We start from the raw sequence: 272159 nt of genomic DNA, 5'->3' as shown, positions 1-272159 counted from the left end.
TGTGTGTGTGTGTGTGTGTGTGTGTGTGTGTGTGTGTGTGTGTGTGTTTACATGCACATGTGTGTGTATTTGCATGTTGGTTATATGCAATATTCCTAACACTAGATTTTGTTAGCCATATCTTCAGTGTCCTTAAATTCCTATAGTGAAAAAAAGAACAAATAACTGATTATTTCTGTGTGCAGAGTAACTGATACAGGTGCCAAGAAGATAAATATATCCTGGGCCAGCAATATGGCTTATAGGTAAAGGTGCTTGCCACCAAGTCCAGTGACTAGAGTTCAGTACACATGGTTGAAGGGGAGCCTGACTTCCACAAATTGTCCCCCGACCTTCACATGCACACAGTGGTCAGCACACCAAACCCAGAAAAAAATAGTTTAAAAAAAAACCTGATAGCACCAGGCATGGTGGCATACACGTTTAATCACAGCAGTCTGGAGGTAGAGCTAGACAAATATCTGTGAGGTCAACAGCAACCTGTTTTACGTAGTGAGTTCCAGGCTAGCCGGGGCTACATAGTAAGACCCTGAAATTATCAAAGAAGCAAAAAAGGAAATTTTTAGGATGAATTTTATCATCAACTTAGAAAATTACAATTAATGAAAAGTAATAATTCGCATGCAAATGATAATAAATAATAAAAACAAAATTGGAAAAGAGGCCAAGCAGTGGTAGTTTGTGCCTTTATCCCAGCTCTCAGGAGGCAGAGATAGGATTTCTGTGAGTTCAAAGCCAGCCTGGTGTGCAGAGAAAAGTTCAGTATATCCTGTCTTAAAAAAAATTAAGAGACTAAATGCTTTCTTTTGTGCTTCCATTCAAAATTCACCATTCTGACTAATAAAAGCAGTTTATTTCTTATAAGGAACCATTAGGTCAGGTGTGGTGGCTCATGCCTGTGATCCCCTCGCCCTGGAGGTGGAGACAGGAAACTCTCCTGTCTCCAAGCTATCCAGGGCTACAGAATAAAAATACTCTGTCTCAGAACATAAATTACTTTGTGGTTCTTCTGACAGAAACAGATACCATGCAGCACGCGTCATCACTTTTTGCTTTAGCGCACTTGAAGACAATACCTCCCCTCTTTGCAGGTGAGCGTGTGGGAGCCTTCACTGTGATCTGCAAAGATGCCGATGAAGCCAAAAGGGTAGAGTCGCAGCTAAAGATCCTGATCCGTCCCATGTATTCCAACCCACCCCTCAATGGGGCCCGGATCGCAGCAACTATCCTGACGTCTCCGGACTTGCGAAAGCAATGGTAATGATTCCTTTGCTGTTCTGTGGCATCTAGCACCTGGCAGTTCCATGTGTGGAAAAGGTAGAGGGAAGAAGAGGGGGTGTGCATTTTGTTGGCACAAATAAGTTTGGTGTTTCCCCATACATTACACGATGCAGAAATGGCAGGCGCTTTTATTCCTTATCTCTGCATTTAGTAAATTAGCCTTTCCTTTGAAACCGACGGAGTTCAGTTGAAGTACCTGGCACAGGAAACTTTCTCCAAAAGATGTTTCTGTTTTGTGAAGCTGGAAGTCAGGCCCAGGGTGCATGTAGGCAGGTGCTCTGCCACTGCGCCATATCCCCGGCCCCTGTACTTTTTCTTACTGGCTAGCCTTGAGTCAGTGTTTCTGCATACTTAGGGATTTTTATTATCTATATTCAATCTCAATGCTTATTTTTCTAATGTTAATTTTTAACATTTATTTCTTTTGGACTAGAGAGATGGCAGAGCAGTTAGGAAGACTTGCCCTGGCAGAGAACCTAGGCTCAGAGAACCCAGAACCCATGTAGTGATTCAAAATCATTCAGAATTCCCGTCCCAGGGAAGGCCCTCCCGGACCACATGCGAACAAGACTCAAAAATAAAACAACACGAAGAACATGGTGTGCAGGGAGTTAGAGAAGACACCTGTCGGGTAGCACCTGGTGGATCCTCTGAGCCGTCAGGACCTGCTTCTCCGGCAAGAGGAAGTGGGCAGGGTTTTGCTAAGTGAGCAGCACGTGTAGGGTACACAGGTCACATGCTTAGTTCCTGGAGGACCCAGGTCTTCAGACTGAATGAAGCTGGGTGGCTCACCTCACCGTTGCTGAGGTGAAGCCAGATGCTGCCAGCTGTTTCTTCCTGCTTCTTTATTTTCCTTCTTTTGAGATAAGGTTTCACACTGTAGCCTAGGCTTCTCTCAAACACAGGCATCACCTGCCTTTGCCTCCCAAGTGCTGGGATCACAGGTGTGCACCACCATCCCCAGCTCATTGGCTCAAATAAAAACATTTAGTCTTCAGTTGGCAGTGATAGCCTTTGATATAGCCATGCACCATGTTGTAATGGAGAGATTGTTGATAAGTGAACCTACTGCCCCAGAGATAAACTGTCAGTGTCATTATAGTGGCCCAGTAAAAGCCAACAAAAGAAGTTCCCTGCTGGGCTAAGGGAATGGATTTTGGCTGGCAGTGGCCTCCTTCAGCCCAGTACTGTTCTGTTTTTTTTACACTGTGCTATCTTGTTCCAACGTGAGTTTCACAGGTTTAGCCTTTGACCTGTATGCTAACCTCTTCAGCACCTAGATTCAGCATAGACCATTGTCTCCATTATGAAAGAAGGCAGGAATGTTTATTCCACCAAGTTTAAAATCGTGTCTTGTCTTACTGCTTAAATCCACATCTTAGTGTTTCCATTTTCAAATGATACTTAAACTTTCCTTGGTACTCAAGTATGTTAACTATGATAGTTAACCTATCTGGGACTGGAGATTAAGACAGGGTTTCTCTGTGTATCCCTGGCTGGCCTGGAACTCACAGAGATCACCTGCCTCTGCCAACCTGTGTGCTGGGATTAAAGGCATGTGCTACGTGTGCCACCACCACCCAGCCATGTATAGCTCTTGTTTTAAGAAATCCAACACTGTCTCCTGGCCCTCAAGGAAACTAAGCACTGACTGACTTATGCCAATCAAAGTACTTAATAAAAAACAAAACGCTTAAAATAAAAAGTTCTCCACCAGCCATGGTCTGTGTGACCCGGTTAAGGACCAAGGATTAAGGCATTCTGGAGAAGGACTGCAGTGATGAAGAATGCTGTGGCCTCTGACTTAATGTTGGTGCTTGGCCAGAGCAAGACAGCCCTCTGCTTTCCTAATAGGTTGCAAGAAGTGAAAGGCATGGCCGACCGCATCATTGGCATGAGGACCCAGTTGGTGTCCAACCTGAAGAAAGAAGGGTCCTCCCACAACTGGCAGCACATCACAGACCAGATTGGCATGTTTTGTTTCACTGGCCTCAAGCCTGAGCAGGTGAGTGGGTCCTGATTCTCCACAGCCAGTTGGCAGACAGTAGGCCTGTCCTAGCCTTTGCAAGCCAGAACTTCTCCGAGGTCACTTATGAATGTAACTTTCCTTAATTTGGAGTCCCTTTAGGTAAAGGTGGCATGTGGTATTCCTGGGTGTTGTGAGATGAGGTTTCATTAATGTCGCCCAGGCTGGTCACTCAGGCTCCAGCATCCTCGCCTCATCGTTTGGTTGACTGGGTTTTTTTGTTTTTTTGTTTGTTTGTTTGTTTTCAGTTTGGAGGTGGTGGTGGCTCAGGGTCAAGGGGGGGCTTTTGGGGGGTTGGTTTTTTTTTGTTTTGTTGGGGTTTTTTTGTTTGTTGTAGTGCTGGGGATCAAAGCCTGCGTTTTTGCACATGGAATGTGATAGCTTGTTTGCTTGTGTTTATGTTGTCTGCTAGTTCGTAAAAGGGGATAGGGGAAATAGATGTTACATAACTGAATTCTGACTCTGCTTAGTTTGAGGGTTTTTTTCTTACCTGTTTATGCCTTAAACATCATAATCCTACTGTCAATATTTTTGGGGGATTTTTGGTTGTAATGGTGTTTTGGTTTTGTTTTAGGATTTACTTTATGTACATGAGTGTTCTGTCTGCATGTATGCCCTGCAGGCCAGAAGAGGGCACCAGATCTCATTATAGATGCTCACGCGCCACCATGTGGTTGCTGGGAATTGAACTAAGGACTTCTCTGGAAGAGCAGACAGTTCTCTTAACCACAGGGCCATCTCTCCGGCCCTGGTTTTGAGACAGGATCTCGCTGTGTAGCCCTGGCTGTCCTGGAACTCACTCTGTAGCCCAGCTGGCCTCCACGTCACGGAGTCCCACCTTTGTCTCCCGAGCACGGGGACTAAAGGCATGCGCCACTGCTTACACCTGCCCCGTACTTGAAATCCATAACTTTTTTTTTTTTTTCGCAGCAAGCATGCACATACCATGGCATGTATATAGGTCAGGGGACAGCTTTAAGTTTTCTCCTCCTACCGTATAAGTTCTGGGGACTCACTCTAGTCATCGGGATTAGCAGCCTTTCCCTGCTGCGCCATCCCACAGGCCCCATCACCCCACATTCCAATAGCTCTTTATTCTTCTTTTACTCTAACCACACACACCAAATTCTAACTTTAAAGACTTTTTGTTTGTTTTGTTTTGTTTTTATTAACAAGTTGGCTATTGGGTGCCCTATCAAGGCTGGAAAATATCCCTGCTGGAAGTAGTTGTCAAGCTCTGTTCTCTTCGCAGGTGGAGCGGTTGACCAAGGAGTTCTCAGTCTACATGACAAAGGATGGCCGAATCTCCGTGGCAGGGGTCACCTCGGGCAATGTGGGCTACCTTGCCCATGCCATTCACCAGGTCACCAAGTAATCACCAAGGTGCAGGGGAACAGAGACCGCCTTTCCTTCAGCCTTTGCTCTTGTGAGGGTCAGGTGCAGGGGGAGGGAGGGTGGGTGGTGGTGAGTAGATCATGTTTTCGACCGTAGCACATAACCCTTGGCGACTGAACGTGTTCCTCCGAAAAGAGGTAGGGCAGAGGCATCTGCAGCTGGTATCCGGAACTGCGTTGGCTCTAAACCAAACATCCCTCATCCTTTTGTCTCCAGCTTTTCTGAGAGAGTTTACACAAACGAGAAAATCACAACACCAAAAACCTGTCAGCCATGGCACTGAAATAGATCAGAAGCTTTACCTGAAGCATCAGATGGCATTAGGGGCTCCCCTGTGGACTCAGCTAGGCTGCTCATGTTAGAGGCTGTGAGAGAAAAACCTAGTTCTGTCATGAACAGTTGACCTCATGTTTGTCCTTCCAGTGTGGAGCAGCTCTGTCAGCAGATCATATTGCAGAAAGCATGTTCTACAGAAACCAGTCTGTTGCCACTTGAGCGAGGACAGTAAAAGATGTTGTGTCTTGTCAACCTGTCTCTTCCTATCATTGCTGTTCTGTAGCCTAGAGTTTCATCCCGTTCTACTGCTTGATTGACCATCAACCTTATCTTATCGGGAGTTATTTAAGAATGGAGAACATAGTTATCTTCTCATGCCATACCCTCCTTTCTCAGCAAAAACCACGGAGAGGAGGAGCCTGTGCTATATTTCAGTGTCTTCCTCTTCAGTCTTCAGTGGTGGGATGGGGCCTCTGCCCAGCAAGACCTCTTCATTCATCCTGGCCGCACAGCCTGTCTCCTCCCATGAGTCAGGCAGCGCGGGTAGCATCAGGAGATATTCTGGGGTTTGTGTGCTGCCAGCCGGCCCAGACTCTGCCCTTTGGAAAGATAACCACCATCTGCTCTAATCTGTAGACTTACTGCTGCCTGGTTTCTCTGTCACAATAAAACTGCTACAGACCCAGCCACTGTCTGCTTTGCTACTTACTGGGAGGAAGGGGTAGGAGTGGATAGGTGCTGAGGAAGTCTGGAGTCATGTAAGCCAAATGATGCATCAGCTTTCCAGTCCTGACTAGAAATGCATCTTGCTCTTCATCCTGCCTTTCACCTGGTCTGGTCCAAAGGTATTGACCATGTGGGTGAAATTCCTCAGACCCCACACAGGAGTCTCCAAAGGGATCCTGTGGAAGGGATAGAAGAGGGGTAGAGATGACTCCAGCTGTCCAAAGGAATTGAGCTCATAGTTAAATAAAAAGGTGACGTGAACTGGATCTAGGACAGTCATGGGTTACCAGCCCCCATCCTCAGTGCGGAAGATTAATAAAAGTGGCAGGCAGAGAAAAGCATAGGGAAACATCTGTGATACAGGAATGGGCAAGAACTTTCTGAAAACCTTAATGCTCCTTGCCATGCGTTTGGAGATGGGGCCTTCAGGAAGTGGATAACCTGCTATGGTGTCAGGGCCCTCATTAAGAGAGGGGAGTCAGCTTGCTTCTGCCCTCTCTACATGGTATACAGAGCAGGAGGGCCCGCACCGGAAGCTTCCCCCCCCCCCCCGCCCCAGCACCCAATTCCAGATTTCCCAGTGCCTAGAGCCGCAAGGTCTCTTAACCTGTGAACTGTCTCTCGGCAGACATGAGAGAAAGCTTTCTAGAACAAATACGTAAACGTAGCAAGACTTCCATTTAACCCACCCAGCTCACAGTTACAGCAACCTGAATGGAGATCCACCTGCCTCTGCCTCCCGAGTGGTGGGATTAAAGGCGTGCACCACCACCGCCCTGCACTTTCTTTCTTTTAATGAGCTCTGGCTGTCTCGAGACTCTGTGCAGACCAGCCTGGCCTCAAATTCACAAAGAGCCACCTGTTTCCCCAGTGCTGGGGTTAAAGACGTATGCCACCATGCCCAACTCAATAACATTTTAAACGTGAAAACCCTTTAGAAATAGAACAGGGTCTGGGGTGATGGTTCAAGTAGGCAAGAGCACTTCCTGTGCAAGCATGTGGACCTGAGTTGGAATCCTCGAAACCCATGAAAGAGTAGGGACAAATAGATCCTTGGAGCTCTTTGGCCAGCCAGTCTATGCAAAATGACCAGCTTCGGGTTCAGTGGCAGGCCCAGTCTTGAGAGAATACAAATACAGCAGAAAACAATGGAGGAAGACTCCCAATGTTCTCTGGCCTCCACCTTCCTGCCCCGAGGCACATGTACCCACCACACTCCGGCCACTCATTGCCTTGTCCCAACCCCCGACCCCAGCAGGCACTCACTGAGAGCCCATGGGCCGCTCTGACCAGGGAAACAACTGGGCTAACCCTAGATCTTCGCCTCTCCCTCCTCCCCTCCAAATCCAATCTCCCAGTCTTCTCCTCAGCTCTAGCAGAGCACCTGCCACGGCCCCCTTCCTTCCACAATCCCCATCTCTGGTAGACCACACAGATCTTCCCCTCTCCAAACTTTACTCATTGCTCTGTCCCAGCCCCTAACTCCAAGAGGCCTTCCCTGAGAACACTCTCCCATTCTTCTAAGTCCAGTGTTATGGGGAGCCTACCAGAGATGCTCACTCACATATACTTTCTAGCCGATTGAAAGTCTTTATTCCAATTGGCTGGGACTGTACTCAGGTGTTCGGGATCACAAAAGTAGTTTTGAGCATTTAGAGCAAGGGGCTTTTAAAGGCAAAAACCACATCCTGGTATCTCATTTAGCAACTGCAGGGAAAGGTTTGTGAAGCCAAGCAGTTAGCCGGAGGGGAGGTTTGTACAAGCAGGCAACTTAACAGAAGCAAATAAACCAAACGTTGGCTATGACATCTTGACCTCAGGTTTGTAGGATAGAGTTGGGTAATTTTCCATGGGATTCTCCATCGAGGTGATCAGATTCTAGTTAAACCTAAAATGGCTTCAGCAGGAATACAAGTTGGAGGAGCCTTTGCGCTGTCTTGCTCTGTCACATCTATCCTGTCTCATCCCCAGCTCTGTAGCAGACCGCCTGCTTCACCCTCTCCACACACTCTGCCCCCATCCCCAGAGGACTAAGCAGATCCTAACGACCATCATGCTTTGCTCCTTCCTGTGGGGCCCTCTTGTGGCCTGACTCCTAAACCATCCTACTCGCTAAGAGTGTGCACCCAATATCTAGAAACACATTCTACCTGGAACCCCAGTGGCCATCCTGTCAGGATCCCAGAAGAATCTCCCGCCAGGCAGCCCACATTCACTGTACTCTCCTAAGAACAAGACTGGGCAACAGAGACCAAGAAACAAAAAACCCAACCAACAAAGACAAGGCCAGATATCTGCACCTAGAGTTACAGTCTTCATAAACAGAGATGCCTAGATACCAGCATGAAAACACAATGACAGCCACAACAATATGACTCCACTAGAGGCCAGTAATCCTACTAGACAGCAGGCCCTGAATATTGCAACATAAACAAGAAAAAGATTTAAAAACAGCCTTTATGAATATGGCTGTAGGCTTGCCTTTTTGGACTTTCTTGGGTTCTACCATCCTTCCAACCCCCCCAACACTAGGTAGGAAAGGTTAGAGGGAAAGGGGGGCATAGACCTCTTTAGACTACTTCATGCTGATTAGGGTTGTGGGGTTCCTAGGGGTAAGTCCGGTCTTCATCATCAGAATATTCAGAAATCCAGCAAATCAGCAGTAGCAAGTACAGCAGCAGGAAGCAACAGGAACAAGAGCTAGCGCAGGAGGAGCTGCAGCCGCCAAAGGCTCTCAGGTCTCTCCCATTTATACCCTCCCCAGAGCCTCCAGAATTAAACTACCTGAAGCTGCCAAAAATCCTGCCCCTCCTAGAGCAGGAGACAGTCATAGTTAATGGCCGTAGGCAATCTGAAGCGGCCCCATATCCCACAATTGGAATTAAACAAAAACATATTCACATAATTCACATAAACATAACTGGGCTCTCAAAGACACAAAAATTCTCACTACGTGTGATAAGAGGTCCTTAAAGAGTAAATAAAGAATCCCCTTAAAGAAATCTATGAAAACAAAAACAAATAGTGGAAGGAAATGAATAAAACAGTTCAAGACCAAACCTTAAGCTGAGGAAAATCAGAAAATGAAAAGTTTAGGAACTCAGCACAGGAACCTCAGAGGTAAGCCTCACCAATAGAATAACAGAATACTTCCTGTTGTTTAAGGGCATTGGGTTCCTAGGGGCAAGTCCAATAATTTTCTTCAGAATACCCAGCAATCCAGAAATCCAGCACACTAGCATAATAAATGCGGCAGTTGGAATCAGCAGAAGCAGGGGACAGCAGAGGGAGAGCAGCAGCCCCCACAGGCCTTCTCAGGGCTTGCTCTCCCATCATACTGTCTCCTCCAACAGAATCCAAGAGGGAAGAAAGAATCGCAGGTGTTGAAGACGTGATAGAAGAAATGGATACTTCAGACAAGGACAGTGTTAAATCAAAAACAAAACAACAAAAGCCAGAAAAACTGGCACAAAACATCAGCAAATCAGGGACACTATTCAAAGACCAAGTCTATGAATAATAGGAGTAGGGCAAGGAAATGGGACTCAGGTGTGATGGCTATTCTAGGCTGTCATGTTGACTATATGTAGAATGAACTACAATCCAGAAATGGTGGGCACGCCTGAGAGTCTTGCTTGGTTTGAAGTGGGTGAATCCACTTCTAGGACTGGAGAGATGACACAGCGGTTAAGAGCACAGTCTGCTCTTCTGGAAGTCCTGAGTTCAATTCCCAGCACCAAACAGGAGAGCTAATGCTTTGTTAACTCAGTTTCTAGAGATCTGATGCCCTCTTCTGGTCTCCAGGGGTAAGGGGACAGTTACATCAGCCTTGCATGCACAGCACAGATACACACACACACACACAACACACCCATATACCTTAAAATAAATAAATTTAAATATAATAATGAAGATATTTTAGCTGTGTGGTACTATTCTAAACTTCTGTGAAATATTTTTGTTGAGGCAAACTGGCACACAGGATCTCTTTATACTGTTTCTTATCGCTGCACTTGGCTCTGGTGATATCAGTAATATTGCTTCTCTTTTCATCTTTCTTTTTTCCTGGTGGGGTTGCTTTGCATTGTTTCCTGAGATGGGATTTTGTTGTGTAAGTCAGGCCAGCTTCAAACTCACATCTCTCTTGCCTCAGCCTTTTGAATGCTGGGTTTACAGCATGTGTCCCACAGCCAACTTAGCATCTTCTGTAGTTTTTAAATGAGACTTAGGGCCATTGAGAGGCTAAGGGTGTCAAGGCCCTTGTCACCACCCTGACGACGTGAGTTCAACCCCCAGAACCTGCAGCATGAAAAGAGAGAATCAAGTCATAAAGTGGTTCTATGAACTCCACATGTGTACTGTGGAAAGCACAAACACTCACACACATAAATAAATGTAAAAGAAAATAATTCAATTAAACTAGATTGCAGATAGGGCTGAAAGGTAGATAGTTCTTGCCTAGAGCCAAGGTTCAAGCTCAAGTACCACAAATAAAGAGGCAGAAACTGACTTCACTTATAAATGGCATACAGCCCAAGTACAGAAGCCAAGACTCCGGGCAATTTCTTTCAATAAATTGAGGGCCTGCAATGCCACAAACACTTCTGAAATCTAGCCCTGAGGTTGTAGCCAGGGATTAATGAATGCCCAACTGGCCCTCTCTCTTGTTCAATGGTCCCGCACACTCTTCAGTCAAAGAAACTCTGGGGTCACTTGCTGTGGGAATGAATGCAGTAACAAAGATAATGAGGCCAAATAGCTTTGGCCCACTGCCCCTGAGGACAGAGATGCCAAACCTCTTAAAGCTCTTTCCAGGAGGAAGGAACAGTGTTTGGTTTGGCCAAGGGACCAAGCCTAAAAATAACTGGATAAACGGGTTGGCAGAGAGCCAACCTGGCTCAGAACTATGTTGTAGGGTTGAGACGCTTATGTGGTCCAAGTTTGACAGCGGCTAGTTTTAAACTACAATTCCCAGAGTGTCCTGCGGCTTGTGCCAGCAGGAGGGTCATGTGACTCAAGCTCACGTGTTTCTGGAGTCGGCTCCGGGAAGACGCTTAGGAGGTTTGTGTAATGAGGTACGGGCGGTGCTAGGTGGGGTTTTAGGGTTCCTGGGTCATTGGAATTCCCTATCACTGCTGAGACCAGGTCCCTGCAAGGTTTCAGAGCCATCTTCCCTGTTGCTCTCTGTAGCACCGGCCCAGCCACGCCTAGCCTTGCGGCTTTCCACTCAGTCCTAGGCCGGGATCGAGTAAGCACCCGAGATAGACACACAACCCAACGATCTTACGCCAGGCTTGGTGCTCACCCTCAGCCCGCCCTGGCCGGGTGCTCCCTGCCCTACCTCCCAAAGCAACCCAAACCTGGTGTTTCAGTGCTGGCCCCAGGCTGGCCTGGGAAGCGTGTGAGATTTCTTCCATCTCCGATCTAAACATATGTGCAACTTGCTTATAGATCTGGCCCCGCCAACTGCTCCCTGTGACCTTAATGCAATCTCTTTCCTCCATGGGCATTAACTTTCTCAGATCTGTCACTCCGCTCCGTCCTATGGGTTATTCAGAATACTCAGGGTACCCTCCCACCCGAACCCCCGTAGACAGTCGGAAAAGGCTAAACTCTTCTCTCTACTGACTGCAGATTTTAGGTGAAGAACTTGAGCCCCAAAAGGGATGTGACGAGATTCGGATCCCATACCTTTAAGCAGAGGAAACAGCCCTTTTCAAGGAAAGCAGGTAAGCTTCAAGGAGTGGGGCTGAGTAATTGGGTTAGGGGTTGGAGCTTCTAGACTAGTGAGGGTGGTCCAGGGTGTGAGATCAACCTGAGCTTTTGTGTGGTTGCAGGAGGGCCCTGGCATATGGCACAGGACCAGGGCAAGGGTGTCAAAGGGAAACCTGCTTCCTAGAGAGACTGAGGGTCATGTGACCTTGATGGTGTGAGCAGTAGGATGGATGGCCTTAGACCTCTCTGGAGCTATGCCTGGACCTGGGGACTCCCCAGACTGCTTTCCCTACTCAACACTGTTGAGATTTTGCTGAGTTGCTGGGCGGGGTATTGCACAAGAGGAAAAAGCCTGTGGCTAGACTGGTGGTCCTGGCTGTGGCCTCAGCAGAGGTTTGTGCACTGGGACTGTGTGTGTCCCTTAGTTCCTTGATGGCAGATGTCCCAGAGCACCTGCAGTTTTCCTTTTTGGAGTAATGTCCCCAACTTTGCCCATCATCAGAAGGTTCACCTGGGAAGCACCCCCAGGAGCCTATTCTAGACACACACACACATGCGCACACACACACGCACACACGCACACGCACTGTGGGCCGACCTTATCAAGAGGGATGACTTGGGATGGGATGGACAGTGGTTTCGGCTTAATCTTTGCCTTTTCAGGGAGGAAATGGGATTTTTAATGACAAAGAATGAGAATATGAATGAATGAACAATGCCCTGGTTCCTGTGTGGAGGTCAGAGAAGAACCTGCAGGCGTCCATTCTTTCTTTCCACCATGTGGGTCCGAGGGTTCAAACCAAAGCATTAATCACAAGCACTGTTATCCATTCAGCCTTCTTACCAGCCCCACAGCGGGGTTCTTGGGGATTGTCTCCCAAGCCTGGTTCTGGGAAGCATGGTGTACCACCCCCAGCCTGGCGATGCTTGTTAATATCAGCATACTCTTCGAGAACTTACACCAGCTTAGAGGGCCAGAGTGACTTACTCAAAGCGTGCAGTAAGGAAGTGGAGACGTTACCTTTCTGCCCTCTGAGTCTAAGATGAGAACACAGCTCCCATCTCAAATATGGTGGGTTTTTTGGGGGAAGGGGGCTGTTTGAGACAAGGTTTTTCTGTCCTGGACTCAATTTGTAGACCAGGCTGGCCTTGAATTCACAGAGCTTCGCCTGCCTCTGCCTCCCCGAGTGCTGGGATTAAAGGTGTACACCACCACGTCTCGCCTCAGGTGTGTTTTATTTAGTTTTGTTTTTTGAGACAGGGTTATATTATATATATGTATGTATATAGCCCACTACTAGCTATGTAGTCCAGACTAACCTTAAACTCACAACAATTCTCCTGCCCCAGCCTCCCAAGAATGAGATTACAGGCATGAGCCACAGAACTCTCCTTAGGGCTGCTTTTGGTGTGAGCTTAGATTTGGCTCTTTAGGAAACATTATTCTGCCAGGTGGTGGTGGCACACGTCTTTAATCCCAGAAGAGGCAGAGGCAGGTGGATCTATGAGTTTGAGGCCAGCCTGGTCTCAAGTAGTGAGTTCCAGGACAGCCAAGACTACACAGAGAAACCCTGTCTAAAAAAATATATATATTTTTTAAATATAAAAATATATATTTTTATATATATATTTTTTATATATAAAATATATATATATATATATGTATTCCTCTTGGAGGTTCAGACTCTGCACTGAGGTGCAAGAACACTGAGGGTTGGTTTTCAGAGCTGGGCTCCTGAAAACACTTCAAGACTTGGAGGAGAGTGAACCTCCTGGTTCTCAATGAAAGACCAAGGCTAAACAAAAGCCTGCAATTGGGTTGTGTGTACCCTGAAAGTGAGAGCAGTTGGGTAACAAGCCTGCTCTCTGAGTTCAGCAGGCCCAGAAAGGAGGCAGAGGCAAACATGAGAATGTTTGCCACATAAGAATGTTCTAGGAATGTTATTTGGTCTTTGTTCATTCATTCATTCCTGTGTGTGTGTGTGTGTGTGTGTGTGTGTGTGTGTGTAGGTAGGTCAGAGGAAACCTATGGGAGTTGCTTCTCTCCTTCTACCATGTCCCAGGAGTCAAACTCAGGTCATCAGGCTTGGCGACGGCACCTTTACCTGCTAAGCCATCTCAGCCAGCCTGGTTCTGAATCCCAGCCACTAGTGACTGCTGCATGACCGAGGATGCACAAGGCCTGGGCTTCTGTATCTGTGGTGATAGTGGCAGTGCTGTCTAGCCAGCTGTGGCTCGTGGTAACAGTAAACAGCACGTGTTTGTCCTCAGAGCCTTGTCCTTAGCTTGGGGAAGCAAGCCTAGAGCCCACACTGGGCCTAGCACACCGATGATGGAAGGAAATGGGTGGGTCTGAGTGTGCCAGGCCCTGTGATGGCTCCAAGGGCTCAGTGAGTGGCTGAGGAAATGGGAAAATGATGGGACTTGCAAGTGGCCAGCAAAGGGGCAGGGCACTGAAAAATTAAGAATAATTTTTCAGGACTAGAGAAATGGCTGAGAGGCTAAGAGCACTGACTAGTCTTGCAGAGGTCACAACCATCTATAATGAGATCTGGCGCCCTCTTCTAGCGTGCAGGCACACATGCAGGCAGAATATTGTATAAATTATAAATAAATAAAATCTAAAAGAGAGAGAGAATTATTTTCCCATCCATGCTAAAGCATGCCTTTAATCCCAGGACTCAACGAGGCAGAGACAGGTAGATCTCTGTGAATTCAAGGCTACCCTGGTTTTACAAAGTGAGTCCAGGACAGCCAAGGCTACATAGAGAAACCCTTTCTTGGGGGGAAATTTTTTTTTTCCTGGGCCAGTGAGATAGTTCAATAAAAGTATCAGCTGCTAAGCTGCATAACCTGAGTCAGTGCCCTAACTCCACAGTGTGAAAGGAGATGACTGATTCCCAAAAGTTGTCTTTTGACTTCCACACAGGAGCACACGCATACATAAAAGAAAGAAATGAAATGTAATTTAAGGGGCTAGAGAGATGGCTCAGAGGTTAAGAGCACTGGCTGCTCTTCCAGAGGTCCTGAGTTCAATTCCCAGCAACCACATGGTGGCTCACAACCATCTATAATGATTATACCTAATAAATAAACAAATCTTTTAAAAAATTATAAAAAAAAAAAGAAATGTAATTTTAAAAATTATTTTCCTGCTGGGTGTGGTGGCACACTCCTTTAATCTCAGCACTCAGGGAAAGGCAAGGAGCCTCTGTTAGTTCAAGGACAGCCAGGACTACATAAAGAGAACTTGTCTTAGTTTAAAAAAAAAATCCCAGAAGCAGAAAGATACACACGGTATATACTCACTCATATAGACATATAATATAGGATAAACCTACTACAATATGTACATCTAAAAAACTAATCTAGAGGGAGGTCTCTGGCTAAAATGCTCAATCCCCATTCAGAAAGGCAAAGAGGGTGGACATCAGAAGAAGAAAACAGGAAACAAGTTAGGGGCCTCCCACAGAGGGCCGCTGAAAGGCTCTGCCCTGCAGACTATCAAAGCAGATGTTGAGACTTATGGCCAAACTTTGGGCAGAATGCAGGGAATCTTATGAAAGAAGTGGGAAATAGTAAAACCTGGAGAGGACAGGAGCTCCACAAGGAGAGCAACAGAACCAAAAAATTTGAACACAGGGGTCTTTCCTGAGACTGATACTCCAACCAAGTACCATGTATGGAGATAACCTAGAACCCCTGCACAGATGTAGCCCATGCCAGATCAGTGTCCAAGTGGGTTCCATAGTAATGGGAACAGGGACTGTCTCTGACATGAATTGATTGGCCTGCTCTTTGATCACCTCCTCCTGAGAGGGGAGCTGCCTTACCAGGCCACAGAGGAAAACAATGCAGCCACTCCTGATGAGACCTAACAGACTAGGATCAGAAGGAAGAAAAAGAAACCGTCCCCTATCAGTGGACTTGGGGAAGGGAGTGTGTGGAGAAGGGGAAGGAAGGGAGGGATTGGGAGGGAAGGAACTAGAGGGGGGATACAAAGTGAATAAAGTGTAATTAAAAATAAAATAATTATAAAAAAAAGAAAAAAATTCTACACACACATAAAAAAAAAATACTGTTGTGGCAGGAATTGCCATGTGGGAAAAGAGAGTTAACCTGAAGTTCGCAAGGCCTTGAAAGCCACGGGGTTTTGTGTCTGGGTTGCTGGGAGTAATGCTGGGCTGAAATGCATGGAAACATCGTGGTTCTTGGTAGCGGCTCCCATGGGGACAGATCACCTGGAAGTGTTCCAGCTTGCTCAAGAACCATCCTGCCTCAGTGCTTTGATTTCTCTTTACCTTGTGATCACAGGCTGCCACAAGACCAGACTGACAGGCCTGTGCCCTGTGGCCTCTCCGGGTGCTGACGTTGTAGTATTCCTCTCTTTATTCTCTTTAGCAGTCCTGCGCATTGGCAAACAAGTGCTCTATCACTGAGCCATTTCCCCAGGGTCCCGCTCTTTTATGTTTGGCTCTTATTTACCTTTCTGGCCTATACAGTGAAACAAGTCAGATGTGCAGCTGACATGTTTGTGTCTGCCACCCACACTGTGACCTCAGTGCAGTGTTTTAAACAGAGCAGCTTTGCATCTTAGCCACAAGGAGCTCTGCTGCACAGTGATTGGTGCTTATATGGACCCTAGCCATGTGATCTTGGGGAAGTCCCTTCACCTTTTTGTGACCCACATTCACTGTTTCAGGCTAAACATAATACCTGCCTTTGTCTTACCTAGGTTGACAGGAGGACCCCCAGACTAGTAACCCTGAAGGGGCAGGTGTTCTCTCCACCACGCCAGGAATGTGGTCCTGAACCCACCCACAGCTTTCGCAAGAAAAGTAGTCCTAGGCCATGGCCCAAGCCAGCATCAACAGCGACTACAGCGAGTGGGGCTCCAGCACGGATGCTGGCGAGCGGGCCCGTTTGCTACAGAGTCCCTGTGTGGACGTGGTGCCCAAGAGTGAGGGGGAGGCATGTGCCGGAGGTCCAGACAGCGGCACCACCTCGACGCTTGGAGCCGTCTTCATCGTCGTCAATGCCTGCCTGGGTGCAGGGCTGCTCAACTTCCCAGCAGCCTTCAGCACTGCTGGGGGTGTGGCAGCTGGCATCGCCCTGCAGATGGTGAGTGCACTGGCAACGGAGGTAGGCAGTGCCCATGGGCTCTGTGGTTTGCAGGGAAGGTTTTGAATCAGAAATGAGTGTCAGAGGACATACACTGTCATTTTCTTTTTAAAGATGTAATTTATTTATTATTTATATGGTATTCTGTCTGCATGTGCACCTGCAGGCCAGAAGTGGGAACCAGATCTCATTACAGATGGTTATGAGCCACCCTGGGAATTGAACTCAGGACCTCTGGAAGAGCAGGCAGTGCTCTTAACCCCTGAGCCATCTCTTCAGCCCCCGTATGCAGTCATTCTTCCCTCCTTTATAAGTGATAGACATTACCAATCAATTCCAGAAGTTTTCTCTTAAAGCTTCCATTCAAAACCAGCAGAGGAGTATAAAAAGAGAAAAGAAGAGAGTAGAAGACGGAGTGAGAATGAAGTCTAACTCAGGTGTCAGAACTCTTCGTGCTAAGACCAGTTAAGACTGAAAATCTTCCCAACAAGCAGAGAGCCTTGAACATTATTTCCATGTCTAAGGGTTCTGGCTTTTGAGACAGGCTTATGTAGCCCAGGCTGACCTTGAATTTTCTGTGTAGCCAAGGATGACCTTTAGCTTCAGATCTTCCTGCTCCCGCATCCTGAGTGCTCGGATTGCAGATAAGTGCCACCACTTTGGCTTTATGCAATACCTGGGGGTCAAGCCCAGGACTTGATGCATGTTAGACAAGCACTCTACCGACAGAGCTACACCCCAAACCCTGCATGTTGAAGTACTCTATTATTTTTGTGGTTGTGTTTAAATCATTTAAAAAGACCCTTATGTTTTAGAATATTGAAATGTTTACTAACAACATTTAAAAAAAAACATTGTACTGCCTTCAAAATACAATGGAAAAGTAATAAAATGGGGGGGAATCTGCCACAAGAGCTACTCTAGTGTTGACGCATGCCTGTACTCCCAGCACACAAGAGGTTGAGGCAGGAGGACCTTCATAAGTTCAAGGCCAGCTTGTACCACATAGTAAATTATAATCCAGCCTGGGCTATCAAGTGAGATTTTTATCTCAATAGACAAAAGAGAAAAAGATAAAAAGGAAAGAAACGAAAGCAAAAACAGAAAAAAAAAAATCATAAATTGTTTTTGAAGCTGTTTGGAGTTCACCCTATTCTCAGTTTGTTTGCGTGTTTGAAATGTTGGTGAAACTCATCTTGCTGTTGTTTTTAACAATGAGTATAACTGTTTTGCCTGCATGCACAATTGTGCACCACATGCACCCAGTGCCAGTGGAGGCCAAAAGTGTGTCAGATCCCTAGAGAACTGGAGTTACAGGTGTTTTTGAGCTGCCATGTGGATGCTGGGAATTGACCCCAGGTCCTCTGAAAGAGCAGCTAGTGCTCTTAACCACTGAGCTATCTCTCTAGCACCTGAAATTCATTTTTAAAGAACATTTCAGCTTGGCAACCTCTAATAATCTATTAAAATTGTTCTGCAAGAAAAGACCCATTTGCAGACCTGCTTTGGACATTGCTATAAGAAATACCAACAGTGAGCTCAGTATGCCTCCTTTCCCACACCCTTCCATCTGTTCTGCCTGCAGGGCATGCTGGTTTTCATCATTAGTGGGCTTGTCATTCTGGCCTACTGCTCCCAGGCCAGCAACGAGAGAACCTACCAGGAGGTGGTTTGGGCCGTGTGTGGCAAGCTGACAGGCGTGCTGTGTGAGGTTACCATTGCAGTCTACACCTTTGGAACCTGCATCGCCTTTCTCATCATCATTGGGGACCAGCAGGACAAAAGTGAGGTTCCCCCCAGTGCCCTCCTCATTTCTTTCCCCTTGGCCTGAGGGTCCTAGTGCTACACAGTAAGCCTTGCTCTCTCTGCAAATCCTACTTCTTAGACGGATGTCTCAGGGCCTGGTGAAGCAGGAAAGCCACATCCTGAGTGGCCTGGCATGACATTCCCTCCTTCTTCTCTGTGCAGTAATAGCTGTGATGGCAAAGGAGGCCGAAGGGGCCAGCGGAAGCCCCTGGTACACAGACCGCAAGTTCACCATCAGCCTTACTGCCTTCCTCTTCATCCTGCCCCTGTCCATCCCCAGGGAGATCGGCTTCCAGAAATATGCCAGGTTCGGAGGTCCCAACCCAGCCTGGGCCAGAAAAAGACTGTGATCAAAGGCAACTGGAGAGCCATATCTGGTGGGGAGCCCCTCTCCTCCATGGCATCTTCCTGGGGAACAAGAATAGGGAAGCCAGGGCAGACCAGAGCTGACTGGATCATAGGCCCAGGACTTCCATTTATATCAAGGAAGATAGTGGCTCTTTGCACCACTGAAAGGTTGTGATCGAAACGTCATTGTCAAAGAATGGATTGGTGGTGGCTGCCGGGGTACGGGCAGATGCTGATCTGGGCATTGGCTTCTCTGGAAGCTGGGAGCTGGGATCTTGATGTTGTGAGCTTGGTGGGGTTTTCGATGGAGCTCAGAGAAAGGGAACAGACTGGCCCCCTAGCCCCATATCTGAAAAACTATGGGGGTTGGGGCTGTTTCACATTTGGCCATCTTTAAATGGGGTTTCTTTAAATGTTAGCACCCCAGTATCTGCACTCTCCCCTCTGCCCAGGAATCTCTCAGTTCTCAGGGACCAGGCAACAAGGCCAGCCGTGAGCCCTTGCCACAGCTGGGCTGCTCAGGCTGTGCTTTGGAGCCCACTTCCTGGAGGTGGTCTCTGAGCCAGAGCATGACTCCATAGCTGAAATGCTGACAAGCTCCCCCCTTCCCGTGGTAGATGTCTTTGAAGCTTATTTCTGAATCATTATTTGTTGTGATTTAGTCCCTAGAGCAAGGGTGGGCACTTCTGGAAATGGGGAGTTAGTTGAACAAGGGGACCAGGACTGGAGAATAGGAAGTCAGTCTCTCCTTCTTGGCAGCTTCCTGAGCGTTGTGGGCATCTGGTACGTCACCGCCATTATAATCATCAAATACATCTGGCCAGATAAAGAGATGCGCCCAGCGGACATCTTGACCAGGTAGGTGAGGGTCCCTGGGAAATACATGGGTAGAAGCTGCTACCCAGGCCGGGCATCTAAGGATCACACAGGTGCCCTTCCTGAGGTTCATTAGCTCGTTGACACCAACTCACAGGTGAAAGACCCTGTGCTTTTTTTTTTTTTTTTTTTTTTTAACCTGGAGGAACGAATAATAGTCTGGGGAAGGAGGAGACTCTGCCACCAACATCTAGCAGGTACCATGGTGCTCCACAAGCTCCCAACTTAGGGAGACTGCCAGGAGGAAAATGGCATAGTTTCCCAATTATGCCTAAGCTGGGCTTAAACTCACTATGTAGCCTGGCCTTGAACTCCAGATCCTCCTGCCTCCACCATTCCAAGTGCTGGAATCACAGATAACACACCACCATGCCCAGCTTTCCAGTCTCCCTTTTATTTCTTTATCTTTAAAGAAACAACTCAGAAAAGCAAAGTCTCAGGAGACAGGAATTCTGGACTCTGGTCCTGGGATGGCCTTTCGGAGCCTGTGTCCTGAGTGTCCTCTGCCCATGTGTGTTCGATGTGTAGAATTCTGGTTGTTGGAGGTTGGTGGATGAATGAAGAGTGAGGGCGGTGGGGACAGTTGGTGGCTCTGGGGGACTCACAGGCAGGTTCATGTTGTGTTTGCCCACAGACCAGCTTCCTGGATGGCTGTGTTCAATGCCATGCCCACCATCTGCTTCGGATTTCAGGTGCCAGCACCAGGGTCCCTGCTGTCCCATTGGCTTACTCCCCCACACTGGGAAGGACCCCAGATTGTAGACAGGACGGTGGGATTCCTGGGAGGACAGATGAACCAAGCACCCCTGGCTTACCCTTGTCCCTGGGACCTTTGTCCCCATGGTACCTCCCTTTGACACCTGGGGGAGAGGCTGCTTCCCCACTGTGACCATACCCTTCACCTGGACAGTGCCACGTGAGCAGCGTACCTGTCTTCAACAGCATGCGGCAGCCCGAAGTAAAGACCTGGGGTGGAGTGGTAACAGCTGCCATGGTCATAGCTCTGGCTGTCTACATGGGCACAGGTGAGTGTTCCCCTCCAGAAGCCAGACTTGGAGTGCTCCCACGCCCTCTGCTCTCCAAGGTTTCTGGTTCAGCTTTCCTAGGCAAGCTCTGCGTTCTTAGCCCAGTGAACACTTCTGTAGGCATTGATTTGAACTGGGCTACCCAAGGCTGCCCCTCATCAAATGTGGCTCTTTGGTCCTAAACTGATGCTGAGTGACTATCAGAACTCGTTCCATAGCCGGGCATGGTTGCGCACGCCTGTAATCCCTGCACTCGGGGAAGCAGGGGCAGGTGGATCCCTGTGAGTTCGAGGCCAGCCTGGTCTACAAAGTGAGTCCGGGACAGTGAAGGCTACATAGAGAAAACCTGTCTCGAAAAACAAAACAAAAAGAAAAAGGTGTCCCCATTGTGGGGTTGCCTCAGGGACATGTGGAACTGCCCGTAGCCCTGGTGGGATTGACAGTCGTGGGGAAATAGTCATGTATAAGTAATAATGAAAAAGGAATTCCAAGCAGCGGCTGAAGTTATCATGACACTGAAACTAGGCAGTGGGGAAAGGGACTGAACATGGGGTGGCATTCACAGAAGCCTCCTCTCTGAGGACGTGGTACCTGGATAGGCCTGTGAAGGAAAGCCAGACTGGGACTATGAAATGCTGGGTGAGGAGGAGCACTCCAGAGAGAAGCTGCAAATGCAGAGCGTCTGGGAAATCGCTGGGGTGTAAGACGTTGGTACCTATAAGGCTGGGCAGCCAAGGGGAAAGGCATGGATGCTGCCCAGGAGCTGAGGATGCATTCCTTCGGTGGGAAATAACCAGGCAAAGAAGTTCCTGGCTGCTGCAAGGGGTAATTTGGATAAGAAGTCAGAGATGAACTGGGAGTTAGCACCCTCCTGTGGTAGGAGATGAGGACAGGAGCTGCTTCAGCCTCTGAAGCAACAGCAAGAAGCACAAGAAGCAAACAGGCCAAGTACCTTTTGTTGTGGGTCCCATGTTCTCACTGGTGTTTATAGAGAGGGTGACTGGGGAATAGACCAGGATGGTAAACGAGTATCCAGGGTGGAGATGACTGGATGGGCAGTCAGCTTTCTCCAAGGACGGGACATCTTTAACTGAGACCTGCGTGATGAGGTGTCAGGCAGCATGATGGTTTGAGCAGATGGAATGGTTAGTATAAAAGTTAAGAGTCGCAGAGCATGGTGGCACACACCTTTAATCCCAGCACTAGGGGAGGCAGAGGCAGGAGGATGTGAGTTCAAGGCCAGCCTGGTCTTCAAAGCAAGTCCAGGACAGCCAAGGCTACATAGAGAAGAAGAAGAAGTTAGGAGACAAGTGCAGAAAAGCAGCAGTGTGTGGGCTGGTGGGCCCCAGCAAGGTGCATTCGAGGGGGCAGAAAGTGGGGCAGTTACCCTTGCTTGACTCCATTTCTGAGGCTCAGTCCTCACCTCCCAAGCTGCCGCAGTGTTCATTTGTTCTTTCTTTGTTTTTCTTGTTTGGTTTTTCAAGACAGGGTTTCTCTGTGCAGCCTTGACTGGCCTCAACTCTCTTTTTAGACCAGGCTGCCCTCCACCTCACAGAGATTCGCCTGCCTCTGCCTCCCTGAGTGCTGGGATCACAGGCGTACGCCACTGTACCCTTTTTGAATGGTGTTGCTTTTAGCAGGAGTAGACAATACACCCTTTACCCCCCCTACCCAGGATTGCCCTGACCTCGCCCCCTTGTCCTTGTCCATAGGCATCTGTGGCTTCCTGACTTTCGGAGCTACGGTGGATCCTGATGTGCTCCGGTCCTACCCCTCAGAGGACGTGGCTGTGGCCGTTGCCCGAGCCTTCATCATCCTGAGCGTCCTCACCTCCTACCCGATCTTGCACTTCTGTGGGCGGTGAGCCCCTTCCCCACCCTGTCCAGAGCCCGGGGGGGCCAGCACGATACACTGCATCATGTAGAGCCTGTTCTGTGGCAAGGAAAACTGGAGCCCACAGAAAAGAATCTGTGTCCAGAATGCCCTCCCCCATGCTCCATGCCAGGTCTATTGGTTCCAGACATGCTGTGGGCCCTGTATGGGTCTCTGGTCCAAATCCTTCTCTGAGCTCTTATATAGACCCAGCCAGGCTTTTGGAGACCCCAAACGATTCCTTTTATAAAGGGAATAATGGCACCCACGTCCACATACACTTACTGCAGCCCATAGCAACCAAGGACAGTGCTGGTCACAGATAAGGACCCAGGCTCAGGGGCCACGCTCTGCCCATTCAGGATCTCGCCCCCATGCGCTAGCCAAAGCATCCTGAGCCCCCTCCTCATGTGAGCAGGGCTGTGGTGGAAGGCCTGTGGCTGCGCTACAAGGGGGTGCCAGTGGAGGAGGACGTGGGGCGGGAGCGGCAGCGCCGAGTCCTGCAGACGCTGGCGTGGTTCCTGCTCACCCTGCTGCTCGCCCTCTTTATCCCCGACATCGGCAAGGTCATCTCGGTCATTGGAGGCCTGGCAGCCTGCTTCATCTTCATCTTCCCAGGTGCACACCCCAGTCACCCCACCTCCACCCTACAGCAGGACCTCCCTTCTCAGAACCTGCTGGCAAGAGTAACGTGATGGCCAGTCTCTGTTGCTCACCGACATGGCTCAGCTACTCGTGGCCATGTCAGCATCAACTCCTGCAGAGAAGGTTATGGTCTCTGTTTTACTGAAGAGATGTAAGGCTAGAGCAGCCGTTCTCAACCCTGGGGGTTGGGCCGCCCTTTCACAGAGGCTGCCTGTCAGATACCCTGCAGATCAGATATTTACCCTGCGATTCATAACAGTAGCAAAATTGCAGTTATGAAGGAGCAATGAGAATAATTTTATGGCTTTAAGAACTGTAAAAGGGTCACAACATTAGGAAGGTTGAGGACCACTGGGCTAGAGAATTCACACTTGCCCAGAGGCTAGCAAGCTCAACTATGCAGCTATTGACAGCCAGTTTGAAGCCCAATGGGCCCAGATCCAGGGTTTCTACTCTCACCTTTCATTCAAGTATGTGCAACCTTGACCCTCGAAATCTGGCTGGCTTATTTCTGTCCAGAGGGAAAGAAGCCCAGGGGGGCACTTTGGCACTGAAATCATGAGACCCGAGTTCTAGGACATACATAGGTCACCTGTGGATCGCCAGAAGTCCGTGCTGTCTGCCTGGCTCTGTGTTCCACTGTACCCAGCTTGTTTCTGACAAGGGGTTCCTCCTCAGAGCCCTTCCCACTGGACATGGAGCAAGGGAGCCATGCCTGCTCTGGAGTAGGCAAGATGGTGTGAGCCACCACTGAGTCACTGTTCAGTGTGTCCCCTCAGCTCAAGAGACCTAAATGGAGCCCAGGGGGTGCTTGTTAGCTGCTGGCCTGTCTTGGGAGAGCAGAAGCTGGTGTCCAGCTCAGTGTGGGTGGTGGTGAAGGACATGGATTTCAGAATCAATAGTAAACAGACCCTTCTCCATCTCCACCACTGCCTCTTGGTGGGGTGGGGGGGAAGCTGATGAGGGAGGGAGGGAACGAACCTCTGCCTCCTCCAAACTCAGGGTTCCCTCTTTGCTTGTAGGGCTGTGCCTCATTCAAGCCAAACTGTCAGAGATGGAGGAGGTCAAACCTGCCAGGTAAAAAGCAGAGCCAGCCCAGCAGCCTTTCAGGGACGTGGGGCGGGGACCTTAAAATAGGCAGGGGGTCAAGAGACCTGGACGCTTAAGACTGCAAGGCTTTCCAGACAGTGGCACACAGGGCAACTTCCACACTTGGAGGCTAAGGTAAGGTTGCTAAGGTTTGGAGGCCCCAATGCTGTGCCAGTTCCTTTTTCACAAGAGGCAATTTAAGCTGGGCATGGTATGTGGATGGTGTAATCCCATCCTAGTAATCCCAGCACTTGGGGCGGGGTGGAGGGGGCGGGCAGAGGCAGGCGGATCAATGTGAGCTCCAGGCCAGCCTGGTCTGCAAAGTGAGTCCCGAACAGCCAAAGCTACACAGACAAAAACCTGTCTCAAAAAAGCCAGAAAAGAAAAGGAAAAAAAAAAAAAAAAAAAAAGCAATTTAAAAGAAGAGTTTTCAGCTCACGGTTTGGGGGCATGGTCCGTCATGGTGTGTGAGGGCTTTGGTCACACCCATAGTCAGGAAGCAAGTTGATGAGAGTGGTGCTTGGCTGGCCTTCTCCCTTTTCTCTTATTCAGTCTGGGACCTCAGCCCCTGGAATATATGGCCCCTGGTCAGGGTGGGTCTCCCTTAGTTAAACCTCCCTGGAAACGCCCCTATAGACAAACCCTAGGAGAGTCCAAATCCAGTCAAGTTGACTGGGAATGAGAACCAAGCCAGCCAGAGCTACATAGTAAGACACTACCACCACCCCTCTCAGGAAAGAGGAAGGGAACTGGGGGCTTAAGAATTCTTGCTGTTCAATCTTAAAAGACCAGAGAATTCAGGTTCCAGCAACCGTGTAACAAACCCCAGGCATCCCACAAATGCCTGTAGCTCCAGCTCCAAGGGATCTGATGTCTTCTGGCCTCTACACACACACCTGTACATGTGCACATACACTTAACATACACACACACACACACACACACACATATACAAAAAGTTCTTGGTGCTTAGACATTTAACTTATTAGCAAACCATGTGCTTGTCATGTGTGAAGCCCTGGGTTCAATTCCCTACTATCAACTACCCAAATTTGGGGGTTTTAATGTATCTTTTTGCAATGGGGAACCTGAGATAATTATAGCACTACTGAAAGGCTTTAGAAAAAAAGTTGTAATCCCATGCCCCTAATTGGCATACCCCTAATCCCAGTACCTAGAAATGTGGGACAAGAATATTTCCAGAGTACAAAGCCAGCCTGGGCTACATGAGTTCAAGATAGCCTGGGCTATAAAGTTAAACCTCGTCTTAAGCAAAAAAGGCAGAGTGAGTGTCTTTTCTCACAGCCCACTCCCCACCTTACCCCTCTCTGTGGTCCCTCTGAGCTGTAACCTAAACTGATTCTGGACATGTATGTGTCTGAGTACAAAGAGCTATGCAGTGTAAACCCTCAGGGGTTTGTGTGTGATTTTTGTTGTTTGAGATAGGAAGATTGCCATGAGTTTAAAGCCAGCCTGGACTTAGTGTGATTCAAACACTTAACACCACCAAAAGTCATCTGGTGAAAGAAAACCACATCAGTTCCATATATGTATGTTTCCCTGAATAATAGTTAAAGAAGAAGGTTTCATGCTTTAAAAAGAATTATCCCAGGGCTGGGAATGTAGTTCAGTGGTATAGCGCTTGCCTACAGTGTGCAAGGCCCTGCGTTCAATCCCTACCGTGACAGAAAGGGGAGAGAGATGGGGAGACGGGAGAGGAAGGAGAGAGTAGGGAGAGGAAGGAAAAAGGAAAGGGAGAGAAAATTATTTTATTTCATGACAATATTGTATTTCACTACTTGGGAGGCTGAAGACAGGAAGGTAATGAGTTCTAGGCCAGCCAAGATTATACAGTGAGACCTTGCCTAAAAACACAAAACAACAAAAAGTTATCTATTATAAAACTTAAAAACAGACATATCAAAAAAAAAAAAAAACAAAAACAGGCATATCTTAAGAAAATAAAAATTACCCTTCATCTCAACGCCAATGATAACTCCCTGGCAGTTTTGTTGTTTTTGTTTTGTTTTGTTTTGTTTTTTTAACACACGGTTGTTTCTTTTCTATTTATTTTTATTATTTTGAATCCTTCCTTCCTCTATTTCTCCGTATGTATGTGTGTATACACACAGTGGCCAGATGTCCAATTCCCCTAGAGCCAGAGTTGCAGATGGCTGTGAGCCGCCTGATATGGCTCCCGTCACCTTAACCACAGAACTATCTCTCCAGCTACCTGCCTTCTGTTTCTTTTGATGTGAAACAGATCTCATTCCCTGTGACCTGCTTTTCTCTGAGCAGCTTCCCAAGGAGACTTGCAGTGTGCTGTGGTCATAGGTCTTGGTCTCCTTAACTGTGAACTAGTGTCACATACCTAGCTTTGTATGGGAAAGTGCTTGGGAAGCCTACAGAAGTGGGGAGACTGGTTATATTGCCTGTCAGAGAAACGAGTCTTCCGGGACATGAAAAAATCACTGAAACCTTCTCTTGTCATCTGCCTGACAGTTGGTGGGCACTGGTCAGTTATGGAGTCCTTCTGGTCACCCTGGGAGCCTTTATCTTCGGCCAGACCACAGCCAATGCCATCTTTGTGGACCTGTTGGCATGAACACTGCCTCCCTGAAAACACATGACCAAGAGCCATCCCTTGCATCTGTGGAGCTACCCCAAGCCCTACGCCCTGTTCCAACTGGCAAGATGACATCTGGACACCTTTTTCTGGGGATTGTCATGAATGAGACAATCGGCCGCAAGTCTGCGGATATCTCCTGCCCAGCTGCCTTCCTGCTCTCCAACTCTGGCATTGTCTCAGATGGTGGCAGGAGGTCCCACATCACAGGCGTGTCCCCCTTCACCCAGCTCTCAGTTTCAAGCCTTTGGGACCTGTGAGTGGAGAGGGTCAGTGAGTCTTAGAAGAGAGAGCCCATTTCACTTCTCTCTGGGAAAAGAACAAAAATACGTATGCCCAGGGCTGGCACCCTCAGAGCATGTCAGGGCTGTGCCCAGCACCTCGGGGTTTTGTGCCTGCCCATGTCTCTCAGAAGCCAATGATGGCTTTTCCTGGGACTTGGGCACTTCCAAAGGAGACACTGACATCATATAAATGTCCATTCCTCTCTGGGTACCCTGTGAGTCTGTTAACTTCCCAAGTCTTTGTCCAAACCTATTGGTCCAGGTTGGGTATCCTTTCCCAGTGTCCCCAGACATCCCCAAATCTAATGTTTACAAATGGTGCCGGCCTGGCTCCGGAGCTAGGGCCTGCCATGCCACGGTGCTGTGAGCACTCCTCCGTTAGCTTTCTGCATGGGTAGAGGGTGTGTTTGTCTTTTTCAGATTCCAGATAAGCCTGTCTTCTCAGATGTTCAGGGTGGGTCATGAAAGAGGCCTGGGACCTTTTATACCTTCCTTCCAGGCTGGGCTGCCCAAGTTCGAGTGAAGCTCCAGCACCATTTCTTTACTCCTCCAAGCCTGTCTTCTCTCTTCCCCAGCTAAACCTAGCCCGAGGGTTCAGAAGGAAGTTAGGCTGGGGACCCTGGACATTGCCCTCTCTGTGTCCATCTTGGCTGTTCTCTCCATTTCCACCCATCCCTCACCCCCTACCCTACGTCTTTTCTTTCTTTCGTGGATGGGTTTTGTTATTTGGCAGGGGAGGGGATGGCACCAGACCCTGTCAGTCACGTCAGCTTGCCCAGCTCCACACAGCTGTGAGACCTGGCCTCAGCGCCTGGGAATTCCACTGAGTCATACATATCCAACCCAGGGGATGTCAGGCTGGTCACTTCTACTTTGACCACCCTAGCCTCTCACCTACCCCTGTTCACTTTTGTAAGTCCGAGGTCCAGAACTGGTCTTTCTCCACATCATTTTCTTCGTCTTTTCTACCTAAAACACCTATTCTAGAAGTGAGAGGGTCCCTCCCCAGCAGACCCCCAACTCAGGTCAGTCCAGTTGAAGAGGCAGAGGCTCAGCATCCAGACTTGCTGGATTGCTCTTTCTCCATCCATCCCTGTTATCCATTCTCTCTGGTCCCATTCTGCTGGTTTCCCTCAGCCTCCAAGTGCTGCCTTTCATGGGTGTCCAGAAAACGCTGGGACAGTTAGCGAGCACCCAGCTTCGGCTTGACCTCAGGACCCCCTCCCCTCCGTCTCCCTCGCTTCCTACCCAGTTTTTTGTTGCCTCTTTTCTACTCAAGCACACTTGAAGAAGTGAGGATGGTTAATAAAGAGACTTACACTGCTAACCTGCATCTCCTTTATCTTGTGCTTGGGACAGAGTCTAGGCCCATAGACAGCAGGAAAGGAGCCCAGGGTGGGACATGGAGATGACACTTAACTATCCAAAACAAGGCACTGTAGAGGAGTTTTAATTCATAACATGGCTGCTCTGGCAAGAGATCCAAGCCAGGCAATAATGTCACACACCTGGAATGCCAGCACTCAGGAAGCTGAGGCAGGCTCTGTGAGTTCAAGGCCAGCCTGGTCTACAGAGTTCCAGGACAAGAAACCCTGTCTTTAAAAAAAAAAAAAAAAAGACAAAAAAGTGATAAGAGATTACATCCAAAAACTTTCTAGGTCTGTGTGATCCAGCTGGAAAGCAAACAGGCCTTTATCCCAGGAGACAGAGGCAACTAGATCTAAGTTCAAGGCCAGCCTGCTATAGAATGAGTTTCAGGTAAAAAACAAACAAAAAACCTTAGATCCAGAAATGGTGGTACACGCCTTTAATCCCAAATAATGAAGGGAAAGATAGTTTGTAGAAGGAGGCACCATGTTTGAAAGTGATGTCTAGTTAAGTGACAGAAACAGTGACGAATCAGAGAAAGATTTGACAGAATAGAATATGCCCAACTCTCAAGAGAGAGAGGAAAGGGAATCTACTTAAAGGGCAATACAGAGGAGTTATGCCAGAACAGTAATAGAGAGGAAGGTTGCAGAGAGAGAACTCAGGTGAGGACCAAATGATCCAGACAATGAGAAGGAGCCAGGAGATTAGAGCAAATTGCTGGAGTTAGTTTGAGACCAAGCAGAGCAATTCAGAGGCCAGGAGAAAAGCCAGATTGAATAAGTCAGCTGGGAGAGTAGTCTGAGTTGAACCAGCCAGCCCAGAGCTCAGAAAGAACAAGAAAGAGCCCATTAAGCAGTAAGTCTCAGAAGCAGAAAACCATTTTAGGCATAGGTTAGATTGTATGGAGGCCAGAAGCTTCCAGGACTAGACTAGATTAGGAGAACAAGGCAGTAAACCTCCGAGACAACAATTGAACCGGGCAAATAAAAGTTCCTTTTACAAGGAACAGCACCATGGGGCTCTCTTGCCAAGCAAGAGTCTGCAGGAGGCTCTGGATACCTCCCTTTTCTGCTTCTTCCCCTGAATCTTTCCCATCTGACTGGAGAGGGTCTTTTCTGGACACTGCCTCTGTCCTCAAGCTCTCCTCTGTCCTCTGCATCTTCATGTCTGCAGCCAGCCCCTCTGATGCACGGCCCTCCCCGACCATAATCTTGGGGTGACCACCAAACTCCTCAGCATCCACTGGCCTATAAGAGGCAGGACAGGCTCTGCTTGGCTGGGAAACAGAGTCAGGCACTGCCCTCAGCATGTCAAGAAGATGGCAAAACAGACTTCAGCCTTGTCCCAGGGTAGCTGGGCAGACAGATGAGTGCCACGCAGTCACACAAATCTTGTTGAGTGTTGTCGTAAGTCCCAAAGAGGGAAGACGGAGTGTCTGGATTGGGCAGTATAAACTTGCTGTCACTGGAACAAAATGTCCAAGATTGTCCACTTAGAACTGAGGAAGGGTTTAGCCGGGCACAGTGGTGTACACCTGTAATCCCAGCACTCAGGGAGGCAGAGGCAGGTGGAGCTCTGTGAGTTCATAGCCAACCTGGTCTACAAAGTGAGTCCAGAACAATCAAGACTACACAGAGAAACCCTGTCTTGGAAAACCAAAAAATTTTAAAAAAATAAGGTTTTTTTTTCTTGGCTCATGGTTTCATAGGATTTGGTGCTTGACCTCTTGGCCTTGGTGCTTTGAGTCTAGCATGGCAAAATATGTCATGGAAGGTGCACATGGCTAAGGAGACAGCATACTGGCCAACAAGAAAATAAAAAGACCGGAAGACAGTTGTGGTACACGAGTAATACTAGCATTCAGATGCCTGGGGCAGGAAGCTCTCCAGTCTTAGAACATAGAGTAACCCTGCCTGAAAACAAAAACAAATGTCTGGAGTTCTGTTATACCTGTCAAGGGCATACCCCTATGACCAAACTTTCTTCTATTTCATGTCTTAAAGGTTCTGTCTTTACCACCATAGGATGGAGATGAAATGAAATATTTAATCAAAGTGCTTTTGGAAATCATTCTGGCTCCAAATTACAGCAGTGGCCTTAGGACCTATGCAAGGAGTCTCAGAGTGCTTGCTGGAGGAGGTGATGTTTGGTTTGGGTAGGAATTAGCTAAGTAGCAAGAGGTGGGGAGAACTTTTCAAGCAGTGAGCACTATGTATGTGGATGTCCCAAAGCAGGAGAAATACAGCTTAAAGACCTAAGCAATAGCCAGTGTAGGTGCATGTTGCCTGGGTGGGGGCGGGCAGCCAAGGTGAAACGTGAACACTCTGGGTGCATCTCAGGCTCCCCTTAGGACTGGTCTAGACACCGTACATACCTGATGCTACTCCCTGTGCTGCTCCAGAAATATTCAAATGAAGGAGAAAACTCAAAACCCAAAGAGCACTTCAGATAGGCCAGGGAAGCAGAATAGCCTTTGCCTGGGGTGGGGTGGAGGGACAGGCACTAGGGAATGAGTTTCATTTTCTCCCAGGAACAGAGGGTAGAAATAGAACGCCCACGCCTACTAGCCCAACTCGCCCACCCACACCTCAAACTGGAGCTGTCCCCATCTTAATGTGCCATGCCTCCCCGTGACCGTAAGCTTCATGGCAGCAGAACCGTGTCTTCTCATGGAGCAGGCATCAGCCTGGTGCTTGACCCACGGGAGCCAGGTGCTCAGCATCTGTGGACGCTCACATTTTGCCAATGCTTTATTCCATCAACCGCATCTGTGTGCACAGCTCTGAAGGAGCCAAGGCTCGGCAAGGGAAGTTAGTTAGCTGGGGTTGCATGGGTCTCATCAAAGGAGCCAGACAGCATCCTTATCATGCATAAGTCAACAAGGAACCAGAGAGCTCTCTCAGCCAGCCAGATAACCTCTGACCCCCACAGGGCAAGCCAGGGACTCACAGCCCGCATTCAGGTGCGGACATCAGACCTCAGAAACCCCCAGGTCCTCCCCCAGCCAATCTGCATCAAATGCTGGCTAGGGGCCTTGGAAAGAACTTTACCTCCCCAGACCTGTTTATCTAAAGGGAACGTAGTCACTGACCTCATTTGCCGGGCAAAGCTGAGTCATTGAGACAGTGCTTGAGGGCTGGGTGATGTGGTATATCCACAGAGCCCTTGCAAGACATGACGGAAGAGGAAGGAAGGAAAAGAAAAAGTAGGCCACATTTCTTTCTGTTTTGTCTCTGGAAGCTGCACACTGAGTACCCCACAGCCTCTTGGACTGGGCTGTTTCTTGCACTCTAATATGCAAGCAAGACATAAGGAAAAAGCCACCTGGGATCTCGAGGCTATTGTTCTGATCAGTAGGTCTGAGGTGGGGGCCATTGTCTAACACTCCCATGAGGCAATGCTTCTGCTCTTGACAATACTGAGCAACAGAAAGCCTGGTAGATGGAGCAGACTTGGGCCTCACACAGACATAGGTTGATTCTCAAAGACGCTTCTTTCCCTGCAAGACTTCAAAATTGATTCACTTCTCTGAAGCCTCCTTTTGCTGAGCTATGGGGAGGGGGGTTACAGTGATGCCACGTTTGAAAGCTAAGAGAGATTAAGTGTGAGTACACACAACTATGTTGGGTGTTCCTTTGCATGGAAAGAATGAGCAACTGCAGTTTCTCTTTCAGCAGATAGAGGTCGCCTATGCATGATTTCTGTTTATCGGGTTGGAGAGTTGGCGCACTCTTAGGAGACTCCAGGTCTCTGAGTCAGAGGAGTCCCTGTGTGTGATTTGTATATTGCCTGGTACACCTAGGTTTCTCCCTTATCCTAGGACAGGGCCACCTTGAAGTCACAGCCTCCAGTCTGATGTGGAAATAAGAGTAATCAAACAATTCCAGAGACTAATTGTAGAGATGTAAATGTGGTTTCTCATTGTCTTTTCAGGACACAGGCGCTGATTGGCTGGCTGAGGTGAACCCCCAGGCCGCAACTCTAGCTCTGGCCTCAGAGCAAGACTACCTTTGTACATCTCAAGCGCCTCTGTGACTGGGTGGGAGCCAGGCTCCAGCTGAGAACAGGCTTTTGTTGTTCAGTTTTAGAGTTTTGAGACAGTCTCAAGACAGGGTTTCTCAGGGTTCTTGGCTGTCCTAGACTTGCTTTCTAGACCAGGCTGGCCTCAAACTCAGAGATCCTGCCTTCCTCTGCCTCCCTGAGTGCTGGGATCACAGGCGTGCGCCACCCTGCCTGGCCTATGGTGTCTCTCTAATGAAGTAGAGAAGTAACTAAGATGGTTATGTATGGTAAGAAGTCTTCTTGGTGGCAGTGGTGACCCATCCTGGAAATGGCGGATAAAATGACACTGTTGACAAAGAAAATGCCCTCATCTTAGAGATGAATATACTTCTGCTTCAAAAGTAGAATTTGGATGCGATGAGACGGTTCACAGGCAGTTCTCAACCCGTGGGTTGAAATCACCTGAAAATGTTATTTCTGATGTTCTGAGGAACCGAGACACCACTCAGAAAATTACAGTTATGAGGGAGCAATGAAAACAAATTTATGGTGGGGGAATACTAAGACAATCAGAAATACGTGTTTTCTAATGGTTACAACCCACAGGTTGGGAATTGCTGGCTCAGAGGATAAAGCATTCAGCATACAAGCGGGATGATGTTCGTTCAGTCCTGGGAAGTCAGACAAAGACAGGAGAGACTCAACTCCACAGAGCTGTCCTCTTGCATGTACATGTCACTCACCTCCCCAACACACACACACACACACACACACACACAATTTTAAAAAGTAAAATTGACCAGTTGTGAGGTCAAAGACCAAATCTCTTCTGTGAGTGTTAGGAGCCTTTTCTACTTTCACGGAGACTTGGTCAGGTATTTCTTTCAGATCACCTTCGTTCTTAGAGAGGCACATCCAAATGGATTGTTGTTGTTTGGTTTTAATACAGAAACTTCATTCTTCCTGGAACTGGAACCAGCTGGACCTAACTGGGCTGAAGGACTGAGAGAAGTTGGGGGTGGAGGGAGACTGGACACAGACCGACGACAATGGCATAAGTTCTCTTTTTTCTCCCTGGTCTTGAGCCAGACATGAACCTTTAATCCCAGCACTTAGGAGGCAGAGGCAGATGGATCTCTGTGAGTTCAAGGCCAGCCTGGTCCACAACTCAAGTTCAGGTTAGCTAGGGCTACATAGAGAAACATTATCTTGAAAGAAAAAAGAGAGAGAGAGAGGGTCTTGTGAAATTTCAATACATGTATAGACTATATATATAAAGCTTCAGTGAGGTTAGCCACAGCTATGTCCTTACAGAGTACCATTTCGTGCTGAGTTTGCTTTTCCTTTTTTCCTCTACCATTTCTTCTCGTTTATAATGAAAATCTTCCTAAGAACCGGATCTACCCCAACCTTCATAAAATGAAAGGCAACGGAAGGTGGCTTAGGAAGATCACCAGCATTTCCTGGCAGCCTGGCGGCCAAGCCTCCAGACCTGCAGTTCAAATGTTGATCTTCTCTGACAGCTCCATACTCACCTTTGAGTCTCTGTCTCCTTGTGGGGCCCTGACGATTATTCCAGGGGGATAATTTGGCAGAAGGAGCCCTAGGATCCTCCCCTGTCATTTCCCCCTCAAATAATAAACACATTTTCAGAAAAAGCACAGAGTAGATGCCATCTATCTGTGGCATCTCATCGTAAACTCCACCTCTCCTTTATTCCCAAGTCTCCCCCAGCTTGAACTGAAACATGAGAAAAAGACTAAAGGGGAAGATGACAGGAGAGACTGTGGTAGGTCTCTCTAGAGAGTTTGGCTCACAGGCCTCCACAGAGAGAAGAGGCTGTCATCCAAGGAACTCTCTCGCATTCTCTCAGGATCACACCAATAATGAATTCTTATCACTGGACTCACAGCTACTTCACTCTGTAATTCCTGCCAGACTCTCCTTCTTCGGAGAGCTCTGCTGAATTAGGGAATGAAAGATTCCTTCAAAAGAAGGGATGGGTGATAGGGCTGGAGAGATGGCTCAGAGGTTAAGAGTACTGGCTATTCGTCTATGGGTCCTGAGTTCAATTCCCAGCAAACACATGGTGGCTTATAACCATCTATAGTGAGCTCTGGTGCCCTCTTCTGAAGTGCAGGCACACATGCAGGCAGAATACGGACTACTGTATGAATAATAAATAAATAATTTTTTAAAGGGAAGGGCAGGGCTGGATAGATGGCTCAGTGTTTAAGAGGACCTGGATTTGGTTCCCAGTACCTACACGGTGACTCACAGTCATCTGGGGACCTGATGCCCTCTACAGGCTTCCCTAGGAACCAGGTGCACATGTGGTACACACACATACAGGTAGGCAAGACACCCGTACACAGGGAATGGAATCTAATATACAGAGAGAAGTGAGGATGGAGAAGGCTGAGAATTAGCTCAGCAGTAGCATGCTTCCTTAGCTTACGCTGTGATGCACTGGGTTCATTTCCCAGTAAAAGATGTACAGAGAGAGAGAGCACAAGCACTAAATTCCCCAACTCAAATCCCAAAAGTATCCTAGGATCACTCCAAGAACAGTGAAACAAGATGACAAAATTCCATGGCTCCTTCTGAAAATACATAAAAACAACAACAACAAACTATCCTCTTTCTCCTGCCAAGTCCCAGTTCTCAGAGGTTTCTCTTCACTCTGTCTCTCAAAGATTAGCTGCCTTTTGAAGTCTATCTTTCAGCTATGAACTGCCCACTGAGGTTAGCTAGGAATACACAAAAACCTCCCTTCCTGACCACTCCCTAGTCCCGAGTTACAGGACAAAATCATACCTGGAAGGGTGCTAGTCAGAAATACTGGCCATAACAAAAACCAGACTCAAGCCCTGTTTATCAGCATGGACACTTTGATTGTCTGTGTCTCCTTTAGATCCGCTGGGCTGAGATTCTCGCCGGCCTAAGTGACATAGATAAGTTACACACAACCCACATTCCAGAAGCAGCTGCTTTTCAAGACACTAGACAGCTGAGGCGGGACCCACCCACGTGACCTACAAACTTTCCTTGAAGAGTTGTAAGAAAGATACGATTAGGGAACAGGGTGAGACAGTCATTGAAAGGCAAGAGCCTATTATCTTGCAACACTCTGTCAAGCTGTTACAAAATATCCTACTCTGTCCCTTGGCCTGTGCAGTCAGTGCCTCCATCAGAGCTTGTGTTGTCCTAGTTCTGAGGATTCTGCTCTCCTTGGTCTCTTCTCTCAGTTCTTTACTGCAGGCCTTGTAAGTAGAAGTCCTCCTGAACTTGCATTTTGAAAAGAACAACTGAGAAGGAAGAAGTTGAGATGGGTAGAAAAAGAAGCGTTGAAAACTGAAAAGGTGCTAGGGGCGGTGGTGGCCCATGCCTTTAATCCCAGCACTTGGGCAGCAGAGGAAGGTGGATTGCTCAGAGTTAGAAGCCAGCCTTGTCTACAAATCGAGTTCCAGGATAGCCAAGGCTACACAGAGAAACCCTGTCTCAAAAACAAAAGAAAATTGAAAAAAAAAAAAAAAGAAAGAAAAGGCAAAAAATAAAATTAAAAAAAAAATTTTAAAAAGAAAAGAAAATGAAAAGGCATTGCCTTGCTACACAGGAGGCTAAGACAGAAGGGCCTCCTGAGTCCAAGTGTTCGAGGTTAACCTGGCCTATAGAGTGAGATTGTATGAAGGGGGAAAAAAAAGATTAAATGGCAGGGTATAGTGACACATACCAGTAATTGCAGCACATGGGAGGCCAAGGCAAGAGGATTATAAGTTCAAAACCAGCCAGGTCTTTATAGCATAACCTTATATTAGAAAAATGAAAAACCAAGTTAGATGTGGTTTTGTATTTAATTTCAGCACTAGTTAGAGACTCAGGCAGGCAGATCTCTGTGAGTTTGAGTCCAGCCTGTTCTACATAGTGAATTCCAGGACAGCCAGGGCTACATAGTGAAACCCTGACTCGAAAAACAAACAAAACAATAACAAAAAAAAAAAAAAAAAAACCTAACAGAAAACATAACAACGACAAATAAAAAGAATTAACAAACAAAAATAACCAAGCAAAAAAACCACTAGGAATGATTATTTCAAAATCTAAATGACTGGCTTCTTTGAGAAATTTGGATACCTGACAGCTGGTTCTCTTTCCTTATGGAAGACATTGCCAAGAGCTGGATGGAGTCTGGCTCCAGGTCACTACAGCTCTAACCCAGCTTTTCCCAGGAATATGTCCTGCTTGGTTCCTGAGAGCTTCTGTTCAGAGCTCGGGCCAAGAACCGGGATAGGACTAACCAGAAACACAAGCCAGGGCCCTGGGACAGCCGGGCCTCTCAGCCTCACTAAAAACTTCAGCAGTTCACGAGCTTCCAACATCTTTTCCTCTTTCCTGGGTACTCAGGGTAAACAGAGGACCAAAGAGAAGCCAGTCTGACCTTTTTGGGGAACCAAGCCCCTGGGGCACCAATATTTACTATGAGACAATTTTCTGGCTGCTGTGTTGATGGTTAATGCTGGGTTCTGGGCCTCAAATAACCATAATTAAGTGATGTGATTAACTGAATACACAATTAGTCTCCTAACCTGTTCTGAGACTATAGGGAATGGTTGATTTCTCTTCTACTCTCACAACATGCTGACATCAGATGTGTGGGAGTTTCCTCACCCATGCTGATATCAAGTAAACATTCAGAGCCACAGTGGAAACTAGCTGGGTGTACTTTAATCCAATTCAGTTCTGACTTTATCAGCTCAAAGGTGGGTAACATCCAGTCCCAGAGGGTGAGGCTCTATCCAAACAGAGTGCCCCTCCACTTTCAGGGCCAAATGGAAGTCCCAGATTATCTGTGCAGCTGAATGGGCCAGCTGTTAACTAGAGCAACCTTCTTACAGTCCAGTTAATTTGCTACAGTGTTGCTAAAAGAACATTGAAACTCCTTTACTTAACATCTGCTGGTTAATTTAAAAGCAGAGTACAAAGGATACAGATACAGAGATGCACAGGACAAGGCCATAGCTTCAAAGTCTTCTCTGTCCATAATCTTCCAGGTGTTCCATAATACAAAGTATCCTTTTAGATTTGGGGTATTAAGAAGGTTTCCAACAAATGTCCAGTTATCTCGGATTCACTCAGGATCTTCTGGGTTCCTTCAAAGGGCTTGGGTCACTTCTCCAACTGTGCCCTCCGCAGCACACACAGCTCGTCTTCTAAATTCGGCCAGGCTCCTCGCCAAGGCTGTTGCTATTCTTGGTGGTCATCCCATGATGCTGGCATCTCTGAAAAGCTGGGGTCTTCTGCTGCAATGGGGCTACACTTTACTAATAGGCTCTATACGAGGTACTAGCCAAACCTCAACTTCTCCGCATGATCCCTTCAATCCTGGGCCTTCAACTGCTACTAAGACTGCACCTTCACCTACTGTAACCTTACTTAAACTCTATAGACCCTCTATTGAGACCTACTTTAGTTCTTAGCGTAACCATGGCTCCTCTGTTAATACCTGCCTTTAGCATATCAGAAGCCATTTTGCCTCCAAGTCTCCATTTTGATCATAAGATGAAATTAAGTTCAAGTTCTCAGGCTTACATGCCTGAGACGAGGATACAATTAAAAAAGTTCAATACTTGCTACTTAGAATAAAATAAGAGATGATAAATGCATGTTCTGCTTAAGTTAAAGATAAATGTACGTTCTGTTAGAGTTAAGACCAAAACATCCTGCTATGTTCTTTACTCCCAGAAAGCTGAAAAGTCCCCAACAGTTCCCCTATCCTAAATCCCAGCAATCAGTTTAAAGTGCTTCGTCTAGCTACCTAGGTACAATACAATACACTTGGAACAAAATCTATTCTGTTTAGCTAGTCAAAATGCTGTAATGCTGCACACCCTCATTTCCTACACCTGGTTATCTGGTTGTTACCTGGTTATAGTTTCTCATATTAAAAACAAAACAACAACAACAACAACAACAACAAAATCTGCCTTAGAAACAGACCAGTGTCTGGCTCCCATGTCCAGATTATGGCCCTGACCAGTCTGTTCCATAACTGCTCTCCATGACCCCCTCACGCCTTCAAAACCAGTTCCACCTGGAGACTCTCACACATTACCAGGTTTGGCTGCCACCACAAGGCACGATGTTGGCCCTTTCCGGAATACAGCTTCCGTGTGCTGACCCTGAGGAAACATGTCCCAGAAGATTTCACCTCAGTGATTGATGCTGGTTTCTTCTTAATCACCAGTAATTTCTCTGCTCCAGCTGGTCCAGCCTCAAGCATCCCAGCAAAGCACAGGTTTCAGTTTAGTAGTTATGGTCCCTTGTTAATCACAGCTGGTTTCTTAGTCCCAGATAACCAGAACCATAGAATCATAATTCAAAATAACAAATGGCCTCATAGATTCTTTAAACTTCCCTCTGAAATTTCATAAGCCAGGCCTCCATTGTCAGCATTGTCCTCAACATTTTTACCCTCCAAGCTCCTACAGAAGGGCTCACCAAGCTTTGAACACTCAATGGCTTTTGTAGGCCAAGTTCCAAAGTTCTTCTACAGTCCTCCCAAAGATAACATGGTCAGATCAGTCACAGCAATATGCACTATCCTGGTAACAGCTTGGCTTAGGGTTTCTACTGCTGTGATGAAACACATGACCAAAGCAACTTGGCAAGGAAATGGTTTATTCAGCTTTTGCTTCACATCACACACAGTTCATTATCAAAGGAGTCAGGACAGGAACTCAAGCAGGACAGGGACCTGGAAGCAGGAGCTGATTAAGACAGAGGCATGGAGGAGTGCTGCTTACTGGTTTGCTCAGCCTGCTTTCTTACTAAACCCAGGACTGCCAGGCCAGCAACACCTACAATGAGCTAGGCTCTTCTTCACCAGCCACTAATTAAGAAAACGCCCTACAGGCTTGCCTACAGCCCAATCTTGGCTTTTTCCAAGTCCACATAAAACTAGCCAGTACACTTACATAGGCACAAGAGATTAATTATTGTCCAGTGGGGCCAATGGGGCTAGAGAAATGGCTCAGCGGCTAAGAGAACTTGCTGCTCTCACCGAGGACCAGGATTCAATTCCCAGCCCCTACATGGCAGATCCCAACCACTTGTAAGTCCAGTTCCAGGAGATCTGACGACGTCTGGCTTCCATGGGCCAAAATGCACTCGGGGCATGGACATGCATGCGGCAAAAGGCCCATACACGTAGAATAAACATAAATAAATAAATAAAATAAATAAATAAATAAACATATATATGTATATATATACGTATATATATATAAAAGTTTGCTCGGTGAGTAAAGGGACTTGTCACCAATTCTAAGTTCCATTCCCAGGATCCAGGTGGACAGAGAAAACTGATTCTGAAGGTTGTTCTCTGCCCTCCACATGTGTGCCACAGCGCACATGCGTGCACGCACAAATTCATTACAAATGAATGTAATAAAAAATCATTTTTATATTAGTGATCCATCAGGTTTACCTCTCAGCCTCTCTCGCCTCCAGACAGGCAAAACATTGGGGCTGAAAAAAAATTCCAACCCTGTAACCTAACCTGGATCTTTCCAGTGACTGACTAACCTCTATTCTGAGGTTAGTCACTACCTTAATTAGTTGGTCGGGACTACCAGCCTTTCGCCAACACAGCACTAAACAAAGATATGCTTACAGCTTTTGAGCTGACAAGTATGTCAGGAGTTGAACAGAAGGACACGGGAAGGAAGACTGTGGTCATGCTGACTGTCCCCAATCTGAAAATCTGAAATGCTCCAAAGTCAGAAACATCTTGAAGACTCAGATGAAAACACAAGGGGATAGTCCTGCACCCAACCTCTGGCGACAGGTCCTAGTTGGGATGCTACTACTCCATGTTTGAGTGCTCGTTTAGTATGCCTGAGGCTCTGAGTTGATCTCCAGTCCTGAAAATGGTCTTTGTTTTGTTTTGTTTTTGTTTTTGACACAGGGTTTCTCTGTGTAGCCTTGGCTCTCCTGGACTCCCTTTGTAGACCACGCTAGGCCTGAACTCACAGAGATCAGTTTGCCTCTGCCTATTGAGTGCTGGCATTAAAGGAATGCTCAACCACACCCAGCCATTTCCTGTTCTTTATTGTGGTGGTTTGAATACATTTGCCTCACCCCCACCCCCATAGACTAGGGTGTTTGACCGCTTTGGCCCATAGCTAGTGGCACTATCAGGAGGCGTAGCCTTGTAGAAGGAAGTATGCCACTGTGGGGGCGGGCTTTGGGGTCTCCTTAGCTCTCGCTGCACCCAGGAATGACAGTCTGCAGCTGCCTTTGGATCAAGATGTAGCACTGTCAGCTCCTTCTCCAGCACCGTGTCCGCCTCGACTGTGCCATGCTTCCTGCCATGATGATAATGGACTACTCTGAAACTGTAAGCCAGCCCCAATTAAACGGTTTCTTTTATAAGAGTTGCCATGGTCATGGTGTCTCTTCCCAGCAATAAAACCCTAAGACACTCATTTATTGAGGGACACCTGGGCTGACTGCTTTTCTTGGCTGCTGTGCAAAGTGCAGCAATAAACATGGATTTGTAAATATCTCTGTGGCGTTCTGATAAACGATCCTCGGGCATAGTAGCACACACCTTTAATCCCAATACTCAAGAAGCAGAGGCAGGTGGATCTCTGTTAGTGTGATGCCAGCCTGGTCTACAAAGTGAGTCCCAGAACAGCTGGGACTACAGAAACACCCTGTCTCACACAAACAAATATTTATTGGCCATCTGTATTTCTTCCTTTGAGAACTGTCTCTTCATTGGTCCGTTTATTGATTGGATAGTTCAATTTTAGTATTTAAGATTTGGAATTCTTTATAGACTCTAGATATTAATCTCGTGTCAGATGTATTGGTGGCAAAGATTTTTCTCCCATTTAGTAGGCTGTCTTGTTCTGGATGTTTTGGTTTATGCTATGTAAACATGTTTTTTGTTAAAATTCCAAGTTGGGGGTTTTAGTTTGTCTACACCTGTTAGGTGTCTCCTGAGAAGCATGGACTTTGCCAGGTGGATTTAATTGAATTCTGAGGACTTCAAGGGATATAAATATGACAGCCCAGAGGATGAAGGCAAGCTGCTTGGAGGAGGACTTCTTGCTGCTGGTTCATCCTGCTGCTGCATTTGCTGTTTGCTGACATGCTGGTTACCTGGACTTCTAGATTTCTGGACAACTGATATTAGTATTGCTCCCAAGAGACCCTACCCAGCAGGAAGCAGCAGAGAGAACTTCGTTCTTGTCCCCACCAACCTTCTTTCCCTCCTACCCAGTGTTGGAGGGTTGGAAGAGAGGTAGAAGCATTTAATAACCCTAAATAAAGTGAAAAATTAAGGACAACACTGTCTGTTCATTCTAATGACTGTTTCCTGTGCTGTGCAAAAAAAAAAAAAAAAAAAAAAAAAAAAAAAAAAAAAAAAGGCTTTTAATTTCATGCAATGCAACTCATCCATTCTTAGGCTTATTTAATGAGATTTGGGGTCCTTTTCAGAAAGTCCTTGCATACATCTGTATCTTTTTATGATGTGGTTAACCAGTGAGTTTAGTTAAGGTTATTTGGAGGACACAGGTAAAGTTATATACAGAAGCTTGAGCAACTGAAATTGGTATTATATATAATATAATATATAATATTATATATAATATAATATTATATATATTATATATAATATTATATTATAATATTATATAATATTATATATAATATAATATTATATATAATATAATCCAACACAACACAAGACAAGACAAGACAATACAATACAAGACAATATAATAATACCACTGAGGAAAATGCCTTTTCCTCCCCCAGCAACCATTAGCTGCCTATGGCTCCTCAGGAAAGGGTGGAGTCTTGTTAGTCTTGTTAGTTACCCTTAGCCACTGTGGCACTATTTGAAAGGATTGGAAGGATTAGGAGTTGTGCCCTTATTTTGAATAATTGTGTCATTGAGGGTGGGCTTTGAGGTTTCAAAAGACCATGCCAGCCCTAGGCGCTCTCTCTCTCTCTGCTTATAGATTGGGATGTAGCTCTCAGCTACTGCCCCAAAGGCATGAATGCTGCCATGCTCCCTGCCGTGATGATAATGGACTAAACCTCTGAAACTGTAAGCAAGGCACCAAGCAAATGCTTTCTTTCATAAGTGTGACCATTGGTCATGGTGTCTCTTCAAAGCCATAAAACAGTAACTAAGACATTAGGGAGAGGTCTCCTGAGCCCTTCCTCCCTCCATGAGAGAATGTTAATGGGCTCCATTTTTCTTTTATGTGTGTGAGTGTTGTGCTTGCTTGTATGTTCATGCAGCCAGCTCTGTTGAGGTATCACTCTTCCTTGTAAAAACATCCTGAACTTTTAACTTTTATTTACTTACTTGTTATAAATCAAATCCATACTGTTCATCCTAAAGACAGAATCAGTTGGTCTACAAAGCAAGTTCCAGGGCAGACAGGGCTGTGACACAGAGAAACTCTGCCAAAAGAGAGAAAGAGAGAGAGAGAGAGAGAGAGAGAGAGAGAGAGAAAGAAAGAAAGAAAGAAAGAAAGAAAGAAAGAAAGAAAGAAAGAAAAAAATTAGAGCCAAGCATGGTGGTATATGTCCATAATTCTAACGCTCAGGAGCCCAAGAGAAGGCAGGAACCAGGCTGGGTTGCTAGAACTAAGTTCAGGGTCACAAAGGAAGAGACTGTCACCCCAGCTGAAGGGTCTGGAGAAGGCAAAACTTCACTCGTAGTAAGACGATGTGCTGCTTACAACCTTGAAGGAGCAGGGCTCCAGACAGGAAGTACCTTTGCTTTTATTCTAGTGCAGGCGGCACCTGTGTCTTTTCCCAATTTTCCCTGGTTATTCAATTAGCTAGGTTTTTGTTTGTTTGTTTGTTTGTTTTTGTTGTTGTTGCTTTGTTTTCTGAGACAGGATTTCTCTTTGTAGCCTTGGCTGTCTTGAATTCACTTTGTAGATGAGCCTGACCTCTGACCCATAGAGATCTGCCTGCCTCTGCCTCCACAAGTGCTGGAATACAGACGTGGACAGCCAAGCAGGGCTTGGCTAGTTTTTTTTTTTTTTTTTTTTTTTAAATCGGTGCAAAGGAAATGAAGGAAAACAGGAAGGGCTCAGCCACTTAACTCACCTAAATTAGGAAAAGGCAGCAGGGCTTTTTCGTAAATAAGGTTTTACCTGTTGGGGTTCAAATAAGAGGTTTGATTAGAAGTCCTGTAAGGTGAGGGAGATAAAAAGATTGTAACTCTTTGTTGTAAATACAAGTTTTACATGTCACCTCAGAACAGCAGATGAACATTAACAGTGGGGCTGGAGGCTGGGTGTGGTGGCACACACCCCTGGAGCTTACAGAGATCTGCCTACCTCTGCTTCCCAAGAACTAGGATTAAAGGAATATTACATGCATGCTCCTGCCTCGACTTCTTTAGTCCATACAGTGTTCTTCCTTGTTTTAACTTATGATAATACTTCCTTTTTTTTTTTTTTTCCTTTTGTTTTCTTGAGACAAAGTTTCTCTGTGTAGCCTTGGCTGTCCTGGACTCACTGGGATCACAGGCTTGCACAGGCGTGTGCTACCAAGCCCGGCTAATACTTTTATCATTTGTAAATGTTATCTCAGATTCTGAGAGTGGAAAAATAAATCAAACCTGGACCATGATGGCTAGTATGTTTGACAATATGATCTCAGAATCCCTTTCTTTATAGCTTGACCAACTATTCCCCTCTCCTGAGGACAGCTTGACAACCTACTCAACCCCATCTATACCAGATCCCAGGACTGAGCCATTCTAACACTGTGGACATAAAATAATAGACAGGGTTTCTATGTGTAACAGCCCCGGTTGTCCTGGAACTCACTCTGTAGACCAACCTGGCCTGGAACTCACAGAGATCTGCCGCCTTTGCCTCCACAGTGCTGGGATTAAAGGTGTGCACCACCAGCTGGCTGACACTTGGCTTCTACTTTCTCAAAATGTGATGCTTGGCCAACAGGGGAAATGAAGGTTCCAGGGGGGAGAAGGAAGACACACTTATGCTAAACATTTTACAAGGCTGACTGACTGATAGTGGAGATCTAGAATGTTACAGGCTGGAAGCCAAAATTACCTTGGGCTGTCTTGACCCATTCTGTGGCCATTTTTCTCCAACCTCTGTATGTGACCTGATATCCTCATGACTATTATTAAATCCTCTGGAATGTACAAACATACCTCTAGATTCCACCAGTTCAAAGGCTAAGAGTGTCATCAGATAACCTCTGAGGCCTAGAGCAGAGATGTCTTGCTTTGCTGGAATCTATCTGCCTGATGCTCCCACCAATGTATTGCCTTGATACATAGTTTTCATGAAATCATATTGGAACACAGTGTTTGAGATAACCTGAATTTATTTCTTAGACCATCATCATTTATATTTGGCTCCAGAATAACCACCTCTCTTTCCCTTGAAAGTAAGAGCTGAATTGTGGTGTGTGTGTGTGTGTGGTTTTCCGAGGCAGGGTTTCTCTGAGTAGCTTTTGCCTGTCCTGGACTACTGGTTTACCTTGTAGACCAGGCTGGCCTTGAACTCACAGAGACCCACCTGCTTCTGCCTGCCTCCCAAGTGCTACAGCATTTGTACACACATGCACATGTGTGTAGGTGGTGTCAGAGTCCAGAAGGTGGGTGCTGGACTCCCTAGAGCTGGGGTTACAGTGTTTGTGAGCTGGGGAATCTGGGTGCTGGGAACTAAATTAGAATCTTCTGGAAAAATAACAAGTGCTCATAACTAATTGCCAGTCTCTCCAGCCTCAGAGATGTTTTGTTTTGCTTTGTTTTTTTGCTTTGACACTGAAATGAGAAAACCAGCTGAGTCATTTACCTGGTGCATGGCAGATCCTCCTGGTACTTGTAACACTGAACTTCTTCTCTTCCCTTTTGAATCTCCACAACACTAACATCATGACTACCCATTTCCCAGATGAAGAGACTGAGGCCTAAAGACCTTAAGAAACAGCCATGAGGTGTTGGATATGTGACCTGTGTAGTCTCCCATCCACTAAGCATATGAACTGACTCTGGGGCTTTGGGGATTCCTTTCTGTGGATTTACTTAGTTCTAAGAAGTCCATAAAGAAAGTGATTAGAAAAAAACATGGAAGTGGGGAGCTGATATCTGCCTATAGTGACATAAACTCAAACCCAGGACTTGACTCTGCTCCTGAGAGACCAAAGGATAAAGTAGCAGCTATCGTTAAAACCTAGAGTAGGTGCGGTAAAAAAGTTAGTAATGCCCTGAGGGGAGAGCTACCTCACTGCATTCTTTCCCCACCCACTAGAGATACAGTTGCTAGGAAACTGGACCATCCTCCCCCTAGGGAGGGACACCTGGTCATGGTCAATGGTCTGGGAACCTTCCTATAGCCAATCGATTCAAAATGTAGCATCTTGACCAATAGATGCTTGCCAGGCAAGAATTGCCCCTGCCTTGGGCATGCTGGGAGGGACCAGAATCTAAATCACCCAACTAACCTGGACACACGCGCTCAGCTCCCACCGCTTCGGTGGTGGGTGTTGTGGGCCCAAACTGCAGCTTGTAATTTACAATAAAAAGACCCTCATGTGTTTTGCAACGGAGTCGATTCCTGCAGATCTTTTGGGGGCTCTCGAACTGGGTATAACACTCCCAGTGTGCTTTGCTCCATCCTGAGCTGCTTTCTCTGGAAGTCTCAGTCTGCTTTGCTCCTAGCTGGACTTTTAGCACTAGGCTGACTAGACCTCTTCAGACCGTCACCATAGCTTTGGCTCAACAAGAAATAGATCAGATGGCATCAGTCCTTCCCGTCCCACCCAACAACGCTTACACCCAGAAAGTCCTGCCTGAATTCCTTCCTCAGGCATCAGGCAGCCCTACCTGTCAAAGAGACTGTAGCATCCAGATACTGTAAGAGGCTCATCTGGCCTCAGCAGCCCTAGGGGCACAGCAAAAGACCATGACTCTCCGACCTTACATCCAAGGGTGGCTAGCAAGTTGTCTTAATTGTTTTCTATTGCTGTAATAAGACACCATGACTAAAAGGAATATGGGGAGCATGGAGGTTGAGCATGCCTGGGATCCCAGTGCTAGGGAGGCGGAGGCAGGTAGATCTCTGTGAGTTCAAGGCCAGCCTGGTCTACAAAGCGAGCCCTGGTAAGCCAAGGCTATACGAAGAAACACTGTCTCAAAAACCAGAAAAAAAAAAAAAATAAAGCAACATAGGGAAGAGTCATTTAGCTTATGTGTCCCCATCATAGCCCATCATCGAGGGAAAGCAAACAGGGCAGAAAGCTGGATGCAGGAACTGAAGCAGAAACCACGGAAGAGTGCTGCTTATTGGTTTGCTCCCATGGATTGCTCAGCTTGTTTTTCTATTCAGTCCAAAACCTTCCCAAGGATGGCACCACTCAGAGTGGGCTGGGCCTTTCCATATCAATCACTAATCAAGAAAATGCCCCCACAGGCTTGACTACAGGCTAAACTGTTTGTTGGGGTTTTTTGGTTTGGGTTTTTGAGATAGGCTCTCTCTCTCTCTCGCTCTCAGAGACAGGGTTTCTCTGTCCTAGACTCCCTTTGTAGACTAGGCTGGCCTCAGACTCACAGAGATCAGCCTGCCTTTGCTTCCAAGTGCTAGGATTACTGGCATGTGCCATCACACCCAGATTTGTGCTGTCTAGTTTTATGTCAGCTTGACACAAACTAGAGTCATCAGAGAGGAGGGAGCCTCCTTTGAGAAATGTTTCCATGAGATCTGCTGTAAAGAATTTTCTTATTTAGTGATTGATGGAGGGCCCAGCCCATTGTGGATGGTGCCATCCCTGGGCTGGTGGTCCTGGGTTCTATAAGAAAGTAGGCTGAGCAAGCCATGGGGAGCAAGCCAGTAAGCAGCACCCCTCCATGGCCTCTGCATCAGCTCCTGCCTCCAGGTTCCTGCCCTGCTTGAGTTCCTGCCCTCACTGCTTTTAATGAGGAATTGCTATATGTAACTGTGGGTAGAACAAACCCTTTCCTCCCCAGGTTGCTTTTGGTCAAGGTGTTTCATCACAGCAATAGAAACCCTTCCAGGACAGATGTATCACTAGTGAGGCAGTGTGCAGAGCAGGCCTGGCAGCAGGGGCAACTGAGAACTTACACTGCAAACCGGAAGTAGGAAGCAGAGAGCTAACTGGGAATTAGTCAAAGCTTTGAAACCTCAAATCCTGCCCAACCTGGCATTCGTCCTCCAGCGGAGGTCACATCTACTAAAGGCCAGTGTCACCAAAAGGATTCAAATGCCCCAGGCTGTGGGGGAGGACATGCCATTAAAAGAACACAGTGCACAGTGTATGGGTGTCCATGAAGTAGAGAAGAGGGTGTCAGATACCTTGAAGCTAGAATTACAGGCAATCTTGAGCAACCCTGGAGTTTTTGTTTGTTTGTTTGTTTGTTGTTTTTTTCCAAGACAGGGTTTCTCTGTGTAGTCACGGCTGTCTTGGAACCAGGCAGGCTGGCCTTGAACTCACAGATCTGCCTGGCCTTGCCTCCCAAGTGCTGGGATTGAAGCTGTGTGCCAACACAGCCCGGCTTGAGATTCCTTTTTTTTTTTTTCTAAAGATTTACTTCTTATTTATACAACATTCTGCCTGCACACTAAATCTTATTAGAGATGGTTATGAGCCACCATGTGATTGCTGGGAATTGAACTCAGGACCTTTGACAGAACAGCAAGTGTTCTTAACCTCTGAGCCATCTCTCCAGCCCTTGAGATTCCTTTTTAATTAACTAATTATAAGCTTTTTTGAGAACCTCAAACTTGTGATTCTCTTGCCTCAGCATCTTGAGTGTCTGGATGACAAGGCATATGCCACAATATTGACTTAAGAGAAACCTTGTCTCAAAGAAGCAACAAAAATTTACAGTTTTTATTTTCTCTGTATGAGTGTTTTGTCTGCATGTCTGACTGTGCACCATGTGTGTCCCTGGTGCTGGCAGAGGCCAGAAGATTTACAGATGGTGCTAAGAAAGCATGGATGTTTGGCATTGAACCTATGTCCTCTGGAAAAGCAGTGCTCTTAAACACTGTGCCATCTCTCCAACCTGAGAAAATTTTTTAAAAAATTCATTGTTAAATGCATTTATTTTATGGTGCTGGAGATCAAATCCAAGTCTTTGTCCATACCAGGCAAGTTTTCTACCACTGATGTATAACCCTGATACTAAGCTTTATGGTAGAACCCCAAACCAAAAGGGTCTTTCAGACTCTGGGTATCTAAGATCCAGGCATTCAAACATATCTCCCTTAGTTTGGAAAGTCCACTGTCTACTTGGAAATAGTGGGAGAGCCAAGTGGGATCAGTATCACAATAACACATTCTGACTCCCATGGCCCTCCAGAAAAGTCTCTGGGATAGCTTTTTGGAGGAAGCTGTGGATTGAACTCCAGGCCTCTGAATTACACCCCAACACATATTTTCTCAAGGGGCCTGCTTGTGCCTGGTGCTTTTCTAGTCATTTATGAGATAGTTCCAAAGGCCTGAGTACTAGAATACTAAATAGTAGTCTTTTCTGTTTAAACAGTCTTCTCCCTACTTCCATTGCTGGGGATTATTGTGTTTCAGTATCTAGAGTACTGGGGTCACAGGCATGTACTACCATACTACATAAGTTTGGGGCCAGACTGGCCTACATGAGACCTTGTCTCAAAACCCCAAAATAACAATGCTAATAATAGTAATAATAACAATAGTCATATAAAAGAGGAAACCTACCAGACTTCTTTGCACATGTCTAATCTTAGCACTCTTGTATTGTGAATTCCAGGCAAACCAGGGTTACTAGTGAGACCCTGCCTCATAAAACCTGTAGATAGGGTCTGTGGTGTGTTTCAGGTGGTGGAGTGCCTGCCTAGCCCGAATGATCAAAATGGATGTTGTGGTGCACTCCTGTAATCCCAGCCTTGGGGGATGAAGGCAGGAGGATCAGGACATCCTCTGATACAAGCTCAAGATGAGCCTGGAGACCCTGTCTTTGAAAACACACACACACACACACACACACACACACACACACACACGAGAAAAACAAATCAAAAATAACCCCTCCCCCCCGACAAGAATCACTTTACCAGTTCTCTCTCCACTAATTAAGGGACCACAAATCAAGTATTAGGTCAAAGGTTCTCGTTCCCCTCCTCTTCATGGTAAGGGCTCCTTGAATCATGAGTACATTCACGACCAGCAATAACCTTTCTTTCAAAGCTTCAAATTCTTAACCTTTGAACAAGGGCCAGCGGGCCATCCTGTCCTCTGGTCACGAAATAGCCAGCTGCATGGCACTGGACTGCCCTGCATTTAAAGGGGGTCTGCTTTTTTTTTTCTGGGGTTCTCACTGAGGACTTACACTGCCCCATTCTTGAAGTTGTCTTGCTTGCCCTCAGCCGCGTGGTGGGGGAGAGTGAAGGTGTCTGCAGGACCCTTCATGCAGAACTGAGTGGAGTGGTCACCTGCTGTACCTCTAGCGATGCTTTAGGCTCAGAGAGGGCAAGAGAGCTGCATGAGGGGGCACAGCAATTGGGTGTGGTTCTTTCCTGAACAGGTCCGCCCTCCTAAAGGCAGGCAGGCGGGCAGGCAGGCAGGCAGTGTGCAGAGAAGAAAGGCTCTCACAGCTTGCTCGGGGTCTGATCTGGAGAGACTTTTGTCTTCTTCTCTACCCAGTGTGAAGTTCTGTTTAACAGCCGGCAGATGGAATGCTTAACGTGACACAGCATCCCCGCCTGGAATTCAACAAAGCAAGGCTCAACCAAACCAGAGTGTCAATTCCTGTTGAGGTGAAAGGGAGACAGGTAGAGTGGTACACGCCTTTGATCCCAGCAACGGTGAGGCAGAAATGGATCTCTGCCAACTGGAGGCCAGCCAGGGCTTCAAAGTGAGTCCCTATCTTTAAAAAAATAAAATAAAGATTGGAAGGAAGAAAATGAAAAGGGGTGGTGGCTGGAGATGTAGCTCAGTGGTCATGTGCAATGCCCAGGTCCAACCTCCAGCGCGACAAAATAAACAAGAAAGGAGGTGTTGAGAGTGTAGCTTGGTGGTAAAGCACTTGTGGGAAGTTACAGACTCTCAGCTCCATCCCTAGCGGGGAAAGAGAGTATGTGTGTGAGGGAGAATGAGAGAGAATGCCTGGGAGGCTGGATTACGAACCAGAGTGCCTCCTCCTGGTAGCTCGGTAGGGTGATGTGTTCTGGGAGCCACATACGCTATACACGCACGCCGCACGCCCTGGGTCAGCCCAAGTGCCCAGGGCTTTCCCACGCTGAGTTCACTTAATCCACCCAGACAACCTGTCAGGAGCTTTCCTCATTGCAGATGTAGAAATACAGATCCAGGAAGTAAAGTGCTTTTCCTGGAGCTTATGAAATGCATTTGGAGCTCAGGGATCAGTTGAGAGGGTGCACAGACCTGTTCCACAGTGTTAGGCGCATAGCGAGTGCTTCCAGAAGGCCGGTCACATAAGATGCTACAGACTGGAAACGGCAAAACTCAAGACTCAAGTTCAAACCTGTCAAATTCTCATTCTCTAATCTGTATGTATATTATATTTATATTATACCAGTGAATTTTTTTTTTTCTGTAACTCCCAGTATTCCAAGGAGACAAAAGCAGCTCACTTGGAGTGGTGGTGTGCGCCTTTGATCCCAGCACTCTGGGAGGCAGAGGCGGGCAGAGCTCTGTGAGCTTGAGGCCAGTCTGTTCAACAAAGCAAGTCCAGGACAGCCGCGGCTACACAGAGAAACTCTGTTTCAAAAAACAAAAAACCGTGACCAGAGGATTACCAGTTTTCCAGAGTCCAGAGTGGACAATATTCTCAGATGGGTCTCCTTGCCTTGCCTTGGGATGGCAGTCCCAGAGGTCCCTTATGCCAGGAGCTGCTGCTGCATGACCTCTGGGCTCTTGTTTTCAGGAAGATGTTGATCTGACCTGCAGTTCTTGGAGGGTCCTATACCCCCAGAGAGTCCCTATACCCCCAGAGAATGGGGAAGGTAACCTTCGGGGAAGTCTTGCTGGGGAGCGAGGATGAGGGTGTGTTCTAGTTTCCTTTCTGTTGCTGTGATAAAATGCTTTGACCAAAAGCAACTTAGGAAAGTCTAGGTCTAAGTCATTACTGAGGGTAGTCAGGGCAAGAATTCAAGCAGGAACTTGAAGGTAGGCCTGCTTGCTAGTCCACATACATTACCTATAACCAAAAAACTCAAGGCCAAAGAATTACAGCAGGAACCGTGGGGGATGCTGCTTGGTAGTTGGCTCAGAAGCTCATGCTTAGGTTTCTATTTAGCCCAGGATCACCTGCCAAGGAATGGTGCCAAGAGTGGCATGGGCCCTCCATCAACAATCAAGATGACTACAGGCCGGTCTGATGTGCGCAGTTCTTCTCAGGTGACCCTAGGCTGTGTCAAGTTGACAGTTAATGCTGACAGGGTGGAATGCCACAGCCTTTCATCCTTACAGTGGTTATGAGCCGGACTTTGGGGTGCTCCAAATAGATACTCTCCTTAAAGCATTCTGCATCAGAAAAGAAATGTCAAGAAGAGGAGGGCCCCTGAGATGATCAACAGAATGAGGACTGCATTGTTCCTCCAGTTATCTAAAGCTGAGCTCCTTTCAGCACTTACAGATAGATGAGTGAGGGGAACTGACCCAGGCATTCAGGTAAATCCACAGTCTACAGATAAGTTCCTTCCAAAAGAAGTGCAAAAGAGCATTTAAACACGTGACTCCCTCTGGAACTCCTTTTTCCTTCAGCTGTTACTATCTTCCCTCTTCCTGGACTCACTTAGCTCTGTCTGTTGGCCCCTCATACTACAGAAACAGCTTTCTTCAAGGTCACTGTGAGAGCCAAAGACCTTGTCTATTTTTCCTTGCTAGACTGCTCACAAAGACTGCAACCCACCAAATGCAAAACTTCCAGAAGCCCTTCCCCCACAGTTGGGCTGCTCCTCTCCCAGCTGTAGCCTAGAGTTCAGGGGCAGCTTTGTCTTGGTTCTGATTCAGCTCTTTACCACCTCCCCCAAGGCAGCAGCTCTCTTAGCCATCATTAATGCTGTCCCCAGTTTCCAAAGTCTCTTGAACTTTCAGCCCAATTGGGCCTGTTGGACATTTTCACCTGGTTGAATCATGGGTACCTTCCACTACCAAATAGAACTTACTATCTGTATAAGTCAGAGTTCTCTAGAGGAACAGAACTGATGGGATGAATATATAAATATATACCTATTCTATACGTGCACAGACACACACATATATGCTAGAATGCTGAAAAGGTAGGCTCTTAATGCCGGTGAAGTAATGGACTTGCCAGCAAGAGTAAGAACAAGCAGGCAAAAAGAACAAGCTTCTTCCATGTCCTTTATTTATTAGCAGGTGGGGCCTAGATTATAGGTGAATCTTCCCACCTCAAATGTTACAGATTAGCCAGATGGTTGCACACACCTTTAATCCCAGCACTCAGGTAGGCACAGGCAGGCCAGGATCTCTCTGAGTTCAAAGCCAGCCTGGTCCACAAAGTGAGCCCAGGACAGCCAAGGCTACACAAAGAAACCCTGTCTCAAAAAAACAAAACAAAACAAAACAATTTTCTCTCACAGGTGTGTTCAGATGCTTAGTTTTTAGTTAATTCCAGATACAGTTGCTTTGACATCCAAGAATAACACCTGTGAGGCTTTGTGCTGACTCCCCTCTTGGGAGGGGAAGTAACTCACCCAGTGTAACACAGGAAGTTAGTGGGAAAGCCCAGGTAGGAAGTGTTTTTTTTTTTTTTTAATGTTTCAGAGTGCTTTTCTTTTCTTTTTTCTTTCTCTCTCTCTTTCTTTCATTTTACATCCAGATCGTAACACCCTGCCTCCTCTCTTCCCAGCTCCCTTCCTCCTCCCCTACGCCTCAGAAAAGGGGAGCCCCCCACCTACCCAACTCACCCCATCACATCAAATCAAATCAGGACTGAAGGGCTAAAAAAACACAATAATGTAATTACTTCTTTGAGAATTTCATAAGCAAATTTAATATATTTTGATCATCTTTATTCTCACCTTTCAGCTCTCCTCCCAACTTTATGCTTCCCCCTTTTAAGACCTCTGCCTACTAAATGTGAATACTGAGTTTAGGGCATGAGCCACTATATCTGTTTGTTGTTGTTGTTTTTTCAATAAGACACTGAGTCCAACTTGATCTGCTCCTGTACTCAAGGATGAGGAACTGTGTGCAGGTGAACCTACCAGGGGCAGACCTTTTAAAAAACTCTCCCTCTGCCAGCAACCATCAATCGTCAGCAGCTCCTCAGACAAGGTTGGGAGGTCGTAAGCCCCTCCTCCATTTCTGCTCTCGGTGGGAATTCTGCAGTGTGTTGTGTCTCTTGAACATCCTTTGGTCCAGGAAAGTTGCAGCTTTGGATAGGAAGGAGTCCCAAGGTAGTCAAAACTGCCAAAAAGAAAAGTTTATTGATTTCTGCTCTGCTTCTTTCAAAGTACCTGCCTACCTACACACACACACACACACACACACACACACACACACACACACACACGTTTTTCAAGACAGGGTTTCTCTGTGTAGTCCTGGACTCGCTTTGCAGACCAGGCTGGCCTCGAACTCACAGAGGTCCTCCTGCCACTGCGCCCGGCTCACATATATATTTTAACAGTCTGCAGCAATCTAGAAAATTCTTAAATTTTTTTTTTCTTGGTCATATAGGTGTGTTTTGTTTTTCATCCTTCCAAGTCCAAAAAAACAAAACAAAAAAACCCCTCAAAAAACAACAAAAAAGTTTGCTGACACTGACATTTTTCTTTAAAGGATATTTAAAAAAATAGTTACCATGATAAAAATTACCATATTAAAAATTATCCCTTAAAGAAATTCTCCACTCTCAAGTTAATATTTAAAAAAATAATCTCAATTTTTACTTTTAACCCAAAGTTTTTCTGTTGTATTTTACTTCATCGGAAGGTTCTGTGAAAGTGGATCAGAAGGATGGGAAGAAGGCTGAGAAGGGGCAGGTGAGTTATCTGCTGGGTTACATCCTGTGAGTTACCTCCTGTTCTCAAATGCGAATGAAAGCAAACATTCCTAATTGCTGTGTTAGAAGGTGACACTCAGTAGATCCTTTATGAAGGTCTCGTTTGAGAGGAACCACCTAACCTAGACACACACAGTCAGAGGACTTTGACCTCTGGGGTATTGTGAAAATCTTGGTTCTGTCTTCATGGCTGACAAATTTTAGTAGTGATGTTTGTTGGTTTAGCCTTAGACGAGAAATGGGCAGTGGGCTGAAGACGCTCCAGCAGGAGCCTCTGTTTACATCAGCAAACTATCATTTTGACAAAGACAGGCTGAAGCAGTGAAAAGCAATTCAGATTTATTTTAGTTTATCTTCAGTTTGGGGGAATCGACATTTGAAACTAAAACTGGTTGTAGAATTACAGAGTTGACCTTAGGTCAACTTCTCCAGGACAGTCTCACACTATTCAATTCAGGGTGGCCTGGAACTCTTTTATTTTAAGCCTCTTTCTGTGTTGTAACAACAGGCATATACCATTATGTTCAGCTTTGCCTCTTTTTTTCTTTAGCAAACAACAAAGGAAAACAAAACCCCCAAAACAAAACCACCCCAAAATTGCTAAATCACACAAATAAAACATTGATTAAAAAGAAAAAGTTCAAAATGGGGGCTGGAGAGTTGACTCAATGCTTAAGAGCACTTTTGATTTCACAGAGGAGCAAGGGTGGATTCCCAGCACTCACAGGATAGCTTACAACTTTACAGCTATAACTCTCAACCCAGTCCGGCGAACATACATACACACACACACACACACACACACACACACACACACACATTTTAAGTCTGGGGATTGGAAAGATGGCTCAGAGATTACAAGTACTGGCTGCCCTTCCAGAGGATCCAGGTTTGATTCCCAGCACCCACAAGGTGGCTCACCAGAGGAAGCGACATCCTCATCCGACCTCTGAGGACCACTGTGTACACATGGTACACAGATTTACGGGCAAGCAAATGGCCATACAAATAAAATAAACAAGTCTTCAAGAAATTTCTTTAAGGGCTGGAGAGATGGCTCAGAGGTTAAGAACACTCGCTGTTCTTCGGAAGGTCCTGAATTCAATTTCCGGCAACCACATGGTGGCTCAGAACCATCTATAGTAAGATCTGGTGTGCTGGCAGAATGTTGTATAAACAATAAATAAATCTTAAAAAAACAAAACAAAACACTGGTTTAAAAAAAAAAGAAATCTCTTTAAAGTTCAAATAGTCGTAGTGTGAGAGGTTATGCCTATCTCAGTAGTTTGGAAGATTGCAAGGAGTTCAAGGTCGATTTATGCTACATTGTGTGTTTTAGGCCAGCCTGGACTACAGTTGGGCTAACTGAATGAGACCTTGTCTCAAAACTCAAAAACAAGAATTCTACAGGATAGGACACGAAGCAAAGGGCACTGGCATTCTTGAGGATGGCCAAGAGCAGGAGGAGAACTTCTGTTTCTACCTCTTATGCAACGTGTCCCTACTTTAGTAGACAGAACTGGAAATCAAACGCTGTTTAAGAAAAAAAAGGGGGGGGGGGGGGGGGAGGTATCCGGAGGACTACATTCTCCAGCATGCACTGCTCCTTTGGGGCGCAGTCAGTGATGGAAGACATCACGTTGTTTTTGCGACAGCAAGAGGAGGGGCGTGCGACTACCTAACCCAGGATGCAAAGACCCTCAACTTTGTCCCGCCGTCTGATGCTTTCTGATGGCTGGACTTCCTTGCTAAAGAGATCCGAGGGGTGGACAAATGCTCCCGCTGGGAACCCGCGCAGCCTTTCGGACCGTGACATTCCAAAAGACGAAGGAAAGTAGACAAGGGCTGCCAGTCGCTGTCTCTGAGTTAGAGTAGTTCGTGCGCAGGGCGGCAGTGCGTTCCGGGCTCTCTCGGAGGCAGTGGCCGTCCAGCCCCGATCGGCCGAACGCCTCGGAGGCGGACGTCTGTGGAGCCTCAAGTCGAAGTTCCCAGCGTCTAGCCATTGGCTCGCACCCGGTGCGCAGGCGCCCGGGCTCGGACCCGGTCCGTCAGGGCTGGTGAGCGGCCATTGGCCTGAGTCCGCGAAGTAGGAATCTGGATTGGTAGTTGCTAGCAGGAGCCTGGTTTCTTCCTTGACTTCTGCGAGTGGTAGCGTGTGATTGGTTTAAATCCGCGGGCATTTGCCCGCGATTGGGCGGCAGCTGCCGATGGCGGGCAGCCATTGGCTGGCGCTCGGGCCGACCCTCCGCCGGGCGGGCAGCGAATGGTGAAATGGGAACTGGGAGGGGAAAGGCCGCGACGTGAGCGCGCGACCTCGGGCGCCATTTTGTCGAGAAACAAGCGGAGTTAACCGAAGAGGGGGGTCGAGGAGAGCCGGAGTCGAGGACCCAGGAGTTTCCTGTGTCCAGCGCTGCCAGAGCCGACCGAGGTGAGGCGGGCCGGGGTTGGGAGTGGCGGGGGCTGGGGGTGTCAAGCTCGGGGCGCGGGCCCGGGCGGGAGAGGCGCCGGGGGTGGACCCGGGGCCGCCGGGAGCGTTTCCCGGATCGTCGGGACGGAGGGGCAGTCGGGAACGGGGACGTGGAGCGAGGCGGGAGGGGACGGGCTCGGCTCCGCTCGCGGCGGCTTCGCTCCCCCGGAGACGGGGAGACCGGCGCGCAGGTCCCTGGAAGCGGAGCTCGGCCCGGGGCCTGGAGGCTTCGAGGATGGCGTCGGGGGTGGCAGTTCGGGTCCCGGGGCCTCGGTGCGCCGCGCGCGCAGCCTGCGCCCTCCCCTGAGCGCACGAGCTCCTCAACTGTCCCTTCCTCCCGGGGCTCCCGGGCGGGGGCGGTGGGCACGGGAGCCCCGCGGCCTAGGTCCTCGGCGGGCGGGGACGGGCTTGGAGTTGTCGCCGACTCGCAAGCGCGCTCCGGGGAGTCGCACCCCTCCCTTGCCCCCAGCACGTTGTCAAGCCCCCCGCTTGTCTGCTGGTCGGCGGTGGGAGGGGCGGGCGGGAGCGAGCACTTCCGTGTTACTCCTCGCCGCAGGTTTTTTTGTTCCACTCGCGCGCCCGGGCACTTGCTACCAAGCCTCCCCCGCTGAAGTCACCTCTGTCCCCGTGTGGTCCGTAGTGTCGGTTCTGCCTGTCCGGCCACCCCTCCCACCCGCAGCCCCCGGGCAAGTGTCCACTAGTGAGCTCAACACTTGTAGGTCTTGAAGTTGGGACAGGTCTTGGAGAGGTTTGAAACCTGAGGCTAAACAAACACCTTTTGGCCATGCCACCCTCTCTTAGAGTTCACCCGCCTGTGCTTACAAACATGACTTGCAGGGGGAGTGTACATCGTAGGTTTAAAAAAGTGCTTTTGAAAGTTAGGTATGTGCCACACAGAGAAACCCTGTCGCAAAAGAACAAAAACGAAAGTGTTGCAGGAAATAAAACTTTGAGAAGTCATCTCATCAGATATCACTCTCTCTCCTGTGGGCATTTAATTCAAGCAAGTCTTGTAACAGTGAGCTCTAGCCCCAGATGTCACGTTTCTTTGGGGCTTTGGTAAAAATCCTATTGATTGATTGATTGATTGATTGATTTCCAAAACTGAGTAACAGTACTTCAGTTTCCCTACCAGTTTTGTTGTAGTTCAAGCTCCAGTGATTACGATGGAGATTTAGAAAAACAAAACAAACCAATAATTAAGTGAATAAATGTAACCCTCTTTTAGAAAAAATATACCTAGCATTTTCCTTATTACTGCTCCTTTAAAAAGGAGTAGGGATACATGTGTGAAAATGGTAGAGGTATAAATGTGATCAGTTTATGTAATGTGTGAGGATATTACAGATTATCATCTCGTTGAAGGAAAATGGTCTCATGATAGCAGACTAGCAAGCAATGCCTTGACCTGAATAGTGTGTTAGTAAAGGTTCTTCTTGGAGTGAGAGGCACTGACTTGGAAATTTGGTTCTTTTTTACCTGGTCTTAGCTCTTTAGTGGAAACAAGTCTAGAAGTGAGTGAGGCACAAAACCAAAACAAAACAAACCAAAACAAAAACCCTGACCTTAGTTGGGTGTGGTGTCACTGGCTCCCTGTATTATAGAATTAGGCATGAAGATCTCAGCAATTTCTTTACGGCCAAGGCTACACACCAAAACCTTTTCTCTTAACAACAAAAGCCAGGGTGGGGAAAAAAAAAAGGGTAGGGGACCCTAATCATTAATACCTGAAAGTATTTTTTTAACCTAAGATAAAACAATTTTTAAAGTTTTATAGATTATATGAGTGTGAGTTAGTTTAGCACTCTTGTGCCACAACACAAGAGGTCAGAGAATAAATTTCAGGAGTCAGTGTTCTCACTATGAATTACAAGGAGGGAGCTCAGGTCTTCAGACTTGTGTGGCAGGTGCTTTTACCTACTGATCCATCTTGAGACCTTTAAGATTATACTCTTAGAAGTTGGCTTTATTTTTTGTTAGTTTGAAAAGTTATGTCAGGTTTACTTTTGTGTATGTTTTGTTTACATATATGTGCACCATTTGTGTGCCTGGTGCCAGGATAGGTCAGGAGAACATTGGATCCCTTGGAACTGAGGTGATCGATGGTACTGATCTCGGTCCTCTGCAAGAGCAGCAAGGGCTTTCTTGACTTGCTGACCATCTTTCATCTTGATTGTTTGAGATAGGATATTGCTCTTGTATTTCAGGGTAGCCTCAAATAAAGAATCCTTGTGCTTCAGCTCGCTAAGTGACAGGACTTACAACACTGTTGGATTGTAGATAGATGTTCGTAGACTCACTACCACATAACCTAACCCTGTTAGGACTTTTTTTAAAGTAACTTTTTATAAAATTTAATAACTTAAAACAACAACAACAACAACAACAAAATGGCCACAGTGGCACACCAGCACTCAGGGATGTAGAGGCAGGCGGATCTCGGAGTTTGAGGCCAGCCTGGTCTACAGATCTAGTCCAGGACAGCCAGGGCTACACAGAAACCCTGTCTGGAAAAAAACAAAAGCCCAAAGATTGTGAGTGTATTTGTATGAGTGAGTGCATGCCACAACACTCCTAAAAGACTTGTTTATTGCTTGGGTCCCAAGGATAGAATGCAGTGGGTAAAGTGCTTTTACCCGCTGATGAATAATTGCACTTGCCCCATTTATGCTTCCTGAGTTAACAAAAGTAGTATCTGCCTTTTTGAAATGGTTTCTTTGGTGACACATACACTGTGTTGGGGCTTGTACACAAGACCTTGACATGCTAGGCAAATGCTAACCCCTGATCTATATGCCTTGCTCCCCTCACCCCCCCACCTCCTTTTTTTTTTTTTTTTTTTTTTTGAGATAAGGACTCATTCATTATGAAGCATAGGTAAGTCTTAGGCTTGTCCTCCTGCCCTAGCTTCCCAAATGCCGAAATTACAGGTGTGTGCCATCACTTCTCTGTCTTTTGCGGGGGCTGAAATAGGGTTTTAAGCCCTGGCTGTCCTGCACTTGCTCTGTAGACCAGGCTGGCCTTCAATTCACAGAGAACCGCCTGCTTCTGTCTTGAGAGGGCTGAGATTAAAGGTTGAGCCACCACCACCCAGCGGTGCAAAAGAACAAAACAAATTTTTTATTATGTGTATGTAAGTATGCCTTCTTGTCTGAAGAGGGCAATGGATCCCTGAAACTGGAGTTACTAGGGACAGTTGTGAATGGTCCCACATGGATGTTGGGAATTGAACTTTGGTCCGGTGCAGAGCAGTACATGCTCTTAACCACTGAGTCCCAAGGACAAAACTTTTGCTTACACCAAAGAGTTAGCTGAAAAGCCAAGCCTAGTTACTCAGGCCTGTAAATTTATTTTGAGGCTCTGGCAGAAGGATCAGCTCAAGGCCAGCTTCAACTCATAGTTAGCCTTGGTACATGAGATCCTGTCTCAAGGAAAAAATGAGCGGAAACACTTCTTAAATGCTCCCTAATAGTTTGTTTCAAAGTGAGGCTTTTCTTTTGTTTTGTGGTTCTGGGCATGATACCTGGGATCTAGCATGTATTAGGCAATCAGCTGCTGCTAAACTGGACTCCCAGCTTTCAATGAGTATTATGTTAAGATTTTGTATTTAGAAAGCTCAACAGTGCTTTTCTGTGTGTGTGTGTGTGTTTGCATTTACGTGTTTGTATGCATGCATGCATGCATTTAGGTTTGGAATCCAGAAGACAACTTGTAGGAGTCAGTTCTCACCTCTCTGGGTCCTGAAGATTAAACTCCTTACCAGGCTTGGTGAAAGGAGCCTTCCCCCCCCCCTTTTCCCATTGAGCATCTCACTGTCCCTTGTTCTTTGGCTCACTGTTGTGTTTTTCTTCTCGAGACAGGGTCTCACTATGTATAGTACTTGTTGACCTGGAACTTGATGTGTTGACCATATTGGTCCTGATTTTACATTGATCCAGCTCTCAGGTGTTGGGATTAAAATTAGTGCTGACCATCACACTGGGCTGCCTCACAGTTCTTGACCATGTTTCAAAGGACAAAATGATCTTCCACACTGTGCATAGTTTTTATGTTAATTTTGTAGATTTGTAAGAATATAACAAAACAAATAGAAGGAGCCATTCATTGAAAATTGTTTTTTCAGCTGGGCAGCAGTGATGGTGCATGCGTTTTAATCCCAGGGTTTGGGAGGCAGAGACGGTGGATCTTAGAGTTGGAGGGAGATCAGGACAGCCAAGGCTACATAGAAAAACCCAGTCTTAAAAACAAAACAAACAAAAGTATTCTTTGAGAAGGTAGTTACTAATCTGAGATCCTGTGTTATGATCTGTACAAGCAGCCTCTGGAAGGGTAGAGCAGTGCAGATTTAAATTATTTCAGTGGGTAAAGTTGGAAGAAGACAACCAACTTCACCAAGTTGTTTGTTGATTTTCAGGTTTGCTATGGCATGGGCATATACATCTATAACAATTAAATTGCAAGCCAAGGCAGGAAAAGCCATAGTAAGATCCTATCTTGTAAAATAAAAAACATTTCAGTCTTTCATTTTGGGGGACTCAATTAACTTTGAGGATGAGGCGTAATTTTGTTACACTTGTTAAAATGTAATTCTTGAAGATTAAATTAATGAGATCATAAACTGTAGTGGGAAGTTAGTTGTGATATATCTGTAATCAATCACCAGGGAGGCTGAGACAGTAACATCTTGAGTTGTAGACCAACATAAGGGTGCATAGTGAGAGCCTGTCTCAAACATAGGTGTAGAACTTGTGTGTGTGTGATATGATCACCTAATTTCATGAGATGTTGAGGGATGGAGGTATACTTTGAAAGAACTACATAGATTGTGTTAGTGATTGCAGGCACAAATGGCTTTGGCATCCGTGTTGCTGTCAGAGGACAGCTTCAAGTATTGGTCCCCAGTTGCCACCTTGTTTGACAGTCTTTGTTGTTTTTCTACTGCATGCGCCAAGCGAGCTAGCCCATGAGTTCTGGGATTCTCATATCTTTACCAGGATTATGACAGGAACTTCAATTCCTGGCTTTTACTGTGGGTTCTGGATATTCAAATTCAAGGCCTCGTGTAGGTGGGAAGCATTTTAATGATCGAGCCATCTCATACCCAGTCCCCCGTGAACGTTTTCTTTGTTGAGATAGAGCCTCGTTTTATAGCTCTGGCTAACTTGAAATTTGTGACATGAACCAGGCTGACCTCAAAGTTGTAATGATCTTCACTCCTGCTGGGATTATAGATGGGTTCCACAATACTGTGTTATTTTTAAGATTATGGGTAGCTGGGCGGTGGTGGTGCGTGCCTTTAACCCCAGCACTTGGAAGGCAGAAACAGACAGATCTCTGTGTTTGAGGCCAGCCTGGTCGTCAAAGCAAGTCCAGGACAGCCAAGGCTACATAGAGAAAGAAACCCTGTTTAGAAAAACAAAGAGAAGCATTTTGTCTGCATTGTATGTGCAGGACCAGAAGAAGGCTTAGCTCTCTTAGTTAGAGTTATAGGCGAGCTGTTAGATGTAGGTGTTGGGAAGCAAGTCTGACTTCTGTTAGAGCAGCAATCTTAAACAGCTGTGCCATCTCTGGCTAGTCTCAGCTTTTCTTCTCTCTCCTCCCTTCTTGTTGGAGATAGCCTTGCTGTGATTTAGCCCCTGCTAGCCTGGAACTGGAACCTTACTGCCTTAGGCAGACTGGGCATAATAGGAGAGCAGGTCTGCACTACCATGTTTTTCCTCTGTCTTTTTGGGATAGGAGAATTAAGGACTTAGCACATATCCCTGGCTGGCTGGAATTCGTTATTTAGACCAGGTATCCGCTTGCCTTTGCCTTTTGAATGCTATGATTACAGGCGTGTTTCACTGTGCCTAGTTTGTTTCTGAGGTGTTAAGAACTCTTGAGAGTGGAAGGGTCTCCGAAGGAGAAATAATGCCCTTTTGTTTGTTTGTTTTAATTGTGTGTGTGTGTTGGGAAGTTAGCCATAGTCTTTTCAGAATTTAACAGGATTATTTCTTCCCCTTCTCTTTTTCCGGTTTTTTTTTTTTTGGGCGGGGCGGGGGGGAGTGGTTCAAGACAAGATTTCTCTGTGTGATATCCTGGAAATCACTTTGTAGACCAGGCTGGCCTCAAATTCAGAGATCCACCTGCCTCTGTCTTCCAGTTAATGGTATATGCTACTATTCCCAGCTGTATAGAACTGCTTTTTTTGTTTTGTTTTCGAGATAGGGTTTTCTGATTTTCATGTGTAGCCTTGGCTGTCCTGTGATTTTGTAGACCAGGCTGGCCTTTTTTATTTTTATTTTTTCAAGACAGGGTTTCACTGTGTAGCCTTGGCTTTCCTGGACTTAATTTGTAGACCAGGTTGGCTTCAAACTCGGAGATCCACCTGCCTCTGCTTTGCAGAGTGCTGAGATCACAGGTGTGTGCCACTACTTTAGCATTGCTTTTTTTTTTTTTTAAGATTTATTTATTATGTACACAGTATTCTGCCTGCATGTACACCTGCACACCAGAAGAAGGCACCAGATCTCATTCCAAATGGTTGTGAACCACTATGTGTTTTCTGGGAATTGAACTCAGGACTTTTTGAAGACCAACCAATGCCCTTAACCTTTGTACCATCTCTCCAGCCCTAGAATTGCTTCTTTATGTGATCTTGAATAGGTGTCTACATTCACTCATAGAGATGATATCACCTATTTGCATGTTCTTTTTTAAAAAAAGGTATTTTTATGTGTATGGGTGCCTATGTCTGTGCACATACGTCTGGTGCTTTTGGAGGGCATCACATCCCCCTAGTTGTGAGCTGCCATGTGGGTGATGGGAATAAAACCAGCTGTTCTTTGGAAGAACAGTGCTCTTAACCACTGAGCCATCTCTCCAGCCCCTATCTGTATGTTCTTGAAGCAAGGAGACAGCACAGATGTGTTCTTGTGGTTCTTCTTGAATTGTATTTTCTGATGTAAAGGTAATCCTGCCGGATGACAGTATATTCATTCATATTGGTCACCACACCCAACAGGGTTGGCCCTCAAGTGGAGATGTTACCAGTGAAAGGGCATCTTGAAGCTTAGACCAATATTTTTGGTGTACTGGGAGCCATTTTTTCCCAGCAAGGCCTCTTGTTTTGAAAGTACATGGGTTGGTTTTGATAAGCACACTTGTTCTGAATATCTGCTATCTTCCCAACAAGAGCCTGAGAAAAGTGTGGCATCCCAAGTCCAGACTTTCTTCCCAGGAGGGAGAGAGAGAGACAGACAGACAGACTGCCTGCCTGCCTCCCTCTGTGTATGTGAGTACATAGTCACACTTGGAGATAATGTAGGTCAGGAAGAACTGTGGGTGTCCTTTCGTTTCACTCTGAGACAGGGTCTCTTCGTTCACTGTTAGAAAAGCCAGGCTAGCTGGTCTTGGAGCTTCAGGGGATTTCCTTGCCTCTGCCTACCGTCTTGCACTGGGATTACAAACACCTGCGGCCCTAGGGAGTTAAACTCAGGGCTTAATGCAGCAAGTGCTTTACCCATGTAGTCATTTTTTTCCAGCCGTGTGTGTGTGTGTGTGTGTGTGTGTGTGTGTGTGTGTCTTGCAGGGGCCATAAGAGTTTGGATCCCGTGGAGCTGGAATTACAGGTGGTTGTGAGCCCTCTGACACGGGAACCAAACTTGGATCTTTTGTGAGAGAAGCAAGTGCTTTGAACCATCTTGCCAGCATTCCTAAAAAAGTATTTCTGACACTGGGTATTTCTAAGTCCAAGAGTAGAATTTTTTAATATATTTTTTTTTTTTTTGTGGGGGAGGACTCTGAGCAATCCTTAGTGTTATTGTGGAGATCAGAGATAGCATGTAGGAATTGGTTCTCTTCACCATGTGGCTCCCAGGGATCAAACTTGGGTCTTCATGCTTGGTAGCAAGTACTTGTTTTTTAAGCCATCTTACATGCATGGGTCGTGGCATATATAGTGAAAGACAAAGGACCACTTAAGAGTCTGTTCTCCTTGTACTGTGTGAGTGTCACAGATTGAACTCAGGTGTTCAGGCTGGTGGCTAGTGTTTTTACCTGCTAAGGCATCTGACTAGAATGCTTAATTTGCAAAGCTGAGTATGATGATACCTGGCAGTAATCCTAGCTACCTGAGAGGCTGAGCTATTGGTGAATTACAAGTTGGAGATAGCCTGGAATATGAGTTCAAGGCCAATGCTGGATCTACTGTTTCAAAAGTTCAACATTTTTGGATGCATGTGGTTTGTGCTTTTTCACATTTGTGTAATTTTGCTTTTTAGCTGGGTAGCGGGTACAGATACAGTGCATGCATCCATTGTTAATGCTCTGGGTATTTCTAAGAATATGCCCCCTTTCAAGGAGATACACATTATAGTTACTTGAAAGTGTGAAATATTGGGGATGGAGAGAAGGCCCAGTGGTTTTAGGTTACTGACTGCTCTTCCAGAAGACCTGGGTTCAAATCTCAGCACTCACATGGCAGCTTACAACTGTATGTAACTCCAAGACCTGACACTCACACAGACATACATGCATTTGAGTGCTGGGAACAGAACTCTGATGCTGTCCTCTAGAAGAGCAGTGTAGACAGGTGTGGTGGCACATGTATTTAATCCCAGCACTTGGGAGGCAGATGCAGGTGAATCTCTGTGAGTTTGAGGCCAGCGTAGTCTACGAAGTGAGTTACAGGATAGGTAGGGCTATTACACAGGGAAACAAATAACAGAAACAAACAAAACAAAAAAGCAATATGGGCTTCTAACAGTTGAGCCATCTCTTCAGCCCCAAGTAAGTTTTTAGTTTATCTCTGGTTGCCAAAATACTTGGCATTATATAATTTCTTTAAATGTACTAACCTGCCTTTTTGAGTTCTTACCTGTCTCTGATTTTAGTGACTAACCCGAACCCTGCTCCCACCACCACCACCTCCTCTTCTTCTCCTTCTCCTCCTCTTTCTTCTTCTTCCTTTCCCCCCTCAAGACAGCATTTCTCTGTGTAGCCTTGGCTGTCTTTGTCTCACTTTGTAGACTTGGCTGTCTTCGAACTCCAAAGATCTGCCTGCTTCTGTCTCCCTGAGTGCTGGGATTACAGGCTTGTGCCACCACATCTGCCTGCCTTCCTTCCTCCCTTCCTTACCTCCCCTCCCCTTTCCTTCTCTCTCTCTCCCTCCCTCCCTTCCTTCCTTCCTTCCTTCCTTCCTTCCTTCCTTCCTTTCCTTTTCTTTCTTTCTCTCTCTCTCTCTCTCTCTTTTTCTTTCAGTATAGCCCTGGCTGGCCTGGATTTGGTTACATAGAATGTGCTGGGCTCTAACTCAGAGCTTCACCATCTGCTTCTGCTTCTGGAGTGCTGGGGTTAATGGTGTGTGCTACCATAACCCCCATCTGGCCACAGTGCTTACCATCTTATATACTGATAAACAGTTCCTCTTTTTCTTTCTTTACACTGGCTCTAAACCTTGGCTTAAATACCATCCTCACCTCTCCAGCCTCCTGAGAAGCCTGGATTACAGGCATGCATCATCATGTTTGACCTCATAATTCCTTTTAAAGTATTTTTTTAAAGATTTAATTATATTTTATGAGTGAATGTTTTGCCTACATGTTTCTGTGTGTGCCATGTGTATGCCTAGTTCCCCTTGGAGAGGGGCCTTTCTCATCAGATCCCCTAGATCTGGAGATAAGAATGATTGGGAACCACCTTGTGGGTGCTGGGAACCAAATCCTGGTCTTCTAAAAGTGCAACAAGTAGTCTTAACCTCTAAGACATCCCTCCAGCCCTTTGGCCCCATAGTTTCTTAGATCACTGTTTCTCATTGATGAGACTCTGTCTCAGTTATGTATCTTTTTTGTTTGTTTTGAGACAGGGTCTCACTATGTAGCCCCTGGCTGTTTATAACTTTATAGATCAGGATGGCTTTGAAATCAGATCCTGTCTCTTCCTGAGAGCTGGGATTAAAGATGTATGTATCACAACGCCTGACCTTGTTATATCTTTGGCACTTGTGGCTCGAGATACATTTATCAGGAAGTTACCAAGTAACCTTATTGATACATGAAAATGTAATTACAAGTAAACCTGAACTGGTTGTAGAGTATTATCACATTGCTCAAACTTTGGCTACATTGTTTTTCTTTTTTAAAGTGTATTTATTTTATTTGTGTGAATGTTTTGCCTGCAACTATGTACTGTTCCATTTGTGTGCCTGGTTCCATCAGGTCAGAAGAAGATGTCCAATCCTCTGGAACTGGAATTTATTGGGGGTCATGAGCCACCATGTGGGTGCTGGGAATGGAATCCATATCCTCAGCAAGTGCTCATAACTGCTGAGCCAGTTTGTTTTCCTTAAAAAAAAAAAAAAAAAAAAAAAAAAAAAAAAAAAAAAAAAAAAAAGCCTTATCTTTTAATGGGGCATGGTGGTGCACACCTATAATTTTAGTGGCCTCTAAGCTGAAGTGGGAAGAAAAGTTGCCTGCCAGTCTGACTGAGCTACTAGTGATATCTTTAAACACACACACACACACACACACACACACACACACACAGAGAGAGAGAGAGAGAGAGAGAGAGAGAGAGAGAGAGAGAGAGAGAACTAGCTCATCAGGTTGTATTTTACCAGCCTAGAAATTGAATATACCCATTGGGCCTACAGAAAGGAGGTCTGCAGAGTTTTTAACCATCTTCCTGTCTCTGACTCCAGAGTATTGGTATTACAGGTTTGTGCCACAGTGCCAGTCTAGCTCATGTTTAATTAATCAGTATGTTTCTGATTTACCTCTTCTACCCCTTTCTTAGTCATTTGCCTTATACTCCTTTTCTTTAGTTCACAGTATATCTAGCTTATTTTTCTAAAAGTTTAACTTGGTGTATGTGTGTCTATATTCAAAGTGGCATATGCTCAAATGTATAAGTAAAACGCAAACTAATAAACATTACATACACATATTGCCCAGAATATGTGTTCATCAGTCATCTACTTTTGGCTATTCTTTTCCTGACAAATTGCAGTTGACAATATTTTGTGTGTTACTGGAAACTTTTGGAAGTATATAGACTATTAAAAAAATGCCTTTCTGAAAGGATTTTTGGTCAAAGTCTCTAATCACTGTTAATCAAGACTTTGTTTTTCTGTTATTACAAACTTAGTTGTGCTTGGCAGCTGTGGGATCCTCCTATTTATTCAGAATTCTGCAGATTCTCCACCACAGCAACATTTATATTTTACATTAATACCTGGCAGCTATGTTTATGTGTTAGGTATTTTTAAGAATACCTAAGAAGAGACTGGTTTTTCGAGGCAGGGTTTCTTTGTATAGCCCTGACTGTCCTAGACATGCTTTGTAGACCAGGCTGGCCTCAAACTCCTAGAGATCTGCCTGCCTCTGCCTCCCTGAGTGCTGGGATCACAGGCATACACTACCTTGTCTGACACCAAGAGAGCATTTTGGGTGGTATTCTCCAGTGAAAATGTGAATGTCCTTTCTTAAGTTTTTTTTGTTCTACAGGATACAAAGTGGGTATTTATGAGAAAACTACATCAAGTGGTTATTTTGCCTGTTGGAGCAAATTCTGTGGACTGCAGAAAATCTTTACACTAATAGAATTTTTTATTATTTCTTTTGTTGTTGGAGAAATACCCAAAATGTCATTATACAGATTTTTGTCCCCTGTGATTACTACGTTGCTTTTCTTTTTTAAAGTTTTGTTTATGTATTTTATATATATGCTATATTTGTCTGCATATACATCTGCATATTAGAAGAGGGCATTGGATCCCATGGGACTGGAGTCATAGAAAGCTATGGGTTGCTATGTGGGTTTTGGGAATTGAACTCAGGGTCTTTGGAAAAGCAAACAGTGCTCTTAATCACTGAGCCATCTCTCAAGCAATTTCTTCTATTTTACTTTTTATAGCTTATTTGGTTTGTTTGCTTCAGGGCTGGGGGAGGCGGAAGATATTGCTGGGGACTAAACCCAGGACCTTGTGTGGGCTGAACCAGCACTTTACCACGTCTCTAGCCCTCTAAATAGCCATATCTTTCATTGATTTAAAATTATTGCTGTTCAGCTAATAGCTGGTGGTATATTGCTGTGACATGTTGGTGTCCTTTCGTTGTAGATGTGTTTGAGACTAAGTCTTCCTGTGTAGCCTCTGTACCCTCAAACTCAGTGCTTAGAGTTAAACCTTCTTAAGGCTGTGATCTTTTAATACAGTTCCTCATGTTGTAGTGACCCCAACCATAAAATTATTTTTGTTACTATTCCATAATTGATTTTGGTACTGTTATGAATCGTCACTGTGGGGTTACAACCCACAGTTTGAGAATCACCACTCTAGAACTACTGATATTACAGAAGTGTGCCATCATGACAAGTTGTCAGTCTTTCATTTGCCCTGTACATCATTGTCAGACTGAGAAGTGGAGGCGAAAGTGTAGTATGTATGACTGGGATGAATATAATGTTAGTGTTAAGATTTCTACTCTTGGGCTGAAGAGATGGCTCAGTGGTTAAGAGCACTGTATATGTTCTTCAAAGGGTCCCGGGTTCAATTCCCAGCACTCCACATTGTAGCCCACAACTGTCTATAATGCTGATTCCAAGGGATCTGACACCTTCACACTAATGCACATAAAATTAAATTATTAAGAAAAGATTTCTACTCTTATCTTTTTTGTTTCCTGTGGGTAGTTTTGGTAGGTGGCACACTTACAATAGATCCTGTGGGGTTTAGAAGCATAAATGTGTTTTTAAAAAGGGAGAGAAGGAGACTTGTTAAAACAGTGGGCATTTTTGAGTGTTTTTTAAAATTGTTTTTATTATTTGTGGGTGTATGTACACACGTGTACTTACGTGTAAGTGCTTGTGGGGGCTGGAAGTATTAGATCTGTTATAATTACAGAGGGGCTACAATTGCAGAGTTGTGTGTGTGTATTGAACTAAGGTCCTCTTAAAGGGGTGTACAGGCTCTTTTTTAAAAAAATATTTTTCCTTTTTTCTATCTTTTTAATGATTTGTTTTTCGTTCATGGGTGTTGGTGCTTTGCCTGCATGTGTGAGGATGCCAGATTTCCTGGAACTGGAGTTCCAGTTTGTGAGCTGGAACATCCACTATGTAGATGCTGGGAATTGAACCCAGGTCCTTTGGGAGAGCAGCCATCTCTCTAGCCCCTTTTGAGTTAAGGTTGGTTTTATTTATTTTTTAAATACTGGTGTATATGTTGTAGCCTGTTTGTGGGAGTTGAGGACAACCTTCAGGAGTTGGTTTTCTTCTATTCCCTGTTCCTGGAATTGAACTCAGGTCGTCAGCAGCAGGTGTTTTACCTGCTGAGGCACTTCACCAGCCCAAGGCTTTGGTTTTAAAATGAAATACAACATTTCAGTTATCTGTGTAGATGTAATAGATGCTGGATATAAAAACCGAATGATTCTGTTCCACCCATTACATGTTAATATAATAGAAAAATCATTTGGCAATCTTGACTTTTGTTATCTGGGATATGGTCTTGTTTTGTATCCTAGACAGGCTTTGTAGTTTTAATCCTCCTCAACCCCCTGAGTACTGGGATCATAGGCAGGTACCACTACAGTGGCCTAAAAATGTAGTAATGTTGAGATTATTTTAGCAAAGGGTCGTGGTCCATATCTGCAGTCGTAGTACATGAGGCTTGGTGGTAGGAGCAGGAGAAAATTCAAGGATAATCAGGGCTACATTGGGAAATTCCGTCTCAAATAACACACATAAACTGAGATTGTGAAAGCAGGACAAAACTTGCATAGGTTCAAACTGTACAGAAACTCTGCAGGGAGAAGGGGAAGTGAACACACAATCCTACCCCTAACCAAGAAGCTATTTTTATTTGTAGTTGATAACTGCTTAGAAAGAAAAAAATAGGTTTCTTCTGTGGAGTGTCGCTGTGTATATCAGCTACACTTTGGGGTAGGCACCATGCCCAGGAGTAGTTGGCTAATGACAAAACCCTCAATGTTTTCTTGTGTGCCTCTTTGGTTTGTTTTGTATTTCTGATTTTTTTTTTTTTTTTTTTTGAGAGAGCATGCAGTTGAGTGAGTAGAGAGGTGGGGAGGACCTCACCGGAGTTGGGAGGATAAAGAATGTAATCTAATCAAAATATATGTAAATTAAAAAAAATCAGTTGAAAAGAAAAAAAAAGAGAATGCCTCTAATCCCCAGCACTGGGGAGGCAGTGGCAGGTGGAGCCTCAGAGTTCTGAGACCTCGTCTGCCTAGTGAATTCCAGGACTGCTAAGGGAGACCCTGTCTCGAAAAACCAAAAAATAAAAAATAAAGAGAAAGAGACTATAGTGGAATGAAAATAGGAGTTCCATTCATTCAGAAACTTTACAGCAAAGCTGGGTAGATGGCTCAGCCATCAAGACTCCCGAGGGTCTGCGTTCAGTTCCTCGCACGTGCATTGCAGCCTACAGCCCACGCTAGTTCCAGGGGATTTGGCCTCTGAGTGCATTGCACGCATGTGGTGCCCAGACATTCAAGCAGGCAAAACCCATGCATACAATAGAAATAAATTAAAAATTGTGTTGGGCAGTTGTAGTGCACACTTTTTAGTCTTAGCATTGTGGAGGCAGAGGCAGGTAGATCTCTTAGTTGGAGACCAGACTGGTCTATGTACAGAATGAATTACAGGTCAGTCAGGGCTACAGAGAAACCCTGTCTTAAAAAAAAATGACTACTTATTGGAAATTTAAAAATTACAAAACAAAAAACAGCAAAACAAAATGTTTACTGATGAGCTTGTTAGCAGTGTTTTTGTAGCTTTATATTACAGTATTAAGAACAGATATAGTCTATAACAGATATTGTGACCTAAATTATTTATACATTTATATGAGTAGAGTTTCATGTTTGTTTTTTTCAACTGGAAGGTCCTTAATAAATTAGTGTATGCTATGGAAGCTGGTAAATTAAAAATTACAATAATTAAAATTTGTGGGCCAGTGAGATAGCTTGGTGCTTAAAGGTACTTGCTACCAAATCTGATACTCTGAGTTTGATCCTGAGATTCACCTAGGACCCAACTACAAGATGGAAAGATAAAGCTGACTCTCACAAGATGGACTTGAACTCAGAGATTCATCCACCTGCCTCTGAGTTCCTGGATTAAAGGTGTGTTTGGCCACCATACCTGGTACAGGGTAACATTGTAAGGTTTTCTTTTTCTTTTTTTTTTTCAAGTATTTTTAGGGCTAAGAACCAGCCAGGCATAGTGGTGTACACCTTTTTTTTTCTTATTTTTAAACAATTATATATTAATTACAGTTTATTCACTTTGCATCCCAGCTGCAGCCCCCTTCCTCAATCCCTCACAACCCCACCCACCTCTTCCCATGCCCCTCTCCAAGTCCACCGATAGGGGAGGTCCTCCTCCCCCTCCAACCAACCCTAGCCCATCAGGTCTCATCAGGACTGGCTGCACTGTCCTCCTCCTGGCAAGGCTGGCAAGGCTGCTCCGCCCTCAGTGTAAGGTGGTCAAAGAGCCAGCCACCAAGTTCATGTCAGACAGCCCCTGTTTCCCCCACCAGGGAGCCCACTTGGACACTGAGCTGCCATGGGCTGCATCTGAGCAGGGGTTCTAGGCCATATCCATGAATGGTCCTTTGTTGGAGTATCAGTCTCAGAAAAGACCCCTGCGCCCAGATACTTTGGTTCTGTTGCTCTTCTTGTGGAGCTCCTGTCCTCTCCAGGTCCTGCCATCTCCCCCTTCTTTCATAAGATTCCCCACACTCCGCCCAAAGTTTCGCTATGAGTCTTAGCCTCTGCTTTAATACCCTGCAGGGTAGAGTCTTTCAGAGGCCCTCTGTGGTAGCCTCCTGTCCTGTTTTCTGTTATCTCCTTCCAGTGTCCATCCCATTTGTCTTTCTGAGTGAGATTGATCATCTTAGCCAGGGTCCTCCTCCTTGCTTAGCTTCTTTAGGTGTACAGATTTTAGTAGGCTTATCCTATATTATATGTCTATGAGTGAGTATATACCATATATGTCTTTCTGCTTCTGGGATACCTCACTAAGGATGATCTTTCCTGGATCCCACCATTTGCCTGCAAATTTCATGATTTCCTTGTTTTTAATTGCTGAGTAGTATTCCATTGTGTAAATCGTACCACAATTTTTGTATCCATTCCTCCGTTGAGGGACCTCTGGGTTATTTCCAGGTTCTGGCTATTACAAATAAAGCTGCTGCAAACATGGTTGAGCAAATGTCCTTGTTGTGTACTTGAACATATTTTGGATACATGCCTAGAAGTGGTATAGCTGGATTTTGAGGAAGTGCTATTCCTAATTGAGAAAGTGCCAGTTGATTTCCAAAGTGGTTGTACAAGTTTACATTCCCACCAGCAGTGGAGGAGGGTTCCCCTTTCTCCACATCCTCTCCAGCATGTATTGTCACTTGAATTTTTTTTATCTTAGCCATTCTGAGGGGTGTAAGGTGAAATCTCAGTGTCATTTTGATTTGCATCTCTCTGATGACTAAGGATGTTAAGTATTTCTTTAAGTGTTTCTCTGCCGTTCATTATTCCTCTACAGAGAATTCTCTTGTTAGCTCTGTACCCCATTTCTAAATTGGGTTACTTGATTTGTTGGTTTTTAACTTTTTTAGTTCTTTACATATTCTGGATATTAGCCCTCTGTCAGATAAAGGGTTGGTAAAGATCCTTTCCCAGTCTGTAGGCAGTCGTTTTGTTCTGAAGACAGTGTCCTTTGCTTTACAGAAGCTTTTCAGTTTCATGAGGTAGTGGTGTACACCTTTAATCCCAGCACTCAGGGAGGCAGAGGCAAGAGGATCCCTGGGAGTTTGAGGCTAGCCTGGTCTACAAAGGGAGTGAGTCAAGGACAGCCAAGGCTACACAGAGAAACACTGTCTCAAAAAACAACCTCCTCCCCCAAAAGAAAAACAACAGAAACAAAGCAACAAAGAGACGACTTGGTGGGTAAAGTGCTGCTGTGAAAGCATGATGACTTTTGAAAACTTGTGAAAAGATCTCCAAGCTAGGTATTTGCTTTGCAACTCCAGGGATGAGGAGTAGTTGGGGGCTTGCTGGCCAGGAAGTGTAGCATAACTTGAATTCCAGGTTCAGTGAGAGACTGACCTCCAGTCTCCCCAAAAGAAGTATGATAGAGACATCTTGACTTCACACCGACTTACTCATACCCACACAAAACATTTTTCTCTGGTTATATTGATAATAGACTACAGAGAACAAGAATAGATAGGACTGAGATTAGTTAGAAGTCTATCATAATTATGGGGAGAGACAGAATGAACTTTAGATTATTAGACTTAAAGATGGTAGAAGGAGGATGGTAGGAAGGGAGAAGATCTTGGTCTGAATAATTCAAAAAATAATAGTATCAGTTGACATTGGGAAGACTTTGCTGGCATGTAATAAAACATTGAAGCTGAGTGGTGATAACACACACACTTTCAATCCCAGCACTTGGAAGGCAGAGGCAGGCGGATCTCTGAGTGCTAGGACAGCCAAGACTACACAGAAACTCTGTCTTTGACAAAAAACAAAAATAAAACACTGAGTGGGGGAGGTCGGGGTTTTGTTTTGTCTTTAAACATACTGTGTGTTAGTTCTCAGAGAATTGTGTAATATCTGGACACCATAAAAGAGGATTGAGCTGGAGGTTGAATTAGAGAGTTAATGCTGTAGATGGTTTATTAAAATCATAGGCTGAAGTAGATTACTAAGAAAATGAATATAAAGAAGGAAAGACTGAGGTTTCTTATCTCTCTGAAGTCTCAGTCTCTTTGAGACTAAAGGCTATAGGAGTCCAAAGAAAAATTATGTGGAATCATCAGGATAAAGAACTATAACCAGGGCTGGAGAGATGGCTCAGAATTTAAGAGCACAGCCTGCTATTCCAGAGGTTCTGAGTTCAATTCCCAGCAACCACGTTATCTCAGCCATCTATAATGAGATCTGGTGCCTTCTTCTGGCCTGCAGCATAGACATAAGCAGAACACTGCATACATAAAAATAAATAAATAAATCTTTAAAAAAAATCTGTAATAGTCATCTGGGAGGGAGGTGAGAGGTCAGTTTTGTCCTAGGTGACAGATCACTTTTTTTTTTTTTGTCACACCAGGATCTATGTGGGACTCACTTTGTAGACCAGGCTGGCCTAGAATTTAGAGATTTGCCTGCCTCTGCTCCCTGAATGCTGGGATTACAGGCATGTGCCATTGCGTACAGCCTCATGAGCGCTTTCTACTTTGGCTTCTGGAGTTCTTACTTGGCTTTTAATTAATTATTGAAATTTTTACACTGTATATCCTGAAGTATAATTTTGATATTCTGAAGCAGAAGCATGGGAGGAGAGTGAATAAATGGAGTCTTGGGAACGAGTGGATACTGTAGAAAGGGGTGCTGAAAGTGAGGTATGTTTTCTTACACCCAGTCTTAGCCAAAAGCTGAGTAAGAACAGTTTCAAAATTAAATTTTAACTAAGTGTGGTTCTGAGGTTGTTAATTGAAATTGATAAAATAGACATCTCAAAAGCTACAGATTGTTATATTAAATTTAGACTCTTCCAAGGTGTTGTCTTTTAATTTAGAAGCATAACATTTTTTTATCCACAGTGGTTGAGACATCATAATTATTTTCTAAAGTGTCTTTAATAACATTTCAACTAATAAGAGATGAAAATTATCCCTCCCAACTGAGTTCTGGAATTTTATTTTTAAACAGGTGCCATGTTTCAGAACAGAGTAAAACACTTGGTAAAGAAGAACTGAAGACATTTTACAGATAACAGAGATAGCCTAATTACAAAGAAAGCATTAACCTGCCTCTGAGGTGACTAAAGGGGAATAATGGTGATTTTGCGCCGGGCTCGGCCGCCTGCTTCCGCCCCAACCAGCAATGAATCTTGACTCGCTCTCGCTGGCCTTGTCTCAAATCAGCTACCTGGTGGACAATTTAACCAAGAAAAACTACCGAGCCAGCCAGCAGGAAATACAGCATGTAAGTATTCTATTCAGAATATAAACAGCATTGAAGCAAAAACAGCTAGTTAATAATAAGTTGGCAATTTATGTGAATATGTTGTGTGACACATTAGCTTCCTATTTTTTCTTTTGCTTTAGTACAGTACATAAGTCTATGAGTATTTTTATAGCTTTTTATTTTACTATCTTTTTCTTTTAAAGATTTATTTATTATGTATATTATATTCTGCCTGCATGTATACCTGTGTGCCAGAAGATAGCACCAGATCTGTTTTATATGCTTGTGGGCCACCATGTGGTTGCTGGGAATTGAACTCAGGACCTTTGGAAGAGTTCTTAACCTTTGTGCCGTCTCTCCAGTCCTGTTTTTCTATCTGACATATAAACATAAAGCCAGCTGTAGTCTCATGTGCTTTTAAAACTGACACTTGGAAGACAGAGGCAAGTGGATCTCAGTGCATTAGAGGTCAGTCTGCTACAGAGTGAGTTTTTGGCCAGCCATGGCTCCATAAAGAAACCCCATCTCAAAACAAACATACAACAGTAACAAACCCCGAAAGGAAACCTAATGTGACTTGATTTGGTCTAGTTCCACCTTTTTTTTTTCCATTTAGCATTAATTTAAGGTGGAACAGCTCAGTGGATAAAGTGCTTGCTGTGTTTAAGTGAAGAGGAGCATTAAGATCTGTCTTTTTTAAGTATTGTGCGTTATTAAAGACTTATTATTATGTGTACAGTGTTCTGCCTGCATGTACACCTGCACACCAGAAAGGGGAATCAGATCTCATAGATGGTTTGGGAATTGAACTCAGGACCTCTGCAAGAGCAGAGTGCTCTTAAACCTCTGAGCCAAGTCTCCAGCCCACATCTCTTAAGCCCACATAAAAGCTGGGAAACTGCAGTGAGCCTGTAATCTAAGTTCTCTGGAGGCAGAGACAGGCTTCCAGGGCAGTGTGTAGATCAGCAGGATTAGCCATAATTGGTGAACGCTGGGTTCAGCCACAGACCCTTGCCTCAGTCAGTAAAGTATGATGGAGGAAGACATCTGATTTCATCCTTGGGCCTCCATAGGCGCCCTAACACTCATGCACCTGTAATATACATGTTTCCATGTGCTAACAAATACACAGGCAGCATACATAAAAGGTTGAAATTGCTCTGGAAGTACAGATCATGGTGGGGTGCTTGCTTAGCATAAGTGAGGTCCCAAGTTCAAACAATTATCTTTGAGCTTTTTAGCTCTTCTGGGTATGAAGTGTTTTTGATTCATAAGTAATGACAGTTCCATGCATCAATTTTTAAATCCTTTGAAGAAGTACCTGTTAATTTTTTTTTCTCCTCCCTTGGCCTGAGATAGGGCTTTGCAGTTAGGACCACCTGCTGCTTTTTTTTTTTTTTTTTTTTTTAGAGGTGAAAAAACTCCAGGTCCAGAGAATTCGTATGTGTACACACACACACACACACACACACACACACACACACACACACGAACATATACATAAAAAAACAAATCTTTATATCCTTCCTTTCTGTAGTGTAGATTTTACATGTGTTAGTATTTCATTTAGTCTTTATGAACGTAATGTAGCTGAGTGTGGTATAATTCTACTTGGAGATTGGAACAGAATTACTAAAGATTGAAACAAAAAAAGGATTGTTATGAGTTTGAGGCCTGCCTGGGCATCCTGTAGCTTTGTCTTGTTTATTTTTTTTTTAAAGATTTATTTATTATTTAAACAACATTCTGTCTGCATACCAGATCTTACTGTAGATAGTTATGAGCCAACATGTGGTTGCTGGGAATTGAAATCAGGACCTTTGGAAGAACAGCAAGTATTCTTAACCCCTGAACCATCTCTCCACTCCTGTAGCCTTATCTTAATTCTCTACTTTCTACGTTAGAAATGGTAGTTGATTCATAGATGACTAGCACAAGTGAAAAATGTACCTGTTTATTTTAGCCAAGTTTTTATGTATCAGTATTCAGTTTTGGTTTTTTTTATTTTGCAATGTGTACAACAATTGTAGCTTTGTTTAATTTAAAAAAAATGTTTAATACATGGACTGTTTATCCTGCCTATCCAGTTCTACCCAATGTTTTTTGTTTATTTGTTTTTGTTTTTTTTGAGATAGGGCTTCTCTGTATAGCCTTGGTTGTCCTGGACTCACTCTGTAGACCAGGCTGGACTCAAAGAGATCTGCCTGCCTCTGCCTCCAGGTTGCACTTGCACTCCTGGCTTCAGGCAATGAGTTTTAAGTTTCTTTCTTAACTATCTTTCCAAAGACAGTATGTTTGTATATATAGGAGGTGGAGATGCATATGTTAACGTCTAAAAATATGAATGACACTTGATAAACTGCCCTTTCTTTCTCCTTTTCATCCATCTATCCATCCATCCATCGATCCATCCTTTCATTTATTACAGTTTGTTCACTTTGTATCCCTGCTGTGGCCCCCTCCTCACCTCCTCTCAGTCCCAACCTCCCTCCCTCTTCTCTTGTGCCCTTTCTCTGGTCCCATGATAGGGGAGGACCTCCTCCCTTTCTATCTGACCCTAGCCTATCAGGTCTCATTAGGACTGGCTGCATCATCTTGATCTGAGTCCTGGCAAGGCTGCACCCCACAGGGGGAGGTGATCAAAGAGCCAGCCACTGAGTTCATGTCAAGAGACAGCCGCTGCCCTCCCCTTACTAGGAAACCCACTTGGAAACCGAGCAGCCTATGGGCTTCCTCTCTCTCCTTATCTTTTGGGGACAGGGTTTCACCTTATAACTGACTGACCTGGAATTCCTTTGCAGATCAGGCTGGCCTTGAACTGCCTGCCTCTGCCTCTCAAAATGATGACATTAAAGGTCCGGGCCACCAGGCCTAGTGAGTTTTATTTGAGTGTTGCCTGTAGTATGTATGTGTACCCTATGCTTATGTAGTGCCTTTGGAGGCCAGAAAAGGAAGGGTATTGGACCCCCTGGTACTGGGGCTACAAATAGTAAGCTGCCATGGAGTGCTAAGAATTGTAGTGCTCATTTTTAAAGCTCTACTTTATTTGGGGTGTTAGGCCTCTACCTCCCTTCCAACCTCCTAACCCCAAGAAGGAGATAGAAGGTTAGTGGGGAGAGGGGCCACAGACCCCTTTACTTCTCCCAGCTTGTTAGGGTCAATTGGTTCTTTTAGGACTGTACCCATCTCTATAAACAGCAAAAACAACCAGCAGTCTCCTTCAAGCTGCTATGCCCCATCTGTCTGCTCCAAACTGCCATACCATCTATCCCTTTGATCTCTCCAAACTGCTACATGCCACATACCAACACACACTCTTCTTTCTTCGGGCTCTCATATTTATATTCTAGATGGTGTCCCTCTCCATGCCACATATTATGATGCCCCACACGAGACAATTAGCAGCTATGGAAAAGCTATAGCCCAGCTAAGATCCCACACTTAGGGTTAAAACAAAAACAATTATGTAACATAACTGAGTTTTTAAGGAAGCCAAAACTTCCATTACAAAGAACCAAATCTGGGTCCTCTGCAGGAGCCTCTTAACCACCTAGTCCTGTTGGCTCTGTACAGTCAAATCGTCTAACATCTATCCAGGGATGACTCATCGCTAGTCTTTCATCCTTAGTTTCCTTGGATTAATTTTGAAAATTATATGTCCTGTGCTGGGCATGATGGTGCACACTTTTGATCTTAGCTCTTAGGAGGCAGAGGCTGGATGATATCTGAAGTAGAGGTCAGCCTGGTCTATAGATGGAGATCAGGACAGCCAGGGAGGGCTACACAGAGAAAGTGTCTGGAAAACTACGTCCTTATCAGAGAAAGAGGGAGAGGGGGAGAAGAGGGATTGAGAGGAGCAGGGAGAGAAGGGAGAGGAAGAAAGAAGGAAAGCAATTCTTACCTGTTAAGCATTTATCTGGGCTTCTTTCATGCAGGTCTTCTACTTCTGAGCTCTTTCCTCCAGCATCTGCTTTTTCTTACACATTTACCTGTTTTTATAAATAATTTAGTTTTTAGGGGGAGTCCTCTTGAAGGGGAGGCTCAAAGGACCTATGTGGTTCTCAGGGATTGAACTCTAGCTGGTAACATGTATGTTAGCCTGCTGAGCCATTTGCTGGCTCCAACCGTTACTTTTTAAATTTTGTTTGTTTTGAGATAGGGTCTCACTATGTAGCCCTGACTCTGCCTTCCAGGTGGTGGTATTCAAGGCATGTGTCACAGTGCCTAGCTCATTCACAGTTACTGCTGACAAATTTTAAGGTTTCTTTCTTTTATTTAAAAAATAAAAATATTTACTTACTATGTATACAGTGTTCTGCCTTCATGTATACCTGCTCACCAGAAGAGGGCACCAGATCTCATTGTAGATGGTTGTGAGCCACCATGTGGTTGCTGGGAATTGAACTCAGGACCTGGATTTTTCTTTTTTTGCTTTTTGTTTTCTCAAGATAGGGTTTCTCTGTGTAGCCTTGGCTATTCTGGACTTACCTTCTAGACTAGGCTGTCCTCAAGCTCACAGAAATCTGCCTGCTGCCTCTACCTACCCAAGTGCCAGGATTACAGGTGTGCACCACTGTACTGGGCTTTCTGTGGTTTTTCTTGTGGGTTTTTTTTTTTTTTTTTTTTTTTTTTTTTTTTTTATTGTGGGTTTTTTTTTTTTTTTTTTTTTTTTTGTTTCTTGAAACAGGGTCTCAATTTAGTCCTGTCTGTCGAGTAACTCACCATGTATGCCAGGTTGGCCTGGAACTCACAAGAGCCTCTGTCTCCCAGGTTCTGGGGGGGGGGGGTGTGTGCTTTAGAGGGAGAGTCCATAATGGTGGGAGAGTCATGTCAACAAGAAGCCTGAGCTGGAAGCTGAGAGATTGCATTTCCACATACATGGGACACGGAGTAAATTGGAAGTGGGGAGGATTGAGGCTCTTACAAACTCAAAGCCTGTATCCTAGAGACACACTTCCTCCAGCAAGAAGCTGTGCAACCTAAATGTTCCACACATTTCAAACACCACCACCAGTTGGGGGTACCAAGGGGCCAAAGGCATGAGTCATTAGGGGACTGTTTCTAATTCATTTTTCTTGGTTTTTATGAGACAGGGTTTCTGTCTGTCCTTGGCTGTCCTGGACTTGCTCTGTAGAACAGGCTGTCGTTGAGCTCACAGAGATCAGCCTGCCTCTGCCTCCCTGAGTTCTGGGTTTAAAGGCGTGGCCCATCATGCCCTGCGGATCTTCCTTCTTTCTTTCTTTCTTTCTTTCTTTCTTTCTTTCTTTCTTTCTTTCTTTCTTTCTTTCTTTCTTTCCTTCCTTCCTTCCTTCCTTCCTTCCTTCCTTCCTTCCTTCCTTCCTTCCTCTCTCTCTTTCTCTCTCTCTCTCTCTCTCTCCCCCTTCCTTTCCCCTTCCCTTCCGCCTTCTCCCTTCCCCCCTTTCCCCTTCTTCCCCCTTCCCCCTTCTCCCTTCCCGTATAGGCACACACCATCATCCTTTGCTAGTACTGAGTTGAGTGACTATGGATTCAGTTGTAAACATACTAAAGAAAAGGTTTATGCTGAGGAAATTTTAGTAAATTTTCCCATTTGCCTGATTGAAAACGTTTTGGTTCTTTCTTCTCTAACAGTTGTAAAAAAAATGTCTTTCCTTTTCAAAGTTAATGTAACAGTCTTAGATAATTTTCTTTATATTTATTACCCTGTAGCTCCCTCATTGCTTCTACTTGTGTTCCTTCATGTTGGTAGTGTTGCTGTCTCTGTTGCCATGTGTATAATGGGGTGTTGTGTTTTATGAGACAGTGTATCTTGCTGTGTTGCCCAGTCTTCTCTTGAGTTTTGACTGAAGGTGGCCTTAGGTCTCTGCCCATCTTAATAGCTAGAACTTCAGATGCAAACCACTGTCCCTGGATTGCTGGTGTGTTTTTTCTATTTTAGAACCTTTGAGCTCTGAGTTTTCCTTAATCCTCTCTTCATGGATATCTTAGCTTGCATCTTTCTTTTTTGAGTGGGGGGATACTGACTCACATACTTACATCCCGTCTTTATGATAGTTTTACTTCTTGTTACTGGTAATAAATTTCTTCTGTATGCTTTTCTTCCCATGAAAATGTATTTTAAGACTTTCTCTCCTATGGTACATTCTGGGGACCAAACTCAGATAAAAACAAGCACTTTGATCCATCGGCCATTTTGCAAGTTCAGGACAGTCTTCCTTTTTTTAAAAAGTATTTTATGTGTTAGGGTAGATTTGTGCATGCCACAGTTCATATAACCGTGGTCCTGGCTCTTTTGTTTCTTCTACCTTGTGGCTCCTGGGAATGAACTGTGATTGGTCAGGGTGGGTGGCAAGTGTTTCTATCCACTGAGCCATCTCATGGCCCATTTAATCCGAAGGTCAGTACAGTTCCTATCCCAAAGTAGATTGTTAAGTATTTTATTGATTACTTATTTATTTAGTTTGAGTCAGAGTCTGACTTAGTAGCCTAGGCTGACTAGAGCTTGAAGCACTCCTGTCTTGGCTTCCCTTAGTTCTGTCATTACAAATGTGTACAGCCCTGCCCAGATATTTGTAATGCTGCCTTCTCCCATCCCCCCCCCCTTTTTTTTTTCTGAGACAGGCTTTCTCTGCACAGCCATGGCTGCCCTGGAACTTGCTCTGTAGACCAGAGCTCACAGAGATCCACCTGCCTCTGCCTCCCAAGTGTTAGGAACAAAGGTATGCGCCACCACTGCCTGGCTTGTAATACCTTTTTTTGGAGCTAATTTTATTATTTTGGGGGGATTTTAATATAATTACATAATTACCCTCTTCTCCTTTTCTCTCTCCACACCCTCCCATATGCCTCCGCTTGCTCTCTTTCAAATTCATGGCCTCTTTTTTTCATTAATTGTTGTTACATACGTACATATTTCAAAATACATAAATATAACATGCTCAGTCTGTATAATGTTACTTGCCATGTATATTTTCATGACTGACCATTTGATACTGAATAAGCAATTGGAGTGCTCTTTTGTTGGACAGTCTTATGTCTTTGCTGGCCTTCCTTAAACTTGCTGTGCACCTGAGGATGGCCTTATATTTTCAGTATTTCTATATTTGCCTCCCTAGTTACTGGGTGGGATTACAGACATACACTACCATGTTTGAGTTACTTTTAATGTCTAATATTTATGCCATATATTAGAGATTTATTTACTTGTTTGTGTATATGTGTACCTGTGGAGGCCAGATGAAAAATTTAAATTTCTTCTACCTTGTGTTAGGAGGCAATCATGAGCCTTCCTGATATAGGTAAAGGAAATTGGAATTATGAGATTTTTGCTGTAAAATTTTGTTAAATAGAAACCCCCATATATTTTGTACTAAATGCCATCAAATATTAACTTATTTTTGCTATAAGTATTGGCCATCATGCCAGATTATGTGGGTTGATTACTGGCAGGTTTGTGTTGGGCCAGTTTAAAAAGAATAAATTTAAAAGCAATCAGTGCATATAGGTACTTCAGGGTCTTCTGCCACAGAGACTTTCTCAAACTTGCTCTGTAGCTTGAGGCTGTCCTTGGAATCCTGACCTACCATTCTCTGAATCCTAAGAGCTAGGTTTAAAGGCCTATGCTGTTATAGTCAGCAGTAATTCCTGTAACTGTTGCTACAAGATGAATTTTACCACAGAGGCTGATTTTCCTAGAACTGTATTTAATTTTGCTGTTGGAGAATAAGATCTAGAGTGTCATGCATACTACGCAAGGTCTACCTACTATGTCCCTAGACCTTATTTTTTTCCAAATTCCCTCTTGTTTTTGTGTTTCAGATTGTGAATCGGCACGGTCCTGAGGCAGACAGGCATTTATTACGCTGTCTATTTTCACATGTGGATTTCAGTGGCGATGGTAAAAGCAGTGGCAAAGATTTCCATCAGGTATTTGGTGAATACAGAGATTATATCTATTATCCCCAATCACTTTGTAAATTTGCAGTTTTAGGTATCATGTGTGAGCACTCTGTACAGAATAATGTACAGAACATAATCTTACAAGGGTAGCTAAGAGGTATTGTGGATTCTTCTATACTTTTCTTTTTCTGCCTGTCTGCATACTGGTGACAGTCTAATTTAGGATTAGGGAGCTGCTGCTCGATCTGCCTGGCGAAGGAGCAGGAATGGGGGGATGGCCTCCTTGACAGAGTAGACAGGACAGCTCATATTTTGAACTGAATCTCTTTGGCTTGATTTTCAAAATTCTCAGTTAATTATATTGTTTATGATTTATTAATGGATTCTAATGTGGATATTTGGTTTGACACTGATTATGGATGGGTTTTGTATAGTTAAATGTCATTTTTAAAGAGCTGATTTTGGTAGTAAAACTATACATTATCTAATGTTCATAGGTTTTCTTTACCTTTATGTGAGGTGATAGCTAATACTAATGGAAGTTCTTTTTTTTTTTTTTTTTTTTTTATTCTTTGAAGACACAGTTTCTGATTCAGGAGTGTGCCTCACTGATTACAAAGCCAAATTTTATCTCAACATTGTCATATGCCATTGATAATCCATTGCACTACCAGAAGGTTAGTATATTTTTGTCTTTAGCAAGATGGTGAAACTATCTCTCCCTTTTATTTTTGATACAGGTCTTTCTGTGCAATCTAGGCTATTCTCTCTGTCTTCTCAGTGCTGGCTATTGTAGACATGTAACACCACTCTCAATTAGAATATGCTGTCTAATACTAGGTTATTAAAAATATCTCTCAGCTTTTGCTTTTGGAGTTTTGGTGTTTGTTTTGTTTTGCTTTTTAAAGACCTGGTCTCTATGTAGCCTTGGCTGTTGTGGAGCTCTCTGTGTAGACCAGGCTGCTTAGAACTCACAGAGAGCCACCTGGCTGGCTCAGGAATGTGGGATTAAAGACATGTGCTACCACACCTGTATTTCTTAATTTTTTTTTTTTCCCTTTTAAGTAGTGTCCTATCTTAAAATTTGAATGATTGATTTTCTTTTGTAACTTTCTGAGAGAATCAGAGCAGTTGCTTGGTAGTAAATGGAAACTTAAAAAAAAACCAGAGTGGGTCAAGGGTCAAATTTTGTCAATTCTAGAAATAGTATATTGCTTGTAGTGGTACAGAATCCTTTACATGTATATTGTGCCATAATTGGACGAACTAATACTTCAAAAACTTGTGAAAATTTTTATACCCTTAAAAAAAAACCAAAAAGTTCAATCTTTAAAAAATTGTTATATTTCAGAGTTTAAAGCCTGCGCCCCACTTATTTGCCCAGCTGAGTAAAGTTCTCAAGTTAAGTAAAGTACAAGAGGTAAGTGTCCTGAGAAAAGAGATATAGGCAGAAATGATAGTTAAAAATAACCATTTGGCTCTTTTGTTAATGTAACTCCTTCTCGTTTTAGGTAATTTTTGGTCTTGCCCTTTTGAATTCTTCTAGCTCAGATCTCAGGGGTTTTGGTAAGTTATTTTATCCTAAGTATTTAAGATTCTTTCTTGGTTGCTTTTTTAAAATTCATGTTCTTGTGGTGTTAAGGTTCAAATCCTAGAGCTTTGGCCACATTAGACGAGATCTCTCCCTCTAAGCTATATCCCTGGGTTCTTAACCAGTTTTTATTATTGTTTTAATATTTCATTTATGCATGTGTGATTGTATACCTGTGTGTATGTGCACCACATGTATACCTGAGAGGGCTAGAAAAGAGTGTCAGGCTCCAGCTTTTGTTTTCAAGACAAAAATCTTGCTTGTGCAGTCCAGGCTAGCCTCTACTCTGTAGTCACCTAAGTGCTGAGATTACAGTCATGTGCTCCTTACTGTGCCTGGCCCAACTCTTCTTTTTTTTTTTAAGATTTATTTATTAATTATACCACATTCTGCCTGCATGTGTATCTGCGCACCAGATCTCATTATAGATGGTTGTGAACCACCATGTGGTTGCTGGGAATTGAACTCAGGACCTTTCGAAGAATAGTCAGTGTTCTTAACCTCTGAGCCATCTCTCTAGCCCCACTTTTTTTTTTTTTTTTTTAAGACAGGTTCTCTTTATTAATATAGCTCTAGGCTGTCCTATAACTCTTGTGTAGACCAAACTGGCCTCAAAACTCAAGCACTCACCTGCTTCTGCCTCACAAGTATTGGGGTTAAAGGCACCATACCCAGCTCTAGTCTTGTTTTTAACGTATCATTTTATAGTGTTAGTTGTGTTCACAATGTTGTATAACTGATTTCAGAACCTTTTCATTTGATAAAAAGTTTATATCCTTTTGTCAGTCACTGTCTCAATATACCCCTTAGAGCTATGTGAAAGCATGAGAAAGGCAAAATGTATGTTGGTGAACACAAAGGGTAATCATTTAAATAATTTTTTATTATGTTATGATGTAAAAAAATATCTTGGTTTATTTGACTTTTAGCTGCCCAGTTTATCAAGCAGAAGCTTCCAGATCTCCTGCGTTCTTACATTGACGCAGACGTCAGTGGAAATCAAGAAGGTGGCTTCCAAGATATAGCAATAGAGGTCCTACACCTCCTACTCTCCCATCTCCTTTTTGGGCAGAAGGGAGCCTTTGGAGTTGGCCAGGAACAGATAGACGCTTTTCTTAAGACACTGCGCAGAGGTAAGGCACAGCCTATCACAGGTGATCATAAGCCATGATAAAAAAGTATGTCGGCATATAAGTGTAGATAGTTTCTTGTTCCTTGTTTTTAGACTTTTAACGAAAAACTATAATTTTAAATGTAAAAGGGCTAGTAGCACTTTGTTAAGGAATAAGTATGAAGTGAACCTAATTTCATCTGTGATGTTTTTGTTATATAAGTAAAATCACAGTTAAAAGTAGGCGTATTTCTTTGCTGCCTTTTCTCTTTAGGGAGACTACCTTATAGTAACAGGCTGTTTTTAATTTGAAAGGCTGGCCACTTTTTGTTAGCTTCTTTCTTTCTTTTCTTTCTTTCCTTCCTTCCTTCCTTCCTTCCTTCCTTCCTTCCTTCCTTCCTTCCTTCCTTCCTTCCCTCCCTCCCTCCCTCCCTCCCTCCCTCCCTTTTCTTCCTTCTTCTTCCCTCTTCTTCCCTCTTCCCTTCCCTCTTCCCTTCCCTCTTCCCTTCCCCCTTCCCTTCCCCCTTCCCTCTTCCCTTCCCTTTTCCTTTCTTTTCTTTCTTTTTTCTTTCTTTTCAGAGTAACACAGGGTTACTCTGTGTCGCCCTGGTTATCCTGAAACTCACTCTGTAGACCAGGTTGGCCTTGAACTTAAGGGAGATTCCTCTGCATCTGCCTCCTCAGTGCTGGGGTTAAAGGCTTATGCTACCATGTCTAGCTAGGTTGGCCACTTTTGATAATATTTGTATTATTTGTTAGGCAGTTGGCTTTGTAAGTCATGATCAATAATTCCCCAACCTCTAATCTCCTTAAAAAAAGAAAAAGAAAGAAATATGACTAATCCACTTCCTGTTTGTGTAGTTGAAGCTGCATCAACTTTTTCAGATACAAGAAACTGTATAATTGTAGTGAATTCTGTTTTTTATATGGGAATTATTTTGTTGTGAAAGTTTTAACATATGGTATGAATTGATAAACAGGTATTGGGATATACACATGAAAAGTTAAAAAGTATATACACAAGCAGTTGTTCTGAGGTACCCAAAGAGTCAAAGGTTGGTTTGAAGTTACAATGTGGGCTAGCTTGAGAAAATTCAATAAACTTAGTATTTTTTAAGACAGGGTGTTTGTATGTGTGGGTGTTTTGTTTTGTTTGTAGTCCTGGGTGTTCTAGAACTCACTATGTAGACCAGGCTGACCTTGAACTCATAAAGGTCTACCTGCCTTTACATCCTGTGTTCTGGGATTAAAGTTTTATAACACCTAAACTGCTTGGTTTTGGATATGAACTTACAGCAGGATTGGGTCTGCAGGGATTTAGAGAAATTGCAGGAAGAGAGATACACATTTTTGTGTTGCTGGATATCAAACCCAGGGTCTCAGGCGCTACACAGACTCTTACAATATGTTGTTTTTTAGTTGTTTATAACAGTTGTATTCTCTTTTTTTCTTCAGATTTTCCCCAAGAGCGTTGTCCTGTGGTGCTTGCACCACTTTTATACCCTGAAAAACGGGACATTCTAATGGACAGGATTTTGCCTGATTCTGGAGGGGTAGCTAAAACCATGATGGAGAGCTCTCTGGCTGATTTCATGCAAGAAGTAGGCTATGGCTTTTGTGCAAGGTTGGTAGATAGACATGCCAAAATTGTAGTTGTTTTTAAGCATAATTGTTGAAAACAAGTATACAAAATTGCTTGGTTATCATGTACTTCAGAATTGTTGATTCTGAATTTTGCCCTTCCACATACTAGCATTGGTGTCAACTATAAATATTCTAGGGTTGAACTTGTGACTTCTTATCCCTGCCAGTTTCTAAAATTTAGGAACCATGTTCTTGGTTTAGATACCAGGCTAGTCATATTTTAGCATTATGCACTCACTTGCCTATTTTGAATTAAACTTCTACAAGCAACATGAAAAGGATAGGGTCCATTTTCAGGGCTTTCTAAATATTAGAGTAATCAGATTCAACTTCGAGTGTAAAGTTAACTTTATTCTGGTGCTGGTGAGAGCTCAGCTGGTTGAAGTGTTTGCTGAGCTCCATGCCCTGAGTTCAGTCTCTGGAACCCATTTGAAAGAAGGAGAGAACATATTCTGGCCAAGTTGTCTTCTGTTGTCTGCGCAAAGTGCATGTGTGTGCATGTGCGCCCTCACATACTTAGCGTAGTTTAAAAAGGAAGTTGATTCACACTGAAATTGAAGCTACTAGTTGGCTGCGATGGCACACACCTGTGATCCCAGCGCTCAGGGAGGCAGAGGCAGGCGGAGCTCTGAGTTTGAGGCCACCCTGGTCCACAAAGTGAGTCTAGAAAAGTGTAGAGGCTACACAGAGAAACCCTGTCTTGAAAAAACAAAAAATTGAAGTTACTATTTTTCAGCTAATGAATTTTATGTTTCTAGTTGTATAAAAGTAACACAAAGCATAAATTTCACTATGTTAAGCATTTCATACCACTGCTCATTTATTAGTAGTATTTTTTAGTCTTGGTATATGAGGTAGTAGGAAGAATATTCTTAAAGTTTTATTTTTGTTTCAGTATTGAAGAATGTCGCAATATAATCATGCAGTTTGGTGTTCGGGAGGTCACAGCTGCCCAGGTTGCCAGGGTTTTGGGAATGATGGCTCGGACTCATTCAGGATTAACAGATGGTATTCCATTACAGGTTTGTTGAATTTAGTTGTTAGACCAAAAGACTTAATATCCTGTCCTCTTTATTCTGTTTATTGAAGCGTAGTATGATTGGTTGATCGAAAGATGAGAAGAAAACCTTTATTAGTTTGATTTGCTTAATTGTAGTTTTACTTTTACAGAGCATTTCTGCTCCTGGCAGTGGGATCTGGAGTGATGGAAAAGATAAAAGTGAGGGCGCACAGGCACACACATGGAATGTAGAGGTCTTGATTGATGTTCTTAAAGAACTGGTAAGTGTGTGTGATCAGGGCTTTGGATTCCTAATATATACCAAGAGGTGTGTGTGTGTTTGTTTGTTTTAGCTGAATAGGAGCAACAGTGTTTGCGTGTTTTTGTTTAAGATTTTATTTCATGCATGAGTACTCTATCTGCATATACACCTGCATGCCAGAAGAGGGCATCAGATCCTAATGTAGATGGTTGTGAGCCACTATGTAGTTACTGGGAGTTGAACTCAGGACCTCTGTAAGAAAAGACAGTACTCTTAACAGCTGAGCCATCTCTTCATCCTGCAACAGTGTTTTCTAATATCTCAGCTTCGTTAGTTGAAAAAGCAATGAAGCATTTACGCTAATTATACATTCAAATAGTACATAATCAAATTCAAATTAGGAGCTGTCACTTTCCAGTTGTGGGTGCGTTGTATGTATGGTGGAGGCTAGAGCTTGGCTGTGGGTTCCTTCCTTCCTTTTTGGAACAATACCTTACTGAGTCTAGAGTCACTGATTCAGCTGGGTTTTCTGGCCAGTGACCTCGGTAGATCTAAGTGATGTGTTGTCCCCATTCCCTACCCAGCCTGTGATTACAAATGCACGCAACCATGCCCCGTTTTTTTTTGAAGGTTCTGCGTATTGGACTCAGGTTTTTGTGGCTGGCACAAATAAGCCATCTCTGTAGACCCTACTTTATTCTGTAGACCCTACTTTATTTACAGTTCTGATTTAAAGTGGTATATGGTTAAGTGCATTCTTTGGAAAGGTTCTGGGATAGGCTAATTTGTTGCAAAGTAATAAGTAAAGAATTATTGACCCTGCCATGGTGGCACAGGTGTTTAGTCCAAGCACTCTGGAGGCAGAGGCAGATGGATCTCTGTTTGTTTGAGGCCATCCTGCTCTACAGAGCAAGTTCCAGGACAGCTCGGCTCTACAAAGAAACTCTGTCTCGTCATGCGTCCAATTCTTGTAAGGAACAGGCTGTGATGGTACATACCTTTAATCTCAACACTTGAGGGAGGGGAGGGACAGTTAGGCTGATCTGGCTGAGTTCAAGGCCATCCTGGTCATATACTGAGTTCTAGGCTGGCCTTGGCTGAAATTTTATAAAGTGTGAGACCTAGCCTGGGAAAGTACAGAACAAAATGAAAAAACCTTATAAAGAAGCTTATTGAAATCTGCTAAATGGATATTGTTGGATAGTCTAAATAGAATACTCTGACTATATTTAAGAATTATTGTGACTTGGCCAAAGCAACAATATTTACCCATATTTGTTCTTTTAACTTTTAAATGTTTTCACCTGTTTAGAACCCAAGTTTGAATTTCAAGGAAGTAACTTATGAACTGGACCATCCTGGATTTCAAATTCGTGACAGCAAAGGACTTCACAACGTGGTTTATGGTATTCAGAGAGGCCTGGGCATGGAAGTGTTTCCAGTTGATTTTATATATAGGCCTTGGAAACATGCAGAAGGCCAGGTAAGAATGATGCTTAGCTCTAGAATGAAGAAATAATAACTTGTATTAGGGTAGTTTACCCTTTTATTGCAGTATTAAGAGAACTTATTTTTCATAGCTCAGGGAAGTGTGGCTTGCCATCTGGTTTATGTTTATATTTCAGTTTTAGAACAGATCAGAATTGAGCTGTGGCAGTCAAGCTTTTCCAGTTTGATAATGCTTCTCTCTGCAAACCATTTTATTGTCACTTTCTATCTTTCTGAACTATATGATTTGCAAAGGGCAAATATTGCTGCCCTCTCCCCCCAAGTCAATTAACAATCCCGAGATGAGCATCATGATAGTGGTTCATATTTTTGCAGCATCCCTAGTTCTTAATGGCAGTAAGGACTTTGTCTTTTTTTTTTTCCCCAGCTGTCCTTCATCCAGCATTCCCTGATAAACCCAGAGGTCTTCTGCTTTGCTGACTACCCCTGTCATACTGTTGCCACTGATATTTTGAAAGCACCACCAGAGGATGACAATCGAGAAATTGCCACATGGTAAACGCTTTTTTGAAATACAAACCTCATCTTGAGCAAGTAACACTGTTCACATATTTGTATTTCTAGTGGAGTTTCCCCTGTCCCTATCCTGGGGTCTGCCCCCTCCCCCCTCCCGTTTCTCTGTGTAGCCTTGGCTGTCCTGGAGCTCACTCTGTAGACCTGGCCTCTTATAAAGGATGCTGAATAAAACTTCTTTTTTAGTTAAATTGTCACTAGTTAAATCTTTGTTTTTCTGAAGTCTGATCTTTAGTTATTTTCAATATTAAAATCTAATTGGCTCAAAAAGCATCTTTTTAAGGCATTATTACAGCCTTATTCTTTTCCTCATGGACTAAATGTAAGGTTGGATTTTTAGATATTTCTTTTTCTTTTTTTAAGATTTATTTATTATGTGTACAGTGTTCTGCCTGCATGTGTACCTGCAAGCCAGTAGAGAACACTATATTTCATTATAGATGGTTGTGAGCCACCATGTGGTTGCTGGGAGTTGAACTCAGGACCTTTGGAAGAGCAGCCAGTGCTCTTAACCTCTGAGCCATCTCCTCAGCCCCCTCTTTTTTTTTTTTTTTTTTTAAAGACCGGTTTTCTCTGTGTATAAAAGCTCTGGCTGTCCTGGTCTCACTTTGTAGGCCAGGGTGACTCTGCCTCCATAGCGCTGGGTTCAAAGGTGTGCACCACCACTATCTGGCCTTTAGTTATGACAACCAGATTTTAATTAATTTGTGTTATAGACCTCACACTTTGTACCACACCTGAAGACAGCTGCTGAAAACCGAGCCTTACCATAATAAGTGTTTAGGCTGTATTTTGTTGATAGGCATTTTATCATATAAATTGTCTTATGTATATATTTTAGATTTTTGTTTTGTATTGTTTTGTTCTTTTGTTTTGGAGACAGGGTTTCTTTCTATAACTGCCTTGGCTATCCTAGCCTTGAACTCACAAAGATCTTCCTGCTTCTGCCTCCCTAGTGCTGGGATTAAGGGTGTATACCACCACACCTGGCATATTTTGAATTTTTTTTAAACTATTGTTTTCTAAACTATTGTTTTTCATCGAAGTCATAAAAATCTTTGTAATGAGGATCTGTGTATGATTGTGCAAATCACTTACTGATTGTTAATTTGAATTTCTTTTAAAATTAATCTATACACATAGCAGCTTCTCCCCCCCCCCCCCCCCCAAAATATTTTTATGAAATCAAGGACTTTTTACATTTTAGGCAAGTTTTTTTTTTTTTTTTTTCCTTTTCTGCTATAACTCCAACGATGTGTACTTTTAAAAAACTCATGGCAGCCACTTAAAAATATTCTCTAATACCAAGGCATGGTAAAAGTGTGATTTATGTAGTTTTAATTTGTAGCTGATATTGCTTCATTTGGAGTGAATTTGATGGCTAGAGATAAAACTTTTTGATAAAGTGCCTATAAGGACCTGGGCTTAGTGCCTAACACTCAAAAAATGCAGTTTAAAAAATACAGTTACTATTTTCAATGATCAAGCATCTTCGTTCTTGTTAGGAAAAGCTTGGATTTGATTGAATCTCTCCTGAGGCTTGCAGAGGTTGGGCAGTATGAGCAAGTGAAACAACTCTTCAGCTTCCCTATCAAACACTGTCCAGACATGTTGGTATTGGCCTTACTACAAATCAACACCTCCTGGCACACATTACGCCATGAACTCATCTCTACTTTGATGCCAATTTTCCTTGGAAACCATCCTAACTCTGCCATTATTTTGCACTATGCATGGCATGGGCAGGTAAGAGAAGCAATTTGCTTATCAGTTTTCCATTTCAGTTATTGATATTTTTAAAAATCTCTGGTGTTCAAGGCTAGAGTATTGGTTCAGCAGTTAAAAGAGTGTTTGCTGTTCTTCTAGAGGACCTGGGTTCGTTTCCCAGCATCCACTCAGTAGCTGCCAGCCATCTATAACTCTAGTTCAAGGGTAGCCAACATCCTCTTCTCACCTCAGATGGCACCTGGCACGCGTGTGTGTACATGTTGCACAAGGTGTATCTGTAGGAAAACATTGCCACGTTAAATAAATAAATAAATCTGAAAGTCACATAAGTTTAAAAAATGAAAATTCTCAGTGTTCCAATAGACATGTATTGTCATCAAACAGGTTTTTCTTTTAGGATCCTATTGTCATTTCTATAAAAGTACCAAAGAGCTAGGATGTTAGATATTAAAATTCAGCATCCTTAAAACTTGGTAATTGCTGTGATACATATTTCTTTGACATCCATCAAGAGTTACATAGTTACTTTAAAAGCACAAGGTCCTCGTGTTACTTTCAGCAATAATTTCAGAAAGTCAGAAATGAGTCTTTGTTTTGTTTTAGAATCGTGTATCCCAGGTTGGCCTGGAAATACCTATGTAGCAAGATGATAACTTTCAATTTAGGATCACCAGGTTCTGTGGCACAGGGCTTTGAGTGTGCTAAGGCAGCAGTCTAGCAGTTCAACTGTATTCCCCAGCCCAATGGTAGCTTTAAATGGAATTGTTTATCTCTCCTAAGTAGAACATTTGATTTTTATTGCTATTACTTTTTTTTTTTTTTCTTAAGATGCTGTCTCTCTTATTTTGTGTGGTTGTGGTATGTATATACTCTGTTAGTGTACATGCATTCACAGGGTTAGGCTTTCCTATCTGTCTTTTTCTCTTCCTTCAACCTAGTGCTGGGCTGGCAGCTAGCAAGCCCAGTGACCTTCCTGTTTCCACTCTTATATTGCAGGGTTACACTCGTGCAGATTCTGAGATGCTCATCTTGAAAGCAAGCTCTTTTACCTGTTGAGCCTTTCTCTGTCCCTTCACCTCTAATTTTATAGACTCTGCTTGCCAAGTAAATCTCCTTATGGCCCTAACCCTGTAAGGGAAAAAGGATCTCTCCCTGGCCTGGGACTCTTGAGTGCCAGGGTTACAGGATTGTGCTACTGTGTCAAATGAACCTGCCTTAAAATTTGTATGTTCACGCAGGGCCTTTTGGATGCATCAGAGACAAACGCTATCCTCAGAGAAATCAGGAACTCTTGGTTTCACATACTGCATGCTGAGATGATAGGCACAGATTAGTGCACTCGGCTTGTTAGATCTTAACTTTGTGTTTGAAAATGAATAGTCAGACTTACACGCTCATAGGAAAATATAACTTTTTGAGTAGTTGACTAGGTTTTGGAAGATGTAAAGAGTTTCTGTAATTACATAGTATTGAGCCTTAGCTTAGTTCTTATATTGTTACCTTTTTCTTTCCTAAGTAGAACATGAAAAATTAGCTAGGCATTTGTAATAATACCTATCAAATGGCTAGCTGGGTTGCCATTTAACCTTCCCTCCTCTTTCCTAGGGACAGTCTCCATCAATTCGCCAACTTATAATGCATGCAATGGCAGAATGGTATATGAGAGGGGAGCAATATGATCAGGCCAAATTGTCTCGAATACTTGATGTGGCCCAGGACTTGAAGGTAACTTCAGAGGAACACACAATAGTGGTTTATTAATGATTAACACATTTTAATGTAGTATACACGTGTTAGGAATAATTTACATGTTATTAGATCATTTGAATTAAGGTTTACAATTTTGTACATTGAAAGGTAACGATAATAGTTGCAGATAGGAGGTAAACATAACATTTATTTTTTGTTGATCTGTCTTAAAGAGTGGTTGCTTTGATTGTTTTGGGGATATTCAGAATTGAACATCATGGATTTAGACATGTAGGGAAACATTCCACAACTAAGCTGTATAGCTAGCCTTGCAAGGAAGTGATGATTGAGCTTTGGTCATGTATAATGTATAAGATACAATTTTGTAGAAAGTGGGTTAATTTCAACTATAGGAAATTTGTTATAATCTTCTGCTGGTTATCTAAGTATTCATCACTGTTAATATAAGTGATTTAATTGTGCTTAGGTTTATTAAGCGTGTGGATGCTAAAAAATAGGGAAGGGTTATTATTTGTGCTATTGCTTTGCACTTGATTTTGTTAATTGAAAAAGAGCCAAGTAGTTTAATTATAAAGGTAGACATGAGTTGACATTTTAAACAGGGCCTTAATTCTAAATAGAGTACTCCCTTTTAAAAAACTGTGACCAAGGAAATAGTAGATGTTATATTTAAAATAGACATGTTTGTTAAAAACAGGAAGGAGAAAGTAGTACAAAGAAGTGGTTATTACTTGACTTTGTAAATGTTTCCCTTAGGCCTTGTCGATGCTGCTAAATGGCACTCCGTTTGCCTTTGTTATTGACCTTGCTGCACTTGCTTCACGGCGAGAATACCTCAAACTTGACAAGTGGTTAACAGATAAAATAAGAGAACATGGGGTAAGCAGTATGTAGGAATTGCTTGCTCATTTCTTTATAAATTTGCTAGTTAAAATGTCTAAAGAAACTTTAAAAAAAATGATCATTTAAAAAAAATTGGTGGCTAAAATGTCTTAGAAAACATTTTTTTTTTTAATGTTGCTGGAGGTGCTCGCTTCGGCAGCACATACATACACTAAAATTGGAATGATACAGAGAAGATTAGCATGGCCCCTGGGCAAGGATGACAGGCAAATTCGTGAAGCGTTCCTTATTTTTAGGAATACAAAGTTAACAAACTGTAACTAATATTAAAAAAATAAAAAGTAAAAAAAAAAGGTTGCTGGAGATTGAACCCATGACCTGGTGCATGCTAGGCCATTGCTTTACCTCTGAGTCACCTCCCTATTCCAAGAAGTGCTCTTTTAAGATGACATCTAATGTGTTGTTTATTGTAGATGGTAGTTACTATGTTTCAGTTTGAAAGCATTTAAGATAAACACTGAAGTATTTTCTTTTTTAGGAGCCTTTTATACAAGCATGTATGACTTTTTTAAAGAGAAGGTGCCCTTCTATTTTGGGTGGACTTGCCCCAGAGAAAGATCAGCCCAAAAGTGCTCAACTTCCTGCTGAAACTCTAGCAACAATGTTGGCTTGTCTGCAGGCTTGTGCAGGGTAAGAACCTTGAGAATGCTTGGAAATGACTATATTGGGCCAGGTTGGTGTGGTTTATGCCCATAATCACAACACCTAGGAGGTAGAAATTGCTGGATCATTATGAGTTCTTTCGAGGCCAGCTTAGTTTTCATGATTGAGTTCCCGACCTAAGGGCTGCATGGAAAGACCCTGTCAAAGCCAAGACAGTCAATCAAAAATTTTTGTTTAATGATTATTCATTTGGAAAAACTGAGCTTTGAACGAAAGTGATACTGTGGGGCTGAGGTCAGAGATCTCTGTGAGTTCCTGGCCATCCAGGGAGAAGAGGCCTGGTCTTGGGAGGGGGGGGGGGCTTCCAAGTTACTACAGTGCTAACAGTGTATTTTAATAACACCGTTGAATGAAAATGTGACTTGTATTTCCTTTCTTTGACTTGTCTTCTCAAAAGTGCTGGGTTGTATGGGCTTATTTATGGATTTTGTTTTGTTTTTTCGAGACAGGTTTTCTCTGTGTAGCCTTGGTTGTCATGGATGCCTTTGTAGAGCAGGCTGGCCATGAACTCAAGAGATCTACCATGTCCAACTATGTATTTATGGATTCTTAATTGTCTTGAAATACATATATGACTCATTATCACTATATGATTATCTTAATTAAACCATCCTTTTAGTAAATGTTGAAATTGAGGCTAATTAAGAGACTTTCAACTCTTTTGAAGTTCTCCAAATTTTTCTGTGACTCTGTACCAAGGTCAGTTGGTACATTCCTGTAGAATTGCAAAGCAACTCTGGGTGTCAGAATTGCTGTGTTTCATCTTAAGGTCATTATCAGGCCTTGCAAGACTATTTTAAAACAAGTGATTGAGATTTGATTAGGAGTAATGTATGAGATAAAATTTGTAGAAAATTGGTTAATAAGTAAATTGATTTGCTAATAAAATAAAGATTTCCAGTTCATGAATCTGGATGTCTTCTTAATTCAGTTCTTTGGTTATTTTGTTCTGTGATATCAATGTAAGCATTTGTACTTCTATGGTGATTAAGACAATTTTATTAAAAATCTGTCTTGTGTATACATATGCAGTTGTGTGTGTATGTAAAGGGAGGAAGGTCAGAGGACAACTTTCTAGAGTTAGTTTTTCTTCTACTGTGTAGGTTCCAGGCATTAAACTGGGTCACTGGGCTGGGCTTGGCAGCAGGTACCATCTCATTGGCCCCCTTGTTACATTTATTGCTGGGTATTTTTAGAAGATTATGTTATGTCTAAATGAAGACAGCTTCTTTTTGTTTTTGGTTTTTTTGAGACAGGGATTCTTTGTGTAGCCCTGGCTATCCTGGAACTACCAGGTTTCAAACTCAGATATTTGTTGCCTCCTAAGTGCTGGGATTAAATGTGTTCACCATCAATACCAGTTGACTTGAAAAAACACTCAAATCTGTCTTAAATGGTGGGAATGGAACATTCTTGTCTTAATTCTGATTTTGGGCAAAATGTTAAGTGCTTGATCATGTTGATACCTGTGGGGTTTCATAGGTTCCTATTTTCAGGCTGAAATCTCTCTGCCTTCTAGGTGTTTTTTTGTTTGTTTTGTTTTTTGCCTTTGAGAAAAGTCTCAACTGTTTCACAGACTGGCCTCTAAATACTAAATCAGTCTTCTTGCCTTAGCCTCCTGTAATCTGGGGGGCTGTAGTTCTTTTTAATATGAGTGTGTTGTTGTTATGAAAGGGTTTTGTCAAAGATATTTGCTGTTTGATACGATTATCATCTGAGTTTTGTTTTTATTCTCTTGGTATGTGATCTCTTATGATGGTGAGATTTTGGAGGTTAGACTTTGTATCTTACTATTAAATCTCACATGGTAAATTTGTATATATATTTTCAGTATGCTATAGACTGAGGGATTTTATGTCTATTCCTCTTCTGTAAGTTTTGCTGTGATTTATCTAGTTGTCTGATTTATCTAGTGACGCCATAGAATAAATAAGTGCTTTCCTAAGTTTTTAAAGAAACCAGGTCGTGCGTTCTGTGTCAGCAGGGCTGGTCCTAAACTCCTGGGTTTAAGCAGCGTTTCTGCTTGAGCCTCCTGACTGCTGAGATTCATTCCCTAATGCCACTAGTAAAACATTTTTATTCAGTAGTTGAAATGTTTTTGTTCGAGTACAGTTTTTGCTAAAAGATTTGAAGATAACAGTGTTAAGAAAATCCCGATGGTAAATGGCAAATGAAAGGTTGATATACAGTTGGAGCCATGTGCTCCAGAACATGTTATTAGGTGATCAGATTGGTATCTGGGAAATAACAAGCATGTATTTCATTTTTTTTCCTCCTTCCTTTTAGGAGTGTTTCTCAGGAGTTATCAGAGACCATCCTCACCATGGTAGCCAATTGCAGTAATGTAATGAATAAGGCCAGACAGCCACCACCTGGAGTTATGCCAAAAGGTCGCCCTCCTAGTGCTAGCAGCTTAGATGCCATTTCTCCTGTTCAGGTAATGAAATGCTCCAGTTCTCGTCTTCATTTGTTCATAGATTCAGAATAGACCCAACTTCTGCATCTTCAGTAACAGCTTGATCTTACTATATTTTAGATAGCTGCATGTGTAGCATATTTTAAAGGAGATCCTTCCATAGGCATTTTAACTGAGAGTAGACTTTAATAATCAAATAGAACATGACTGAGAGGAAAGATATAAAAAGGGCTTCTTTTTAAAATTAGAATTACACTCTTGAGAAAATAAGCACTGCCTTTGAATCTGATGTGTCTTGTTTGTAGCTTCACGGGCCAAGCAACAGTACTAGAGCATAACGACTTGTTATAACTGGGCTCTTCAGCTCTCAACTGAACTGCTCTTTTAAAAACAAGGTACATTTAAGTTACTCCCTGACATCGCCCACCCCATTCTCTTTTGGGAGCAACATTATTCCACTTCGGTTTCAGATGCACTGAATGGCAGGTTGGGGTTTAAGGAAGGAAAGGCACTTAGAGACTCTTCAGTGTCTACTTTATAAGACATTTGCTTGTCATTTCCCATACTCATGAAGGTGTGACGTAGTGCCACAGTTAAGCTATTTGGAGTACAATTTCTAAATATTTTTTTAAATCTCTGTGAATAGCACGTTTTGTTTTGTTGTTTCTTGTAAAAATCAGAGGTGATCTTTTTGAACCCTAAAATTTATAAAATCTGATGTGTTTTAATTAAAAGATAAATTTTAATACTTTTACTGTGTTGTAAGTAAAACAACAGGTTGAAATTATTTTTGATTTGATAATGTAGTATTTGCTCCATGTTATTACTAAAAGTTCAGTGGTCAAACAATAGGGAGGGCAGTTACTTTTGTAAGTTCTGTAGTCTTCTATGGCTCTGGTACATTATGGCGGGGCTTAACTCTTTAAACCTATTCCTTATGTAGTATGAAAAATGACTAGCAGACTTAATACTGTTTAAGTGTTATAATTGTGTGGGTGTTGAAGTGTTTCAAGAGTATGAAGAGGTTTTACTGTGGCTTACTATACCATATTTGCCTTTCCTCAAAACATGTGTAATACATTGTTATATTTTTCTGTAGATTGACCCTCTTGCTGGAATGGCGTCTCTTAGTATAGGTGGTTCAGCTGCCCCTCACACCCAGAGTATGCAGGGTTTTCCTCCAAATTTGGGTTCTGCATTCAGTACCCCTCAGTCACCAGCAAAAGCATTTCCACCACTTTCAACCCCAAATCAGACAACAGCATTCAGTGGTATTGGAGGACTTTCATCACAGCTTCCAGGTAAGGGGAAGTTGGATACGGTTGGAATTATTTGTAAATTTTATTGTGCCTAGTTAGTGTAGGCTAAACACTGGACTGACTGCTAAAAGAATGGTTCTTACACAAATGTGAAAGCCATGTATCCAAGTTGTGGGGAGAAGGAAGCACTCTGTTTAATTTGGTTCCTTTTAATGGAAATAAATGATTAGGATTTTATGTTAGAAAAGTCAGTTAAGTTAGTAGAAGAAGGATTCTGTTTTACCAAATGATAATATGTATAGTGTGTTGGTCACTTAGTTATTTTTGCATCTTACATTAGTTTTGGTGCTTGGGATTTAATACTGGATTAGTCACACGCTAAGTGTGTGAACTTAGCATTATGAGTGAATCACAAAGATAGAAAAGACTGCAAACTAAATTTAAGCTTTTGTTCTGTCTGACTTGTATTATAGCCACATAGTGTGTATTTTTACAACCTTTTTACTTCCTTCTCAATAGGGTTGATTTGTAATTTTACAGTGAAATAAAGTTTTTATTTTTCTCATTATACATACTTCTTTTGTGCAGGCTGTAAGTTAGTACACTAAAACCCAAGGAGTAAAGTATCATGATAAAATGACCTAATTATAAAATTGAAAGGAATAAGTAGAGAAATCCTGAATCATGATATCAGGGAAACGGTTGCATGAAATTCTTTAATTTTAATCATGGTAATCTTGAGTAAGTTAGTATATTCTTTGGGAGTATACACTTTAAAATTATAAATTTAGTGCTATAGATAATGGGGCCAGTAAAATGGCTCAGTGAAAAATGCTCTAGTTTCTGAGAGCCCGGAGATGTGAGTTTGATCCTCTGAAGCCATGTTAAAGGTGGAAGGGAAAAAAAATTGTCCTCCCATATTCACACTTATGCTATGACACACATGCACTCATATATGCATCCCATACACACAATAAGTTAATTTTCCTTTGAAGTGAAGAAGCACTGACTGAACTTCTGGCTGCCTGCATCTCTCTAATAGGTGGTCTTGGCACAGGAAGCCTGACTGGTATAGGAACTGGGGCCCTTGGACTTCCTACAGTGAACAACGACCCTTTTGTACAGAGGAAACTGGGCACCTCTGGACTCAACCAGCCTACATTCCAGCAGAGTAAGATGAAACCTTGTAAGTGGTAGTGTTGTCTGTGATTGTGAAGTGTGACTGATACACGTAATTGTTTTGTGTTGTCCTTGGAATTATGTAGACAGAAACATTGACTTGCGTGGTGACTTTATTGAGTCATCATCGGATCATGTATGTCCTTAGACTTGTGGGAATACACAATTGTGAATTAATAAAACTAGAGCTATCACTCCACTGTCCTCTGGTTTGACAAAACAAAATGGTAGTAATAAAATGTGTCCTCAGGCTGTTACCATAAAAGTAAGAATAGGTATGGGAAAGGGAAAAATTTTAGAGTTGTCTAGTTTTCATAGAAATTTTATGTGTCACAGTAGATTTATTGGTGTGGTTTTCAAGAAGTCAGGAGCCCCAGGCATGGTGTCACATGCCTTTAATCCCAGCAATTGAGCTAGGTGGGTCTCTTGAGTTCAAGGGCAGCCTGGGTCTGTATAGTAAATTCCAAGCCATCCAGAGCTATCTTGAGAGACCCCTTCTCAAGTCGGAGGAGGAAAAGAAGTCAGGAGTAGGGTGGATGGAGGAGCAGCGAAGAAAATTCGGGTTTTTGTTTCAGTTAGTCAAGTGTTTTGAAGTAAATTTTGTATTAGCTTCCTAGTATATGTAATTTTATTTCTGTCATAAATATCACTGTAATATAGATTTAAGGCCAATATTTAAGGCTCACTTCTATAGTAATATTGCCCAAAAAGACCCTTTTTATATATCCATCAGCATAGATGATTGACCTCATATGTCTGTCTTATTACTGAGACTAAATATTGATGATAGAAGAATTCAGAGAACTAACATGGTTGTATACATATGTGATCCCTGCCTTTGTGAGGTAGAAGCAAGTTCTAGCTAGCTTGGGATAACTAACTTTGTACACCCTAGTTGTAGTTTTTCTAAAAAAAGAAAGCACTGGGTATCTTCATAGGTCCGGGGTTCAACCCAGCAACCCATGTGGCAGCTCACAACTGTCGCTCTGCTCTGGGGATCTGACGCCCACTTCTGGTCTCCAAGGGCACCTGGCATGTACATGGTGCACAGACATACTGGGAGGCAAAACGCCCATACATATAAAATAATTATTTGTGGGTGGGGGGAAGCAGACCAGGTATTGTTGATACAGGCCATTAATTCAAGGAGAGGCAGCAAGATCTCTGAGTTCAGGGCCAGCTACAGATACATATTGAGGTCCAGGACAGCCAGAGATAGTTGACACGGTCTCCTAATAGTAGTAGTAATAATAATAGCAAAAATAGTATTAAAAATAGTATATAATAAATAATGCCAAATTGACTTGAAAATCTTAGTGTGAAAGGTTTGTCTGAATGTTAATGTTTTGTAGCATGCTTTGTGTTTAATGTGTGTGTCATGCTTTATATTAAACCATATATTTGTTACAAAGCAGTAAAGGCTTGCTAACCATAAATGAATGAATGTGTTAATGGTAAATGTGTTAGAAATTGTAACTTACTGAATTTCTTACTGCAGTATGACTTACAAAATATTATAGTAGAACTAAGTAAAGCAATTTATTTAGAAGTCTTTCTTGTCTGCCTGACATACTTGATACTTGAACCTTCAATTTCTCTTAAACTCCCCTTCCCCTTCCCCCATCAAGTTAGAACCGTATCATTATCAGTCCCTCTAGCTTTCTGGGGAAATTGAAGAAAGACCTACATATGTATACTGATAGCCTTTTTCCCCCCCCCCAACAGCCGACTTGTCTCAGGTGTGGCCAGAGGCAAATCAGCACTTTAGTAAAGAGATAGATGATGAAGCAAACAGCTATTTCCAGCGAATATATAATCACCCACCACATCCAACCATGTCTGTTGATGAGGTGAGTGTTTAGGGTTCCTAATTACTTATGGTTTCATAAGCTTGGAATAAGGGTCCTTTCAGATTTTTTAGAAATTTGCTTAAAGTGTTGTAGTATTTCTGTGTTATCTTTTGAAATCTTTGTTTTAAGTTCTGTTTTGGTATTTTTTTTCCTTAACAAGTCTTGCTATTAAGGTGTATAAGGAAGATTCTTGTTAAAGTTTCTTATATGTATCTGTTTTGTTTATCTTGCTTTTCTAGGTTTTAGAAATGCTACAGAGATTTAAAGACTCTACTATAAAAAGAGAGCGAGAAGTATTTAACTGTATGCTGAGGAACTTATTTGAAGAATATCGGTTTTTCCCCCAGTACCCTGATAAAGAATTACATATAACAGCCTGCCTGTTTGGTGGGATAATTGAAAAAGGACTGGTCACTTACATGGCATTGGGTCTGGCCCTGCGATATGTTCTTGAAGCCTTACGGAAGCCTTTTGGATCCAAAATGTATTATTTTGGTATTGCTGCACTAGATAGATTTAAAAATAGGTAAGTAGACAGAGTGACATTTCTTTCTCCCTTCCGCTCCTGCCCTCAGCTGAAACTTCTCTCATTCTCAGCCTTCTTAGTTCTGGTAGTGTCTTTTCCTAATGTGGAGCAGTAACTAGTGCGCCTGACACATAGTGCAGTGCTTCCACATTAAGTGTACGCTGAGTTGTAGCCCCAGCCCATTGTTCTGGACGAGGGAAAATGTCACCTTTTAAAAGTAGAGGTAGTGGATTTGTTTATAGCGCTTAACTTTAAATTACCTTTTAAATTTTGATTGGATCGCTCACATTCTGGCCCCCTCCCTCACTGTCCCAAGTGCAGGGATTACAGGCCTGTGTGGCCATACCTGGGTAATACTTTATTTCCTAATAGAGTGTGAGGTTTGTGAGCCGCGTCCCCCTGCCCCCACACCCCCACCCCATTTTGGTGTTCATCCATTTGTTACTGATTTTTTTTTTTTTTTCCTTTTCTTTTTTTGATGTAGCCAGGTAGGCCTTGAACTTATACTCCTATTGTTAAGTTCTGGGGTTGTGTGCATGCACTATTCCTTGCTGGTGGGCTTTCCTTTGACAGTCTCTTCAAAATAATAGTGGGCAAATGATTTTTACATAGTGCTGAAACTTTTTTCTGTACTTACATGAAATGATGAACAGGTGTTTTTTTTGTTTGTTTGTTTGTTTTTCCTTTTTGTGGGCAGATTGAAGGACTATCCTCAGTATTGTCAGCACTTGGCTTCTATTAGTCACTTTATGCAGTTTCCACATCATTTGCAGGAGGTAAGTGATCTGTAATGTCTCTGCCCAGACCCTTTATCTCCTTTGATTAGTTTGGAAATTTGTGAGAAATACTAAGATTAATTTTTTAAAATTTATGTTTTTACTGTTGTCTGTATGTGTATAAGGACACACACTTTTCCTGGCTAAATGGAGGTCTGAGGACAACTATGTGGACTTACTTCTCTCCATCTGTGTTCTTGGAATTCTGCTTTTTCTTGGGTTCCTTCTCACCTCATGACTCCATAACTTCCCCTTTGTGTTTTTCTTTTGTTTGAAACATGGTCTTACCATGCACCTCTGGCTGCCAATAATTCACTTTGCATCCTCAGAATTCGAAAAGATCACCTGCCTTTGCCTCTAATGTGCTGGGATTAAAGGCATATGCCACAGTGTCAAGATTAAGATTCTTCAGTGATCTCAGTCTCTGTATTGTTTCTTACTCTTTGTTTTAGCTTAATAATAGACTAGATAAAAATGTGATACATGGTGTTGTGGTTTTCATGGTTAAAATGAAAGGCTTTTACTAGTTCTTGTAGTCTGGTGATGCTTTTGAACAGTAGATCACTCAGTGAATCTTTGTATATACTATGCAAAACTTTCCTGATCCTAAAAAGTAAAAAGTTCAAAGTTGCTCTACAGTAGGATATGTGGTAGCATGCATTTTTAATCCAGCAGCTTAGTGGGCAGAGGCAGATGGATCTCAGATCAAGGCTAGCCTGGTGTATATAGTGAGTTCCAGGTGTATGTACTGAGTTCCAAGCTAGCCAGGGCTATGTAGTCTGACTATATAGTCAAGAAAAACAACCCCAAAACAAAACTGCACAAAAAACAAATATAATAAATCTTTTAAATTACTCACTTAGATTTTGTGAAGAAACCTTCTGGGAGTCCGTTTCTACAAAAATTGACCTTGGAAATAATGCAGATTAGTGGTTTTTTACTCTTACCCTTTTTAGTGGTTGATTTTAAAATGATAGGCACTGTTTATGCCTTTAGCTTGCATTTGGTCAGTTTGAAAAGAAAGTTGTTTAATCTTTATTATAATTCTAAGTGTTAAAATTCATGTACAGTGAATTAAATTCTGTTATAAGTAACAAGAACAATCAGATTTAAAATCTTGACCTCCCAACAATGACATGACCAGTAGACTAACGTGGGAAAGGGAATTCTTACCCAGCCCCATCCCAATTAGTGACTGCTGACATGGAGAGTTAGTCTTTCCCCAGGGGTGAGCGCTCTTACCAGATATTCAGGGTCAAGTTATCAACTCTATAACATGAAAACGGCACTGAGCAGGTTGTGTGTGTATGTCTATGTGTTTTTGTGTGGGGGTGATTAAAGTTAGAGGCCACGAATTTGAGAGTACACAAAAAGATGATCATTAAATTTTAATTAAAAATTGCAAACTACATTTTTTTTTAAAGATCTGCCTTCCTGTTGGTGATTCTAGGGAGGGACCAACTGCCTACAGGCCCTGTACAACAAGCACCTTTAAAAAAAAAAACAACACATCACTATCTTGAGCTCAGAGATGTCATAACTGTCTCCTCTGCATGCTGGGGTAATAGCTTTGCACAGCTGCACCTTGCTTTAAGGAAACACTAAGTCGCTCTATACCTAAAATGACCTTAAAAATATTTAAGCTGCAAATGGCTGCCTCACACCTTTAATTCCAGCTCTGTGAGTGCAGAGGCTGGCAATATCTTGAGTTCAAGTCAGCTAGGACTACATAGTGAGAGCTTGCTTCCGAAAGGAAGGGAAACAAAGAGAAAGAAAAAAAAAAACATTTTAGTTATGATGATGTGTACGTGTGTGCGCGCATGCGTGCACATGCACGTGTCTCTGTATGTGTATAGTGGTTTTAGTTTTGCAGATAAGGATGATTTGAGGAAACATTAGGAGAACCACATGCCAATCCTCTAACACTGATATTTGAAATGAAAATGTCCATTATGTTGTTTATGATTGGATTTGCTTGCAGTTACAGTACTTCTGTTTCATAGTAAAAGTCTTACTGAGCTACAATAAACACTGTATGTTTATATTCAATAAAAAGTAGCTTGACATAAAATTTGGATTATTTTTTGGTTTTGTTTTTCAAGGCAGGGTTTCTCTGTGTAGCCTTGGCTGTCCTGGATTCTCTTTGTAGTCCATGCTGGCCTCAAACTCACAGTGACCCGCCTGCCCTTCTCCCCTTAGTGATGGGGCTAATACCATGTACTACCACACATGTGTTTTGTTTTGTTTTTATGTGTTTTGTTTTGTTTTGTTTTGTTTTTTGTTTTGTTTGTTTTTATGTGTTTTGTTTTGTTTTGTTTTTTAAACCGTTTAAGGAATTTTATTTACAGATATCTGAGCCTACTTTTTAAAGTTGTTTTACAAGGCTAGTTTAAAGCACTTCAGCATTCAAATTTATCTTTATAGGAGATAAAATATACACTTAGGTATTGGTGCCAGTGTGGTGCAAGGATTAGGAGATAAACCATAAAAGAAAAATTTTTTTTATCCTTTTGATATGTCAGACAAATGCTTGATTTCTATTAAGAAGTCTCTGTTTTCCTTTGTACCCATATAGTACATCGAGTATGGACAACAATCTCGAGATCCTCCTGTGAAAATGCAGGGTTCCATCACGACCCCTGGAAGTATTGCGCTGGCTCAGGCCCAGGCTCAGGCCCAGGTTCCAGCAAAAGCTCCTCTTGCGGGTCAGGTTAACACAATGGTAACCACCTCAACAACCACAACTGTTGCTAAAACAGTTACAGTCACTAAGCCAACAGGAGTCAGCTTTAAGAAAGATGTTCCAGTAAGTAGGTCTTTTTGCTTTCCAGGATCTGATGGTATAATATGTTGTAGAGGATCAGTGTGGTATTTTATTGTAAACATAAAAATCAGCATTTTCTCCCTGTATTTCCCAGAGACCACTATGTAATAATTCAGTAATGGCTTTAACTGTCTTACCAATGTAGTTATGCCATATGTATTTTTCATGCTAATGAAATCTCTCTAATCACTTTAAAATGTTTTACTGCCTTTATATTTTATTATTTATATGTGTGCTGTGATGTCTATATGGAGGTCAGAGAACTTAAGAGTCAGTTCTCTCCTTCTGGCATTTGGGTCTCAGGCCTGGGCTTGGAGGCAAGCACTTTTATCCTCTGAGTTATCTTGCCAGCACTTCTATTTTGTGGGATTTTCCTATGAAAACATCTTAGTTATTTTAACTTAATGGATTTTATTACTTCTAGCCTTCTATAAATACAACAAATATCGATACATTGCTTGTGGCCACAGATCAAACTGAGAGGATTGTGGAGCCCCCAGAAAACATTCAAGAGAAAATTGCTTTTATTTTCAACAATCTCTCACAGTCAAATATGACACAGAAGGTAAGGATGATATAGTTTATGAAATGCCCTCTTCGTTTCCTGGATATTCCTGGAACCATTGTTTTTTGTTTTGTTTTTTAACCCTTTTTAATCCAGTAGGTCAGGTGACATGGTATGAGTCTTCAGTCCAATCTACGGAGGAAGCTGAAGTGAACATAAGAGATTAGCTTTTTCTACCATGTGTGATGAGAGAGCCTGTCTAAAAATATAAACAAACTCAGTTTCAAACGCATGATTTTAACTGGGCATTATGGTGCATGCCTTTAAAAGAAAGTTATTATTTTTGTAGGAATTAAACAGTATTTCTTGTTTTGCAATGAGTTATAACCTATATGAAATAATGTCATGCTCTCCTGATAAGGAAAGTATCTTTTTCTCCTTCTCTGGGTCTTCCTCCCCTTCCCCCCTTTCCTTCCTGTCTTTTCCTTTTCCGCCTCTCCACTCTCCTCTCCTTTTCTTGCCTTGGCCAGCCTGGAGCTCATTATGCTAATCAGATGGCCTCTAAATTCTGTCTGCCTTCCATGTCCTGAGATTGAACGTATATACCACCATGCGCAGCTTTGATGGAAGTTTTTTGGTTTTGTTTTAATCTTTTTTCAGAAACTATTTTGTGTTTATTAGACCCAGTAAGTACTGTGAGGTAGAGCTTTGAAAAGCATAAGGATTGATCCTTGCCTTCTGAGAGTGAACTATTAAGCTAGTACTTTGAAATGGTTTTAGGTTGAGCATGATGACACATGGCAAGATAGAGACAGGAGGATTTCTGTGAGTTTGAGGCCAGCCTGGTCTACATTGTGAATTGCAAGCCACCTAGGGCTACATAGACTTTGCCTCAAAAAAAAAAAAAAAAAAAGTGTTGTGTGTGTATCTATGTATGTAACTTTAAAATGCTGGCCATTTTGGTGTAGACTTTTTATACCAGCCCTTGGGAGGCTGAGGGAGAAAGATCAAGAGTTTGAGTAAGATCATCCTGAGCTATTATATAGGCAGACTCTGCCTTTAAGAAATAAATGAGTGGGGCCTGGAGAGATGGCTCAGTGGTTAAGAGCACTTTCTGCTCTTCCAAAGGTCCTGAGTTCAATTCACAAATATCTGTAATGAGATCGGGTGCCCTCTTCTGGTATGCATGCATACATACAGGCAGAGTGCTGCATAAATAATAAATAATTTTTTTAAAGAAGTAAGTAAATACCATGTTTTAAATGTGAGGCTTATTTGCTGTTAAAGTGTTCTAGGGAAAGTCCAATCCTAATACTATAATGTCAGAGTTTTATAAGAAGGCAGATGCAGTGTGGTGATTCATAGTGATTCATAGAACCCAAACCTTACTTTTTATTTGTTTCTCTGTAATAATTCTCTGCTGCCTGTGTCATGTTGATTGGCTAGGTTGAAGAGCTTAAAGAAACTGTGAAGGAAGAATTTATGCCTTGGGTTTCCCAGTATCTAGTTATGAAAAGAGTCAGTATTGAGCCAAACTTTCACAGCCTATATTCAAACTTTCTTGACACATTGAAGAATCCCGAATTTAACAAGATGGTTCTGAATGAGACCTACAGAAACATTAAAGTAAGAGTCCTTATATCTCCTTTAATAATTGCTTTAAGTTGATCTTAAGTAGAACTTGGGGTATTTTGCTTTTTCTTTGTGCTATGCTAGATATCCATGGAAAGTGTCATAGATTTTGTTTCTAATGTTTACTGGATTCCATAAACCTAACTTTAAACTACACTTGTGTGAGTGTGCACTCTTCATACCCACATTTATGTACTCAGAGGACAGCTTTTAGGAGGTAGTTCTCAAGCTCAGAATATCAGAATGTCAGCTTGGTGGCTGGCACCTTTACTTACTGAGTCATCTAGGTGGTCCAAGCTCTAATCTTTTTTAAAATGCATAACCCTATGTGTTACTTAGGTATAATCCTCTTTTAAAATTTTTTAAATCTTTATGTATGCCTTCAGAGCTTTACTTTCTGTTACATGTGACAGTATTAAGCATTTTTTTGGTGGCATGCCATCTTATTCTGTGTGTGTGTGTGTGTGTGTGTGTGTCTGTTTCACTTCTTCACCACTTTGGAGATTAGTTGCAGCATGTTCTCAGTTTTCTGACTTCGTATTTCAGAAATAGTCTTACAGAAAACCATTTGGCTGGTTGAGTGTTAGATATCTAGATTCCAGACCTGTTTGAAACAGCTTTTGTTCTTTGTAGTTGATCTCTTATTATTTATTTTACTTGTTCCATAAAGTTTAACTATTTTATATCTAAACTACCATGTACTTGAGAAACTTTTCCAGGAAACAGTATAAACCAGATGGAGCTGGGATTATCCATTGCAGAGTAACTTGGGGCCAGCTTACAAACTAGCACTATTTTTAAACCTATGGATGGGAGTTTTCCCCGTTCTTGGTTACGCTGTAGTGCAAAAAGAATTCCTGGCTCCTTGTTGCACAGCTGACTTGTACCATTTTGCTGTTGCTTTATGGAGTTAAGGAACATGACTGTGTTCAATTTTATTATTTTAGAGCAAGAATTATTATTATTGTCTTTGGAAGTTCCCATGTACTCTGAGGCAAATTTTAATAATAACCATTTGTTTACTTATTTTGTCATGGGGGAATTCCAACGCAGGGTCTTCTTGCACATAGTAGATAAGTATTCCACAAATTGAGTGCCTTAGAATATTTTCCAAAGGTAATGTCAATAGCTTGCTAATGAATATAGTAAGATAATACCAATATGATATATACAATAGATATACTTTGGGTATATTCTCAAAATTGATAGGTTACATTTAGAAAGAATAGTGAAATTATCAAATATGAAATTGAGAATTTCTATCATAGTTTATTCTTTAACACTTATAAATTCTATACAATTGCAGGTGCTGCTGACCTCTGATAAAGCTGCGGCCAATTTCTCAGATCGTTCTTTGTTGAAGAACTTAGGACATTGGCTAGGAATGATCACATTAGCTAAAAATAAACCCATCTTACACACGGTGAGTTTTAAAAATGATAGGTGTGAAAGTTGACTGGAAGGAATGTTTTAATTGTCACTGCGCTTTTGCAAGACTGATAATGTTTGAATTCTTAATTCTGTGCCAGTGGACTCTTGGGTTATTTTAGGATACAGAAGAGCCAGTGGAGTGTGTGTGTGTAGCCACTCTGTTTATCAGGCAAAGGTCAGATAATAATGTATTGTTTGTGTTTTGAGAAATGAGCTTAGTGAGTAAGATAACGTTTTTTATGTTTGGTTTCTGTTTTTATTTTTTCCCCTGAGGGCTTCTGGAACTCATTCTTAGCTTCTCAACATTTTTACTTTGTTTAAAATTCTAGGATTTAGATGTGAAATCTTTGCTGCTAGAGGCTTATGTTAAAGGACAACAAGAGTTGCTGTATGTTGTGCCTTTTGTTGCCAAAGTTCTAGAGTCCAGCATTCGTAGTCTGGTGAGTAAATGTTATTCAGGGTGGATATAGTTTTGTTCTTACGTAAGATCTCCTCAGTTGATCTTCAATATTTGTAAAGTTAGGTGAAATTATGAGACCGAATGCAGCAGCTTTGGTGGTTTTCTGGAATGTGTTATCTATAAAGGGTTGGGGTTTTATCATGGTCATGTAGATTTAAGTGTTTAAATGTTGAAATAATGCAAAATAAAGGTTTGATTCAGAGCTAGTTTACTATCACAGCTTTTCTTTAGGTTTTTAGACCACCAAACCCTTGGACAATGGCAATTATGAATGTTTTGGCTGAGTTGCACCAGGAGCATGACTTAAAGGTAAAATAGTTGCTTCTTTCTTGGGAGAATTCTGTGCCTTGAGATGACTGAACTTTGCAGTAAAGCTAGACCATTGTAGGGGCAGTGTACAGTGGTCATTGTGTTAGGGTATATTTTAAAATTCCATGCACCCAACAGACTAGGGTAAGAAAAGATTTATTTGGGTACAGGAAAGGGAGGGAGGAGTTATAGGAGAAGAGAAAGAAAAGCTATATGTCATATGAGAAAGTGAAAAGTCAGAGAGAGGAGGGAAGGAGAAAGAAACAAGCAGAGAGAGAGAGAGAGAGAGAGAGAATGGTTGGGAGTGGCAGGCAGGTTCTATCTGGAGCATCTGGCCCAGCTGATGACATAGGATGTTGTCAGGACCCTAAAGGCCCGTGAGGGCAGGCCAGTTGATTTGCCTGCCCAGCATAAAACATTGAACTATTGGATTGAGTGTAGGATACATTATGAACAAAGCTCAAAGTTTCTGTTATTCTAATCAACTGGCATTATGCAGTTAAACCTGAAGTTTGAGATTGAGGTGCTCTGTAAGAACCTGGCATTAGACATCAATGAGCTCAAACCTGGAAGCCTGCTGAAAGATAAAGATCGCCTTAAGAACTTAGATGAACAACTCTCTGCCCCAAAGAAAGATGTCAAGCAGCCAGAAGAGCTTCCCGCCATCACGACAACAAGTAGGTGCAGAACTTTCTCAAGTGACATAATTCCACATAAATGAACTATTAACTGTTCCATGTTGTGTAAAATTTTGGTTACTTTTTGGTGAGCCTTCTAATTATCAAGTGAGAGTAACATCTAAGAGAGGTCCCTTATTAGATTGCCTCACTATCTCCTATCTCACTATCTCCTAAGTGAGCAAATATGAGTCAGTTGTCCTTGTTTCATAACCTGGCTAGTTTATCTTACATTGTTTGAAGTATCAGAAGTTCTTGAATGACACAATAGTCTGTGGTGTTTCTTAAGATCCAGGGTTTGCTAAATCAGGCACACCTACTAGGAGTGCCTATATCAAGGCAGTCAGGACTGGGTTTAGGTACACACCTCTAATTCTATTGCTTGAGAAGCCAGGAGGATTTGAGTTTGAGGCCAACTTACCTGCACAATGAGTTCAAACCAGTGTGAGCCCCTGCCCAAGACCAGTCAAATAAACACACACACTCTCACTCAGACTTTGGGGAGTTGAATGTAGTTAGGGGTATCAGTGAGGAATTGGTAGACTATGCCAACGAGCACCCTACACCTACTTTTTTCTGCCTTTATTTTGGCATCTGACAGATAGGTACCCACAGCCGGATATTTAAAGCTTGGACTACTGGCTGATGTGGGTTTGCACTGAAAATGTTTCTGAGCTGTGGAACATGCCACAGACAGACATATACTTGGCTCATATTCACATGATAGCAGAATTTCTTTTTCAGAATGGGAAAGATATGTCCTCAGCTGCCGCTTGTCAAGAACTGAAACCTAGTTAGTTTAAGTAAATAAGATCCACTTAATATCTAGCCAGTTTCTATATGCAGTCAACAATTATGCTCTTCTCTCTTACTTTACGTCTAGCAACTTCTACAACACCAGCTACTAGTACTACGTGTACAGCCACAGTTCCACCACAGCCACAGTACAGCTACCACGACATCAATGTCTATTCTCTTGCAGGCCTGGCACCGCACATTACTCTAAACCCTACAGTAAGTAAAATCGGATCCATTTTTTGTGGTTCTAAAAGATTACTTTATTATGTGTGTGTATTACCTACATGTATGTATGTGCATTACATGCATGTCAGGTGCCCAATGTGGTCAAAAGAGGACATCAAATCTCCTGTAACTGGAGTTACAGATGATTGTGAGTGAGCTACCATATTGGTTCCAGGAATTAAATCCTGAACCTCTACAAGAGCAGCAAGTGCTTAAAGTGCTTAACAAGTACTTAAAGTATTTAACTGGGCCATCTCTCTAGCTCCAGTTCTTTCAGTTCTAATTTGTGACAAAGTGAACTGTTATTTTCCTGTTCACCAACTTCCTGGGGCTTTTTAAAGTAGGAGTTCTATAATGCATATATAGTACAAGTAGGACAATAGTCTTACTTGATTAGGATTCTTGTTTGTTCCTTTTACTGTGTGCCACAGCGAATTGTTTATGTCAAAAGTAAAATAAAATCCATACATAGGTCAAAACATTCATTTATTCATCTATTGGTTGGTTTTTCGAGACAAGGTTTTATCAGTGTAGCCTTGGCTGTCCTAGACTCACTTTGTAGACCCAGCTGCTCACAGAGATCTACTTGCCTTTGCCTCTTCTAGTGCTAGGAGTGTTAGGATTACAGGTGTGCACCACCAGGCCCAACTCAAGATTGTTCTTCATGTGTACTATAGACTTTTTCTTCTGTTTGCATTATCATGCTATTTTGGACTGGTATTAAACCATTTCTTTTGGCAGACTTCAGTTTGTATATAGAATTTCTTTCTAAGCCAAAGTTTTTAGCATTTATTTTATATTTGTGTTTTGCCTGCATGTATGTATGTATGTATGTATGTATGTATGTATGTATGTATGTATATGTGCCATATGTGTGCCTGGGGAGGACAGAAGAAGGTACTAGATCCTCCAGAAATGGAGTTATGGACTATTGTGAAGCTGCCATGTGAGTGCTGGGAACCAGTTTCCAGAGACTCTGCAAAAGCAGCAAACTATTTTTTACCAATGAGCCATTTTATCTTCTCTTGCTCCTACGAAATTGCCTTTCTAACAGTTAATTTAGCCATAATTTTAACTTAGAAAGTCGTGTGTCTATAAGCAAGTAATATGTTTTTAATGAGCCGTTTCCCTTTTGAAATTGAAGGGGGATTTAAAAAAAAAGATTAAGAGAAGGATCACAGATTATACTGACTTTTTTTTTAGTTTGTGTTTTCCTGAGATTTTGCTATTTTTATATGAACTCATAGTTTCTATAGCATTGAAGGAATACTAGAATTCCAATAAGACACTGTTGGCTGTCTTATTCGATTAAGCTGGTGACATGATTTGTGCCTCTCTTTTTCTCCTTCCAGATCCCTTTGTTTCAAGCTCATCCACAGTTGAAGCAATGTGTGCGGCAAGCAATTGAACGGGCTGTCCAGGAGCTAGTCCATCCTGTAGTAGATCGGTCAATTAAGATTGCCATGACTACGTGTGAACAGATAGTCAGAAAAGATTTTGCCCTGGATTCTGAGGAATCTAGAATGCGAATAGCAGCTCATCACATGATGCGGAACTTGACAGCTGGAATGGCTATGATTACTTGCAGGGAGCCTTTACTGATGAGCATATCTACTAACCTAAAAAACAGTTTTGCCTCAGCCCTTCGTGTAAGTTTTGATTATTTTGTGTACTGATCTGCTAGAGTTTTTGCCTGTGGCACTGAATAGTATTGCTTTAAAACAACACCTGACCACTTTTCTTTTTTTAATGTCTTCCTCATTCTTGGCATCCATAGCTTTTTTTTTTTCCTTTTTCTGTTAGCAGTTTAGCACTGAAGAACAGCACTTCGAGCTCCTGTTGTCTTTAGATTCTAAGTTGTGTTAAGACAGGTTATCACATTTGGTTCTTTTGTGTTTAGTGTTTAGCAGTACCCAAGTATTTTGTTGTTGTTGTGTTTATTTCATTTTTTGTTTTGTTTTGTTTTGTTTTTCAAGACAGTTTCTCTGTGTAGTTTTGGCTGTCCTGGACTTTGTAGATCAGGCTTGCCTTAAACTCAGAGATCTGCCTGCCTATGCTTCCCTGAGTGCTGGGATTAAAGGTGTGCACCACTGTGCCCAGCTCCAAGTATTTTCCTAAAAAAGGGAAGATTTTTAGTTGGAATCAGATTCCAGCGGTTGGAATAGAGGATAATAAAGTTACTTTGTATATGTAGTCACAGTGCCTTGTCTCTTCAAGGTCACTTTTTGAGTCTCAGGCATCAGGTTTAGGAGTTTTTGCTTCTTTACAGTTACCAGATTGTTTGCCACAACCTGATAAAATATTTAAAAGCATTTTTATCTTATAGGTGAGTGAATTAATGAATATTTGCAGCCAGTAAATAAGTAGTACCAGAACTTACAGTGTCCTGTTAACTGTACTGCGTTTCCTACTATACATTTTTAAATTGCTTGCTTGCTTATTTATTTATTTATTCATTCATTCATTCATTTATTTTTTCCTGTGTTCTCAATAGACTGCATCCCCACAACAAAGGGAGATGATGGATCAGGCTGCTGCTCAGTTAGCTCAGGACAATTGTGAATTAGCTTGTTGTTTTATTCAGAAAACTGCAGTGGAGAAAGCAGGCCCTGAGATGGATAAGAGATTGGCAACTGTAAGTGTTTATCATTTATCTTTAAAGTTGTGGTTTCTTTCAATTTGAGGAAGTATCTCATAACAAGAACCTCAGTGACTTTTTTTATTTGTAGGAATTTGAGCTGAGAAAACATGCTCGGCAAGAAGGACGCAGATACTGTGATCCTGTTGTATTAACATATCAAGCAGAACGGATGCCAGAGCAAATCAGGCTGAAAGTGAGAATTGCTGCTATTTCTCCTTGATTTTCCTTTGCTTTTTTGTCTTACTGCTGTATGAATGTCTCATCAGGACTAGGAAGTGTGTCCAAGTACTACTTCTGAAGAAAACATCTCTAGTAGCATTTCACTATAAGATTACCTGCAGCAACTGTGGAAATTCTTCTTGTCCCCAGAGTTGCTCAGTTTTGGTATAAAAGGAGTTCATGTACTTCTTAGATCTTGTTTCCCAACTTGGAGTTGGCTTTTCACATTTTCTGGTATTTATATTTTTTACTGGTAGTTTCTTAATCACAACAAGACGGTGAGGGTGTGGTGCTGTTTACCAGCATTAAGGGAGGATTGCATTGCGTGGTCTCCTGAGGCAGGCCATAGTGATTATTGCTGAGATAGGGCTTCCATGTATGATCTAGACTGCCTCCTCCTTGTAATCGTCTGCTCTCTGCTTCCCAAGTGCTGGATTGCAGATGTGCCAGCACATGGGCTCTAGTAAAAAGTTATTAATGACTTAAAGTGACAGTGACTCTAACAGGAGAACAAGAAAACCTTTCCTAAGGTCTCTTGGCATGCATGATGGCATATGTTGTATTAATGATTCTATCAGAACCCTGTGTGAACTTTCTACTTTCAAAAAATAACCTTCAGCTGGCCATGGTGGCATTTGTCTTTAATCTCAGCAGAGGTAGGAGGATCCCTGAGTTTGAGGCCAGCCTGGTCTACGTAGTGAGTTCTATCTAGTACTACATTGGGAGATTCTGCCTCAACCTCTTCGTCCTAAAATAAAAACTGAAGGGGGAAAAACAAAAGTTCTTTCGATTATGAAGTGAATTCTACCAAAAAAGGTTTTCTTTCTCTAAGGTTGGTGGTGTGGACCCAAAGCAGCTGGCTGTGTATGAAGAATTTGCACGGAATGTGCCTGGATTCTTACCTACAAATGACCTAAGTCAGCCTACAGGGTTTTTAGCTCAGCCTATGAAGGTAAGTAAGTTCCTCACTTGAGTGTTATGAACTATAATTTAATAACACATTGTTTTGGGTTTGGGAGCTTGTTACTGGGCATAGGGGAATGGAAGTCATTGGGTTACAGATGATCAGCATGGTATGTAAACATTGTATTAAGTCCTGGCATTAGTTTAACTGTACTGTTTAGCTCAGAGTAACTTAACTCTTGACTTCCCTTTTTTTTATTTGTTTGTTTCTTTTTTTAATTTACACTTAATTTTACTTGGAGGTTTCTAAGATTGTGTAAGACATTTAATAGAAGTTGAAAATATGGGGAAACAAGTTTTCTATAAACCAGTTGAAGTTGTTGCTTCTATTAGTTTTTGGTTTTTTTTTTCTTTTTTTTTTTTTTTAAGAAAATGATATAAAATGCCTTTATTGAGTATTTATGTATTTTAAATAACCTACTGATGGGATAGCGAAATTGCTTCGTAAGTTATGGCAACAAACCTGAAAACTTGGATATTCCATGGGAAGAAAAAATGGATTCCCACAAAATGTTCTTTGACTTACACATATGCATTTATATTCTCAAAAATAAGTAAATAGCCCACTGAATTGAATTAGGGCGGCTTGCATGTGAATGGGTATAGATATTTTATTTTGTTTTGTTTTCCAACTGGATCAAAGACAATGTCCGCTATACCCTAAAGAATACTGATTCCTTCTCCCCGTGCCCCTTGAGCACATGGAGGGCCCTCATTGATGGTGCAGTGTTGTTGAGCTCCGTCTTGTGCTGACAGAGCTGCTGTGAGTTCCATATCCTATTCAGAACTTTTTCTGGTACATTTGTTAAATTCTTTGTACTGCTGTTTAAATATTCCCTGAGCCTTGGAGAGAGAGATACAGTTCTTTCAGGGTTGAGTTCTACAGTCACTCATTCTTAGCTCCTTGACCAATCTTGATTGTTATATTGAAGCTTTTGTGACAGACGTTAAGAGGCACATTAATCTTACAGATTAGTAGATTAATCTAATAGACCATTTAGAAGGCAGTTTTTCAATATGTCCATTTAGCAAAACAATAGTGGTAGTTCCCTCCCCTCTATGACCTTTCTAGTCTTGGGGCTTTGGGGCAGATTTACAGTACCAGACATGAATTCCCTCCTTGGAGTGGGATTCATACTCAGCAAGAAAGTGACAGGTTAGCCTCATATCATGCCTCTATTACACCAATAGTATATCTTGCCTGGCAGATTGGGGTGATAGCTTGCATGGCTCATAGCTGAGTAGGACCATAAATTACTTTTCTCCCCTAGCAGCCTATATAGCAATTCCTGTACTGAGAAAACTACCTTGATAATTTTTTTTCTGTCCAGTATAACCAAAATGTACTGTTTTTAGCATTATGGTTTTATAACTATTTCTAGTGGGCAGCCATGAGTAATTGTGATAGCTTCCCTGACAAACATTAGGATTTTTGATAACTGGAGTAGTATTAGCTACCAACGCTTAGCATTCAGTCTCAGTATTTCCTCTACCCAACCCTCCCAACTTATACACATGTAAGTTTTGTGTATATATGTGTTTTGTTTTATTTATTTACTTTTTTATTTAGTATTTGAGACTGGGTTTCAACATATAGCCCAGGATCAATTTGAACTCTGTATGTAAAAGGGGTGATCTTGCCCTTCTGATCTTCTGCCCCCCCACCTGCCTAGTGCTAGAAGTACCGGTCTACACCACCACACTGGGTTTATAATGTCCTGAGTATTGAACCAGGGCCTTATGCATGCTAATTTAAGCACACTACCCACTGAAGTACATCCCTGGCTCTTGTGTGGTGGGGGTTTTTTTTTTGGGGGGGGGGGGGGTGGTTTTTTTTTTTTTTTTTTTTTTTTTTTTTTTTTGAGACAGGGTTTTTCTGTGTAGCCTTGCTGTCCTGGACTCACTTTGTAGACCTGGCTGATCTTGAACTCAGAGATTTGCCTGCCTTTGCCTCCCTCAGTGCTGGGATTACAGACATGTGTCACTGTGCCTGGCTGCTCTTGCGTCTTCTGTCCATTCCTGCTCCTGTCCCCTCCAGATAGTGTAGTACTGTGTCTGTAGCTCTGGCTGTCATGGAACTCGGATATTTGCCTGCCCCTGCCTCCAAGGAATTAAAGACATGTGACACTGTGCCCAGCCAAAGTAGTGGGCTTAAGGGTCTTTGCATTCTTTTGACTAAGTACCTCCTTACCCCAATTTTTTTGAGGGGCCGCCAGGCTCAGTTGCATTTTCCATGCTAGCCTTGAGCTAGCGGTCATCATTTCTTTACACCTGCCTGATACTCGGGTATATACTGCAGTGCACAAGTGACTTAGTGATATGCTTTTTATAACCATAGAGTACACATATTAAGATCAAGAAATTCAAGGTTAGTGTCTCTATCTAATTCTTTAAATTTCAAGGTGTTGGAATAACGTAGTGAAAGACCTATTTTAAAATTTCATGTAGCTGTCCTTTCAGATAGCCCTCTTCATTTCCTCATTTATTCACTCTGCTGCTGGGTTACATCCAGACTTCTTTTCTTCGTTAAAAAAAAAATTTAGATTTATTAATTTATTATTTATACATATGTGCCTGCAGGCCAGAAGCAGGCAACAGATCTCATTACAGATGATTATGAGCTACCATATGTTTGCTGGGATTTGAACTCTGGTCCCTGGTCCTTTGGAAGAACAGTCAGTGTTCTTAAACTCTGAGTTATCTCTCCAGCCCTACATGCAGACTTTTACAGTACTTTTTCTCAGCACAGTGTATACATATGATTCTGTGCATTCATGAAGTGTGTATGTACATGTGTGGTAGACAGAGGACTGTGTTGGCCCTCATCTTTCACCTTGTTTGAGACCCCGTCTCTGTTTTTTTCACTGCTATTGTACCTCAGGCTAGCTGTTCTGTGAGCGTCCCTGAATACTTCTTCATCCATCTTGCTGTTAGAACAATGAGGATTGCAGACACATACTGCTACACCCATCTTAACTGGGCTCTAGAGATTTGAACTCAGGTCTTCATATTTGCAAGCTAAGCTCTTGACCCACTGAGCTATCTTTTCAGGCCACTAGTATGTTTTTGATAATAAAAACACATAGTCAGGTGTGGCAGCACACACCTTTAATCTTGGTGCTCAGGAGGCAGCAGCAGGTGGATCTCTGAGTTAGCATCTAGTCTAGTCTGTAAAGCTAGTTCCAGGATAGCCGGGGCTACAAAAAAAGAAAAAGCACAGAAATGATGTCCAAGTGATGCTTTAAGATTTGTTATAAGTACTGTATTGTTTATAACTTTAAACACTTTGTTAAGTTGCATTGTTGATATTATACTTTCTGGTCACTTAATTGTGTTTGTGCTAGCTGGGCCTCTTAAACATCTTTCTCCTGGCTTGCATTAAACCCACTTAATAATACCAAGACTGAATAGCTCTGGAAAGGGGCATAGAAGAGGGCTTGCATATTTGAACAACAACAACAAAGGCTATAGAAACATGCCAAGGACTGAGTTCTATTTCATTGCTGTATTATGCCAGTGAACAACCTTAAAAAAAATGTTTGCTTATGTCTGGTTATTTCTTTTTCTAAAACAGCAAGCGTGGGCAACAGATGATGTAGCTCAGATTTATGATAAGTGTATTACAGAACTGGAGCAGCATCTACATGCCATTCCACCAACTTTGGCCATGAATCCTCAAGCACAGGCTCTGAGAAGTCTTTTGGAGGTTGTAGTCTTGTCTCGGAATTCTCGGGATGCGATAGCTGCTCTTGGATTACTGCAAAAGGTTAGTTTTTAAGCTACTGCTTATAGAAGGAACTGGGTTTATAGACTTTGACCTGTGTGTGAATCTATATACTTACTGAGTTTTGAAAATTAATACAAACCAAGTTTTGTTTTTCTTTACTAAAATGTAGTTATAGCAGTTACAAGTAGTAAAGGTGGGTGGGACATCTTTTTCCATATGCTAATATTTTCTTGGAAATACAATGAATGGAAAAACTATAAGAAGATTGAAGACAATAAATATTAAAGAATAAACCTAAGCTGGATAGAAGTTTGAAGCCTCAGAAATTAAGTAGTCGTTTGATTTCCAGCTCTGATAGTTGGGCTGAGTACTGTACTTTCGTGGTTGTGAATACTTTATTCTGTTCTTAGGCTGTAGAGGGCTTATTAGATGCTACAAGTGGTGCTGATGCTGACTTACTGCTGCGATACAGGGAATGCCATCTGTTGGTACTGAAAGCTCTGCAGGATGGCAGGGCATATGGATCTCCATGGTGCAACAAACAGATCACAAGGTGGGTAACCTTTGAAAACCAGTCATTACTGGGTTAGTTTTATCGTTCTTTTTTGTGCATTATGCTTGCTTTCAGTATGCCTTACATGTTTATATGTGTACTGTGTGTGCCTGGTCTACAGGGACAGAAGAGGACATGAGAGCCCCTGAAATTATAGTTAAGGGTGATTGTGAGCCACCATGTGGTTTCTGGAAAGTAAACCTGGGTTTTTTGCAAGAGCAAAAAAATGTTCTATGCTGCTAAGCCATCTCTTCAGCACTATGGACTAGATTTTGTAATACATAGCTTGTTTATTTCTGGATGTTTTTCTTTTGTCTGTAAGATAGTGTTTTGAAATTCCTGAGTCTAGGGGCTAAGAATTGATCCAGTACATGCTTTGGGGAATAAATTTTAGATTTTATTTATGTCCTCTGCAGGACCAGGGACGCGCATAATACACATACTACCATGTAATGCATCCTGAAAGCAAGCATAATGTTCATGTACATAAAATAAAATTTAAAAATCTGAAAATTAGGCTGTTTTCATGATTTCACAGTTAATAGTATTCATGGTAAAATATTTAGTGTTTTCAGTGAAATCTCTCCTACTTTCCAGATTTTGATAGCAAAGCCTAAGCTGTCTTAACATTAGGCTTTTCTGTTAGCTGGGTCTGTTTTAGTATGGTATTTACATTTTTTTTATAGGATGCTGAGAACCTCATGCGTGTAGTATCTTTAGCCTGCCTACATTTTAAAACTTGATACTGTTTGTTTTGTTTTGTTTGCAGTTGTCTATACAGTATTTTGCCTGCAGGCCAGAAGAAGGGCATCAATCTCATTGTAGATGGTTGTGAGCCACCATATGTTTGCTAGGAATTGAACTCAGAACCTTTGGAAGAACAGCCAGTGCTCTTAACCTCTGAGCCATCTCTCTAGCCCTTGCAGTTGTCTCTTCAGACATTTCTATGTAGAACACATTGCTAATATTATTAGTATGTTTAAAATACTGTCTTTTTGTAGGTGCTTAATTGAGTGTCGAGATGAGTATAAATATAATGTGGAAGCTGTGGAGTTGTTAATTCGAAATCATTTGGTTAATATGCAGCAGTATGATCTTCATCTAGCTCAGGTATGGAAGAAAATTCCCTCCCTCCTATCCTCCTTCCCTCCCTAATGGTGTTTTGCTTACATGCATGTCTGTGTGAGGATGTTGCGTCCCCTGGAACTGGAGTTACAGAGAGTTATGAGCTGCCATGTGGGTGCTGGGATTTGAACCAGAGTTGAGTCCTCTGGAAGAGCAACCATGCTGATGCTCTGAACTAGCTTTCCAGCCCTGGTATGGAAGAAATTTAACTTGAGTGGATTAAAGGATTCAGGAAGTGCTTCTGTTTTAATTGTTACTCTCACATTTGCTGTATTGCCAGTCAATGGAGAATGGCTTAAACTACATGGCCGTGGCATTTGCTATGCAATTGGTAAAAATCCTGCTTGTGGATGAAAGGAGTGTTGCCCATATTACTGAGGCAGACCTATTCCATACCATTGAAACCCTCATGAGGATTAATGCTCATTCCAGAGGCAATGCTCCAGAAGGGTAAGAATAAAATGCTTTGCTTTCCCTGTGCCGTCAGCAGACATAATTTCTTGACTGTTTTACCTAAGATATAATTTTCAGTAGGCCCAATATTGTCCTGGAAGTGTGAGCATTTAATCAACTGCCTTCTTGATACAGAGCTGTGGGTGCAGTGACTGCTGATTTGGCACCAGAAGTCTGGTTAGAGCACTGACGCTGTTTAGGTTGGAGATACATCTCAGTGAAGTGCAAGTGTGATCACTAGGATGGACTGTCACCCCCCAACACCAAGTGTATTGACACAGACTTATAATGCCAGTGTTGGTCTAGGCACAGGTGGTTTAGCCTAATCAGCAAATCCTTGGTCCCAGTGAAAGACTTACTCAAAAAAGAGTGGACAAATCCTGCAGAAATAATATCCAAGGTTGTCCTTTGGCTTCCACAAGCATGTGCAATACATTCACATGTATAGAAATGCACACAACACAAAACTGGGTGTAGTTGTGCACACTAGTAATCTCAGCACCGGGGAGGCAGAGACAAGCAGATCTTAGTGCTCATCAGCCAGCCTAGTGTACTTGAATTTAAATGTTCCAGTTGAGTAAACGACTATGGGTTAACTGATTTTCACTTTGGATTTATCGTCCAGATTGCCCCAGCTGATGGAAGTAGTGAGATCCAACTATGAAGCAATGATTGATCGTGCTCATGGAGGCCCGAACTTTATGATGCATTCTGGGATCTCTCAAGCCTCAGAATATGATGACCCTCCGGGCCTGAGGGAGAAGGCAGAGTATCTTCTGAGGGAATGGGTGAATCTATACCATTCAGCAGCAGCTGGCCGTGACAGTACCAAAGCTTTCTCTGCGTTTGTTGGACAGGTAGAGCTTTTGGAAAGAAAGGTGCTTTTTATTCAACATAAGTAGGGTGTGATAACTCCAGTTTAAAGTTTACTATTGTATACCTGTGGTCAGAGTTACCTCCATACTCATGCAAACCAAAATATCACCACCATGCTTTGTTGAGTTAATATGGTTTATGTGTTTTCCTCACTATTGATCACAGCTACTGTAGATTCAGCATTCCTATTCCATTAATCACTTTTATCCCATTCCAGTTGTCATAACTACAAGGTGTACTGGGTCAAAAAATGAATAATGAAGCTACGGAGAATGATTTTATTAAAATAGTCACCAATGATAACTCACATTTTAAAACCAAGATACAACAAATCCCTATTTTGTGGTAGAATGTGTTAGTTGTATCACACACTCACATACAAATTGAAGTTTGAAAGTTTTGGAAATTGAGGTGCTTTCTAAAAATCAGGGTTACCAAATATCTTAGTCACTGTTCTGTTACTGTGAAGAGACACCATGACTAAGGCAACTCTTACCAAAAAAGAAAGCATTTAATTAGGGCTTTGCTGATAGTTTTCAGAGGTTGGAACATGGTAGCATGTATGGTGCTGGTGCAGTAGCTGAAACCTACATCCTGATCCACAAGTAGAGACAGAGACAGATTGGGCCTGGCATAGGCTTTAGAAACCTCAAAGCCTACTGTACCTTTAGCGACACATTTTTCCAACAAAGTCACATGTATTCAAAGGCCACACCACCTAATTCTTTTCAAACAGTGCCACTCCTTGGGGACTAAACATTTAAATATATGAGTCTATGTGGGCTTACTCAAACCAGCATACCAAGCATAAATAGTTTTAGTGGTCTGGGGAGTTAATTCATCAGATGAGACCACATACTTTGCACTATTCATAGAGAGGGCTGGAGTTTGGTTCCCAGTGCCCACATTGGCACATTGGGCACTAACTCCAGTTTAAGGGACATTCTGCACCTCTGGTCTTGGCAGACAAGACTATTGCCTGCCTCTCTCTGCACATATCTGCACCACTGAACACAATGCGCACTAACAAGTTTGCATGAACACTCACATACATGTAATTAAAAATAAAATTATTTAAAAGCAGCAGAATAAACTGGAAAAAAAATAGTCATAGGTCTTTTCATTTGTATTTTATCATCACTGCCTGTTTTCAGTGATTTAAGGAAGAAAGAGGAAAAAAAACTATCCTAACTGTAATAGAACTTGTCGAGAATAGTACTTTCTTGAACTGGCCTTAGAATTTTTTTTAACAAAATATTTGCAATATTTGTTCAGTAAGCTGTAAAGCTTGATTGTTCTATTTTTTCACATTGAAACCAAAAGATGGTTGTTTTGCTAAAGAAAGATTAATTAGGTCCACTTTTAAATGCCTGATAATTGAGTGTGGATGAACTTGTTAAGAATTGGATTTACTTTTCAACGGAAGTGATACTAGTAAACGATGTCATGTAAATTTCTCTGCTAAAAGAATCTAGGAAATCATAAAACATAACTCGGTTGGAAATCTGTCATCTGTGTTTATAGTCTGACTTCTCATTCCATTGGAAGAAATGCATATGCATGGGTTTGTGGGCATTGCTTTGTCATGGGTATGGATGTGGCAACTGTCTAGCTCCTCCTTGTTTGTGTTTACCTGTTTCTCTCGGGGAGAGGATGCAGTATACTTTTCTGGTCCCTTTCGGGGAGTTTCTTTTTTATTTCTTGTGTTTTGTCATAGCACATGTTCTTCTACTTCCAAGTTTTCAGATTTCAGTGTGGAATATGATTCTTTTGTTACCCTTCTCTCTTGGCTTGGGTACATTGTTTTTATAATCCAACCCTTTGTTTTCTTATTTATCAAGATAAATTGTATTAAAATTTCCAAGATGACCTTATAGGTTTTTTCCTCTCCTTTGGGTCTTAGATGTTTAGTAAGCGTTGCCTTTTTTTTTTTTTTTTTTTTTTTAAAGATAATATTGCTATGTAACCTTGTCTGACCTGAAACTTGCTTTTTATAATTGTTAACTGTATAAAAGATTTTAAATGGCATACTCTTGGGTAGTTATTTATTAAATAAATTAATGATTTTTTCTGCAGACAGCTGGAGTCTCAAAAACTGCCACTGGCTAAATAAGAAGAGGGAGTCTATGAGAAGTGTTACTTATGGGAAGTTCAGGTGTACAGTCAATCAAGTCTCCTGGGAGAACACTGTTTTAACACCTTGAGAGTTTCAGAAACTTAGCTTTACTTGTATAATTTTTCAAATTATTTGTAGATACCCTCTTGTTCAGGGTTAATAATGTCTGTCGATTTTAATCTTCTCTGTGAACTAAAACTGGGAGGAACTCTGCCATGACTCCTTAATAATTTTCTTAATTGCAACCTTTCACCGAGTAAGAATTAAAAATGGGAATAAGCTAGAGTATGGCTGTTTGAAAGCTAACATGTATAAAGTTGGTTTTGAGTATGGTCTCACTGTGTTGATTGATTGTTCCACTGCAGATGCACCAACAAGGAATACTTAAGACCGATGACCTCATAACAAGGTTTTTTCGTCTTTGCACTGAAATGTGTGTTGAAATCAGTTACCGTGCTCAAGCGGAGCAGCAGCACAATCCTGCTGCCAATCCCACCATGATCCGAGCCAAGTGCTACCACAACCTGGATGCCTTTGTCCGCCTCATTGCATTGTTAGTGAAGCACTCTGGGGAGGCCACCAACACTGTCACAAAGATCAACCTGCTCAATAAGGTCTGGAATCCTTTCTTGGCTTGTAGACTTTTGTGTTCGTTGCTCCGTCTGCGCCGGACCTTCCTTTTTGTTGTTTGAGACAGGGTCTCACTGTATATGCTTGGTTGGGTTAGAACTCACTAGCTACCCTCAAAGTCAGCCCACCTGCCCCTGCCTTTTCAAGTGCTGTGATTAAATGGCATGCACCACCACACCCAGCCCCTCAAATCCTTTGTAGTAGCTTTTTTTCTCCATCCAGTATTAAAATATCCTTTTTTTTTTTTTTTAAACTTAAAAGAATATAGTTTAACAGAATTTTTAAAAAGAAGGGGCTGAAGAAATGGCTCAAGAGCATTGGTTGCTCTTCCAGAGGTTCTGAGTTCAATTCCCAGCAGCCACGTGGTAGCTTGCAGCCATCTATACAGGGATCTGATGCTGTCTTCTGGCATGCAGGTGTACATGCAGATAGAGCGCTTAGCTACATAAAATAAATACATCTTCAAAAAAAATAATTAAAAAGAAGAGGGAAAATCATAATGTGTTTTGGTGTGTTGGTGTTTTGATAGTGAGCCCAATGGGAGACGGTAGGTAGTCTATTCCCGTCATTCCAGCTAGATGTCTGAATGGGTAAACCAGTACCGGGAGTGACATTTTAATTTTTGACCTGATTTATACAGTGACATTTTTGAAAATTTGAATATTAGACTAGTGTAAGAATGTGTAAACCTTGACTGTAGCTTTGCTTTTGGGTCCTTAATGTCCCGCAACTGATCAGTGAGCAAACAGTGGAATGCAGACATACTTCATGCCAAGAGAAGTGGAAACCATTTGGCCCTCATTGACTTGAGGTTACATTAGAAAATTTAACATTGTTGTATTTCAGTATGATGAAATGTAAAGAGACATCCAGATTTCTTCAGCTTTAGAAAAGCCAGTGGCATTTGTTGAGAATATAGATGTTTGGTTCAGTGATAATGAAATTCAAAGAAAACACAGAGTCAAAAAAAATGTCCCTTTGGCTTCCAGCATGCAAGTTTGTGTCCACATGGCATTTATGCTTTCCTTTATTGTTCTTAGTGCTTAGAAGTGCAGGGTAAGCTTGTTAGTCCAGGCTTGTAAGTATTTGGAAGACTGAATGAGGCAGAACATCACAGTGATACTTGCAAGTTCAAAGCTAGCTTATGGACAGCTTAGTGAGACCTTGTCTCAAACAAACAGAACAAGCCTGAAGACAGCACTGAAATGGTAGACCACTTGCCTCGCATTTGCGAGGGCCTAGGTTCAAGCCAAGAACACAGAATAAAAGAATCAGGATTTGAAATGACGAGTCTTTGTGTGATTGATGAGGTAATTGTATGTTCTATCTAGGTTCTTGGTATAGTAGTGGGAGTTCTCCTACAAGATCATGATGTTCGACAGAGTGAATTTCAGCAGCTTCCCTACCACAGGATTTTTATCATGCTGCTGTTGGAGCTCAATGCACCTGAGCATGTGTTGGAAACCATTAATTTCCAGACTCTTACAGCTTTTTGGTGAGTTGGGTTTAATAGAGATTTCCATTTGTTGTTATTTGATACAGAATCTCATAGCTCAGGTTGACCTCAGAAGTTCCTATATTGTTGAGGCGGGCTTTGACTTCCTCCAATTCTCTTTATTCTAACTTCCAAGAGCTGGAATTACAGATATGCACCCCCACACCCAAATTAATGGTTGTCCCCTCTACCTCGTGGTAGCTCTCATGGTGTAGCACAGGCTATGCCTAGATCACAGGCAGTCTAGTGTACCTTGCTGACATTTAAGGACTGTTGGTTTAGTGAGGTAAGAGCGTGTTTTACTGTGTTTCTTATATATTGTCTACATTTATGTGTTGTTTACTGTATTTAAATTTGTCCTTGTGAAACTTACCTTTCAGCAATACATTCCACATCTTGAGGCCTACCAAGGCTCCTGGCTTTGTATATGCTTGGCTTGAGTTGATCTCTCATCGGATCTTTATTGCAAGAATGCTGGCGCATACGCCGCAGCAGAAGGTGTGGCTGCAGTTTATCTCCTACAGACGAAGCCTGTAACTACCTGGGGCTTACTAGCACTGTTTATGTCAGCTTCTCTTAGCCTTTATTATTTTTTCCCCAGCATGTTATTTGATAATTATTTAATCATGTAAAAAAGCTTATCAGGTACTTGACTACATCTAAAGGCTTTCTTGGGTGACCAGCTATTGCCTTTCCAGCTTTGTTATGGACCATCTGTATTAGTCTCTTAATGCTTTGAGTTGTTAATATTTAATACGAGAAGTTTCTCATTTTGTAATTAAATGGCAAAGGAGTACTACATAGAGTACCCTTGTTTGGCCCTCCTGACCAGAAGACAATCTTACTACTATGTGGTGATGTAAACTGGGCAAGAAAGTACAGTAACAACTTACCAAACTTGTATATGTGATCCATGCACATAGAATGAAATATAATTGTTATGGTTGGGGATACTGTAGTAAGTAGTCTACTCTTGACTCAAAGTACAGAATTTGATGCTCTAAAATCAGCAAGGTTGTTTACTAGGAGTTGGAAGTAAGAAAAGAAATAGAGATCCAGAACTTAGAAGGAGGAATTATGGAAAGCAGTCTGTAGTTGTTTTTTTTTTTTTTAACTTTTTTTATTTTTTATTAATTACACTTTATTCATTTTGTATTCCCCCATAAGCCCCTCCCTCCTCCCCTCCTGATCCCACCCTCCCTCCCCTTTCTGCATGCATGCCCCTCCCCAAGTCCACTGATAGAGGAGGTCCTCCTCTCCTTTCTGATCTTAGTCTATTGCAGTTGGTTTTGATATTATGTCCAAAATTTCCTCCAGGTGGTCTCCTTTCTCTTAGTTTTCTTATAGGTACAAAGAGAAATATGTCCCGAAATCTGAGTCTTATTGTTCCAGATAACATCATCCACTACCTTAATACTTAAAATCTTTTTGTTTTGTTGATGTTTGCATTCCTGGCTAGCTTGGAATTTAGTTTCTCTCCAGCCTCTTTTGTGCTAAGATTCTAGGCGTGTGCAACCACACTGAACCAATGCTAAAATTTGCTAGGATCCAGTCTAGGAGAGGTCCTCATGGCTTTGTTCTTACTTACGTTAGTTATAGATAAGCCACAGTGTAGCGCCTTGGCAACTTTTTGTCAGCTGATCAACTTCTGAATGTTACTACAACTCATGTACATTTCTTTCTTTTAGGGGTGGCCTATGTATGCACAGCTGTTGATTGACTTATTCAAGTATTTAGCGCCTTTCCTTAGAAATGTGGAGCTCACTAAACCTATGCAAATCCTCTACAAGGTAATTTTTGCTTACAAATAGCTGAAAAAAAAACTTACATGGGGACTGTTGTTGCTATGCTTTTGCCCTGCTTATTCTTAGTGGTAAACTGCCCCATACCAGTTTAGATGGTTATTGAGCCAGGATGTGGTTGCTGGGAATTGAACTCAGAGCTTTTGGAAGAACAGTCAGTGCTCTTAACCTCTGAGCCATCTCTCCAGGCCCCGGAAAGTTGTTTTTTATTGTTTGTTTTCTCCCTATCTCTTACAAATCTTCTGTACTGTCCCCCCCCCCCCCCCCCCCAACCACCACTATTTTAGCCATTTACTATAATCTCACTGTGGATTTAGCTTTATTTCCTTAATGCTTTCATGCACGCATGTATATGCACCACATGTGTGCCTGGTGATCAGGGAATACAGAAGAGGATGTTGGATCCTTTGGAACTGGAGCCACTATGAAGGTGCTGGGAGTCAAACCCCAGTCCTCTGCAAGTGTTCTTCCTAACTGCTGGGCCATCTCTGTAGAGGTGTTTATTTATTTGAGCCACAACCTCACTATTTAGCCCTGTTTTGCCTAGAACTCAGAGACCCTCCTGACTCCGTCTTCCTCTTTCTGGAGGTAAAGGCGTGCATCACCTGGCTTCTTCAGTGATTTCTTAATGTGATTTTCATTTATAGATATAATTTGTTATGTTTATTCCAGTAGATTCCTGGGATTTTTTGTGTTTTAAATATTGAGTTTTAATTGTTTTTCTGTGGCACTGGAGATCAAACCTAGGACCTTTTTACACATAACTAGGCTATCTCAAGTTGCTAAGGTATTACAACCTATGTATCACAATTGTTGAATTTACTAAACTTGTCAAGAACAAAAAGCTAGCTTTGATTTCACCCCCAGTTTCAGTAATTTTCTTCAGTTGAAGTATGCCTTTTTACTTTGATTGGTTTGTTCTCTTTCTAGTTTCTGAATATAGATGTTAAATCATTGTATTGTTTTGTGCAGAATGCCAGTTTTTCATGTTTTCTATGTACAATTATTTTTATAATCTGAACTGTATTGACTGACGCCTATAGATTTTTTGTAAAAATGTTAATAACATACTTTTGGCATTTTTTTCACCTGAGTTAAAATTCGTAATAGGGGAGAAAATACTGCTTTCTTAGTGTGGAACTTTTTTCCTTTCTATGTAGGGTACTCTAAGAGTGCTGCTAGTTCTTTTGCATGATTTCCCAGAGTTCCTTTGTGATTACCATTATGGGTTCTGTGATGTGATCCCACCTAATTGTATCCAGTTACGAAATTTGATCCTGAGTGCCTTCCCAAGAAATATGAGGCTCCCAGACCCATTCACTCCTAATCTGAAGGTAAAGTTTTAACAGACTGAAAGCAAATTTGTTTTGTTGTTCCTACAATCTCACTGGGGATTGAATTTTCTGTTTCTTCTGTTTAATTTTTTTTCCCTTGGCTTTTGTGTATGTTTGCGGGTGTCTGTGCACCCTGTGCATGTAGGAGCCTGTGGAGGCCTGAGTAAGGCACCAAGGCCCCCTGGAACTAGAATTCCAGATGATTGTGAGCTGCCATGTGGGTGTTGGGCACTGAACTCAGGTCCTCTGCAAGAGCAGCCAACACTTTTAACCACTGTGCCATCTTTGCAACTCCTAAAGGAACCTTTTTAAAAATCTTAATATTTCATCCCTTTCTCTGGTAATCACTGTATTTAATTCCCTTCTTTCCAACCCGTGTGCATGCTTACCATGTGCATACCTAAAGGTAATGGTACTTTTAGGGGAAGTTAATTCTGTTATTAATCCTGATGGCTGTGATAATGTCCCTGAATATTGGTTCATACTATTTTTCTGGTTACTGTTTCTCATGGTTTTGATAGTGTCTAATTATTGACAGTTGTTGGTCCCATGCTATATAACTGAAGAACTTTGCAATGCGCACATTTCACTAGTGTTTAAATTACTTAAGAAAAAGGAACCATTTACAAATTATACCACCATTTACATAAAGTACTAGCCTTTTTAATTTGCTCTTAGCTCTTTTCTAAGGTCTGTTCCTGTACATTTTAAAAAGCATATAATTGGCTAAGACTTTCAGGACTCTTGGTAGTGAGTGTGTAATGTCTTTGAAATCTAAGTTTGGAAAAATTGGTTAATGGTGCAAATGAGACCACCACTTTTTTCTAGTAATGAGAAATATATATAACGTTATGTGACAGGAAAAGGTTGATTTGTAATAATCATAGTCTGCGTAGGTGAAATTTTAGAAAGCCCTCTAACATTGCTATCAAAGGTATAATGTGTACATTTCTGTGCTTGATTCTGATTCTTGATATTTGTGGCAGGTGGACATGTTGAGCGAAATTAACATTGCACCTCGGATCCTCACCAATTTCACTGGAGTGATGCCACCTCAGTTCAAAAAAGATTTGGATTCCTATCTTAAAACACGATCCCCGGTCACTTTTCTGTCAGATCTGCGCAGTAACCTACAGGTTAATTGGTTTTACTTGAAGTTCTCTGCGTGTTTTCTGTACAGGGCAGTTTGTGTGCACTATCCATTCTCTGTCCCATTTTCAGATTAGTGGCTCATTTACAGATTTAGAAACATTGTTGAAGTTGAATGTGGCAATACATGCCTGTTAGCTCCGAGGAGACTGAGGCAGACAGATCACAAGTTTGTGGCAACCTGGAGGCAAGACTTAGCCTCCCAAATAACCCACCCTATATAGACACCAAAATATTGTCATACCTGTTTGTTAGGTGGGCCTAACTGGGTTATAAACTTTCCTAATAGTTCATCATTGACACAGCTATAGATGAGACCACTCGGGAAAGGCCATCACTTTCCTGTAAGACCTGACAAGCATTTCTGAACAATGGGATTGTAGTTAATGCTTTGTGGGGTGACTTGAAGTGGAATTGGCTTTCTAGTGTTAGCTCATTGTGCAACGACTTCTTTCAACAGTTTTATTTAATTGAGGTTGTGCTTGTTTTGAATGAACACGTTTTGTTTTGTAGTTACCGTGTGTGAAGTGATCATACTTGGTTTCTCCAAGGAACTCAAGTTTCCCGGTAGAAGCATGCTTAGGGCAGCTGTACATTTGTATAGCTCACAATCTTGAGCAAGCTTCTTATATTTAAGTTACAAAGAATATGAACTATGTATTCCTTTTTGGGAGCCTGACAAAGATTGAGAAATAGTGCTGCCAGGCAGGGTGATGCATACCTTTAGTCCTGGGAGGCAGATGCAGGTGGATCTCGCTGAGTTCCAGCCCAGCTAGAGATTCATTGTGAGGTCCTATTTCTGGAAGAAAGAATGAAGTAGTAGTGCTAGTCAGTTAGTTCTGTGGTGAAAGTTTTCTCTTTTGCCCATATAGGTATCCAATGAGCCTGGCAATCGCTACAACCTCCAGCTTATCAATGCACTGGTGCTCTATGTAGGGACTCAGGCCATTGCACACATCCACAACAAGGGCAGCACGCCTTCAATGAGCACCATTACCCACTCAGCACACATGGACATCTTCCAGAATCTGGCTGTGGACCTAGATACTGAGGGTGAGTGGAACTGGCTAATTTGCAGCATGAGATTTTCTATATTTTGCCACAGATGCAGTCACAAGAATAGAAAGTTTCTTTAAGCCACAATACAGTGTTTTCGTTTTTTCATTTTTTTTTTCTAATAAAGCATGAAGAAAAGTACCCCAAATCTTGCTTTGTCAGTAAATATATTGGTGTGCCTGATTGCAACAAAATATGTAAAAATAAGTATGTTCTTTTTTGTAGCCTACATCAGAGGCTCATACTGCACTGTTTCATTAGCCTGTTTTTTCCATTGTTTATTAGCATCTACTTGCCAGGAAACAGAATGTGTTACTAAATATAAGGTATAAGAAGATTAAGGACTAGAACTTAAGTGTTTCTAGTATAGCAAGTATTGAGTATAAATCACTGTGGTCTGTCTCCTGGTTTCTTTCAGTGGTCAATATCCAGGATTCCCAGCTTAGGTGCTAACCTGCTCATTTTTTTCCTTTCAAATTCATAGCCTTATTTTTCATTGTTACTGCATGAGATTGAACCATGTCAATTTATCAAGATGAGTAGTTTTATCCCCAGGAAGTGAGAAGGATTTCAGTCTGCCATAACTTGTTCTCACCTTGAATATCCAGCAGCTCATGCTTCAATCGGGGTCAACTGCTCCTTCACTCTGACAGTTTTTTTTCTGCATCCCTCCCTGTTTTTGCACAGATCTAGAAGAACTGGATGTAGCAGAATCCAGCCTTTTCCTAGTATACCATCATGGTGTCACAAGTGGGACATGTCAGGCAGATCCACTGGGTCACTTCAGACCACATATATTTTTTATATGTACTTTTATGTGCATTGGTGTTTTGCCTGAATGTATGTCTGTGGGTGGTGTCAGATATTGAAGTTACGTGCTCTTAACTGCTGAGCCATCTCTCCAGCCTACATATATATATTCTAAAACATAACCTGCTCAGTCTGTATGTTTGTATGTGTGGTATGTTTTCAGGGGTGACTGTTTGGCATTGGATAGCCAGTTGCTGTGCTCTTGGGAAGACAAGACTATTCCGCCCACCCTCTGCATTCCTTACTTGCCTGTAGTTCTTTATCTAGGGCTGAGTCCTCATGGGATTTCTTCTGTTTAACATGCCTCTTATCTTTGTTCAGCTCATGTTTCAGCATCATAGTTGAGGTTTTATGAGTACAGCTTCTGACTGTGTTAGGAGACAGTCTCAGAGCAAACTCTCTGATCTCTGGCTCTTAAGAGTCTTTCCACCCCACACATGTTCCCTGAGTATTAGGTATAGAAGTGTTCTGTAGATCTATCTGTAGCTATACTCCATTGGCTTTGAGTTCCCCAGCTTACCATTTTGATTGATTTGGTTGTCTCTGTTGCAAAGATAAGTTTCCTTGATGAGAGGTTAGAACCACATTTACCTGTGGGTATATGGACAACTATTTAGAGTGTAGTTAGAGACCATGCTGTTTTGGTAATAAGATCAATGACTTTACTAGCTCTGGGTACTTGGCTAGGTTTCCGATACCAGGCATAATTACCCTTGTTAAGTGAGTCTTAAGTCTAGTTGAAAGCTGTTAGTTACCACCAAAGCATATGCGCCACTACTGCACCGTTAGTGTCATGCCATGCTGGTCATTGGTGTGGTTCACAAGCATGACAGCTGTGTAGGACTGTTGGTTTCCTCCCTCCTTTGAAAGCTTACATGGAGTCTTCTAATGCCTTGAAGGCTAGTTCTCAGGGAAGAGACAAGTCAGTTCCCGGCTCAGCAGTGGGAAACTTAGCTTTGATCTCTGGGGCAACCAAAGTCAATAAGAACAGTCTGTCTGTTTTATGAGTCTCTTGGACAGCCCTGACCCAACCACTCAAGAGGGTTTCTCCTGTCTCGTGTTCATAGATATTTATTATTATTATTATTGGAAGTGTTGTTGACCTGTATTAGAAAATTTCATTTAAATGTATCATAGTTTTTTAAAAAAATGGCTAATATGCCTTTTTTCATTTCCCTGCATTCTATTTTCCTCCTATTGCTCCCTCACCCCCTACCCCAGGCAGTGGTCCCTTTTTATTTTCCTGCTTTTTGAAGTTACTCCAGGATAAGTACTCTGAACATTTGGAGGTAGGAGCCTCCAAAGAGAGAGCATAAGGTGTTTGTCATTTCTCACTCAGTATGATCTTTTCTAGTTCCATCCGTTTACCTGCCGAGTTTATGATTTCATTTTTCTTTGGCTCTTGGGAGCATTGTCAGTCTGAATAAGTAGTCCAAAGTGTAAATGTATACCTTCATTTGGTTGAAGGACATTTTAGGCATTTCCATTTCTTAGTTACTGTGAATAGAGTAGCAGTGAACGAGGCTGAGCAAGTATCTGGAATAGGCTAGATTGTGTTCTTTGGACATATGCCAAGCAGTGTATGGTTGGGCCATACATACAGTTTTTTGAAAATTTCCACACTGATTTATTTCCATAGTGGCCGTGCCACTCATTTTTACAGTATACTTTAGAAAGACTATTACTTTTAACTTTGCTACATTATCTTAAAAAGGTAAATAAATTTTGATATCGACAGATTGGTATTGCCAGTCTTCTTTTCAGAAGGAAATTGGATATTTTACATCCTTTAGGGAAGTGTTTAAGGGTCCTTGTGATTTCAAGTATACATAGCAATTTTCCAAGTGCTACATGAAATAGAATGTTTTAGCTGGTTGGATGTTGAGACAATGCAGAACCAGCTTTCTATTGTGGCCCTTTAAGATTTTCAGTAAAATATTTTATAAGTATCTAAGAATTTTGCTGGTTTATAACATGGAAAAAGCATTGCAAATAAAACCTACAGAAGCAAAACATGTTGGGATCCAGGAAATTACTAATAAATCACAAAATTAGAATAACCTTCACAAATTTGCGTGTTATCCTTGTATAAGGACCATGCTGATTCTGTCTGTACTGCTAAAGTGAGCTCCCTGATATATAGGTCCCCTTGAGAAACCATAGCCTGAACAGAAGCATTTGTCTCCTATACTGGCCTTTCGGGGTGAACCCTAAATCTAGTTTCCTTAATTTCTAGGCCGGTATCTTTTCTTAAATGCAATTGCAAACCAGCTGCGGTACCCAAACAGCCACACTCACTACTTCAGCTGCACCATGCTGTACCTATTTGCCGAGGCAAACACTGAGGCAATCCAGGAACAGATCACGAGGTGAGATATTTACTGTCAAGATGCCTTAAAAGGGCTCTTCTCTCCTGTATTCTGTTTGTAGCCCTGGCTGTCCTGGAACTCATTCTGTAGACCAGGCTGGCCTCAAACTCAGAGATCCACCTGTCTTGCCTCCCAAGCCCTGGGGTTAAAGGTGTGCGCCACTGCTGCCTGGTTTGTATTTTGAATGGAGTTCTATGCATTCCCCACTTTACTATCCTAGAAAACCAGGTCTGAGGAATTATAAAACAAGTTGATACTGGCAGTAGTTTGCTCTGAAAAGCTGTGGACTAGTTTATGGTAAAAGTAACATTAGTTTCTTGGTGGTAGCACTGGCCATGAATCTGAATAATGCAGATTTCCTTTGTTTTAAGGTCTTAAAAGGTTATATTTTGCTTTCTTTTTAAACTATGTATAGGAAGTTGGTGCATAATGTATTGGGGTGCACATACCTTGAAGCTCTAATTTACCTATTCACCCGACTATCTGGCACCCATGATCCTTATATATACCTGAACTGTGTTTTATTGCATGCTTGAATAACTGTGTATCATTTTGTTTGTAATTATGTCTAAAGCTGCAGCAAAGGCTTTGATCCTTTTTTTTTTGCCCCCAGGAAATAAGAAGTGTGAGAACATAGAATTTGCTACTAGCAGGTCACATATAGGAAGAATTTCACCCATTTACATATGCTAAATGTTTAAAAATCCTAAGTGGATTAATAAAGGCAATGGAGGCGTAGTTGTGATTTTGTTTCTTTATATATTAACTAACTCTTCTGTACCCCATTTTAGGGTTCTCTTGGAACGGTTGATTGTAAATAGGCCACATCCTTGGGGTCTTCTTATTACCTTCATTGAGCTGATTAAAAACCCAGCATTCAAGTTCTGGAACCATGAATTTGTACACTGTGCCCCAGAGATTGAAAAGTGAGTTTTAAAATGCTTCTGTTTGGGTCTGAGTGAAAAGGCAGTTAGAGCTAATGCACATGATACCCTCAGGCCTAAAGTTTGCTGAAGTTAATTTTTACTTGTCTCCACTCTACAGGCTGTTCCAGTCTGTTGCACAGTGCTGCATGGGACAGAAGCAGGCTCAGCAAGTGATGGAAGGGACCGGTGCCAGTTAGATGAACTGTATTTCCCTTGCAGCGGCATCAACCTTGGTCCCACTGAACCAAGTTCATAAACTGAAGAATCCTTTCAGCTCCTCCTGACTTTCCCAGCCCTTTGGTTCTTGGGTGTCTGCCCCATCAACTGCTGGGGTTGGTCTCCTGTCTATGTGGGCAAGTTCCAAAGTTTAAATGCATTTTTTTTTTGACTCTTGGCCAAAATTTAGAAGATGCTGTGAATATCATTTTGAACTTGTGTAAATATATGAAAGAGAAAACTTTTGTCTGGAACTTCTTGGGTTTGTGCAAAGTACATAAACTAGTACCTTGTGATAGGCAGTTGGTGGCGTGCTCTTGCATCAGGGCATAACATCGTGTCTTCTGGCATCAAATTGTGACATTCTGAAGAATAGCAAAATATTAAATTCACAACATTTTTTTAAAAATGTAGTTAGGGAAGCTTGGAAAAGTTACTAAAAATGTAGACACGTTACATTGGTAGGCTGGGAACACAGGAAGGTTGAGCCCCATGGGGGATTGTGTGGCTTTTCTTTCTCCATAGCTACCTACAGGCAAAGCAGTTGAATCTGTTTCTTGGTCCTGAGGGAGAACATACTTGAAGAGGAACCATCTCTGGTCTGGGGCCCCATCACCATGCTTAGGCTGGAAATACTAGTTAAAGAACAGAAGTCAGAAGGACTAAATACAGTTGCTTCTTTTTGTAAGGATCTTAAATGTTGGTGAACAGCTAGGCCCATGTTACATTTTGTAGCCTTTGCAGTTTCTGGGCCCTAGCTCAGCTTTTTTGTATGTGTGAAGCCGGTAAACATTAAAGTCATAACATGCACACGAGTCCACTGTGCCTTTCTCAGTAACAGCAGCCAGTGCTGGTGAGGAAGAAAAGTGGACAGTCCAGTCACTTAATGACCAAACTTTTCCATTGCTACTTATTCTTTTGGAGTCCTGCTACTGTGTACCCATCTCCTGCCTCACTTTTTGTGTATCTTTTCTGCCTCAACAGGAGGAAGCTGTTGGAGCAAGAAAATCTGTGTGGTTAAACTGAATTTTAAAACTTCTTTAGGTGTTCTTTTGGTATAGGTAGTATTTGAAACAATTCCACTTAAAATTTACCTTTCCAAATGAGGTTTGGGTGCCCTTCATGTCCTTAAAGGGTGCATTGTGACTCTGAGAGCCAACTTTAGACTAGATTGAAGGTACAGTAAGCCACACTTAAGTTCTCTACAGGAATCAGAAAGGTTGAACTTCTCAAAGTTGAGCTCCGTCCATGATATTTATTAAATTCTACTATTTAAATCTATTAAATCTGTTGGAATTAGTAAGAATAGAATGTTCTGAGTTAATTGACAGTGATTACCAAATGTGAGCTCAGTCCTACAATATCCACATGTAACTCGCTTCCTTTTAACTGCCTAACATCAAAAGTCCCAAATTTCCAACAAAACATGAGCCTAAAACCAAGCTTCTCACTGCTGGGTATTCAGGAAGCTTTTAACTTGTGAGTTCCAACAAGTGATATAAGATCATCTTCTGACCATATCTGACCTGTAAGGCTTGCTGTTCCCGCCAGCTGAGCTGGGCATAGACCTCCTTATTACCAAGTAAATCTTGCTCAGTTTTTAAGTCTGTGGCATAGGTCTGTAGGGTCAACAGAACGCTGTCTCGAAGAAGCCGTCTCCATGACTCTTGGAGCTTGGGAATATTTATGATGGCCAGGCCGTCCTCTTCCCTTTCTTCCTCTCCCCAGCCAGGCTGCTCTTCATAGGCGCTAAACTCCTCAGGAGACATGCACAGTACCTGCATGGAACATGGGTCCTTTACTTAGGATGTACTATCTGTGAGCTTTAACACACATGCCACTATAGAAAACTGGGTAAATACCAGCACTCCATACCCTGGCATCCCTGTCCCTCTACCTTGAGTGTGGTGGCTAGCTCCTCTTCAGTCAGCACCTCCTCACGACCAATTACAAAGGCTCCTTCTTCCCCTACCATGTCCAGTTTGCACAAGAAATCCCAGCGTTCACACAAGAGCAGCCTTTCAGTTTCATCCTTTGTTCCTATGAAGTAATGGATGAAACTATCAACCATCATCTTGAGCACGGCACGTGCTTCCACAGACATTATGAACCTGGGGTGGGCAGACGCACCCTGCAGCGCAGCATCTCGGACTGTCACCATCTGAATGTCAGCTGTGTCATTTGTGTTGTCAGGGTAGGGCTCAGCAAAACCGTACATATGAATCAGCTGCCAGTTAGCCATTTGCCCGTATGTGTTGAAGATTTCATGACCTTTAGGAATGGGCTGAGTAGCTACCATCCGGAGAGAATCCTTGGGTATAAAGAGAAAAGCTGTGGACACGCCTTAGCCCCCACCAGCCTATGAAGATTACTTCCCTCTCAGAAGAGCCTATTTGACTGTGGACTGAGACTACATACCACTGTCTACTGTTATACCCTGTATTACAGACCAGAATGAAACCAACTTTAGAGGTCAGCCCAGTATATATTAGGTGCATCTATGTGTGCTTATTTGCACTTAAACGTCACTAGCTTAAAAAAAAAAAAAAAAAAAAAAAAACAAAGTTAAGGCAGGCCTGGTGATGTAGACCCAGAGCTCTGGAGACAATCTCTTGAGGTCCAGGGTAGCCAGAGCTACACAGTAAGATCTTGTCTTAAAAGATTAGGTGAATATCACATCTGAAGATAAGGCCTTAACAAACAGACTAAAACTGGAAGCTGTCTGGGCCTGGAACCTTCACTCATGCCCAGCCTCCTAAGATTACCGGTGTAAGCCACCAGCTCGGATTATTTCCCAGCTTTTACATCACACTCACACGTGTGTCCACATAGGATCAACACTTAACGTGGGGCCTTACTTTGCTTCTGGCCCATGAACATTTCCACCTTTTGAGAAGTACTGCTACTGCTGTTACAAAATGCTGTCCACAGGGCCTGAGGTGACATGACAGAAAGGCAGGCCGAATTTTTGGTGGATTTAAGGTGTGCCCACAATCTCAGTGTAACCTGACTTGAAAAGCACACAGGAGAACAGCTAATCTCACTTTTACATGAGCAGGAAAATGGAGCCCAGGAATTTGACTGGTAATGCACGTAACCTAAGCAGGCGTAGGTCCACTCACTGCAGAGTACTCTAGATTGGCATTATGATTGGCTATGTGGTTTAGTATGTCTGCAGCAGGCACCATCAAGGGGGAGTTGGGCTCCTTTTCAGCATCATCTTCCTCCAGAGGTTCTTGAAAGCTGCCGCAAAGAGAACTCAACTAAGGCCCAGTCTTGGGTGAGGGGCCTGGAGTTCATTGTTCTTTCCCACCTTGGCCCTCAATGTTCTAAAGATGAGGGTCTGCTCCTCTAGGCTTTAATCACTGACCTATAAGCCATCACAAGGGCCACGAGCTGGCGATAAAGTTCCAGGGAGCGAACGGAGGGGCTGAAGAGATCCGAATGAGCCTCCATGAAGGGCAGGACGATGGAATAGTATTCGCTACGGATGTTCACCAAATCCTTCTCCACCGCCTCCGGAACACCGGTACCCTTTAGAAGGCGCAGCCGCTCCTCCTCTGGCCTGCAAGGACAGCCCACCCAGGCCCTTCACAGCCTGCAGCTCTCGTGGAGCAGGTACCCCGTGCCCAAAGCAAAGCAGCTGAAACAGGTTTTCCCAAGCCCTTCCCTCGGCTCTCACCAAAACATGGGATGCTCCAAACGCCCCAGCTCTGGCCAGAGCGCGATGTAGGGGCTCCAGGGTGAGGCTGGGGCCTGCAGCTCGTGGAGAAGCGCCAGCAGCAGCGGCACCCACCCCGACAGGCTCTGCAGGGCGCCTCGCTCTAGGGAAGACACCGGGTGAGGGCCCAAGCACGACTCCCTTGCTCGTCCGGGAGCCAGCCCCCGGCCCCTTACCCACCTCGCTCCAGCAGGCCGCTGATGGAACAGGTGTGGGGAGACAGAAGCGCGGAGCGCGGCACGGCGAACAGCAGCTCCCCGGGCTGCACGCTCTCCAGCGCCACCATGCCGTAGCCGGCCACCGTGCCCTGCCGGGTCACCGCCACTTTGGGACTCAGCTCCAGCCCCACTCCGGCGCACCAGCGCAGGAAGCCGGCCACTGCGTCGCCCCTGGGCTCGCCGCCGCTGGGCCCCGCCGCCGCCAGCGGGGAAAAGGAAGTGACGTGGCCGCGCCCGGGACCCGAAGGTGGCAGGGGCGCGCGGGCAACCCTCGGGGCCGGGCAGGGCGCGGCGACGGACGAGCAGCCACCTACCCGCGCGCGCTTGGCCGGGGCCGCCATGCCGCGAGGCGCCGCGTCCTCCCCGCGTTTCCGGCGCCGCAGAACGCGAGCGGACGGGGCGGGGCTCGGCGTGCGTCCGCTGAGCGGCTCTGGGCTAGAAAGCGCGCGTTGCCCGAGTCCACCGCCCAGTCCACCGCCGGGCTGCCGGGCGCTAGTGCTAACCTTCTATCTCGCTGACTTTCCTTCCGTTAGTCGGTTTGCACATGTGTTTGAAGTGACCTGAAAGGTTTCCACATCTAGTAAGACACACATTTCCACAGTTGCTAACTTACCCTTGTTTTCACTCTTCTGCAGAGATGATAGAACCCTACATTTTACTTTCTAAAAAAAAAAAAGCTGATGCAACCGGGCGTGGTGGCGCACATCTTTAATCCCAGCCAGCACTCGGAAAAGCAGAGGCAGGCAGATCCCTGTGAGTTCAAGGCCAGCCTGGTCTAGAAAGCGAATCCAGGGCAGCCAAGGCTACAAAAAGAAACCCTGTGTCGCGGGGGTGGGTGGAAGCAGATACATTGGAAGGAGTCAATACCAGGTGAATGAATGATGGAACAAATGGTTGGATATGGAGAAGGTGGCAGTGTAATTCCAGTACTTGGGAGGCTGAGGTAAGACTGGATTACTGGGAGTTCCTGGCTAGCCTAGCCTATGGACTGAGACCACGTTCCAAAGTAACAAAAACCAAGCAAACAAAGTAGTGTGCCCTTGCTTTGAAGAGGCCTTACTAAGCTATTTGCTCATTGCGAAACTGAGAGCCAGCGTCAGGGTTGGTAAAATTATGTCCCACAGTATACAGCCTCGTGGTAGAACCTTGCCCACCATGTGTGAACACCATAGTTGAAGCCCCATCACCACAGAAAGAAAAACTAGGCAGGGTGGCCCACATAATCCTGACGCCCAGAAAGCTGAAGCAGGATTGCCGAGTGTTCAAGACCAGACTGGGCTACAGAATGAGACTGCCCAACCCTCACTCCCCCAAAAATGTTTGTAACGGGCACTGACTATATAGGGATACACAGAGAAACAATTGCTATCCTTCATCAAGGCCAAGGTGGCCAGGTAACCTTCCTTGCGATAGAAACAGCACACTCATACACTTAATTTCTTTATTAGTTTTTCTGCACAGTTAACTTTCTACATCAACAGGGGTTTTTGTTTTGCATTTTGTCACCTCAAAATCTCTTATCAGCCACCAGAATACACAAAATTAGGCTCTTTGTACAGAGAGGAAAGTAATGAACTCCATTAAAAGTTCACCTTGACCAAAGAGGAAACAACCACCAGTGGGAAAGCACACACACAGGAGAACCTGATATACAGATATATATATAATGTATAGGTATTTATAGATATCTTAGGAACACAGCAAGAAGATGTCCAATACTCGAGTGCTTATCTACTGTAAGGGATTAATTCTACCAGCTTCAAACAGTCACGTTCAGTATTCACGGAAGCACGTGAACAGAACCGGGGATAGAATACGCTCCATGGGACACTAGAGCACGCTGGAAATGGCTTACGGTTATTACAGAAAGGGGCGGCCTGTGCCACGACATACCCCTACAGACACAGCTCTTTAGGGCTTTCTCCTCTGGGCGTGACAGTAGGTGAGAATGAATAACCAAGCTGAAGCAATGGCTCCAGTTTCTGGGCTGGGAGAATCTACTTGGTAAGGTGGGCAGACAGGAAAACAGCATAGTTACGGGTTGCAGGAGGCTGCGGACATTGAGAGCCTTTGGCCTCTACCTTTGTTCACCTCAAGGTCTGCCATCTCCCACCCAAGGACCAGGCAATCTCCAACCCCTCCAGCAGGCAGAGGTCATAGTATCTTTCTGTCTTGGGCCAGATCTCTCTAATAAACTTACTTCTCAAGTGGCACCTGTGACACGCTGGCCCAGGTTGACTAGGTTGACCACAAACACTCTTGGTGGTATCTGAGACAAGAGGGGCCTATAGGACTCTTGAGTTCCTGCCAACTCCCAAAGGGGTCATCATGAAATTCTGCTACGCACAACACACAAAGGACAGGAGACCAGGTGATCTTATCTTCAGGATGGGACCTGGTCCTGGGGTGGCAGAGTATGGGGGTTTCTGCCCTCGGGGCTTTCCAGCACCTGTCCTGCCCAGAGAGTGCCAGGAAAAGAACTGCTTAAAGCGCCCTCTTGTGGCCTCCATCCTCATGACTGTCCCTTCCTTCCATCAGAATAGGTGTGCTTGGTGCAAGGGTTATAGAAAAGGGACCCTCTGAGGTCTAGGGCTCCCAACTGGTCTGACTCCTACCCACATCAGAGCCTAAGATCAGCACCCACCATCTTCAAACCCCATGCTGTCTTCACATCTTCCAGCCCCAGAGCGTGGGCCATGCTCTTTCTTCAGTACTGTGTCCTGTCTCCTGGCCCCATCCCAGGGCCATGGTGGGATGGTGAGAGGGGCCAAGTCAACCAATGAACACGCTGAGTGAGACGGGAGTGTGTACGGTGAGCCCTGCACCACCCAAGACTGTTCTGCTGTATTTTCTAAGGTGGATCCCCTCATTTTTTTTTTAAATAAAAGAGAAATAACCCCATGTCCTCCCCTTCACTCTCACAAAAATAAACTAAAGGGAAGATGAGCCGGTGCGGAGATGGCAGTGGGACCTGGGGGCAGGTAAGCAGGCGTCTTGTGCAGGGCGAGGGCTTCAGCAGGACACCTCCATGGTGTGGTTGACCTGGCCCATGCCCTCACTGCTCTCTGAGTGGGCGCAGGGCTGTGGGCGGCTGCCATCCACAGAACTGGCGCTGGTGAGGGATGCGGTGCGTGAGCGCGCGAGGCGTGTCATGCTGGCTGAGGGCACTGTGGAAAAAGAACAGAGGGTTCTGAGGACAGGCAGGGTATGCACCGCCAGGCGAGAAAAGGACAGTGCAAGCAAAGCGGCCAGTGAGACCCGTCTTGCCACAACACAGAGGCCCATCCCAAGCCAGGGTGCTGGCACTGGCTCCACCAGGCTGAGGCATGCAGGGCCAGCAACAGTGAGCAGGCCAAATGAGCTACAGCTAGCAGGGTCCTAGGTCCCAGCAGCTACCCAGAGCTATGGCTAGGGCAGGGCAGGTGGTGATTAGCCACCCTGGGCTGCGACAGGAAGTCACTGTGTGGCCAACCAGACCTGCATCTAAAGGGTGACAGGGTGAAAGGCAGGGTCGCTTTTGTGAGGGCCACAAACAGCCGCAACCTGCCCTAAATCTTGCCTCTACTACTGTAGGTATGGCCAGTCCACCTAGAGGCTGGGCCAGGGGCAGACAGGATGCCTACAAGGCCAATCTAGCACTGTGTTCGAGGTTCTGCTCCTAACTCCCAAAGCTCTGGAAGCCCCGCAGCCCACAGCAACCTAGAAATGAGATAACTGCTCTGAGATCAGCCAGCATCAGGTCCCACACGGGACAGAACCCTGAGCAGACCAGGGTCTGCGGAAGAGCCGGGATCCTCTGGGGCTTTGAGCTGAGCAGGACACAAGAAGATTCCAAACCACAGCAAGACAGTGTGGCTGCAGCAGTGCAGAGGAGCAGGGGCGGGGAGGGGTGTCCATGCATCAGGAGGGGGCCGGGGCTACCTGCTCCTCCACTCAGCCTTCGGTCCTTCAAGTGTGCAACTAAGAGAGAAGACAGCCAGAGAGGGCGAGGGTAGGGGGACACAGAACATGGTGAAGATTGGGCCAGGCCAAGGGCATTGAGATGGGCCAAGATGAGACAAACAGTCAAGGGAGTGAGGGCCAGGGCTTCAGGAAGCCCACCGCTGCCGCCCACGGAAGCCACACGACACGACTGACTGCAGTCTCTGGATCCCCGCCTCTCCCTCTTCTCCATCCCAGGCTGTGGTTGAAGGCCCACAGAGGCCACATCCTAGACCCAGTGCCCTCACCACTCCAACAGTCCTGCACATAAAGGAGAGGAGGCCGTACCACAAAAGCCCCTTTGACTCCTGGGATGCCTGCTCTGCTTCTCTTGAAGCCCAAAGACACACTCCAGTGCTCACAAGTGTTGCTCCTTCTTGGCCTCACAGATGTGTGCCAAGCTCCAGGAGTTCTCGAGCCCAGCCTGGAGCTCTGGGTGGTCCTCCCTGCCTGCCTGTGCGCCTCTCTTTGTCCTACTTCTTCCTGGGAGGCTGCCAGGGCAGGAGGAGACCCTATTTGCTGTCCCAAGCAGAAGCTGAAGTATTCGGTGGGAGGCACCAAACTGAGGGAGAGCAGTGCGTCTCCTGCAGTTGTGTTGGAAGGAAGGAAACCAGAGGTGCAGGAAGCACACAGGAGCCGTCAGAATCACGTGCACGCCTGTGTGTGAGCGTGTGTGCATGTGCATGAACCTGTGTCGGGGGCTGGAGGGGACAGGCTGAGTCTCATTACTGTTACCTAAGGGGATGTTTCGGGAAGAACGGGGGACAGAGCCGTTCCTGGAGGATCCTCAGTCTCACCTTCAGCAAGTCTGAAGGCGGTTCCACTTCCCTTTTCTAGTCCCAGACTCCATGGGCCTGGGTGCTAACTAACCTACTGGGACAAAGGGCCCACCAGGGTGTGGGTGACTCATCTGAAACAGGCTCCCTTAACAGTACCCAGCGTCGGGCCTGGACCCCCAAGGGCTGGAGGGAGAATCCTCTTCCAAACAGGCCCTAACACTGGGCCCAGAATAGTGCCTGAGGCTCCAAGGAGGCGGGGAAGCTGGCTGGCCTGGGACACATACCTTACACGTATGCAGAGTCTGGGGAGAGTGGCCCAGCTTTTGGGGCCCAGCTGACACAGAGCATACTCATCCACGGTCTGCCCAGCACATGGGTGATGTGTCCCTGTCCCTAGCCCGTTCTGGGCGGAGGTGTACTTACTGTAGCCCATGCCTTGCAGGAAGTATTTGAAGGCCTCAGTCAGCTTCCCTGGCTGCAGTAAGATGGACAGAACATGCTCTGATTGGCTGCCTGGGACCAGTGGGGAGGATGGGGAGCCCTCATCCCCCCTACCCCACCCCCACCCCCACCAGCAGGCTGGGTGACAGAAAGGCAGGAGGCCCAAGAGTCTTACCTGTGTCACCTGAGGAAGACCACCAGAATCTGCCATCTGAAAGGAACAGGAGCAGGGTGAGCTCAGCAGCCCCTTCCCAACACCCAGACAGACTGCCAAACAGACACACAGTCCTGTCTCCATGCTGGCCAGTGGACCCTCCCTGCAGCTGAGCACGGGGTCGGGGTGGGGCGCCTCACCTTCAGGAAGGTCGTGGTGGTTGGGTCCAGTTTGGAGTTACACTCCACCTGGGGACAAGGAGCCAGCTGTAGCAATGCCCCTGCTCCATTGCTTAGGCAGGTTCTGTGCCCAGAGCAGAGAGCAGGAGGGGAGGGAGGGGAAAGAGGGGAAGGAAAGGAAGGAAGAAGGTACAGGTCCAAGGGTCCCCCCTGGCCCCAGCCCCGGGCTTTCTCTTGATAGGGCTTCCTGAGTCCCTGGAGGCCTATTGGTCTGAGGGCCTGAAATTCCCCTCAAAACTGCAATTGAGACAGGAATGAGATAGGAGTTTGACCCAGAAGGCCAGGGTCACTCTAGCAGGATGATCAGAGGATCTGAATAGTGGGGTCCAGAGGAGCTAAGGGACAGCAGGGGACACTAGGGACCCTGCCTGGGTCAAGATGGCTGGTGCAACACACACCCTGCCTGCGCAGCCTTCCTCATGAGCCCTTAAAATTTCGGTATCTTCTGAGCATGCCTGGGCTCCAGGGCCTCCAGGCACCTGTGATGATGGGCACCCACCCAGAGACTGCCTGCTGCCAGAGCCCCAGTGGGAGAAGGAACACGCATGGGGCCCCTCTTGAGGGCCTGGGTGGCTCCAGGGTGAGTACTGACGTCTATGAGTCACTTATGGAAGTGGACCTTGGACTAAGCGTAAAGTATGTGGAGACTGAGGGGGGCTGTAGGGGAGAGAGGAGGGACCCCGAGGCAGCCCTAGCCTTAGCTCCACCCACTCTGCAGCCTCTTCCCCTGACCACCTGGGGTGGCCAGGCCAGGTTTATGGAAGGTGGCAGGAGAGTATCTGGGAAACCCACCACTGGGGCCTGCCCCAGACGCTAACCTCCTACCCCTGGTCAGGGCAGTCACACTCACCACCCCATCCTCAGCAGGTGCGTTATCTCCGACTACCAGCATCACCGGGCAGCTGCGAGACACGGGGGTAAGGGTAAACCCCCGGCCTGGGTTTAGGGACAGAGGCAGGGACTGGCTGGAGGGCAGGAGTCACTCACCGGAGCGTCTTGGCATTGGGCACCGTCCCAGGCCGGTTAATGTCAAGGTCTCTGCGGCTGTGGGGAGGGGCAGAGGTAAAAAGGGCATCCCAGGGGCGGATCCCAACACTGCCAACTGGTCAGCTAAGGAAGCACGAACCGGCTCTGCATACACAGGACCTTCTGGATCATCATCATCATGGCTCCGTTCTGGAATCCCCAAGCTAGGCCAGGTATGTGCCATTTCCCTGTGGCTTCAGGACTCCCCATGCAACAACCCTTACTAAATATTTGCATCTCTTCCTCACTGTAGTTGTTCTGGCAGGAGCTTCCTCACTCAAAGTTTGCAAAAGCAAAGGTACAGTGGAGTGGGTTGCCCTTTCAGAAGAGTCACGGGCTCCACAAAGCACTGTTGGGAACCCTTAACCTCCTCTGGCTTCTCACTGTATGGGGCAGAGCACCTAGTCCTGCAGGGGGATCAAGGGTGCTGCTGGCATTCTCTCCACCCAGCAAAGGAGAAGAGCAAGAACCCAGTGACCAGAGCCCAGGGCCCTGCTCCCTCTCTGCTCTGGGGAAGCCACACCTTTGGCAAAAAGCTGCCCTCTCCCAGATGTCCTCTCCAGGCCGGGGATGGTGCTGCCCGCCCTGCCCCTCCCACGGAGGATGAGGACACCACACCTGTTGTACATGTTCCAGAACAGCTGCAGGTTGGCCTGGTTCACCACGTTTGAGATCTGCTGCCGGTAGCTCTGCACCAGCTCTGTGTTGTTCACCAGCTCCTCCTGGGCTCGGGAGGGTGGGAGGGGGCACACAGGGGCAGAAGGGCGGGGACGAAGGGCTCTGAGGGAGTCACCTACCAAACAGCCCTGGCCCCACCCCTAGCAGGAGCAGTCTGGCAAGCAGAGCAGAGGCCTCAGGAGTAGGAAGGTTTCCCTCAGGCCACCTCAGGCAGGGGCTAGGGCCCAGCCCTGCTCCACCTGCCACAGCTTTCTGTGCTGGCAAGGGCCCAGCCTGTAGCCCCTGCTCCTGAGGACGCGAGGACGCCGCATCGGCAGCTCGATCCACCACTTACCTGGCTGAAGAGGTGCGAGAGTACTGTGTCCGGTAAGGTGCTGGTCAAGCCGGAGAGCTGCAGGAGGGAGGGAAAGCCAGAGTGAGGCCCGTCTCAGGCCACTGCTACTGCGGCCAGGCCATGCAGGCTTGATGTTCACCTTGGTGGCGGCCCAGTCAATCCAGCCCTTGCCATTGGGATCGATGTTCATCAACACCAGCCCCTCCACCAAGTCGGGGAAAATGAGCTGCAGAGTGAGGAGAAAGGGAGATTAGGCCCTGTAGCTCTGGCTTGGTAACGTCTCCAAGATATCACAGATAGGCCGACTCCGTGTAGCTGGGTCCATACAGGGGCTCCTCATGCCAGGGGCCTTGCTGCTGCTCCTTGCTGCCCACCCCTAAGAATTCTCTGATGTAGGTAGAATCCATGATTCTGGCAGCCTTTTACCCTTTCTGATACATGTGCATGTATGTATTTGTGTGTGTGTGTGTGTGTGTGTGTGTGTGTGTGTTCCTGGGGATGGGACCCAGAGCCCTACCATACATGTCAGGAAAACACTCTATCGTGAACACACTTTGAATTCTTTTATTTTGTTTCTGAAGGTGTTGTAAAACTGGGTAATAAACATCTTTAAATCTTGTAAACTTCTTACATACATTCATTCATTCATTGGTGTGTGTGTGTGTGTGTGTGTGCTCGAGCGTGTCTGTGTAGGGAAGTGAGACCCTAGTGGGAGTTGGTTCTCTCCCTCTGCCACGTGGGTCCAGAGGATCAAATTGAGGTTGTCAGGCTTGGTGGCAAGCTCCTCTACCTGCTGAGGCAGCTTGCTGGCCCCATCTTAAAACACCTGTTTTCTTTCTTGCTGTTTATGGCCCAAGCAGCCCCTATGATAGAAGAAACTGGTCTTTTCAAAGCCAGCCCATGCTGATCAGGACAGGCTGTCCTGTCCAGCTGTCGGCCTGAGCATAGGGAGAAGAGATGGCATGCACACTTAGAGCTCTGCAGTCTGCAGGGTCTAGAGTGGTCAGTCAACAGCTAACAAAAATGGCTCATTCTTGCAACAGAACCAGGAGGTGGAAACGCTAATGTTTCTTTTAAACAGTAAGTGACTAGACCCTGAAACAGTTTCTGGTTTTAGAGATGAAGGCCCTCCTTTGCCTCGCCTGTTACTTCTGAAATGTGTTCTCTTCAAACGCGTCACAAACCTTCAAACCAGAATGTAAGTATAGTGTTTGGTTAAAAGGCTGTTTGTGTCTGTACCATACCGCATGGGAACAGCCTTTTTCTGGCTCTGGAGATCGGTTAAGTGGGCAGCAGTTACCAGTCTTCTGAAGCAACACGTGGGGCAAGGAACTCCCCTTTTCTGTTTCATTCATTAATGATCTTTGTGAGGCATGTCACAGCTCTTGCAGAGGTCAGAGGTCAGCTCTGTGGAGTCCCTTTCCTCCTTCGTCCTTTGTGTGGGCTCCTGGGATCAAACTCGGGATGCAGGCTTGTGTGGTTTACTTGCTGAACCTTCTCGCCAATCCATCTAGCTTAGATATTTTTGTGTAATGCTAGGGACGGGACCCAGAGCCTCACCCGGGCAAGGCAAACACTATCATGGAGCCACACTCCTACAGCCTCTCCTCCCCTAAGCCTCTCCTTCCCACCTTCTTTCTAAGTTAATTTCCTTGGAGGGAAAAAAAAGGGGGGGGGGAACAGGGCTTTTCTCAGCAGAAAAAGAAGGGAGAAGAGAAGGGGGAAGAGCAGGGAAAGCCCCTTGAGGCCCAGGGACCGCATTCTTGGCCTGGGGAAACTCACTGCAAACTTGGCCAGCACATAGGCTCCGGCTCCCACTCCAATGCCAATCACGTACTTGAACCTGTTGTAGAGCAGGGCTGGTCACTCCACAGCTGTAATGTCATTTCCCATGAAACCTGGCTGGAGCACGCCTCACCCCACCCCCCAGTCCGTCCTCGGCCCTCAGCTGGAGCCAGGCTAGCTGCGGTGGTGCATGCACCCCCTAACCCCCAGCCCAGACTCGGCAGCTAGACTTACCCAAAGTGCTGCACCACGCTCGGGAGCATGGCAGCCAGCTGATCCATGGAGGGGAACTGGTACCTGTAGGCAGAGGGCACGTTCAGGACCGGGGTACAGTGAGGGCCCAGGGCCGGAGCGAGTGGAGACTCTGGGGTACCTACCCCTGAGGGAACTGTGACGCCCCCACCTGCTGCCCAGGGGCATCCACGTGGCACACCACAAAGTGCTTGGTGATCTCCTGCATATCCTCATAGTTGAAGAAGGTGTTGAAGCACAGCTTGTCTGCAAAGACACCACTACAACTCTCAGTGGGCGAAAACAGGACAGGCACCGGGGATTCCAGGGGCCCTGCAGGCTAGCAGGTAGGCGAGGCAGGCTGGAGGGGCTTAAGTGCAGTGGGGAATCTCAGGCAGGGGCCCGAGTCACAGGAGGAGGGGGAACTGAGATCCGCAGGACCACGAACAGAGGGGAGAAGACCTCACTGCTCTGGCAGTTCCAGGCAGGACCAGGCAGGGTGGGTCAGGACGGAGCTGCACTTACGATTGAGGCCCACATCATGGTAGGTAAGGATGGCTGGGCGGTTCCCTTTGGGGGAGCCCCGGATCACCACATGTAGAAGGCCATAAGGCGTCTCAATGTCGTGTTCCTGGAGGGGACAGATGGCACTGCACACTCTGGTTCTTGGGGAATGAGGTGGTAGAGCCCCTAGCCAAGGTGGCTTTGTCATATCCCTTAGTCACCCCACAGACGACAAGTTCATGGAGCATCCTCCTCAGAGGTGTTCGGCACAGGGACAAAGTCTTCATTCCCTCTACAAATCAGCCTGGCACTGCCCAGCTCCCGCTCCGCATCCAGCGTGCCACAGGGTCAGGAGGCCAGCCCTCCCAAGAGGGCTCTGCCACTGAAGGCCAAGCCCCACCTCCAACCACCCTACAAGGTGTGCCCCTTCCTGCAGAACGGCCTCTGCCACCCCAGCTAGAATCCACAGCAAGTGCCTCCCTGTCAGCCACATCCTGCTCCCTCAAAGTCCTTGCCCTGTGGGATGCATCTCCATGGCCTTCCTCAGGTAAGACAGGGCTAGACATGCCAGCCCTCAAGGTCTTCTACGCTCCTTACTCCCAGGTCCTAAGTCCATGCTCTTGGTTTCGTGGCTCAGGTCTAGTCCTGTGTTTTTGTGTGATTCTGAACAACAGAGCAAGTAACTTCTCAACTCACTTCAGAGACGCTTTGTGAGAGCTACGGTATGCACCCCAGAACTCTGAGGAGATACCCTGTTGACTGGCCTTTTTGTAAAAAGGTCATTTCTGGGCACTCAATCAGGAAACTCCAACAGATCGCTCAGAGTTGAATACACCCTCTCCTCTACCACAGGGGTCCTGGTGTCACCGCCAGTGGCCCTGAGCTGGAACTGGGGTTGCGGATGCCAGCATGAGAGAAAATCAGGTTACTGAGTGCTGGCTATGGGCCAAGCTCCCTATCTGCCACTCAAGACAGAGGGAACCTAGACTCCACTCTGCAGACAGGGCACTGGCTTCAGAAAAGGGGAATGGGAGAAACAGAGCCAGCTTCCCACTGACTGGCCTTTTTGGGGTACATGCGAGGTCCAGTGTTCATGTTCACACTGGGTTCCCAGGAGGAGACGACAAAGTGGTGAGGATCCCATGATCAAGGCCACGCTCTGGATTCATATTCTTCTGGGATGCCAGGGTATCTTTCTGTGCTCCCCAGTTAGGCCCAGGCCCAGCACAGCTTCCTAGGCCTGTCCTCTCTTAGGACCCATTTGACCAAATAAAGCTTTCTAGTCACTGGTGCCTGACATGTGACACCTCATTTATTCCTAACTGGACCCTAGCCCACTACGGCTTGCTCTACAGAAAGACAGAGAAAGGATAAGTGACTCGCCCAAGGTCGAGCCCAGGGTTGATGAGACACTAGCGCAGGCTCTGCACCGAGGGAAACATTTTCTGAGGTGGGGGGCGCTGAGGTCCACCCAAGGGACCTACCTTCTAAGCAGGCTACCCCACCCCAGCTGCTGCTTTCTTCCTCTGGGTTTCCTGCTACAGTCACTCCATTCTCTCAGCGCCAGAGGAAGGGATAGGGCGTGACTGCCTGCCAAGGGGCAGTTCTCTGCGGTGGGCCTGCTCTTGCTCTACAAGGACACAGGGACCTAGGGACTCTCCAAAACCAGAAGTCTACCCTCTGGGTATGGGGGGCTGCCCTCTGCTGCCAAGGTGGTCTGCAGTCCCTTCCCAAGCCTGACATGGATGCCCAAGTCCTTATCCCCAGGTAGATACCATCAGTCACAGCACTGGTGTAGCTAAGGTTCACTTCCCTGGTGGAGAAGTACTGGCTTTAGCCAGGTCATGGGGGCGCCAAGGGAGTGATGACAACCACATTTCTTGTCCTGAGGCCTAGTGACCTTGACTGAATGTTTCCAACCACCTCTCTTTACTACCTCATCCTCCCCAGCCCTGGGCCTAGAACTCAGACCTAGCTTGCCTGACAGAAGCCGAGTACCCCTACCCGTCAGGGTGCTGACTAGAGACAGGGGTGTGGGGGGAACATGCCTCAAGGGTTGAGGACCACAAGACTGTCAGCCCCTCAATTCCCAGGGTAGAGTGCTCCCATTGGCTCTCAGTGATGTCAGAGCCCAGCCCCCCCACCTCCAGGTGGGCGCTAGAGGGATGCATTGCGGCAGGGAGCAAGGGAGGGGGCTTTGGCGTCCCCTGTCCCCTCTCAGTCTCTCTCCTCACCAGTGACCTTGAGGGCTGGAGTAAGAGGGTTAGAACAGGGCTTTGATACATGGCTGTGGTTGTATTATGGTTTGTTTTCAGGGTAATCTGGGAAACGTGGTCTGCATGGGAGGGTAGGGGCTGATTAGGACTAGACAAGAAAGAAGGAATGAGTGACATGGGGCCTGAGAGGCAGGCAGGGCAAGTCTGCCCTTGCATCTCCCTCCTTGAAGAAGAGCACTGGGCTTGGGTAGCTGTTGCTCCTCCCCCATGGCAAGAGGAGGTGCTCTGGGGCCCCACGCCCTGCCAGCTCAGTGCTCTAGTCTTGTCTTCCCAACCTTGTCAAAGACAGCAGTGTAGCCTTTCCCTGATTCTCCTGCAAGAGTCCTGCCTGAAGACAGCGACGCCCACCCTTTTACCTGGCACTGCAGTGCCCTGGGGACACACAAGCAACTCCTTAGGAAGACATGATGCTCTGCTGCAGCTATCCGGCATCAAGATCACCCCCCACACACACACACACACACACAACCAGATCCTGCAGGCACGACCCTGACAGTTGCTAGGAACTGTCCGGGGCTCACAGAGGACACACCAAGCTCAAGTGACCCCAAGCAACTAGGCCGACACCAGCGTTCACATGAGGCAGAGAATGCAAGCCAGCAAACAGAGGTCAGTGCGCTCACTGCATTTCCCACAGACATTAGCTGTCTTACCCAGCCTTCCACCCAAGACCTAAACAGACCAGGAAGGCAGGCACTCAGAGATGTCACCACACAGGGCAGGAGGACATCCTGTCCTCTGTAGGTCATAAGGATGCCCCATCCTCCCTGCCCATCCCGAAGCCCCCACCGGACCCTCACTCACCCCATCCCAGCACTCCGGCATCTTGCCGAGGAGGGGAATTTGCTGAACCAGAAAGGGCAAACAAAAGCCTGAGTCACTCGGTCAGGAGGGAGGGGGCAGCTGGGGAGAGAGACTTCAGCTCTGTGATGGGGCACAGCTCTGGTGATTTTATACACAGATCCCAGCCCTGCCCAGGCTGGTCCCTCCTCCCTAAAGGGTTTCTGAGCAGCCACTCGCTCATTCTGAGCCCTCGTTCCTACATTGGCTGTTAGGAGACAAACCTGGCTCCAATTGGCTTCTGAGGTCCTCACTCATCCTGTCTCCCTTTAGCCCCTCCCGTCCTGCCTTAGTGACACTGCATCCTGATGATTCCCAGCATCAGCAGCTCAGGGGTGTTTAGCACCTGGAACAGTCCATCAGGTATATCTGTATGTGGCTCTGGGAAGCAGCAGCTAGGACCACACAGGTAGCCCTTGCCACGCACACAGAGACATCTGGCTCACTGATATGCGTACGAGTGCAGGGCCTGGCCTGAGAAGCTGGGTAGGCAGACCTGCCCCAGTACTTGGCTCTATTCCCCCAGGAGTGCAAAGGTCCAGTGAAGGCTCCAGTCCCAGTGTCTAGAGGACCTGACTCCCGGGCCCAGCCATCCCAGCAAAAATGACAGCCTAGGTCACCTGACCTTGAGGACAGCTACTGGTTGGAGAAGAACACAACTGGTTTGGCTTTACCCGTGTCAGGGTCTGCCCCTTCTCTACCCACTGGGGTCTCTCTCCTTGGGCACCTCCCACCCTGCCTATAGGGATACGCAGGGCTGACGCACAGCCCTGAAAGTGGTGCTTAGGGATCTGGGGGGTGCTGGGCAGTCTGCAGGAGCAGAGGAACAGCAGGGCAGGGCCCTCCCTGATCTCACGCCCCTGCAAGAGAGAGGAAAGGCGCTGTGTAGAAACGCTTGCATCCCACACATGTGCTCAAGCCAGCCCTGTGTACTAAAGCCGGTCAGTACAAACATGCGAGATACCCCCAGCTGCGTGGCGTATCCACCTGGGCAGCCAGGCTCAGGGTGACAAGCTAAGGCACACAGATGGGGCATCCAGGGAAGCAGGAAGCCAAGGGGAGCTGAGGAAAGGAAGTAGGCCAGGGAGGTGACAGAGGAGAGAGCCCCAGGGCTGGGAGAACAAGAGTAACAGGGGGAAAAAAAAAAGAGTAACAGGGAGCATGCTGGGAGCTGTGTGCCTGTGCCCCCATTCTGTCTCCTTGGAGGAAGACTGCACTGCTGGTCCTTATCTGTGCTGATAGCCCTGTACCCAGGTGGGTCTTAGGGGAATGTGGCCAGCTCCTCACCCAGGTGCCTGGTGACCTGCTTTGAACACTCATGTGACCTGATTTGAACAGTCATGTGCGCTACTCCTAGTAGCAGCCTCTGTCTTGGGTACCAACACCTTTCTGAATTGTGCCATATCTGACCAGGTCACTCCCAAACAGAGACATGGAACAGTGCCCCTGGCCCTCATGTCCTGGCCCCCCCCCCCATCCTCCCATGATCCTTCAATGGAGAAGAAATTCCTACTCCTTGTGGTCCCTGATCAATCCATACCCACTCCCTGACTACCTACTGAGGGGTTTCCCTTTCCCTGGCTCCAAAGGAAGATGCTGACCCAACACTGGCCTCTTTCAATCTACCTGTTTCTGCCCAACTCGCTGGCTACAAACCCTCAGACCCCAGGGTCAGGTCTGCCCAGATGGCTGTCTGCAGAGTCCTGGGGCAAGGTTTCTAACTCTGATTCTGAGACACAGAAGCCCGAGTGAACGGTCAAGGAGCCCTGGGCCCAGAAGTTAAATCATTTTCTCACTCAGGTAAGGGGCAGCGGGGCTTATATCTGTCTCGGCGTTCTAGACCCATGGTACGACCACCGAGGGGAGCAGAACTGTCAGGATGCCCCAAACGCCAGCCCCAACCTAAGTGCTTAATGCGCTGTCTTACCAAGTACTGCCACTCTTCAGACACGTGGGAAGCTGCCCTGCCTCACACAGCTAGAAGCCACAGCACCAGAATCCACATCAGGCAGTCTACTGTGACTGTGTGCTATGGCGGGGTGTGCTTTGTCACGGTCACTGGGGTGTCTGGACGCTGGGCCCTTGGACACCATCCCCTCACAAACATTGTGAGCCACTTGCTTCCCTGTACAAAATAAGCAGGCTGAGGGTGGTGGTGCCAGGGGGAGGGGGTGGAGACGACATGGGAACAGATGGGGAGGACACGGACAGACCTAGACTGGGGGCTCTTGTACTTTCTGGTTTCTCTGCCTTGCTTCTTTCTCCTGCAGCTGACCCTGCAAGGCCAGAGACAGTGACAATGTCTGCCACTGTGAATCTGGTCATAAAGGTGGCTCCCCAGCTGTGGCCCAGATAACGGCCATCGTTGTAGCTGTAAGAAAGAAACCAAACAAAACCTGCTTCTATGTAGTGTTCCCAGGGTGGCAGGAGGGTTAAGATACTGCTGCCCTTCACCAAGCAGAGGGTCCCACCATCCACAGCCGCCCGAGGCTTATCTACTTACCTGGGCCCCGACACACACATAATCGCATTTGGAACAAAGACAGACTTCCAGGACAGGGCCTGCTCTGATTTCTGGCTGTCCCTTCTGAACAGGCTGGTCCACCTCCCAGTCACATACCTCCCATTCCTTCTCAGGGCCTCCAAGTAGCCCCCAAACTACTGAGTCGTCTAAGTCCCTTTCAGCTGAGGCCTGCGATCCCAAGAGATGCAGGAATGGGCATCTGGTCTGCTACAGCCTCCCTTCATGTCCTTGAAGAAGCACATGACCAAGGGGCCAACACAGAGGCCCAGATCCTCATTCTTTTTGGCTAGCTGCCTCAGAGGGAGGAGCCAGTGGGGAGCACCACCTCCTGCATCCAGAGCACAAGACTGTTCCATGGAGAATGATCTAAATAGAGGTCAAGTGGAGAAAGGGATGTGGCCTGCGGGTGACTTCCATCCAGCCTGGAGGAGGGGGGTCTGAACTGGTCTGTCATATTGTGATGGACGGTAGAGCCTGGGAATCCAATAAACCTATTTCCCTCTCTAGCCTATGCATGCTGTCAGACACACTCTGGTACCAGGAAATAAACAGTTACCGGGGACTCAGAGGGGAGAAACAGCTGACCAAGTGAGCAAAATCACCACGCAAAGGAATAAAACCAAAGAGCAAGTTCCATTTTCATGGTACCTTTGGCATCAAACTAAAGGGAACATGGTTGTCCAGGAAACAGCTGCTATGGAAACAAGAGTTATTTCACAGTCAACCTAGCTTTCACTGGAGGAAAGTGCTGACTCAGATGACAGCATCCCTCATTCCCTTCTGCAAACTCATTGCTGGAGGCCTCTGCTTCCTTCCCAGCTGTTTTGTTCACAGAGGATCCAATTCCTCCACTGGGCAGGGGGAGCTGCTGTGAGCAGTGGGGGTGCCTATCAGGTTGTGAGGTTGGCCTGCTCTCACCACCAGAGACTGGCACACCACAGATAGGCCATGCCTCTCCTCTAGGACCCAGCCCAGTGGGAAAGGGGTCCAGACAGAAAGGGGTCCTATATTTGAGAGGCTGAACCTCGACCTACCTTCCAGTCTGTGTCCACAACTGAGAGGAAGGTGTCGGGGTTATCCTAAGGGAGGCAAACAAAGGGGGACAAGTTAGCTCAGCTCCCAGAGCCCTCATGGAGTACAGCAGTCTTCTGGTCCCCAGCACACGCTCATGCTAAGAGAAGTGACTCATGGATTTATCCAGGGCAAGGATGTCTCTCTTACAGACTGACAGGGAGACTCAGAGGGCTGCACCACAGGCAGAAAGCAAGGGACCTCTGCCTGAGTTCTGGCTGTGGATCACTGCACATTAATGACAGAGGATGATGAAAGAGCAAAGAGGCACCATGACTGTTACCCCAGGGCAGGGTGGGTAAGCTGAGGCCTGCTCCATGTCCTATGCTCCTGGCAGCAGCATCTTTGATTAGTGCTTGTCCTGCATCTGGACTCCAGGTGCCATGATAGGGGGTGGGAGGTGGACCGTATCTGGCCATGTAAAGCCTGGACTAGAGTGAGCTCCCCAAAACAGGCTAAACTGGGTGAGCAATCTAACTTCGTAGATGTGGGGCCTACAGCTCAGAAGACATCTACAGCAGCACTGTAGGTAGCTCTAGCATTCAGGAGGTTGGGTCCAAGGCCAACCTCAGCTGTGTTGTGAGACTCACTGATTCTTCCAAGGCCTGGGGGGAACTAAAAAGGTCAAGGGAGGGAGGGCAACCACTTCAGAGATCTCTGAGGAAGGGGGCTGCTGGCAGAATGGGGCAGGGCTGGTCAATGATGGATCCTTTCACCAAGTGCTTTAGAGGGCTGAAGAGCAAGTGTGGGAAGGTAATTGCCTCAGGGAAGGAGGGAGGAGGCAGCTCTGTTAAAAAACAGAATCTGACAGAAAGGATGAGGCAGATAATGGTAGGGTGTGTTATATGTTCTCGATGTTAGCGGTGTGGGAGGGAGGGGGCCCACAAGCCAAGAGACAGTAGAAAAACGAGCCAGCATGAATCCTGGGAGCCACAGGAGGTTTCTGTGATCAGAGCAAAGGGCAGGAGAAGGTCTGGACAAAAGGGAAGCTCAGAAGGGGCAGGGAGATGCTGACAGGGAGCAGCCAACGTCACACAGAATCCGGGATTCTGCAGACCCTGCAGTTTTCAGGGAAGGCCAGTCTAAGGTGGTAGAGGTAGAGACACATATAGAATATAGCCGTCCTCCTGCCTCTGCATTGGATCCAGAGCCTTTTGGAAGCACCAAACTCCACTTCTCTAAGACGGCATTTTATTTGCCCAGAACCCATGATTCTCTTTCATACAATTTAAAACAGCTCTGGATTGCCTACAACACACCTTCTAGAAGACATGTGTCTACTGCTAAGGGAATAGGGACAAGAAAAGCTCTGTACTGCTTCTCTGGCTACCTCTAGGTCACTAACTGAAGCTCTGGGTGTGGACACCATGGTATGGAGGTCCTTCTGCATTCATTCCACTCTGGATAACAAGAACTTGGGCCTGGAAAAACAGCCACTCGGAACGTGACAAGGTCAGGTGGGCACTGCATTTGGTGTGCTAAGAGACCCCGCCACCACCACAGCCTTAGAGACGGTATCTCCCAAAGACAAAGGCACAGTTAGCTGACACCTCAAGGACTTCCTCAGAGACACAAGGAGGCCCTACTGACATTCTTTTTTTTTTTTTTTTTTTTTTTTGAATGCCCCTTTGGAAAAAGCAAAGGTGACCAGCTGCCCAGCGAGAGCCTTGTGCTGACTCAAGGACTGAGGCCTCTGTGTGAGACTGAAACACAGATCCCAAATACCAGATTGGCAAACTATGGCCCTGGTGGCCAGTGGCATGGAGATCCTGGGGACAGAAGGAGGAAGTGGCAGGCTGCCAGGAGTAGGAAGGAAAGGACCACGAGTCACCAGAAAGGGACGGCAATGTGCTGCAGGGGGCTGGAGAGACCAGGGCACAAGACAGACCAGCACACGCCAGGAGTGATGACAGAGTGTGGAAGGCTGTCACGGTACCAACCCAGTGGTCAAGCAAAGGCTTCCTGGGAACCCGTGAGCAGAGGCCAGGATGAAATAAAGAGAATTATTAGCCCTATGAATTGCTGGGCTAATGTCTTCCAGCGGAGGAAGCAGCTGGGACTATGGCAGATACACTCAGGGTTCAAGGAGGCTGGGAAGGAGGGAGGCAGGGGAAAGAGTAAACCATCCCCCTGGCTTCAGGAATGAACATGGCAGTCCCTGAGAGAGGTGGCAGCCCCTGGAGAGTTTAAGCATAGGGCTGCAGTGTGGGTTTCAAGCAAACGGTTGTACTGTATAAGGAGACAAGTAGGGACACAGGGAGGAAGCTCCTGCAGGTAACTTAGCAGGAGGGTCGGCTATGGACCAGGAGTGAGGGAACCTGGATGGAGAGCTTACCAAATACACAGGTCACTGCTGGTCCCGCAAGCTACCTTCCCCACCCCCATTAACCTGGGAGTCAGTGCTTCACTCAAGGTTATGCGTTTGAGGAAGGACCAACCATGGCCTGTTCAGGGGGCAGGGTTATGGCTTCATCTGGCTGGACTCCCCAGAGCCCCAGGTAAGCCACCTGATCCCAATCCTTGCTGCTGCATCTGGCAGAAGGCTGAGAAGGCAGGTGCAGATAAAATATGGAGCCAAAGGTGGGAGGCACTGGGCTCCTGCCTTTCCCAGCTGCAAAGCAAGGCGAGTGGGGTGCATCCCCGGGCTCGTGGGCTGGACACAGAGGCTTGGCCTGCAACTTTCTCAAGGAACGAACCTGTCAGTACTGGGTTCCTTTGAGCTCACAGGGAGCCTCTCCCCCCTCACCACCGGCATGATTGCGGGAAAACACACAATTTCCCTTTTCACCACATGGTGGCGCGAGGCCCTTGCACCTGGAGGGGAAGACTTACCAGTTCCAATGCATCCTGGCCACGGAGCAGGGGCTTCTCCTCAGGGAATCGCAGCTCCTGCAGCCCAGCCATGGTCACGTCGTGGAGCAGAAGCCCTAGGAGGAAGGGAGTACGAGGTTGGGCCTTGTTCTGAAGTTGCCCAGTGAGGACATCACAGGCCAGGGCTGCTGCCCACAAAGGAACACACTGATCTCTCTCCAAGTCCTGCTTAAGTCAAGGAATACTATATTGTATTTGCTCTTTTCAAAATCATGTTTTGCAAAACTAGGCAACACAAGATGATCCCTGCATGTATTGTGAGGTAAAAGGTCTCTGTGGGGAGGCAAGAAAGACGGTGGGCTTGGAGTGGCCAGAAGTTTCTTCCAGAGATTTTGGAAGACTGAAGCTAAAGAGGATGGGAGGTGACAGCTCTTTATTCTAGGACTTGAACAGGGCTTGAGTCAGGACAGAAGATACAGCCTACAGCCACCAGAGGGTTCCAGACCCTGATTCTGGGTGGTTCTGGCAGACACAGAAACTTCTGATCCTTTAAAGAAGAAAGGGTCGCAGCTATACAGTGTGTGCCTGTTTGCCCTGTGTGTGTGTGTGCGCGCTCGTGCGTGCATATGTGTAGGGCTGCACCAACAAATATCAGACAGACAACCCAAAATGAGGTGTATGTAGGAGAGGCAGTACTGTCTCTTATTTGGGTACAATAGCAGAGGCCAGAACATACCCAGGAGGGAAATGAGTCAAGGAACTGCCCTAGACATTCATTAAGACACAGGAAGATATTCAAAGAATTCAGATTAAAATAAGACAACCGGCTAGCATGGCGGTGCTCGCCTTTAATCCCAGCACTTGGGAGGCAGAGGCAGGTGGATCTCTGTGAGTTTGAGGCCAGCTTGGTCTACATATCAAGTTGCAGGCAAGCCAAGACTTTATACTGAAATAAATATATAAGACTCAAATAAATAAATAATAAGACTCTCACTGTTTTTCCTTTATGGCCATGAAACATAAAGTTTGCAGGGGTAGCAAAGGAGTAGCCAAAGCAGCCTGTCCCAGCTTTAGTGGTTCTGGGGATGGACCCCAGAGCCCCACACATTACACCAGCATGCTGCCACTGAGGCCCAGGCCCAGGCCCAGACTAGCATAGTCTGCAGGCCACAAAAACACTGACACCTTTCTCCCCCCTGAAGGTCAGTTTTACAAAAGTGGAGGAAAATTCCTCAGAGGGCTCAAACCATGGACTGTGGACAAAGTAGGGGTACAGCCAATATGGATTACCAAAAAGAAAACAAAAGGCAACTCAGGGTTCCCATTGTCAGGTTCGGCAAGTCCCCTCACTGAGGGACACCTCATAAGGAAGGCAGGGAGGTGAGCAGCGGCTTACTAAGCCTTAGGAATGTCGCCATCAACAGAAAAGCTGGATGAAGCCAGAAGCCATCAATGGGTCACTAGATTCACATATCACTCTGGCAATTTGACTAAGATTATCTTAAATCACAGCCAGTTCTGTTTAACAATTAATAAGACGCAACTGACGGGGCTGGTAGGACGGCTCAGCAGGTACAGTCATTTGCCACTAACAGAGTTCAATTCCCAGAAGCCACACAGTGGAAGGACAGGAATCACTTCCACGAGCTGTCCTCTGACCTCCACATGTGTGTCATGGCGCATGTTCAGAAATGGTAACAAGTGTTTTCAAAGCAGCTACAAAAACATTCAGAATCATCCCAGGTATGAGAGATACAAATGGCCCCATAAAAAGAACCTGGAAGGCTGCACATCACACAGCCAGTCTCTAGGAGGGAGCATGGCGGAGGGAAAGCTAGGGCAGGGGGTTAGTGAGTTCAAGGCCATCCTGAGATGCACAGTAAAAACCCTGACAAAAAATTCAACTAGTTTCAGGCATCACTCCTGTAGGGATGGGTGAGGATTGAAAATGGGGTGTCCAGTCTGAAGTGCAGGTGAGATGTTTTAAAAAATAATTTAACTAGTTAATTTTTATTAATTACTTACGTAGCCTTGGCTGAACTGTAACTCACCATGAAGAGCAGGCTGGCTTAGATTGTGTTTTCATGTATGGGTGAATGTCTGTCTGTGCACATACATGCAGGTGCTCACCAAGGCCGGAAGAGACCGTTGGATCCCTGGAGCTGGAGTTCCAGAGAGCTGTGAGCCACCTAACATGGGTGCTGGGATTTGAGGAAGAGAGGCTAGTGCTCTTAACTGTTAAACTCTCGCTCCAGCCCCAAGACAAATGTTTAGAAGTCTTTGTGAAGATCAGAAACAATTATTTTTTTTTTTATGACTTATTTATTCTGTATACAATGATCTGCCTGTATGTGTGCCTGCTTGCCAGAAGAGGGCACCAGATCTCAGTATAGATGGTTTTGAGCCACCATGTGGTTGCTAGGAATTGAACTCAGGACTTCTGGAAGAGCATCCAGTGCTCTTAACCTCTGAGCCATCTCTCTCTCTCACACACACACACACCCCTTTATTTTGTTTGCTGTTTTTCAAGACAGAGTTTTTCTGTGTGATCCTGGCTGTCTTGGAACTCACTCTTTAGACCAGGCTGGCTTTGAACTCACAGAGATTCACCTGCCTCTGCCTCCAGTGCTAGGATTAAAGGTGAGCATCGACACCAGCTGGCGCGATTCCTCGTTCTTATGGGGCATTTCACAGCCTGTGAAGTGCTTATTTCTGCTATCTCATGTCGCCCTGACTGGAAGAGAGGTGAAGCTAAACGAGGCCAGGCTGGATGCCTACTGCTCAGTGCTCATGCTAGAACTCTGTATCACTCGGCATTGAAGGGATGGTTCCTGGCTTCCTTTCTCCCTCTCTTTCCATCTCTGTCTCTACCCTTTCTTAACAGTGAAGCCTTCAGACTCTCCCTCCTCCCCTGCAGTGGATCCCCAGCAGCTGGCTGATCAGAGATACCCTTCCCTAACCCTGTCCTGTTTGCAACTACTACAGAAGGCCAGTGACTACTGACTGAGTGAGGCCAAAGGGCCCAGGCCTAACACATGCCTGGCCAGGTAGCAGCTCTGGGCTTTGGTCCTAACCCTCAGCACAGGAGGTAGCAGGAAGACCTGCCACTCAAAGCCTGGGTCCCCACACGATCACACCCTGCCCCCTGCTGAGCTCTTTGTTTCCAGAGGTTTCCCAGGAAACTAAATAACAGTGCAGATGGCTGTATTTTTAGACCGGCATCCTCTCTCCTCCCTCTGCCCTTTCTTCCCTTCCGTCTGCTGTGTACACTCATCCGTCCACCCCTGTGGGAGCTCAGTGGGGCCCCCGCTGGAGAAACCTCCTTCATTAGGACTTTCCTAGCCACCTGCCTCCCTGACGCCCACCTCAATTCAAGGCCTTGGGGTGTCCTGCCCTCCCCCGCCTGCTGTGAAACCACCTGGAGACGGCTCTCTCTAGGGACAGTGCTATTAAAAGGGTTGAGGGTGGGCAGTGCCGAGCACAGATGGCCTGTGATGGGGGAGTAGTAGGGAAGGGGTAGGGAGAGACAGTGAGAGAATCCAGTGTGCCTCTGTCCTTGGGACATGGGCAGCCTAGCTTGTTCTGCGCCTTTGGGGCAAGGCTAGAGTGGCTGTCCCCTGAGGGCAACAAAAGACATTCTTCCTCAGCTGGGTGGTGGAGGAGATGGCTGTTTTTCTTCCTGGTGGAGCCTGATCTGTGAGTGAAGCAGCAGGCAGGTGATAGGCGGTCCTGGAGCCTGAAAATGCCGCCATGTTCTTTCCTCTCTGCTTTTTCCACTAGACCACTCATTCCCTAGAGGGCCTGTGGAGCCTTAAATCCAAACAGGGCTGGGGTGACCCCACAGCCCTCCCACTTACAGTGGTGAGGTCACAGTCATGGTCTCTACAGTGCTAGGCCGTGTTCACCATCACTCACTTCCCAGCTCTGTATGGGCAAATCAGAAGGAGACCAGCTGACATGCAGAGGAGGAGCCTCCCACAGGAAGAGCCTCCCAGGCCCACCCCGGGAAGCTGGGGGAGGATGGCTGAGGCACCATGCTGGGCTATGGCTCCTGTGCCTAGCCTGAGACAACCTTGACTTCTCGTCTCAAAGAAGAAAGGAAAACTGTAATGGAGGACTTTTGTTTCCCGTCCAAGTACTAACCAGACTGGGCCCTGCTTAGCTTCCAAAATCCGATGAGATTGGGTGTGTTAAAATTCTCTACCTAAAAACGAGGCGAAAATACTTCAGCAGAGCCAAGCAGGGTCTTCCTCACAGCCCTGCCCTCTCAGATGCTTCTTTCCTGTTTCAGGGAGACGTCAAACCCGCTGGCTCAAAGGCTGTGCGAGGCTCCAGCAGCAGCAGGAGGGACTATGTTCTGCTGGTGAGCATCTTTAAATATGACTCTATGATGTGACAGAGCCAGTGGAACCCTCAGATTAAGGAAGATTAAAACCACAGCAGCGAGGGCCAGCAAGATGGCTCAGCAGGGAAAGGCTTGTACAGCCAAGCCTGATGACCTGATGCCCCTGGAGCCATGTGGTAGAAGGGGTGAACAAATTACTACAAAGTGTCCTCTGACCTCCACATGCACTCCATCACAGTGCACGTATGCATGCGCACATAGGCACACAGATAAAAATGTAACAGAACGTTTAAAGAATATATGCATCACTCAGGCCCAAGGGAAGACGGCAGAGCCCACCTGGGGCGATGAGGCCAAGAGGGACAGCAAAGCCACCTCTGGCCCATGTGTGCACACTGACAGCGTGTGTTTCCTCTGCATTCCCTTCCCCAGGACGTTTACAGCCTGAGGACTGCGGCCTTGCAGAAAGTGCCCCTACAGAGATGGCCCAGCCTGTCTGCTGTTCCAGCTGCATGCCTGACACCTTGCCTTCTTGTCCAGCCGGGCAGTGACTCTGCCTCCTGCTTTGACTGCCTAAGAAGCATGCCAAGGTTTCTCCACCAGGGAGCCCAATCCCCGAGGCCAGATTTTCCGTCTGTATCTTTTCCTCATTCTCCCACTGAGCCTTGTCAGGTCAAGTTCCTGGAGCCATGCAAGGACTAAGTGGCGATGGGGATGGGGTGATCTTTTGCCCCCCCCTTTTCTTTTACCAGGTAGGCAACTATCAAAGGAGAAGAACCAGTCAGCTGGTGGTAGGCCGGGCAGGGGATGTCTGGGACACATCTGGGGATCTTAGAGTGTTTCCACAGTGGAATTCCTACCAACATTTAGTCCCGGAGTGCTCCCTGCCTCCCAGATGCCCATTACCTCCCACCCAGAAACACCAGCAGGGAAACACAAGATTTGAACACTGTCAAGGTCACAAAAACAGAAGCTCCAAGTGAACTGGGTTTGTACTGGGGCTGGCCAAGTGAGAAAAAAAAGGACTAAAGAATGGCTTGTTTTCCCAACTGTGAGGCTGCTTGGCCAGTCAAGATGAAGGCCAGTACCTACTGCCCAGCTGTGCTGTATTCCCGAGGTTACAAGATCCATTAGCACAAGGACAGCCAAGTGAACAAACATTTGAAAGCAAAAACCCTGGGGCGAGGGGTCCCCACCACAGAGAAGGATGTCACAGGACAGTCACCAAGCCAGCGCACCCCAACACGCTTACAGATGCAGCTGGAATAGGGTCCCCCACTGCTCCCCTCACAGCTGGGCAAGAGCACCCCCCAATATTAAGGTCTGGAGCCATCTTCTGTGGATGCTGCCCCCTTTCCCTCTCCCAACCACAGAAGGTAGGGGCTCTCTTCATCAATGTCTGCTTCTCACTAGTGAGAAAATGGTGCAGAAAGAGAGGCACACCCCAGGGAAGACTCCGGAAGGATCCATGCTAACGATGTCCCTGTGTAGCGAGCGTTCCACCTCCCTGGGGAGATGGCAGGCTGGACCTGAGATACAAGACAATTCTTCTTTGGCATGCCCTCCACGCTCCCCTGCAGCTGCTGCCTCCTGGTTTGTTCCAGGCCTGAAAGAGACCCACTCACATGCTTTCTCACCGGGTTGCTACGAATGTCTTATTTCCCTGCCCTGACCATTACCATGTCCTTCATTGGCTACAAACGGAGAGACGATTCCTGTCAATGAGGCCTGGGGTGGAGGACAACAGCATACTCACCTATGCAGCTGGCCGGACGCTACAATTCTGTGTCTGGGTACAAAATCCTAAAGGAAGCACCAGAGCTACACGGGGAGAAGTAAAGTTCTGCTAGGAAGAGTGAAAATGCTCAAGCAATTCACACGACTGCACAACAGAAAGCGGCTATGCTTAGGAGTATCGTGCAACCCATAAAAAGACACGCAGTTAGGGACAAGGACATGCCACACAGTAAGTATTAAGAAAAAAATCCCAGCAGGGGCATGGTGGTGCACACCTTTAATCCCAGCACTCAGGGAGGCAGAGATGGGCAGATCTCTGTGAGCTCGAGGTCAGCCTGGTCTACAAAGCAAGTCCAGAACAGCCACGGCTACACAGAGAAACCCTGTCTTGAAACAAGCAAACAAACAAACAGACCATTTATATAAGAAATATGCACCAAATGCCTATGTTGGCAAATTCAAAACAAAACCCTCATATGACTCCAGGTAAAGTAACCGTTCACCTAGCAAGAAGGGTGTTGGTTTGGGAGTGGGCAAACAGGTTTCTATTCCATATACCGGATCTCATCTAAGATACCGCACAGATTTTATACATCTATGAGCACAAAAACCACTTGAAATAAACCATAACATTCCCTCACTTTATCTTATAGATAAACTGTGACACACACAAGCCACAGAACCTCCCACACAGGCCTTTGGCCCATCTTCCCCCAAAGGTTTCATGTGATGGAATCACAAATACAGTTGGAAGAGATAGGAATGAAAGCACGGGTGCAAAACTGTTAGCAGCCAGGCCTGATGCTGTGGACTTAGGGGTTCAGGAGGACCCAGCAGCATCCGGCTCCTCACTCGGCTGCTGGCACAGGCCCTCAGTGCTTGGTTTGTCATGACCGTGACACTCTAGAAGCAAGCCTCTTCCTCCACAGGATGAGGAGCAATGCCCTCGGCCTGTGCTTGCTCCTGATTAGACTCAGGGTTAGGCATTTAGGGCAAGGATGCAGGAGAAGCCATGTGCCATTCTCAGAGCTGCCTAGCCCAAGGGCTCGTGGTGCTGCCCTGTCCTGCTGCAGGGGCTGCTGACCTTGACCGCTGCTGGGAGGTGGTAAGCTGCTAGGTTTCTCTGCTGGGCGGAACTATCTTTCTTTGTAACTGGTTATCTCACAGGAAGGCACCCTGGCAATACCCGGTTTCAGCTCATACTTTCCCAGGCTAATTTTAGCAACCCTGGATGACTCTTGTCCACAATTCTTACTGTGGCGTTTGTCTAACGATAATTTTTATTTCCGTCATCCTGTCCAGTCGTTAGTTGGGACTGTGTGAGAAAGAGCTATCCTTTCTTCCACATGCAGCTATCCTTCCCCTCATTTCATCACACTATAACAGACCTGTGAAGATTAATTCTATGGCCGAATTCTGTTGTGGCTGGTTCCTTCTTCAAAGTGGGTCATATCTGGCCACTGTGCATCCCTTTCAGTTGGCACTTTGTCCTTTCAACACAAATACATTGGTTTTTTGAGCAGCCACTGTCTGGCCACGGTTGGCATTACAAGTGCTTTTCTGCATGTTCTCTGCATGCCCCCTCAGCCCTCTCTTCTCCAGGGTCCCTGTCTGCTGTCGCAGAGGATGCTGAAAGCAGGATGCAGGAGCAGCTGCACTCAACACTTCCAGTGTCACTGCTCTAGGTCCTAGCTGCAGGCCGAGCCAGGGCATGTAAGGTACTAACATGAACGTCTGCTCTAAACCCATGCTACCGTGTGCAGACCAGGAGCCTGGAACTAGACTGCCTTTAAGACACCAGACTTTATCAAGTGGTGAGAAGTCTGGCTTTTAATATATAATATACTTTTCTTTTTCTGGGCCAAAGATCAGACTTGGGGCCTGTGCACACCAGGAGATCCACAATGTTTTATTTTTAATAATTCCCAGAGCAGGTACAAGAAGATTTAGAATTGCTGCTTACAAGATGAGGTGTGTGTGTGTGTGTGTGTGTGTGTGTGTGTGTGTGTGTGTGTGTTTGTGTGTGTGTCTGTCTGTGTCTATGTCTATGTCTGTGTATAGGACCAAGGTTGAAATCGGGCATTTTCCTTGATGGTATTCCACCTAATACCCCAAGCCAGGGTCTCCCATAAATCTGGAAGGCCCATCTCAGTCAGTCAGGTAGCTTGCTCTGTGGATCTCTTTGCTTCCTTTGGAATACAGACAGAGGCATTTCCATGGGGCCTGGGGAGCTGGGTGGTAGGAGGTATCTCCCAGTCCATTGTGAGTTCTTACTACTCAAAGTTTTGGCTTTGAAATCACAGACAGGACTGTTTGGAACTTTAAGATTCTAATTACAAATGAACAAACAACTCCCTCAGCTAAGTGTGGTGGTACCTGCCTTTAATCCCAGCACTCAGAGGCAGAGGTACAGGCAGAGGCAGGAGGATCTCCATAAATTTGAGGCCAACCAGGTCTACATGACAGCAAGAACTATATGTATAATGAGAACCTGTCTCAAAAACAAAACAGACAATCAAAACCCCAGCTCTTTCACAGGACTCCAAAGAAAATGGAAAATAAATGGCTTCAGCTTCCCCACACTCCATCCCGGCTTCTGGCCCTCTCCTTGCTGCTGATGCCGCATTCACAGTGCCATCCCGAGCTCAGCAATACCACAGGTCCAGAGCACACTACGCCGCTGACACCTGCTCTAGTCTCCAGGCTCCTGGGAGGACAGTGATGGCAGAGCTGTGCTACCCACTTGCCATGGACTGTGGGGGGCTCCCAGCTTTAGAGGTGGTCAAAGATTTAAAGCTTGCACTCAGAAACGACCAGTGGCTCTCCTGGAGCTGGGAGTTGAGGCACAGCACCAATGTATGGACTCCATTCCTCTATACAATGCAGCTCCAGGCCGGGAAACTTGTAAGCCCCAGACCAAGGGTGGAGGGACGGGCAATCTTAATCACACACACACACACACACACACACACACACACACACACACACACGGAGTGTGGAGCCCAAGCAGGGTCCTGCTGCAGCGAAGACGAAGCCAACATGATGCCTGTTCTGCCCCTTTTCTTACTGAGAGACCCCAACAAGTTTAGATGGGCAAGTTGGTGACAGGAATGTTACTCATGATGGAGAGATGAGATGTGACAGCTGAGGGCAAAGATGTGACCTTGGGCAGTATTCCTTAAGGATGAGGTATGCCACTGCTCTGTTTTGTGTGTGCATGGATGGGTACACACAGGCTAAGACCTGCTCATGAACGTAAGAGGACAACTTGTGGGAGTCAGGTCCCTTTCACCACATGGGTTTCTGTTGATGGAACTCAGGTTGTGAGGTTCAGCTGCAAGAGCCTTCATCTATTGAACAACCTCATCGGTCCAAGATGTACTGTTCTTTGGCTCTTTCCCTGCCAGTTGGCTAGATTACAGATACGATGGCAGGAGCCTGAGCAATTACTTTGGATGCTGAGGTAGGATACTAGGAACAGCAGCGGCAGCGCAGCGGCAACTGAGCAACACAGGAAACTAGGAATCCAGGCTCTGTGTGGAAGAGAGGAACACAGCCTGCTTAATCTGCAATTGTCATCAGTTTTCTCTCATATGCAGCTGACACTAATGTATGTTTGGGACTTTTTCTTTTTCTGGGAGATGGGAGACCCACCCTAATATGCAAAACCATGTCACAGGGAAGGGAAGGGAATGGGTCTGCTTTTCGCACAGGCAAACAAGAAGTGTGTCATAGTATCCCCTCACCCATTGACACCCTCTCTGAGGGGCTCAGGCAGCACCTCTGACCACAGCTCACAGGACGGCACTGGCTAGCAACTGCACGTATAACTGTGACTTACACAAGTTAAAAGCTCCTTTTGGCACTGTCGTCACAAATTTCTCAAAGTTCCTCAGCACAGGCATCCCACTCAACTCAGCTGTGTCTGCCCAACCTGGAGAGTTTCCCAGAAACAAAGACACACTCGCTCCAGAGCCTGGGGTGAGATTCAAAAAGGTAGTAAGAAGAGGCCGTCTACCTCTCCCCCCCTCCCAGATTCCGTGACTCTCTCTCAGGACAGACACGCACATTCCTAAGCACACGTTCCTCACCGAAGCCTCCCTCCAGACCACCTGTTTAATTAGCACTTTAGAAATCAATGTTGCCGAGGAAAAGGGCTCCGCAGCTCGAACCACCTGCCAGCCTTCTCCATCCAAGAGCCCGGTCTGTAGGAGGCTGCCACCTGCTGCCGTGCTCTCCTCATGCAGCAGCACCCTGCCTCCCTTGGAGGGTCCTCAATTTATGTGCTTTAAGCAGGAATGTGGCACCCCAGGGGTGAACCGGGGACCCACGCCATTCACTGGCCAGATACAATCTGGGCACAGGTCATTGGTGGACATCAGATGTGAAGGAGATATGACCTGCCCTCTCCATCCTGCCTCAGCTGCCCAGTGATGGACACAGGTGTGGGCTGCCTCACCCAGCTAAACTTTGGAGGGCATCACTTGAGGTCTAAAGCTTTCTGAACATTGATATGACACTCACAGTTTTTTTTTTTTTTTTTTTTTTTTCTCAAGACCGGGTTTCTCTATGTAGCCTGGTCTATGCAGGAACTCGATCTGTAGACCAGGCTGGCTTTGAACTCAAAGATCTGCCTGCCTCTGCCACCCGAGTGCTACGATTAAAGGCATGCACCACCATTGCCTGGTTTTACACTTGAGGTTTTAATCTGAGCATTTCAGAACCTGGGGTCTTTCTGGTTGGGACGCTCCATGGGTGCAGTCAAATAACCCCAACTCTAAAAACTATGAAATCTGAACCATCTTAGATTCCAGTCATGTAAAGGATACAGGCCCTGCAGGCTACAGGCTTTGTCTCAGGAATTAGGAGGAAAACACTGACAACAGATCTCAACCTTCTGGGGGTTGGCACAGAGCAATCAACTAACAGATCTGTGTGCCTTTGTGGATGGAGGCCAGAGAGAGAGAGAGAGAGAGGGAGGGTGGGTGGGGTCTGGTTAGAGGTGTCACCTTGCTGAGGAGACACAAGCAAAGGCTTGATGAAGGCAGGAAGGAGGCTCGGGAGTCTGGAAGAGCACCCAAGATGGAGGAAGGACGGAGCACAACAGCGAGGGCTTTCCTGCTTGATGGAATCAAGGCAATGAAAGATGCAGCTGGAGCAGAGCAGTGAGGGAGAGGAGGATCAGGTCAGAATGAAAGGCCAAGTGGGGGAGATCACATCCAGACTTGGAGGCTGATGGAGAAGCTGAGGAAGAGCCCTGAGGCGGCTCCTGCAGTCTCTGGAGGTGGAGGCAGGAAGGTCTGAAGTTCACGGTATCCTCAGCTACACAGAGAGTATGAGGCCAGAATGGGGTAGGAGGAACCTAGTGCTCCAGGCAGAGACAGTAGGACCTTCAGACAGGAAGGTGTCTGCTTCCAGACCGGAGCCAGGGGAGGTGGGCAGCACAGTGTGCTCTCACCCTCAGGAGGCTGGCGCCTCCGACACTAACATGGAGATCGGATGAGGTCCACGAGCGAGTGTAAGGACAGAGAGTGACGCTAAACCGAAGCCAAGTGGATGGGCATATGGCCAAGTCTTAGAGACGGCTTAGGGTGAGGCAGAGCGTTTACCCAAAACGGAGCTTCTGTTGGAATCCTGAGAAAAGAGTTCTCTGCTGGGCACATCAGGACAATGACCTGTTATTGGAAGGGCCTAAGGAATCTCCCAACCCAAACAACCAAACTAATGGAGAGTGGAATGGTCAGGCAGTGGTGGCGCACACCTTTAATCCCAGCACTCAGGAGGCAGAGGCAGGCTGAGTTCTGAGCTCTAGGCCAGCCTGGTCTATACAGAGTGAGCTCCAGGACAGCCAGAGTTACACAGAGAAACCCTGCCTTGAAGAAAAAAACCAAAAAGAGTGGCAGAGACCAAAGCACAGCCCAGTACCCACCCTGGCTGGTGTGGAGCCCAACACTGCCCTCTCCATGTTAGTTCAAGTTCTGTGCCCACCACTTGCACCAAGAAATCTATCATAACTTCTAAGTCCTCCCTATCCTGGGGTCAAAGGGCCAAGTGAACCCCAGCATCTGTCCCTATGGAAATCACACACACAGTCAGGGTGAAGGGTGGGCTAGGGGGTCTCATGGCTTGGAGACAGGCTGTCCTCCCTGCATTCAAATGGCCACACCATTCTAGGACACTCTAAGACAATAAGTGTCTCTTCAAATGTAGACATCTCCAGAAATGTATCCTGAGCTATGGTAGTAGAAGGACCCTCCCCCCATGCCAACTTAAGATCACCTGTCTCTATGTGTCAGGGAGCACCCCACAGATGGGAAGGCTTGGGCATCAACAGCCCAGAACTCTACCATGTGAATGAGGAGCAAGCTTGGGCAGTATATACAAGGATCCCCTCACCACAGGAAGGGTCTGCCTGCCCCAAGTCCCACTCCTATCCTAGACCCATTTCTGCCTGCTAGGCACATCCACCACAGAGCATCAAGAGGTAAACATTACTAAAACCCATCTCTGGTACCCAAGGTCTGGACACTACAGCCATCAGGAAACAATTTTGGATACAGAGTATGGGCCTGAGGGCTACAAACCCTGGCTCGGCTATGGGACCATTCTCATACTCTAGAGAAAGGTATCCTAGAAGTACTTCCTGTCTCCTCCAGCGGCTTAAGAGCTAGGACGGCGTGCATGCCCATGTAGACACAAATACATCCACCTCTGCCTGAGGGCACCAGGATGTGGCAGGCAGGGTGAAGGCCCACAGCTAATTTCATGTAGCTTTCTCGGCTGAGCCCAGGACCACACTGGGGCACAGTTAAGCTCAGCTCCAGGTCATACAGCCAGAAGTGACGGGAAGCATCCTCCAGACCCCAAGCCTGAGGGGCCTGCCCACCTTCTCCACAGGTCACTTCTCAGTACCTGGTCTGATGACCATTAGCTTGACCTAACTCCCTAACAGTTCTGGAGGTCCATAGTCAGCACTGCCTTGTGAAGTCACAGGGTCTGGGAGGCAGACTTGCTCCATCCTCAGGCAGCATTACTCTAATCCTTGGCTCGGCAGCCCTCCCCACTGGCTGGCCAACAGGAGAACAGTTGCTCTGGGCCTCTGCTTCTATAAGAGGACAGGTCCTGTCTCTTTCTACCCCTGCAACTTTCTCCAGATGAAATCTTTACTCTCATCTGAAAAGTCCCTTTAATATGGACGATAACATTCCTAGGTTCTAGGGACTCGGGTCAGAATACCTGCTTGATGCCATTCTTCTGGCTATTACACCCTAAAAACACAGAGGGGAAACTGAGGTATGTACTTATGCTGTGAGGCTGGAAGCAGGAGCTTGCATCCTGTGCTGTGTTTTACCTCAGCCTAAGCTGTTCACCTGACTGCAGCATCTTTCTCCAGGCAGGGTCTTGGAAGGCCAGCTCCCACAATGCCTCAGAACGACTGTGCATCCCTAGCTTTCCCCTCTGAGGACAGATCTATCTCTCTCTCTCAGCTTGCAGGACTGGCTTCACTGGAACTACAGCCTTTACAGAGCTATCCAGCTAGGCTTGAGACCGTCTCCCTTTGTAACCCAGGCTAGCCCAAACCTGCAACCTTCTTCTTGCAGCCTCCTGAGTGCTAGGACCACAGGTGTGAGCCATCATGCCTGGCTACTTTAAAGAAGCAGAGTCTAAGTGCTGGGGCTGTTGCTCAACTGATACGGTGCTTGCCTGGTGTGAATGTAAGTCCTGAGTTCAATCCCAGCACCATATAAATCGGATATTGCGGCCCACTCTTGTAACTCCAGCACAAGGCAGGAGGATCAGAAGTTCAAGGTCAATGTCAGCTACAAAAGAAAAAAAAATTTTGATGCTCTGACATTCACTAAGAAAAATGAGGAAAAGAAAAAGTGAAAATTGCACATATCCTGGGAGACAAGAAAGGTGCTGTAATGTTCTGCCATCTATCTGCCATGGTTTTTTCATGGTTTTTGGGGTGCTAAAAAGCTTTGTTGCGGGAGCTAGAAATAAAGCCCACTCCCTGCATGCTAAGCATGCCCTGCCACCGAGTCTCAGCCCTAGCCTTGAAAATGGTACTTTTTAATTTAGGAGACATCTCAGACTCTGGAGCCAGCTCTTCTGGTTCAAATTCCAGCCGGTCACGGGCCATCAGTACCACATGTGGTGAGCGATCTGACTGCTCTGTGCCTCAGTTTCCATAAAATGAGAAGTACACTGCTCATGAGATTTTAGGATGGCAAGATAATATACAGAAGGCACCCAGGGCTGCACCTGACCAGTGGAGAATGCCACATACCAGCGAGCTGTCACCGCCATTATTGCTACTCATTTTTAAGGGGACAGCTGAGTGGCGGGTTAAGTGACCTTTGATGGTGAGATTTACCTGTGCATGTGTGTCCTCAGCTGAACGCACTCTTCAACTGTTTCACAACTGGCTGCTGCCACTTCCCCCAATAAACAACGCAGGACAAACATCCCTGATCTGACGCCTCTGCACTCACCTCCATTTGTTCCTAAATCTGCAGCTGTAGAGTCACAGATCTTAGGCCGTTAAGATCTGACACACCACCACCAACTTGCTCTCCATGAGTGTGGCGCCAGCTTCTCTCCCACACAGCGGGACAGGGCAGCCGTCCTGTCACATCTGTGGACCTGGAAACCCCACTCCCTTGCCTGTCTGTGGGCATCCTACAGCTACAGCCCAGCGCCTCCGTGAAACTAACACAGGGGACCTGCACATTCTAGTCCCCGCAGACAGTTTTATGCCTTAGTTTCCCCTCAACAGGCCCAACAATAATCAGGAGCCCTTTAAACGTGTCCTGTAAAACTGTGGGAGATACGCCATGACTGTGTGGTCTGAATGACAGTGGCCCCCATAAGCTCATATACTTGAAAACTTGGTCCCCAGCCAGTGGCTGTTTGGGAAGGATTAGGAGGTGTGGCCTTGTTGGAGAAAGTGTGTCACTGGGGAGGGCTTAAAGTCTAGTCCCACTGTCCCCTCTCTATTTCTGGTTTCTGGATCAAGATGTGAGTTCTCAGCTGTTGCTCTGAGCGCCATGCCTGTCCACCTGCCTGCCTGACTGCCTGCAGCCATGCTCTCTGCCATGATGGTGATGGACTCCTAGTCCTCTGGCACTGTAAACTCCAAACAAACCCTTTCTTCTCTAAGTTGCCTTGGTCATGGTGTTTTCTCACAGCAACAGAAAGATAACTAACACAATGACTTAAACACAGAATTCTACACACAGAACTGCTAAACTATTGCTTTTTAATTATACATAATTATAAATTTTGGGTTTTTTTTGTGTCTTTGGTTTTTTTGTTTGTTTGTTTGTTTTTTGATTTTTTTTTAAAGATACAGTTTCACTATGAATCCACAGGCTGATATAGACCTCACTGCAGACCAGGTTGGCCTCAAACTCCACACACATACATACACACACACAAAGTTGCCAAGGTCATGGGCTGGGCATGTAGCTCAGCTAGTAAAATGTTTGCCCAGCATGTACAAAACCTTGAGTCTGATTCCGAGCATCACATGAAATTGGGTGTGGTGGCACACATCTGCATGCTCAGGAGAATCAGCTTATGGTCATCCTCAAATGTACGGTAGGTACACAGTCACCTGGGCTACAGACGAATTTGTGCTCACACTCACACATATACACACACACACCAGCACTCCAGAGGAAGAGGCAGGCAAATCTGTGAGTTTCAGGCCAGCCTAATCTACATAGTGAATTCCAAACTGGCCAGAGCTACACAGTGAGACCTTGTCTCAAGAGGAGGGGTTAAAAAAAGCCAACATCCTCAAACTTTCCAGGGACCAATGTCAGAACCTGAATCTGTCACTTGAGAGCTCCCTAAAACCATCTTGGAAACATACTATTTGAGTACAAATAACATGAGAACAATTGCTGGACCGTCTGCAGACAGACAGACGCCCCACTTTGCGAAATCAAACACACGAAAGAAAGTCGCCAAGTGCACCAAGCCACCATGCCTGCCCCTGAGGACCGAGAGGCACTTGGTGTGGACTGCCATTGGCCTGGCCTCCTTCAGTAGCTCCCTCTTTCCCACTTTTGAGGTCTGATTCAGTGGCATTCTTCTGGTTCCCACAGGAGGGGCACCTGGCATGGACATCAGGCTAGCAGAATCCAACCCCAGATGATGGGAACTGAAACCAAAACAGGCTCCCCAGAAATGGATCCTAAAGAGATACGTTTCTGTGCAGAGAACACAGTGAGGGAACTGGGATACCCTGGAGGGGGGCTGGATGCCAGAGCAGAGGGAACAGGAGACCTCGGGCACTGAGGAATGAGCTCGGAGGTCAAGGTGGATCACTGCTAACTGCTGCAACATTTGACAAGCATGCTCACGTGAAGTGTGGGATGGCTCGGCGTGACCCAGAGTTGAGCAGGCAGAAGGCCATGGGTGAAACTGTCGGGGTTGGACACACACCATCCATTCTGATGTGCAAATGTGGGAAAGTAGCCAGTGCTGTTGGCGAAAAAAGGTATGGCAGTAAGCAGAATCCATGGAAACTACTAGAACCAACTTCCTAAGGGTGATGAGGGCAAGGAGTCAGAGGCCTCTGCGAAATCATCCTGGGGCTAAGACTGAACCAAGAAGCATTTGAGTACTTGATATACACAACAAACCCATCATCCTGTTACTTGCAGATCACACTATGTAGAACAGCTTAAAACAATCAAAACCTCCCAGCTGTCTGTCAGCAGGGGTAATGTGGAGTGTGTTTGGTAGACCCATGTCCCTATGAGCCAAGGCAGGTAGAAGCCTTTGGGGAGATATACCCCTGATGTCCCCATCAGCTATGTCACCTCAGTTTCTGACAGCCTTATAACATCTCTTAGGTGTCATTATGATGAGTCAATAAGATGGAAGTTAAACAACCTGTTTGAAATCGCACCTGGCCGTGGCTGGAGTCTGATTCCAAATCTCGGAGGCAGGAAGAGGACAAAACAGAGTTGGGGTAGTGATGAGAGAGGGAGGGTGCATGAAGGAGTTAACAAGAAGGAATGTGGAACTCAGCACATACATTCGCCATCCTCACGCTTCAGCTTCCTGGGTGCCAAGAGTACTGCTGTGCACCACCATGCCTGGCTCACACCTGGGTCTGGCACACTCGGAGCTTATGACACAGCCTGGCCAGGGGTTCAGAAAGCCTGCCACACACAGTGCAATCAGGACATGAGGGTACTGCACACCGACCCTTACTGGAGGTGCTGTCATTTATCATCATTCCCTCTGAGGGCTGGGTGGGGATGAGAGGACCTGGGTCTACCCTCTAGGCAGGACTCTAAACCCCGAGCTCTGCAAAACCCTCCTTCCAGGCTGACTGTTTAGGGATGGGTGGCCAGGTCTCTCTCAAGTGAGTGCCTTAAGGAAAAGGGAACTGGGTGCCAAAACCGCCCAGCTGGGGTTTCCAAGGCCCCAGGAAATCTCCACCTGCCCACCTCTGTGAACCCAGCACGGCCCGCTGTGGTTTAGCTTACAACCCAAACTCTCATCTGGCCTACTTTCCTCCTGTAACACCCCACCACACACACATGCACACTCACACATGCTCACACACACTCACAGCCCAAACCTGCACCTGCCCTACTTCCCTCCCCTAACTCCGTCCACCACCACTGCCAACACACCCAGGCACACACGCAGGCCCTGCTGTGCTACAGATCAAGTCATTCACACTGCGGGGCACACGCAGACCACCCTCTGTTCCTTCGGCTTGAACTGCGACCTCCCTTTCCATGAACAGGAAGTTCTACCTTCAGCCCCTTCAGGTGCAGCTACCCGCTCTAATACCTGCAACCTCTCCGCTCCCTGCCTCAGACCCCATCCAGTTTCCTGAGCATACACACACAGAGTGGCCCCTTCCTCACCTCACGGCAGGGTACTGCGGTCTACCATGACCCCAAACGCCGGAAGGCAGGCATCTCTTGGAAAATGTTCATCAGGTATACATGCGGTGAGCCCCTGACCAAGCAAGGCCCAGCTGGGTTCGGCGGGGTCTGGACAGAGGGGCTGTCACCTCCAGCCCGGGTGTCCACCTCCACCCTGGGAATACAGAAGCCTCCGATGCTGCTGGGCTTCATGTATCAGGAGGAGCACCTACCCTTCAGACAGCTGGCCCCTGACCTTGCTTCCTTTCCCATCTCCTCTAGGTATCCAGCTTCTCCAGGGCATTCCAGCCACTGGCCCCAGAATGCCCTCAGCGGGACATCCGATTTCTTCTCCAAAGTGGGCCCAAGGTGGATGGCTCCAGCCATCACAGTTCAATCTAGTTTCCATCTTCCCAGGCCACTTGACTCTACTTCCAGCAAGAAACTTCTCCCCAGAGAGAAAGGTGGCTCGGACCATCACAGGAGAGCTGGAAGAGGCCCTTGCACAGGTCTTCCCCGCTCCCTCCAGAGGCCCAGGGCTGCTTTCTCAAGGGGACATGAGACACTTGACTGGAAGACTGAGACTCCGGAGCTCCTCTGGGGATGCCGAACGGAGCTCTGCCGGCGGGACACCGCAGGGGGCCTCCCTAGGGGTCCCCGATCTGGCGCCGGCGCTCCACCCTCCCAGACGCCGGAGCCGAGGGACAGGGTAGAGCCTAGAGTGCCTCAGGTTTTGCTCCACCTGGAACGGGCGCCCGAGAGCGACCCTTCCAACTCGGGCCACCGCGCCCCGAGACCGCTCTAAATCGGAAGGCGGCGGCGGCGAGCGGAGAGCGGCGGTACCTGTCAGCAGCTGGAGCCTGTGTCCCAGCACCTTCATCTCGGCGTCGGAGGAGCGCGCTGGGCCGCCCGGGGCGAGGCGCGCGGCAGCCGCAGAGGGGAGCGGCTGGAGAGCGGGAGCGGCAGCCGGGAGTGCGGTGCGCTCGCCGCCCCCTTCAGCAGGGTTTAAAAAAATCCACCAATGGCACAGCCGCGCACCCCAAAAGGCAGCCGCCGCCGCCACCTGGCCGTGGCGAGCGCCGAAGGGGGGAGCGTGGCACCGCGGGAGGGGCCCCACGCCAACAAAGACGCCTGCCGCCCCCGGCCGGGCCGTCGCGGCTGGACGGGCGCCGGCCGCGGGCTCCGGGGATGCGGGCCGAGGAGGCGAGGGGCGGCCGGGCGTCGCCCCCGCGTGGGCTGGAGGTGGCCGCGGGAGAGGGTGCGGGCCTGCGGCGGGGCTGCGCCGAGAGAGGGGGAACCCCAGGGGCCAGGGCGCGGCGACTCACCCAGGCTACCGAGCGACACGGTCGCGAGGGCGGGAGCCCGGGCCTGGACGCCGCCGCCCACGAGCGGTGCAGGGGCCCCCGTGCGAGCTAGTCCTGGAGCTGGGGGCGGGGCGCCGCACCGCGGGGGCGTGTCCACGTGGGTGGGTGGGCGTGGGCCGCGCCGCGCCTCCCGCTCGGCGGCTGCTGTTCGCGGGCTGCCTCGGGGCTGTGGGAGTGGAAGGGAGGCCCACTGGGACGACCTACAGGCCTGGCACAGAGCCAGTCGGTCTGCAGCGCCGAACCGCTGCTCGGCTCTGGCGGGCTCCCAGAGAGGGTCCCATGTTTGCACAGCAGCTCCTGAGACCCTGGCCCCGGGCATTGTTTGGGCTCCCATGGGGAACCTTGGCCCACTCCTGCCTCCTCTACCTCTCCTTCCCTGCAGTCTGGCCCCAGCCGTAGGGCTTGGGAACCGCTGGGGAGATGAAGCCCTGAGAGGTTGGGGAGAACCTGGAGTTCAGTGGTCCCTTGCTCCCGGGCTTGCAAAGCCTGGAGGTTTCCTAGAGGAACTCAGGCCATGTCCTGGCAAAGATGTTTTTTCTGGGACCCCGAGGGTTCGGCTCACACTGTGGCCTCAACCTACTCTCTGCAATTCATTCCTCTCCATTACCGAGAGCAGGAGAAGGATCAGGACTTTATTCTCTTTGAACTCTCTCAACTCCGGTCTAGGCCTGGTTCCTCAGGAGGGTCAAAGGCCCTAAAGTCTCATTTTAAGGGCTTGTGAGTATCACAAACCTTGAAATTGGGGCGAGATAAGAGTTCCTGGAGACCTGTTCAGCCTCCAAAGGTAACTGTGAGCCCTTTACCCTTTCCTGCCTTTTTGGCCCATGGAGAAAACACTAGGCCAGGAAATCTCTGAGGTCCTGGATGGGGGTGTGGGGAGAGTGTCAAGAAGAGCCAGGCTACCCCTTCTGACTTCTGCCACCTCAGTATGAGCTTTAGGCCTTTAGGCCTTGGCTCCAGGTGGCCATCACCTGAAACAGCAGTGAATTAACCCCACTGCCTGCTGAGGAAGCAGCTGAGATTTTGATGCTGCAGGTGGGGCTTTAAGTTCCAGCTTGTGGTTGAAGGGACTCTAGCTAGCCCGAGCTGGCTCTGGCAGGCCTTGCCCTTCTGCCCCCCCCCCCCTCACACACACACACTAGCTAAAAACCGCTGGATTACATTCCTAAAGATACCCACCACGGTCTATTCTCTTATTTGGCCACTTCCTCCAGAGGCTGAGATCCAGCTATCCCTATTCCTGCCCTAATTAACATGTCCAACTAAAATGAAACACTTCATCCTAACACGGGGTTTCTCCTTTTACCTTTTAAATCACCATTTTCCTATGGGCCACATCTGTCTCCTCTCTATCTAGAGGTTCCTCTCCTCCCTAATCCTCCATCTTCTGTCTTTGTCCCTCATTCCCTGTCCTTTGTCCATCTCCTTTGTTCTGAGAACTTTGTCTTCGTCTGAGCCAATATCGATCCTTTCAGTGACTGGAATTCAAACTGAAGTTCTTGTGTTGAGACCAACGCAGCAGGCTTAGTTTCCTCACATTTGGGAATCCTTCCCTTTTAGTGTCTTTTTTTGTTAAAGGAGTTGGGGTGGGACAGTCCTTAGTAGTGACAGAATGAACATTCTCTGAAATGTCTTTCTTCTGTTCGGCCATGGTTCTGTAGGTAGAGGGTGGGGCACTTTATTTTCTTTTTTCTTTTTTTCCATGTGACTTCTCCTGTCTTCCTCCTCTTCATACTCTGTGAAACTAGGATGTTGCTGACCCCAGAAGACTCCTGTAAGAATTAAATGAAGTGTGTGTGTGTGTGTGTGTGTGTGTGTGTGTGTGTGTGTGTGTTGGGGAGATGGTTCAGGATAAAGCACTTGCCCTGAAAACAGAATTAAGATTCCCAGAACCCACGTAAAGCCCAGTAGGCATGGTGGCCAACTGTATTCACAGCACTCAGGGGGCAAAGACTGCATCGTTGGGGCCTGCCAGCTATCTAGACTAGCTGGATGGTGAGCTACAATTTCAGTGAGAGAGACTGCCTCAATAATTAAAACAGAGACACCCCCTGTCAACTTCAGGCAAGCACAGGCATGGGTACGTCACAAATGCACATATACACACACACATACACACACACACACACACACACTAAATGGCAGACTGTGAGGAACACAATTATTGAAGTTTCAGAATACAATGGTTTTAGTGTCCAATAAGTGGTGGCTGTTATTGATGGTGATGATGAAATTGTCATTGCTGCCTCATACAATCAGACTTTCCAATTTCTACCCTTCTCAATAATTTCAGAACGAGATGCACGATGAAAACGCCCACTGCTTCACATCCCATCGCCTGACATTTGTAAGCGTTGTGCTCACGAATGCCTAGTTGGACTTTCCAGTAAGAGATAGCAACAATGGTGTCAAGATGGAGAGCAACTGAATCTTGGTATTCTCACCCAGCATATGCACAGTACTGGCGACATTATTTTGTGCGATGGCTTGGATGCTCAGCCAGCAGAATGCCTACAGAAAGTTCAGGGACTCCTGCTTCAGTGTCTGATGGTTCCTTCCTCATGCACTTCCTCCTTGGAGTTCTCATGCTTGTGGAGCTGGGTTTCCTTCAGCTAGCCCAGCACATGGCCTGGCAGGAGTCGCCCTACACTTCTTCACATTTTGAAAGGTCTGGGCAGCCTCTGCATGACTGCAGTAGGATCCAGGCATCCACAAGAGAAGATGAAGCACTGTGGGAACAGGAAGAGCAGGGCTCAGAGTCAGATGACGAGGTAGAATGTGACCTGAGCGATATGGAAATCACCAAGGATCTGCGCCAGTACTTTGCAGAGACTGAGAGGCACAGAGAGGAGCGAAGGCGACAGCAGCAGCAGCAGCTGGATGAGGAATGGCTGGGTGGCTACGTGAATGCCGACCACGACCTGTATTACAGCTGCCAATCAGTGGAGTCAGAGAGGTCTGGTGTAAAGCACCAGGCCGAGATGAAGAGTTTGTATGGGGAGAGTGCTCCCAAGATCCTGGCCATGGAGGCTTCTATACAGCTGAGTTTTGACAAGAAATATGACAAAAAGCAGCCCAAGTACTGGCCTGTCATCCCCCTGAAGTTCTGAGCTCTGAGCACAGGGACCCCAGGGAATGCCTCCTGAACACAGTCATTAGCTTCACTTCCTTTGTTTTTGGATGCATTCTCTTCAACTGTCCTTCTGGGCATTTCTCAGAGAAAGAGGTCCGTAGCCTGATAGAAACATGTTCAGCAAGTCCCTGTGGGCCCTTCACGTGGTGGATGCAATCTAATAGCCACACAGAATTCTGTGAGCAGGAGGGATACTGTTGTCAACATGAGGAAGATTCCTATGACCAAAAGCTATCATTGTGTGTGTTGCGCTGTCTCTTAAATTGCTAGTAATGTCTGGTTCACTAAAGTTCTTGCCTAGAGATGGAGGAAAACAGGACAGAGAAGCTGTATATCTGCTTGGCTCAGATGACCCATAAGATCAAGGGCACACTCTGTCATACCAGGATTTGCATTTCAACCCAAGTGTGGCAACTTGCTAGGTGATGAAAAAGGTGATTGTAGGAGCCCCAGGGGACTGCTGAGTTGAGGACAGGTGCTGTGGGAGCAGACTGCTCTGGACGGGTCACTGCAAGATTGTCACTGTTGAGCCAGTAGAAGAGCCCACTGTCAGTCCCCAGGCTTCCTTTATATTCCTGCCTTCATCCCCATGGAGGCTGCCTGCTGCTTGAAGGCAAGCTGGATGGTGGGGATATAGAGAGTGGAGCAAATACAGCCGAGGGCCAAGCTCGTGCAGGGACAGGTCGCCCCTAAGAAGTGTCCCTGGCCTTGTTCCTAGTTCCTTGGAAGATGCCTCATCAGTCACTGCTATGCAGAATAAGCGAAAGACTGGCAGTGCCATGCCTAGGCTGGAGAAGAAAGCTTCCATGTCCTCTTTTGAAAGCAGACTAAAATGTCAGGCGGGGTGTTTGCTGCGGGAAACAACCTATTCTAGCTAACTGGGGCACAAGGGGACTTAGTAAGATATGTGGGACCTCTCAGGGTAGCAGAAGCCAGGCTTGATCAGCCAGCAACCTTGATCTGATGCTAATGCTGCCAGCGCTGTCCCCAGGCCTGGGTGTTGCAAAGAGCAGTATCCGTGGACACAGACACTGGATGCTGCCATCTGGACCACAGCTGCCTCTGAAGCAGAGTGAATGCTGCTGCTGCTGCTGCCATCCTCACCAGCTGGATGGGCGCTGTGTGTATTGGTTCCTAATTCCTGGCCCAGAGCACAACATCTGGTTGGAGGAGCCCAGATCAGGCCCTTTGATAAAGCTGCAAGGGAAGCCAGGAAGAGGTATTTTCATGTCCTGCAGAGGGAAGTGGGCTCTGCCTGGTAGGACTACCTTAAATGCTGGTAGCCAAATAATCGTCCAGAGACTCTTCAGAGAACAGTGGGATTGCAGCACAGTTAGCTGACACACATGGACACTTAACTTGGTTCCTGATGCTGAGTGACATGATGCCCCTGGTCCCTGAGATTTGCGCTGCCCTGTGAGCCCCAGGTGTCAACCAGTGGTGGCTCCCTCATGATTTCTCATCTTGATTCTTTTTTTCCGGTAGGTGAAAGACAAAAGGACCTTCAAAGCAGTGTGGCTTGCTGCCCTTCCAGATGCAGGAGCAGTCCTGCCTGCTGCCAGGACAGGTGACTGGGTTTTTCCATTGTGGTGATGAATTGGGCTGAGTCACCGTCCCTCTGTGGTCCTCTCGTGACCATGACTGGGAGCAAGTAGGAGGACTAAATCATGGGGTTGCAGGGGCACAGATGAGCCTGGAGCCAAAGAATCTTCATCTCTTAGCTGGGAGAGGGAACGCAGGCACTCCCTCCCCTCCCAATTCAGAGGTCATGAGCCAGACAGCTAGCTGGAGGGGAGCCCTCCTCACCTTTCGTGACATTGACTTCTTGCCCCTTGGTGCTGAGCCCTGTGCCATAGAGTCCACTAGAAATAGGAGTTGATCTTTTCTTTAAACTTGATTCTGTGATGGAAGAAACCAGCAGATAGCCCAGAGTCTAGGCACCAGGGATACGTAGTCAAGATGCATAATTGAGCTTACTGTGGAGTGCATTGAGGGGCTGGGGCTCTCAGGATGGTCTTGCTGGAGGAAGAGACAGCTGAGCCTGCAGATAAATGTAAGGTCAGCAGATGGGGTGACTGGAAAGAGCTCTGTCCACTCATCTGTCTGTCCAGCTTCACATACACACAGTGAAAGATCAAGACCTTATTTAAAAAAAATTAAAGCCAGTATTAACATTTTAGGGTACAACATTACCATTTTATTTTTATCTTGATAAAAAATTATTCCTTTGGAAAGCCGAGAAAGAATTCTGTTCAAAGCCAGGCTGGGCTATCCAGTGGTTTCCAGGCCAGCCTGGGCTATCAAGTGAGAACCTGTTTCAATAACAAACAAAAATTCTCCTCCAATGTGATTGTAATAGCTGCACTGTTTTTTTTCCCCCTCTTTGGGGTGCACCTAATTTTCTTAGCCAACTCTGTATCACCTGAACATTTAGGGTATGTTCGTTTTTTTATAATTGGAAGCAATATTGCAAGTAGCTCCTGCCACCCAAGCCTTTGCACATGCCTGGCAAACCACTCAGCAGCCTCCCTTGTCTGGTTAGGTGTTCTCTGCCACCTGTCAGTGCAGCTCATTCCCATCTGGAAGCCAGTGTGCGCTTAAAGCACGACTGTTTCCACACCTGCACCGGTTCTGGGGAGAAGCCAAGGGAAAGAAAGGTGTGTCTGTCACCAGCCTCTACCTTCCCCAGTGTGCCAACCTGCCGTTAAAGCCCCAGGCTTTGATCTTGTTCTGTAGTTGTGTAAAGTGTTAGCGTTGGAAGAGATTGAACCCAACCAGGTTTCTCTTCTATTAGTGGAACTCCCTGTTAATCATTTCAAATAAATATTAAAAAACAAAACTGATGCAGACTTGTGGATGAACTGTGTAGCTGAGCCAAACAAGTTGATGTTTCTGAGTTGATGCTTTGTTACAAAGAGGGGCTCGTGCCTTCCATGGTCAAGGAAAAGCACCCCTCATGGCTGGTGGCCATGGCGGCTTCCCTGAGCCTTCGTGCCCACTGGCTGGAGCATAAGCTTGCAGGACTAACTGGAAGCACAGCTTCCATGGCCTCCCAGTGAGTCTAGGAAGCCCAACAGATGGGAACCTGGCAGAGAGAAGATGAAAGGTGTGAGCCCCTTTGGAGAAGAACAAAGCTAATTTCCTTCCCAAGGAGAAAACACACACCCACCGGAATCTCTGTCTTGAGATACTGGGAGCTGGAACCCCCTCCCATGTGCTCAGGCTTCTTGGGCTGTCATTGTCACAGCCCCACCCTGGTCTGAGCTTAGGCCGAGCTCCACTTGTCTGACTTGGGATCCATTCACTCCTATGGCTGGATCAGCCAAGGACACCTATCCTCAGTGCTACATTCACCCCCTCCCCCATCTTCTCAGTGCCATGACAGCAGATTTGGGTGGAACCAGAGGTCTCTATCAAGTCCCCTACTTGGGAGAGAATGATGGGACTTTTTTTTTTAAGTTTTGAGAAAGGATGTGTGTTCAGTAGACACTACACTTTAGAGTGTGTATTTTTCCAGGCAGGGTGTAGGCAGTTAGAGGCTCCTGAGGTGCCTGCAGCAGATCCACGCCAGCCTCGTGATTTCTCGGGAAACACAGAGGCACTACTGTGGGCATCACTGCTGTGCTCAGTCAGTGATTTTCTGCTTTCCAGTCTCTTGGGACACAGCCCCAAATTTAGGAAGCCTCTTCTAAGCCAAGCTGTTCTTTCTTTTCTTGGGATTTGCCATTGTTGCAACCTGTCTAACTGGTGCCCTGGCTCCTGTATAAGCCCTTGCCCGAGCCTTGAGTCCCCTACGCTGACTCTAGGATAGATCAGCTCTTCTCCTAAGGTCTCATCTCATTCTGCTTTCCTGACTGTCCAGCCTGCACTCAAGGGGTAAAGCCGTCCGTAGACAGCTTAGGCTTCATGGCCTGGGGCTTTACAGTAAGCGAATGCAATTCTACCCTCAGGGAGACTTCCACCAAGACTTCCTCCATTGATTATATTCATTGGATAAATCAGTGAATGAGTAAGTGAAGAAAGAGCCATGCAGGTCTGCCATACCATTGCAGCAGACAAAATACCTGCGTTAGGTGCCACACTCAATTCCTATGCCCTAATCCCTGCAACTGTGACTGCGTTAGGTTAGCTAACATCAGGGAATGAAGGTTCTAGGGAAAAGATGCCAATCGGCTGGTTTATTTGTTTTTGGAAAGGGCCTCTTGTATTCTAGCCCGGGTAACTGAGAATAACTTAGAATTTCTGGTACTCTTGCCTGTACCTCCACCCAAGGGCTAGGGTTACAGGGGTGTGCTACCACATCCAGTTTTTATGGCACTGGGAAATCGAACTCAGGACTTCTTTCGTGCATTCTACCAACTATTCTGTATCCCAGCTCAGTTGGCTTTCAAACAGGGAGCTGGAGAGATGACTAAGCAGATAAATGCACTTGTCACTCAAGTCTGATAACCTGAGTCCAATCCCCAGGATACACACGGCAGAAGGGGAAAACCAAATCCACAGCTGTCCTCTCAGCACCACGTGTGCGCAGTAACACATGCCCCACCCCCATAAACAAATTAATAAAAATGTAAAATATGGAGATTATCCTGGGTTCTCTGAGTGGCCCATGAAATCACAGGGGCCCTGGAAAATAGAAGGGAGACACAAGAATGGGACAAGAGAGGGAAGCCTGAGGAGGATTTGGTTTGACAAAGTTGTTGGATTTCGAGGTTTTAGAGGCCAGGGCCCTGTACCAAAGCAGGTGGGCAGACTGGAAGCTGAAAAGGGCTGACGTGGAATATTTCCTAAGGTTCTGAAAGGGAAGCAGTGAAGGAGACATTATGTTTTTAGCCTGAAGAAACATTTCAGATGGAGGACCTCCAAAAGTATTTTTAAAACTGTGCTCAAGGGCTGGAGAGATGGCCCAGCAGTTCCTCTGTCAGCACTGTGTGCTCACGGTATACAGATATACATGCAAACAAAAGACTGACATAAATTTTTTTAATGTGTGCTGTTTTAAGCTTCTTAAGAGGTAATTTCTTTTACAGCCACAGTGGAAAAAAAAAATAGGATAGTGTCTCAACTCTAATGCCAAGGATCACAATTCTCATCAGTTAATGGCCACTTATTAAATAATGATTGACTTTAAGTGGGTTACTGATAGCAGGAAAGACACATGAGAATAAGTGATCATACACACACACACACACACACACACACACACACACACACACACACACCATTTTTATATCAAGTGCCAACTGGGAGGTTTCAAGGAGGGCCGTAATTTTGTCTTGACACCAACCCAGTGGGTTTGGATCAGGTTAAGTGGATCACAAAGAAGGCCATGGGGTCAGAAACCTTCAAGGAAAGGCATTGCAAGCTGTTAAGTGAAAAGTAAGGCCCAGCAGGTGGACCCCGGCAGGTTGTCACTACTTGGCCTCAGGTCGGTATGCCATCTCTGGGTATCACAGCTCCTGCCTTCACAGCCAAAACCAGCATGCAGAGTCTCCCCTTCTTCCAGTCAGGGTTCTCAGCCTCTCCACAACAGGCCATCATGAAAGAGTCATGACAGTGTCAGTCTGTCAGGGGCACCACAGTGACAGTAACTATGCCGTCCCAAACATACACTATATAATATCAGTTAGTTTGAACTGACGATTGGGAGGAACCAAATACTCAGAAATCTTTCTGGCTCCCCCTGTTTCCCTAAAGCAGGACATACATTTGTAGGCTCGCTCTGTCTGTCTGTCTTTGTTCTTTCAGGATCTGAATATTTAGAAGCAGGTTGGCCTGAAACTTAAGATCCTTTTGCTTCAGTCTTTTTAAGTGCCAAGATTAGAGGTGTGTCCCACCACATCCAGTAAGGACATGCATTTGTAAAGGTTCCCTTCATGGCTTCCTACCAGGGAGCCGCTGGAGCACAGTAGGACCACCAAGGCATCATGGTGAATCTAACTGGCCCCATCCTCCCTTGGTGTTTCCATAGACCTGCCTTCCCACTGTGTCTCCCAGAATCCTCCTTGTCTCATCACTTCCCTAAAAGCATGTCAGATGCTCTGTGAGCCCGAGTCTACCCACCTGATTTGCGAGTCCTCCCATGGTGCACTCTAATCTATCTTCTGTCTTTGGTAAGTATAATCTACAAGACCTGAGGCAGGGAGCCGGGGCTGGGGGCAGGGGAAAGTAATTCTCCTTCTCCTCACTTTGGGCTAGGCCTTCCTTTTGACAACATCTCCCTGTGCCTGGCCATCCTCACAGTGGCTGGTCACTAGGATGAATGCCCCAGTTGTCATTTGGGGAAATGGCTCCTGAGAGGAGGCACTTTGTCTCCGAGGCAAAAGTGGGAATTCCTTCAGGGGTCTCCTGCATCTAAGTCTTTTAGCTGCTCCTGGCTCCACCAGCCACCCCTGCTTAGCCCATACATTATTTATGGCCAATTATTTGCCTCCTTCTGGCACCAGATGCTGCCTGCCAAAGCTGTGACCTCTGTGTCCTCTGGAGAGGACTGGGGTCAGTTCCTTCCCTGCCAGCCTCCCCTGCCCCCAATTCTCCCTCTCCTGGTGCATGGCACAACCTGCCCCTCTTCCTACACACTAGCTACACCTTGTAAGCATAGTTCCTCCTTTGCCAGCTGGCACAGTGTGCAAGCGCCCCACTTCCCTTCAAAGCTGGGCCCATAGGGAAGCCCCCTCATTCCAGTGTATGGAAGGCAGGGTGTATTTGAGTGCATGTGTGTGTGTTTATTAGGAAGGAGTGTGCATGCCATGTGTGTGGAGGTGAGTTTGAACATTCAAGGTTGAACTCTTTGCCCCTTCTGGTCTTGCAGCTGAGCTGTAATCAGGATCATTTTCTCCTCTCGTACAGGTGCAGCTGTACGTGTGGAGCACTTGAGGCAGCCTCTGTTGGCTTTGGCTTTGTGTCAGTCGTGTTCTGAGGTCCCAAATCATTTCAGTAATTCTGGCCCTGCCCAATGCCATCTTGTTCTAAAGTCAAGCTGTGCTATACCACAAACACACCCTCCCAATTCTTTACTATTTTTATTACATTTAATTAATTTATTTTGGGGGGAGCGAGCACATGTGTGCCATGGCCTGTGTATGGTAAGAGGACAACTTGCAGGAATTAGTCCTCTCCCTCCACCAAGCGGGTCCTGAGAATCAAAGCTGGGCACCTTTTACCAGCTGGGCCATCTTGTCGGTCCCTTCCACTCCATTCTTCATAGGAGCAACCACAATAAGACTACAAGCTCATTTGGATGCTAATCTGCTGAAATGTTTTATATATTTGTTGCCCCAAGCCTATGAAACAGCAATTTAGCTTGTCCCCATTTTAATCAGTAGTAACTGTCCACAGATAAAGCTCACTGGCCACAGTACTGTCAGCGCCTCTGTGCAAAGCTGCTATCCCCATTTATAGATGAGAAACCCAAGGCATGGGGAAGTTCAGAAAGATGCTGAGGGTCTGTGACAGAACAAAGACAGGCTAGATGCCTCTGTCCACACTCCTGACACGCTAAAAGCCCCTGACTTCGTGGGACAAGCACCTTCCTCATGATACTTCTGCTGGTCTTCTTCCCCCTCTACCCCCTGCCTTTTTCAATACTAGAAATCAATCAGTAGAGCCTTGCATACGCTAGGCAAGCATCTGCCACTGAGCTTCTCCCCCAGCTTCCTTCCTTCCTTTTTTTCTTTTTGGATACAGGGCCTTGCTATACAGCCAAGGTTGGTTTTGAACTCATGATTCTGCCTCTGCCTCCTATATTCTGGGATTACAGGTGTAAGCCAGCACGTCTCCGCACATCCTAGGACCACCTCCACTTTGTAGCCCTGCTTGTCTCTGCTGTCCTGATAAGTTAATCATTTCAAAACACCGTTTGGAACTCACTCTGCTGGATCTGATATGTTCCTTTGGCTAATTTAATAGCCTTGTTTTCAAAATGTATGTGCTTTGAAAACCTGTTTGCTGACTGACTGCGGTGCAGTTTTCCATCTTCGTTTTTTCCTTTGAACTCAGGCTCTCACAAGCCTGTGGTTATCAGAGCTGGAGCAGTGGAGTAGGAGCGTGCCACCAGCTCAGCAAGGACGAGGCCTTGGCTGACTGTGTGCCTGGGCTCAGCAGCCAGGCGGGGCAAGGAGACAAGTCTCAAATCCTGGGAGACTATGTCAGACCCTTCTCAGAAGAGGCAGCTTGGGCAGCTGGAGAGATGGCTCAGTGGTTAAGAGCACTTGCTGCTGTTCCAGAGAACTCAAGTTCAATTCCCAGCACCATGTCAGGCAAGAGCCTGTAACTCCAGTTCCAGCGATCTGACCCTCCTCTGGCCTTTACACTCATACACATTTGATTGGTGTGCATGGACACACACACACACACACACACACACACACACACACACACACACACAAATCTTAAAAAATAGTTGACTCAGGAGGCAGAGGCAGACGGATCTCTGAGACCAGCCACCATGGCTACACAGAGAAATCTTGCCAAATAAATAAATAAATAAATAAATAAATAAATAAATAAATAAATAAATAAGAAGTCAGAGAACACGGCCCACAGAATCAACTAAGCAGGATTCGTGGGGGCTCACGGAGACTGGAGCCTGCATGGGTCTCTGCTAGGTCCTCTGCATACATGCCATGGTTGTTTAGCTTGGCATTTTTGTGGGACTCCTAACACTGGGAGAGAGGGTATCTCAGATTCTTTTCCATGCTCTCAGGGCCATTTCCCTCCTACTGGGCTGCCTTGTCCAGCCTTGATAAGAGGGATTGTGCGTCGTCTTACTGCATCTTGTGCTGTGTTCAGCTGATAGCACTGGGAGGGAAATGGAGGAGCAGTAGATCTGGGGGAGAGGGGTGGTGGGGAGGAGGACTGGAAGGAGTAGAGAGGGAGGAGGCTGTGGCTGGGATGTATTGTATGAGAGAAGAATAAATAGAAAAAACAAAACAAAGAGGCAACTTGCTGGGGCAATTTGTCCCCAGATGCTGAGGGCAGCCCTGTCTGGATGCTGACTTGAAAGGATGTTTCTTCCTTGTAATTTTTCTTGCAGTTGTATTTTCCAGTGCTTTAAATTTATAACTAGAGTTTTAAAAAACATTCAATTTGTGGTTTGTTGATATTTTTCCAAGTGGACTTCGGGGCAGAGAGGGTTTGCATACTTCCCATGCAGCATATACGGGCCAAGTTCTGGCCAATGCAGAGCTGTGTTCTAAGCTCATGGGATTCAGGAAGGAAGGCAGATGGAGCCTCAGGTTGGAGTAGCACTTAGCCCAGCGGGATAAGCTGTGCAGTTACATTCTCTGACAGACGGCGCTCCATTGGATGGCAACGGCCCTCCCTAACAAAGACTGCAGGATGTGATGAGTTTGGGGCTTCGTGGGCCTTCAGCATGTGCTAGGAGGGGAAAGTAGACCTGCACAGGGTCAGATACTCTAAGACTGATGTGGCTGACCCCTGGTTTGTCATGTATTCTCAGCCTTGTTCTTTTTTTTTTTGGGGGGGGGTTCCAGTTTCTACAGTCCTTTGATTTCAAGTTCAGCTACAAAGGTCCTGTCTGAAGCTAGGTATGATGGTGTACACCTGTAATCCCAGCATTCAGGGAGGCAGAGGCAGTTGGATCTCTGTGTGTTTGAGGCCAGCCTGGTCTACAAAGTGAGTCCAGGACATCCAAGACTACATAGAGAAACTCTGTCTCTAAAAAACAAACCAAGCCAAACCAACCAACCAACCAAACAAAGGCGCTATCTGTCTTTTCTCCTAAGTGGTTGAGCCATTTTCCACTCCTATAAACAAGTTAGGAGTGTACTAGTAGCTTTATTTCTCTCCTTCCCCTCTTGCTTTCCCTCCTCTCTTACTCTCCCACTTTACTGAGTCTCACTCAACTGGCTGCTCTAGAACTCACTATGTGGCCTAGTTTGACCTCAAATTTAAGAGCCTCTTGCCTCAACCTCCCAAATGTGAGGATTATAGATATGAGTATCTCTTTGTCATCATTATTATTGTTATTATTATTATTATTTTGAGGCAGTGTCTTACTGTGTAGCCCTAGCTTAACTCCAACTCCCAGTCCTCCTGCTCCATCCTCTGAAGTATTGGAATTTATAGTATGTGACAGCACTCTTGGTTCTTCTCAGCAGTCTTAGGTTCAGCCTGTCAGGTGAGGCATTTTTATTATTGTTTCAATACTGACAACACTTGTCCGTAATGGCTGTTACAGATTTTCACTGACAAGTCTTCTGTCTCCTTGTTACTGAAGACAGACTTAGCCTGGGATTCCTGTGAATATGACTATATTTGAAAACAGAATATTTTGGGGTGTAGTGAAGCAAAGCTGATGTTGGTAGGGTGGACTCTAATTGAGCACAACTGGTGTTCTTCTAAGAGAGGAATGAAGCTAGAGACTAGGCTGCACAGTAGGAACGTGACAGGGTGAGGAGGGAAGGAGAGGGCCCTATGAACACAGAGGCAGAGATTAGAGTCCTGTATCCAGAAGCTAAGGACCGTCAAGGCCAACCTTGGACCCCAGAAGCTTCACGAACAAAGGAAGTTTTTCTCTGGTACCTTCAGTCAGGAACTGTGGCCCTCCTGACTGATTACAGGACTGCAGGGCCTGGGCTCCTTGTCTGAAAATGAGGTGCCAGATGAATTCATTCTTTCCAAGCCCTACCTTGCTCTTTATTACTCATCTTTGTAGAGCAATAAAGAGCTGAAGAATCATTGACCCTTGAGAGCATGTTCTCAGTGTCCTGGGCAGGGTCCAAGGAGACTGGCAGAGGCAGTTGGTCCAAAAGCTGTGCACCTGTGGGCTCATATGATCCCACCTCTCTCAGTGCCCAGACTGACCTTCAGCTCGATCATCCAGCAACAATGACACAGGAAAACCCATCATAAACACAGTGCTTGAGCTGAGCCAGCTCTTTTGTGCATAGATCAGTATAAGTGCCCTGCTCAGGCACTGAAGCCCTGACGTCAAGCCATTTCTGATTTAAAGGCTTTCACCTCTGCATTATTTATCACACTGTCTCCATCAGCCGCTTTCTTAACAGATGTGAGCGCTCAAAACCGCCCTCCTCTTCCATCTCCCAAGAGTGCAAAAGTGAATGGGTGACGGAGCCCAGCTGGGGCTTGTGTAGATACACCCCAGCTTCTCACAGTAGACGGTGTGAGGTCCAGGAGGGATGGGAGTCAAGTCCAGCCACAGTAGCAAATCCATGCCAATGATGTGAGAACAGACTGAGGATACAGATGTTCTGTTTGTTTCTGGCCGAACAAGCACAGGTTGTTCTGAGGTCCCTAGACTTACAGATCAACCAAATGCTTCCTCTACCTAGATCACAAGGGCTAGAGGGACAAGTCATGGTGGGATTGACATCTGAGATGCTCATGGAGCCTTAGAAAGCATCTGGAGGGAAGTGATGAGAATGGACACTGTGTGTAGGAGACAGTCATAGAGAAGCTCCCCCTGGAGTCAGTGCTATGGTCTGTGCCCTGGCCCCACTCACCTCATGATCAGGATTAACACCCCTATAAAAGAGATGATTTGTTACTTTCTTTTTTTTTCTGTGACCAAACACCTGACAAGAAGTTACCTAGGAGTCATGGACTACATCCCATCAAGGTGGGGAAGGCATGGCAACAGGAGGTGAGGAGAATGTCACATAGTATCAGCAGACAGGAAGTGGGGCGTGGCTATTCCATCTCAAGACCCACCCCCAGTGACTTACTTCTTTACTGCGACTTCACCTCCTCAAAGTTCCATAATATTCCACAACAGCGCTATGAGGTAGGGACTAGTGTTCAAACACATGAGCCCGTGGGGACATTTCACATTCAAACTACTAACCCTGTCCTCTCTGTGAGGATGTATCCATGAGGCTCCACCTAAGAACAAGGAAATGGGTCCTCACCACACAGAAAATCTGCCAGCACCTTGACCTTGGACTCCTCAGGCTCCAGAACTGAAAGAAGTAAATTTCTGTGGTTTGTAATCTTTATTTTTTGTTTTTGGTTTGGTTTGGTTTGGTTTGGTTTGAGACAGAGTCTCATTTTGTAGCTCTGGCTGTCCTGGAACTCACTATGTAGACCAGGTTGGCCTTGAACTCAAGAGATCTGCCTGCCTCTGCCTCCCCAAGTGCTGGGATTAAAGGCTTGTGCCACCATAGCCGGCAGTTTACAATTTTTTAAACTACATTTTATTTATCCATTTATTTGGTTATCTATGCCACAATACTTGTATGGAGGTCAGAGGACAACCTTCGGGAGTCAGTTCTCTCCTCCCACTCTGTGGGATTGAACTGAAGCTGTTCCATTTGGCAGTAAGCACTTTGACTCACCTAACCGTCTCACTGGCCGAACTGTGTTTATAAGTTACCAGTTTGAATGTTTTGCTATTGCAGCCCAAACAAACTAAGAACCCCCCAGCTTCATCTCTCTCCCCTTCTCTTTCTGTACTCACTTCCTGTTGTGGCTGTAACAGGTCACCACAAATTAGGTGGATTAAAGTAACGGGGTCGCGGTACTGGAGGTCAGAAGCTGGAGGCCATGCACTCTCAGCCAGGCCTGGGCTACAGGGTCCTCCTCCTCCACAGGGACTGCCAGCCCCTCTCGGTGGTTTCTGTCTACCTTCCCTTTGGGCGCCCACAGCCACACTCAGTGGGTGATCACTTACCTGTCACCAAGGGAAGCCACACATGGGAGGAAGGAGCAAGATGCAGAAGAATTTCGTTATGCTAGGACTTGACCCCGGTGTCAACAGGTACATCCTCCTGCCTCAACTCTTTACCCACACCACCTCCCCTCATCTGAACCATTCCAGTTCTGCGTCTCATCTTTCACCGCCCCTCGGCACATCTTAGTTTCTTCAGAGTAGAGTTCAGGCTCTACTTTGGGGGACATGAGTGGAGATTCCAGCCTTCTTATCTCAGCCCCAATGTTGCCCAAGTGCACTGGCTTGATGCTACTGCTGCTGCTGCTGGTCAGTCTACACCACAGCTCCTTCTTGACCTACCTCTCCAACTCACACATCTCTGGGACTGAAGGCACAGGAAGAAGAAGCACGTTCAGGGACGCTTCCTCATCTGGAAACTGTCACCTCAGACCCAAATGCTTGAGGGTTCCTGTCTCATGCTGTCTGGGAACACAGCCCAGGGACTAACAAAACAAGCTGTGTCTTCTCATTTTACTCCTGCCCTTTTACTGTCCTAAGGAAAAAGAGGATGGGCGTGAAAATCTGAATCGTTTCATTTTACCAAGAAAACAGGATGTCAGATTTTCCTGGAGGACAGTGATGGTTGCCCCTTCTTTTTTAGAGCTCTTAAACAGATTCAATGCAAAAGACACGACTTCAGGTTGTTCCATGTCCTGGAGTGCCTGCTGCATCTTTCCTAGAGCTGAAGTGAGAAAACTCCCGTGGCAGTTTGACACAGTCATCCAGGCTCAGCGGCCTGGCCTCAGCCCACGTCTGCCTCCCGTCTCCTCACAGCTCACCCTCACAGGCCACCATTGCCCCAGAAGGCCTCTGACCTCTTGTAATTGCAGCCACCGTGCTGTCCCAGCCACCTCACCTAACCCTGCCTTAGTTTTTCCTTCAATCCTGGCCACTTCATGGGCCACTTATTTGCTTACTGTCTTCTGTAATGACAAGTCTGGAATTTTGGTTTCTTTAACAAATACAGTAATATTGTAAGAGTATGTTTTCGGTTTAGTCCCGGGTGTGGGAATACGGGGCTGCTTCAGACTGTCCGCAGCAGCTGACTATGATTTGCCCCATGCTCTAGCAGAGGTGTGGTTTTTGCCAGCTGCAGATAGTTTCAGCAACTGTATGACATTCTGGGTGTTTTTCAGAGGGTTTATAAATGCTAGAGCCCTCAGAGGCATTGGTGGTGGTTGCTTGTCATTCATGGGGTTTGGTTACGGTTTGTTAGTGGTCATGCTCAGAGAAGAAATAAGAAGAAATTAAATTCAAAGATCTCTATCCCCCCCCCACCCAACCTTCTTTCTTTTCTATCTAGTGATTAGGGGTGAAACCAGGGGGATAAAGGATGGGAAAAAGAACCCACAAAGTAGTAAAGACCAGCTATGGCTTTCCAGTGAATGTCCCAGGGGACTGAGCCTTGAGCTTGGCGGTAGTTAGCACTTGCCTAGCACGGAGGCTGGCTTCCATCCTCAGCACTGGGAAAATTAAAATAGGCTAAGACTCCATAAGGATGAGCTTTACCCATTTTGTTACCACTGTGAACCCAGGCCTCAGATATCACTGACTATGAATCTTCAGGGAGAAATTCTATAATATATGTCTAAAACCTTGTAAGTATGCTAACAATCTTCTCATGCTATTTCCACCTCTAGGAATTTATCCCTCAGAAGTAATGAGTGTTAGATATGTTATAAAGGCAAAATGCTGGAAATAATAAGAACTGACGTTTAATTACCACTTACCCCATGCCAGCCTCATTTCCAAACATTTTATTCATGTGAACACACTGAACTTCATAACAACCCTGAAACCTCTTATTAGTGTCTGTGTTTTCCAAATGCAGAAACAGGAAAAGGGACGAGAGCCAGAATCAAAGCCAGGACTGAAGTCCTGGGTCTCAGTTAAGAGTACAAGTTTGTCTAGCATGGCAGCTCAAATCTCTAATCCCAGCACTAGTGGATTGCTGAGTTTGAAGTCAGCATGGACTATGTAGGAAGGCTCTGTCTTCAAACACACAATCTACCTGGCACAAGTTCAGAAGTTCTGTGGGTCAAATATGCTGTGTGTCATCTCTGGGGCCTTCAGCACAACTGTTTGAAGTGATGACATAGAAAAGAGAATATGAGCCGGGCAGTGGTGGCTCATGCCTTTAATCCCAGAGCTTGGGAGGTAGAGGCAGGTAGATCTCTATGAGTTCAAGGCCAGCCAGGCCTACAGAGCAAGTTCCAGGACAGCCAGAGCTATACAGAGAAACCCTGTCTCAAAAAACAAAGAAGCAAGCAAATGAAAAAGAGAATATATCCTTAAACATCTTGTGTGTGTACTCTGAAATTACATCTCCCAAATTACATTGATCATGTTGATAGCTATTTCTGGGAAGAAGTCAGCATTATCAAACTCCAAAGACAGCCAGGAACCAGGATTGCAGAGGATTCCACAAAGGTGCATGAATTCTCAGTGCTGCCCTCTGTCGGTTTTGATAAGCTGGGAAGGGATTCAATGTTGCCTTATGCGGTTTTTTAAAAATAATAATTAAAAAGCTACCTGTAAGCATTGTATTTACTTAATGGGTCTTTTACAGGAATGTATGTTTGTGCCCCATGGAGGTGGTGCTTTCAGAGGGCCAGACGAGGTCATCAGATCCCTTAGAATTAAGAGTTGTGAGCCTCTATGTGAGTGCTGGGAATGGAACCTAGGTCCTCAGAAAGAGCAGCTAGTGTTCTGAACTGCTGAGCCATCTCCCTAGTCCCCTTTAAAATAATTCTAAAAAGCTTTCTTCTTTCCATGTATACTTTCATTTTTTACTCAAATTATGTTGGGAGCCTAGACTGTCAAGATGGAAGATTGTAAATGACTTGGAAAGTCTTTGTGATATATATTAACTGTAAAAGGTCAGTCAATAAAGAGAATTGCATTATATTATGGCTACATTTAAGACTCAATACACTATGTGTTAGCAGTTGTCATTTTGAGGTTGCTGGCCTCAAACTGGCCAGATAGCCGAGGGTGACCTGTGAACTCCTGATCCCCCTGCCTCTACCTGTTGGCAGGACAGGTGTGCACCACCATACTGGCTTACAGTTATATATGTTTTAACATTTCTAGCCTTTGTGTTCTTTGCATATTTGTGAGAAGATGATTTGCTTTTGTAATTAGAGGAACTTGTGTTGGTAGAAAAGCTAGCCCTTTGGGAAGATCAGTTGGTAGCAGACTTCCAAATGTCATGCAAACATCCTCTGAGCATCAGTCCTACCTCCAAAGGTGTTTTCAGCAGAAAGCCTCGTGAGTCTTCTCCAAGTCTAGCAACAGTTACCGTGGCATTGTGAAAATTTAAGCAGGGTCCAAGCCCTTCATAGAAGGTGAGCGGACTGTCAGGTGACCTTACCATGACAAACCCTGCAGCTGTTTTTATCAAACAGGTAGTGAGATCTCTGAGTAGCCATATCCAGCTTACAGAACAGACTCCAACTCAGGCAACAGGCTGTGTGTGCAAGCACAAAGGCACTGGAAGGAAGTAGCAGTCATCCCAAGGACGGCACTAAGAGCTGGGTGTGGGGTGTAGGAGGTGGTGGCAAAGGGGCCTCTTTTTCCCCCCCCCCCACTCTGGATTTTTGAATTGTTTTGTAAGTCTGTATTTGAAGAAAAATGAATTATTTATGTATCCAATTTAAAGTATACAGTCCATGAATGATAGAGTTTTAAAATGAGAAAGCTGCTCTCGGGGCTAGGGTGCAGCTCAGTAAGAGAGCTCTTTCTTAGCATGTGTAAGATGATTCCCAGCCCCCAAACTCCAAAACGTTCCCCCTCATTGGGCGACAAATGGTCTTCATTTATCTGGGTCACTGTCAGGAGTAGACGTGGACTCAGTCCCTCGTGAGAGGACGTGAGGTGTGCAGACACTGGTGCACCCTTATGGCACACTTATGGCATTAGTGTATCCCAAACAACAGGAACTGTGAGGCGCTCAGAACAGCAAGGGAGGAAGGGACAAAAATCAAGAGGGGCTGGGAGTGGTGAGACAGGCCTGTAATCCTAGTGCTCAGGGAAGCTGAGGCACAATTGTGAGTTCCAGGTCTGCCTGGGCTACAAAGTAATCGATCGATAGAAAAAAAAAAATCAGGTGGGAAACCAATTGCTTCAGGCTGCCTGCCCGACAATTAAGCGCATGCCCAGTATAAATGAGGCAGGTCGATAGGGTCCGGAGTAACTTTGCAAACCAAGCAGATAGTCTGACCCTGGCCCAGTCTGTTTCTCCCTGGGACTGTATCATTCGTTCTTAAGTTACAGGTCTCCTCAGAGACCTTAAAAAGTGCAGTCATGAGCTGCCTTTTATAGGTGTAGAAGTTGAGGAGCAGTGGCACACCTTCAAACCATGCACCTCTAAAATGACAAATCTGGGATTTGAACCTGGGTCCTCTCAGGCCAGACACTGGTCCCTACCTGGAAAATGATCCACCTGAAACTATGAAGGAGATCAAAACTGATACTCTGGTCACCGTTTTAAGATTCAAGCAGGCCAGTCCACGTCAGGAGGTGCAGAGGAGCACAACCCAGTTCCTGCTTTCACTGCCGCCCTGACTGTGGGGCCCAGCTGGAGGGGTTCCCCAGTGGTGCTGTGGCAGGCCTTGCTGCAGTCACTCACCTTCTCCTGCTTTTTACTGACACTCTCAAATACTGAATCCATAGCCATGTTTCTGTACATATGTGACCCCCAACCATGCCGCTGTGGAAATGATTCTAGTCAGTGCCTCTGGCTGCAAAAACAGGGGACTAAAGCCTATCTGAGTTCTATTTTTACTAAAGCCCCATTACCGGGTTTCTAATAGAACAATTAAAGTGTCAAGGCCTGTTGTTCTGCAGGCTGTGAAGGAGGGCTGCATTGTGAGCTACTGAAGGCACAGAACTGTTTTCAAAGACACCCCCCTTCCCCCTGCTGCCTGGGGTGTTAGTCTTAGCCGGAGGTAGGTTTTCTTAGCAGATAATTTGATAACACCCTCTGCAGCTGGTCTGGATATAACTGTGGTTGAAATAACCCAGTTTCCCTTTTTCTTTTCCTTCCCTGATTTGCTCAAAATTGGTTGGAAGGCTTCAACCTGCTTCGGGAATGTAAATTTCTCTCACACCTTGTCAGGCACACAGAAGCCAAGTATGAAATTTTGCCAGAGCTGTGGAGACGCAGTCCTGTCTCTACTTTTACACCGTGAGATCAGCTCAACCAATGAGCCCGGTCCTGTCTTCATTCTGTGGCGATTGCCCCACCAGATGGACCTGAATCCTGCCTGCGGACACATTTAGAGTGATGCACCTTGCAGTTCTCATTTCATGGAAGGTCTGTCTGCTAAGAGGCTGTGTGCTCTGGGCCTGGAGGAGGCCTGGGCCAAAGCACAAGATTTTGTAGTTCCAGCACATCCTCAGGTAGCACTGGTCTAGGGACACTTAGAACTGTGGCTGTTGGTCTTTGTTTAAACGTTATATCCCGTCTTGGGAGGGTGCCCTAGCCATAGGTTCTCAAGGCCAATGATACGGCTCCCGCTGGTTCACGGTTCTGCCAACAGAACGCCACCATCTTCTAAGGTAACAGCTAATGACACAGGGTCTTGTCTTCCCTGTTTAGCCCTCAGAGATCTAGCCCTGCTGCCTTTCTGCTACCCCAGTTGTCACTGTCACTCACACCCCTGCCACTCAGCTCTGTTTTTGCCCCTTCTTGAGACCAGGCCACACTGCAGACTCTACATTTTCTTGGTCCAGAATCAGATGCTGGCTGCTCTTTCTGCTTGGAATATCTCCCACTGGACTTTGCAGACAGCCGGCTCTGCATCTTCCCTTGAGGGATGCTTCCTTGAATTTATCGTGTAAAGAATCTCTACAGCTGTTTGCCTTCACACATACTTTAATTCACCTCACATATCTTACTGCAATCTGATTTGCCATCCTTCTCACCCCCACTGAATGCGAGCTTTACAAGGGTTTGAGGGATAGCCAGAAGCCCATTCCCACCTCACCCCTCATCTGTGGACCCCACACCTACCGCTGGCACAAGGCAGAGGTCCCTTCCTGGATGGATGGATAGATAGATGTATGACTGACTAGGACACATTTCTGTTCCCAGTAGAATCCATGTAGATGCCAGAAACCAGTGAGCCCTGTCTGCCTTGCCTGGAGCTAGCTGAGTCTGGGCTCTTCTTTCTCTGCATAAAGGTCCTCACAACAACAAGCCTTTCTCATTGTGCTGGGATTAGGGAGTGAGCATGGAGGCAGAGGTAGGCGGGAGAGTTGTAACAGCCAGGACTGCAGATTAGACATACACACTCAAATCCAGAGGCTCCTCAGTGTTCTGCCAATTGAGATATCCAGGTTAAATAGGCCACAGACCCCATGGCCTATGCAGAGTAAAATGCCATGCAGAGTAACATTTCAAAAATAGCACTGTGCAATCTCAGGAATGAGCTTGAATTGTCAATAGCACGAGCAGTGTTTTGAAACAGAAAGTGGAGTCCTATTTATACTGCAGATAACGACTATGCGATGGGTGTAGTTTGGACCAGGATTTCCATTCTTAAGAATGGCAGTTTGATATTTCCTGTAGGAGGAACCAAGAGGGAAGGACCAAGAGATACTTGGTGGTGTCATGAGAAAGGGCTAGCCTGGCCTGGTTCTATTGCAAACTGGTCAGCCAGCTGTCAACTCAGGCTTGCCCTAGTTGCTGTGAGACCTCTGACAGACACTTAACCTCCTGGTTTAAACAGTCATTTACATCTTGGGTTGTTGTAAAGAGAAAACATATTTACACTAGTTAAAGCAATGCCCAGACAGAGAATAAGCTCTCAATAAGCAAAAGCCATTATTACTAACTCTTGTACTCAGAGAGAGCTACCTTAAATTCTGGGCCTCTCTCCTCTTTCTCTTCCTCCTCTTCCCTAATGTAGTTCTTTAAGAAACTTTTCTATTCATCAAAAGATATCACAAAGGAAATTAAAAGAAAAGTGGCAAGCCAGGCCAGCAGGTGCAGGGATATAGTGTAAGCAACCTGGGAGGCTGAGGCAGGAAAATCCCAGTACAAGACCAGCCTGGGCTCCAAAGGGGAGACCCTGTCTCAAAGACAAAAAGAAAACAATGTTAATTTCATGTTAGTTAGGTCTTTATTGTAAGGTTTTGGTAGTCATCTAATTTAATTAAGTAATTTAGAGACAGGGTCTCTTGTGTTCCTGGGCTGGCCTCTCACTTACCATGTAACTGAAGAGGATATTGACCTTCTGGTTCTTCTGCCTTTACCTTCTGGGTTACAGGTGTTTGCTACTGTGCTTGCTTCTCTGCGGTGCCAGGATTCAAACCCCGGGCTTTGTGCATACTACACAAAATCTCTCCAAAAAGGGGTAAGCGCCTTTTGATGTTTTAAAAGAGCTTTTATGCCTCTTGCTCTGAAGGGAACTGTCAGCTAAGCATCCCTTTTGATAAAATGGACGCTCCATTGTCACACCTGTCCTACAGCCACAACTGCTGCTTCAGGAGGCCTTGCAGCAGTCACAACTACTTCAGGCCACTTGCACCAGCTTTGGGAGGCTCTACTCCAGGTAGACCAAGCCTTGATGAACTTCAGATGACCCTGTTCACCCTGTGAGGACAGGGAGGGGAACACCTCCCCAGTGACTCAAGCCTTTGATTGAAATGCAAGATTTGTAATTGGTCCTTGTGGGAGTTGAGTGACCGTGGGATTGGAAAACACATGAGCAAGGTTGTCAGCGGCAGAATTCCAATCTGAGCACTAGTGTGACACAGCTCACTACATAAACAAGAGTTGCTGCTTGTTATGGTTTAGACTGGAAATTTCCTGCACTTGCTCCTGTGTTTGTAGACTTGGTGCCCAGTTGGTGGTGCTGCTTTGGGACCTTGTGATACCTTTGGCATGTAGGGCCTAGCAGGTGGGTGAGCCGTGACAGTTACAGCCCAGCTTTGCTTGTAGTCTTCCTCTCTGTTCCTTGACCTAGAATCAAGGAGGCTCTACTGCACAGTCCCACAATTCTTTACCGTAATTTAACTGTAAGCGAAGCAAGGCCTTCCTCCAGTAATTTGCTTCTATCAGGGCTGGAGGGATGGCCCCACTGTTGCTCTTGCAGAAGGCCTGGGTTTGTTTCCAAGGACCCAAACCAATGACTCACAACCATCTGTAACTCCAGTTCCAGGGGATCCGATGCCGTCTGCTAACCTCCAGACATGTATGTGGTGCACATAGACACAAAGGCAAAGCACTCATACACTTAAAATCAAAGAATGCTTTAAGATGCAGAAACTAAACTGCTTCTGTTGAGTGAATGAGGAAGTCTTGTGCTCTGTTCCCAGTGTGCCAACCCTAGTCTCCAATAAAAAGCTTCTTCCAGGTAGTATTTTCCTACTAATGGTCTTTATTGTACACAGAGAAGATGGAGCAGCTTGCATGAACTGAATTAGACAAAAGCCTGGAGTTGCCAGCTCTGATAGCGACACCAGCAGAGAGGAGATGCCAGGGGAGCTCTGGAAAATCAGCAGGAATCGAGGGCCCCATACCCAAAGCTCAGAACTGTTAACAGCAAGAGGCAGCTGGAAGAAGAGTGTGTAAAAAGCTAAGAGGTCCAACAGAGCTGGACTTCATACCTGAAACTAAACTGGTCTGCCATTCTGCATTCTGCTCCATTCCTCAGGGTACTCTGAGCCAGGGGGAATGAAGCAGAGTCCAGAATGAGTGAGGTTCTGCAGGATTCTGGTCCAGCTGGCAGTGCCAAGGAGGAGACCTTCTCCAAGGATTTTTAAGAAGCAACTCAAGTGTACTAGGCAAGTCTTTGATGATGTTCAGTGAGACAGCTTATGTGTGTTTATTTCAGAGTGACCAAGCACTATTTGAAACTTGAAAGATAGAGAGGGATTTTCCAGGGTTTACCTCATTGGTTGGTACTTGCTTCGTGACTACCTTGATTACCTTGATAACTGGGGGCTGCTAGGCTTATGTGCACCAATGTATGCAGGCAGGGAAGCGGGGAGGGAGCGGTCCTCCCCCTCTGGTCTCAGGATTAGATTTTCAGGGTTTGGACACATCTCTGACCTCACTCTAGCTAGCCCCATGCCTGTTCCGCCAACCCCACCCCCGTCACCCAGCCTATACGCCCCACACTGGTCCAACAACTGAACTGTAACATGAGGGAGGCAGCTCAAGAGTTCCAGGAAGTAAACAAGGGTAGTCTACAGGAAGCAGAGACTGTGGAAAAGAGGCTCTAAAGTGCCAGAGGTGGGGGCAGAGAGTCGGACAGCAGGCCCTTTCTGATTTGAGAGACCTGCCAAGGTTTAAAGAGCTGTGGTTCCCAACACACAAAGGCTTGTGGGTTGGAACTCCAGCCTCAGCATGCTGATACTCTTCAGTGCACAGCAACGAGCCTCTGCCTTGAGCTCCAAGAGCAATACACCCCCAGCTTCCCAAATCTGACACTGTAAGTCGTAAACCCATGGCAGTGAAAACCCAGCCCTGAGCCTGTGAAACACGGCTAGTGAAGCAGATGGAGCAGCCCCTTATGCCCCTTTCATGTCTATCTAGAGCAAAAGAGCCTCCAGCCCACCATCTGTGGCACATCTGGGAGCATGTTATTTTCATAGAGTTTAAAAACAAACAATACATTTATCAGACATAAAACTCAAGGAGAGACCTAAAATCCAGCAGAATGGCTCCTCTGGAGGTGGCAGGTAACAGGCAATTGTAGGAGGCGCATGACTGTTTCAGAAATGAGTGGAAGTTTATGGGCATCCACTGTCTTATGTCATAACATGCAAATGAGTTAGATATTCTTTTGTAAGCATCAGACACAAAGACGATTTTCTTCTTTGAGACAGGGTAGTCCAAGTTGGCCTTGAAGTTAAAAACCTTCAGCCTCAGCTTCCTGAGTGTTAGGATTACAGACACACATCATTCCACCCAGCTAACAAGAAGTATTTTCAGCAGCCTGGACGCATCCTTCCCTGTGACCCTTCAGCTCTCGGTGTGGGAAGGGTTTTACTCTCCACAGCCTCCATCATCTTCTCCTCCATACATTGGTTCTTTTTCAGTCCTCAGTCTTAAGACCCTTTTGACGGCCTGAAGACAAAACCTCTCTCTCAGGAAGATTGATATGGCAGTGTGGGACCACGAGGGACCTTGCCACACCACTTGGATGACAGGGAGGAGGTGTGTATGTGTGAGCTGTAATTCCACAGTGATATATTCTTCCCCATTTAACTCAGCGGAACACTTTGTTCGCTTTGCAGATAACACATGCTATAACCCAAGGCAAATGATTTTTATATAGTTTGTTTTATTTGAAGTTGGCAGAAAAGGCCTTTTAAAATCACAGTGGTTTATGGGAATAACAGCTTCTCAATGAAATAAGGTTTTTAATTTTTATTGTCTTTTAAAAAAGCCTTTAAAAAAAATCAAAGGACTTGATTGTCATGGTTGGCCATATGCCAACATAATTTATCACTGGCATGTGGCTCTTTTCCCCACTAAAAACCTTTGGAAAGATTTGAGGAATTTAGTTGGTGGACCAAAAAACAAACAAACAAACAAACAAAAAACAAGCAAAGCCGGGCACAGTGGCGTATGCCTGTAATCCCAGCACTAGGGGAAGCAGAGATAGGCAGATCTCTGTGAGTCAGCCTGGTCTACAAAGCAAGTTCAGAACAACCAAGGCTACACAGAGAAACACTGTCTTGGAAAACAAAACAAAACAAAACACTTAAAAAAAAAAATCAATCAAGGCCTGATCTAACTTCAAATCTGAGAAACTATTTACTGGACTGATCCATTACTTGCAAAGAAGCATAGTACTTAAGTGCTTCTGGACTCAAAGAGAAATAATAATGTATGGAGGACAAGATGATGGAGGCTGTGGAGAGTTTAACCCTCCCCACACTGAGAGCTGGTATTCTGGATTGAAAAATACCAATGGAGGATCTGGAGTTATGGCTTAGTAGTGAGCACTTGCTTAACATTTATGAGGACCTCACTTCAGTCCTCCGCAAGAGTGAAATGCTGAGAAGATGACGGTGTCCTGTGACAGTTTAAAAACTGTTCCTGTTTTGAAGACAGAAAGAGAGAGCTCAAAACAAATCTCCATACTTCTTCACAGTTCGCTTGCACTTGGACCTATGTTTTCTTAGCTATTTATTCTTCTGTGTCCAGTGAAAACATTCCCAGGCTAAGTTTTAGTTCTGCATGCAAATTGTGTGGCAATTGAGTCAGCTTTTTTTTCTCAAGGATGAAGCTGGGGCTGAAGTTGTCATGTGGGTTTGGAACTCGGTTTTTTTGTAATTAGCCACGGGTGGGAGTTAGCAGGAGCCTGTTGTCTGTTCTGAGTTCTGAAACAAGTGGCTCCCAAGCACTATTTTCAGAGCTGTGCCGACACTTGTTAATAATGTTGATATATAAAATTGTGTTTGTTCTAAACTCATTTAGACAGAAGGAAAATTATTGAGGGGCCAGAAGAGAAAGGGAGAGGCAATTAAGTTACTGATTGTTAAGAGAACAAAAACATCCTTTTCTGTCAGAAGTAAGCACTAGCGGTTAAAGTGAAAACTGTTTTTTACCTTCACAATGAGTTCACTTAGCTATGAACTCCGTAAGTTAATAGGGTTAGCTAGCCTGGATACAATGTTGATGCTATTTTACCTTTTAAAATAGATCCCTAAGGGTAACATAGGGTTTTGGATCAGATTCTGAACTTGGAGTGGACATCAGTGGAATATTTGGTGTAGTCTGCATAAAGCCTGTGATTTAACATGTTGTACCAGTCTTTGAAAATGTACCATGACTAAAGATGTTAGGGAAAGAACACAGGAAAACTCTCCTGTCCTTTGTTTACAATTGCTCTATAAATCTGAAATTATTTCCATTAATGAAATAATGACCTTTATTTATTCTGACTTTGATTTTGGAAAAGCAGGCTGAAGGAGACCTTCTGGGGCCAGAAAGGTCCATGTGCCATTTCTCAAGATGAGAAGGCAGTCAATGGGATAGTGGAGCTATCAGCAGGAAGACCGGCCCAGCATTGCTGCCAGACCATATGGAGTGTCCTCCTAAGAGACCACCACCCAAATCATGCTGGATCCTTGACCACAAACAGGAAAAAATTTCAGGATAAGCCAGAGAGAAGCAAGGTCAGTGAGTTTATTAAGTAAAGATACAGAACAACAGTACATGCTTCAATTTAAGTGTGGACATTTTAGAGAGTGATGCCTAAAAAATGACATTAGTATGTATCCTAGAGACAGAGGAGACTCTTGGGACAGGGAAGGGCAGCCACACCTGATACACGGGTAAACTTATAAGAAAGTCACGTTTGGGTGTCTATAATTCTGTGGTTTTAGAAGGTACACTGCTCAAAGAACATAGAATAACTTAAATAAGATTTGAAGATTAAACAATGTTCTAGAAACAAATAAAAAATACAAGCTGGTGTATTTATTTTTCTTCAAGTATTTTCTTTCTGTAAAAGAAATTGTAAGGTACTTTGGAAGTGTGTTTTTTGTTATTTTATTTGCTGTTTTAAATATACTTTTCTGAGGTTCTGTCTTAGAAAAGGGAATATTATCTCTGTAGGCAATCTTCAAAGCAAATTTGTTGGTTGTACCTTAGTCCTTAAATATCTGGACAAAGGACTTCAACCAAACTCCAAGATTAGGGACTTCTTTCTCTTGCATCCCTGTAAGTTTCCCTGTCTTCCCATCCTGCCTTCAGGGCTAGCTGGAGAATGCTGCTACTTGCCAAGCAAACTGTCTGGTTTGCGCTGTTTGCTTAATTAACTAGGCAGACAAGCAGAAGGCTAGAAAAATCCATGAAATGCTCAAACCAAAGAAGGCTGGGCCCATCAGCTCCGTCGTTTGCTCTCAATACGATGGTTTTGTTTCCCTGGGACATGCCCCACATGTCTCTGGACTCTTGGTCCCCATTTGATGGTGCTATTTTGGGACATTATTGAGTCTTCAGGCAGCAGGGACTCACTGCAGGAAGCAGGTCAATGAGGGCTGGTCTTGAGCTTTAATGCCAGGCTCTACTTCCTGTCTTGGCTTCGTTTCTGTTCTGCTGATATGAAGAGGTGACTTCTGTGTGTCCCCATGACCACAGTGCTGCCTGCTGCCATGTCTACACCCAATCTCCTCAAAAATCTGAGTCAAAAATAAACCCTTCGCAGCAGTAAGAAGAGTAACCAGTACAGTGACTCTGCCGACTGGCCCTTGCTTCACTGTACAATTTGTCCACTACCATTATGTATTTATTTATTTTTAAAGATTTATTATTTATACAGTACAAAGTCTGCATGTATGCCAGTAGAGGGCACCAGATCTCACTATAGATGGTTGTGAGCCACCATGTGGTTGCTGGGAATTGAACTCAGGACTTTTGGAAGAGCAGACAGTGCTCCTAACCGCTGCACCATCTCTCTAGCCCCTATTTATTCATTTTTATTCTATGTACATTGGTGTTTGACTGCATGTATGTATCTTTATGAGGGTATTGTATCCCCTGGAACAGGAGTTACAGACAGTTGTGGGCTGCCATTTGGGTGCTAGGAATTGAACCAGGGTCCTATGGAAGAGCAGCCAGTGCTCTTAAACCACTGAGCCATCTCTCCAGCCCCTTGTTCACTACTATTAATAAAGGAAGATCATTCATGAGGCAGTATCAACAGCTAGCAATGAATCCCAACTCTGAGAGACTATGGTGGCCTCCACAGGCTCATAAGGAGTAGCACTGTTAGGAGGTGTGGCCTTGCTGGGGGATGTGTCACTGGGGCAGGCTGTGAGGTTTCAGATGTCGCACTCTCAGCCTGTCTGCACGCCGCCATGCCGACAACAGACCCAACCTCCAAACTGTAAGCCAGCCCCAATGAAATGTTTTCCTTTCTAAGAGTTACTGTGATCATAGTGTCTCCTCACAGAAACAGAAACCCTGAGAGCTTTCCTTAGGTTTAGAGCAGTGATTCTCAACCTTCCTAATGCTGTGAACCTTTAATACAGTTCCTCATGTTGGGGTGACCTCTCCCAACCATAAAATTACTTCATTGCTGCTTCTTAACTGTGATTTTGCTGTTATAAATCATAATGTAATATCTGGTATGCGAATTCTGTGAAAAAAATCATTTGACCTCCCAAAGGGCCAATCCACATGTTGAAAACTGCTCGTCTAGAGAATTTTATTATTTTTCTATGTGTATGCTTGAGTATTCATGTGTATATGGGTATGTGTGTGTAGGTGCGCATAAGTATGAAAACTACGGGATAAATGCTAGTGTCATTCCTCAGATACCGTCCACCTTTTTGGAGTCTCTCACTGGCTTGTAGCTTGCAAAGCAGGCAAGGCTATGTGCTGGGTGAGGCCAAGGATCTGCCTACTCAGCCTTCCCAGGGCTCTAAGTGTACAGCCACCATGCCCAGTGTTTTCATATGGCTTCTGGAGATCAAACTAAGGTCGTCATATTTGCAAGGCAAGCACTTACTGACTGAGCTATCTCTCCAGTCCCATTTAACCACTGTTTAGAAAACTGTACATGTACTCTGTTAAAAAGCTAACCTTTAGTAGTTAACAAATGTTGAAATTATGATACAGCATAATTTATTTCATCTTTAAAAATTTAAAATATAGCTTGTGTGTAAACACACACACGGACTTTGGTGCATGTGAGGTCAGAGAGCAATCTAAAAGAGCGTGTTCCCTCCTTCCACCAATTGCATCCTGGGGATTGGACTCAAGCTGTCAGGCTGGGCAACAAGCACCTTTACCGTCATCTCATATCCACATGGTCTACATTTTGTTCTACAAGACCCTTGAAGTACCTAGTTTCCCCTTCAACACAAGCACACCCACTTTCAGAAACACAGGTAAGGTTTCCACTTTTCTTTGCCAAGGTCCATCTTGGCATGACCCAGCACTGTTTCAAGAATACTGATAAAGAGCTATCTTGAGATTCCTTCAAGGATGGTGACAGAACAAGAAATCCCATATACTTTCTTTTAATAGTACTAAGGACTGAACCCAGGCCTCCTGACTGCTAGGCATGAGCTACATGAGCTTTTGGAGATGTTTAACATCTCATATTCCTGTGTGACTACTTCATACACAGCGGTCTGTTGCTTCAGTGGTGCTAATGGGAAATGAGTACCTGTGAGAGGCTCAGCATTCTTAGGGAGAACGTGGAATCTTTATGTAAAATAAGGAACAGGCTTTACGCCTACTCATGGCTCTCCAACACCTCCAGTCTCTCATAGATCTTCAACCACTGCCTCCATTAGCCATGGACCCCAACTGTTCCTGTCACAGATGTATGCTGCTCCTGCAAATGCACCTCCTGCAAGAAAAGCTCCTGCTCCTCCGTAGGCTGTGCGAAGTGCTCCCAGGGCTGCATCTGCAAAGAGGCTTCAGACAAGTCAGCTGCTGCGCCTGAAGGGGGCGCCCACAACCGCCTGTAAATAGAGCAACGTGTACAAACCCTGTCCTTTTTCACAGCCCTGAGCCGGTCTCCACACTTTTCTACAAAGCATGTAACTGACAATAAAATGGTTGATTTGATTACAAAAATAAAGGAACAGATTATTCCTGCTATAAAAGCAGTAAGAAAGGCCATTATTGGGTCAGTGGGCTTAAAGAAGGTGTTTGTGTGTGTTTTAAAAAAATAGTGCTAGGATGAGGGGGTGCCCTTTTCCACTCAGATGGGAAGATGTTGATAGATCTGATGTTTGGACCAGACCATCAGAGTATGGTGAGAACAGTCTGAAGGTGGAGGGTGAATGTGGGGAGGGAGTTAGGTGACAGCATTGTCAGTAGAACAGGTGGTCAGTTACTTAAAGGTATGCCTATGAGAGTTGAAGCACGAGAGGAAAGGCCAAATACACGAACTTGTTTGTTTGTTTTTACCCTGAGCAACAAGATAAGCAGTCATCAATAGAGATGAAAAAGGCCAAAAGGATGGACTAGGAACTCTGTCTTGACTACGATCCGATCCAATCTGTCACATGCTCCAGTAGACACTAAGCAGGTAGCTGGGTACACATCTAGGACTGGAGGGCAAGAGCTGAGCTGGAGCTCAGCTGATGATGTGGGAGTCATCAGCTCGCAGGGCTAAGCATGGAAATGTCCAAAATTGAGAGGTCAGGGACAGCAGAAAGAACAGAGACAGCCTTGCCCGACTCTTCTTACAGCCCAGTGTGTCCCTGGGGAAACCCTGAGGAGTGAAATCTTTTGTCAGTAATTATGGTCAGTTACTTAAAAAAGAGAGCCCTTAAGGGGAAAAGGCACACATTCACTCTCTGAATTTTAAAAGCACTTTAATGAAGCAATTTACTAAATTTTTTTTGGGGGGGCAGGAACCCCCAACTTTTTGAATACACTAAAGTTACTTAAAAACCTGAACTGGGGAGGGGTGGTTTCCAGGAAAAGGAACACCCTGACAGACTAGAAGGACATATATAACGAAAAACCAGCTCAAAACCCACACATTTAAAATAAATTCTGTATATGTGCCCCTGAGGAAATGTTTCATGTTTTTTGTTTTGTTGTAGAAAATGTCAACAGTTTGGTATTATCTATAAAAACAAAGCCACCTGTGAAATCAGGTGTCATCTTCCTAGGGCACAGCACACGCCCACTGCATGTTCTAGGTGTTCAGGCACATGGTACAAACAGAAGTGTAGTTGCTGAAACACAGGTTTGAGCATTATAGTCGGATACAATCAAAGAACCCGTGCTTGGCTTGCTGATTCCCGGAAGCCTAACAACCAGACACAACAGGTATAAAATACAAAGCCCATCATTTATTTAGAATGAAAGTCAACTGATAAAAAACAATTTCATGCTAAGATATGCATTTAAATGCATGTCTGTTATTTTCAGTTTTTATTACAATATCTGTCACCTGGACACCTAAATCTCTCCATAATTACAATGAAGTTATTTTCCAGTAACTCTTAAGATGCCAAGGGTGACCAGTGGTGTGGAGAGATTGTCCACGATCCAAAAGGCCCTAGGAAATCAGGTTTTTTACTCAGCTTAGGGTCTGGAAAACCTGTCCCTCTCAGTTTGGTGCAAGTTTAAACAGATTCCCAGTAGGTGGTCAGGGGTCCTATTTGCATTAATGTTGCAGTATTTCCTGGGCAAATGTAAAGACATCTTTTCTACTAACACTTGCCAGGCTGTTTTTTGTTTGTTTGTTTGTTTTAAAGCTAGGGCTCTTTACAACCTGATAAACACCCTTTAATAGCTAGCTACTTTGCAATTCCCAACACGTCCCTGACAGCTTTTCTAGATGGAGTGTGCCCATGCTCTAAAGACCACTGATAAACACAAGTACATGGCCCCTCTGGGTAGAATGAAGGAATGTGATTACAGGGCACAAAAGCTCCAGGTCATCTCCTTTCATCTGACTTTCTCTTTTTCTTTCAATTTCCTGTTTTAGAAATTGGGGTAAGTCTCAGCAGGCAGGCAGCATGGTGAGGTTGCTGTCCTTTGTCCAACCATGAGGAAGACAAGGCATATAAGCTTAAGAGAAAGTTGTGAACGGGCAGAGATGACCCACTTTGCAGCCAACAGACCAGACACCTGAGGAATCCCAGCTCCAACTTGAATATATGTGTCTGTGACTCTTATTTCAGATGCACTCTGGCCTCTCTTCAGCTGCATTCCTGGGCCAAAAGACCTATGCTGTGAGAATGGCCAGTGCTACAGTCCAGAAAGACCAACAGGGTCAAGGGCATCCACAACTGCCCCCAGATAGTCCAAGCTTTGAGGCTGCTGAAGGCTAAAGCCCGGAAGCAGCACACACTAGGTCTCCTGTGAAGTTAACTAGGTCTTATCAAGGACACAGAGTTAAATCCACATGTTGCAGTTCTGTTCTGATTTCAGTCTTCCATATTCGTGAACTTTCTCTTCTTGTAATTCTGAACAAGGCTGGAAGCTGTGATCTGAGAAGCTTGACCCTTTTCCCAACTCTGAAAGTCATTCAGGCCTTTCTGCCCTATTTGAAATAAGCCCCTCTCTGTCTCATCTAACCTGGCTAACAATGCTGAAGTGTCTTCATTGTAAGAATTCTGGGAGGAGTCCATGATGCGGCGGAACCGTCCAATAAAAGTCTGAAGAAGAGTAATTCGAGAATCAGGGCCAATTTCACATCCCATAAAAGCTGGACCCACTGAAACCCTTTGTTAATCCACCTTCTGGGGGAGGCAGAGGGCACACTCCGTAACACCACGTGTGTGTGCAGAGGTTAGAAGACAACTTGTGGGAGAGTCCTTTCTCCCACCTAACACAGGTCATCAGGCTCGGCTGCCAGTGCTTTACCTCTGAAGCCTTGCTGGCCCTTAGACGTACTGTTTATGCAACATTTAAAGGTTTGTGTATTTGCTTACTTAGTTATTTGGACAGGGTCTCACTAGGTAGCCTCAGCTGGCCTGGAACTTAAAGAATCACCTGTCTCCGCCTCCCAAGTGCTGGGATTAAAAGTATGCACCACCACAACCTGGCATTATTGTTATTTTAAAAAATTATTCCAAATGTGTATGTGGATGTGAACGCATGTGCCCTCATGTTGCTTGCTGGAGTTACAGGTAGTTTTGAGCCAACAGAAGTGGGTATGGGGAACTGAACTTGGGTCCTCTGAAAGAGCCGTGTGTGCTCTTAACCATTGAGACTTCTGTCCAGCCCCTATACTGGAACATTTAGACAGCTCCAAAGAATCTGGTCTCAGGGCTCACTGAGAAGGCTTGAGAATCCTCTACTAAAGAAAGCCTTTCTTTCTCTTATAGTAAAATAGGTTGTTATGGAAATTCAGTGGATTGTTATAAAAATCAGTGAAGTAACAAAAGTAAAACACACAGCAAGAGGCTGCCATATAATAGGCCTCTGGAAAAGCATTTCCCATTGTTGTTATTGGCAACAATGGCTACAGGAATTATAACCAATAGCTTTCAACCAGATGGGGCTTGGATTTAACTGAATTTGGTTTCTGTTTTTTTTCAGTCTAAGAGCAGGGTGGAGATATATAAAATCATTTTTCCATTGGGCTCTGAGCAAAAATCACAAGCCCCTATTCCAGTTTTTTCTTATCTCACAGCTAAATCATTTAATCTAGAAGCAACTCTAAAACACTTACAAGCAGTGATGGGGAAAGAAAACACACAATTCATGTTTAAAAAAAGAAAAGAAAACTTTAATTCAAGAACAAGTCCTGTGAGTCAGGCCTATTGGCACAGAATGTAATCCCTGATACTGAGGGGGCTGAGGATCCGAAGCACAGGCCAGCCTAGAACATAGAGCAAGTTATAGGCCGTCCTGAGTAACTGAGAAAACCCCTCTGAAACAAACAGAAATTCAAAGTCCAAGTCTTACTAAAACAAACATGTGTTCCTCTTTTTTAGCTTTCTATTCTAGAGTTTCATGAACTTGAGTTCAATTTTCTGGTCTGTAGTCTGTGTATGAGCTTTTTTTACTGAATGGATAGCAATATTTTCTTTTTTTAAATTTTGTGATATCAGGCAGCTGCGGAATAAGAGTCAATTTTTTTTCTTTATGTGTATGAGTGTGTGGCCTGCATGTATGTCTGTGTACCACTTTCCTGTGGGGGCCATAATACAGTATTGGATCTCCCTGAACCTAGAATTACAGAGGGCTATGAGCCGCTATATGGGTGTTGGGAATCAAACCTAGGTCCTCTGGAAGAGTAGTAGCCAGTGCTCTTAACTGCAGAGCTATCCCTCTAAACCCAAAGTTTTGTTGTTATTTTTTATACTTGATCTAACTGGGTAGACCATGCTGGCCTTGAACTCATACAGCGAGCCATCTGCCTCCTGACTACTGGGCTAAAGGTGTGCACCATCATACCCACTAGCCCCAAGTTTTTTCTTTTTTTAAGACAGGTTCTCACTGTGTTGCTGAGGTGCCTATGAAGGACAGAGGAAGGCCCTGGGTCCCCTGGAGCTGGAGTTACAGGCTACTGAGATCCACCCAATGTGGCTGCTGTGAGCCTAACTCAAGGCCTCTACAAGAAGAGGCTTTCTTAATCTATAAGGCATCTTCTCCAGCCCTTGAGCCAACAGTTCTTATAAAACTAAAAAAGAGGAATTAAAGTCTTTTAGTTATTATTGTTCAAGAGACACAAAAGATCATTTTTTGTTATTAAAATAAAAAGAAGTTAAATTTTAATACACCATAAAGGATGATAACGTTGTATAAGATTGTTTTATATATCTATTTAGTTACAGCTTGCAGTGGTCTGAATGAGAATGTCTCCTAAGGGCTAATGTATTTGAAAACTTAGTACACAGTTGGTCTAGTTTGCAGGAGGTCTAGAAGATGCAAACTTGCTGGAGGAATTATGTCAGTGGGAGGGCGCTTTGAAATTTCAAAGCCTTATGCCATTCCCAGTACTCTCTGCTTTGTGCTTACTGTAAACGATGTGAGTTTTTAGTTTCCTGCTCCAGTAACCATGATGGCTGTTTGCTGCCATGATCGGCTGTTATCCCTCTGGAACAGTAAGCCCAAAAGAAACTCTTCTATAAGAAGATCTGGTCATGGGGTTTTAACACAACAGAAAAGTACTGTTTATCTAATATTAACTGACATGCACTACATCTTGTTACTGTAACTGTGATTTTGATGTTATTGTTACACGTCATAAAGGTGAACAATTGATGCTAAGACAGGCCATACAGCTTTAGTAAATCACAGATTAACTCCAGAAGAAGGGGCGCTAAACAAACAAATAATTCAAGTATTTCCAAAAGGAGCTCCAGTCCAGACCAGCAACTGAGCCAGAACAGTTTAACAATGTGCCCATCACCTAGAAGCTACCATCACCTTTGTCTCTTTTCTTCAATTTCCTGATGGTTCCAATTCTTAGGAAGTAATAAATACAAGGAGGAGCAGGCAGGTCACATATTTTTAAAATGATTCAGATAAGAACAAGAACTTCTGGAGTCCTAACATACAAAGTTATAATGAGCTGTACATTTCAAGATGCTAAAAAATTTTTGAATTTTTTTTTTTGCCGTGAAAAAAAAACAAAAACCAAAAAAAACCAAAAACCAAAAAACTTAAGGGGCTGGGATGTGGTTCAGTGGGCAAAGAACTTGCCATGCAAACATGAGGGCCTGAGTCTGAACTCCTAGAACCCACGTAAAAGCCGGGCACAGTACTGCGCATCTATCATCTCACGGCTTCTATGGTAAGATGTGAAGTGAAGACGAGAGATTCCTAGAAGCTCACTGACTAATCAGACTGGCATTCTCAATAGTGAACAGCAGAACAGAGACCTTGAAAGGTGAGGATTGTCACCAAAGCTGTCTTCTGACCACTACACGTGTGCTGTGGCAAGAATGCACCAGCACTCACACATTTAACATGAGCACACACATAAACATGCCACATACACACACACACACACACGAATATTGAAGAGATACATACGTTTAACCTGACATAAACATTATACAATGTATACAAGTATTAAATACTACATAAGACTTTGTTTTGAAGCCAGGGGACATTTCTACTAAAGTGTGAGAGAAAAACAGCAGGGAAGGCAAGCTGTAGATCCTGGCAGATGCCTAAGGAAGCAAGATGGAGAGGAGAGAGATAGCCATGCCTTTTGCAATGGAAGTTGGCAAGGAGCTGTACAGCAGAAGGTGGAGAGGACTTCAGAAAAAGAGTGAGAGACCCTAGGAAAAACATGCTTAGGCTTTTTGGCCAGTAGCCAAAAGAAAAAGATCTACCATGGGAGAAGCATCTGGGAAAGATGTATACATTAACTTATTATTCCCCTCCCCCACCCCAGCATGTCTTCAGGTGAACAAGCTTTCCTTTGGGATAGACTCCTGGTCAGGTGACTGACAACAGTTGGATTAACTGTTTTTCTTTTTAAAATACAGTATCTTTTATTTGTCCTTGATCATTCCACACATGTAAACAATGTATTTTGATCACATCCACCCTTAGTTCCCCCTTTCACTCTTCCAGGATCTAATATGTAAACCTTTATGGGTTTTATTCTGTGATGCTAGGGCTTGACTCATGGCTTCACATATAGCAAGCAGGCGCTGGACCACTGATCTATATCCCTGGCTCAATAAAAAAAAAACCCGGAAGACACAATATAAACGCAGATCACCCCAGAATACCAACAAGCCAAGTTTATGGATCACACACTTCCCTAAGTGTGATGGCTAATCTCAGTTGTCAGCCTGATCGGATAAGGAGTCATTCCAAGCTGCTAGGCACTCCTGAAGGATTGTCTTCATTTAAAATGGGAGGACCCACTCTAAATAAAGGCAGTACCTTATGATGGCAGGTCAGATAAAAACAGGGAAGAAGAAAATTCCTTTCCAGTTTGCCCTCACTCCTGCTGGCAAGTTCACCTATCCTGTTGGGGTGGCATTCTTTAGCCAGCAGCTCTCCAAAAATCCACGAGGTCTTCAGTACTAAATTAGGACTAGACATCCAGTCTTGTCTGAGCAACTACTGGATTCTTAATCTCTTTTGTGTGAGCCTTCCATTGTTGGACTACAAAGACAATATCATGTAAGCCAATCTAATAAATCCCCTTAATTGTTTTTTTCTTCTCCAACTAAAAGCTCTTTATTGTTCTGAGAGCTCACGAGTACTTTTTCCTTTTTTGAAACACTCAGCCCCGACAACATATATTCAAGTAACATTATATGGACTGAGTAAGTTATATTTAGAAATACAGATGTATATAAGTATATGCATACAATAACAATTAGGGGGAAAAAAAAGAATGAATTTGAAAGAGAGTCGGGAAGGACATATGGCAGGGTATAGAGGGAGAAAAGTTGTAACTAAAGTATAACCTTAAGAAATTTTTAATGCCTTAACACTGTTTTAAGATTTATTTTTATGTATGTATGCCTGTGTCCACAGGTGTCTATGGAGACCAGAAAAGGGTGTCAGACATCCTGAAGTTGGATTTACAGGTGGCTTCCACTTGACATGGGCACTGGAAACTGAACCTGGGTTCTCAGGAAGAGCAGTATGTATTCCTAACCACTGAGCCAGCTCTTCAGCGCTCAGCCCCCATTATTCACTCCGCCCCACCTTTAGAGAACCTGACATGGGGTGAAACTAACATCTGGGAGCTGCCAGCCCTGGCTCCCAAGATATGAAGAGCCTGATACTTCACACTACTTACCTGCAGCAGAGACTGGGATATATCTGCACTCTCTGGACTGTCAAAATGCAGGAGTTGGGAGCCAAACCCATAGAAATGAGGCCCCATTTTGTGGAGGTCCACAACATTAGCATCTGCACTGAACACAGTCCTCCATCCTTCCTGATAAATCTTGGGAAGTTCCACTGAAAGGATGCGCCGCTTGTTGTCAAAGAGTCCTTTAGCCAGCCACAAGGGGAGCTCAAGTTTTGTACCCTGCACCAGACAAGAACATGAAATTGAAATACAAAAGGCAAAGTCAGTATATGTGGGGAAAAAATGGAAATGAATATTATCTGGGAAATACTGCCTCTTCTACTGGGGAAGTGACTGTGCAGTTAGCCAAAGAAATGAACCACAGATTAGTTCTACCAGCATCCAGATTGGTACTTAGCCTATAGCAGACCCCCAGCAAGTGCTTATGTAGCATAGATGGAGACCATTCAAAGAATTATATAAAAAATTATATTCATTTACTTTTGAGAACCTCCCCTTCTGTTTTTGTTCTTCGTCATGTTTTAAGGGGGAGGTTGGGGAGAGCATACACTGTTACCTGGTGAACATGGTGTGTGTGGAGAGGCCAGCGGCTCATGTTCCAATGTCTTCCTCAGATACTTCTTAGTTTTGGGAGAGCTCTCTTGAACCAGCACTTGCTGTTTCAGCCTAGGTAAACTAGTTGGTCAGTGGGCTCTGGTGACACAACAGTCAGCCCTAGCCCTTCCCCTGCTGGAGTTAGAGACACAGTCATGCCTGGCTTTTTATGTGGGTTCTGGGAGCCAGACTCAGATCCTCAGGCTAACGCGCAAGAACTTGACCCACTCGGCCACATCTCCAGACCCGTATTTACTTATTTTTCCCCCTTTGTTTTTCAAAACAGGGTTATATTCTTAATTGGTATGATAAATGGTATGTGTATGGGGTACTATAGAAGCTGATTTGTATAATGTTTAAGTGAAGTTTTAACCACCCATCTCCTCAAACATCATTTTTTTAAGGTGAAAACATTCAAAAATCCTTTCTTCAGTTTTTCAAACAGCAAGTGCCTCATTATAAGCTATAGTCACTCTATTATTGAGCAGCACACCAGAACTCCTTAAGTCTAACTACAAGGAAATACCTGCTAATCCTGCCCCACTCTCCCAGCCTCTAGCATCACTGTCCTACTCTCAGTTTCTATGAGATCAGCCTGGGCTGAGGATTTAAGCTATCAAGACAGAAAATAGATCATCCTAACAACAAAAACATGACAAAGAACAAAAACAGAAGGGTGGTTCTCAAAAGCAAATGAATATATCTTTTTTACATTCTTTGAATATTCTCCATCTATGGTACATAAGCACTTGCTGGGGGTCTACTATACGCTAAGTACCGATCTGGATGCTGGTAGAATAGAGTAAAATGGAGTCAGTTTCAAGTCAGGTGGCATTCCCTTTCCCAAACCACATCATGGGTTCAGAGATGGCAGAATGTCCTGTTTTCAAAAAGAAATGGAAAACAACATGACAAATGAGATGACATGATGGACCAGAAATTAAAAAGAAGCATAAAAGGGCTAGAAAGATGGTTCTGAAGTTAAGAGCACTTAGCACTCTTACATACTGGGCAGCTCACAACTGCCTCTACCTCCAGCTCCAGAGGGCTCTGACGCCTCTAACCTGTATAGGCACCTTGTACTGATGTGCACAGACATATAGGCATACACATAATGAAAATGAATCTTTTTTTTAATGCAAAAATAGCTAGATTAAAACTTCCATCTCATAAGGGAGAACTGCTGTAGAGGGAGGGGCAATTGTTGGTATAATGTTCTTTTGGAATGTATACACCTTACCCTTGTTCATTCAAATGCTGATTTCTCTCCCCCACTCTCTGGTTTCAATCTGGACATTGAATTGTGATACTTATTCTAAGCATCACCTGTCTCAACTTTGTGTAAACATGCCAAAATAAACAACAAGCCACAATGTTGAGCAATGGAAAGGAAGCAGGAAGAGAGGGAGGAGCCAGAGGAGAGGAAGGTGGGAGGCAGAGGAGGAGACAGGCAGGAGAGAGCTGGGAGAGCAGAGCTGGAAGAGAGATTTTAGAATGACGTGGAGAGATGGACTGGACCTAAAATTTCACTAAAAGCAAGTATGATGTAGGAAATCTAAATGGTATGAAACTATGAGGGCTTGGAAGTTTAAGATGGAACAACAATTGCATAGCATTGTGTTCTAGGTTAATTAAATAAATCATTGCTCTGTGTGATTTGGCCATACAGCTGTTTAGGACTAACAGCTGCATTAGTAAAACATAAACCAATAGTAAAGATTAATAGTCACCTACAACAGGCAATTTTTAGGGGTAGAGTGGTAGATCAGTCAATAAACTTTCCAGGGCTGGAAACAAACACTCAGAGCAAGGTCGCCAAGCCAGGGCGTGAGTGGCCAAGATAGGAGAAAGAAGGGAGGAAGCCCAGTATTTGCAACCAAGTAGCAGAGTAATTAGGCACTGACTTCAATGTAAATTAAAAATATCAAATGGAAAATTCCAGAACTGAACAATACAACAACTTAAGAAACAGGTGGTGGTAAGGTCATTTGGTTTTTGTGTAGCACTTGAGACAAACACTAGCCCTGAGCTACATCCCCAAGCCCTCTACTTTTTATTTTGAGACACCACAAACTTACTTTGTAGCCCTCGGTAGCCCACGCAGGCTGTGGACTTGCAGTTCCTGCCTCAGCCTCTTAAGTAGTGTTACAGAACTGGTCTCCAGGCCCCACTCACTCTGCCTTTAGGCAGGTGTAGGGGCACATATGTGTAATCCCAGCATTCTGTAGGTGGTGGCAGTGCAGAGTTCAAAGCATATATCAAAATCAACAGGAAAATTATGAAATTTTATATCTGAGATAGAAATCTTCAAACCTAATTCTTTGCTGCAGAGGAATTCCAAATACTTTATGTAGACACTTTATCCCTCAGGAAGTAGAGCAAGACACTCTTACTCCTTCAGAGTGGTTGTCTGTAATAACTTCCAAACAGTATGGCAAACCTGAAAAATCCTACCTCAGTCTGGTGATCAGAATCTACAATAGGGTCAACTACACTAAGTGGATATGATGTAGTAAAAATGCAAGTTGACCCCTGGGATCTCCCTCAAACCAACAAACCAGTCTGATCATGAGTAAAATACCAAACATACCTCCCTTGAGGAATAATACTCAGAAAACTGTCATTAGAAACAAACAAAAAACCTGACAACAGACAAGAAAAACCCAGGGAAACATGACTACTAAATGTTATTACTTTTTTATTCTTTTTTAAAATGCTGGACTAGAAAAAGGACATGAGGTAAACTAAAAAAAAAAAAAAATAAGAGCCAAGCCTGGGCATCTCTAAGTTCAGCAGTGTATAAAAACTAAATCCTAGGCAGGTGGTGGTGGCACAGTCCTTTAATCCCAGCACTAGGGAGGCAGAGGCAGGTGAATCACTGAGGCCAGTTTGGTCTACAAAACAAACTCCAGGACAGCCAGAGCTATACAGAGAAACCCTGTCTCGGAAAATAAATAAATGAAATAAATTTTAGAAAGAATAAATTCTTATGAAGATAACGGGGAGTCAATAAAGCCAACACTTTCCAAAGTCAAGAAGTCTGACTCTGAGGTATAGAGCTCAGTGGCTGCAAGCTTGTCTAGCATGTGCAAAGCACCAGGTTCCACCCCCAGCACTGGAATAGTCTTCAAAACCACGCAGGTCGATTTTGAAGACTCACTGCTCTGTGAAGCTGAAAAGCGGCCCAGGAAGCAAAAATGCGCCTACTATTTTGTTGTTGTTGGAAATCTTTTGGTACTACTGATTCTCAAAATTTGGTGTTTTGAGAAAAAGTACCTAAAAAGAAACATCATACAGACACCCTTTCTAAATAAAACTTAAGTGTTAACAGGAAATGAAAGTAACCATAACAAGTTATGGGTCTTGGGACAAACTCCTAGTTGAATCCATAGGGCCCTAGGTTCGAATCCCAGTTCATCACATACTGAAGGACCCTGGCTTTTTAGGTTTATGGGAGGGCAAAGGGTTTAATGCACGGAACTGCAGTTGCCATATTCATTCCGAACACTGAAAACTGTATGAGCAGCCTTCTACAGAGGGCTGAGTTGGTTAAACCAGCATGAACATACCCTGGCTCAGGTTAAGTTACCTAAGTGACAGGATAAAAATGTTCCCCACCCCTACCCCGTTTCGGTCCTCGGAAACAGGCTGCAGACACTGCTAGAATTCTGAAGAATGCCACGACAACTGGCAGTTCCCCGACTTACAAACCTCAAGTCAGTCTGACGGAAGCCACGAACAGAACTAAGACCCCGAGGTGCTCAGCTGGAGCCGGTCCTTCGGCGTTCGGGAAGCCGATGGCTTCGGAAAGTTTCGGGAATAAGTGCGGCTCCCCGCGCCCCCCGAGGCCTCCCCCGGGCTCGCCTCACCTGCGGGAGCGCGTGGTCCGGCTCGGCGCCCGCGCCCCGCTCCAGGAAGAAGGCGCCCAGGCGCGGCAGGGGGGTCTCGACGCGCACCGGCAGCTTCTCCTGGGACATCAGGAGGTCGTCCAAGGACAGGAAGTTCTCCTCGGGCCCAAGGGCGCCCGACTCCACCGGGAAGTAAGCCTCCGACATGGCAGCCCGCAGCGCCGTCAGGGTGGGGGAGGCCGCGCCACCTCGGCGAACCCGCCGGCTTCAAACTCGCTTTCCCGCGCCTAGCTCGCCAGACCCGACGAGACGATCCCGGCGGGCCTGAGGCTGCCCCAGGCAGAAGCAATCGATGAGGTCACAGATTTGGTCCGGAGTCGCCGCCGGCTGCGGAAGCCCTAGGTGAGTCGGCCGGAAGTTCTCCCGCAGCTTGTAGCCGAGGCCGGGAGAGGTACTTAGAAGCTTGAACTTTGTTGGGGAGATAGCGTGCTTTTGTGCTAACTGTACTGTATTCTGGAGGTCCTTTACGTACATAAAATTTAAAAACACCTTTGGATGATTCAGATAAAGCCATTATATACTATATACTTCAGTCCTCATTGACTCGGTCTTTATTACAGCGTGTTCACTGGTAGGTTAATTATTGTCTTTAAAGACAACAGAAGAAACTAAAACGCAAGCACTATCCTGAAAGTTTAACTGCGTGCAATGTTACAAACCATTTGTAGTATTTTGGTGGGGTATGGGTTCAAGTGGGGAGGGAGTTTGGATGGAATGGTAGATTTACTTATGGCTGGCAAAGTCTTAAATATTTTCAGGCCCTTTCCAGCTTGCGTTATTGTTAGCTGGAAACTTCTTCTTGTGGCTTTTAGCTTAGGTTCCTAAATGAGGAACATACACTAGTCCAGTTAGTCTTTGGACAGCCACGCTACAAGTGGGAGTTCCAGTGTCAAGTATTATCACGGGGTAGAGTACCTGAGGAGACATAGGAAACATTGTTGGGATCAGTATGCAGGCACTTCTACAGCCAGCTCCAAGAAACCTGACAGACCGGTTATCAGGCATTTGTGAAGACACCCAGACCACCTGCTGACCACCTGGAACTATCTCCGCATGCTCTGAGTCACCCTATAAAGAGAACAGGAGCCCCCCCCTCTTCTCTGCCTCGTCTCACTGCAACCCCTTTACCCCTTTCCCTAATAAACCTTCCACGTGGAACCGATCTCTTGGTGTGATTTGTGAACCCGCGTGTAACCTTTACATTCGCACGTTTCCTAACAAACATTATGGTGCTAGCTTTGGTAGCACTACTCACACATGGACAAAGGTTGAGGCGGATAGTTGAGAGATTTGCTACAGAATTTACCTACCGTAGAAGGACATCTCTGGGGTAGTGGAGTTTGTGAGCCATGTACACAGGAAGGGGGTGCACATGGTTTTCATCTTTTGTATTCTTTTTTGGTTTTGAATGAAATGTTTTATTAATGTAGTTACATAATTCACTACATTTAAGCAATAGCCTTCTAAATATGGACAAGAACTTTACATATGCTAAGCAACAGTCACTTGTTTTTTTCTTGCCAGAATACTTCAGTTAAACGGATGCTTAAAGTATTCACACCACTTTCTTTACTCCCCACCCCCTCTTCTTTTACCAACTATTGCTAGTCAGTTTACGGCAATTTATTCTAGACAGCGACTTTTAAAAGTCCCAGTGATGTCAAGCATGGTGACACATCTCAGTACTGGGGAAGCTGAGGCAAGAGCATTTCAGGTTTGAGGCAAGACTGGGCTCCATGGTGAGACCTTATCTTCAAGAACAATTACAAATAGCCTGCTTGTCGACATGGCAGGGTCAGAAGCAAAGCCAGGATGTGAGCTACACATGGGCCGTAACCGTTGGCAATTTCCTGATGTGTCCAGATCTTACACACAGCTGCTTCCTGATGCACAGTGCTTCCGCTCACAGCATTTTACTTTACAATGGTACAAAAGCTTATCTGTATAACCATTCCCTTATTTTCAATACAGTATTCCATAAATAATACGAGATATTCAATGATCTGTTATAAAATGGGCCCCGTGGTAGATGACTTTGCCAAACTGTAGCTTAATATGTGCTGTGAGGACATTTGAGGCTAAGTTATGCTAGCTTGTAGGATCAAACATTTTCACATAATATTTTCAATTTGTGATGGGTTTATTGAAAAGTCACCGTGCTGTAGATCAAGGAATATCTGTATTTAATGAAAAGTGCATTAAAGATAGCAGGGATAAAATTGTTTTCATCATTTTAACTTGAGGTTAAAATGAGCCATTTAACCTCAAGTAATCCTTGCCTGGCCTTCACTTAGAATGTCCTAATCATATTTTTGAAACAATATCTTGTTATGCAGCCTAGGATGGCACTGAACTCAGGAGTCTCCTGCTCAGGCTTCCAAGCCCTAGGGTTGCATCATTGTTCCTCCCATATTTAAAAATTCTCACTAGCCGTGCTCATAAAAACCAGAGAAACTTATATTCATCTCCCCCACCCCCTTTCTCCGTGCTGTCCCTGTAAACATTGTATGAATGGAACTGTCATCCTTAGCATCCCTCCACGTTTCTCTTACACAACCGGATCACAGTTATTTCTTGCCTTAGCAGCCACACAAGCCAACCATTGCCAGGTGTGCTGGCTTTGCCTCATCAACTTGAGATGCTGCCACCATCTCATCATGATATTTTGATATCTTGGCCCTTGGAAACATGGAGACAACCCCCTAGTAGTTAGCTAATTCCTAGAGATAGCAAATGAGGTGCCTGTGAGCATGCCTTTAGTTTATAAATGGCTGAGACCAGCCATTCCAAGCCTATGTCTCAAACACGTACACAAAGGCCATGCTCCTTGCACACATTCCTCAGTACGGTGTTGGAGGCACAGAGGTCCTTGTACTCACAGAGAAACACTAAGAGAACCAGGAATGTTAGTCACGCAGGGCTGTCTCCTCCATGGAGGAGACCAAATCAAATACCAGCGTTTCATCCAGAAAGCCAAGAGTGGATTTTGTTAACAATCTGCTGACATTTTTGCTATCTGGAGAGGCAGACCTCTCCCACCTTTTGCTAGAGAAGCAGACCTCACCCAAATCCCCTAGAATGATTATCCCAGGCTCTTCCCTCCCTAAATAGTTACCTGTTCTTAGGGAAGATGCTGCATGTACTTTTTGGCCAGCTGAGCTCTATGCTATTGGTCAGAGACCACATTAGATTCTAGGCCTGGTAGCTATAGAACCCACCCTCATGGCCACGTGTGCTTTGTAAAAGACTTTCTGTGTAGTCACACCTGAAGCTTTATTGTGCACCTAGAACACCTAGAATTGGACTGATTGTTGCTTTGAAACCTTTTCCCAAATTGAACTGGATTTTAAATATGCTACCAATAAACTGACTGGTATTAGACTCCCCAAAGTCTGATCCAGTTTGACAAAGTCAATCTGTACCAGGTTTTCATTCTTAAATCTCTTCTTGTGGTTCACTTTCCTGTCATTTGCAAGAACACCCTAAGTATGGGACACGTACTCGAACACAGGTGCTACACACAAACAACACAGGAATTTAACTTTAAAAGTTAAGTAAACATAACCCATAGTGATAAGTGCATCTATATGAATATATATAAATATATATAGGAATATATAAATATATAGGAATATATATAGGAATATATAAAAATATATATATGAATATATATATTGCTGAGATGGATATATGGTAGCAGATTTAGTTTGGGATAGGAATATTAACTCATCTAATTGAAAGCAATATAGGTCACTTTTGTGCAGGGATCAGGATTTTGGCTCTACCTGCAAACACCATGTTAATACCTACAGGATTAGGATGAAATCAGATGGTCTCGTTTTTCCCACTCGACGTCATAGCTTCTGATGAAGCTGCCCACTGCTGTGTACTGTTACTTCACATAGTTTTTCTTCTCCTTAAGCAAGTAAACAAGTGAATAAACTAGAACAAGTGAAATGAGAGTTTGAGTTTGTAATGCTAAAAACAGCCAGTCCTCTGACAGAGTGGCACATGGCTGATTGAGAACAAATGTGTCTGTGGCTTACATCCCAAAAGCTAAGAGTGCAAGAATGCTCTTTTTTTTTTCTTTTCAACAATTTATCTTTTTTAATTTTTTATTCACTTTGTATCCCCCCTGTAGCTCCCTTCCTCAGCCCCTCCCAATACCTCCCTTCCTCCCCCATCCATTCTAATCAATAGACTCAAACCGCATGGAGAAGACTTTCAGTCTACTTACCATAGCCACACTAAATTTACTATATTAGCGACACTGAATTTCAGTGCTGCCTTCTGACATGTGTATTCCTGAAAATAGACTAGTGTTTCCCGTGTCATCATTTTGGAATTACAGAACCTTAAGACAGCTGTGCTTTAGATCACAGTGAATGGGAGAGGAGCTGCATTATCTATCATGTCCTAACTTCAGAAGTCACAGCCCTTAGATTTGCAAAATCACAAGCAATTTTCAAGCTGTATATCCTGCGGAGCGTGTGTGTGTGTGTGTGTGTGTGTGTGAGAGAGAGAGAGAGAGAGAGAGAGAGAGAGAGAGAGAGAGCGCATATGTGTCCTGTGTTGAACTCATGACTTCAACACGCTAGGCAAGAACTCCATCACTGAGCCATATCCCTGACCCTAAATTTGCCTCTTCTTTGTGTTTTGTTTCTGCTTAATTTTTTTTTTTTTTTTGGCGGGGGACACATTTCTTTTTATGTATCCAAGGCTGATATTCTCACAATCCTCCTGCCTCAGCCTTCAGACTGCTGGGATCAGAGATGCTCATTAACACACCTAGCTAAGCCAGTTCTTTTGAATGCCAGAACTTTCTAAATCTCTTTCATTGAGTAGGGAAGTTGTAATGCAGATGACAAAAGTCCAAACCTAAGGGGTATGGAGGATCTGTGGGTCAGGAAGGAAAGAAATGCTCCATCCACAGAGTTTGGCGGGGTTTCCTTGATCCCTCCCCAGTTCTCAATTCCAGTCATTGGCTCATCCACAAAAATTGCCTTTGCAGAAGTTCTAGTATCTGATCATTTCTCATCACTCCAGGAGGTGTCCAACCTGTGACACTGCAAAATGAGATCATTAGCAACATTTACACCAAAGAACCTTACAGTTTGAGACACAAAAACAATGGCAAAAAACCCTCATGAAGGTTTTTTTTTTTTTCTTTAAATAAGTTTATGATGTTGTGTTGGCCCACATTTGTGGCTATAATCATGGCTGCATGTTGAACAGGTTGCAGGCTGAACATACCATTATTCAGGTTGAACATACCACTAGTCCAAGGCCATTATTCTCTCATGGAGGTTTTTGCATGAGAGGTCTCTGCCTCATCTTGCTTCTGTCCATAACCGTGGCGGCTTTGTTCTTTGGAGACCGCAGATACACTCACTCCTCAGGACTTTGCAGCTGTCTGCTTCACTGTCTGGATTACCTTTCTCTTGCATTTCCACAAGATTGATTTCTTCCTCAGGTTTTTCTTCAAAAGTCACTGCTTCCATCAAGCCTTCTCTATCTACGGTTCTAATTATTTCTCACTCATACTTGATATCCGCCTGCTACAGTTTAAATATGTCCCCCAAAATGTGTAGGTTGGAACTTAATCTTCAGTGCAACAGTATTGAGAGGTGTGTCGGTCCCGAGAGCCCTGGCCCCGTGAATGGACTCATGAGTGAGTGAAAAGCACTGTTGGCCTGGCTCTTTCCCTTCTTCCATGTGAGAACATAGCAAGAAGACTTTTATCAGACCTTGAGGCTTGAACTGGACCCCTCAGGATCCAAAGCTGTGAAAGAATATATTTCTTCTCCTTACACATTACCCAGTCTATGGTATTCTGCTACAGCACTGCAAAATGGACTGATAGCCCTCTTCTTTCCCCTCAGCCCCATCACTCTCAATATACTGTATACTTTCTGTATTTATAGTAGTTCTAATCCATTACCCTTCCCAGAGTGTTAGCTCCACAGGGTAGGGGCAGGAAGGCTCTTTAGTCTAACCATACCCCTATAGCCCTATTGCCAAGTGTATTTTAGGCCTTTAATAGTAGTAGTTCTTACAGTAGGGAGACCCTGAAAATGCTGAAATCATGGTTTAAAAAATATTTTGCCAAGGTACAGGCTAAGTCCCAAGTGTTTCTCTGGACATATAAGCTGAAGCCATGAAAGAGTCCACTGATTGAGACCTGCTGATTTCTACATAGCTGAGACTTAGATCTAACCATGCTGAATGTTAGAAAAGAGCACTTCAGCCAACAGCCGACGGGAAAATGGCTCTTTCCCCCTGATGAGACATTTCCAGCATCTATTTCCACCAAATTGCTATGCGGCTTCTGAACTCATCAGTACCAGCTGGTGTCTAACCTCCACCACTTGAAACACCTTTGTGACCACTAGGAAGTTGCTTCCTGGGAGCATCCATGTCTGTAAATGGGATTGATGATATAGCTTGGAGAACTGTGGGGCAGACAGAACAAAGGAGACAAGTTGCACAGAGCTCTGTTCTCAGTACCGGCCCGTAGAAAGTGCTGTGTCTGTTCACCTCTGTACCCTCAATGCCACAAATATCATCCGGCACACAGCAAGCACTCACTGAATGCTTGTTAAATAGCCACTATCATTCGTGATTGTCACCACTCTAGACTAGGCTGCTCTTTTTTTCTCTCCAACTCAAGCTTCTCACTGAATTTGAAGGTGAGAAGTTACTGTTGAACTTTTTCCTCTCTGCAAATTATCAGGTAGAGTTTACCACGTATTAGGACAATTTACCGCATTAAGGTATTTCTTTTTTGTATGGTGTAATTACAGTGCTATGTTTGAAATCTTATTATGTAAGGTTAATGGATTAAAATCAGCGGGGCTCATTTTTGCATAATGTGAATGTTCTTTTGGTTGAGCTATTTCTTAAGCCCTTCTTCAAAACGCCTTCCACAAGATCAAAATAAATTGATGGGCATGATTCGACCTTACATGTGGGTAGTGCTGATTTTAGGTTCTTCCCACAGTCTTCAGCAGTACTAATGAAATTGTAAACCCATCTTATTTATTCAGGGAGAATTTGTGTGTCACCCTCTTTACTTGGCAGAGAAGTAGCTATTGCCATACTATATTAGGGCACTTGTTAATCCAGCTTTGCCTTTTCTGTGTTTGTGGCTTCACAAAAAATACCTTTCTTACCATCTCTGTAGTTTCATGTTATTGTGGTCATCTTCCATAGAGTTTAATCTATGGGATGGCTAGACTTTCTTAAAGAGGAAGGGTGGTGAGCAGATGTGTTTGTTTGAGAAGAGAGTGGGGGAGACTGTCTTTGCTCATCAAGATGTTCGGTTGCTTGCCCCGGGGCTGCAGGCGTGGGCACGAGGATGGGTGTGACTGTTCTGGACTGTGAAGGGATCTGTCAGTACCCATCATAAAAAATAGTAACACAGCATGGTCACAACAACGAGAGCCACGTTCGAATCACGTGGAGCCTCAAGGCAACTCGAATTCTAACCTGGACGTGAACGCGTTTATGAAGGCTTTAAGGAAGGGCCATCTGCACTGGTGATGGGTCTTCAGGTAAAGGCACTTGTCAGCACAGCTCACTGGCCTCAAGGTCCCAGTTGCTGGAAGGGGAGAACCAACTCCTGCAAGGTGTCCTCTGGTACACACCTGTGCACTGTGATGTGTGTGTGTGTGTGTGTGTGTGTGTGCGCGCGCGCACGAGCATGCGTATGCCTGTGCACCCATGCATTCACACACAAGGAAAATAAATACATAAACAATGTTTAAAACATTTTAGAAAAGACCATTAGAAGAGGACCACGAACCTTAGAAAGCGTCGTTCCAGAGCCAAGGATCGACCTGGAGGAAAGACTGAGGCTGTGAAGGTTCAGGAGACAGCGCTTCTAACCCCAAGCCACCTGTTCCCATTGCTTTGCATGATTCTGACCAATAGTACCGTCGTGCTCATGACTGCCCTGTCATTCTAGGGGTGGGTGGGTGTGCACACACATGTTCATGGGTGTGTGCAGGTTACATGTGAACATGGAGGCCAAAGGTCAATGGTGGGTCTTGATCTTACACGCCCTTCCACCTTGTGTTTTGACACAGAATCGCTCCCTGGGTCCCAGGGCTCATTGATTCATCTAGGCTGACCTGAAAACTCCAGGAAACCTCCTGTTTCAGCTCCCCTGTCCTGGTGCTGATATTATAAGCCTGGCTTTTTACACGCTCTGGTCCTCATGCTTGCTCAGGGAGCTCGCTACTGACTGAGCTGTTATGTCTTTAAATAACAGGGAAATCCAGTTCTAACTGCCTTAGATAACTTGAGGATTTCCAAGCTGCATTATGGTTGAGCTGAGGACATGGTTGGCTGAGCCACAAAGATGCCCCCGAGGATCTATCTTTGCTTTGGTCTATACAAGGTCCCCGCCCATCTGTGACTGGTTCCCCTAAGGACACAGGCTGGCTGCCGATTAAATCAGTTCTATATGCTTCCAGCACTGCCATCCCAATGTTCTGATAGAGACTTCCAAGAGAGGGAAGAAGCCTCCTCTACAGCTGGGACAGACTTACAAAACCTTCTCTAAGACCCGAAGGACATGGCTATGGGGGTGCATGTCTGTAACTCCTGCACTTGGAGGTGGAGACAAGTGGATGACAAGTTCAAGGCCAGTTTGGCCAATAGAGTGGGATCCTTTCTCACATCAAGGGCTAAGGATGTAACTCAGGGTAGAGAGCTTGTCTACCACACACCAACCAATAGACTCCATCCTGAGTATGTGAGGGTAAGGTTGGGGGAGAATCCTAAGGGATTACCTGATAGCTCTTCTCAGCTCGACAGCAGTCCTCCTGAGACTTCTAAGGGTGTGGTCATACAGCAGCCTCACAGGGGAGCCAAGAAAGAAAGGGCTGAGCTTGATATTGCCAAGGGATTTGGGTGTGAGTCAGCTTCCCCGTTACTATTTTTTTTTTAAACGCCAGAGATAATCAGCTTATAGAGAGAGAAGGTTTATTTTGGCTTACAGTTTAGGGATTTGCCTACGGCAAGTTGGTCTTGTTACTCTGAGCTGTGGTGGCAGCACATCAAGACAGCAGAGCTTAGTGAAGACAAGGCTACTGACTTCGTGGAGAAGACATGGACAAGAGGGAGAGGAGGGCTTGTCTTAAGGAGTCGATGCCTCCTTCAGACATCAGTAAGAAATTAATCAAAGGAGATTGTTATTTGTGTTGAGTATATACCCAGTAACTTAAGATGTTTCCAAAGGCCCTACGTCTTGTAGGCTGCAACACCTCTCACTTGTGCCACAGGCAGGGACCAAACATTCAACACATGGGCCTTTGCGGTTGACTGTTCCAGATTACAGCGAGGAGTTGTGAAAGAAGCTATGAGTTTTCAAAAGATTTATTTATATTTTATGTGAGTGTTCTGTATGCATGTTTTGTATGTGTGCAGCGTGCATACCTGGTACCTGAGAAGATCAGAAGAAGCCGTCACATCCCCTAGAACCAGAGGGGCCATGTGGGTGCTGGATACGAAAGCTGGGTCCTCTGTCAGAGCAGGGAGTGCTCTTATGCTCTTAACTGCTACCATCTCTTCAACCAAGAGGATGTGAATTTTGCATACGAGTGAAAGACAGATCATTTGTGGCCAGATGGTGAACACAGAAGTTTTAAAAACATAGCTGCCAATCATTTGCAGTGGGTGACTTTGGGCCACCTTAGAACGTGGGGAGTGGGGGAAGCGATGTGGATTCTGAGGCTGAGGTTATTTTTTTAATTCTTAATTTTTATTTTTTCTTCACAATTTATTCATTGTATATGCTGATTGAAGCTCCCTCCCTCAACTTCCCCCAGTCCCACCCTCCCTCCCTCTTTCTCCCATCCCCTTCCCCTAGTCCACTGAAAAGGGAGTTCTCCACTATTGCCATCTGCCCATAGCTTGTTAAATCTCATCGGGACTGCCTGGATCCTCTTCCTCCGTGGCCTGGCAAGGCAGCATCACCAGGGGCAAGTGATCAAAGAGCAGTCAATTGAGTTTGTGAGAGAGGCAGCCCCTGCTCCCCTCACTCAGAGATCCACATGGAGACTGAGCTGCCAGTCAGCTATATCTGAGCAGGGGTCTAGGTCCTCTCCGTGCAAGGTCCTCACTCAGAATAGCAAACAGGATAGACACCAGCGGTGGAAGAAAGGAAACAAGATGGGAGCCTAGTATAGAGGGTCCTCTGAAAGGATCCACCAAACAGGGGCTCAAAGCAGATGCAAAGACTCAGGGTCAAACTTTGGACAGAGCACAGGAAGTCTTATGGAGGAAGAGACGGGTGGGAATAGAGGGACATGGAAGTGACAGGACCCCCACAGGAGACCAACAAAACTAAAAGATCTGAGCCCGGGGGTCCTGCAGAGGCCGAGGTTATTGTAAGAGGTACTGCATCTTCCACCTGTCCCCGGCAAGCTCTTCCCCGGAGTTGTGAGCTATCATGTACGATGCCACATGTGGAGACACCACAGAGACGTATTCTAATGAGCAGATTCAGCGGATCCCATGCTTCTTGCCGGCCGTCCCAATTCAAGTGTCAGACATATGAGTGACACCGTTTTGCACCCTCCATACCTGTCCCTCTGACAACTAATTCTCACCAATGACTTTTACTGATGTCATGGGAAAAGAAGACTGGCATGCCTAGACATTGCCAGAACTTGTGATCCATAAATTATGAAATAAAATATCATTATTTTAAGCCACCAAAGTTCTAGAACATATATATTTTAAAATTCCTAAGCCAGGCTGAGTGGTACAGCACTTGGGACTTGAAGGAAGGCAGATTGCAAGCCTGAGTTTGAGGACAGTCTGAGTTACAGCATAAGACATTGTCTCAAAATAAAAATCTTTCTATAGACAACGGGGGTAGAGGTTGTCCCTTCAGAAAGTCAGCATAATGGGTGGTGATGGTGGGGTCCATTTAAGGGGATAGAGCCATCACATGCAATGAACCAGCCATCTTTGCTTCTAGCTCAGGAAAAATAATAATGATTATCAGTAGTTTGCAGACATTGGGAGATTCGAACATTGACTATTATATGACATTTTAAGGCATTTAATGTTTACTGTGTTACATGCACTCATGACTTTATAGTTTAGATACAAATGCCTCATTGCAGGAGAACTTCCTGAGACAGTTACAGATAGTGTCATTATGATTGGAACTTACTTAACAATGCTCAACAGAACAATCAAGAGAGAGAAGAGAGAATATTGCAAAAGAAGATTGTCAATTATTGGAGTCTAGTTCTAGGCATATGGAAGCTCACTACATAATCCTTTCAACATTTGGTATATGAAAGTGTTCACAGTAAAAAGCATAGAATAAAAAAATCAGGGAAAATACACTTACAAAAACACCTTCAATATCCCCCCACCCCCAGGATATACAACTGAAGTAAAAATACTAGGCTGGGGACCTTGTCAGGGATATGGCCCTTGCCTTGTGTGTTTGGTGACTGGGCTTAGCACTGAGAAGGGGAAAGGGGGAGGCAGCCCCACCCGCCAGGATGAGTAAAGGGTTAAGGAGACAGGCTGGCACAGCTGGGAAGCAAGTGAAGTGTTGAAGGCTGGTGTGGGGGGGGGGGGGACGACACACCACTGCGGAAAACGACCAGCAGTATCTCCCAAAGCCACCACACCCGCCCTAGGACTCAGCAGTTTGCCTTCCCAAAGCGGTCCATCTCTGTACTCATCCAAAGGCATTCATAAGCCCAGTTGAAGGTAGCTTCAGACAGACGGCTACCCGAGTATACACAAGTAGGACAATGCATCAGTGAATGTTTCTCACAAGGTGGGTGTATCATATCAGTGTTAATATGATATCTGCTTATGATATTGCATTAAAGCTCTGTTATACTGCACCTGTGGAGCAGGCATGGAACCCTGCTGCTCAGGAGGCTGAGGCAGGAGGATTGCAAGTGTGAAGTCTGTCTGGACAAGTTAGTGAGACCTGTCTCAAGAAAAAGGTTAAAAAGGGATTGATTTCAGGAGTAGAACAAAATCTGAGCTATTTCTTTTAATTGTATGTGAACCAAAAAAAAAAAAAAAAGTTTTTTAAAAGGATTAATTAAAAGGTAAAAGTACAAAACAATGAAAATTGGCAGTTGTGTATCTATAAATAAGCTTGTATTGCACATTAGACTTCTGAAAAAAAAATATTAGCAAAAATGGAAGCCATGGTTTCCTCTGCAGAGGATGGCCAGGAGTCAGGGGAGAGGATTTAATTTTAACCATATATTTTTGCATGCTTTGAAATTTTAAATTGTGCCTCCACTTTTTTTTTTTTTTTTACTTTTAAAGCCCTAAGATATTTAAAATTAAAGCAAGTGTGAAATTTAAAGGTTTCTTGTTTGGTTTTGTGCCTCCTCCCTACCCCACCCCCACAATGGCTGAAATGGGAGCACACAAACTACCCGTTTATTTATGTATCAAAAAGAACATGCTCTGTCCATTCAGGAAAATCAGGGCTTTAACTTTAAGGAGGGGAATGAATTCTGGGCCGGAGCCAGTCTTGTGCATGACTCTCAAAAGGTCACCTGAGTCCTGGGCATGATGGTGTGCTTCTGTAATCCTAGGCTGAGGCAGGGGGATCATGAATTAGAGGACAGCCTGAGCTACACAGCAAGATCCCATTAAAAGAAGAAGAGGCTACCCAAGTCTTCTAGCTTATACATTCCTTGTGCATTTTGGCCTTCCCAAGCCCCATGAATGAGGTGCGATCACCCACCTGCAGCTGCTGCTGTATAGACAGTCCCGAGACTCCACTTCAAGCTTCTCAGGTGGCCCAGCCCCCAGGGCCTTTATCTTCTAAAACATCATCACGTGTGGCTTGAACTTTTAAGTCACCCCCAGCCTCGGCTGTGTAGGTGTTCTTATGTATTGACAACTGACTTGGAGGGTGCTCTGGAGGGAAAGCAGACCCACGCTTCCAGAAGGAACCCAGGAACACCTGTTTGACTAAGCCAAGCCTTGAAGCAAAACCACCTAGAGCTGCAGGGTCCTTGGAGCATTTACGGCAGCCAGCGTCCAGCCATCACCACCACACTCTGGCTTTTTTGCTTCCCCTCCTCACCTGGTATTTCCTGCTGAGACCTCTGTAAGAGATAAAGGGTGTTTTGTTTGGTCGTTTAGATGTTTTGGTTTGGCTTTGGTTTTTCCAAGACAGGGTTTCTCTGCAACAGACACATAGCTGTCCTGGAACTCTCTCTGTAGACCAGGCTGGCCTCTGCCTCCCAAGTGCTGGGATTAAAGGCATGTGACACCATGTCTAGCCAATAAAGGTATTTTTTTTATGTTATAAAACAACAAACAAAAATTAGCTAGAGTCTATTTTTAAGAAAAAATTCTTGAAAATAATCCTGTATCCTACACTGCCAGCAAACCAAAGTGTCTCAAAGTTGAAGTTTATGATCTGGGGGGTGGAGACATGACTCGGTGGTTCAGGGCATTTGTGGCTCTTGCAGAGGACCCAGGATTGATTCCCAGCACCCACGTGGTGGTTCACAACCATCTGTAACTCCGGTTCTCTGAGATCTGATGACCCAGTCTGACCTCAGTGGGAACCAAGCATGTATGTGGTGCACATACATAGAAGGAGACGAAACACTCACATGTAAAATAACATGAACAAATCTAATGACAAAAAAATATTCAAAGAATTTTAAAATCTGAGTTTTGAGAAGTAAAAAAATGGTATACTTCCATAATAAACAGGTTAAGTGCTATAAAAAAATATTCCCCTTCCATCCACCCATTCCTGATATCACCGACAATTTGAAAAGACAAACAACAACAACAACAACAAAACATTCAAATCTGTTATCACTAGCAGTTGGGAAACCAATGAAAATAGAACATTATACCTCCCCAAAACCTACTGGTCCCAATCTTACCATACAAACAAGCCCTGCAACAGACTGGAAAACAAAAGCCAGGCCTGGCAGACTCCAGTGAGACCAAAATCCCTGCACTGAAGGCCAGAAGCTGAGCTTTCTGCTTTCTTCCACGTGATGTAGCGCAAAAGAAACTACACTAAAAATGCAGAACCTTTCTTAGTGAGTGTGTTTAAGAAATAACGCACAAAACCATGTGAGAATAAACAGACCTCACATTTACTGATGATGCAGGGCTTATAAAGTTGCCTGTGAAAAGAGAACCCTTCTGTTTCATGGGGGTTTTATCTCTAATGTACCGTGGTATTTATGACTAAGACAAGATTTGAGCAAAAAAATGAATGCTATGGAGGAGTGTTTGTGTGTGTGTGTGTGTGTGTGTGTGTGTGTGTCTGGGGTTGGGGTCAGATTTATCTTTGCTACTCCATTTGAACAACAGATGCTATCATTCTGTCACTGAGGACTGGGTGGGCCATTGGGGACCTCTGACAACCACCTCTTTTTAGCCTGCTCTGTCCTCATCTCTGCCTAAAGGGCCACCTTTCCTGGAACAGGTGGGGCTTGGCTGCTCACTATCTTTGTCCTCTTGCGTGGACGTCCTGGCTTCTTTCCGGTTTGATAGCTGGATCCCGGTCTAGGGTAGCCGACTGTCCCAGTTTGCCCAGGACTTAGGAGTTTCTTGGGTCACAGAATTTTAGTGTTAAAGAAATGACCAAGTTCCATCCATAACAGCCAACTGTAGAAACCAGCCTAGGTTTCTGCAAACAAATGGATAAACAGAATATGGTATGTTACAGAGCATCCCAGAAGAGCACTCTGGTACAAGCCACGTGGCTGACCTTGGGAGCCCTGCACTGATGAAGTATACAGCTGAGAGAAACAAGCTCCTGTGACCTAGCACTTGGGAGGTCTAGGCTTGAGTCTGAGGCCAACCTGGGCTACACAGTGAGCTCAAGGACAGAATGAGACCACATCTCAAACAATCAAGTAAACGGTTTAAGATCCCCACTAATAAAAGGTGTTTAGAGCAATTAGGCCCATGGAGACAGAAAAAAGGATGGTGCTTTCTTAGGCTAAGGAGGGAAGGGAGTGGGGACTGCTGTTTGGTGGGTGCCACCCTTCCGTGTGGAAAGACAAAACAGAATGGAGGCGGAGAGTGGCGAAGGTTATTCAGCAAAGTCTCGGAAGTGTCTGCATGAAGACGTGAGAATGGCAAACCTTGTTAAGTACGTTTTGCCAGTGTAAAGATTTAAAAGTCCCAGGGCTGGTGTTTAGCCCGGGGGTAGAGCGCTTGCTCTGTACACACAAGTCCTTGAGAGTTCAAACCATAAAAGTCAACATGGGCGGCACACACCTTTAATCCCAGCACTCAGGGAGGCAGAGGCAGGAGGATCTCTGTGAGTTCAAGACCAGCTTGGTCTACAAAGCAAGTCCAGGACAACCAAGGCAAGAAAACCAAACCAAATAATCAAACCAACCAAACAAACAAACCCTGGGACAACTGGCATTCATATGTTTCACCTGTGTGCTTTTTTCTCTCCACCCTCCCTTCATATGGGTGTACTTGGAGGTGGCTCAGGTCACACCTCTCATAGAGGGGTCCCATGCATTTGGGGGCCCATTTGCAGCTCTTGTTAGTTCTAAAGCAAAGGACCACCCTTCTATTCCAGCCCTGAGTACAGCGATTGGATGGCCCATCCTTACTCCAAGCAGAACATGACTTCTGAGAGTGGTTCAGGACAGTGAGCTGGACTAAACAGGTTCCTCTCTTGAATATTTGCACTAACTGATGCCAAGTACAGATGCAGCTGGCACTGGACACAGGCACAGAGAAACAGACAGATCGGGTTGAGGCCAGCTGAGTAGCACCATGTCCCGGGCCCTAATGGTTCAGAATTTTCTGGATGGCACAGATAGTGTGTACTTGCACGTTCTCCTTTGAGTGAAGCCACTTTGCAGAGCTTCCCCGGAATCAACTTCCCAAAGCCGCTCAGAAAATTGAAAAGCCTTCTGCAACAAGAATCTCTTGATAAAAGTGGATTTTATGTGTAGTGTAAAAAGAAAACCTAATACCAGGCATGACAATTCACACTTGGTAACCCTATCCTTTAGGAGGCTGGGGCAGGAGAGTAAAGAGGAGCTTAAGACCAGGGCTTAAGCTTAAGCTCACTGTATTGTGAGTCAAGGCCAGCCTGGGCTACAAGAGACCCTGTCTCAAAACAAAAACAAAAAACGAAAGGAAAAAAAAAAAAGAAACTCAGAATTGAAAATTAACCAAACAAAACCTGTGAAATCACCCACCCTAGCAAGTGGTTCTTGACAGGAGGTGAGTTTGTTCTCCAGGGAGGGGCTTGCTGAACTCTGCAGTTAGTTGGTTGGTTGGTTGCCAAACAGGAGGGAGTAGGTAGCAGTAGCAGGCTCTTGTGGGCAGAGGTGAGAGATGATGCTGAAGGTGGTTGTAGCTTAGGAGAGGCTCACTTCCCCAGTCTTCTGCTTGTTTTGCTTTGGTTTGTAAGACAGTTTTGCTATGGAGTCCACACCTCCATGCCCTAAGCCAAGCATGGCACACTGGGACCTTACTGTACCTGCATTAGCACCCACTGTGCTCAGTGCTGTCTTCCCACTTATGAATAAGTGACCCACCCGAGATTCCCCAGCTCCTAGGAGGCCAGCGGAGGACTTCAGACTCAAGCTAGTTCTGTCTCAGTGTCTCTGCACCCCCCACCTCATGTTGGTGATCAAACCCAGGGCCTTGGACACAGTGGGCAAGCGCTCTACATCCAAGGCTCACTCACATTGGTGCGTGTGTGTGTGTGTGTGTGTGTGTGTGTGTGTGTAGAACATGTCCATGAATTTGTAGAGGCTAGAGGATGACTTTTGAGATTCTGTCTTGTCCTTCCACCGTGTAGATACTGGGAATTGAACTTGAGTCATGAAGCTTTTACCCACTGAGCCATCTTTGTCTGTACCTTTGTCTCTACTCTTACCACTATGGGTTCTGCCATTTAAAAAAAAAAAAAAAAAAGCTCAATTTCATGAGCTAGAGAATTTGTGTAATTGAACCAATACTGTATTTTCCCCTACCCTGGCGTCAATACAAAGGAAGGAAGATATAAATCCACTGGTTCCCATTCACAATCTCAAGGCATTTTAAAGATGCAGTTCACATAGTTCCACAAAGGCAGATGTTACTTCCATAATTCCAGATGTTCTGCCAGCTCTACTCTATGCCCTGTGCAATCTTATAAGTCACTGTTTGACAATGCATAGGTGCTGTTCAGTGATAACATGTGGCTCCACGTGGCTCTTTGTCAGTATCTCTGAGTCATGGCCTAGTATCTAAGAGCAAATGATGTGTGCTCTAACGGGGTCTGACTCATTTGGGGAAGCTTTATTAACTTGACAGGTTTGATGCTATACAATTGAAAAGGACATTCTGAGCTTTATTTTTTCCATCTCTCTATGTAGCAACAAGTTCAGAATTACCCCTGTGACCTCACCATTGCTTTCCCTCGCCTTTCACCTTGAGTGAACTACTCAGAAATGGAGCCTGGCCTGCCCTCCTGTCACACTGCCATGTCAGTACACTACACGGTGCTCTCTGGACTCTAGCCCTCCATGTCACTATGTTACCTGGAATCTCTCTCCAGCCTTTCCAGCCATGACCAGGGCTGCCTTCTCTGTAGCCTTTGATGCCCTGTTTTCCTTGGTATTTCCTCTTCCTGAGTTACGGGAGAACATTCTCTCACCTTTCCCCACCAAATTTTCCATTCCTGTCGAGCTGGTTTTTGTTCCTTCTCTTTCCATAGAGGTAAGGTTGTCCTTGATTTTCCTTCCCTTTCTAGTTCATGCATTATCTCTGGTGGCCCTGCCTCCCATCAGGGTCTCCACCAGGTTCCCTGTGCTGTGACCCCCAGCTCCATGTCTGTTGAGTAGAATTACAACAACCCAGGAGAATGTAATTTATGATGCATGCTCAGGAGAGAGAACTATGATATCATGAGAAGGCACAACAGTAACTAAGTAAAAAACAGCAATCTGGAGTGAAATCACTGGACTGTGTGGTTCCAACTATTTTGGGGGTAGCTACAACTATATTTGGGGGCAGGGGAGGCAAAACAATGGAAATGGGAAGAAAAATCAGTAGTTTCCATGGGCGGGAATCATGAGTGAGACTGAATACAGCAGGGCTCAGGGCAGTGAAGCCACTTTGGATGATACTGTTGGAAACCACAGATGGTAGAGAACCCGAGTGGGACCCACTGACAACAGTAGACTCTGGGAAACAATGACATGTTAATGTACGGTCATCACCTGGAAGAAACAGGTCATTCTGCTGTGAGATTTCAATAACAGCTTTTTGCATGTGAGGGTAGGAGTATATGGGAAAGAGCTGAGCTTTTCATTCAGATTGGCCATGGAACAAAAACTGTTCTAATGAGATAAAAATCATTTTTGTTAAAACAACCCAGCAAAATAAACTATGGTTTATTATTGTACATTGCTTTACCCATACACCAAACAGGCCAAAAAATAAATACATAAACAGCAATTTATAGATGAAGAAAAGAGAAAAAAATAAAGAAATCTTTCAACTTTGGCTTTTCAACCCATCTCAAACAAATCAACTACTTATAGTAAAGCTAAGTAAACACACACACACGCTCAAATGCACGAAGTTACTAGGTGCTGAGAGGTGGCTCAGTGGTTAAGAGCATGTGCTGCTCTTGCAGAGGACCTGAGTTCAGCTCCTGGCACCCCCATCAGGAGATGCACAACCTGTACCTACAGTTCCCAGGGGATCCTACACCTGCATGCACACACATAATTTAAAAAAATAAATATTTTATTAAAAGTTATTAGAATGCTTACAGTAAGACTGGTGTAGGTGCTAGATTTTGAACTCTATTTTATTTGGGGTCCTTATGCCTCTACCTCCCTTCTCCACCCCTTATTCCTCCTAATACCTTCTAAGACCCCAAGACTAGGTAGGAGAAGAAAGGTTAGTGGGGAGAGGAAGTAGAGTTCTCTTTGGCTGCTACTGGATGGTTAGGGTCAGTTCTTTGGGGCAATACCAATCTCAGTCTTCAGGATATCCAAGTAGTCCAGTAAACCAGCAACAGCAAACAGCAAGCACATCATCATCATCATCATCATCATCATCATCAGCAGCAGCAGCAGCAGCCTTCTCAGACTGTCTCCTCGAAGTGTCCATCTTCTCCTTTCTGTGCTGTAGTATTTACCTCCTCTCAGAGTCCTCAGAATTAAAATAATTGCAGCTGGCAAGGACCACAACCTTCTCGGAGCCCCAAGAGGCAATTATTAGCTGTGGACAAGCTGAAAGCAACCGTGTATCCCATGCTTGGGATCAAAACAAAAACAAAACATAACTGGATTTTTAAAGAAACCAAAACTTCCACTACAGACTGGTCTTGTTGTTTATTTTCCTTTTAAGAAAGCAAGACTTTTTTTTCTCCTTTGAAATTATAGTCAACATGGTTACACGGCAAGTGAAGTCAGAATTAGGACAGAGAACGCTCTAAGAACTAGTTTGGTCACTGTAATTAAAAAAAAAAAATGCAGCCAGGCGTGTAATCCCAGCACCCAGAAGGCAAAGACAGGTGGATCCCTGTGAGTTCAAGGCCAGCCTGGTCTACAAATCGAGTCCAGGACAGCCAAGGCTACACAGAGAAAACTGGTCTCAAAAGAAAGAAAGAAAAAAGGCTTAACTCTAACAATATTCCAAAAAACTATAAAATGTAAATCAAAAATACAATTTCCCCTTTAAAGTGCTTTAGGGAAAAAATGCAGGACCTTTGAGGTTTAGGGTTGTTTTTATTTTTTCCCATGGGTTCAAGCAAACTTCCCACTTGCACCTCTGCTGATCCCTCCAGATCATGTCCTAGTCATGCAGTGGCAGCGGCCATAGGTGGCCCCTTTCTGCATCATGAAATCTCACCCGGGGATTGCTGCTGCCTAAATTATGACGAGGAGCTGACTAGAGATCAGCTCAGCCACAGAGGATCAGAAGGCTGAGAAGAAACTCACTGAAAACACTCCCTTTAGCAGGGTCGATTGCCGGGCCCCATCAGAGTCTCTCTTGGGAATGTTACAGGAAAGTTCAAGGGCAACTCAATAGCAAACGCAGAAACCCAAATGCTTACAGTAAGCAATGTATGGCAAGAGGCCATCGGGCACTGACGGCTGCAAATAAGCAGCAGCGAGAGGTAGAAATAAAAGACACACATGGAAAACAGGCTGGCAGGGGAGATGGGGTGAGAGGTGACCCTAGCAAGGCCAGAGGCAGAGAGGCACCAGTGATACCGAGGTAGAAGGGAGCATCGGCCACACAAGTTGACAGGATCGCTTATTTTCAGAAAGCAGCTGTTCTTCATCCTGCTCAGCTGTGGCTGGTTCTGTGTCATCTGGCAGCTGGGGCTGCCTGGCTGAGGCCAACTGTTCTGCTGGAGATGCCTTCATGAGAGTTCTTATTTGAAAAAAAAAAAAAAAAAAGCAGGTGTAGGTGGTAGTCTGGGCAGGGAGGTAGTTCAGTCAGTAGAGTGCTTGCCTTGCCAGGGCAAGGACCTGAGTTCAATCCCCAGCACCCAAGTAAAAAGCAAAGTGGCCTGTGCTTGTAATCCCGGTGCTGGAGAGGGGAGACACAATGATTCTCCTTGGCCAGTCACCCTAGCCAAACCGGCAAATTCCAGGCCAAGTAGGAGACCCTGTGTTAAAAACCAAGGTGGATGGCTCCTGAGGAATGATATCTGGGGTTACCTGTGGCTTCCATAAGCACAGTACATACATGCATACACACATGAATGTACACGTGCACAATCGGTTGTTGGTGCACTCCTGCAAACCTAGTATTCAAGGGGCTGAGCAGGAGAATGGTGAGTTTGAAGCCAGCCCAGGCTATGTAGTGAGACTCCGTCTCAAAAAATGAGGGAAGGAGGGGATCGAGAGAAAACTTACCTGTGTCTTTGTTCCTCGACCAGACAGAGATGCTGAACTTGCCACCTTCGTTCATTGTCACAAGGCACTGGAGACTCCCAGAGGTGGCATGACCCTGTAAAATGGCGGAGCAGCTGTGCAGTGGACTCAGTCTGGTTCATTAGCTGCAAACTCCACGGAGGGTGTGATTCTGCCGTGGCATTCTAATGTCTAATGCCATTGTTACTAGAGTGATGAACAGAGCCGACTGTGTCAGCCCGGCCCTTTCCCCATTCAGGAAGCACCAGCTCTTCCTCAGAGTAGGTTTCACTTTTCTAAATCATAGGCTCGCCTTTGCACAAGCCTGAGCTATTCAGCAATCTTCATGATGGAGGTACATACGGCTTACTAAGCCCTAGGTGGAGGTAGCTAATTCTATCCCGCCTTGGTAACAGTGATAATAAGGGACGATGAAGACAAGTGTCGCATCTGATGGATTGTTGGGCTACTGGCATGGTTTTGTTTGCTTGAGCCTTGTTTCTGTCCCTCGCCTCCATTTCTCTGTATTCTGCCTCTCTGCCCACACCTGCCAGGTGATCTGAATGAGAGCTGGCATTGCAGGCTGCACAGTCCTGGCTAGAGTTAATTGGGTCAGATGTGTGAATCTGCCCTCTCCTGTTCTCCTACAGCCTTTGAAAATCATGGTACCTCCATCCTGTTCACCTCTGACCACTCCAGGGGTCTGAAGCCAGGCCTGCAGAGTCCTTCCCTGGGATTCAGCCTGGATGATGAAATGTCTGGAGACTTCGCTCCCCCCACTACGAATGGAGTGAACTCGATACGTTGTTTTTAGAAACTTCAGTAGGATCACATGCGCCATGAAACTTAGCATCTTAGTCATTTTAATTGTATAGTTCAGCATTGTTCCGCACATTATGCTGTTGTGTGAACAACCCACCACGCTCTTTTCATATTACAAAACACTAACCCTTCCCACTAATTAACAGCTCTGCATTTTGTCTTTGATTTCTGGTGCCACCGTCCCACTTTCTGTCTACAGCAGTTTGACTTTTTAAGTGGAGTCCTGTAAGATGTTGTTTGACAGTTGTCATTTATACTGCCATATGGTCTAAAGAAAGCCTTTACTCAACTGGCATTGCTAACGGTCTAAGAGGCTCTGGATCTGCTCTAGCTGAGCCCTTTGGGCCACTGAAGAGCAATCAGCCTCCAGTTCACTTTTAAAAATCCCCCAAATAAGCCACCGTAGATGGTTATTCATCGATCTTTGTAACATCTGGCCCAGAGGGTGTCCCAAATTCTGCTTCATGTAAGCAGCTGTTTTGAAAGGTGCCAGCTCTACTTCAGGGGCTGAACTTGCATGTCACTCTCCCCCCACCAGCTGATGTGGCTCTGACAGAGGTCGTGTGACAGTATGTGGAGATACTGCTGGCTGTCTCAGCTGCGAGGTTGGCGCCCCTGGCACCTTGGGTAGGGGTCAAGGGTGCTGAGAAACTTCCTACTACAAAGAACACAAGAAAGAATCATCTGGCCCCAGGTGTCCACATGGACCCAAGTATCCACAGTGTCCGAGTTGAACAGCCCTCATTTTCCCAGGCGTAGCCTTTCCTTGGTCTTCACTAGCCACAGTTTTCCAACCAAGGAATGAACCGTGAGCTTGAATGGACAAGCACACTGTCCCTCTGCAGAGAGGCCGAGGGCTCCAACTGCTTTTTTTCAGCAGCTCCCAAATCACTGCCAAACCATCCCTTCCTGCCTGGTGATTACGAGACTTGCCCTTCCATGGTGCTTCTAGACCTTCTCCCTCTTTGTCATTTTACAGCCCAAAGAAGCACAGATCACATGGTTCTTCAGCTTCCAGTCATGACTTCTTTCATGGCTCCCAGGTGGTCTAGAACATGGATGAACTCCACAAATTTATTCATCTCTTTTTCTTGCAGCAACTAAGTGCATATCAGGGCTAGCATGTAGCTGTTAATGAGAACTCTGTCTGCTTGGAAGCTAACACTCTAGATACAAACACTCAGAATTCCTGGTTCCTGGCTACTGTTTTTTTCAGGGTGGGGGGGATTTATGAGACAGGCTCTCCCTGTGAATACCAGCCTGGCCTTGAGTTGCTATGTGGCTGAATTTGAGCTTCTGCCCTTCCCGCCTCTGTTTTCTAAGTATTGATGGTGAGACTCCTCTCAGATGACATACAAGTTTTTGACTTCATGATTATATGAAATGTTACACACTTAGTGGATACTGTATTTTGAACTTGAAATTTTTCCTGGGCCAGTGGCCATCTCTTGTGGACAGCTCTTGTGGACAGTGAGTGACAGCTCGCAGTCAGCTGATATGCTAATACCACATTACTAAGTTGTGGTATCCAATAGCATAGGTACAGTAAAAGCATTTTCAGCTCCCAATAGGTTTACAGGACATGAACCCTGGAAGGTGGGAGGTATCTGAAATGGCATTACCCGGGCTCTAGATGAGGGAGTAAAGCAGAACTTTTAGATGTTATTAAAGACCCCCTAACTCCCACATCTCTGAGCTTGTTGGAGACCAAATGAATCCCTGAATTTGAGTTAGCAGTTTAGTGATGTTGTTGGCTTCCCAATGGGATGCTAAGCGCTGTACACTGAGATACTGATGGGCTCCTCCTGTGGCCCTCTGTTTATCCGCAGACAAAAGTGCCCCAGGTACTTCTGAAACCATACATCAGATATGGTTTCTTGTAAATTTTTCTTTCTTGTCTTTTCCTTTCTGCTCTCTTTCTTCCTTTATCGGGCTAAATTTCTGTATCAGACAGTTGAAAAAAATATATCACCCCGTTGCCTGAAAGTTCATGGTCCTTGGCGGTGCAATTGTGGTGCCTTGATTTCCACAGTGCTACCTACTTTGGGACAGTGACAAGTAATAGCTACGGCTTTTTGAACTGCAAAAACAAAAGCCTCAAGAAAGCACAGAAAACACAAACATCTTTAGAGACTCAATCATCTTGCTGTTGACTTTCAGTGAGCTGTCAGTCAAGGACTGCACTTCCAGAGAGGTACGGCACAGAACTCAGCAGGCGGCAAGCGTCAGACCAGGGAGGTACGGCGGCAGAACGGCAGAGCCACCGGCAGCTCCCCTCGAGCACGCTCTCTGAGAGCTGACATTGCTCTGGAAGGTGCTGGGTGAACCCAGCCTTCGTGAGTTGTTTGGGGGTGCTCTGAAAATTCGCCTCTGTTCCTAATTTTAGAGCCAACAGCTGTCTCGGCTTTGTTCTAACAAGTCAGTAATTTTCCATTCCCCTGGCTTGTTCTTCTTCCCTTTATATCCAGTCGCTCGCTCTGCAGAAACTTCCAACTTGCTCTTATTCTTTTTAACCCCAGGTATATATAAATCTCCTCTGCGGTCATTTTTCATTCTGCCACTTCTCTAACGTAGCAACCACTTAAATAAATTAAAGTAGGACACCTTCTATTATCTGCGAGAACACTCCCTATAAACCTCTAACTGTGTCCAGGATTATCAAATATGCTTGTGGAGTTCAATGCTCTTCATCTTCGGAGGACAATTGCTTTTTGATTGTTTCTTATTTGTCCTTTTAGTTGTCAGAGTCCCGTGGATGCCACTGGGTTTTTTTTTTTTTTAGGCACTTTGCAAGTGATATCATGACTATTTCTGTTTTAGTTTTGAAGTAGTTTGAGATTTGCTTCAAAATAACCTAGATGAATGGAAGGGGAAGTGAGCTCATAAAACAAGCCTGCTTAGGGTAGCAAAGGTTGAGGTGGCCGCTGGAGACAGCGGGGGTCCCTTATGACACTCTCCTTCATTTGTGTGTACTTGGCATTTTTAATAATAGAACATTTTATAATTTTGCATCATTTCTATAAAATCTTTTAATGATGATGCAGAGTGTTACGATATTGCCACCTAGAGACAGGAAATATATCACTCTTTCCTTGATAAATTGCAGCATAAAAGACAGGAAAAGCCAAGGAGAAACTGGAACCCTGAGGACTGATGGTAAGGTTAGGAAACGGCTCAGCCCTGTGGAGGGCAAGATGGTTGTCAGGGACTGTGGAGGCGAAGAACAGGAAGCTGTTTAATGAGTATGACTCCAGAGGTTTTGTTGTTGTTTGTGGCATGGGCTTAGGTAGCCCAGGCTGGCCTCAAACTCTTCCCGTAGCTAATTATATCATTTTAAACTCCTAATCTTCCTTCCACTCCAAAATGCTGAGACTGTAGGTATGAGACACTGTGGCTGGTCGCCTTCAGTTTTGTAAGAAGAAACGTGTTCTGAAGGTGTGAACAGTCACACATCATGTGAGTGCTGGATATCACGTGAGTTTGAACCTGGAATGCCCCCACAGACCTGTGTACTCCGTGCCTGCTCCACAGCCTTGAGACCATTTTGAAAGCTGGGGACCCTTTAGGCGGTGGAGCCTACCTTGAGAGCTGGGTCCCTAGGGGTAGGCTTTGGGAAAGCAACAGCCCCGCCCCTCTTTCTGGACATTCCTCGCTTCGGACCTGCTACTTCACACTCTTGCCACCAGGGATGTCCCTGCTGCTTGCCTTCCCTGCCCTGAGGAGCCGAAACGACCGAGGCTGTGAGCCAAAGAGCACCCTCCTCCCTTAGGTTGTTCCTGTGAAGTGTTTTGGTCACAGCTGCTGAGGTGGCTCAGGCCTGTAATCTCAGCACTTGGCAGGAAGAGGCTCGGTGAGGACCGCCAAGCCCACACAAAGAAACCCTGTGTAAAAAAAGAAGTAGTTTAGTCACCACAAACGGTACTGATACATGCTTAATGACATATAATATAATATAATATAATATAATATAATATAATATAATATAATATAATATAATATAATATAATATAATATAATATAATATAATATAATATAATATAATATAATATAATATAATATAATATAATATAATATAATATAATACAATACAATACAATACAATACAATACAATACAATACAATACAATACAATATAATATAATATAATATAATATAATATAATAAGATCCATATGATAATGTTTATGCTATATAACTGAGGACCAACTGCTCAAAAACGTGACTCTGGGGTTGCTGCAGATTTTTTTTTTTTTTTTTTCCTGAGACAGTGTTTCTCTGGGTAGCCTTGGTTGTCCCAGACTCACTTTGTAGACCAGCTGGCCTCGAACTCCCAGAGATCCACCTGCCTCCGTCGCCCTGAGTGTGGGATTACGGGTGTGTGCCACCGTGCCCAGCTGATGCTGCAGATTTTAAACTCGACAAAAACACTTGCTGCACCCACTGCCACTGTTCATACATGTTTATTACTATTAAAAAGAAATTTGAATAAAATCTACAAATAAAAAAAAAGTTTAGATGGCCAAACAGGATGAGTTTTAAAATGACTTCAAACATTAAAAAGCATCGTGTTGTTCAAGTTGTCCCTGAACTCAGAATCCTCCCGTCTCAAGCACCTGGAATGTTGGATTAACGATATGTACGTATCACCTCATCAGCTGTGGCCCAGCTTTTAAAACAGTATTTTATTTATTTATTAGCGTGTGTGTGTGAGTGTGTGTGTGTGTGTGTGAATGCAGGCTCACAAGCGCCACATCATGTCTGAGGACCTGTAGCTGTCTGAGGACAACTAAGCTCGCCTTAGTCACGTGGGATGCAGTGGCCAAAACTCCTAATTAAACCCCAGGCCAGCTGCCTTTGGCTCCAGCATTGCCACCACAAGTGAGGCAGCAGTCACTCCCCTGCCTCTGGGAAATGAGAGTTCTGTCCTTTCTCGCTCCCAAACGCTCCCTGGTGTTTGCTTACTAGGTGGCACGGGGCAGAACGGAGTCACTTTAAGAAAACAAGAGAAAGCACCCCCAAGCAGCCATGGGGTTGTCCACTGGCCAGTCAGGTGGAGATTAAGGTCTCCACGGGGGATGGGAGGATTAGTAGTCACGTGTTTGTCGTGCTCATCCCCTCCACATGTCTCCTCTTACCTCCTGCTGCCCACACGTCATGGCTTCCCAGTGTGCGCGATGCCCGCTTATTTTCACCTTCTGAAAGGAAAAGGCTAGGGATAAATTCTCACCCGTGGAAAGGGCTGTGTGCGGGTCATCTGTCCAAAAGCTCCCCGCTAGAGTTTTCTAACCTGAAACTTGAATGTCTTCGATCTTCATTGAGCATACAAACTTAAAAAACAGTAGTTCTGGAGAACGCGCTCCAGTTACGCAAAGCAAGGCTTAAATGCCACGTCTGTCAAGGGCTTTCTCTTTGCCAACTTAGTTTATGTCTCTAGAGGCTTGGCATCTAATCTTCTGCCGCCTCTCTGTGCCACTGGGGGTGTCTCAGTTTTAGAGCGTTTGTTTATATAGCAACAGAGAATTCCCACGGAATGAAACCTTACCTCTGAGCCCAGTACAAAAGTAGACGCCAAAGCTCACTCGGGTCTACAAGAGGCAGCGGGAAGGGGGGAGGAGGGTAGCCACATGCAGGAGAGGAAGGCCCAGTCAGGAGAAATCACCTTCTATGCAGGGAGGCCCATAGCCCCAGCAGGCGCTTGCTCCCTAGGTCAGTCTGCTTTGAGAGTTTATTTTCACAGGGGAGGCTGCCCCCGCCTCACTGGAGAGGAGGCAAATGGAAAAACCGCCTGCCGCGGGAAAGAAGGAAAAAAAAAAAAAACCACAGAAATCAAGCAAGTGAACAAAAGCTCTCCTCCAGTCTCTTTTTCTCGGTCCTCTTAAAAACGGGGAGCAGGGGCTGGTTCAGGTTTGCTTTTGAGCGCGCTCTCTCTCCAGCTGCAAACAGTGGATGAGAAGCCCGCCCGCCCCTAGCAGGAAGCGTGAGTGGGGAATGTCGTGGGCAACATCGCCTCCTACCGTCTAAAATGATCCTCGCGGCCAGCTCCGGCGCGGTCTCTGAGCGAGAATCCCTGACTCCTCCCTGCTTGCCCAGCGCGTGAGTAGAATTTGGGGGTGAGCAGGGCTCTCCGCTCGCGGCGTCCTTTCTGCTTTGCCGCTGACAGATGGACAACGTCTCCAGCCTCTTCACCCAGGCAGCTTCGCGCTGGAACTCTGAGCACTTGCAGACACCTGCAGAACATGGCAGCCAGACGCCTAGCTTCACGCCCAGCTTCTGACTCCCCTGACACAAAGCATCGCCATAAAGCTCAGGGCTCTAAATTGGGTTCGTTGTGACTGCTTTGTTATCTGTTTTGAGACACTAGATAGCTCTGGCTGTCCTGCAAGTGTCTACGAAGACTTAAGGCTGGCCTTAACTACACTGAAATACTCTGCCTCCCCAGTGCTGGGATTGAAGGCCTGTGCCGCCATGCTCGGGTGGCTGCGGTAGTCTTGAGTCTTTTTTTTTTTTTTTTTTTTTAAATGGCAAAGTACTCCAGGTAAACCATGTCCCCTCACTTGGGAATATCACGATTTAGAACAACCGCGACAGACATAGCCAATGGACTCCGAATCGGCTGAATTTCCTGGGTGCTGCCGCCTTCAGCTTCTGCCAGGGGGTAGGCCTCTAACCAGCCCCCTTAGCGCCTCGGAAACGAAGCATTTTAGGGACTTGGAGAAGCTGGAGCTTCCTCTTCTTTCCTAGTCAGTAAGAAGAGGGAGGTGGGCTAGCCTCACGACTTAACATTCACACCTCATGGAGACACATAGATACATCTGTTAAAAACCAGACACTCATATTTTTAGCCAAACCGCTTTTTACTCAATAGTTTTAAAAATCTTATCTTGATTTTGAAAAGAAAAAAAAAAGGCCCAAATTTGTTTTAGTTAAATTAGCCTGCCTAGGACTGGAGTCGCAGTTTGTCCAGAGCCATGTGGGTGCTGGGAATTGAACCTGAGTCCTCTGGAAGAACAGCCATTGCTTTTAACCATGGAACCACCTCTCCAGCCCCCAAGTTTGGGTGTTAAATTTGGTAAAATACCCACAACATTAAATCAACCATTTCGGCCTCTTTAAAGTGTAGAATTGTGTTAAATGCATTCGTAATGCTGTGCAACCATCAGCACTGTTTAGTATAGAAAAATTTCATCACTCTGCACCCACTGTGAAGTCCTTCATCTCCGTGCTGCTGTCCACTTATGTGGACTATCCAGACACTTACGTGGACTATACAGAATAGACAAATGCGGAGAGGGAGGGGAGTGCTGGCATGAGCTGCCAGAGAGCTTGGGACGGAGGAAAACTTGGGAAGTACCTGCTAATAGGTCAGAATCTCCCCCATCTCTCCCTGGCCTCCCAGCAGCCCTCTGACTTATTTTCTGGGACAGGGTTTCTCACTAAACCTAAAACTCGTTGCTTTGGCTATAGTGGCTGGCCAATGCATTTGAAGGAACCCCTATCTCCCTTTCTATCGATTATCAATTGTCATTTCCTCCCTCTAGCCTCTGGAAACCATCATTCTGTTTCTATGCATTGTTTTAGATACCTCATCTAAGTAGAATCACGCAGAGTCTGTTCTTCAAGGATTGCCTCACTTCATTTTATTTTATTTAGATTTACTATTATTTTATGTGTATGACTGTTTTGTTAGCATGTGTGTCTATGCACGGTGCACAGTCCCTGGAACCCTTGCAGGCCAGAGAGGTCATCAGATTCCCTGGAACTGGACTTACAGAAGGTTGTGAGCTGCCATGTGGGTCCTGGAAATTGAACCTGGGTCCTTTGGAAGAGCAGCCAGTGCTTTTAAACACTGAGCCATCTCTCTAGCACCCTCCTTTTGCCTTATTTGTGATTTATTTGTGTGTGTGTGTATGTGTGTTGCTGTTGTTGTTGTTTTGTTTGTTGAGACAGGAGCTCATTCTGCAGCTCAGCCTGGCCTTGAACTTCGGTGTTCATCGGGCCTCAGCCTTCTGAGTGCTGGGAACACAGGTATGAACCACCACACCCAGCTGGGCTTGTTTTATTTCATAAAATGACTTCCAGGTCCATCCATGTTGTTGTACATGGCCAAATTTCTTTCTTAAAAAAAAAAAAGTTGAATGGTGGTCCATTGTAGGCATAACCATTGATCCACTGATGGACTCTTACAATTTTCTCCATTTATTCTTGAAAATAAGCCCATCCTTCCTAGAAGACGGTTCAGGACATGGACTATATAGTAATTACATTCTCCTTATCTTATCTTAATTTCCTTTTCTTTCCTCCTTCTCTTCCTTATTTGTTTTGCTTTTTTTTTTTGAAACAAGGTCTCACTATAGGGCTCTGACTGTCCTGGAACTGGATGTGTAGACCAGGCTGGCCTCAAACCCACCACCTACTGAGTGTGGGATAAAGTCTTCTGCCACCACACTCTACCTGGCCCGTTCTCCCTACCTTTCATAGCCTTAGTCCCTTGTTTTACATGGTCCAAAAAGAACTGAACTCAGTGATGAAAGCCGCCCATCACTGTCTCCTTCCATGGCCTTCTGTCATTTACTCCCTGAAATGAATGTATTAATATCTTTACACACATAGCTACATAAAAAGGTTGAATCTCAGGCTTCAGCTGAGGCTCCAAATGCTTATGACCAACACCACAGATGCCAAGAGCCCCACCCTGTGAAGCTAAAAATAAATGACCTCTTATGCTAGACATGATAAGAGGCCGTCGTGAATGCTTTCCAAGCATAGCTCAGCTGTTGCCATCTTCGGGTGGCAGTGACCTTCACAAGATAGGGACTGTTGACAGACCCTCATAAGAGGTGGTGGGAAGGGACATTAGACTTTTGAGATTCCAATCCCTCCCTCCCTCCCTTCTGTGTTTCCCTCCCCCACACCCTATTCCTGGTCCCTAGCTGCATGTAATTCTGTCTCAGCTGTCATGTGGTCTTGGGAGGTACTGGCTACACAGAGGGGGAAGCCATCTGCAGCTTCCTGAAGGTCATCACCCATGCTGGGGTAGCCCTCGTGGTCATCCTATAAGCCATGCTCCTGTAAGTAACCTGTACCTACGGAGATGGAAGCAGGCTCAGTAAACTCAGTTGGCTCAATAAACTGGACTCCTGCAGAATCGTCTCTTTGGTCTGTTTTGGGGGCCTTCTCTGGGGCGAAGAGGCATTAATTACATCTCTCCAGATGAAGCCAGGCAGCAGAGAAAGCAAGCAGTGACTGATCTTGGACTTGGGATATAGCTCAAAAGCCAGGGTTGGCATTCCATCCAATTAAAGTGTAAGAATAACTTACAAAAGATTTTTATTGTTAAAAGATGCAGTTTTGAAGAATAATGATGTGGAATAAAGTTCAGAGGAGATGATTAAGAAAGAACATAAAACTATCTGCTTAAGTAGAGTGTCATATAGTGTATACATATATGTAATATGAATATCTGAAGAGCAAAGAACCCAGCTAGGATTTCACGTACTTTTTCCCCTTGATATTTGTCAGAATTTTAGAAATTTTCTTTCTTTCTTTCTTTCTTTCTTTCTTTCTTTCTTTCTTTCTTTCTTTCTTTCTTTCTTTCTTTCTTGAGACAGGGTTTCTCTGTGTAGCCCTGGCTGTCCTTAAACTCACTCTGTAGACCAGACCGGCCTTGAACTCAAAGATCCACCTGCCTCTGCCTCTAGAGTGCTGGGACTAAAGGTGTGCTCAATCACCACCTGTCGAGATTTTATTTTTTTGCATGTGTATATTCATGCACGTGCAAGCCTGTAATCCAGGTGTGTGTGCGCACGTGTGCTTGTGTGTGCGTGCATGTGGAGCCCAGAGGACAACGTCATGTGTCATCCTCTGGAACACATTTCTCTGGGATAGGGCCGCTCATCGGTTGGAGCTCACCACTTGGGCTAGACTACATGCCAGTGAGCCCCTGGGATCCCCCTATTTCCACCTCCCCAGTCCACAAGCCCCTGGCACCATGCCCCAGCATCTTTATCTGGGTTATGAAAGCACAACTAAAATCCTCACTTTGCAAGGCAAGTGCTTTACCCCAGCCGAGCCATCTCCCTCCCTAACCTGAATTTTAGAAAATTTCTATGAAAAAAAAAAAAACAAAAACCAAAAAACCACCACATTATTTTTAAAAATACATACTCATGGGCTGGGAGATGGCTCAATGGGTAAAAGTGATTGCTGCACAAACCTGATGAACTAAATTTGATCCCCAGAGCCCAAGTAAAATGCCAAACTCGGGACTAGAGAGATGATTTAGCTGGCAAAGGCAGGCACTCCCAAACATGAGGACCTGCCTTCCATCCCCAGGGCCCACGTGGCAGGAGAGAACTGCAAGGAGTCCTCCGAATTTCTCACGTGTGCAACACATACTCACACGCATACACACATTTCAGGTTGGCTGCAGTGGTGCACATCTGTAATCCCAGCATGCCTGGGGCACATCTGTAATCCCAGCATGCCTGTGGTGAGTTGAGAGATGGAGGTGGAAGAGTCGTCAGGAAGCTTGGTGGGTTAGCCTGGAACACTGCACGGCAGCAGAAATGTGAGAGACCCCGCCTCACAGAGTGGAACACAAGAACTCACTCCAGAAAGTTGTCCTCTGGCCCCTCCACGCACATCTCGGGGTGTGTGTGTGTGTGTGTGTGTGTGTGTGTGTCCTTGCATGCACATCACACTATGTGTGTGTGTGTACACACAAAAGTACAGTAATACATTAGAAAGAACATTCGTAGTCAAGGCCGTCATTTCCTTTTACTGCCTTGCAAACACATGGTGGGGACGGCTCCCTCAGCAGCCAGATATAACAGCAGCTTTGATTGGCTTGTTTTCCCTGTAAAAGATCAGATTCCCAGAAGGACACAGAGTTTGCTCCTTGGTTCTCCCGTGCACTTATCTGTAGCTGTCGCAGAGACTAGCGGAGTAGTCCTAGATTCAGGTTTAATCACGGCTCAGAGTGTCTGTTGCCATAGACACGGAGGATGAGACTGACATAACCGCTGCCATTTGCCTTGTGGGCTGGTTAAGAGTGACCTTTTGTTGTTGTTTTGTTGTTTTGTTTTTTGTGACAAGCTTTCTTTGTGTAGCCCTGGTTGTTCTGAAACTCGCTCTGTAGACCAGGCTAGCCTCCTGAGTACTGGGATTAAAGGCATGCGCCACCACACCCTGCTAAAAGTGACCTTTTAAAACAGAAGCTTAATTCTCTTTCCTGCCAAAACAGGGGCTCAGGGACCATGTCTAGTGAGCTCATGTTTTGACAATCATCGTGAAAACTCACTTTCTGGAATGCCCTGGGATGTGCGCTGCGCCTCTCTAGACTGTAGTTTCCAAAATCATTCAAGATTAAAAAAAAAAAAAAAATCTCTGCACCCTGCCTTCATCCCAGGGAGGATGAAACCCAGGGGGAAATCTCAGCCTATGAAGACCTCCTCCCCAGGAGGAGGCTCCCAGGAAGAAAGCAGCCCAGTGCATTCTCTGTGATTCCCATCCTCAGAGACATCCCCCATCCCCCTACCCCCCATCCCCCTCCCTCAGTGGATCACTCAACAGAGACAAAAGGTGGGAGGAGAAGGCGAAGCCCCGATGTGGGCACATCACACCCCTTCACCTCCCTTACTTCTCCCCTGGAAAGTGGTTTCTAGTTTTATTTTTGAGACAGTGTCTCACAATGTACATAAACCCAGACTGACCTTGATCCTCCTGTCTCAGCCTCCCAAGTTCTGGGATTACAGGTGTGAACCACTGTACTCATCTAGAAAATGGTCTCTAAAACGAAACTTGATTTAAAATGCGAGCACCTCTCTGAGTCCTGATCCTGTCTTCACCTTTCCTCAGTGGCTTTCATTTGTCTTCTGCTGTTCTGGCGAGGTGGTCGCAAGTAGCTCCTAACAGCTTGTCATGAAACGTGCTGATTTCTGACAGCTTTGCAGGATGGGGCAATCTTGGCCAGCAGTTATTGTTTTCAACGAGGGAAAAATACCATTCCGTGCCTTCTTGGCCTGAAGGAATGCTGGTGTGCGATCTGATGTCATTCTGATGCTTTTGCCTTCATAGGTGAGCTGGTGATTTTTTTCCCTCTCACAGCTTTTCTGTTTTCTTGAGGTTTAATAACATTTCTCTCTTCCATTTTGTTTCTCCAAACTGTTCCATATAGTCCTCTCACTCTTCTCCAAATTCATGACCTCTTTTTTTTTTCATGAATTACTGTTGCACATGTATGTGTGTGTGTGTGTGTGTGTGTGTGTGTGTGTGTGTGTGGTGTGTGTGTGTGTGTGTGTGTATTCCTAGATATAATCTGTTCAATCCTTATACTGTTACTTGTATGTTTCAGGGCTGACCATTTAAACTGGATCATTGGTGTAATCTTCCTGGGGGAGCCCACCTCTCCTGCTACCAGTTTTTCTCGGTTCCCTATATTTCTTTGTGTAGAGGTGAGGCCTTGTGGATTTTTCTCCATCCAGTTTAACATGTTCACTGCTGTCCAACTTGTTGAGCTTACGTCTGGGGCAGTCACACTGGTGAGACTTTATGAGTGTACTTTCTGATGTCACTAGAAGACACAATCTCACAGCGAATGTTATAGAGTTTGTGAGTCCTGGGAAAAAGACCACAGGCTCAGTCCAATTATAATTAAAAGACTTATTGATTAGCTGCTAGCAGGATGAATAATTTCTGAGCCAAATTTGAGATTGCCATGAAGGTCGGGTATGGGGGAGGACTTTTAAAGGGGGAAACCACATGAAGACCTTCAATATCTATGCAAACAAGCAAAAACCGGTCTGATCTGCCGAGTTAAGTGGTTATAGCAACTCAAAACAGTCTTTGGGTAGCCGAGTAAGCAAGTTACAGAAGCCAAAAGAAAAAAGCGGTTAGTCATAACAAGTAGTCACCACTGTACATTTTTGGGTGGAGGTCACTGGGTTTCTGGGACCTCATCTTCCAGGGACTGGAGTCAGGGACAAATGGCTAGTGAGTACCAAGATGGATGCCTAACATAAAATGAGAGTTTCTTTAGCCATAACACAAACTCTCCCATCCTTTGACTCTTATAGTCTTTCTGTTCCCTCTTCCACAATGTTCCCTGAGTCTTAGGTACAGGAGCATTTTGTATATATATCACTGGAACTGGACTCCACAACTCCATGTTTTGATTGGTTGTGATTTTCTGTAGCAGTCTCCATCTGTTGCAAAGAGAAGTTTCCTTGATGAGGGGCAAACACTATACTTATCTGTGGGTAAAAGGACAATGTTTATAGGTTGTTATTAGAGATTATGATGGTTTAGTAAATTAGTGGCTGTAGATTCTCCTCCAAAAACCGTTTCAGCTAGCACTGAGTGATCAGCTTTGTTTCCAGTACCAGGCATGTTTTCTTTCTTGTTGATTGGGTCTTAGACTCAACCAGAGAGCTGTCGGTTACTGGCAAAGTACACACGCTAGTACTGCGCCCTTAGGGTTTATTGTGCCATGCTGGCTGTTGAAGTGATTCTAGGTGTCACACATAGGTATCTAGGTATCACAATACTGTTTTAAAAGCTTTAAAGAAGGGGGAGGTGCTGGAGAGAGGGCCACGGTTACTGTTGGTGGACTCCCTCCTTCGGAAGCTTGCACGGCACCTTCCAGCAAAACAAGCCAGACTCAGAAAGGCAGACATGACTTCACTGGCTTGTGTGTGTGTTTATTTTATATATGTGTATTTGTCAGTCACAAAACTAGAAAAGAGATCATGAGCAGGCGGGAAGAGGTCTTAAGGGAGGTGGAAAATGGAGAGGGTAATGGAAAACATGCAATATGAGAGCAGAAACGGGGACTAACTGGGAGAAGAATGGAAGTGGGGGATAGATGGTGCAAGGGGAGCGATTGAGAATAAAATATGACACATGAATAAGCTGTGATATAACCTATTACTTTGTATGCTAACCTAAAAAATTAAAAGTAACTTTAATGGTATTTCCAAGACCTTATTAAGTCACACACACACACACACACACACACACACACACACACACACACACACCTCACATGTATGTGGTGGTGAAGAAGCCAGTCAGGAGCCAGGATGTAGCTCAGTTGTTAGTGGTTTCCCAGTGTGTATGAAATGCTGGGTTTTCTCTCCAGCATTTTACAATCCAGGCATGATAGCACACACCTCTAATCTCAACACTTGTCCAGTAGAGGCAGATGAATCAAAGGTCAAGGTCGTTTTCAGGTACATAGTGAGTAGGCGGCCAGGTTTGATGGTGCAAGATGAGAGAAAAGAAAACGGAATCAGGGCCATTCCATCTTTGGGATTCTTGGGACCTTAGTCTTCTGTTTTTCTTTTAAATTTATTTCAAAGCCAATCACATCTTGATAAAACCCCACCTTGGCTTCTGCCATCACCTGGGTCCCTCCAGAGTCTAAGGTATCACTTTGAGGCTGTCACACAGTGCTCACCCCTTCCCACAGGATCGAAAGCAGCAGGCATGCAGCTGGTCCCTGCCTGGGTTTTGTTTCCTTCCTATCACTTACTGTGGACGTCACATTGTACCTTGTATGAGTGTGGAGTTGTGTTTTTGCTGCACTGAGTATTGGGCCCAGAGCCTTGTACTTACCAGGTAGGTGCCCTATCTCTGGGCTCTTGTCATCAGCCTCCTAACTTATTTATTTATGCAAATATAGAGAACCAAACTTAACTTCTCTTGAAAAGCAGCAAACACTTTTTACCATGGAGCCCTCTCTCCAGCACCTCCCCCCCTTTTTAAAGCTTTTAAATCAGTTTTTCATTATTTAAAAAAATATGTCTATGGGCATCTTGGCTACATGTCTCTGTACATGTCTGTGTCTATGCATCACACACATGCAGTTCCCAAGGTTTGAAGAGAACACTGGATCCTCTGATGTAGGAGTTGTAGACAGTTGTTAGTTGCCTGACGTGAGTACTGGAAACCGAACCCAGGTCCTCTGCAAGAACAAGTGTTCTTGGGCTGGAGAGATGGCTCAGAAGTTAAGAATGCTGGCTGCTCTTTCAGAGGTCCTGAGTTCAATTCCCAGCAACCACTTGGTGGCTCATAACTATCTATAATGAGATCTGGTGCTCTCCCTGCAGGCAAAATACTATATACATAAAAGATGTAAAGAACAAAGTGTTCTTAACCACTGAACCATTTCCCCAGCCCCGAAGTGTGTTTTATGTACACTCGTGGGCATGCTTGAGTTTACATGCACCATGTATGTACAGAGCCCTCAGAGGCAGAAGAGGGTATTCCATCTCCTGGAACTGGGGCTACAGGCAGTTGTTAAGTCATCAAGTAGGTGCTGGGAAGCAAATCAGGGTCCTCTTCAAGGGCAACAGGTGCTCTTAAGCACTGAGCAGTCTCTCCAGTCCCCAGCTCTTAAAGGTTTTTAAGTGTATGAGAGTTTTGTCTGTATGTATGAGAGTATACTGCATGTCTGCTTGGTACGTATGGAGGCCACAGAGGGCACTGGGTCCCCTGGAACTGGAGTTGTGTCTGGTTGTGAGCTGCCATGAGGGTACTGAGAACTGAACCCCGGGTCCTTTGCAAGAGCAGCAGCTCCGAACCCCTAAGCCATCTCCCTAGCCCCACTGCCCCAGCGTTTTGATTTTGAGGCAGAGTCTTGCTAAGCTGTCCAGGCTGGCCTTGAACTGTGATCCTCCTACCCCAGCTTCCAGAGTAGCTGGAATCACAGTACATCTCACCAGGCAAAGACTGAGGGTTTTAAATTTGTCTTTGCGATTAGAAGTTGCTAGGTGGAAACCTTATTTGATTCGTTCATCTGGAACTGGGTCAACTCGCAGTAGCCACTCAATTAACATGTGTTGAAGGAAAGAAAATATGGATGCTTGGGGAAGTCAGTGCCCAACCTAACCTTCCCTGTTATCCCTCAAGAGGCTCTTGATGCTCTCCCTCTCAGGTTCCTTTTCTTCTGTCCGCTCCTTGTGCTCTTGACCACAACATGGCCCTTTCTTCAAAATTGTCCCATTTCAGCTCAGGGAGACAAATGGATAGTTCTGACGCCATTCACTATCTGCACCCAGTGATGAGACCTGAACCTGGATCTCAACCTTTCTGTGCCTCAGTTTTATCACCTGTAAAATGGCACTAGTGATACCTATGTCTCTCAGGTTTGCTGTAAAAAAAATGAAAAGGATATTTTTGTATTTGTGTATATTTACATCCTTCTGCATGTTGGGGTAGCAGGCAAGGAGACAGAGAAGGAGCCTATCCCTGATTTCCTGTTACCCTTGTTGGATTCACTGAGGCAAGGCAGGCATTCTAGGGTGTCTATTTCCTCAGCAGGTAGCCGGAAAGATGCTCTGCTCACAGCATCCTACACTGCTTTATTCCACAAGGGACCCATGGAGGGACCCGTTGCATCCTGCTGCTCTTCCTTCCCTAAAATGTCCTCTCCGTCTTTTCTTAGATGACCTTTATTTTAAATTGTATGTAGGTGTATGTGTCTGTGTGTGAGTGTATGCATATGAGCACAGGTGCTCATGGAGGCCTGAGGGGTCAGATCCCCCTGGAGCAGATCCCGGGGTGGTGAGCTGACTGATCTGAGGGTGCTGGGAACCAGAGTCAGGTCCTCTGCAAGATCAGTATGCCGAGTCATCTCTCCAGCCCCTGACTCTTTTTCTTTTTCTTTTTTTTTTCATACATGTTTATTGGCTGATCAGTGCTAAAGACATCATGGATTTTCTGAAACATTAATTTTTCTTACCAATTCTTTATACTAGAATGTTCTGAAAATCATCTGGGCTGCTTGGAACGCTGCAGAGGCGCTGGCAGGATGACAGCCTGTGTCCTGTAAATGTCCCTTACTATAAAAAGGCAGCACAAGCTTATTAAAGAAAAGGCACAAAACTGAATAAAGCCAAAAATAAAAGAGCCCTTTCTCCTTCCACCACCCCCACATCCCCAACTTGCTGCCACGGGAGGTGGGGCTATGTATAGCCCCTCAGACATTTTCTGAAGTGATCTTTTCATAATATGTTTGGAAAAAAAAATCAGTCTACTTTCTATTTCCTCTTTCTTAGCTTGCTTATCTCCACAATGAATGCCCAGGCATGAATCTGCACCCCCATTTTATGGCTGCAGATTCCCTCTCTGTGCAAGGTTCCTACAGAGACTGTTGTTGGCATATGTTGGGGGCTATTTATTTGGGTTCTTATACCTCTACCTCCCTTCCAACCCTTATTCCACCCTAATACCTTTCAAGCCCCAACACTAGGTAGGAGAGAAAGAATATTGGAGGGAAAAGGGGGCATAGACCTCTACAGACTACTTCCTGCTGACTAGGGGCATTGGGGTCCTTGGGGCAAGTCCAATCTTCATTGTCAGGGTATCTCCAACTTCTCTTCAAACTGCAACAGCAGCAACCCGGAGTAGCAGGGGAAGCAGCAGCCTTTCTCTTCTTTGGAGTGCCCTGGCCCCGTTCCAGGCTCTGGCATTCATACCCTCTCAAAAGATGCCAGAATTAAACCATCTGCAACTGGCACAAATCACAGCCCAGCCAGAGCACAAGACACATTCTAGTCAGCTGCTGTGGACAGTCTGAAGCAGACCTATATTCCACACCTGGGATTAAAACAAAAACATATTTACATAACTGGGCTTTTAAAGGAATTGAAACTCTCTTTACAGACTGTGGTCTTCAGCCCTGCCATCTTTAATGTGAAAAGTGTGCCGTCAAAGCCAGCAAGTTAATTTGCAAAGGGATCTTTGTGGGCACTGGTAGCAGTTTTTGTCCTTTGTAAAGCACCGGCTGGTGGCTGGATGCCATGAGCCTCTCACGCAAGGGAACTCTGAACCTCCTCTGGGGACACTGAGGTTCCAAGTGGAACTGGACAATGGCCAACCCAAGGGACCTGGAGAAGCAGAGGCACTGCTAGGTCAGAGTCTTGCTGTAGAACAGCTCACAGCCCTGGGAGGGTGTGGTTAGGCATCTTTTCGTTTCCTTCAGGGCTTTGGTTGTTACCACTGAGAAATATAACACAAGTAGGTGTACGTCTGGGAAGAGCTCCGCCTCAGAAGACAGATTCTTGGTACAGACTAGTGACAGTGCCATCACACGGAACATGGAGGTCATACCAAGACCTGTGGAACCTTATTTGCTTCGGAATTGTTTGTTCATATATATTTTTTTTAATTGGTGACAATTCAAATGGACAAGGGTTTTTGCTTGAGTGTGAAATGTCCTGCAGAAGCTCATGAGTTTGAACCCTTGGTCCCCCCCTCTTGGTGGTGCTGTTAGATTAGGTTGTGGACCCTTTACAAGGCCGAGCCTCTCTGGAGGAAGAGGATAAATGGGGGAGAAAGTTATGGGGTATAGACTGACCCTGCTTCCGTCTGAAGCTCTCTGATTCCTCATGGCCCGTGTGACAGAACCAGAGCCTCATGCTCCCGTTGCCAGCCAGGAGCCATTCCTATTTCACAGGCATGTTGAAGTGTAGCCTTGAACCACACACCAGAACCCTTTCCTCCCTCAAGATGCTTTCATATCTTTCTTCACAGAGACCAGAATGCAGCGAAAGAATGGACAGAGGCCCCCTTCAGGACGGAAGATGTGACAACACTGACGAGGAGCAAGGTTGACTGACGGTCGGCAGAATGTGTCTCGTGAGACCATGTAAAGACCCACAGTGCGAGATCCAGGAAACTGGTAGCAAAATCGCCAGAAGTATATTAATGATGACTTCAGAACAGTAAGAAGGGGAAGGACTTCCTAACGGGACCATACTGGGAACTCACCTTCATCTGTGAATTCTTTATTTCTTTAACTTGGAGCCATCCGGTTTTTCTCTTGTTTTTTTCCCCCTCTCAGCTTAAAGGTGACAAAATATAGACACTGTATATAAACACTACATACATGTATGCACTTTATGTATACATGTATACATATATATATATATATGTAGTGTACAAGTCATTTCTTATTTTCTCGTGCTGTGAGGAGACACCATGGCAATGCAACTTATTTTAAAAATGCATTTAAGTGGGGGCTGGCTTACAGTTCCTGAGGGTTAGTCCGTTACCATCATGGCAAGAGGCATGGCTGAGAGCTCACACCTGATTCACAAGCTGCACAAAAAGAGTGTGCAAAGATATTTTTTAAATAAAATTGTGTTTATTTCTCAGTTTCTCTCTTAACCTGGCTATTACCCAAATAATTGAGACTCTATTACATTATTTGATTATCAAGCTTTATTGCACAGTCCTGAGCATTTTAATCTGTCCTTAACCTTCTAAGATACCCTGGCTTCCTCCCAGAGTAAATCCCAGAGACACTTGTACTTTATGGCTTTCTCTGCTCAGCTGAACCTTCCTCCTTCCTCCTGGGCTTCCACAGCTGAATCTCCCACTTCCTCCTCTAACTCCTCCCCTGGCTAGCAGGAAGTCCAGCCCTATTCTCTTCCCTGCTCAGCGATTGACTTTAAGCTGCTTTATTGACATCTCAGAGGACAATCGGGGAGCAGTGTTTACACAACATTGAGACAGGAGGTTCTCAGAACCAGGATTGCAACCAGATGTGGAGGGTTACAGAAATCAGCATTTGAATTACACAACAACCTATGTCTGTGAGAGAGACACAGAAAGAGAGACAGAGAGAGACTGTGCCTGGTGTGGGCTTTTAAAACCTCAAAGCTCACCCACAATGATACACCTCCTCCTCCAAGGCCACATCCCCTAATCCTTCCCAAACAGGTCCATTAGCTGGGGACCAAGCACTGAAACATATGAGCTTATAAGGGCCATTCTCACTCAAACTACCACGGTGTGTGTGTTGTATGTGTATGAATGTGTGCAGGTGTGTTCACGTGTGCATGAATCTGTGGAAGCCGAGCTCAACACTGGGTGTCTTCTGATATTGCTCTAAACCTGACTTTGTGAGATAGCCTTTGTCACTGAACCTGGAGATCACCACTTAGCCTAGGCTGGCCAGTGTGTCTCTCAGTCCACCTGTCTCTACCCTTCAGTATTGGATTTACAGACACACACTATTGTGTCCAGCTTTTACGTGGGTACTAAACGTAGGTCTTCATGCTTGCCAGATAAGGCCTTACAGATAAGGCCTCTATCCACTGAGACAGCTCAACATATTATATTATACACATCTGTTATAAGAGGATTGTCACAATCAAGTTGTTACCATTTTTATAATTCTGCAGTTACCCTTTAATTCACCTTCTAGAAAGTTGAAGATCTCGCCAACTTCCAAGTGCAGGCTCATTGCCGTTAAAGGCAGCCACCATGTTGTACAATGGATCTCAGAACTCACTCATCCTGTCCAGACGAAGCTTTGTTCCTTTTGAGCCACATTTACCTGTCTTTCACCCCAGCCCCAAGCCCCTCTGTTCTGTTCCTTGCTACTGTGGGTTTTTCAGAACCCATATGTAAATGTTATGAAATGACTGTCTTTCTGTGCCTGGCTTATTTCTCTGAGATAATGTCCTACAGTTTGATCAACACTTTCACAAATGGCAGGGTTTCCTTCTTTAAGACTCAGTAATATTCCAAGGTACATAAATACCATATTTTCATTACCCATTCATCTGTAAATGGGCACTTGGGTTGATTACGTATTGTAACTATTTTGGATCACACTATTCTTAGAGGGAAAGACATTTATCTCTTTGAGAGTCCAATTTCATTCTCTTTAGCACAGTTCTATTTTCAAGTCTTTCTTGAGGGACCTACATACTGTTTTCCAAAATAGCAACATCATTTTAAACCCTTCCATTTCTGCACAGGGGCCTCTGTCTCTCCACACCCTCACCAATGTTTGCTGTTCTTCTGTCTTTTTGAAAACAGCTCTCCTAACAGATGGTCAGTGATGTTTGATATGGTTTCTGTATACCTGCCAACCACTTGCCTGTGTTCGTTTGAGATATATCTACCCAAGTCCTTCGACCATGTCAAAAATTTAAACATTGCATTATCCCTTTTCAACACAGGGTCTTACAAGTGTAGCCCAGGCCAACCTCAAGCTTACCATTCTGAATCAGCCTCCTGACTGCTTGCTGGGAAAACAGACACACACCATGGCCCCGGCTCTTAGTCCACTTATTTCGAATAATATAAATTTTGTTCTGGCTATTGAGTTGAGTTCCTGAGGTGCCTTGGATATTAGCCCCTCACCAGATGCACATCTGAAAACACACGTTCTCAGTCCATAGGCCATTTTTCATTCTTTTATTTCCTTTGCAAGTGTTATAGTTTGTTTTCCTTCTCCATAGGCTGGCACTGTCCAAAACTCAGCCCATTGGTCTATTTTTGCTTTTGCCGCTATCCTTTGAAACCATGTTCTAAGAAGTCCAAAAATGTCAACTTTCCCTTATGCTTTCCTCTACAAGCTTTAGTTTACAGTTTCAGATCTTGCATTAAAGATTTAGTTCATTTCTAGTTACCTTTGAATACAGTGTGAGAAAAAGGTCTATTCTGCTCATGAATATCCAGTTTTCCCCCACACCGTGTACTAAAAGGATTGTTTCCTCACCGAGTTCTCTTGGCATCTTGGTTGAAGATGAACTGGCCACAAATGCATGTGGGCTCTATTCTATTTTACTGGCTTAAATATCTGTTTTTATCCCAGTACCACACTGTTTTAGTTACTATAGCTTTGTGGCATACTTTGAAATAAAATAGTGAAAGACCCCCTAGCTTTGTTATTTGAGGGCAAAAAATATTTTATTCAGGATTTTTTGTGGTTCCATTTGAATTTTAGGATTTTTAAAATATATTTCCATGAAAAACTGACAGATTTTTTTTAAATTATTATTCAGGGTCTTATTCTATAGACAAGGCCAGCCTCAAACACAGAGGTCACCTCTGCCTCCCAAGTGTTGGGATTAAAGGCATGTGTTGCCACTCCTGTTGCAATTAATTTTTTTGCCATTAAACTTTTAATAAGGATTGCATATAATCTGTAGATTGAGAATACAGACATCTTAACAACTTAATTCTTTCAACTGTAAAACAGAAATTATTTTCCCAGTCATTTGTGTCTTTTTTTGTTTGTTTGTTTGTTAGTTTTTCATGGCTTTTAGTTGATAAATGTTTACCTTTCTGATTAAACTTATTCCTGATTATTTTTATGCTACTGTTATGAGATTGTTTTCTTGATTTTCATGTCCACATACTTTGTTGTTATTGTATAAAAAAGCTGCCAATTTTCTCTCTGTGTATGTATTCAGGTGTGTGTCAAAATGTGTGTGTAGATGTGTGTGTGCACACGTGTGCATGTGGAGGCCAGAGGTTGATGCCAGATGTACTCCTCACGTGAGCTGCACTTTAGTTTTTGGGACAGGGCTGTTCACTGAACCCAGACCTTACTGATTTGGTTAGATCGGCTGAGCAGCAAGCCCTGAGGATCTTCTCCTCTCTGCCTCCCCAGTGATGGGATGAGAGGCATGCACCGTGTACCCAGGGTACTAGGGAGCCAAACTCAGGCACCCACTTTTGCAGGGCAATCACTTTCCCTACCGAGCCATATCCCCAGCCATAGTTTTGTACATTGGATTTATAGTCTTTCAATTTTACTGAATTGGCTTATTAGCTTTTGAATCCCTTTTTAAACAGATTTATTTTAGCCGAGTGCTGGTGGCACACTCCTTTAATCCCAGCACTCAGGGAGGCAGAGGCAGGAGGATCTCTGTCAGTTCAAGGCCAGCCTGGTCTATAGAGTGAATTCCAGGACAGCCAAAGCTACACAGAGAAACCATGTCTCAAAAAAAAAAAAAAAAAGGATTTATTTTATTTATTTATGTATATATGTATGTGTGTGTCTTGAATGTGCCAGCATAGGGTTGTGGGTGGAGCTCAGTTGGTAGAGTTCCTGCCTAGTCTCCACAAAGTCCTGGGTTCAGTCCCTAGCACTGCATAAGCATGGCAAGAGGCAGCACTTTAGAGGTGGAAGAAGTGGGGTCAGGAGCTCAAGGTCGTCCTCTGCTACATGGCAAGCTTAAAATCATGTGACCCTGATGCAAAACAAGTTGGCAAATAAGTACTAAGTGGGTACATGTCTACAGAATTAAAATCCAGAATTTTGAGAGTGAGAACTATACAGTAGGGTTCATAGCAGCATTATTCACAATAGACAGCAGATAAAATGCCCCATATGTGCACCCATGGATAAATGGGTAAAGTGTGTTGTTTAGAAAGGAATGAAGCATTTAGGGAGATGACTCAGTGGATAAAATGCATACTGGAAAACTTGAGGTCTCAGACCCACATAATGCCAGGTGGCTGTGGTGACCCATTTATAATTCCAAGGCTCAGAGAAAAGACAGGGAATCCCTGGAGCAAGCTGACTATGGAGGCAAGCTTCATTGGTCACCTCTGGGTTTGTCTGAGAGACTCTGCCTCAATGAACACCGTGGAGAATAATAAGGAAGAGTCCAGATGTCAACCTCAGCTACCTCCACGTCCTACACACACATAAGGAGGGAAACCCTGACACATGCCCCAACACAAATGAATATTGAAGATGGCATGTTAAATGAAATGTCAGACACAAAGAAACAAATACTTGTGTGGGACTATAAGCAACCAGATTCCTCAGAGCAGAAAATAGAATAGGGCCTGTTGACGAAGGAGTTGCAGTTCCATAGGGGAAGTTTCCTTTTAAAAAGATGGAAAAACTCTGGAACCCAGTGTGGTGATGCACACCTGTAATTTTGGCATATAAGGGACAGAGGCAGGAGGATCACCACAAGTTTGAGGCCAGCCTGGTCTACATAAGTTTCAGGCCATTACTCTGGGACCACTACATAGGGAGATCTTGCTTCAGAAAAGGGACACTCAGCAAAAGAACAGTGGTGATGGTTGTACAAAACCAAGATGTTAGCACCAATGAGCTGCCGCTTAAAAGCTTTAAATGATAAGGGGGGAGGGTTCTATGTGTATTTATCACAATAGGAATAAATTAATGAATAAGGCAAACGAGTAAAAACAGAAGTATGTCCTTCCATAAAAACCAGTGAATAATCTAGTAAAAATCATTGGGATTAAGTTTCTTAGAACTCTGGGAACCAAGGTCTTAATGGAACCAGAAGAATGCCTAGAAAGAAAACCAGCTGGTCCATAGGAAAGTCAGCTCTGCAGTGTTTTGCCACTACTTTCAACAAAGAATTATACAAAGAACCAGGAAAGGACAGTCTGCATGCAGGGGATAATACGGTGCTAGGGATGAGCTGAGCCTCTACCACCGAGTGACAGTCCCCAGCCCAACTGGCTATATTTCAGAATATTCAAACATCACATATAAAAGGGGAAATTATGGAAACAGTGAATGACCAGATAGAGAACATTAATAAATAGCTAAAGATCTAGAACATACAAAAAAGGCCCAAACAGGAATTTTGGAGCCCAAAACCATAAAAATGCTCCAACCCCCAAATTTTGTAAAGCATTTCAGTAGCAGACTAGAATAGAGAGGAGAAGGGGACAAACTGATCAAGATCATCAGGCCTGAGAAACAAGGATAAACGAACCGGAAGACCACGAAGTGCATCGACATATGTGTAATGAAGAGAGAGCGATAAAGGGGCAGAACTCGTCATGGTAACAATGGTCGGAGTGTCCTAGATATGATGTAAGCGTGACTTCCACACAGGCGAGAACCCCAACAAACTTAACTCGGATAAATACGAATAGTCCCATTATTCACAACAGGCCCAAAGTAGAAACAGCTCTGCCATGAGAGGAGAAGGAATGGTGGGAATATTACATGTATGCATACACATGTAATACTAGCCAGCCTTGTAAAGGAGCAGAGCAGGGATACACACAGTAACACAGACTGTCTTGAAATCATCATGCTACATACAAGATGTCAGACCCAGACGACCGCCAAGTACATGATTGTTCAACATAGGAAATGCATAGAGACAGGGTAGGCTGCTGGTTGGCAGGACCAGAGAGACAGGAGGAATGGGATTGTAAATAACTCGATTTTTTTTGAAATATCTCTGCAAAAAATTTCAAACTGTTGAATACAAAAGGCAAATGGACAAAACACTCCAAACTTGATGCTTGTTCAAGTATCTGTGTACTCTCTACTTTGATTAGGCCATAAATCATAGCCATGGTTTTTTTTTCATGTTTTTTTCAAATTGTTTACAATGTTTACTGTGGAAATGGACATCTTGAGTTAGATGAAATAATATGCTGTATATTCTCGTTTTAAATGCCCTGGAGGCTGTGGAATCAATCTGTCTTTTCTCAGAAGGAAAAAGTGAGTCAGTCTTTGATTTTATTCTTGTGGCCTAAGATGACAAGTGGGATTTTTCTTGTGAAATGTCTGATTGATTGGTAATGACTGCCTACTCTGAGAAGTATGCTGAGGGGAGAGCTCGGGCTCAGGGGAAGGGTGCAGGGTTGACGTATGGTGTCTGCTATGAGCATGGCCCTGGAGAGCTGAATATTTGCAAGGCCCGTCAATTATTTTATCAGATCTCTTGGAGGGTCAAGGAGATAACATACCCGTCTTTGGCCTCTTTGCTTTATAAACAACATCAAAGAGAAGAGTCCCTCAAAAGCATTGTCTTTGATAAAAGTTCATGGTTTTACAAGTAACCCCCTCACCCAAGCTCCTGTAAGTAACCCCAATAAGCTCACTGGTTCACCAGGCTAGACTTGGATGGAACCATTTCTTCAGTCTGCTGCTGAATTCTCTATCTGGGGTGAATAGAAACAGACTCCTCGAGAAAAGATCACTTAACAGTCCCCGCCCTCTCGAGAGCAACTATTACAATGTTCCGGTTCTTATCTCTGCTTCTGCCCCTGATAAAAACAGTCACGACCTAAGCGGAGGCCGTGGCTCACCACCTCCTCCGGGCTGGAAGCATCTGGGTTCACCCTCCCCTCCCAATCCCCTGGTGGGTGGCTGATTCTAGGAAATTGACCAGGTCATTGTGTCTTTGTCTGGGAAACATGTCCTTTGTTCTTCCAGGGAGGCTATGGGTTGGGAGTGATAAAATGCACAGGAAAGTTCTAGGGGACTTTCAGCATCCAACAGTAGATGGATCAGTTCTCACTACCCAAACCCATTCCCCAGAGCACATCAGGGGCACTAGGAGACAGCCATCTTTCTTAGGACCCACAGCGCCGCAAACTGCCTCTCTTTGGCCACTAT

General features: G+C 45.2%; 6 protein-coding genes, 3 non-coding genes and 1 pseudogene across 17 annotated transcripts in view; 7 read left to right on the top strand and 3 right to left on the bottom strand.

Annotated features, from left to right (window-relative positions):
- Positions 1-5663, top strand: part of Got2 (glutamic-oxaloacetic transaminase 2) — a 20324-nt gene extending 14661 nt beyond the window's left edge. The window contains exons 8-10 of the mRNA XM_055620803.1: positions 1092-1257; positions 3136-3286; positions 4560-5663. Of these exons, the coding sequence (XP_055476778.1) occupies positions 1092-1257; positions 3136-3286; positions 4560-4682 (440 nt within the window). The 3' untranslated portion in view covers positions 4683-5663. The remainder of the gene's footprint in view (positions 1-1091; positions 1258-3135; positions 3287-4559) is intronic.
- Positions 5664-10696: 5033 nt separating this feature from the next.
- Positions 10697-27320, top strand: Slc38a7 (solute carrier family 38 member 7). Of its 2 annotated transcripts, none has more exons than XM_055621390.1 (12): positions 10697-10765; positions 11339-11433; positions 16155-16540; positions 18126-18324; positions 18509-18653; positions 19454-19552; positions 20205-20262; positions 20481-20595; positions 22308-22455; positions 22886-23085; positions 24135-24189; positions 26704-27320. In XM_055621390.1, exons 3-12 carry the CDS (start codon positions 16271-16273, stop codon positions 26804-26806), a joined length of 1392 nt encoding a protein of 463 aa, XP_055477365.1. In that variant the 5' UTR covers positions 10697-10765; positions 11339-11433; positions 16155-16270; the 3' UTR covers positions 26807-27320. The 2 variants fall into 2 exon arrangements, with proteins under 2 accessions (XP_055477365.1, XP_055477364.1); XM_055621389.1 differs by having other exon boundaries at positions 10707-10779.
- Positions 27321-56725: 29405 nt separating this feature from the next.
- On the top strand, positions 56726-138065 carry Cnot1 (CCR4-NOT transcription complex subunit 1). Of its 4 annotated transcripts, none has more exons than XM_055621331.1 (49): positions 56726-56981; positions 75728-76003; positions 83783-83890; positions 84442-84540; positions 85215-85283; positions 85375-85429; positions 86384-86587; positions 88021-88189; positions 89105-89231; positions 89380-89490; positions 90784-90954; positions 91348-91475; positions 92999-93239; positions 94827-94946; positions 95688-95810; positions 96313-96464; positions 98784-98934; positions 100013-100214; positions 101215-101343; positions 103077-103201; positions 103441-103727; positions 104425-104503; positions 107079-107309; positions 107752-107892; positions 109279-109458; positions 110771-110887; positions 111225-111335; positions 111587-111664; positions 112164-112341; positions 113225-113355; positions 114717-115013; positions 115859-115999; positions 116094-116198; positions 117057-117176; positions 120762-120953; positions 121325-121467; positions 122469-122577; positions 122873-123042; positions 123671-123902; positions 126403-126651; positions 127999-128162; positions 128543-128660; positions 129851-129952; positions 131125-131298; positions 132285-132434; positions 133320-133500; positions 136550-136682; positions 137474-137608; positions 137727-138065. In XM_055621331.1, exons 2-49 carry the CDS (start codon positions 75902-75904, stop codon positions 137803-137805), a joined length of 7113 nt encoding a protein of 2370 aa, XP_055477306.1. In that variant the 5' UTR covers positions 56726-56981; positions 75728-75901; the 3' UTR covers positions 137806-138065. The 4 variants fall into 4 exon arrangements, with proteins under 4 accessions (XP_055477306.1, XP_055477304.1, XP_055477305.1 ...); XM_055621329.1 differs by having other exon boundaries at positions 123671-123923; XM_055621330.1 differs by having other exon boundaries at positions 101215-101358.
- LOC129687279 (U6 spliceosomal RNA) lies at positions 95958-96068 on the top strand. Its single transcript, XR_008721758.1, has one exon. It is a non-coding gene; the product is annotated as a U6 spliceosomal RNA (small nuclear RNA).
- On the top strand, positions 99182-99316 carry LOC129687289 (small nucleolar RNA SNORA50). Its single transcript, XR_008721767.1, has one exon. It is a non-coding gene; the product is annotated as a small nucleolar RNA SNORA50 (small nucleolar RNA).
- On the top strand, positions 110252-110387 carry LOC129687288 (small nucleolar RNA SNORA46). Its single transcript, XR_008721766.1, has one exon. It is a non-coding gene; the product is annotated as a small nucleolar RNA SNORA46 (small nucleolar RNA).
- Positions 138066-139059: 994 nt separating the features above from the next.
- Positions 139060-142117, bottom strand: Setd6 (SET domain containing 6, protein lysine methyltransferase). Its single transcript, XM_055621332.1, has 7 exons — positions 141726-142117; positions 141507-141648; positions 141195-141389; positions 140947-141067; positions 139955-140135; positions 139722-139864; positions 139060-139602 (listed from the first exon to the last, which is right to left on the bottom strand). The coding sequence occupies exons 1-7, from the start codon at positions 142102-142104 to the stop codon at positions 139297-139299; spliced, it is 1467 nt and encodes a 488-aa protein (XP_055477307.1). The 5' UTR covers positions 142105-142117; the 3' UTR covers positions 139060-139296.
- A 1073-nt stretch (positions 142118-143190) lies between these two features.
- On the bottom strand, positions 143191-180826 carry Ndrg4 (NDRG family member 4). 5 transcript variants are annotated; one of them, XM_055621042.1, is made up of 17 exons: positions 180745-180826; positions 161459-161553; positions 158590-158634; positions 151937-152042; positions 151558-151678; positions 151415-151477; positions 151178-151238; positions 149535-149621; positions 149396-149452; positions 149002-149105; positions 148345-148401; positions 148208-148259; positions 147319-147366; positions 147140-147175; positions 146947-146998; positions 145685-145723; positions 143191-144930 (listed from the first exon to the last, which is right to left on the bottom strand). In XM_055621042.1, exons 2-17 carry the CDS (start codon positions 161528-161530, stop codon positions 144776-144778), a joined length of 1155 nt encoding a protein of 384 aa, XP_055477017.1. In that variant the 5' UTR covers positions 161531-161553; positions 180745-180826; the 3' UTR covers positions 143191-144775. The 5 variants fall into 5 exon arrangements, with proteins under 5 accessions (XP_055477017.1, XP_055477015.1, XP_055477012.1 ...); XM_055621040.1 differs by lacking the exon at positions 180745-180826 and adding an exon at positions 180263-180519; XM_055621037.1 differs by lacking the exons at positions 145685-145723; positions 180745-180826 and adding an exon at positions 180263-180342.
- Positions 180827-182527: 1701 nt separating this feature from the next.
- LOC129687033 (gem-associated protein 8-like) lies at positions 182528-185875 on the top strand (annotated as a pseudogene).
- A 27521-nt stretch (positions 185876-213396) lies between these two features.
- On the bottom strand, positions 213397-224457 carry Gins3 (GINS complex subunit 3). The gene is made up of 3 exons (XM_055621239.1): positions 224260-224457; positions 219782-220015; positions 213397-214712 (listed from the first exon to the last, which is right to left on the bottom strand). The coding sequence occupies exons 1-3, from the start codon at positions 224443-224445 to the stop codon at positions 214482-214484; spliced, it is 651 nt and encodes a 216-aa protein (XP_055477214.1). The 5' UTR covers positions 224446-224457; the 3' UTR covers positions 213397-214481.
- Positions 224458-272159: the final 47702 nt, after the last annotated feature.

Source organism: Psammomys obesus, unplaced genomic scaffold, assembly GCF_907164565.1.
Source record: "Psammomys obesus unplaced genomic scaffold, mPsaObe1.curated_primary_1811, whole genome shotgun sequence".
In the NCBI taxonomy this organism is placed as follows: domain Eukaryota; kingdom Metazoa; phylum Chordata; class Mammalia; order Rodentia; family Muridae; genus Psammomys; species Psammomys obesus.
Note: the sequence above shows the minus strand (reverse complement) of the source record. Positions and strands in the feature narration are given on the sequence as shown.

Coding starts and splice junctions, on each gene's coding strand:
- Slc38a7 (XM_055621390.1), top strand. CDS start 16,271: ATGGCCCAAGCCAGCATCAACAGCGACTACAGCGAGTGGGGCTCCAGC. Junction 18,325..18,508: donor TGGGGACCAGCAGGACAAAA/GTGAGGTTCCCC, acceptor TTCTCTGTGCAG/TAATAGCTGTGATGGCAAAG. Junction 18,654..19,453: donor GGCTTCCAGAAATATGCCAG/GTTCGGAGGTCC, acceptor CCTTCTTGGCAG/CTTCCTGAGCGTTGTGGGCA.
- Cnot1 (XM_055621328.1), top strand. CDS start 75,902: ATGAATCTTGACTCGCTCTCGCTGGCCTTGTCTCAAATCAGCTACCTG. Junction 104,504..107,078: donor TTCCACATCATTTGCAGGAG/GTAAGTGATCTG, acceptor GTACCCATATAG/TACATCGAGTATGGACAACA. Junction 123,043..123,670: donor AGAGGCAATGCTCCAGAAGG/GTAAGAATAAAA, acceptor TTTATCGTCCAG/ATTGCCCCAGCTGATGGAAG.
- Setd6 (XM_055621332.1), bottom strand. CDS start 142,104: ATGGCGGCCCCGGCCAAGCGCGCGCGGGTAGGTGGCTGCTCGTCCGTC. Junction 141,649..141,725: donor CAGCGGCCTGCTGGAGCGAG/GTGGGTAAGGGG, acceptor TGTCTTCCCTAG/AGCGAGGCGCCCTGCAGAGC. Junction 140,136..140,946: donor CCAATCTAGAGTACTCTGCA/GTGAGTGGACCT, acceptor TTTATACCCAAG/GATTCTCTCCGGATGGTAGC.
- Ndrg4 (XM_055621040.1), bottom strand. CDS start 180,299: ATGAAGGTGCTGGGACACAGGCTCCAGCTGCTGACAG. Junction 152,043..158,589: donor TTGTGGACACAGACTGGAAG/GTAGGTCGAGGT, acceptor TGTCCCCTCCAG/GAACACGACATTGAGACGCC. Junction 151,478..151,557: donor GCGTCACAGTTCCCTCAGGG/GTAGGTACCCCA, acceptor CTCTGCCTACAG/GTACCAGTTCCCCTCCATGG.
- Gins3 (XM_055621239.1), bottom strand. CDS start 224,445: ATGTCGGAGGCTTACTTCCCGGTGGAGTCGGGCGCCCTTGGGCCCGAG. Junction 220,016..224,259: donor CGGACCACGCGCTCCCGCAG/GTGAGGCGAGCC, acceptor TGTCTGGTGCAG/GGTACAAAACTTGAGCTCCC. Junction 214,713..219,781: donor TATCCCAGTCTCTGCTGCAG/GTAAGTAGTGTG, acceptor ACTCTTCTTCAG/ACTTTTATTGGACGGTTCCG.